The sequence below is a fragment of the Chenopodium album genome, chromosome 7 (genome assembly GCF_948465745.1).
Source record: "Chenopodium album chromosome 7, dcCheAlbu1.1, whole genome shotgun sequence".
Taxonomy (NCBI): Eukaryota; Viridiplantae; Streptophyta; class Magnoliopsida; order Caryophyllales; family Amaranthaceae; genus Chenopodium; species Chenopodium album.
Window position 1 is genome coordinate 68305897 of NC_137840.1, and position 288358 is coordinate 68594254.

At 33.7% G+C, this 288358-nt stretch overlaps 26 protein-coding genes and 3 pseudogenes across 36 annotated transcripts; 16 read left to right on the forward strand and 13 right to left on the reverse strand.

The window, feature by feature from the left end:
- Nucleotides 1-3657: 3657 nt before the first annotated feature.
- On the forward strand, nucleotides 3658-5015 carry LOC145638200 (RING-H2 finger protein ATL54-like). The gene has a single exon (XM_081689164.1). It carries the CDS (start codon nucleotides 3658-3660, stop codon nucleotides 4813-4815), a length of 1158 nt encoding a protein of 385 aa, XP_081545290.1. The 3' UTR covers nucleotides 4816-5015.
- A 6778-nt stretch (nucleotides 5016-11793) lies between these two features.
- Nucleotides 11794-15871, reverse strand: LOC145638201 (transcription factor bHLH94-like). The gene is made up of 3 exons (XM_081689165.1): nucleotides 14909-15871; nucleotides 13947-14474; nucleotides 11794-12136 (listed from the first exon to the last, which is right to left on the reverse strand). Exons 1-3 carry the CDS (start codon nucleotides 15476-15478, stop codon nucleotides 12035-12037), a joined length of 1200 nt encoding a protein of 399 aa, XP_081545291.1. The 5' UTR covers nucleotides 15479-15871; the 3' UTR covers nucleotides 11794-12034.
- Nucleotides 15872-37786: 21915 nt separating this feature from the next.
- On the forward strand, nucleotides 37787-39548 carry LOC145640568 (uncharacterized). Its single transcript, XM_081691821.1, has 2 exons — nucleotides 37787-38351; nucleotides 38476-39548. The coding sequence occupies exons 1-2, from the start codon at nucleotides 37787-37789 to the stop codon at nucleotides 39546-39548; spliced, it is 1638 nt and encodes a 545-aa protein (XP_081547947.1).
- A 5685-nt stretch (nucleotides 39549-45233) lies between these two features.
- Nucleotides 45234-46987, forward strand: LOC145638202 (E3 ubiquitin-protein ligase ATL6-like). Its single transcript, XM_081689166.1, has one exon. It carries the CDS (start codon nucleotides 45282-45284, stop codon nucleotides 46527-46529), a length of 1248 nt encoding a protein of 415 aa, XP_081545292.1. The 5' UTR covers nucleotides 45234-45281; the 3' UTR covers nucleotides 46530-46987.
- Nucleotides 46988-48965: 1978 nt separating this feature from the next.
- Nucleotides 48966-50595, forward strand: LOC145638203 (RING-H2 finger protein ATL34-like). The gene has a single exon (XM_081689167.1). It carries the CDS (start codon nucleotides 49089-49091, stop codon nucleotides 50280-50282), a length of 1194 nt encoding a protein of 397 aa, XP_081545293.1. The 5' UTR covers nucleotides 48966-49088; the 3' UTR covers nucleotides 50283-50595.
- Nucleotides 50596-52479: 1884 nt separating this feature from the next.
- On the forward strand, nucleotides 52480-54041 carry LOC145640570 (RING-H2 finger protein ATL39-like). The gene is made up of 2 exons (XM_081691822.1): nucleotides 52480-52870; nucleotides 53992-54041. The coding sequence occupies exons 1-2, from the start codon at nucleotides 52480-52482 to the stop codon at nucleotides 54039-54041; spliced, it is 441 nt and encodes a 146-aa protein (XP_081547948.1).
- Nucleotides 54042-55243: 1202 nt separating this feature from the next.
- On the forward strand, nucleotides 55244-57891 carry LOC145638204 (E3 ubiquitin-protein ligase ATL9-like). Its single transcript, XM_081689168.1, has 2 exons — nucleotides 55244-55702; nucleotides 57275-57891. Exons 1-2 carry the CDS (start codon nucleotides 55269-55271, stop codon nucleotides 57783-57785), a joined length of 945 nt encoding a protein of 314 aa, XP_081545294.1. The 5' UTR covers nucleotides 55244-55268; the 3' UTR covers nucleotides 57786-57891.
- Nucleotides 57892-59844: 1953 nt separating this feature from the next.
- LOC145638205 (E3 ubiquitin-protein ligase ATL6-like) lies at nucleotides 59845-61262 on the reverse strand. The gene has a single exon (XM_081689170.1). It carries the CDS (start codon nucleotides 60886-60888, stop codon nucleotides 59956-59958), a length of 933 nt encoding a protein of 310 aa, XP_081545296.1. The 5' UTR covers nucleotides 60889-61262; the 3' UTR covers nucleotides 59845-59955.
- A 6767-nt stretch (nucleotides 61263-68029) lies between these two features.
- LOC145638206 (putative clathrin assembly protein At4g40080) lies at nucleotides 68030-69284 on the forward strand. Its single transcript, XM_081689171.1, has one exon. The coding sequence runs from the start codon at nucleotides 68068-68070 to the stop codon at nucleotides 69052-69054; it is 987 nt and encodes a 328-aa protein (XP_081545297.1). The 5' UTR covers nucleotides 68030-68067; the 3' UTR covers nucleotides 69055-69284.
- A 17544-nt stretch (nucleotides 69285-86828) lies between these two features.
- Nucleotides 86829-95277, reverse strand: LOC145639280 (protein DETOXIFICATION 27-like). Its single transcript, XM_081690475.1, has 8 exons — nucleotides 94822-95277; nucleotides 91825-92366; nucleotides 90315-90401; nucleotides 90101-90157; nucleotides 88547-88785; nucleotides 87623-87741; nucleotides 87433-87522; nucleotides 86829-87312 (listed from the first exon to the last, which is right to left on the reverse strand). Exons 1-8 carry the CDS (start codon nucleotides 95125-95127, stop codon nucleotides 87235-87237), a joined length of 1518 nt encoding a protein of 505 aa, XP_081546601.1. The 5' UTR covers nucleotides 95128-95277; the 3' UTR covers nucleotides 86829-87234.
- Nucleotides 95278-101021: 5744 nt separating this feature from the next.
- LOC145638207 (protein DETOXIFICATION 27-like) lies at nucleotides 101022-107247 on the reverse strand. 3 transcript variants are annotated; one of them, XM_081689174.1, is made up of 10 exons: nucleotides 106891-106958; nucleotides 106394-106455; nucleotides 105255-105796; nucleotides 104892-104978; nucleotides 104534-104590; nucleotides 104203-104441; nucleotides 104000-104118; nucleotides 103127-103213; nucleotides 102889-103029; nucleotides 101022-101295 (listed from the first exon to the last, which is right to left on the reverse strand). In XM_081689174.1, the coding sequence occupies exons 2-9, from the start codon at nucleotides 106394-106396 to the stop codon at nucleotides 102976-102978; spliced, it is 1188 nt and encodes a 395-aa protein (XP_081545300.1). In that variant the 5' UTR covers nucleotides 106397-106455; nucleotides 106891-106958; the 3' UTR covers nucleotides 101022-101295; nucleotides 102889-102975. The 3 variants fall into 3 exon arrangements, with proteins under 3 accessions (XP_081545300.1, XP_081545299.1, XP_081545298.1); XM_081689173.1 differs by lacking the exon at nucleotides 106394-106455 and having other exon boundaries at nucleotides 102889-103045; nucleotides 106891-107247; XM_081689172.1 differs by lacking the exon at nucleotides 106394-106455 and having other exon boundaries at nucleotides 106891-107246.
- A 1461-nt stretch (nucleotides 107248-108708) lies between these two features.
- On the reverse strand, nucleotides 108709-120267 carry LOC145639281 (AT-rich interactive domain-containing protein 5-like). Of its 2 annotated transcripts, XM_081690476.1 has the most exons (14): nucleotides 119934-120267; nucleotides 119249-119641; nucleotides 118975-119111; nucleotides 118812-118851; nucleotides 117678-117730; nucleotides 117425-117470; nucleotides 116508-116597; nucleotides 114149-114268; nucleotides 112749-112800; nucleotides 112597-112663; nucleotides 112172-112238; nucleotides 111998-112048; nucleotides 111012-111104; nucleotides 108709-109085 (listed from the first exon to the last, which is right to left on the reverse strand). In XM_081690476.1, exons 2-14 carry the CDS (start codon nucleotides 119630-119632, stop codon nucleotides 108981-108983), a joined length of 1305 nt encoding a protein of 434 aa, XP_081546602.1. In that variant the 5' UTR covers nucleotides 119633-119641; nucleotides 119934-120267; the 3' UTR covers nucleotides 108709-108980. The 2 variants fall into 2 exon arrangements, with proteins under 2 accessions (XP_081546602.1, XP_081546603.1); XM_081690477.1 differs by lacking the exon at nucleotides 114149-114268 and having other exon boundaries at nucleotides 119934-120266.
- Nucleotides 120268-124667: 4400 nt separating this feature from the next.
- Nucleotides 124668-127745, reverse strand: LOC145638208 (purine permease 3-like). Of its 2 annotated transcripts, XM_081689176.1 has the most exons (4): nucleotides 127653-127745; nucleotides 126660-126982; nucleotides 125628-126058; nucleotides 124668-125245 (listed from the first exon to the last, which is right to left on the reverse strand). In XM_081689176.1, the coding sequence occupies exons 2-4, from the start codon at nucleotides 126943-126945 to the stop codon at nucleotides 124892-124894; spliced, it is 1071 nt and encodes a 356-aa protein (XP_081545302.1). In that variant the 5' UTR covers nucleotides 126946-126982; nucleotides 127653-127745; the 3' UTR covers nucleotides 124668-124891. The 2 variants fall into 2 exon arrangements, with proteins under 2 accessions (XP_081545302.1, XP_081545301.1); XM_081689175.1 differs by lacking the exon at nucleotides 127653-127745 and having other exon boundaries at nucleotides 126660-127334.
- Nucleotides 127746-132400: 4655 nt separating this feature from the next.
- Nucleotides 132401-133680, reverse strand: LOC145638209 (putative carboxylesterase 18 pseudogene; annotated as a pseudogene).
- A 1230-nt stretch (nucleotides 133681-134910) lies between these two features.
- On the reverse strand, nucleotides 134911-145645 carry LOC145638211 (chaperone protein dnaJ 1, mitochondrial-like). 4 transcript variants are annotated; one of them, XR_014114631.1, is made up of 19 exons: nucleotides 145583-145645; nucleotides 145422-145485; nucleotides 145139-145237; nucleotides 144932-145023; nucleotides 144329-144412; nucleotides 144191-144229; nucleotides 143839-143985; nucleotides 143613-143654; nucleotides 143445-143532; nucleotides 142860-142924; nucleotides 142676-142738; nucleotides 142513-142585; nucleotides 141673-141764; nucleotides 140871-140942; nucleotides 139853-139909; nucleotides 137868-137916; nucleotides 137692-137761; nucleotides 136238-136399; nucleotides 134911-135366 (listed from the first exon to the last, which is right to left on the reverse strand). XR_014114631.1 is itself a non-coding variant. In XM_081689177.1 (19 exons), the coding sequence occupies exons 1-19, from the start codon at nucleotides 145637-145639 to the stop codon at nucleotides 135267-135269; spliced, it is 1440 nt and encodes a 479-aa protein (XP_081545303.1). In that variant the 5' UTR covers nucleotides 145640-145645; the 3' UTR covers nucleotides 134911-135266. The 4 variants fall into 4 exon arrangements, 3 of the variants coding, with proteins under 3 accessions (XP_081545303.1, XP_081545304.1, XP_081545305.1); XM_081689177.1 differs by having other exon boundaries at nucleotides 136313-136399; XM_081689178.1 differs by having other exon boundaries at nucleotides 134911-135401; nucleotides 136313-136399.
- Nucleotides 145646-146567: 922 nt separating this feature from the next.
- Nucleotides 146568-152673, reverse strand: LOC145639284 (phosphoribosylaminoimidazole-succinocarboxamide synthase, chloroplastic-like). The gene is made up of 13 exons (XM_081690482.1): nucleotides 152520-152673; nucleotides 151992-152325; nucleotides 151426-151527; nucleotides 151219-151348; nucleotides 151018-151110; nucleotides 150848-150936; nucleotides 150397-150477; nucleotides 149532-149621; nucleotides 149343-149432; nucleotides 149172-149222; nucleotides 149024-149070; nucleotides 147166-147223; nucleotides 146568-147080 (listed from the first exon to the last, which is right to left on the reverse strand). The coding sequence occupies exons 2-13, from the start codon at nucleotides 152316-152318 to the stop codon at nucleotides 147021-147023; spliced, it is 1218 nt and encodes a 405-aa protein (XP_081546608.1). The 5' UTR covers nucleotides 152319-152325; nucleotides 152520-152673; the 3' UTR covers nucleotides 146568-147020.
- A 2153-nt stretch (nucleotides 152674-154826) lies between these two features.
- On the forward strand, nucleotides 154827-158251 carry LOC145639283 (serine/threonine-protein kinase PEPKR2-like). 3 transcript variants are annotated; one of them, XM_081690479.1, is made up of 4 exons: nucleotides 154827-155916; nucleotides 157135-157230; nucleotides 157351-157431; nucleotides 157664-158251. In XM_081690479.1, exons 1-4 carry the CDS (start codon nucleotides 155127-155129, stop codon nucleotides 158020-158022), a joined length of 1326 nt encoding a protein of 441 aa, XP_081546605.1. In that variant the 5' UTR covers nucleotides 154827-155126; the 3' UTR covers nucleotides 158023-158251. The 3 variants fall into 3 exon arrangements, with proteins under 3 accessions (XP_081546605.1, XP_081546604.1, XP_081546606.1); XM_081690478.1 differs by having other exon boundaries at nucleotides 154828-154976; nucleotides 155114-155916; nucleotides 157135-157431; nucleotides 157664-158249; XM_081690480.1 differs by having other exon boundaries at nucleotides 154849-154976; nucleotides 155072-155916; nucleotides 157135-157431; nucleotides 157664-158248.
- A 3199-nt stretch (nucleotides 158252-161450) lies between these two features.
- LOC145638212 (putative caffeine synthase 5) lies at nucleotides 161451-165438 on the forward strand. Its single transcript, XM_081689180.1, has 4 exons — nucleotides 161451-161685; nucleotides 162718-163143; nucleotides 163770-164042; nucleotides 165065-165438. The coding sequence occupies exons 1-4, from the start codon at nucleotides 161611-161613 to the stop codon at nucleotides 165413-165415; spliced, it is 1125 nt and encodes a 374-aa protein (XP_081545306.1). The 5' UTR covers nucleotides 161451-161610; the 3' UTR covers nucleotides 165416-165438.
- A 664-nt stretch (nucleotides 165439-166102) lies between these two features.
- LOC145640571 (putative 7-methylxanthine methyltransferase PCS2 pseudogene) lies at nucleotides 166103-168401 on the forward strand (annotated as a pseudogene).
- Nucleotides 168402-168694: 293 nt separating this feature from the next.
- On the forward strand, nucleotides 168695-174040 carry LOC145640572 (uncharacterized). Its single transcript, XM_081691823.1, has 4 exons — nucleotides 168695-170125; nucleotides 170662-171627; nucleotides 171892-172962; nucleotides 173690-174040. The coding sequence occupies exons 1-4, from the start codon at nucleotides 168695-168697 to the stop codon at nucleotides 174038-174040; spliced, it is 3819 nt and encodes a 1272-aa protein (XP_081547949.1).
- Nucleotides 174041-175394: 1354 nt separating this feature from the next.
- Nucleotides 175395-177537, forward strand: LOC145640573 (3,7-dimethylxanthine N-methyltransferase TCS1-like). The gene is made up of 4 exons (XM_081691825.1): nucleotides 175395-175469; nucleotides 175790-176209; nucleotides 176619-176891; nucleotides 177196-177537. The coding sequence occupies exons 1-4, from the start codon at nucleotides 175395-175397 to the stop codon at nucleotides 177535-177537; spliced, it is 1110 nt and encodes a 369-aa protein (XP_081547951.1).
- A 423-nt stretch (nucleotides 177538-177960) lies between these two features.
- On the reverse strand, nucleotides 177961-180219 carry LOC145638213 (bet1-like protein At4g14600). The gene is made up of 4 exons (XM_081689182.1): nucleotides 179990-180219; nucleotides 179762-179885; nucleotides 178947-179003; nucleotides 177961-178217 (listed from the first exon to the last, which is right to left on the reverse strand). Exons 1-4 carry the CDS (start codon nucleotides 180025-180027, stop codon nucleotides 178056-178058), a joined length of 381 nt encoding a protein of 126 aa, XP_081545308.1. The 5' UTR covers nucleotides 180028-180219; the 3' UTR covers nucleotides 177961-178055.
- A 5160-nt stretch (nucleotides 180220-185379) lies between these two features.
- LOC145640574 (uncharacterized) lies at nucleotides 185380-190017 on the reverse strand. Its single transcript, XM_081691826.1, has 7 exons — nucleotides 189945-190017; nucleotides 188607-189314; nucleotides 187712-187953; nucleotides 187197-187375; nucleotides 186667-186734; nucleotides 186092-186567; nucleotides 185380-185478 (listed from the first exon to the last, which is right to left on the reverse strand). The coding sequence occupies exons 1-7, from the start codon at nucleotides 190015-190017 to the stop codon at nucleotides 185380-185382; spliced, it is 1845 nt and encodes a 614-aa protein (XP_081547952.1).
- A 3156-nt stretch (nucleotides 190018-193173) lies between these two features.
- Nucleotides 193174-196168, forward strand: LOC145639285 (uncharacterized). The gene is made up of 6 exons (XM_081690483.1): nucleotides 193174-193585; nucleotides 193672-193770; nucleotides 193990-194031; nucleotides 194155-194284; nucleotides 195472-195573; nucleotides 195684-196168. The coding sequence occupies exons 1-6, from the start codon at nucleotides 193358-193360 to the stop codon at nucleotides 195776-195778; spliced, it is 696 nt and encodes a 231-aa protein (XP_081546609.1). The 5' UTR covers nucleotides 193174-193357; the 3' UTR covers nucleotides 195779-196168.
- A 1198-nt stretch (nucleotides 196169-197366) lies between these two features.
- On the forward strand, nucleotides 197367-205605 carry LOC145638214 (pyridoxine/pyridoxamine 5'-phosphate oxidase 1, chloroplastic-like). The gene is made up of 14 exons (XM_081689183.1): nucleotides 197367-197550; nucleotides 197663-197833; nucleotides 197931-197969; nucleotides 198930-199097; nucleotides 199188-199293; nucleotides 199760-199926; nucleotides 200031-200273; nucleotides 200731-200819; nucleotides 200912-200962; nucleotides 201056-201146; nucleotides 201902-202006; nucleotides 202094-202164; nucleotides 202515-202610; nucleotides 205252-205605. The coding sequence occupies exons 1-14, from the start codon at nucleotides 197389-197391 to the stop codon at nucleotides 205316-205318; spliced, it is 1626 nt and encodes a 541-aa protein (XP_081545309.1). The 5' UTR covers nucleotides 197367-197388; the 3' UTR covers nucleotides 205319-205605.
- Nucleotides 205606-214444: 8839 nt separating this feature from the next.
- LOC145639286 (transport inhibitor response 1-like protein) lies at nucleotides 214445-217719 on the reverse strand. Its single transcript, XM_081690484.1, has 3 exons — nucleotides 216883-217719; nucleotides 216068-216569; nucleotides 214445-215975 (listed from the first exon to the last, which is right to left on the reverse strand). The coding sequence occupies exons 1-3, from the start codon at nucleotides 217449-217451 to the stop codon at nucleotides 215211-215213; spliced, it is 1836 nt and encodes a 611-aa protein (XP_081546610.1). The 5' UTR covers nucleotides 217452-217719; the 3' UTR covers nucleotides 214445-215210.
- Nucleotides 217720-222563: 4844 nt separating this feature from the next.
- On the forward strand, nucleotides 222564-228298 carry LOC145638215 (GEM-like protein 1). The gene is made up of 5 exons (XM_081689184.1): nucleotides 222564-222662; nucleotides 223319-223699; nucleotides 223795-223896; nucleotides 225152-225423; nucleotides 227739-228298. Exons 2-5 carry the CDS (start codon nucleotides 223411-223413, stop codon nucleotides 227916-227918), a joined length of 843 nt encoding a protein of 280 aa, XP_081545310.1. The 5' UTR covers nucleotides 222564-222662; nucleotides 223319-223410; the 3' UTR covers nucleotides 227919-228298.
- Nucleotides 228299-256818: 28520 nt separating this feature from the next.
- On the forward strand, nucleotides 256819-262321 carry LOC145639287 (zinc-finger homeodomain protein 2-like). 2 transcript variants are annotated; one of them, XM_081690485.1, is made up of 2 exons: nucleotides 256819-257951; nucleotides 262293-262321. In XM_081690485.1, exons 1-2 carry the CDS (start codon nucleotides 257108-257110, stop codon nucleotides 262304-262306), a joined length of 858 nt encoding a protein of 285 aa, XP_081546611.1. In that variant the 5' UTR covers nucleotides 256819-257107; the 3' UTR covers nucleotides 262307-262321. The 2 variants fall into 2 exon arrangements, with proteins under 2 accessions (XP_081546611.1, XP_081546612.1); XM_081690486.1 differs by lacking the exon at nucleotides 262293-262321 and adding an exon at nucleotides 258278-258416.
- Nucleotides 262322-272052: 9731 nt separating this feature from the next.
- Nucleotides 272053-273956, reverse strand: LOC145638216 (serine/threonine-protein kinase-like protein At3g51990 pseudogene; annotated as a pseudogene).
- Nucleotides 273957-288358: the final 14402 nt, after the last annotated feature.

Consider the following 288358-nt stretch of genomic DNA (forward strand, 5'->3'; position numbering starts at 1 on the left):
GAGCTGAACTGAACTGAACTTATAAGAGCTGAACTGAACTGAAAATAATCGTATCGAAACAGGCCTTAAGTATGAATTCTTATTCCAATTTCTCATACCAATTGGCCAACCTAAACGTAAAATTATATACATCTCAAAGCTACTGTGACTTATTGTATGTTACGACTAAATAATTATATCATACTTCATCCGTACCAAATTTGATAACACACTTTGACTTTGTGCGCTATTCATATAAGTTGATTTGACTTTGTTTAGTGATTCGCGTTTAGAAAAAGTATACTCCCTCCGTCCCTAAATTACATTCATATTTCTAGCATTTATTATTCACATACTAGAGGAAAACAAGAATGTAATTTAGGGACGGAGGGAGTAGTTTATTTGGGGGTCTTGATAGATTTGTCTAAACATATATTTTATTTTAATATCAAATTTTTATAATTTTTACTAATATGTAATCAAAAATATTTGTATTAAAAAGTATGCATTGCCAAACATATCTAGATTAATGGAAACACGCCTAAATGAAATTTGTCATAAGACAGAGAAAGTAATGACTTAATAAGATAAGGGCATAAGGACATTTGTAAAGTGTTGTACTTTAGGCTGGGTCGTAGCATTGGGCTGGGTAATTTCGTAATGTGGGCCTATCTAAATTACTTAAAATCCAAAAAAGATTGTCTACTTTTAATCAGCCCAAACCAATCAAAAATTTATCCCCAAATCTGTATGTCAATGCATGTAATGTTGATTGACAATCCATTTTTAAAATTTACGCCGTATTTAATAGTCCGTAGAAGTGTATATGACCTCGATTGAGTAAAACTTGAAATTTTGAAGTATCATCTAATAATTAGGCCCTGTTTTTATCAGATTCTTTTCAGTTCAGTTCAGCTCTAATAAGTTCAGTTCATTTCAGTTCAATTCAGCTCCTAATTTCATTCTCTCATAAAATATTCATTTTATTTCACTTCAGTTCATTTCAGCACAACTCTAATAAGTTCAGTTCAGTTAATTTCAGTCAATAAGAGCAGATCCTTAGTCACTCGTTATGAATAAATCAATGGATTGAATTGTGACTCAAACCAAATACTATATTGAATGATTAAATTTTCACATAAATTAAATCGTAGGATGTGTAAACAAGATTAACTCACAAAAATACATACAATTCAAAGATAAGGAGCATATTCCATTTTCATGTCCGTTCTATTTTCTTTTATTTTGAAGTATATGATCTTCTACTATGACATGTACATTACTTTAGATTATACTGAATTGTTTGTTCTTTTGTGATCATTATGCTTTCAAGTGTGGCAATTAGATTCTGACATTATTATATGAAACACAAGGTTTCTACCTGGCTAAATTTTTTGGTCGATTTGGATTACTCCTATTTTCAATCAATTTGAAAATGAAATATCACTGTAAATATTGTTGGTAGGTTTATCTTTCCTCCTCAGCTCATTTCTTTTCCATATGTACCACTTTAAACATGTCCATATTCCTACAACAAGTATCTAGTTAGTCATAGGATCATAGATAATTTTCTTTTCGGTCCCGTGTGGTATAATGTAAAACATAACATTCTCAATAAAAAAAAAAAATGAAAAACATAGTTTTAAGAAAAATCACATTTGCAAATTAGTTTTCTTTTGTTTGGTCGCATAAAAGAAAAGTTAAAAAGAATAATGAAAAAAAATAGGAATGGGAATGTGACTATGTGATGATGGATGATGAGATAAAAGTAAAAAGGAAGCAATGAGAGAGAAAACGAGGCTTTCCTTGTTTTGTGAAGGAAAAATGTATTTTATCATTAATGTTGCAATTTTCCATCTATTCACAAACCAAATAAAGGAAAATGGAAAAATGTGGAAAAATCATTTTTCATGAAAACATTTTACATTAAACTAAACGGTTTAGGGCCTATTTACATTCATTGAACTGAGCTGAGCTGAACTGAGATGAACTGAACTAAACTGAACTGAACTGATTGGAGTTGAACTAATTGGAGTTAAACTGAACTGAACTGATTGGAGTTGAACTGAATTGAGCTGAAATGAATATTTTATAAGAGAGGGAAATTAGGAATTAACTGAACTGAACTGAACTTATTGGAGCTGAACTGAATTGAACTGATTGGAGCTAAACTGAATTCAACTGAACTGAAATTAAGTAAATGTGAACAAGAACCTTTGTTTCATCTTATAATTATATCTTCTTTGTTTTTTATGATCCTCAATTCCTTACACAATGTATCAGTTTACTTTTTTTTTTTTTTGATAAGAATATATCAGTTTACTATTGATTACTAGATCATTGAAATCCAATAATTTATTACATTAAAAAAAACTAAAATTAATAAATACTTGAAAAATAAATGACATGTCATATCCAAGTTTGGAAAAGTATTATCTTGTCCACGCATAAATATATATGTGGATTCACTAAAGGGAATGAACAATTAGGTACTGGAATTTTGATTAAGCTACGCCACGATTATATGCAAGTGTGGTAATTGCTTGGTAATTACTTCTCTTAATAATGAATATGACGGGCAACCTCATTTCTGCAGTCTAATTAGGCACCATACTGATATATTTTCTCAACAACCGTAACATTTTTTAGAAATTTAAAAATGATCTTTTGTAAGATCAAGAATATGACAAGGACATACAACCAAATTTCATTGTTAATTTCTTACAAGCATGCAGAAATCAGAGTTCCCGTAAGATTAGTCATATATAGGCTAAGAAACAAAAAGGATCTGCTGTTAAAATAAGCATCAATCAGTATGTACGTATGAACGTAGTAGGGTCGACTATGGTGCATTGGTGTCATGGAGGTGCCGATCTAGGTGGGATGTTACCATTAAGAATTTATTGGCAAACTAACGCTCGTCTTGTAAATTTGCTGATCTTAAGTTGGTATAAATTTATTGGTAATAATAACACGGTGCACTAAAAAAAACGAGTAGTTTAGATCTATCTAGCATGGTGGTACAATATATACGAAGTATATGATATCGTGATGCTAAGATTGCTAACTAGAATACTAGAAACCATTAGCCATAGTGTCTTGTGTCAACTTGATCAAGACCACCTCAATATATGACTAAAATTTTAACAACAGACGTAAAATTAATTTTTCATGTGCAGTTGATTGTTTTTGTTTTCTTAAAACCGCTAACACGGTCTTTGGTATTTTCTTCATCTAAATCAGATTCATTCTATACGACCAATTAATTGAGTTTGCCTCCCCTATTTCCAATATTTGCCCACAAATGTATATAGCAAAATTATTCTTAAATCAATGAGTGAGTGGACAAGCTATAAGATAATGTTATATAATGTACATTTGTACATAATAACCTAGAAAGTCATAGGTAATGAGTTGAACTAATATTAATAAAGCATAAAAAAGTGGCATATACACTTGCACGTCAAAGTTATAGTAGTGTCTTACCACACCTAATATTTGAAAATAACATTGTTTCCAATCACAGCAACCTTCTAAAACGTGTTAAACAAACCCTTCTTTTCCTCTCCCTTTCCCTTAGGAGATGCCTTAAACTATACTCAGCCTTTAATCTAGTCCTTCCTATTCCTAATCTTAGTTTTTTCTTCCCTCTTTTTTCTCATCAATGGTCTCCTAATTATGGCCATTCGATTTCGAAAACTCTTACATTATCTAACTTATACTACAAATGTCACAACTACTATTCCTTGCACTGATTTATGTGATCCTACATGTGGTGATTTTGATGAATGTTACTCCTTCCCAACCGGACCCGACTCGTTCCCTCCTCTTCCACCACCACTACCTTCTACGACTACGATCGTGGCAACCCCATCGTCGAACACCCATGATGATTTCCACTTATCACCCCTTGTGATTATAGTCATAATTATTTTAGCCGGTGCCTTTCTGTTGGTGTCTTACTATGCTATTGTTATAAAATATTGTACCTTCTGGACGCGCTTAGCGTCCAGAATGTCTAACAATAGACATGTAACAAATGAGTCTAATCAATTACGTGACCCTCATCACGTACTCGAGGATCGAGCCATCGACATCACAACCGGTCAATTTAACCCATTGGTAGATCACCCTATATGGTTAATCTCAACTGTTGGATTGCACCAGTCAGTGATCAACTCGATAACCGTGATTCGATACAAGAAAGAGGATGGTTTAATCGATGGTACAGATTGTTCAGTTTGTCTTAGTGAATTTCAAGAAGGTGAAACTCTTAGACTTTTACCAAAATGTGAACATGCATTTCATATTGATTGCATTGATACGTGGCTTAGGTCACACACCAACTGCCCTATGTGCCGGGCAAGTATTGTTGCCAACCCCGATAACGAGCCCGGTTTCGAGACCCCGAGGCGAATCGAGGTCCCACACGTGGCTGAATCAGAATCTAGTGATGGAGAGTTGGTGATCACCCAAAATGGGAACAATGAAGTTAGTTTGGTGGTAGAAAACAGAGGAGAAACAGGGGATTTTGAAGTTGAGATAGAAATTGATCAAAGTAAAGCTGAAAGTGATATTCATCCTATAGCATTTCTAGTAAGGAGATCTTATTCTATGGATTATAGACATGTTAGTACTCCACATACGCAACAAAACTCGAACTCGTACCCAAACTCGAACTCGAACTCGAACTCGTATGCATTAGTGGGTGGTTCTTCATCAAGACCACTTCCTTCAAGGGTTAATAGAGCAATGAAGAGATCATATTCATGGAGTGAGAGATTTTTTTGGCCAGCACGTAATCAGAATCATTGCAATTCAAATATTTCACCGTAAGAGTATATTTTTTTCTAATTAGAGAGATCAATTTTTTATGGCTTAGTAAATGTTTTTTTTTTTTTTTTTCCTTTTCCTTTTCTTTTTCCCCCCAAAAAATTTTAAGGTGGGAAATTGGTAAATGTACATATTTGTATAGAAACCATGTTCAATTGAGATTATATACACTAAAATTCGGCTTTTAATGTATTTTCATTTTTTTTTTTCCCCTTTTTTCTAGTGGTCCATAAACATGGTGGTCTTTCCCTAAAAAGAAAAGGTAGTCTTTTTTAAAGCTGAAATTCATTCCGTAAGTTGTTATAATCCTAGGAAAATCAGTAATCATATTTGATTACAAGAACACGAAGCAATTTAACAATTATTAAATTTCATGATTTGTACGGGTGTATCTAAATCCAACATTGTAGAAATTAAATGTTGTTGTGGAAGATTAATAATAGAAGTCAGACCCAAAAAAAAGTAAAAGAACGATTCTATAAAAATTGGAAAAATAAAGGGTTTGAACCTAGGACGACTAGCATGCTGTAATTGCAACAATCATTAACGTTCCGCTGAGCTACAACGTAGTCCTGCTCTATTATTATAAAAACGAAAGAAGTTTGGTTGTTGGTCCAAGGGGGACGACCAGGCCTCCACCAGCCTTCCCGTGGCTCCGCCCCTGCATCAATCCCTTATTACTTGATATTCGGAAATCATTAATGTTAAGGTAAACGAGGAAGAGAATGTGGCCATGGGGACGACTCATATGAGATAAACGTTTCAGAGCTAGACGAATAATAATCCTGTTGACTATCAACGACCAAGAATTGACTTTTAGCGTGGTCATAGGACATGAGCTTGTTATTGTGAATAAAGAAGAAAATTTTTGGGTTACTAGGATGAAATCCTTCAAGGAGCACCATTCCAGTTGAAGGAGTGAGTACTTGTAGAGGTCAACACCCATGAACCTTGATCTTTGAAAGGATAGCCCTCATACGTATACACTAGAATCGCCTTGTTCTTTAGGCTTCCATATCCAAAGAAAAGACGATTCTCAAAAGAAACACATAATATTTCGTTCAAGTCTGGTGAAGCACCTGTGCAAAGAGACCAACAGGGCCTCACAATGCAATGGGCCTCAAATCAGCAAAGTTCTTTAATATTATAATAAAAAAAGAAAAGACGATTCTCAAATTTCTGACATTATAATTATTAAAAATAGTGGGTAGGGCCCCTTTTTTTGTGAGATGTTAAATTTGAACAGGGCCTCTGTAATAGTGAGGACGGCCCTGATTTCGTTATAACTAAAAAAAGGAAGTCACTTGGCCATAAAGGTTATTATAGTCAGTACTTGGCAAATCAATGACCTAATATTGCAACCTATTTATTTCAAATGCTACCATGATGCTCAAGTTTCTATTGTTAACTATCCAATATAAAACACTATCATGTACAACACCAGGTCGGGTATGGAAAGAAGATGTAATATGTATTGGCCATTTAACATTGATTATTGTTGGGTTGGGCCAATTTATCGTTGGTTTTGTCGATGTTGAGTGAAAATAATTGTTTGTCAATGCGTAACCAAAAGACAATATTAGTATATTACGATTTGGTCGATTACTCCATAACAATATAACATGTTGTGCATGAAAAATTGAAATTACAGTTGTACGAGTTACGAACTACTTGTATATGCTTGTGGAATTGTAGCCTGGATTTGAGTGGGAAAATAAAATGGGCTTATAACAGAATTTAGGTTTGGAAGACTTTGGAAGGCTTTGAAGAGGCTTCATTATCAGGCTATCAATTTGGTAATAATCCACTTTTTAAGGCTTTGTTACATTTGCTAACTTCTAATAATTTGGTAACGGGCCACTTTTGAAAATCAGTTTAAACAGTGATATAATATTAATTTGATAGGAATTGGGTTAAGGAAACAAGGCCTTGATTAGCAAAAATTATTATCATCATATTTAAAAAATAAAAAATAAATAAAAATAAAAATAAAAATGTAAAAATAAGTAATTTCAAGCAAAAGTAAGTTCCAATAATTAGTAATGTGTGTCAATCAATAATTATATGCTTTACTCATTATACTACCTTCTTTTCTTATTATTTGCAACAAAGGAACATTTTATACTGAGGTAAATATTATTTTCAGTAAAATTCTGGGGAACTGAGGAAGGTTTAAATATTCGTCCCTACGTCTTTTTTTTTATACGTTACACTTGTCAAATGTTGCCAGTTTTATTTATTTATTTAAGTTTTACACTTCCTTTATTGGTAAAAAATTATGGTTGATTTTCCTCAAAAAAAAAAAAAAAGTTTGATATTTTCATCCTAAAATCAACCTATTCTATATTTCTATTTTTTTTTTTTTTTTTTTTTTTTAGGAAAAATTCTATATTTCTATTTGACCTTATGATATTGAAAATTTTGAAAATTAAAATAACTGAGTATGTAATTACTTTAAAAAAAAAAAAAATCAAATTGTGGGTGATAAATTTTTGTAATTAGTCTATTAGAAAACGATTACTTTTAATATGATAATAGTCGTAAAAATTAGATGATTAAGTTTAATTAAGTGGATTAAACAAGTAATGGATAAAATAAGTAATGGATTAAATAGGTTGGATTAGAAATGTGTTTTCAAATAGTTTAATCAATAATTTTCAATTTAAACACGAACACGAATTCGACTCGACCTGATATGTTAGCTATAGCCCCATCTATGTCGTTACTGGTCTAAGTGAGCTGCACTACCAAAACAGATGTACATGTGATCGATTATCTTCGTACAATTGTACCCAAAAAATGTATGAACAACAGTTAGTGACAAACCATGCATAGCCAACCATGTGAACCATATATCTTCAGTATATATATATGTGGGTGAATGTTTTCTAATATGGATCATATATATATTTGTTCTTGTACGTCTTTTTCAATTTCAAAATTATTTACAGACATTATAATTGTCGGGCAGAAGTACTTACATTAATGACTCCAACAAAAATCATGTATAGAATCTCATCACCTCAGCTATTTATTGGCCTTTTGTCAATTCACGGCCAATTGATGATATGAATCTAATCAATTTGCATGTTGGCGTGTTAAATGTTATTTCAAACAGATTGTTACTGTATTTGGAACTGGTCTCCCCTACTAATTTTGCTAACTTTTGTAACAAAATAAATTAGTTAAAGAGTATTATTACAGAACTTTTAACTTTATTGACGTCGTGGTCACTTTAACTTATTTTACGTAGTATAAATTATGTTTACATAAGTTTAAATATATATACAGATATACTGTATATTGTAGTCTTGTAGGACTTTCGATCTTTTTCAACTTCATTACCTATTAGTATGGACTACGTAGCTCGCGGTTTAAATGAAAAAAACTACTCGTACCTATTAGTTCGATATAACTTTTTACAAGATAAATTCGATCCATAGATCAGACCCGAGATAACCATGTCAAAGGATGGGAGGAAAAAAAAACCATGGTATTCACATTTAATTTTAGATAAGATGTAAAGAATATAATCATTACAACAATGATTTTAAAAATGCAATGATGTTTGGAAGAAATCTAGTGGCATTTATGTTGTTCCATCTCTGTCATACCCCCTGGCCTAGGAACAACAATGAATCTCCTTTTCCCTATACCCATATCAACTTTTTATTCCTTTATTATGCTTTATTATGCTTTTTGCATAGTTCTCCCTACAATAATGTCACTTTAATTTCATTTTATTTATTTTTAATCACAAAAAAGGTTGTTTAGCCATGTACGGAAAGTTTATGTGGGGGAATTAATGTCTTATGAAGAATATAGTAAGATTAGTAACAGTTAATATTGTTCAAAAAACAAGTTGTGCATGGAGCCATGGATTGTTATAGTTACTTCTTATTTTCTTTACAATATTTATATACATTTTAATATATATAAAGCCCTTGTAAAAAAAAAATAATAAAATAAATAAAGCCCTTACGAATGTAAAGAAATTAAAATAAGAAATACTTATATATCCTAATTTATCCAATGAAAAAATTGTGCATGGATCGATATAGTTATTGCTTTTTAATAAGTAAATTATTGCCAAATTAACTTGTTATTGCTTCTTAACTAGTTGTATCATTTAATATTTCAAGCTACTCTCATTTTAGTTAGTTTGTACTCCAATAGTGGTTAGTTGATACTTGATAGACCTATTTGTTAATTATATGAGTCTCACTTGTCAAGTTGTCAATCAGTTTGTTTAATTTGTCAATCTAATTAAATTGGGTATGTACGGGCCTGTTCACATTTACTTAATTTCAGTTCAGTTCAGCTCCAATCAGTTCAGTTCAGCTCCAATCAGTTCAGTTCAGTTCAGTTCAGCTCTTAATTTCCCTCTCTCATAAAATATTCATTTCAGCTTAGTTCAGTTCAGTTCAGCTCCAATCAGTTCAGTTCAGTTCAGTTCAGCTCAGTTCAGTAAATGTGAACATGCCCGTAGTTTGCAAATTAGATTATTTTGTCATTTTAATTCTAATGGTTAAGCTATTAGTTTAAAACTTCAATAAATTCCAAGAAAGTTGATCTCTAATTACATATTATTTCATGTAGATTGATGGGTTTTTTTTTTCGTATTTAGAGAGCCACAAGGGTAGATTATGAGAATCGATCATAGCTCAAGATCAGATTCACTTAAATCGGGCAAGTGTTGACGTTCTATGTATATTTTGTTGTTATAAATATTTTTTACAAGTAATTAATAGAGTATATAATAATGTGAATTGGACAATAGTCTATATTTTTTTAAAATGTAAAAATACACAAGAGGTAAGGTTAGTATTCTTTCAAAACTATAATCCAATCTACTAATCAACCGTCGCCAAATTAATTATTTTTTTTTATTTTACTTGCAATAATTAGTGCTCCCTCCATCCCCAAAACTTCGACCCTTTTAGCCTAATTTTAATCTTAAAATGACCGACTCATTTGCATTAAAAATACCCACCAATTTACAACAGTATTTGTGCAAAATTAGTTTCCTCATATAAAATTTTGTTTTCTCATGTATTTTTAATACTTCGTCTCTCTATTTTATTACAAACCCCATGTAAATTTATATTTCTAATATGTTTTTATTTCTTTTATTTAAGTTTCTTAATGTTGAGTTCATGAGAAAACCCACATGTGAGTGAAAGTTTTGTTCCACATTTCCCACATTGAAAAAGTATAAAAGTGAAGAGAAATAGTGGGATGTGTATCCCACATTGAAGAAAGAACAAAGGAGAAAGTCGTGTCCACTTTATAAGGCTAAGGGGTTACTCCCCTCATTGCCATATGATTTTGAGGTGGAACCTCCATGGTCGTTTAAAGTGGACACTTGTGACGGGTGTGACCCAGACCCGTTTATCACTTAATAACCGCAAAGTTAGGGACGGAGGGAGTAATTATCGAACTGTGTTTGTGTTAATCAACTGTCGACAAATTAATTAATTGTCCCACAGTAATATTCTAAAGATGTCTTAGTCAAATTCTTTTTCAATTATGTTGACGTGAAATTCATGCATGTTACATTGTTACAAAGAGCCGCACTGTCGGGCCAAAGATGAACCCTTTTTTGTTGTAGCATAAAATCTCAATGGGTCCAACCCTTAATTTTTGATTAATCTAGACAATTATTGGACTTGTTAATTCCAAACACTATGAGAGTAGAATGATACTCAAAACTTAGCTTGTAGGAAAAGCCAATGTTTATGGTTAATATATCATTCTTTTTTGTGAATGCCAACTAGATTAATTAATTAAAAATTTCAACGACAATATTATTCAAGCTATAATTATAAGGGTCATCCATCTTATAATATCTGTTGCGGTTCTCTTTACACACAAAAAATCGATCTTTCCTGTTGATCTCTGAGTTAATTATACTAGCTGAAATTGTCAAGTAAAGCTCAATGTGTGAAAGCAACATTGTCAATTGTTTGTTCCTATACACAAACTCATAAACACTATTAACAAGTCCAATAATTGGAAGTGACTTCGATTGCAATTTTATTTGATGGATTATATAACTGTTCAAGTACTATCTGTGACATTGTTAACATATAAACAACTAAACTGTATCTTTGTAGATACTTACAAGCAGGTAAAGACATGGAGACAAATAAACCTGAATGAATTGCAGAATATTTTTGGCCCTGAAAATTATAATTTTTTTTATGATTGGACATTTGACACAAAAACTCCTGAACCTTTAGAAGTTTAACCTTCTGTTTTTTCAAAAACATCATAAGTATTTCTATATATTTTTTTTTAGTTAGAAATATCAAACACACACATACTGTTTCTGAATATATGCGACAATTTGGTTTTCATTAACACTATTTATGTAATCATATTAATTTTGACCTTATATTTTTAAAGAAGTACTAGTACATAAAAATCAAAATTTTTATTTATTTATATGAAGTAGCATATATCCGTTCAAAAAAGTAGCATACATTTATGGTTAAACTTGTGCATTAATACGTGAATTAATTTATTAGTATAAATATAAACGAGGGAATTCTAACAAATACTTGTAGTTTAAGTTTGGTATTTTAAAAATATATATTAAGACGAATTGAATCAACAAGATTTTCAACATTATCTAGTATAAATAACTAAAAGTAATTGATAGGAAGTTGGGGATAAGGGAAATGGCTCTATTGGGCCAAAACCTATCATAAATCCTTTCAGACTGAGTTAGCAGGCTAGATAATTTGGGAGTTGGGGATAAGGGAAATGGATCCCCACCTCAAAGTGTCTCTAATGGGGACATACAAACTATACCACTAGACCAAACTATGCTTGTTAATCGATATGAAGATGTGATTTGTACTTTGTTAATTAAAAAAAAAAAATGTGATTTGTACAAAAACTCAATACAACAATAAAATAAAATTATACTCCTACTTGGTATAAAAAATAAAATAAAAATAAAGAAAGCAGTAACAATAATGCACAAAAAAGGCCTTCTGAAATCAAGCTTTACCCCACCATGGAAAAGGGGTAATTTAACAGTATTACAGTAAAAAGATGAGGTATGGCGAAAAAAATGAGCTATTAATGGGAAAAAAAATATTGTGGATAATATAAAGGGCCAACGATTTTAAATAATTGAAAACCCCCTTACCTAGCCTGTCATTAGCGCTACTAATACAGATTATTAAAAGCTTAAATTATATGCATAATCATATTAAAGTGACTGATCTACAGCTTCCTCTTTAATTTGGCCAAGAATATGATTAGCAGCCGCCGCGATATCATCAACTGAATTCAATTGGCATCCTTCCTCGACCTATTTTACAAAAATAATATTTAATTAACTATAGTTTAAAAATAAAATAAATTGATCATGGAACAAATATGCACAATTGAAAATAAAAACCTTATTGAGATAGGAATATATTGTGATATCATATTATGAGAATAATATCATATGAGATATTATTGTGAAAAGATATATGTCATATATTATGATAGATTTAGGAATTTAAGATAATTAGGAATATTAGGGTTAGATATTCCTAGCTATTAAAATACAATGGAAAAATACAAAGAACTACTTTCCCCAATATTTTAACACATTAACAAAATAACAAGGCTTAATAAGGTAAATATTGTGTTGAGTTTGGTATTTTGGTGGCTCTAGCCTCTAGGAGGGAGCGGAGTTGGTTATTTATGGTTAAATGTAATTGTGATTGCGAACACTATACACAAAACTCGTACAAGCAACAACTTAATTTCTAATCAACTAAAGATCAAAGCCTTAATATAATCAGCTAGTCAGGCGTTCACGTGCTATTTTCCCTAGCATGTAAAGGTACACAAATGCATGTTCCGCGGTGAACCTAACCACACCCATCGGCCATAGCAAGTACAGCTAAAAATTCCTTCGGAATCGATCAATTGGTCGTATTCTTGGTAAAAGCTTACTATAAAAAGGAAAACACACACCTCATGAAATTATAGGTACTCCTATGACATAATTGAGCAAATAATGAAATAAATAATACACACGGTCTTTTGTTAGTGAAACATGTCTTTTGTTATATCGAATAATTTAACTATCATAACCGATAAATGCGGAATTACACTACTCCGTATTTTATTTTCTACCTACTTTTTATACGACCTCTAATTTAATAAGTACTCTCTAAGCTACGTAGTACTTTATTAAGAATACGTGTTGTTAGCTGAATGGAATGTTCAACATCTCTTAGCTCTTTTCTTTGTCTCTTTCTCTCTAAATGTGTATACTCCATATAAATTTTTTAATACACAATACATCACATAATTCTCAATTTCTCATTCATACACTGGCCTTGTTCTACCAAGTAATAATTTAGAATTAACATAATTTATAGAAAGCAAAAAAATGATGTTTTATTTTGTCATGGTTTTAAACTTCTAATAACCAAATTGGTAGAAAAGCTCCATTGAAATAATATTACGCGGTGAGATATGATAAGGACAAAATGAAATTTTAAGTTAACAAATATCAAGGGTCTGTTCTCATATGTTTATTTTCACTTCAGTTCAGCTCAGCTCCTAATTGCCTTCTCTTATTTCAGTTCACTTCAGTTTAGCTCAGCTCAGCTCATTTCAGCTAATTTTAGTCTCTTAGAACATGCCCTAAATCCAATCACTTAAATACTAAACCTTACTTTCTTTATACTCTAATAAGTATGAAGTATTACGTTTGATAAAAAAGAATGCCTAGCTACCATAGTTAGATAAATTACAATTCATTGTTTTTCTTTTTTTTTTTTCTTTTTTTTTTTCTTTTTTTTTTTTTTTGGTGAAAACAATTCATTGTTTTTAAATTCATATTTTTGTGAGAAAATCACCGTTAAAACAGGAAAAATATTTAGAGATGCAGGGGAACTATTAACCATTTATAATTATTGATGTAGGTGAAAGTTTTGCTTTGCTAGACATATTAGGACATTTATTTAAACAGAGTAAAAAAAAAAAATCTTTTTCCAAATCATCATTTCACAAAACAATAAAGTCAAAACAGGAACAACAAAAAGCAAGGAAGAGAAAACAACAAATCAAAAACAAGTAATCAAAGCAAATAAATAGAAGGAAAAAAAGAAACAAACCTTGAGGCTTAAAGAGTAAAGGACGAAAGAGTCAACAGTAGTGACGTTAAGATGAAGAACATTTAAACGAAGACCCTGAAATCCTGCTATTAATTTTATTAGTTGCTTTGCTTCTTTCTTTGCCAATATCTTCACGTTTGCATGGCTTTCCACCATTGTAACCTCTATGTCACCCACACCTGAGTTGCTACAACTCACTGAGTTGCCACTGCATCCTGAACCTGAACCGGAACCGGAACCTGACCCTGACCCGGGCGAGCTAGGTTTTGACCTAGTTGAGTATTGTGGGAAGCTGAAGAAGTCAGCAAATGGTGTTGATTCTGTACAAGAATCCAACTCATTATGACTACCAACATTTTTGTTTTCATCGTCGCCACCGCCACATGGCGGTGGTGACGTTGGATTTTGGTGGTGATCATGGCGGCGGGGTTGTTTATTTGATGGCTTTTGTGACTCCATTGACTGTAATAGTTGCTCTAGCTCTTTCACATAGTTTATTGCTCCTCCTACTATTGATGCTTGATCTCCCTAAAAAAAATTAATCATTTGTTTTAGATCAAAAAGTTACTTTACATTTAAAATGCCACAATGTCTAGTTACTTTACATTCAAAAAGTTACTCTTATAAGGAGTAACAAAACAACTTTTGTAATCCCTCTTCCGTTAACTTTTATTTACAACTTTGGAATATTTGTGAGATATAAAATATTTCAAAATTGCAAATAAAAATTAACGAAGGTAATATATACACAAAAATAATCATGAATCTACATTATCCTTATACTAGTATAAAACATAATTATACTTGCTCTGTCTCTATTTGTTCTTTTTATTTAAAATCTTATTTCCTTTTGACTAGTCATTGAAAACAAAAATTAACTTATTTTGAAAGAAGGGAGTATAATACAGAGTAATCGATAAATAAATAATAAAATATAATAAAAAATGAATGAACATACACACCCTTTGAACATAGGAAGGAGGCATCAAGGACCTAATAACAGCAAGATACTCATTCATCTGTTTCCGGCGATTTCGCTCCACAGCAATGTGAGTCATCCTTTGGTGTTCCACTTCCTCTTTGTTTTTACAACTCCGCCGCCGTCTCTTCCTCCGAACCCCACCACTTACAGGGGGTTCGGCAGCTGTAGACGACGGCAGGGCTTCGCCAGATAGATACAAATGATCTTCCGGCGAAGAATAATCAGCAGTTGTAACATACTGCTGTTGATGTTGCTGTTGCTGTTGCTGTTGCCATTGAAGGATATTATTTTGAATGATAAAATCAGTGGTAGTAGTAGTATTTATGTTATTATTGAAGTCGTAAATATTATTATTATTATTGACGAGATCAAATAGACCAACATGTAAAGGTAGTTTAAAACTATCTTCGAAAAACTTAGACGGAAGATGAGAAAAATAATTATTGGAAAACTCAAAGTTGATACCAAAATTATTAGTATTAGTAGTAGTAGAACAAGGATTATTATTAATTAGTGGGTCTTGAGAGAACACCACTGCTTCTAATGCCATAATTAGGTGATAATAATGATGATTAAGAGAGAAATAATAAAAAGATTTTGAAGGAGAGAGACCAAAAAATAAGAGGAAGAAATAGGGACAAGGAGAGTAGCTTTATTGGGGGGTAGACAGCTTTATTATATAAGCAATTAAGGGTGTCATAAAATAGAAAAATAAAGGGAAAACACAGAAAAAAGGTGAAAATATATGGTTGAAGGTTCCAAGAGATACAGTACTACTGTGAGTAATCAGGAATACAGTGTTTGTTTAAAACTACAGGCTATGCCTTCTTGCACGTGAGGCTTTTTCAGAGTGAGTGAGAGAGAAAGAGAGGTGGGGGGAAAATGAGGAGGTGCGCAATTTTACAAGGATTTGTATGAATTTATGATGATGATTGTGTAAGTGGAGTAATTATAAGTTTGAGGGAGTTTTAAGAGAGGGGGGGGTCTACTTTGGAGAGATTTAATCAACAAGTTGATTATTAACTAACTATATGTGTCTTTTGTGTGTTTAGGTTTATGTGGGAGATTTGAGTTCATTCAGTGTATGGAGTTTATAAGGAAGATACCCCTGGTTCATGGAAATGGGAAAATACAAGTTATTTGTCAGATAAATGAATTTTTGTTAATATGGTGGTATTTCTTTAAATATATTGAAAAAACGTGATTATTTATTCAGTATTTTTGGTGAATTGTTCAAATACTGTTTGCAATTTGCATTTACTGTTTGGTGGAGAAATTACACATGTATCTCTCAACTAGTACATGAAAAAACGTTTGTACCCCTCCATTATTACTTGAAAATACGATTATACCCCCAAATAAATAAATTATACCTGGGAAATTAACTGGGCATAGCTCCATGGAAATTGTCTATATTAGTAGAAAGAAAAGTTAAATATTGATATAGAATATGGAGTACATTGTTAGGTATAAGTGTGAGTGTGTTTATTTTCATATTAAATCATGAGGAAAATCTTCAAGTTTATAATTTGAGTGAAATATTTCTCCTATTTCCAACAAGTGTGAGTATATTTGTTTTCAAGTTTGTTGTCTTTCATCTACTCGTAATAAGTGGTAGTTCAAGGATGGAGTTATGCACCATTTGATGGAAGTCATTTGCATTGGGCTTGTGGAGCATCGAGCATGAATCCATTAATTATACATCGATCTTGTAAGGGCTTCTTAGGGGTGCTCTATAGAGTAACATAAACCAGGCTTCAGTTTTCTCATCAATTAGGGGTGTTCCATAGAGTTTGAATGGAGATTGATACATTTGATAGGTACAAGCGTGAGTATTTTTGTTTTGCACGATGAAAAGATGAGCCAAAAAAAGTTCTAGTTTATAACATACTATGTGTCTACTCGCCCAAACCACTCCTTCGTTAAACAACCGAGTTCTAATTAGACAAGGGGTGTCAATGTATTAGGTCATACCAAAAAAATTCATATTTAACCAATAATTGAACTAGATCAAAACTGTACTATTTTTCTTGATAAGATGAACAAAGCTTTGGTATATAATTTCTCAAAAAAATTATTGACCCTAAAGGCTAAAGTAAGCATTTTTAGAAGTGAATTGAGTGGGAATTGAAACTTATATAGGAATAAACATAATTAGGGTCAATAATCCTCATTACAGGGCATGTCCATATTTACTGAACTGAGCTGAGTTGAACTGAACTGAAATGAGTTGAAATGAATATTTTATGAGAGAATGAAGGAAATTAGAAGCTAAACTGAACTGAAACGAAATTAAGTTGAAGTAAACAGACCCTCAGTGTAAACTTTTTGTGGGGATTGATCGAACCCCTAATACTACCAAGGTTTTACTAGGCTGAACTTAGCTCGTCGAAGTAATGCATATTGTTACGGAGTAATGCAATTTCTTATTTAGTGGTCGTATCTGTTTTCATACAATCTACAAGTACTTTGCAAATGGTCCATACAAAATATTGCTGACTCATATGGTAATATTTCAAATGTGTTCAATCTATTAGAAAGAGGACCGGTGGTGACTGGTGAGGAACCAAGAAAAAGCAAGGACTCAATTTTATTCGTACCCAAAAAGACATCTCGATCTTTTTAATTTCTTCCCATTTATCTTTGTTATTGTCTTTTATTGTGTATTGTAAATTTGTAATCTCCAATAGTGTGTTTCGTCGAATCGTCTGTTTCTTTCCCCATATACAAAGTATACGAATAAAGACTGTACACTTTTTCATTAATCATAAGCTAAAAAGGCTCTTCTAACAAAGATAAATTAAATTAGTTATTATCCACTTTATAATCATATATCAAAACGAATAATTGGTTTTATAATTTAACATATCATCACTAATTTGGAATATTTAACTCTTGTCAATATTATACTAATTGAGTGGGAAAACAAGAAAAGAAAAACATACACTCTTCCAATGTCATCAGATTGGATAGGGACAAATAAAGGTTGATACTGGTATCAATGAAACCATGGATCCAAGTGACACTGACCAAAAACCATGTCTTTACATAAAAATAAATCTAATTCAAAAGTAATGTAATGAAATCTCACACTCTTGTGCATGTTACTTAAAGCTAGGAGAATTATTATGGTGAAGACTGCCATGAACTTTGAGAGCTATCGGAAAATAATAACTGTACAAAAAATTCTATGGTAGTCATCGTTAAAATAATCATTGACCATATCTTAGATTAAATGAAAATAAAAGAGATTTAAACTTATATATAGTACTAAGACTATGTTTAGTTCAACCTATTAAAGTAAATATATGCTTGTTTTAAAATGATCTGATCAAATCAAACTAGATCATGTCATACATATTTTTTTAATTTGTACGGAGTATTTGCTTAATACTAAATGCCTATAATTTCACTATAAAACGTTTGGATTGTGGATATATGATGAGCACAAATGCACAATGTTCATTATGCAACAAAAGAGTGCAAGTGCATGTATATGAAACAAAACATGACATTACGATACATGAGCACAATTTTGTTATTTTTTTCCAAGTACTAATATATGGAGTTAATTTAAACGTAGCACATATTCTTTCATCATAATGTCATACTGTATAGAGTGTACTTTATGACATACTCATATTCTTTTGTTGCACAATGAGCATTATACTTGTGTGAATGATCTAATATTTTTGTAAGAAAGGCTTTTATCTGATAAAGCCATGAGTTTTTGGCAGGTACTCTTTGTTCAGACTTCAAACAACCCAAAAGAACCATCTATCTATCTAAACTTTTAGGTTAACTTTGCAAAAGTTCTCCTTAGTTTTTATCTCAATCAGATTACATCACTTTTGGATTAATGTGATATCAATAAGTTAAGGAAATGCTTTCCTAAATGTATGGGAAAAGAAAAGGGAGAAGAGGAAAAGTAAAAAGATGAATAAAATCAGATTATGAATTCAAGGCTAAGATATGAGAAAGAGCAAATATAATAAGTCCAGGTTGGTTTAACAGTACTTTTTTTGGATGAGTGTAGTAGTATTGAGCAGTGGCAGCAGGAGAATCCATGTGACCAAATTCTGTTATCATCTATTTCTATTAAGACTTTGTGTTTCACTTTTTTTAACCAAATTGCCCTAACCCAGACCACTAGTATTCTTCAGATTCTTGAGAATGATGGGTCGTGACCTATGATGATTTCACCCAGGAAGAAATTATTGGTTATTATGTTAAAGGTTATAAGAATCAAAGACTCAATCTCATACTCATGAGCTTTACCTTTGAACTTATGAGTAATAAATAATACAAAGTATGTACGACTTTATACGTGGTATATCATACATATTCTCTCCTTTTAAAATAAATGGTTTACTTTAATTTACACATTTGTCAACGTATAACTTTAACCAATAACATCTTAATTTATAGTTGATATTTTGAAGCTATCCCATGAGACACTTCTAACAAATATCAACATGATCTTATGTATAATTTTAAGTATATACTCCGTATAAAACAATAGTGATGGTCAGCATGTATGTGAATAGCGTGAATATCAAATTAATTTGGGACATTTATTTTAAGACTAAGAGTGTATGTAATTCTTTTTTTTTTTTTTTTTTTTGGTAAGGAGAAGGGGTCTACCAGGCAGAAACCTCTCACAAATCCTCCTAATGCTAGTTAGCGCGCTAGGCACGTTAGGAGTGAGAGGGATGGGTAAGGGAATCCCCATTCCAAATTGCTCTCCCCCCCTCAACCTCAACATTGGAAGATACAACTCTTTCCAGTAGACCAAAGAATTAAACAAAGCCTCTAAGAACATAATTGAACCCCCAATAATATGTTTTTAAAGGAAAGAATATATGCTAGCCTCTAAGAACAGAGTGTGATAGCCTATCTTTCAAAACCATTGGTTGATATAGATCGGATTGATCTGAAAAGCAAATATCCTTTTTTAGAACCAACAATAATATCCATTGATAAGGATTAAAGAAAGAAATTTTCTATCACTTATCAATGTAATCACATAAAGTTTGTAGTATTATGACACACTTAAAGGTAAATTAAATACACTCAACCACTAAGCCTATTCTCATTGACTGAAATAAGCTGAACTGAACGTACTGAACTGAATATTTTATAAGAGAAGGAAATTAAGAGCTGAACTGAATTGAAGTGAACTGAAAATAAACGTATGAGAACAAACCCTTACTTCGTATCTTATTTTTGTTATAATCGAACCTTAAAAGTGTAAAAAACAAAAAAAAATAGACAAATCTAGAAAAAAATTTAGACCACATCGAATTATCTGGATATATAGTGTATATATTTTAGTATGCTAATTGAATTAACGATAGATAAGATACGCAAATCGTAGATAATTAACTAGCATATTTCACTGCCAATTATTCTTGTGCAGAACATCGTACATTAATTACTAATAAGTTTCATTAATCTTAATAAGACATTCTCTTAGTGTTCTTTCTTGGACTTCATCCTACCTTCTTCGATTATGGAGCATAATATAATATTATTAATACGTATAGTTTATTAACTATAATAATATAATCCAACTCTCCAAGTAGTATAAATAATTATTAAGTGAGTTTCAATCAAAAGAAAAAGTTATAATGTTACCAAAAGAGTCATATGTTTTTTCTTGCAACACGAGAAATTCCAATTTGGCAAAATAGCATCTTCTTGATTATAACATTATTAATTTTGATTCCGGTGTTTAAGATATTCGACGACCGATTTAGTCTTGTAATTCGTGTAACATGCCAAGTGTTTAGATCTTTAATCAAGATGTTTCCTCTTAAAACCAACCAAGATTAATTATTTAATTTAATTTGGATTAATTGACATCTAATCATTCTTCATTCAATATATAGCCTTTTTGTCATCGCTATCCTCCAATTTGATTCTCGAGCTAGCTACCCTACTATTGCCTCTATTTGCTCGTCATGCAAAATTACGTACAATGCATTTGTTTTTGTTTGTTTCCTTTCTTAGTACGTACTTTTCTAATTGTTCAAACACAATTATGCAACAATTTACACGATTCGTTTCCTAAAGGGCAATGCTATAGCTAAGCTCGGATGGGTCGAGTTAAATATTACATATCGACTCAATCATCAATATTGTCATGTGTCACCTTCACTCAATATATGTCATGCATCGCCAGTCATGTCTTGCATATAATTATTGACGCTTACTTGTATTTCCTTTCAAATGCAAAAACTAATCTTAAACCTCTAAAGTGATCTTCTACTACATAACGTAGTCACATTCTTATTATCAACTAAGACCAAAAACCTAAAAGAAATTGTGTATTGACCACTATTAGAATATATAACATAAGTACAAATTAAACATTAAGTACTAGACTCGTGGAAAAAAAGTTGTTGTAAGCAACAATATTTCAACATCTCTATATTCTATAATGTATGTACTCCATGAAACTTTTTTACGAAGTATTGTATGACAAATATCATTATGAATATTATTGTGTGCATTATTGTACTAGATTTAAAACTAGAAAATACCGAAATGTTTGTGTTTCACAGATTACTACTTTAGTATTTGCATAAATTTAATGGAGCTGTACGTTTTTAACATTTCCAACAACATCTCACAATATAAATTAATTTCAATAATAAATTAAATAATTAAGATTATATCACATCCATGAATATAGCACAAGTACATTCTCATGTAGTATATCTAGCATGTTGAATTAATTACTACCCAATTTTTTTTGTTATTAGTACTTTTTACGAAATATTGTACACATATTAATTGAAGGGAGAAAATGATTATGGATCAATGCAAGCAACATTACACAATAAGAAGTTACATAATCTAATATACAACCAATTGTATGGTGCATCTGATCGATTGTGCCGTGGATGCTTTGCTCTCTAGCAAGCTAAGTTGCACATAATGGGTTGTATGTAGACCTCCAATAGTCTTATTGATTCACCAATAAAAACCTAATCCAAATCTAAACCAAATCAAGAAGAGGAGAAATGAATGACACACGAACGACTCAGCAATCTAGAAAAAACATGAGAATTATTATAGACTACCAAGCTAGGGTTTAATTAATTAATCAACCAAACCCTAATAAACAATTAATTAATTATGGAATATATTAGTAAACCAACGCGTAATTATAATTATCATGTGGCAGAACCGCAAACTACGCCCATTCCACGAGCCTACTATAGCCCGAAGTGCTGGACATGGTACGGTGGTTCAAACTTATTAGCTAAGCTAGTTTTTAATTTGCATTTCATGCGTATAATATATACGTTAATCTTATTATTTTTTGTTTTGTTTTATTCTTAAACATTACTATTGGGGTTTTATTGACTTTGACTCTTGTATCTTTTTGGTTCAATTACCTTAAGATCTAGGCATTATATGATAACTTGTTACATTGGATTTATACTCAACGGTCCAATAATTATTAATGTTGCACTATAACTAGAGCTGAAATTTCGAAGCTAGCAAAAGTAGCTAGCAGATCTTCTAATTAGACATTTTCCTTTTGGACTATAGGGAGTATTACATTACACCATGAATTTAAGCCGTGTTATATTGCTACTTAAGAAAATAGTGATTCTAATGTAATATTTGGTGAATATTTAAACTTTTCTTTAATTAAGCTCACTTGTCACAAATAAACACTTAATTAAAAGTAAAAATTTTACACAAAGTAAATAACATAAGAGATGAATATGCACTACAAAAATAAAAGCTTTTTAGCAACTAAGTTTGGCAACAAATTTTTAAAATATTGCTAAATAGCAACGAATCTAAATTTTTTCATTGCCTAATTAAAAGCGACATTTTATGCTTTAGTTTTTTAATAAAAAATGGCTACATATTTTTGATTTGTTGCTTTTTAAAACAAATTGTCTTACTAGTTGTTACTAGATGGCATCATATTTTTCTCTTGTTGCCAAATAGTAACAAACTATGACACAAATATTTTATTTGTATTGATTTAGAAACAAACAAATACAATGAATTTTTGAATTGTTTCCATTAGAAACAAGTCTTCTAAATAATTGTTGCTAATTGATAACGCATTATTTTGTTTGTTGCCATTGGAAACGAGTTGTATTACATATTGTTGTTAATTTATATGTAAGCCACTTTTTGGTGTAATGTATAAAATTATTTGTTGCTATAATGACATCAAATAGAGACGGATTTCAATTTTGTCTCTAATTTAGAGACGGATTTTTGATTTTGTCCCTAATTTGGAGACAAAATTTTCAATTTCGTCTCTAATATTTTGTTCACTTATTATAAATTATATGCATAGAAGTAAACAAATAGTACTTGGTAATAGTTGGTAAGAGATTCACCATCTGACTTTGAGGTCGCAAGTTCTACTCCTACCAAATGCGATTCTTGAAATTGGGGATTCAAAGAGCCTTACATGCAAAGTCGAGCTGAGTTTAGCAACCAATATTAATGATTTGTAGCTATTTTTATGAACCAACTTTAATAATTTGTTGCTATTTTTAGGAACCAACATTAATAATTTGTTGCTATTTTAGGAACTAACATTAATAATTTGTTGCTAATTTTAGCAACAACCAATGGTAATCTGTTGCCAAAGTTGGCAACGAATGCACCACAAACAACAACAATCATGGAAACCATATTTAAATTGATGCAATATTGCAACAAAATTGCTTTGCAACTGGTATCCAAAATCCCATGGCAACAACCCTTTTAGCAACAACAAATTTTTGTTTCCAACCCGTTGCTAAATAGAGTTGGCAACGGATTTTTGGTGAATAGCAACAAATTTTAGTTGATGCTATATTGATTATTTTTTATTTATTTATTTATTTTTTTTTTTTTGTAGTGATATAGATAAATAGTGTATAAGTCAAATGAGGTTCTATCATAGAATCACGTGGCTATAACAGGACTAACCCACAAGATTTTTAAAATTAATCACCTATCTATTACTTTTTTGATGCGAAACAATTATTCTCCATCTAATCCAAAGATAAAACCACATAAAGCCGTAAACTACTCCTGATGATCGTATCTGATTGAGATTATGAATCCTCTAAGTCTCTAAGACAAAGATGGGACTATACGACTATACGAGTATATAAATACTCCGTATACCATCAATTGTCTCTAAGTAATATGAATAACCTTAAACCAAGGATAGACTCTACTTGTTGAATAACTTATAGGTTGATAAATCAAATCCTAGCAATGGGTCTTGTCGTTGGTATAAATTTATTATATAAAGTACCTATTTTTTTAAATTTGGATTTTTAGCTCGATTATTTGAGCCCATGTATGTACGGAAACTTGACGACAATATGCAAATAGAGATGATACGTAAATACTACAAGTAGTGAACTGTTTAATTAGACCCCAAAAAACAGTATTTGTTTTTATGACAACTCTTTAATTTTATGGACTGCCTATATCCTGCACGTAAGGAATTGATAACAGAACACAAGATTCCGACAATAATTCCATGCATTCAATACATCCTGGTCTAAAAAAAATAAAATAAAAATAAATAAATAAATAAATTTCCCTCTATTTTTCACTTTTTACCCGGAAACTTCTAAAGGAATACGCTGGCCATACTCCTTTATTATTTTACGGAGTAAGTTAACAACCTGGAATCTAAATAGTTTTGAGTTTTTGACAGTTTAATGTGTATATATACTTATATAACTTTGTCTGTGTATAATTGTATACTGATGTATAAGCAAAAATAATTAAAAATTACGTGAGTCGGTTCTAATAAATGTGTGTGAAGTGTAACAACATTGTACTAATAATTGATCCAGAAAATTTATCTTTGGATTTCAAAGAAATACTTCGTAAGTGAGAGTGAGGGATAGCTTAATAAGTGGTTAGAGTTTTCCTCCTGGTTCTAAGAGATCATGGGATCGATTCTCACCCCTACCCTTGTGGCTCACTAAACACCAAAAAAGAAATACCCCGTAAGGGAGTAAAACATTACATATGAACATTGAGCTTATTTATTAGGTCACATCTATGTACCAGTATTATTTAATACCCTTCTATATAATAGCATGGTTTCCGATATGCTAGTTTCTTTTAGCTAATAAAAATAAAATAAAAATTCCAAAAAAAAAAGAAGTAACAAACATTTACAGCATTGCGTAGCAGAATTATTGGCATAATTGACGGGGCTTGTTCTCATACGTTTATTTTCAGTATAGTTCAGTTCAGCTCAGCTCAGTTTAGTTCAGTTCAGCTCAGTTTAGTTCAATTCACTTCAGCTCCTAATTTCCTTCTCTTATAAAATGTTCATTTCAGTTCAGTTCCGTCAATGTGAACAAGAACTTATTAACGAATATTTGGTTGGGGAGGGGGGGAATTATAAGAGCTGATTTGATGTATTAATTTAAATTTTTTATGAAATTAATCAAATTTATACTCACTTTCATGATCTTTTATAAAATCTATCTACACAACTTTTAAGAATGCGGCAAACAAAAGGTTCTTGCCTTTTTGTCTGGTTAGTGGACGGCTACCAAAGAAATTATATTAAACAAATAGTCTGATGTATTTGGCAAATTTAATATAAAAAAAATGAAAAAAAATAAATGAAAATGGCAAACTTCTTCCCAAATTAGTATTGATAAGATATGTCTTCATTCAATTCGCCCTCTTCAAATAATTAACATGGCTGCTATATTGTAATCTGTATTTTTCCTCATTAGTAATACAAATTCTTCATTCTCTTATTGGTTGGTAAACATAGCTAACTTGGTCCGATTCATTTCACCTTATTTTTGCTGAACTAAAATATATTTGTTGAACTGAAATTAATTTTACTGAACTAAAATTATTTTTGCTGAATCGATATTATTTTTACTGATTTTCTATTATATTTCTTCTTTATATAGTAGTTACCGAATTTTACTGAAATGAATTTAATTTTATTGAATTGAAATTATATTTACTGAACTTAACTTATTTATATTGAACTGAAATAATTTTTACTTAATACTGAACTTAACTTATTTTTACTGAAATTTAACTGAACTTAACTTAGTGGCTCTCTAAACACCTAAAAGATAAAACAACAAACTAATACCAATTTAACAATATTTTTCATTTAAAATTTACTTTTAATAAGTTATCAAAAACTATATGCTTGTAGTTAAGATTAGTATATAAATACTACAATATCTTTGTTTGATTTTTAATTGTGATAAGTATTATTGATAAGATATAAAAAATTTTCTTTGTATAATTTAAATAAAAGGAGATTAAAAAAATGTGTCAATTATTGTTAGACGGAACATCACATGAAATGATGAATGAACTACGAGTAAAATTTTTGGACAAAATTAGAATGGGAAAGGTCCTTTGTCTAATTGGCGTAGGAAGACAAGACTCGAAACAGGCACACACGTGGACCAATGAAAGATCAACAAGTAGGACCCATTGGTCAGATTGATGAAGTCGGATAATTTGTTTGGGTGCGGCGAAAAACAGCGGCGAAACCTGGACCCTGGTTTGGTCAAAACCATGGACTCATTCTGGTATACACTTCACCTGACCCACCCAAAATAGAAAGGTACGTCATCAGCCGTTTTTAACTTCTCTTCTGGGCTTCATTATTTGGGCTGGTTTAGTTTACTTGGAACTATTTTTGGGCTTTTGTCAGTTTGTAGCATTTTATATCTCTTTTGTAATGGGCTAGATAGTGAACAACTTTTTTTTTTTTTATTTTTTTTTTTTTTTGACGGGTAGATAGTGAACAACTTGGTATTTGCTCGCTTTGTTCCTATTTTCATCCTTTTTTTTTTTTTTTTTTTTTTTTTTTATTTATTTTTTTTTTTTATTTTTATGTTTTATACCATGCATTAAACAAAAATAAATAAAAATAATAAATAAAAAATTGTTTTCAAGAAGAAAATGGAATTTATCTTAAAAATTAGTGTAATATTCCCTTTTTCTCTTTTACCCTCTCTTCCCTTGAATGCATTCAACACACAAAGTTGCCCTTTTTTATTTCAACTTGAGGGAAGAACTTATAAGGTTTGTCTCATACATCAACTTTATATATTTTTACTAAAATATACATAGTATTTACAAATATTAACAACCAAATGAAATATGTATTAACACATATAGAACTCAAAATGGTGCAAATATTTATTAACTATAGTGTGATAGTACTATTCATACATTATGTCAAATTCTTTCAAATAACTTCAAACGGAGATAGTACTAAAGTTTTTATCTTATTAACCCGAGTTGAGTTGGGTTGGGTCGTTAGGGGTTTTGCCCCGAAGAGGCAATTCAACATACCTATACCAAATAAAAGAAAAGAGAATCACTTTTAAGTTCGTTACGGTCCTTTAATGGCCCAAAACCAAAACTCACAATTCTACAACAAGCTAACTCAAACCCATCTATGATCCATCTACAAGTGTTAATTATTAGGTTTATTTCTTTGGCCAACCAATACAAATTGAAGAATAGTTACTTGGGCTGTTTGGATAGGAATACCTCCAATTCAAAATTTTCAAAGTCTCTGAAACAAAGAAGTACTAGTAATATTGTTTCCATCAAATTTTTCTCTCTAAGTTTTCTCTCTAAGTTTTCTCCTAACCCTACCTTAGTAATTAGGGATTTACTTCACACCCCGGGGTGTGGAGTCCTTGGGAACTAGTTTAGGGAAGGGATTAAGCTCTCTTTTCTTCCTTCTTTCTGCCTTAGTTTCTTTTCTTTCCTTAATTTTATCTAGATTCTAAGCATGGAGGATCCTAACCCAGATGATCCAGATTTACATATAAATGATGTTAATCCTACCATGGAGGGATCTCTCTCCCAAGTTGATCCGATCCTTTTGGTTAATTCCACACAGGATTCTAATACTAACCCTGCACAGGATTCTGACTATACTCATAAAGAGGATACTCGTGTCCCCAAACCTTTATCCTTCAAGGAAGCAGTAGCAGGATCTAGTCAATGGTTTAACCAGGCCAAAAGTATCACAGATATGTCCTTGGAATGGGACGATTTGGAGATTGATCCTCCAAATTCAGATCTTGCTATAACCTTTCCTAAGGATACTCTGGCTAAACTAAGATCTCCTTGGAAGCTCTCATTAATGGGTAAATGCTTAGGCATTAACATAAGGCCAACTTTCATGGATGCTAGGGCTAGAATAATGTGGAAAATTAAGGGTGGACTGGAAACCATTGATATGGGAGGGAACGTTTATCTCTTCAGGTTTTCCTCCCAAGATGACTATGATAGAGCACTATACGGAGGGCCTTGGTTTATCTATAATCACTACCTAGTTCTATCAAAGTGGAAGCCCAATTTCAGACCCAACTTATCTAGCTTTGATAATATGGTGGTCTGGATCCGTTTTCCTGAATTACCTGTAGAGTACTATGATAAGGAGGCCTTATTTTTAATTGCAAAACGAGTCGGTAATTCGATCAAAGTCGATTATGCCACTGACAAGTTAACAAGAGGTCGTTACGCCAGGGTTTGCATCGAAATCAAAATGCAACAACCCTTAACGACGAGTCTATGGGTAGGTGGTGCATGGCAAAATGTGCAATTTGAAAATATTCATCTCCTTTGTTTCACGTGCAGTAAGATTGGACACGTGCAAGAAAATTGTGAAAAGTTTGATAAAGGTAAAGGAAAAGTCCAAAACACAGATCAACCTTGTGATCAGTCAACAACTACTCCTATTTTGATCAAAGGTACAAAAGGTACCACGACCGAGTTGGGTGGACCCAGTACCAAGACTGATAATACCGGTTTATCCATTTTGGGTAATAAAAAGCAACTTGTTGATTCCTGTTTGGGCCAGACAAAGTCTTTGGGCACTAATTCTCACTACTACAAAAAAGGCCAAAGAAACCTATAATAAAAGACATGTTGGTTACTAGAACAGGTCTCTTTGATATAAGAGACCTAATAATAGTGGTAACAGGTCTCTAAAATGCTAAAGGGCCCACCACTTTTTACTTGAGATAGAGTAAGAGAATTAAGAGACCTGTTGTATATTTCAACAGGTCTCTTATGTGTGTAAAGGCCCACATCCCACTACGATCCTTTCTTGTTTTTCTTTTTATTTTTTTAATCAAAATTTTTCTTCTCATTATCATTCATACGCCCATCTCTTTCTCAATCCCCCTTTTATGCGCCTCTCTCCTTCACCCTCATCACTTCTCCTTTCATCTCCATTTTTTTTAATCCTTGAGCAATTGATTGCGCCATTAAATCCTCCGAGCCTCATCTACAGCGTTATTGCATCCTCGTCCTACATCGGCGTTGTCTCCTTTTAACTCGAGTTAGAGGATTTAAATGTCAATTTTTATCAAGAAAACTCTAGATCTAGAGTCTTATGGTCAAATTCGCCCAAAAAATGCCACAACTTGCAAAGGTATGTTTCCATATTAGTTTTAATTTGAATATTTTGAAATGTTTTTGAGTTGGTGACAAGGTGTTTTAGTGGAGGTGGTTTTTGGTTAGATTGGGTACGTGGCCGGTTTTTTCGTGGGTTATAGGGTTTTACCTGGGTAGGGGTAGTTTTTTTTTTAATACAAGGGTTGTTGCGAGTTGGGGTTGTTAGGGTTTTACCTGGGTAAGGGTAGTTTATACGGGATCGGGATGGTTTTCACGGGGTGGGGGTGGTTTAGCACGGGGTTGGTGGTGGTTTCTACGAGGTTGGGATGATATTGGGTTTTTGTACAGGGGTTAGGAGATTTTTACGGTGGTGTTAAGTGAGGTTTAGGCTTAATGTTGGTGTTGATGGGTCAATTGATTGCTTGAAAATTGTCTATAGATGCTTGAAAATTGATGATTTTTCTGGGTTATTTTGGATATTATGATTGATTTATGCCTAAGAGTTGATTTTTGTGAAGATATAATGTTGTTTAAAGTGATTTATCCCCTTGATTTGCTACTGATGATGAGACTTCCATAATGAAAAAATTTGATGTTAGATTGTATGACAAAATTAATTAATCTAAATTCATTAAGCTATACAGGAAGAGGATGATTTGTTGCTAATACAGTTGTTAAAGTTGTGTTTATGTTTTTAAGATCTAGTTTTTAATTTGAATTATAAGCTTTGGTGCATTTTTTTTTAATTGATTCCCTTAGTGGTTTACAGGAGGATGAGCAATTCGAGAAACTCGCTAATCTGATAATGGAGGGCTAAAGAAATTACCAAGGATGGGAATGTTGTTAGTTTTGGTAGCTTAGAAGTATTTCCATAAGTTCTTATATACTTGTAAATTATTCATAATGTCTTATATACTTGTAAATTATTGTTCTTATATATATACCTGTAGATCTTACTCATTGTAAGTTACTATATATTAGTACATTCAATTATAATATAAGTTTATGTAAATTTATCTAATTAATTGTTTCTTTTTGTAATTTACAATTTCTTTCTAATTTTAGAAGAGTAATTACAAAATAATAAATATATATCAGTGTTATAAAATTAAATAGAAGGAGGATGAATTAGAGAGAGAATAGATCAGTCTATATTATTCCATAGAGAGGAGATATATATATACATACAATATAACTAGGGTTTGCTTAGATAACAATATACCCTAGTTCTAGAACATTCTGAAATGATAAAGGAGGATAATGGATATCCATACAATATTTCATAACACTCCCCCTTGGATGTCCATTATCGAAGATTGTGCCTCGTTAAAACCTTATTAGGAAAAACCCTGTGGGATAAAAACCTAATGAAGGAAAAAGAGTACAACATTTTTCGTAATACGCTCGAGATGCTGCCTCATTAAAAACCTTACCAAGAAAACCCGATGTGGGACAAAACCATGGTCAAGGGAAAAAGAGTGCAGCCGTATTTTCTCCCCCTGATTAATACATAACTTGAGATCTTCTAGTGTCGCAGCAATGAATCCAATATGTTGGATATCTTTAATAAGTTGGTAAAATATCACTTGTTGATCTTTGATCCTCCTAAATTGAAATTGCATCTTCAAGTCTTCACGCTAACATGTGAAGTGTCTTCATTTCACCATACATGTGTTTATCTCTAATATCAATATTTCAAATCTCTGTTTAATAGTTGATTCAAAGGATAAACTTATACGGTTATGACTTCTTCTGGAAGTCGTTGATAATAAATATTGATGATCATTATTTGATCAAACATTCATTAATACGAGTAATAATTTGATGACAAAACTTAGCTTGATATTATTAATATCATTCTTCTCATATGAATTATAATATAACACACGTAATTATATACGCTAATTATGGTTCTTCTGGACCATAAGAAATCATTGTCACGCATAAGTGATCCATTGATATTCTTTAGACGTTTCATAATTGATACGATAGCTCTCTTGCAAATACAAATAGTTAATTTCATTAACTCTCATATGCTCAAACTTCAGGTTGAGATGTTAATAATGTTGTCACGTACATAGATTTTCAAGAGTTTGATAATAATTGCAAATTCAAGATATAAACTTTGTAGGGCTGGATATTACAATAGGCCGTATATAAGTTCTTCAGGAACTCTTCTTAATTCATAATGTGCAATTAAATCGGTGTCATCAATAATTTCATCGCAATTATAAGCCCATTGGAATATTAATATCTTTCTAATTTTTCATCAAAGTTGTAAACATACCTTACTATACTTTGAATGAACATTTACATATATACACCACAGTTATTGTATGAAATTAATGCATGCAATATGAGATATAGAAAATATGATAACATATTAACATATATACAATAAAGTAATGCATCTAACAACTTCCTATATATGCAATAAATATCCATTAACTTATGACTCACACATGCACATGAAAATAAGACTCAAAATAATGCAAGACACTGTACAGTGTGGATTTAAAAATTCATATTTCATTGGACTTCGGGTCCATGATAAACTTATGATCATTATCATTATGTCGACATCAAAATGTACATACATTTCAGATCCCTTACTCATTAGTCCATTCCATTATGCATATGCATATTATTAATCGGTTCCATTATGTACCGGTATTATAAAATTCCTTTAACTTACATTCCGCATGCTATTTTACTATGATATCTTAATACATTTCTCATTAGTACCATCATAACTTTTCTTACATCATAGGCCATCTATTATAATAATTCAGATATCTATACCACTTTTAGGGTATTTCATACGCTATGGTATTTATATACTATTACACTATTAGTGTCAACTGCACTATCTTGCCAAATATCATATCTATTAAACAAATCTTTATTTTGGAACCGGTCATATACAACCCTACACTTCAGGTGTAGTGATTCAAGTACAATTGGCAAGATTCTATCTCAATGTATAAACATAATTAATATGACCAAAATGTATCTTCAACGCTATGCAACATGAGTCATAACTGAATACAAATCAAATCATAAATGTACAACATATCTTGATAATATATATACAAAAGTTGGCATATATATAGCTTTTCAAACTACCATTATAGGGATCATAATTATTCTTTATTTATTTAATTTTTTTTTTTCGATTTTTCCAACTTTTGCTATTTCTTCTCCCCCAAAGTTGGTAAAATATCTCTTTTATAGGGGCGTCTAATTCTATACCAACTTAGTATATAAATTTGCATTAAAATTCATTTCATTGGGAGAATCACAATCAAAATTTATCTCTTCTGGAGAACAATTTTGATAAAGAATAATTTATTCATTAAATTTATATTTCATGTGTATTTATTATTAAATTTTCAATAATATTTCTCTTCTGGAGATCAATGTCAATGGGGAGGCATATGTTGTGCAGTTGTACGTTTTTCTTTCTTCTCCTATTTCATATGTGCTGACATATAATAGCCCCAATCAAAAGAATTGTTATACAAGCATAGATCACTTGCTTGTAATTCTACTAGGTGGTGATCTTCTGGATCATTAAAGCTTTAAATAATGTATTTGGTGAGCTTCTGGTTCTCTAATAGTTTACAATAATATATACGTTATTTTGGTGAACTTCTGGTCACTCATTACTCCTTTTTATAACCTATTAACTCTTGAAATTTTCATCAATACAAATTAGTATGAATCACAATCCAAATATATATAGCTCAATTTCAATGTTATGTCTTGCCATTCAATTCATTTCATACATCTAACATTGAGAGAGCGTCAGCACAGTATCAAACGAAACTTCAGGTTTCCATAAGGGGTAATTATTAAACCCGGATGGCCTAATTTAATTATCACATCCAGTCACTTCTCTAAATTTGAACTCTGGTCAGTTTTCAACACTAGTGATCACTTTATTAAACTTACTATATGCATGGCCATGAATGTGATGTGATATTAGAACACATGTGTTTCTTTATACAATTGGCAAGACAATCAATTAATATTTTATCCAATAATTACTCATACTCCACTAGAGCATTGATTGTAATCTTGATACATGCTAACCTTGTTGGACAACATTTTATACTCTTTTGGAGTACTTTATATAATCATATCACATTTAATGTATTAAAAATGATCTCTTCATGAGATACATAAAATGTGTCACTTTTTCAAATTTGTCATTGTCAATTAGTGCTTCTTTCCTCTTCCAAGGATTCTTATCGTTGTAACATTTTGCATTACTACACTTCAGGTGTGCTAGTTCAATAACAACTGATCTTGTCTAACTAGGACATCAACTTAATATGTACATTTATAGCTAGTATATAATTAATGACATTTATTCATATTCATCTTCAGGATGATATCTTTCTAAATATTTGATTATCATGTGGTCACCTCTATTAAATAAATTATTGATATTTAGGCTAGTGTATCTGTGTATGTACCAAACTGACCATTAACATATTTAATTATTCATGCGCAAGGATAACATAAAAACAATGGAATAAACACTGTCTCCCCCTAATCCTTGCATATGGGGGTATAAACTAGTCCAACAATCTTTATATTCATTCTCTTCTCAAGCCATAAATTCTTTTAACAATGCATGTATCAAACATAATAAAATTATTCTTATAAACTCTTACTTGTAACTCTTGCCCAATTTAATTAACTTTATATTAAATCTTCTCAAAATTAAAGTATGGGCATGATGCATGAATACATTTTTCAACTAAGAAACTCATAATGTCATACCTAGTTTCTTTAGCTCATAATTAACATTGTTTTTTGCTTAAATAGATATTCTTATAAACTTTTCATATAATAAAAAAAATTATGATGTAAACATACTTGTATCCTATTAATCACACAAATTCCTGTTCACTTCTGGGAGTGAGTAAATCAAGTAATATGTCAATCATCAATTCTCACCTTAAGTTCGGTATTCAGATAGAATATTATACAAATCTTTTGTATATTTATTCTCATGCTTTATAAACTAATATTTTTCTTCTCCGATTTTCATATTATTTTACTCATCATTCCGATAATTCAACTTTACGTTGGCATATAACACCATATATAATTAAATTCAATCACACATAAATCAATATTTCAGCATTTGTGTCGTGTTGCATGACTTGCATCTATATCATATTAGCGGAAAACTATACTTGAGATATTAATCACAAGATTTATTAAGGTCATACATTAAACTTATAAAGTACATAATTTAGCATATACATCATCCACAATTTTACAGATCATATGCCATATGTGTAACACTTTAGAGAAATTAATTCATCATAGTTGGAAACTCCACATCACGTGCGTATATCATATGGGAATAAACATGGCTCTTATCATGGTTTCAGGAAATGACAACTTACTTCATGGGTGAAAGCTTATGATACGCTAAATTGCTCAAATAGATCTTCTAATTCAATATAACAAATATTCACAAAACATTCATAAAAATTTCAAGACATGAAATCTAAATTCTCATTCATATATACCACATAGAGTAGTATACTAGTGCGTACATATTAGACTTGGTTCTACCTTCCTGATTAAATTAGTCTCTTTCCATATCATACCTTTTGGTTCTTCTTAGAGGCACAGAGAAATAACTAGTATCATCTAGAAAATATTAACTTGGCACATTCTCCATGATCAACAATTACATAGTCTAGGTCTAAAGATCAGGGTGGAAGTTTAACAACTTGAATCATTCAAACCAAACAAACAATCCATAATCAATCAAGACAAATAATAAGGTCCATAATCAAACATACTTTATCAATGGACACAATTGTTAGTAGAGATAATAAACATGTAATAAGTAACTAAGCAAATACTACAAGAAAATAAACTCCCATAGAAAGCTCCTTAATTAGTGAGTCTTATTAACTCATTAGTTAGTATGACTAACCAACCCCGCATTGCAATACATTACATTATCATAAGAAAAATGATATAAAATAAAACACATCAGAAATTTTGCTCAATAATTAATTTTCCCGGCGGAAATCAATCAGATATATGAGACACATATTAATCAAATACGGAGTACCTTAACAGTTGTTGATTTCCCATGGGTGTATTACAAAGCAATTTAACATGATATATAACCTAATGCCAATAGGAAGTACTATATTTTATCGATCCAAGAAGCAATATATATATATAAGAAATATTTCTTTCATATATAAAGGCATAAAGTATGAAATCATATAGCCAAATTAATAAAATTAAACAAACAATCATCATCAGAGGACAATCGAAAAGAGTAATTTTTTTTTTTCTTTTAGTATGAGCACAATACATAATGATAGATCAATATATATATACACTAAAGGTACAACAGTGATATAATAATAACCAGAATACTCCATGTCAAAAATAAACTTCATCAAAATTATGAATTAGAATATATCCAACAGTACGATTATTTACATGCTGATTTGTAAAAGTGTGTAATATTATTTACCTAATAATTTGATAATAACAAAGTATAGACATACCTTTGATTGTCATTTGAGATCAGTCAATTTATGAAGCTTTGATTGCTATTGAAAACAATGTAGAGTTATGGTGCTGATAACGTGTTATAAAATTAAATAGAAGGAGGAGGAATTAGAGAGAGAATAGATCAGTCTATATTATTCCATAGAGAGGAGATATATATATACATACAATATAACTAGGGTTTGCTTAGATAACAATATACCCTAGTTCTAGAACATTCTGAAATGATAAAGGAGGATAATGGATATCCATACAATATTTCATAACAATCAGCGATTTTTTTTTTAAAAAATAATTATATTTAAGAGACATGTTATCTTAGATAACAGGTCTCTTTATTGATATCAAAGAGACCTGTTGTCTTAAATAACAGGTCTCTTCCCCTTCTTAAATATATGGTGTAATTACATGCAAAGAGACCTGTTACCTTACTTAACAGGTCTCTTATTTATTTCAAAGAGACCTGTTCAATAGAACAGGTCTCTTTATCAAAGAGACCTATGAGCTAGAGACCTCCTCTAAAGAGGTCTCTTATGCCATTTACAACGGGTCTCTTTTGCCTTTTTTGTAGTAGTGTCTTATGGGCCATGGACCACAATTATTAATTCAAGAAGTAACAAATATTCGAAACAAGGAAACAAAGTTTTGGATAAAGTAGCAGTGGGCCAGGTGAAATCGAAGCATAACAGTGATAAAAATAGCCCTACAGTTAATACGAATAAACAGGCATTTGGGTCCATTAAAAAAAGGCAAAATTCTTCTTCTAGCGTATCATGGAATTTACTTGACAGAGAAACATCAGGGGATATTATGATAAATGAAGGAAATACTCAATCTAGAAAGAATTCACTCATTAATGAGGGAAATTTAAACTCTACAGATATAGCCCCACATGAATTTATATCTCTAAGTGCCAATGTTAAAGGGAAACTGCCCAATTGTATTCCTCAAGAGGGGAGCTGCCAAGTGGCTTTAAACATAGAAGAAAATATTGCTAAAAATCTCAACAGCAATGATGATACACCCTCTGCATGCTTTTTAAACTCTCCAAACTCTTCATCTTTTGCACACTATGCTTCGATTAAATCACCTATTAATTTCACTACCACTGTATCCCCCACTCCTCTTCACAACTCAACCACCCAATTAATAGGCAACATTAAAAATACTACCATTTCCGATGAAGCCTTCACCTCAAAAACCCCCCAACCCAAATCAAAAAACCTCTCCTCTTCCATTGATAACGTATCAGAGGAAAACAAACACTCAGAGCTACAACCCCTCGAATACCAGCCAAATGAAGGAGAAACTCCTCCTATCCCCCCCACCAGAGAATCAGTTCAGGAAGAAGTGCAGACTACCTCAATGCACCCTGAATTTGTTTCCAGCAACAGCAGAGATGTCGATATGCAGAGCACTGAAAAGCCCGGAGCCGATACAGGAGACAGATTCAACCATGAGAATTCTGGATGCGCTCAGAAGGAAAGAGGAGCCCCTACCTCCCTATGCGAGAATGCAACTCTCTCTTCGGGCTCAAAATCCGACCATGCAGCGAGGGTTCGTCAATCCAATCGGAGGCATTTCGGTCATGCCCTTGCAGTTAGGCATGGAAGGACAAAATATGGCGGAGCTAGGCCGCCATATGGCCATGTACCAGACCAAAAAAGGAGTGGTGGGAGTGCGAGTTCAAATCTGGTATATCTACGATCCACAGAAGACCTTACAGATCAGAACCTATCTAAATCCGTTCTCAATGACGGAAGTAGTGAGGCAGCATATGTGGGAACACTGGAAGGACTGGGCGTAATTCTTCCGCAAGCCGAACACTCATCCCTTTGAGCCTCTTCAAAGATCCCCTGTCGTTCCAATTCCGAGCCTCGATATGAAGATTGCACTTTGGAACGTTCGTGGAGCAAGTAAGAATGAATTCTTACCTCATGCATGGCAAATTGTGCAACAACACAAGCCATCCATTCTCATTCTCCTGGAAACCAAGAGCGAAGTAACTCTAGCCACTGATGTTCAGCATCAACTCGGGTTCATTGACTCGAAAGTTGTCCTTCCTAATGGGAAAAAGGGAGGAATTTGGGTTTTTTGGAAATCTAATGTTGACTTAATCCTTTTTAAGGAGATGGATAATTACATTCACACACTTTTCAAGTTTCATAACAGGGGAACTGAGTTCCTTCTTACTGGGATGCATGCTCCTAGCGTTCCGCAAGCTAGGCATGCGATGTGGCAAGACATGCAAGCTAACCTTCCTCCGGCTAACACACCCTGGATGCTGCTAGGAGACTTGAATGAAGTTACAAATCAGGAGGAGAAGCGAGGAGGAAGGAAGTTCAGAACAGGGCAATGTGCTGATCTGGTCAACTTTATGGATAAAGCCGGTTTGGTAGACGTGGGCTTTAATGGGAATCCTTACACCTGGACCAACCTGCGACATGGTGTGCGAGCTGAGGTTGGATAGAGTTGTCACCAATGCAGCCTTCCTAGCTGATTTCCCTCAAATTAAGGTAACTCATCTACCTAGAACGCATTCTAATCATTGTCCTCTTTTGGTAACTTTAGAGGATGAACCCTCTAAAGGTCCTTTCCCTTTTAGATGCAAGGAAGTTTGGATCCAACATGTTTCTTTTAGTTCCTTTTTCAAGCAGCAATGGGCCCCCAATGATTGTCTTATTCCTTTTATGGAAGGAAGAGATAACTTTTTGAAAAATATAAAAGATTGGAACCATAACATATTTGGATCTATTTCTATTAAAAAGAAAAATATCTTAGCTAGGTTGGATGGTATTCAAATTTATCTTGCTAAAAACTATTCAGCCTATTTAGATATTTTGGAAAAGGATCTTATTCATGAATTTAATCAGATTTATAAGATGGAGAGGGTAATTTGGGCTCAAAAAGCCGGTATTAATTGGAGGAAATATGGAGACTACAACACCAAGTATTTCCATATATTAGCTAAAGTTAAAAAAAGTAGGGGTAAAGTTTTATGTTTGAAGGATGATAATGATGTTTTAGTCTATGACCCTGGTAGTCTTAAATCCATGGCTAGGGTGTATTTCCAAAAACTCTTCACTTCAACCTTACACTCCACTACTGATTTTTACCCACAGCTTGATGACTCTCAATGCTATGACACCATGCTTTCTCTTTTCTCTCCTCCTAGTCTTATAGAGGTCAAGAACTGTCTTTTCCACATGAGTCCCATTAAAAGTCCAGGTCCTGATGGCATCCAACCAGTCTTTTATCAACACTTTTGGGAAGATATTGGTAGTAGTATTCATGAGTTTGTTTGCAATGCTTTCGAGGTTGGGAATTTTCCTGAAAGTATTAACCATACTTATATTTCCCTCATTCCCAAAAAAGATAATCCCCTTTGCATGTCAGAGTTTCGACCCATAGGGCTTTGCAACACCATTTATAAGCTGATCACCAAAGTGATTTCCTTTAGACTTAGATCCCTGATGCCTTATATTATCAGTCCTTTACAATCCAGTTTTGTGAAGGGCAGGGGTATGGAAGATAATATCATTTTGATAAAGGAAGTAGCTCACATCTTTAAAAAATGTAGGAAAGGGAAGAATGTCATGGCTCTCAAATTAGATTTGACAAAAGCATATGACAGCTTAGAATGAGATTTTATCTATAACACTCTGGTCTATTTCCATTTCCCTAGCAAGCTAATAAGATTGATCATGCACTGTGTCACCACTCCCTCCATTTCTGTTTTATGGAATGGAGAAGTCACTGACTCTTTCTCTCCTCATAGGGGAATTAGACAAGGTGACCCCCTCTCTAGCTACATCTTCATTTTATGTATGGAAAGATTGTCCATCATGATTGAAGAGGAAGTCAGTAAGGGTTGCTGGAAACCTTTGAAAATCTCTAAAAACTTTTCCCTAAGTCATTTGTTCTATGCAGATGATGTTTTTCTCTTTGGAGCTGCTAATCTCAAAAACCTGGATGCTATCTTACAAATTCTGTCTAAATTTGGGTGCACCTCTGGTCTTAGAGTTAGTGAGTTAAAATCAAGCATTATTTTCCCTCAAAAAATGGATCACTTGATCAGGTCACAGTTGGCTCAAACTGCAGGTTTTAAATCCAGCATTTCTTTTGGGAAATACTTAGGAGTTCAGATCAATGCTAATAAGTTAAGGATTTCTGATTACTGGGATTTGATAAATAACACTTCTGAGAGAATCCAGGGGTGGCAAGCTAAATTATTGAATATGGAAGGAAGAACCACTCTTATCAAATCTGTTCTGAACTCCTTCCCCCTCCATGCCATGCAAACAAATATCTTACCCATTTCCATTATTGAGTCTTTGGAGAGAAAATGTAAAAAGTTCTTTTGGAATAGAGTAGATAAAACTCACTACAGTCCTAGGCTTAGTTGGAGTAAAGTTCAAAATCCTTTAGGAATGGGAGGGTTGGGTATCAGGAACTTAAGAGAATGGAATATCTGTTTTATGGCTAAGTTGGGATGGTCAATCCTTACTGACACTGATAAACTTTGGGTTAGGATCTTAAAGGACAGATATTTTAGAAGGGGAAGCTTTTGGGATTGTAAGGCTGCTGCTAATCATTCTGTCATTTGGAGAGATATCCTTAAGGGTAGAGAGCTTATTAGGAAGGGCATTTTAGTTAGAATTGGGGATGGTAGCAATACTTCTCTTTGGTATGATCATTGGGTGGGAGATGACCCCCTTTTTTTGACACAGCCCCATGGCATTGTTCCTGATAGGAAAGCCCACTGGAGAGTTGACAACATTATTAGAAATGGGAAATGGTATCTTTCAGATGTTGATCACCTTTTTAGCATTTCTACCCTTCAGGACATTCAAGTCATTCCTCTGTCCTATCCCAGCCTTTCAAACACTAAAGACAGCATCAGATGGATTTTTGATAAAACAGGGGTTTTTACTATCAAAAGTGCTTATTTTGCTTTGCATAATTATGTTGATCTTGGGCTTGCTTTTGATTTCAATTGGAAGGTTTTTTGGAAAAAAAAAAAGTTCCTTTCAAATACAAAATGTTTGTTTGGAACTGTATCCTGTCCATTTTGCCAGTTGGAAGCAAAATCAAATACATCATTCCTGATTTTGATCCAACTTGCTCATTTTGTAAGCTAGAGGAGGAGAGCCTAATTCATCTTTTTAGGGATTGTCCTAGAGTCGCCGAGTTTTGGCAAATGATTTTCAAAAAAGTCAAAAGGCCCAAAAGTTTTGATAACAATGTGTTTTTCGGAGGACTTTGGAATGATTGGATTATCTTTAATCTTGGTTTAACTGAGAAATGGGATACCACTTTCATTCTAGCCATTTGGCATATCTGGAAAGCTAGGAATAAGTATATCTTTGAGGACATCAGCCTCTCAAATTTCAGCTTATTCAATGGTTTCATAATTGATCGTCAGATCATTAACCATGTTCTGCAGGATGCTGTTCAAGGGAAAGGTAAAGGCATTGTTGTACCAAGATCCCCCAAGTGGATTGGACCACCACCAGGTTTTGTTAAGCTAAGTGTTGATGGTGCCTGGAGGAGTAAAACAGAAGCAGCTGGAGGTGGTGTTATTAGGACTCCTTCTGGAGGATGGTACATTGGATTTTCTAGCAAATATAATGCTATTACTCCTTTGGCAGCTGAGCTTTATGCCATTAAGGAGGGTCTGGAGATGGCCAAGGAGTTCAAGATCAAATTCATGGAAGTTGAAACAGATGCGGAGGTACTTACTAGGATGCTTTCTACAGCTACCACCAACCCACATCATGAAGTAGCAGCAGTGCTCTTGGATGTTGCTCACCTGCTCACTCTCAAGACCTGGACCATTTACTTGGTGCATATCCCTAGGGAGAGAAACAAGGTAGCTCACAGGCTGGCTCAATACGCTATGAACATGACATTGGGTCACAAGATGCATTTCTCTGTTCCCGACTGCGCAAGAGTTGAAGCTGAAGCAGATCTGGCTGATGTTCAAGCTGCACATTAGTTATCGTTTGGATAGTCTTTTTTGCCCCTGCTATTATTTAGCAGTGTATGTGTATAAAACTAAGGGTAGTACTTTTGATTTCCACAACCCCATCAAACTGATCTTTTGCAGGTTCTCACTCACTGTGGAGAGTGTAACCTCTGGAGTTTTATTTGCTCTTTTAAGGCATATAGCCTAATATAATATTTCGTCTCTTTGCGTTAAAAAAAGAAGTACTAGTAAAAAAAATCCAATATTAAAATTCACAAACTTTATAAAAATTGACTGACAAAATCCAAATTAACAAAAAGTTGAAATACATATGAGATTGAATTCATTTATTTTATAAGCAGCAATGTATTTATCATATGGTCCACATGAAAAGCAAATAGCATAATCAACCACCTCAATATCTTTTAGCATTTCTCTAGTGATTCATCTATTCAACTCAAGAAATCAAGCCAACGTACAAAGGAGTTTGTATCAACATTTAGTATATTCCAAATTCATGTGTCCCCTTTAGCAATTAGCACTTTCAACATGCAACTAACTCATTCATTCATTGTACTCTCTTAATTTATTTTACAGTTATTAGATTCATTTGAATTTGAAATATTCCAATCTAAAAATTATATATATGAATTTGACTTGAGATTATTTTGTCAATAACACTAAGTAAATTGTTGAGGGTAAAGATTTTCTTACCCTTCCCTTGTTCCTTTTCAAGAGACCCTTCTCCTTAGTTTGAGCTCATTGAATTGACCTGTGTAAGATTATACTATGACATGGTGTCCACCTTAATTATTTACCAATAAGTAACTGTCATAATAATTTTGAATTATATAATTCCACTAGTTAATTAATAAATTGCATAAAAAATTTGCATTTTGTAATTCCTCTTGACAATCTAGTAACAAGCATAATAATTTTACATTTTATAATTCTATTAGTTAGTAAAAAGCGAAATAATTTTGCATTTTATAATTCTACTTGACATGTCAAAAGATCCAAGTGGAAAAAGATGATGAAAAGTAAATTATTATTTGGTATGCTAATTCAGAAATTAAGGCCATTAAACTAGAAAAATCGAAATTGGACACAATTAAAAACTCACCCATCAATAGCTTGTTGAAGCATCATTTTCATGAATTTCTCACATTAATGCTTCGTCAATTTCAGGCCTTTTCTAGACCTTTCGGTTAAGATAAGAGCTTTTTTTATGTTTGTCATCTTTAATTTATTCATATTCCCTTTTTTTAAACATCATTCTAGCATCAAGTTTTTACAATTTCGGAAGCACGTACGTTTGAGCTTATCCAATCCATTGACAAATACAAGTTGGATTAAAAATAAGTAAAATTTGGAATCTTTGCTTTAATTTATTCCTTATTGCATGTTTAATCTTGCTAGTTATGTTTATATTAAATGTTTATCTAATGATTTGCAGTTATTATCATTGATTGGTGAGCGACCCAAATATAATTTTTTTTTTTCCCCCTTAATCTTGGATACGAAGTGACAACCCTGAAGCATGTATTTCTAGAAGTTGACAATTTTCAATTGTTGAACCGAGGAAGGGGTCGTGGTTTTGCATTTGTAGGTTTAACAAATGAAGTACAGCATACATGTTACTACGAGCATGTTCACATTTACTGAATCGAACTAATAGGAGCTGAACTGAACTAAACTGAACTGAAATGAATATTTTATGAGAGAATGAAGGAATTGAAATTAGGAGCTGAACCGAACTGATTGGAGCTGAACTGCACTGAACTAAAATTAAGTTGAAGTAAACACTGAACAGGCCCTACGTATCAAAATTTTAATTAATAAATACGAAGTATAATTATAAATAAACTTACATCACTTATCTTAAATTAAGCTTTAAAAGTCAAATTTAATACGAATGGATTAAGTATAAAACTAAAAAAAATGTCAATATTACCACCGTAAATAGACTTAAAAGTTAAAAGTATAGGTATACTTCAAATACATCATATAGTTCCTTTTCACAATAGAAGAAGAATAATAATGTAGTTACAAGTTGTTATCCAATTTTATTTTTATGTAATACGGTCCAAGCTAATAGTACACATTAGTCTCGTAAAAATATAAACAGAATAAAAATAGTACATTAGAGAAACTAATTGAAAATTACTCTTCAAATTTATGTTAATTATACTATATGTGTATGATTCTGACAACCCTAATATAATACCATTAGCTCTATAGTAAATCGTTGATACATCTGAATTTCAAGAAGATTTAGATTCCTTTTAGCTTAAAAATTTGTACATTTAGTCCTAATCACATCAACTTCACCTGCATATAATATTTTGAATAGGTCTATCTATATAAATATACATTCATCAAACAACAAACTGAGCAAGATATTAATTAACATCATAAAAAGAATCTTTATAGGTGTAAAAAGTAATTATCTCCTAACTTAATTTAATCAATACCCAAATACTATAAAGATTGATTGATACAATATTTATAGATCAGGTGATTCACATCAAGTGATTAGGTATGCAATGGGCGTAGTGGGGGTCAACTTTCCTAGCACTAATTGAGTTTATCGAATTGATTCACTTTTAATAATGGTAGGTACTACTAGATTGCAATATCATTTTTGGCATAGGATAGATAGCATTATCTCTTTATAAACATCCTCAAAATGACATATGTACAAATTATTGAAAAAAAAACACATCCAATACATAATTTTAGTCTTTTAGGCTCATGTTTTTTTCTCAGGTAGGACCTTTTAGTAATTATAATGAATAGTAAATTATAATGAATGCAATAAGATTTACAAGTTTTACAAGGTACGGAGTAGAACACATTTTGTGTGGTCGTGCAAAAATATTACCCACATCCATTATTACACAAACCGCAACGAAAACGACATTCTTTTGTGACATTCTTGTATGAATCGAGTGTACTATATATATGTAAGTGCATATATCCGAAGATTATAGGATGTTTACTCAGATAGATAATCATAATTAATATTCCCTCTGTCCTCTATTATTTTTTAGCTTTACGGGAGTAATGTTACTCGTATTTATTAATTTTTGGTTGGAAAAAACGATGAGAGAGAAAAGTAGTGGGATTAGTGGAGTTGTTTATAAGAGTAATCCCACTTTATTAATTATTGCTTTTGGATATACCTAACTCTAAAAAAAAATACATTGGACAAAATATAAGAATTAAAAAACAAAAAATGGGCATATTTTTTCCAAGTCAACACAATACCTTGATTACCATTCTTGTTATCCACCACATTTTCATTATTATTACAATCTTTAAAAACTCTTCCACCTTCACCACTCCCCTTAATCTCTTTCAAACAACATTTTTCTTTCCCTCTCCTCCACTCGAACAAGGAGTGGGCATGCCTTGTACTTCCCATACCCATCCTCATGTCAATCATCTCTACTTCATCCTCGTCGTCGTCTTCACCTCACCAATTAAAGCCCAACAACCACCACCATGGCCTGACTCCAACCAAAACTACAACTCCCCTATGGCCACTGCCCTCATTGTCATGATCATCGTCTTCTTCTCGGTTGGCTTCATATCCGTCTACCTCCGCCACTTCCTCGCTTGCTTCGGCTTTCGTGCCTACGGTGGTGGTCGTCGTGGTGGTGGTAATCATATAGGAGGCCAAACACGACATCCTCCCCGTGGACTCGACCCTACTATAATAAACGCTTTCCCCACGTTTTTATACTCTGACGTTAAAGTTCATCGAGTAGGCAAAACGACGTCGTTAGAGTGCGCAATTTGTATAACAGAATTCACTGACAATGAGATTTTACAATTGTTGCCTAAATGTAATCATGTGTTTCATCCTCATTGCGTCGGTCCATGGTTCACCTCCCACGTCACGTGCCCGGTTTGTAGAGCGAACCTAGAGATTCCGGTCCACGATCAAAGAACCACCACTTTCCAACAACGGTTCGATCAATCGTCTTCAGGGGACGAATCAGAGCCGTCTAATTTTGGAGTAAACCAAAACGACGGGCATCCTAGGGATGTAATCGTACGAGTTGAACCGCCACCAGAGATAACGGCTAAGAGTCCAATACAGGACATTATGAAGGGGTTAAGTGAGAGTGGTCGTATGATAAGATTACCTAGGTCACATTCAACGGGTCATTCATTAGTCGAAGATAGTGAGAGATTTACGCTGAGGTTGCCGGATGAGGTACGTAACAAGTTAGTAAATGATGGTAATAATAATCAATTATGTGGTCTACCAGCTGCTATTGTTAGTCCAAGAATTGGGTACCGTGTTAGTAGTGTTGGTTGTGGTACAATGCAAGGGAAACCCGACCGGTGGCGGTTTTCGATGAGCCCGCCTTTTATTTCCCGGCCGGGTACCCCGAAATCGGAAGTTGCCATGGATTGCAGCTACACGACTTCTAGTAAAAATAATAATACTAGTAGCAATAACAATGTGTCAGGGGGAATATTAAGAAGTCCAATAAATTTATTAAAGTCAATGAGATCGCCGAATAAATCGCCGTTACACCATGTTGGTAGATGTAATGACATTGGTGAGCGATCATCGGATCGATTATGGGCTAATCCAATAACGCTTCAACACCTCGAATCCGAGGATAATCAAAAGAGTTGATCATGAATCGTGTCGTATTTAACCCTCCAAATAAGTCTAGTTAGTTTTTACTAGCTTAGCAAGGAGCTGAGTTGGGTTGGACCAAAATTTGAGGTTGGTAATCTCTTCTTAATTCAGTATTAGGCTTTGGGCTTAAGACAAAAAGCCCAAAAGTTCAAAATTTAATATGAGTCAATCTATTTTAAACCCCGACCGGATAATTTACTGGCCGAGGTGAAAGTTGATCAACGATTGATTTTGCCAACGAAGAGTTGCTCGTTATTGGTTCGAATCTTGTGGTTGGTGGGGAACAAAGGATATATAGGGAATATATTTGTTGGGTTTACAGTTGAATTGGAGTTTAATACACAGAATTTGTGGAGGAACTTTAACCAAAGGAGACTTTTTAAGTTGGGTGTCTAGAGGAGGAAATTGTAATTTCATATATGGTTTAATTTTTGAGATGTCATTGTATATAATTCAATTATTGCAAAGATTTTTTTTTTTGTTTTTTTGTTTTTTTAAAGCTTCTTATTCAATTACATGCGCATGAAATATATTGTCATGTAGTTGGATGAAGTCTTTAAAAACATGTCAACGATCTATGATAGAGCTAATGGATCCTAAGCTTGGAATTAGGGACTTGTTTATTTAATTAGTCATTATAATTATTAATTAGGTTGGTTGCTAGGTTATTACTAATGATTTCCTTGTAGTATGGTTTTATATCATTATCTAACACTCACTATCTCTTAATTAAAAGATTAGCCGGCTTGATATTCTCTTACTTGTATAGTTTAGATTGGGAAAGGCAAACACGTTGGCTAAGCTGATCATGTTTGTCCAAAGTCAGAATATACAAGTGAGATATCATAAAAAAAAAAATTCTTATTGCCATTTGTCAAATTCTTGTTTGTCCCCACATTTTTTTGTTTATGTATACTACCATCATCTTCCTCCCCCAATAATATTTATGTATACTTTTTCTTACTCTATTCATCACCCTTTTTCATACAAATACTTTCCTTTTTACACTACGGCTCTATTATATAATTTACCCTCTTCTTATTCCTATTCATTTCTTCAAAATTTCTTAGAAATAAGAATATACATCTAGTGATCGAGTTGAACAATTAGGAACAAATAGAGTACTAATGTCGACCACATGATTAATTCCTTAAAAAAAAAAAAATCAAAAAGATATATTGTTTAAACACTTGTTTAAATTAAAATGTCTTGACTTATATGTTCAAAATATCTTATTTATAATTGATTAAGATATGCATTGTTTATCAATACAACCTAAGGCGCTGTTTTTTAGAGAAGAGATTAGGCCGTGTTTAATAGGTTGTTATTAACGTAAGTACGGTTATAGTGTTACAATTGGCGTTTTGCACCTGAATTAACTAATAAATAAATTAAATGTGCTAATAAGATTCTTATCAAAAAAAAAAAAAAAAAATGTGCTAATAAGATGATACTTGTATGAAAGATTGAATATAATAATTTATCTAACTATCATACTCAGCCTCAAGTTTGTACAAGTTTATACGTTATCAATTTGCTAACTAAGCTGATTCAAAACATTGTATATCTTACAATTCTCCTTTCAAAATAAATTAAATAGAATACCACATAACAAGCAAAACTTTAAGACAAAGGATAGATTATGTTTATCATCAACTCGTGATGTAGTGTTTTTGATCTCAGGAGTTGATCAAATGGAGTACCACCTCAAAACTTTAACTAACATTCACTCGTATAAATAAGTATGCAATTTGTAACATAGATGATGAGCATGAGAACTGACATATCTGAAAATCATCTTTCAGATCATTGAATCACTGTATTACACAACATTGTACAAGCTAAGGGCTCATCAATCAATATAGGAAGTAATTTATGGTTGGTCTGAATGTAATTCAATTAATTTTATGAAAAATAAATTTGTGATAGGATCATATAACTCCTCAACAACTCCAAGGGTAAAATTAAAACATAAAAGAGACAGAAGAAGAAAAAGGTGACCACAACATTACAACGGGTTGGTTGATGTATGGTATATACTCAAAAGTAATTTTTTTGTTAATTTGCTGATTAAATGAGTAATAATCATTAAAATGAGCAAATAATATCTTTAAGTGCACCGTGGGTGTACGTACATAACAAACTCCCGCCCATGAGGGAATACAACATTACAACGGGTTGGTTGATTGACCAAAAATGTGAAATGGTGTATGTACTTTTGTTATGTGACCACATTTTTTCTTTACCAATTTTTTAACTTCACTTTTGATCTCATTTATAATTTTATTGCATAGTCACTTATATTATTTTAAATTATACTCGTATATAAATCAATATTACATATTTCAACAAATAATAATAATTATATTGTTAAGATCATCTTCTCTATTATATTGTGAATCTTTAACCATGTAATAAAAAAATAATGATGACTAGTTATTGACAACTACTCCTAATATCCTTCATTATCTTAACATCTCAACCCACACCACGCCAAATCCTTGATTAATAAGTCTTATAATCAATCTCAACTCACAAAGGGAGTGGCATGATATGCCTTACCTTAACCACTTTCATCGCACCCTCTTTCTATTATTACTCATCACCCTTCCATACACAACAACAGCCCAACCATCACCAACTTCAGACAACTACGACTCTCCTTTACCCACCAACGCCATCATCATCATCGTCGTCGTCGTCTCCTTCGGCGTCCTCACTTGCTGCGCCCGACCATTCATCTCTTGCTTCAGCGCCTACATCTACGGTGGTAGCACTCAAGAAGGCGGCGAAGGCGACGATGGTGGAGTACGACAAAGGGAAAATCCACGTGGACTTGACCCTTCTATAACCGCCGCTTTTCCTACTTTTTTATTTTCCGACGTTAAAGTCCACTTGATTAGTAAAACGACGCCGTTAGAGTGTGCAATATGTTTAAACGAGTTTGTTGACAATGAACATTTGAGGTTGTTACCTAGGTGTAGCCACGTGTTTCATCCTCATTGCATTTCACCTTGGCTTGCATCCAACGTTACTTGTCCTGTTTGTAGGGCAAATTTGGAAATTCAAGTTGACCGTCCGAATTCTCCTACGTCGTTAGCGCAAGTGCTCCTACAACCGTACGAGGATGAATTGGACACGTCATCAGATCAAGTGTTGCAACCTCCTCGTGGTGGCGATCAAGGGGACGACGTGATCGTTCATATAGGATCGTCTCCGGAAGTTATAATAAAAAGTCCTACGATAAATACAAATAATGGAGTGGGTGAACGTAGGGGTTTTTTTCCTAGGTCACATTCGACGGGTCGTTCATTGATTGAAGATCGTGAGAAGTATACGTTAAGGTTACCTGACGAGGTACGTAACAAGTTAAGGAATTTAAATAATTTAAGTGGTCTACCCCCTGCAATGGTTAGTCCACGGACCGGGTACCGGTCTAGGAGGAGTAATAGTTGTGCTACCATAATAGCGGGTAATAAACCGGACCAGTGGCGGTTTACTATGAGTCCACCTTTTATTTCCCGGTCAGGATCAACCGGGATGGTAGAAGGTAGCAATAGCAATAACAATAACAATAATAATATAGGGGTGATCATGAAAAGTCCACGGAGTTTCTTTAAGTCAATGAAATCGCCAAAGAAATCACCATTGAACCGTAATGTTCGATGTGATGACATAGGTGAACGGTCATCGGATAGATTATGGTGTAATCCTACGTCTCAAGAAGTAGAGTTAGAGCATCATTAGTGGTTTAATTTGGTCAATGAAATTTGAGTATTATTATTGTAATTTTTGGATTGTGACTGGTTGGGCGGTTGAAGTTTTGTTTAGGACTTTTTTTTTATTTATTTTTTTTAATTTTTGATGTATATTAGTTGTTTAATTGTTTTGTAATGATGATTGATGAATATATGAAGGGATATTAAATTACATGGTAAACAAAAAAAAAAGGTACAACAACAAGGTCTAACCCATTTTATTTATTTATTTATTTATAAGATTCATAAATTGATTGTCAAATTACATACTAATTCAAATCATGATGTCAAGTATATGAATACTTTTAATTTTACTTAATGTTAACTTCATTCAATTACTTAACATCGTGTAATTTCAAAGAAAAATGATTTTTTAGAATGCTTGAAATCTGTCTATATAATCTGTAAATAACCCTTTTGTGCTCACCAATTTTGTACTCAAATTATCAACGGAAGATTTTAAAGAGGGTACGAACATGAAGTTTCAATTTCTAATAATCAATAATATCAAAAACATGTGAAGAGTCATGTTTTAAAGTTGGTCATCGCAATCCTTCATATCAAATACTCCCACTATAATCGTGTATTCATATGCTCTATTCATTTTTTATTGATTTTCCTACTAGCTCGCTATTTGTAGTATTAAAAAACAATTAAATAAATGAGAGAGTTAGTGAAAAGTGATTTGTTCAACTTGTTTTTTTATTCATAGAAAATCATTATGAAAAAAATTATTAAATGGGATAAGCCTTGTTCACTCAACATTATAAAAAAATATAAAAATAAATATCATAATTATTTTTAATATTAATATTTCCCGCATTTCTCTAATGGAGTAATTTGCTGATTAGCTAGATGGTAAGATTACCTACAACTACAATAAACTCATTATTTTTACTCATAATTGGCCCATTCTTTCTCTCTCAGATCATTTCCTCTCTAATTTCTTTAAACATAAATTTTACAATGTACTTACTGCATAATCACATATACACATGATTAATGATTAACAACCTCTTCTTTTACCAAAAATATTGTAACTATTGCAATTGATCTGCTATACTTTTATTGTAGAAAAAGTACATACATATGAGGGATACCCAGTCAATTTCCCAGATAAACAAAAATATCTGGGGGTATAATTATCTTTTCAAGTACCAGTGAAGGGGTATATGCGTCTTTTCATGTACTACTTGAGGGGTACATGTGTAATTTCCTCACCAAACAGTAAAAGCAAAAAACAAACAGTAATTGGACAGCTCACCAAAAGTATTGAATAAATGACCCTGTTTTTCAATATATTTACAAAAATGCCATCAGATTAACAAAAATTCGTTTATTTGGCAGATTAACTTGTATTTTTCCCATAAATGTATGCTGCAAAAATTCAAATGATGTTATTACTTAAAAAATGAAGGTACACAGTTGTAGGCTATTAAGCATAATATAAATACTATTGTTAGTCATGTACAATTTTTCCCTTTTGGATTTGTATTACAATATAATTCTCTCCATATTTACTCACAAAGGAGTATTACAATCAGAATATAGTGGATTTGGTAGCATTGTAAATTTGGCGGAGATTTATAAATGTATATTTGTGTGTGTGGCTCTTTGTGTATGTGTGGTTTCTTGTCTTGTTTTTGTGCTGCTTTCTTGACAGTATGTGCTCGTCGTTACATAAATCGTGTGTTCGTTTATATTAATTATCTTGTCAATTACCATTTTCATTCATATTTGTCAATCAATACACATCTTCACTTCCGTTGTGCACTCACCATCCCTAACAACTATACTTGCTAAGTTGCTAAAAAAAAAAGTGGTTCCATAATATATTAAAACTAGCATCTACTTTCAAAAGATACTTCCAAATTCCAATTAACACGTTCCATTTCTATAATAGCAACGTAATAGGTCAATGACTAAATGAGTACCACGCCTGAGGCATTAGATGAAAATCTTACTACTTAATTATCATCAAACTACCCGAATCGGCATGTTTGTTGGTGCATATGATTGTAGGTTAGAGAATATACATTCATATATTAGGAATATAATTAATCATACTTCTATGCAAGTAACACTACATGCTAACCAGTAACCACGTACAATAATAATCCAAATACAAATACTACCTTATAATACATGTACTAATAATATTGTTCATAAATTCCTAAACTAATTAAATGGGAAGAAAGAATTCATTGTATTTGCTTCTATTAGTAATCTCACCTGTTTTAGTATCAGCTGAGAAGGGTAAATCAGGATGGTGGTCAACTTTTCTCATCTCAACAATATACATCGGGTTCATCGTATTCGCCGCGGGTTTGGCGATTTGTATAAGGCGTTACCGTGAGCGTCGTGACCAACTCAACAACGATAACGTCGAGCGGGCGCCAGGGTTGGACGTGGAGGAGATTGATTCACTTCCATCGCTTAGATTCGCACAGATAAAAATGTATAGAAATGAAAAAGGAGAGCAGCAAGAGCTAGAGTGCGTTGTGTGCCTTAGCGAGTTTAAGGATGAAGAGGTGTTGCGTATTTTGCCTGATTGCCTTCACGTCTTTCATCCTCATTGTATTGCGCCTTGGCTTGCTTCTCATATCACGTGCCCCGTTTGCAGGTTCGATTTTTCTTTTTCTTTTTTTTTTTTTTTAATTTTTTTGGTAATTTAGCAACGTAATTAAATGAAAATATACTTATGTTAGAGGAAAAAGAATGTTTGTGTATATTATCTATGGTTTATTTTACAAAACACAATATCCAAACATAGGAAGAAAATATTACTAGTAAATACCAAAAAATATTTGGGGATATAAACCTTGGTACTTTTTTGTTGGTCATGTGCATGGATTGGTACTCATCAACTCATGGTACGACATACAATAGCTAGTTAAATACGAAGTTTTTTTTTATAATAATTATTATTTTTACGGTAAGTACGTAGTATTTTATTCGGTATAAGGTTTGTAAGCTACACTTCTCTTTTCATCAATTTATCATATTTTCTCCGTTTTATATTACTTGCTACATTTCATTTAGACGTGTTTGTCAATATATAATTTTAAATATTATTATCTTCAAATTATGTAGAACAAAAAAGAACTTGATATTTGAAAAATAGAATTTGAGACGAATCTAATAATACCATGTTCAACAACATTGTTTCTTAATTTAAAGATAAATCACAAAATGAACTTAAAGTAAGTTATGTGAATAGTGAGGAAAGTCACATTTTTTAGTTGACTAATGCTATATTCTTCTTTTTTAGTTGACATATTTTGACTTTAACACTATTCACACACTTCACTTTGACCGTATTTTGTGATTTATAGGTAATGAAAAATATAGTCATGTAGGATCTTGTTAGATTCGTTACAATTTTCAAAATATTAACTTTTTATAATTTTTAGTAATCGGTAATTAAAGATATTAGCGATTGTGTTAAGATCTTCAACCTCGAGCTTAAGATTCATCAATGGCCAAAAACAGAGAAGAATTGAGAATTTTCTAAAGAGAGAAATTGAGGAGAAATTGGGGGGCAATTATATTGATTGAATAATTGAGAAAATGTTTAGAGGAGAGAATTTATACTAGAATTAATTAGCTACAACAACTAAAGGAATCTAGTAATAAATGAAATAACAGAATCGGCTGAGCTGGCAGTCTTCATAACTAACTCCCACTACCAAATGTAGCTGCTGACGTGGAGCTCTGTGTAGCTGAAGGAGATATCTCAACAGATTGAATTTGTGTATTGGCAAACGTGATTAAAGAAACGTGTCATTTAAAAAGAAATTTAATGGAGGAAGTATGAAACTAAGGAAAGACATTAAAGATGGAGCTCACTTACTTTGTGTGTGAAATTAGTGAGCTCTCCTCCTGTCGTGGGCTTAGGAGTGTAGCCCACAAACCATAAATCTTTAAAGTTCGGTCACATTAATTCAAATATGGATTACACACCTTCACACACGCTTGCATATGTGGCCACTACTCTCTACAACTCCCAGTACAATCACTACTGTCCACTACTGCTGATTTAGCATTCATTACTTCAAGGAAATTACTTAAACTAAATGACAAAAACAGTAAATAACAGCTTATGCAATCCACTCTAACTTTTAAATTTATCTAAATTAACTGATAGAGTATAAAACATATTCCTGAGCCTCAACCATCAGTTTAAGTTTTTGGTTGAGTTGGTCTTCTAACATGATATCGGAGCCAGCGTGATATAAAAGTCACAAGTTCGAATCTCATCCGCCCCTCCTTCAAAAGTGGAATTAATTCGCACCAAAAAAAAGTTAGGGCTTGTTCTTCTTCAATTTAATTTCAGTGAAAAACATACAAATCATCGTATGTACGTACTAAAACAATACAAAAGTCAATGTAAAATAATTAATAATAATTAAAAAAAAAAAAAAAAAAGTAAAAGACGTAGTAGTGAGTATAGATTCTAATGAACTGGAACATGAAGCAAGGGAAATTGGGCCAAGAATGGAGAATGAAAATGTGTGGTGAATTGAGAAAGTAAGATAGTGAGGCTTATGTAAATGATAACCTCATCTTAAGACTTTGGTTGTTTAAAAAGAGTATATATGTGAAAACGTAGATTAACAAATAAATTAAATAATCTTAGTTATACTTGGCCCCAAACTAATTAAGAGGGGACACCATTTACCAATTCATAGTCAAACAGTATACAACCTCTCCGATTATACGAAGTTACAAGATGATGACCACTTATCCCCAATCATGCACCTTAACATGTGAAAATTAATTATTTAATTATCAATTAATCTATTAAAATCTAATTATTATCCAACTTGACCATGTTTGGTACATACACTAAAATATTTACTCTATACATGTTATGTAACACTACTACTATCTACCTAATAAGCATGCAACAACTAAACCAACAAACACAAAATTATGCACTACAAAAAAAACTTTAAAAAATAGTGAAAAAATAATGAGGAAAGATCATTTTCTTGTGCTTGTTTTGCTTCTATCACCATCTTTGGCATTTGGTGAAGATGGAAAACCAAAAAAATGGTGGTCAACACCTCTTATAATAGTCCTATACATAGGGTTCTTCCTAGTAGCAGCCGGTGTAGCGATATGCGTACGCCATTTCCGAGACCGGAACCTCCCCTTACACTACCAACATGAGCGAGAGGTACGTGGTTTGGATGCGGAGGAGATAGAGTCACTTCCTTCGCTACGATTCTCCGAGGCTAAAATGCACCGGCTTAAAGAGGAGGACCGGCAAGTCGAGTGTGCCGTGTGCCTTAGCGAGTTTAAGGATCAAGAGGTGTTGCGTATTTTGCCTGATTGTTTCCATGTTTTTCATCCTTCTTGCATTGCTCCTTGGCTCTCTTCTCATGTTACTTGCCCGATTTGCAGGTTCGATTTTTTTTTTTTTTTTTTAACCCTTTAGTGTTACATGATCTTAATTAATGATTAACTATAACTACTTAGCTAGTTAGCTGATTAATAATCATAAATTTATAATCAAACTTTTTAGGATTAATTTGTTCAATTTTGGCTCTATTATGCATCAATATTAAAGGTAACCAGGCTAAAATCTATATATAAGCTAATTAATACTCATAATAAGTTGTTGAAAATAATTTTACTTATAATGTAAAAACTTTAGGATTTGGAAATGGTATGGTAATATGGATTATAAGTTATACATATATATAATTTTCACATGTATTTAATAAAGAAATTATGATCGTCATTTTTATTCACATATTTTTGTTTTTATATGAGACTTTAGGATAAATATGAGTATTGTACTAGAATTTCTTTGCTTGTCATCTCATGAGTTGTATTTTGTCTCTATCTTTAAGATTTAGATGTTTCTTGAAAAGTCAAATACAAACTCTTAAATAAACCTAGTTCACACTAATTTATTGTGGACCACTTATAATAGAGATACTATGGTCATTTTATTAATTTTTAAAAAAGGTTACTATGTTAAAATAATGGTCATTATGTTAAAATAAAAGTGATTGTTTTTATAAAGGTCATAAGAGATAAAAAAAAATTTAAATGAAAATTTTAAAATACTGGTCAATATGAATAATATAGGTAACTAGGTTAAAATTAGGATCATAACATCATACTTTAGGTTTGTAATAATATTAAAAATCACACAAATTTTATTAAAGGTTACTATGTTAAAATTAAGGTTACTATATTTAATATTAGGGTCACTATGTTTAATATTAGGGTCACTATGTTCAATACAAAGTCAGTAACGCACATGTAGAAATTCGGGTCCACAATAATATTATTGTGAACCAGGTTCATACAAGTTTTTCTGATCTATGACTTTACTAGTATAGAGTATAGACTTGAGCTAGTAAAAAGGGTAGGAGGGATGATAATACTTTTTATAATAAGCAACAAGATTATAATTAATTTATACACAAAAGTATAATATATTCATCTTAACACCATGTAAGCTCAATTAATAAGTAAATAATGTTTTTAGGTGAATGCAATTTCAGTTGACGAGAACTAGCTTGTTTTTAGGTGAATGTTTTTAGGGACATTGTTCAATTGTAGAACTAAGAAGTCAACGTGTCTTTAGTTTGTTTCGTTTCTCAAATAAGCATTATCAAATTCTCAATCTACTACTTTGCCTGTTTGCCAGATAGCAATTATATAATGGACAACCCTCTTAAGTCCTCAACAACCAACTTACATGCTACTATAGATTATAATTTAGTATATTATCGCTATTCAGAATTAATAATCACATTGTCATATTATTTGACCCTCTATAATATATAAACAAAGTACTAAAAAGTATATATCTGGTTCATTTCCATAATTTAATTTCTCCGTCTATTTATATATAACTTTGAAGTATTTTTATGAATTTTTCAAAATAGTATAAGTGATTAATATTTGGCATGGGATGACCATAATACTACAACAAGCTAAAGTTGGTCATGCATGCAGGTCGAGCTTGGAGCATAGGCAAGGATCTAGTGTGAGCATGTCTTCCGCATTTGATGCTACTTCAGGTCCATTGTCACAGAGATTTGGTCATAGTGGTTATTTTCAGCACATTATGGATGACAACGACGAAGATCTTGATCACGATCACGATCACGATCATGTTACAGTGAACATTGAAGGGTCATCAAACGTACATTCAGAAGTGTTGAGTGATGATGGTCCTAGTACTCCTAGTGACTTTGGAAAAAAGTTACATAGGTCTTACTCAACGGGTGACATGATAGGGAAAAATAAAACTAGTATGACTACTTCTTGGAGCCCATTATTTCCTAAAGAAAGTAGTCCAAAGAGTGATTATCATACAACAGTTAATAATAATGCACAACAACATTGGAGTAGCATTATGTCTTTCAAATCGGATGGATTCGTAGACTATTCTTCATTAATATTGGTGCAAATGAAGGGTGCAATTAGGTCACCAAGCCATGTAACGTCTACGTTGGAGCCGTAAGAGATATATTGGTGGTGTCACTCTTAGCCCACTTCTAAACTCTAGAGCTCAAAATTTAAATTGAGTGTTATACATGTACAAATGGAGTCATATTAGCCAATAAGGTTACAAGTTACAACAAATTTAATCGAGAAAAAGTTCATATGATAAGACGGTATAAGGGGGTTTTTTTTCATCATTTTTCATCCCCTAATACTGGTTTTTTTTTTCCCCTCTCTTTTATGATGTTTAGTAACTGTGTTATTTGTTATTTTCCCACTAATTGTGCAGGGAACAAGAAACCTAAAAAATTTTATGGGCTTGGGCCTCAGCCTAAGGGGCCAACAAGCTTAATATCAACTCGTTTGATGTAACTCTTTTGTCACAATGATCCTTGAAGAGATGTCACTCCCTCTATTTCTAGTAGAGTCCCATTTGGGAAAAAAAAAATGGAATCTTATTCGTCATGAAAAATTTTATTACTCCGATCTGTACATATTTAAAAATAAAAATTTATTTTGTTCGATTCATTGTCGATATATAGTTTTATACTTTCATCCATTTATTGTAATTGCTCAAGCATGCAAAAACATTGTTGTAAGGATAACCACTTTGATAACACGATAAGAATACACTACAAGAAAAAAGGTCAAAGAGGACGACTTTAATCGGTCAAGGAGGGCGAATTATAGTTTGTCTTGTTAGTTGCTATCAAGGAGGGCAAAATTATAATTTATGCCTATTAGCAAATGAGTTTATCTCGAATAAGTAAATTAGAATTTGTAATGAGATGTCTATATAGCTCGACCTTGTGAATCTGTAATGAGTTTATCTCGAATAAGTAAATTAATAGTCGGCTCAAAAACAACCTTACTTGGACATAGCTATAACTTAGAAAGTTGAACATCTTTGTCAAAATTTTATGGTCATTAGCCATCTTTTTGAATGTATACATTTACAAGTTATTCCTCGTTAGAGATATATTAATTAAATGCTTATGAAATCAAGCAACCATTTTATTAGTGTAAATATTAATGAATCTCCCTTTGATTACTTAAAAGCACCTAATCTTTTGTTCATACTTGTGCTACATATACTCCTTGTTCTTACTTGTGCTACATGTAAGCCTTCAATGGTGTCGCTACCTACCACTTTTGTTCTTACTTATAGTACATTTAGTCCTTGTTCAGTTGTTCGTAATTACTCATTTATTAAACATGATCTTTGTATCTATGATACCGATGTTTTTTATAAAATAATCTATCGTAAATTTGAAGATACCATACCAAATCAAGATATCATATTGACATACCAATCACAAAATCAAAACCAGTAGATTATACTTGTATTATTTCACGATATGTTTAGTTTTTGCTCGATAAACAAACTAAACATATCATATAGATTAAATATAAATTGTAATAGAGCCAAGTTTGTAAGAAATCAAAATTGCCTCTTTTATACATAACCTTACAATTAATATATGTAGTGATGTCGACGTTATCTCCACAATAAACCAGAAACAATGATTTTAAATTTTTAATATATAGTTGTACACATAATTATATCTCCAATTAAGCTAGTTAGCTGTATAAAATGCTATCATTATCAATTAAATTGACTTCTCAACTTGTTCTTTTGTTTTGGAATAGTATAATCATATAACAAAAATAATACAATATTACAATAATTGAGAATGTACACATAGACTTTGCTAACTTATTGCAGGCATCGTTAAAAACAAACAAACATTTCAATTAACATGCTCGACTACATGTAGTATTCTCGATCTAATTCAACCATATATGTCAAAGTATCTTTAATTTTATTACATTATATACTTGTATAAAAAAATTTACTCCAATGAATCATAGAATTCATGGGAACCCTCCTCTTTGGAAAGATTATGTAACATTTGTACCACTTTAATGAATCGATAAAATATGAATCGATCACCACACCTGATGATTTTATCGATTCATGATGTTGTGTTACCTTCAAAAACCAACCTTTTTGATTCAGTATGGATCCAACTAAAAGTAAAACGCACCCATCATACACAAAAATGGGACTACTAAACTTTATTTTTTTTTAATGGAATTTATAAACTTTATATGCCAAGAACTTAAAACCACCAAGTAAATTTAGAGGAATCATTTCCTACAAAATTTGACCTATGTTGAGTACGTCTTTATATAGGCCATAAACGATCAGAGGTTTTAACCGGAGGGAGGGAGGCCATGCTCTTGGAGCTATTGAAAACCAAACCGGATGACACCATGGACCGAACCGACCGAGACGGAGCATTAAAAATAGGTGGAGTCATAGCAAACCACCCACACCGGTAAGCACTCCTAGGGCTAAGCATGGACCGTAACATCTTAGACCGATTTGGTATATTATTTTGTACATCCTCGGGTAACACTAGCGTAAACCTCTCCGAATCGGCCATAGAATGCCCGGTCGAATGTGATCTAGGAAACTTTCCTACAATAGTCTTCTTAACATCCTCACCATCATCTACAAACTCCATTGATTTACTAAAATCGCGGTGAGAACCATCCGAATCATCGTGTAACGTTGTTGGAATATTAATTATAGTATGTGAAGATTTAATGTTACCTGGTTCAGGCTCTAGGGAGTGTCTACACACGGGACACGTAACGTGTTTCATAAACCATTGATCAACACAACGTGGGTGAAAGACATGACTACAGCCCGGTAATAGTCGTAAGGCCTCGGGGTCTTGGAACTCGCTTAAGCACACGGCACATTCAAGCTCGACTTGACCTTTACGATGTTGTTTTACGTCTGCGTAGAAGTATGTAGGGAGGGCCTTGATGAACTCGGGGTCGAGGCCTTGGTTGATTAGTTGACCGTCGGCTGTCACGTTAGGGTTGATCGGGGTTACGTTGAGGCCGAAACATCCGTCCGAGAATTGGCGGAGGAATACGGCTAGACAACCCGTGAACATGAATATTATTCCCATTATTATGATTATTACGGTGGATGGTGTGAAGGGCTCTCCGGAGTTTCCTTTGAAGCTATCTTGCGCCGCCACGAAGGACGGCGATAGGAGGAGCAAGAGGAGGAGGGAAAGTTGATAGGGATTTTTGTCTTGCATTTTTTTGGGTGGTTTTTTTTTTTTTTTTTTTTTTTGGATGAGGTTATATTAGCTTAAACTTAAGGGGTGTGTTTTGGGGAGTTGGAAGAGTTGAGAGAAGAAGAGAAAAGAATTGAGGATATGATTAGTAGGAGTGAGTGTATTTGAAGAAATCTTATGAGATTTTGAGTTAATTTTATGAATGTTGACTTGAGGTGAATATGATCCTCATAGAAATAGGTGGTTGTATTCTGGTATAATATAATATGGTGACGTGCTTCCCAAATGTTTGCTACTTGGGGAGTATTAGCTTGGTAAGGTTTCATCTAATTGTAAAGCCTTATTCATTTTCCAATGATAATTAAGGAGTAAGATTACCTAATCAAAACGCAAAAACTCGTTTAAGATTTGATCTAACATGATGTTTGATGTACTTAGAGGTATGTAGTCAAGTAGTCCTATATACGATGACTTATCAGTAAGGTTTAGTATAGTAAAAAGGTTTGCAAGTTCGTATCTTTCAACCATAAAAGGCAGATTAAATTTCACTTAAGACACTTTGATCGGGAGGGGATTCCCTTACCGCTCCCCTCCCCACTCCCAAAAAGCCTACCCCGCTAACTCGCATGTTGGTCGGTGAGAGATTCCAAATTGAGAGCGGCTTCTCCTTAGCCCTTATCTGTCGAAAAAAATTTAGTGCAATAGCCTTTTGTGTCAAACAATAACTAGCTAGGTATGGATTTTGACTTGTATGGTCATATATAATAATTTAGCATAATTCAAACTTAAATTAAACTAGACCTGATCCGATCCAATTCAATTGACCGAACCAAACTCAACACGATCTTCAAAATTGACTCCTATAGTCTTATGACAAGCTTCTCATATGTTCAACTTGTTACACTGTCACCTATAAATTGGGTGTTGAGAGATTAAAGACCTTGATCATATGAAAATATCCCCATGTTTTGTTTAAAGTATTAAAAAAAAATATAATCCCAATTATAAATAATTATGTGTCCATTTCTTTCAATTTCTCTTCCTTGGATCGTACCTACGAGACATACCAAATACCATAATTCTATTACAATAAAATATACAGGTTGTTTTTAATTTCGTCGTAGTGCTATGTCATTAAGTGTCATCATTACGATTTACGAGTATATCTCATTCAATAGTACTTCTTATTCCCTCCTTAGTAGTGGTTGGGTTTTAACTTCTTCCTTGTTAAGGCTTATCAATTTAGGAACGGAAATAAACTATTGATCGAAGTCATGCATTTGAAGAACTAGATGTCTAAAATAATCTTATTAGTCTTTATCAATTGGGTCATTTAGATGTATTTAATTAGATTTGATACCTATAATCAAGGTCTAAGGGTAGATATAACTATAATTCTATAACAATGTGTTTATTTTAAGGAAAATATCGGAAGATTCTGGATTTTTATCACTTGTGATATTTATCATGCTTGTCTAGATATCTTTGACAATCTTGTTTTTGTATGTGAATATTATTCTAATTTTTGAAGATTCTGGATTTTATATTTTATCTGTTAAAGGACTAACTTGACCAAAAGCTAAAAAGTGTACCCTCACTCTTAGTAATCGAAATACTAATTTAATGCATATTTATATGGTTTGCAAAGAATATGTGCAAAGAGTCCTACACAGAGTTCGTTTAATTATTTATTTATTTCCGAGGTCCTAATTATATAAGAGAGCATTTGTTGAAGGCACTAGCCCACATTTTCTAATTTCAAATTTATTTAATGCTCTCTCTATCTTAATAATTTGGAATTAAGTTGCTTTGTCTTCCATCTCTAAATATAATCTTCCTTTAGTTTCTCTTGAAATTTTCCATTATTGTATTGCAACTGTCTACTAACAAATGTGATTACAAACTATTGTTTACAATGGCCACTCATATTTATATTTTATAAGCTTTAGATGTGATTACTAATTATTTTAGATGGACTTTATATTCGTATTCATAATTTAAAATTTCTATTATGGGGTCATTGTCATTTTATATTCAATTATTTCATTATATACATGTAAGTTGACCCACATTGAAGAAGGAAAGCAATTACATTACCTATAAATTTAAAGAAGTTTTCTATCTTACAACGAGTATATGCCTATATGATATGCCTCGAAATAAATAGAGATATTTGACAACACACAGAAAACTTTCATAACATTGATTTATCATGCATGAACCATTGGAACATCTTTAATTACAAAATTATACTACGGAGTATATTATTAGTTAAAGTCTTAAAGATGGCTATTTATAATAATCGTCTACCAAACAGACCATTAGGTATGCCTCGAATCAAATTGGATGTGATAAAAACTTCATGAAGGTACGAAGGAATATGTTTCAGGATAGAGATGTAAATGTGGGTTGACATGAGAGCCTAAGGCGGGTCCAAGATATGGACAAATAGTCTGTAATTTGTGATGTATCTTTCTAGTAAGACAACTACTTAAAATATTGCTTTATTTGTGACCTTCAATCTTACTCAATAGACAAACCAAATACAATTGTCTAATCAAATTGAACAAGTTTTATAATTTCTTGAGTATTCTAAATTTCTAATACACAAGTATTAATTTTTCTTAGGTAACCTAGTAGCTTGAGTACGAATTTATTTGACAATTGACATTTTCTTTATCCACACCAAAAAATAATTATATGACAACTTACATTAGAATCTTGTGGTACTCTAGCTCATGATTTAAACTTCTTTAATATTTTATTGTTATATATGTCGCTATTTTTTTTTTTTATCATGCATCATCAAATATATTAGGGATTGTGATCGAGTGAGTGATGAAATTCAACCTAATTGGACCTTAGGAGTGATTCAAAAGTTTCAAACGAAAGAGAAAAAAAAGGTCAAGTAATAAAATATAGATGGAATCTTGTAGAATATTCATTACAATAACTAGATGATAATGATGTTATTATGCATGTATCATGTATGTATGCTTAATTGTATTTTTACACTTCTAGTTTTTAATTAGTGAACTTATTGACATTTAAAGATTTTTTTTTTTTTTTTCAAAGATTGTGATTTGTGACCTTATTATTAAAGATTTGAACTTAAAATTTTTTGTGGCAGAAAATGTATATTTGACATTGTATAAACAACTATTATAAACTTGGGGAGAAAACTAACCCATTATTTATTCAAATAACAAACTTGAATAAAGCCCATTTCATCATTCAATTAGAATTTTCGAAAATAGGGAGCACGACCCTTTAACGCTCTATGACCTAGTACTTGCATACCCACGTAATTGAAAAGTGATTGAGAAGTATAATGGATCATAACATCCCTAGTGTTTGTAGTTGGGAGGATTTGAACTTGAAATCAAGTTACGAGGTTAATCTCCAATCAACTACGCCAAATCTTTCTTAGTTATATGCATTATTTTGTGTTGGGCTAATAGTCTTTCAAAGTTTACAAATTCTAAAGAGAAAAGAGAAATGAACAAGAAGTAATTGAACTACAAGCTTACTTAATACTTCGTATGAAAACCCAAAATAACTAACTAAAAATAGTGCAAGAAGCCCAAATGATGATATAAATAGAAGCCCAAACTATAATACTGTCTTTTCATACCCACTTCTCACTAGACAACAGAAAAGTAAGGCCTCTGCAACGGGTTTCTTTCCCTTGGGCCTTTATAAAAGTTTCAAATCGAATACCAATTGTATTTGTATGTTTTTCTTTTGAAGATGGTCAAAATTATACCAAGACTACTATCTTCATCTTAAAAGAGAGAAAAAAAATTACTTTCTCCATTTAAAATTAGATGACGGGTTTTTATTTTTGACACTATTCATAAATTTTAATTTGGAAAAATATGTCAATTAACTATATTCATAAAGTTGTTTCATGGGTAAAAATTGTGCAAGATCGAAAAAAGGGTAATCCGTTTATTATAATTAGATAAATCATACCAAAATTATCATTATGGCTATTATAAATCGATAAACTCCCTCATCGAATAAGATAGTAATAAATCACAGCAATATGAATTGAAAGAGAATGCAGGATGAGCCATAAGGGTCGTAGTTTTGTTGAAAAGATATTTTTATTTGATTCAATTGTCATGTTTTTATTAAATATAAATACCTTTGTGGATGTCATTCATATAATTTCATATTTATGAATCTATCTTCTAAGATTTTTTTTTTTGAAAACATGCTAAGTCATATATTAGTTAGCGGATAAACGATCCATGAGTACATATAGAGCAACAAGCTGGGGGCAATAATTTTCCCATATTTGCTCAGTTCCATAAGGAATAAGTTTAGCTAGATTGTGCGTAACACAATTACCATCATGCCTATCGTGAGTATAAGAAATTATATGATTATTGTCAAAATGTCATTACTCCAAGAAATTAATCAAAGCAATAGAGTGATAGACACCTTACACTCTCACTCTATGCTAATTATGAGGCGTCACAATCCACTTCATGTTCGAACTTGTTGAATATGTGTATGAAGCGAGAACAATCCCTTTCTTTCACTCACACAAGATACAAATTAAAGTGAGTTAGTGGTATGAAAAAGATAGCATAAATATCTCCAAAAATACATGCACGATCAAATTTGAATTTGTTTCTTGTGTAGTAAGGAAAATGGTAGGGTTCAAATGCTAATAACTCTTAATTGGCAAATAATAATGCAAAGCTCAATTTGTTAAACAACCCAATAGTCTTCGCGTACCCTGGTCCACGCGATGTAACAAGTGCTTTAACAATATTATCTTAATCGTGTACCATAATACACCACCAAAGAGAAATATAGCATCTCAATTATGGACTTTATAGATACTAATTACTCCGTATAATTTATTAATCATTCACATTTCCGTACTGATTGATCATACATTTTGGCGTAATATAAAGTCCAATTATTCAAAAGAGAGAATAAATTATAGGGATTTTTTTTTTTTTTTTTTTTGACTAAAATAGTAGGAGAATTTTTAGAGTATTGTAATATACGTGCACAATTTATGCATGCAATCCTCGCTCCCAATCTTGAAATTATGCTAATTTATTATTCATATTATGGAATTGATTATGTACAAGATACTCCATAGTTTTTTAGGAAGTTAGTATTTATTTTCCTAATTCTAGGTTTTTTATATTCTATAATAGATTAATAGGGATTACAAAGATTAGATCATATGTATCAAATATGACAAAATATGACTAGATTGTTACTTTTGTTTTTAACATATCGAAATTGATTTAATTTATTTTTTTATTAGATATTCCTAAATTATAAGTAAATGTTTGTAACCAAAGATGGTTTGTATTCATTTGTCTTTGATTTTAATTTGCTCCTTAATGATATCTTTATTATCTTATACTCGTAGAGTCGTAGTTTATTATTGATTCATTTGAAATGCCAAATACATGATTGTGTACGTAATTGTACGTGAACTTATAAGCTAATGACTATTTTCAATTATGCCTGCAATTAGCTTACATATCAATCAGACTTTTTAATGTTTATCTCTAATCATGATTGCAGATCGTCTATATATATTGGAAATTATTGATTAAAATATCTATTAAATATTTACGAGTAGTTTCTAACTTGACAACCGTATATTTATTGAACCTAACACTTCAAATATTAATTGTAATAAATTAATAATTGATGATAGACTAATTAAAAATAGGAAATTTTGTGAAAAACTACCTATTATAGTCCAGAATTTGCGAGAAACTACCTATTAAAAAAAATGTTGCAATTGACTACCTAATTTTTTTAAAATGTTGTAATTTACTACCTTTGCGCCGGATTATAAACAGGTTGATTCTATTGGACATTCTAGTCTTATTTGGTATGATTCGAAATATGAAATTGTGGAGTCGAATGAACTTGGCATCTCAAGATATATCAATGGCAGTGTAAGTCTTGGTGTTGAAAGCCTTATTTCTATTCCAGGGAGCTCCCAAATGAAGAGTAAGCTCAAGCCACCGATGAGTATTTTATAGAACTATATAAGGAATTGCACGCCTTGGTGAAAATTGTGGAAATTCATCATGGTGTATCATTTTCTTGTTAGAGTTTGTTAGAATTCAATTAAATAATATGCAATATTTTTGTTATTTAACAAATATTTTCTTTCAATAATATACACATTGTTAAATAAACCAAAATTAGACGGACAATAACAACTAACAAGGGGCATGGCAATTACTTATCGAATAATTTCACTGTCAACCTCCAAGGGTCAAGTCATTTCAGCTTAATTATAATTCAGTTCAGTTCAATTCCAATTAGTTTATTTCAGCTTCTAATTTCCATCTCTTCTAAAATATTCACTTCACCCTAATTCAGTAAATATGAATAGGCCCTAAGGTGAGCAAAGATTTGGATCCAAAGAAGTTGGTGAGATAGTTGAATTTGTAGCTTGCTAGAATTTGTTATATACACCCGAGTGTACCGTACACCCAACTAACCCAAAGGTTAGTTTTTGCTCTTCATTTGATGATTAATTGAAAAACAATCATTAAAATGAGTATAAAATACTCATAGATATACGATACATCCGGATGTATATAACAATCTCTCTTAGCTTGTGGACCTATACAAGTTTTTTCCTTCTCTTAATTTTGCCAAAAAAGAGTAAAGTGCTTCCTACTTCCCAAAAAAAAAATTAAAAAATATATATATATATACAAACGGCTATTTTTACAATTTTACTGTCGTTGTCTTCATATGATTACGAGAACCACAAAGCTCTTTTTCGGGAAAAGCGCTAACCCACACAACCACACTTCACTTGATCAATAACCCCAATAATAATTTCCTAAAAAAAAAAAAAAAAAACCAATAATAAAAAATATAAATATGAATAAAAATCCCTTTTTACTTAATATATCAACCGAAATTATTAAAGCAAAGACTATGATTAAATACCATAATTTAATATTCTCAACAAATATATAGACTTATTAAACTCCCACTTTATTAATAAAATCCCTTAAAATAAAATTACTCGTAATTCAACACGTAGACCGCGTCTATTTATTTAGACCACTTAAAAAATTCCACCTCAAAAAAAAGCCGTTATATAAATACCCTAAAAATAACCAAAAACTAACAGACTCTTCCCCCTATTTTCTCTCTCCTCCTAACACTCTGTTTTTCTGAATAACAATGGGTCGTCCTCAAAAAATGAAAAACTTAGTCGGAATTTTCAAAGACAAAGTTTCTCTTATCAAAGCCACCCTTTTATTTTCCTCTAAACCAACCACTTCCTTTCATATAGCCGTCTTACGCGCCACCACGCACCGCCACCCTTCCGACCCGCCCCCGCTCGACGCGGTTTTATCTTTGGTTAACCATTACCGCCCTTCTACCTCCGGCGTCTTAATCCACGCGCTACTGCAACGTCTTCATGGGACCACCAGTGTCTACGTGGCACTCAAGTGCTTGCTCACGCTCCACCACGTCATCATTCATGGTTCCCCTGCTTTGAAGGAGGAGATCTTGGGTTATTCTACTGGACCGTTGTTGAATTTGTCGGGGTTTAAGGATGATTCCGGGGGTGACACGTGGGAGTTGTCGGAGTGGGTGAGGTGGTATGGTGACGTCATTGATCACGGTGTCGGACTGTCGCGGCGGAAGAACAGGGGAGGAGGAGGAGGAGAGAGATTAGGGTTGTTGATTAATATGGTTGAGGTGATTTGTGGGGCCCCTGAAAGTCTCCATTATCAAAGAATAAGTTTGATTTATGAAGTAATTAAGCTTGTTGGAGAAGATTATCGGATGATTATGAGAGAGATTAATGCTTTAATCAATCAATTTGGGAAGAAAAGAATTCAAGATTTGAGCAATGATTCAATTGGGGAATTGTTAAATGATTTAAAAAGACTCCAAAATTGCCGGGAAAAACTGGTTTTAATGTTCTTGAATAAGAAGAATGATGGGGTTTGGGAATTGATTGAGGAAGTGAGGAAAGATGTTGAGGAGGTTAAGGAGAGGAGAGAGAATATGAAGTTGTTGAAATTTGAAAGGAGTGAGTCGACTCGGGTGGCGGAGAACCGAGTTGGTGAGTCGAGATCGGTTTCGGTCGTGCCGCCGCGGCGGAATAGACGGTGGTTGGATGTTGAATGGAATACAATGGTTGCTTCTTATGGTTGAGTTTTGGTTAGTATTGTCAAGGTTGGTTTCTCAAGTGTGAATTTGGAGATTGGTAGTTAGGTCATTTTTTGGAATATAAAATGTGTATATTTCTCATATTTTTTGATGTACAAAAACACAGAAACATTCCTTTGGTTTTTTAATTACTTAGCAAATAAGGAAAATAATTAGGAATAAGTCAATAATAAGAGAAGAAACTGTTGTTCAGGTCAGTGTCTTTTTTGTGATTATTTCCTGATATGTGTGAATGGATATAATGTGTGTTCTAATAAACTTGTGTTATCTTTGATTTGCTTCTTACTGAGTTGGTGTGAATATGGATACTGGTGCTGATGTCATTTGAATGACTTGGAAATGGGCAAATGATCCTAATTCAATGAGCTTGAAATCTAGAAGCTCGTGATCCAAACGTGTTAGTTTTGATGTTTTTATAAGCTAAAAAATGTCATTCTTAAGAGCGGCAAAATTAGTTGTTTTATTGGCGGTGAGTCCATAACTTGATGTCACTTTATGACAAAAATTGAGGCAAAAGATCCTAATTTGGTGTTAATGAGTTGAGTTTGAGATCTAGACATATCAATTTTATAGCTTTCTTATCCATGGTATTTTATTTCTGTACCTAGTGTATGTGCATATTTTAGATCTCAATCACATTAAAAGAAAAATAGAGATAATACGATCCTTAAAAAAAATAGTAATACGATGGTAAGGTCAATATAACAAATTACGGAGTAAAAGATATATGGAGTACAGTTACACTACACAAGAACGATCTAGGACTTTAATAAGGAAAAATTTTGATTCAATGTCGTGTTTTAAAAAGTTAAATTTAAATAGACCTTCCAATAATACAAGATTGATGTAAATCAAATTTAATACCATACGTCCATATCATACTCCTAAGAAGTTCGAGTAAGTAGGAAGATAAGAATAGTATTCTGTGATATGAATGTCAGGAAATCGTAATGAAGAAGCATATACAATTACACAGCAGGAATCTATGAACATTGTTCGTAACTTCGTAAGGTTTTAGTAGTACGTAATGAGATAGACATTTAGAACACAACAAACTTGAAAAATCCGTATTAGAATATTTTTTTAGCAAAAATCCAATCATATATCTACTTTGAGTATACATGCAAGATGCAACTAAAGTCAAATTAGAAAATGATTTATTTTATTTTACAAGAAGAAGAATAATACTGTGTATTATTATTGAATAACCACACGACATTTACAATGATAATAAAGATTTGTCTCGTACTAAAAAAAGAAAGCAAAGAACTTTCAATTTATAACCCAATTTTTATTCCAATCGAGCTACTTCTATTGTCAATTGGTTTTAAAATGACACCTCGTTGTGGGCTTTTGTTTGTGTAATGAATCCCGCACTAATGCACTATTCTTGTTTAAAAAATAAATAAAAAGAAACGAATGAAATGATGAGTTGCAGGAGAGATATGAGCATTAAGAAATTTATGATTATCCCCAATTAACGGTGTTTAATTTTCTAACAACTTGGTTGTAACAAACAATATAATTTCTTTAATTGCATTTTTACTTTAAAAAAATAAAATAAAATACAGAGTCAATAAAGATGAGGTGTTAATAATGATTAAACCATCCTTCCTTCTTGCCTTCCCGGCCTTTTGATTCTTCTGACTTTTGTGTAATGCTGAAAACGAGAGTTAATCAAGACAACCATTCTTAGTTTCTTACACAACAGGGCTATTAAAGAAAAATAATCCAAGTGAATAATTGTTTGGAGACGTTAATTAATACCGAGTAACTACCACTACTACAGTACTTGCTTATATAAAAACAAGCAAAGTAATTTGGTCTATATAGGGTTCATATCTTAATCACTTCATAACACATTCGAGTTATATTTAGGGTCTGTACTCATATGTTTATTTTCAGTTCAGTTCAGTTCAATCCACCTCTAATAAGTTCAGTTCAGTTCAGCTTCTAATAATCTTCTCTTATAAAATATTCAGTTCAGTTCAGTTTAGTTTAGCTCTAATAAGTTCAATTTAGTTCAGTTCAGTTCAGTTCAGCTGAGTTCAGTCAATAAAGGGTTCAATTTTTTATTGAAGCACTCCAACTAGTATTTATATTAACACATATACGGTTTATAATTTACGAGTAATTCTGATTATCCTAACCTTTTCTATATTTAATGAGACTAAATTTAACAAAAGTCACACCTATAATTTTTGTGTTTAAGGTATTGCAAGTCTTATTTGACTGTGATGATGATGAGTACTTTAATGAGAATGATTCAACACCGTACCAACCTTGTATATATGGAGTTGTATAAAACTTAATATTATTTGTTATTAAAAAGGAAATTATTGCATGCATATGGTCATTAAACAAAGGAAATTGGACGTTTCTTTTTTAATAGGTTTCTTCCGTTCTTTTCTCGTGGTCTTGTTAATAAAGATATACTGTCTTTGCTCATGATGGAATATAATTTTGCTTTAATTATTTCTTGTTGATTAAGAACAATTTAGGATATTAAATTCATTCAATCCCTGTATAATTAATCAATTATGTCATTCTAAACTATCATAGTATAATGTGTCGATCAATTTTCTAGAGTTAGTAAGTTAGAGACTAATTAATCAACCTTGACAAATACCTGCTATATATAAAGTTATAAACATTGCCCTGTCTCCTCCCCCTCCAAATAAAAGTTAAACTAGTGTGTACCCCGGGCGACACCCCGGGTTGCTAGTTTATGTACTTAATTATCTTCGACTATTTGCATAGTTAGTGTATGTAGTGTTTTGGGCGTTGCTTCAAATGTCACTTTTTTTTTTTACATCTGTACTTATATTTAATCTTGTGAAAAATAAATGGATTATATTACCTCTAATTTACTTAATAATTGAAATGAATATATAATATTATGTCAAACTTGAAACATCAATAATAGTTGGTTGAGATGGTAAATGTATTGCCTATATGTATCGGAGGTTATAGGTTCAAATCTTGTTCAAAGCATATTTTATTTTGTTAAGTGAAGTGACTTAACTTACGTGGTGCATATACTTTGGATGATGATGTGGCATTGAGACAAAACACATATACTTTGAAGAGTGCCACGTGGCACTGTTCCTTTAAAAGGAACTAACGCCTTTTAATATATAGTATAGATATAGATTACGATCAATGATGTACTATCATATAACTAAACTTTTAATATATAAAACTAAACTTTTAGCCAGGCAACGAGGCAGTGACACTTGGCATTCCAACTTTTCGCCAAGTGTCGTGCCACGTAGGATAGAGTTATATAGAACTCAATTTGTAGGATAAATAAGTTAGTTTAGAATTTTATTTCAATCAATTTAAATAATATATACTTCACAATCTAATATAATTTTATTACTGTGTGTAGACCAGTCATTGTGAATAGGATTTGGTCACAAGTCATTTCAAGCAGGGTCATTATTTTTAGGTTACGGGTCAAGAAATATTTTTCACCAATATTATTATTATTTATCATTACATGTCTACTACATATTTTAAATTGTCACAAAAACACATCAATTCCTAACTAATTTTGTATCAACGATATATTTTAAAATTTGACATATAGATTAAAAATTTATCTTAAAACTCAATAAACAACCCGGGCATCGCACGGGCACAAAACTAGTAAAAGAAATAAAGCTATTAGAATAATTAAAGTACTTTGCTTTACTTTGTAAGTTTGACTCTTTAATCACAAATTAAATTCTTAAGTTTAGGTGTATGTGTAAAGTTTCCCATCAAAAAACAAAGCAAGCAAAGCAAAAGTAATAAACAGGCTTCATAAAATTTGAAAAAGTAAGAATAAAAAAAATAAAAAAAAAACCCTAAAAATATTGATACTGTATTATGATATTTAGATACGTACGTTATCATAAGAACTAGTTTTTGGACCCGGGCGATGCCCCGAGTTATTACATGAAACTAACTAATCATTAATATATATTGTAATTTATGATTTTATTTTCTTGTAATTAAATTTGTTATTCATATTGTCAATTTGCTACATATTAATATTTTGTATTCAAAAGATTACATAAATAATCACATAGCTTGGTGGTAAGACATTTAGTTCTTGAATTAGAAGTTGCGAGTTCAAATCTGAAACCCTTTATTAGCTTTGTTTATCTCTTATTCTCAGTAATACGAGTAAGTGGTTTCACTATGACATAGCTTTCGGATACATGAATCTTGACGGCCCACAACTCTCAATGGCTCAAAACTCAAGTCTATGATTATGACAACAATGCATAAAATAATTTTTGCCCAATTTGAATGGGTTGGGCCATAAAATATACTACGTAGTAAATCTTAATTCTTAACACCTACCCCCTAGTGTAGCTTCCACTACCTACACCCCCCCCCCTAAACGCTGCGTATCACTCCACTAACCCACAGTAACCACTAACCCCACACTAATCGCAGTAAAATACTAACCGCACGGTAACTGCACAGTAACTGCCCCTACCCCTTCCATATATATATTTAAAAAAAAAAAAAACCCAACATTTTCTCTCTCTAAAAGATTCCTCTCAAACATTCTTCCATTTTCTATCTCATAAAATTCAAAAAAATCGAAACATTTACAGCAAAAAATTGTTCAAAATTACTTGAAAATTAGTACAAATGTCTGAAATTCCAGGTGATAAAGCAGAATCAGAACAAGATTTAGGAAAAGAGTAAGTAATTTTTGTTAATTTTGTTCATTTATTTTTGCAATTGTAGTACGATTTTGAATATGAAACCTAATTTTTGGTTCAATTTCTTGCGATTGAAGTGTAATTTCGCAAAAGGAGACTTCACGGAAGAACATTGAAGTTGAAACTGCAAAATCGGAACAAGAGTAAGTAATATTGTTAATTTTGTTCATTTATTTTTCAATTGTAGTACGATTTTAAATATGAAACCTAATTTTTGGTTCAATTTCTTGCGATTGAAGTGTAATTTCGCAAAAGGAGATTTCACAGAAGAACATTGAAGTTGAAACTGCAAAATCGAAACAAGAGTAAGTAATATTGTTAATTTTGTTCATTTATTTTTGCAATTGTAGTACGATTTTAAATATGAAACCTAATTTATGTTCAATTTATTGCGATTGTAGTGTGAGTTTGCAGAAGAACATTTTAGAGAAAAACATTTTGCAGAAGAACACTTCAGAACAAAGTAATTCGGAGAAAAATACTGAAGAAATGTATGAACCCTAATTTAGTTCAATTTCTTGCGATTTAATGTGTGAACAATAATTTTTGTTAAATTCCTTGCAATTATAGTGCGATTTTAACAATTAATTAAACAAAACAGAGATGATGATGAAATACCTCTTCAGTCAAGAGTAGATAAATTGAAAAAAAGCGCGAAAAAAGTCCAATTGTAGATCCTGAACTTTTAAAAGATATTGAAAAGTCAAGTGGTACAGATCTAAAAATGTCTCCAATGCCAAGGTATATAATCATTTACATAATATATTATGTTCATTTTGAATATACTATTTGTATCTGATCATATGGTTTTATAGTTTGATTTATATTTGTTCTTTGAATATTCATTGGGGCTTAAATGCACATTTAATTGAAACTCTATGAACATATAGAAATATGATAATAATCATTTCATTTGTATGCCTTCAAACTAATACGATGTAATTAATTTATATTGTAGTGATGTACCGTTTAGAGTGATACACTTGCTTCAATTTAGAGATGGAAAATCTGAACCATTAACTCTAAAGAAAGTTATTGAACAAAATGAATTTGGTAGTAGTTATCAAAGATACACTCTAAACAAGTAAGTTTATATGTATTAAATAGTTGTTTTTATATGCAATAATTCTACATTGTGTATATATATCAAACTTATTAGGTAATTCTTAAAATTTTAATGAAAAAAAAAAGGTTCGAGTGAAATTTATTATGTCAAAATCAAGACCACCAGAGACAAATCAACAAATGAGGTATAAAAAACTTTATACCAAAATAACTAGTGCTCTACTTCATAATATAAATTATTTATACTTCAATGTCATATTATATAAAATAATCCTAATTTTTTTAGTGAACAAAGTGAGAATGTCTCTGCTACTCAAAATGAGATTGGAAATCAATCTGCACAAGAGAGTAGAAATCAATGGTATGCTAATGCTAACTTTTGTATTAAAAAATATTCATTTTACATATGATACTTGTTCATTTTTTTTTCAACAAATTAGAACTAATAAATATATTCAATATTCAGTGACAAAAATGTGGAGCAAAAACAGGATACAATTCCATCTGAAAAGGACAAAGATAATGTTGATTAAAGGTATTAATAAACAAATGTTCATTTTATTATAGATAAATGTCCATTTTGTGTACCATTTATGTGCTTTTTTTATTAAAATTATTACCTAATATTGATTTCAGCAAGGTAAAAGGAGTTGAATTAGAGGGGAAAAGCAATACAGAGAAGATAAATACTGGGCCAAAGTAAGAAATATTAAATGTTCATTTTATATAGACTTTATGTTCATTTTTTATAGACTAAATGTTCATTTTATAATTAATTAGTCAAAATTATATATTCATGTATGTTTTTAATAAATTATCAGAAAAACCAAAAATGATGATCAAAAGAAGTCAAAAATAACAACTTTAAAGGAGAAGATGCAACAAGTACATATAGACATAGAAGAAAACCCAAAGTATGTTCAAATTTGAATAACTAAATAAAATAAAATAAATAATGTTATATAAAAATTTTTTATAACACTATCTCACAATTACAGGAAGTACAATGAATCAACATTGAGAATCATGAAAAATCTCAAAAGAAGGGAAGAGTTGTACAAGAAATTTAACAAAGGTAAATGTTCACATATATTGAACATTTTGTTTAATGTTTATATATATCAGTTATAATAACCATATTCATTTTGCAGGTAAAGAAAAACAAAAACAGAAGAAAAAAGATTCTGTAAAGAAGAATATTCCTGAAAAAGAAAAAAGCCCTGAAAAGAAAGAGCTGAAAGGTAAAAAGTTAAAATGTACATATTTATTTCATAAAATGTTCATTTTTGATATATATGATAAATTATTGTAATGTTCAACAAGATTAATCAATTTCAATTTTGACTGAAATAATTCTCTTAGAAGCACAAGAGGAAAAGAGGCAAGAAATAGACAAAAACACTGAAAAGAATACTGTGGAAAATGTTTTTCAAAAGTCAGATGAGCAAAAAGGTAAAAAATGTAAAATGTACATATTTATTAGATAAAATGTTCATTTTTAATCTGCATAAATTTCAAATTTCCCTAATATAATTCTTATACTAGGAGAAGGGAATAAAGGGCCAGAAAATGAGAAAATCCCTATAGAGAAATCTGTGAAAGATGCTTCTCAAAAGACAACAGATCTGAAAGGTAAAATTTTAAAATGTACATATTTATTACATACAAAGTTCATTTTTATCTGCATAATATATAATGTTCAAGAAAGTTAATTTATTTCAATGATAAAATATGTATAGCAGGGCAAAAGGAAGATATGCCAAAGGCAACCCAGAAAGAAACTAAAGGTAAAATGTTCATTTATATTGTAAATAATAAACATTTTACATTCTTTTCCATAAATGATCATTTAAAATTTATCATTTGATCATTTAACATGCAGCAGAAATGGCATATGATTATTATGAAATTGAGGATGAGACTGATCTAATATATGAGGATTTGGATAGTGCACGTGTAAATGATGATCCAGCTCCATCATCTCAAAAGAGTGAACAATCAAGCCAAAGGAAAACAAGATACAAAACAGTAGCAAGAAAAAACAAAAATAAAACCCCTATAGTGTCAAGTACAAGAGTTACAAGAAGCCAAGGTAAACATAATACTTTTGTATTTAATGTTAAATAGAAAATATTTATCTTTACTAACAAAAAGTTTAAAAACACAATAGATGTTTTGTTAGATGAATCTGCTAATGAAGGCCAAAAGGAAGAAACTGTTGATCCTGCTGAAGTATCCACAAAAAAAGGTGTGCAAAGAAGAATTTCTCCAAGGAAATCTGCAGCACCTACTCCAATAAAACAAATGGCAGGTGCCCCTGCTGAATATGTTCAAGCACCTATTAGAAAAATGGCTGGTGCTCCTGCTGAGAAAGTTGTGGAACAACAAGGAAAAAAGGGTAAATGTTCAATTGATTAAAAGTTTGTTATGTTTTAATTAATTTAATATTTGTATGTAATATATAAAACTTTAAAATTATATAGGTGGAAAAAAGAGACCTGCAGGACAGTTGCAGAAAACTTCTAAGGTTGCTGGCAAAAGAAAAGCAGGTATACAATGATTTGTGATAAAAGTTCAATTTCAATGTATAGAATGATCATATATAAAAACTATATTGTTCATTTTGTCATTTGATTAAATTTCATTTAAATACATGGCTAATCATATATGATGACTTTTATATTCATGTTAATTTTCAGCTGCCAAGAAAAATGTTGGAAAAAGAAAAAAAAAATCAAGAAGTGCCATATGATGAACCATCTCAAGATCCTTCTGACAGTGGTGATGACAGTGAAGAATCTGTCTATAAATCTGAAAAAGAACCTGTTAGTGAGGAAGATGATGAATTGGAGGATGAGGAGGAGGAGGTTGAAATTAAGCCAAAGAAGAAAAAAGCAAAGAAGGAGGAGAAGGTGGTGAAGCCAAAGGCTGAGAAGAAGGTGCAAGAGTTGGTTGTGTATAAGTCAGAAGGTGAAGATAAGAAAAAAAAGAAAGCAAAAACTGAAATAATTGAGGCAGATGAAGTTGAAGAAATTGATGAAGAACGGTTTCAAGAAGAGAAAGCATCAACAAGAGGGGGCCATGTGAAGTTGATGCAATGGATAAAGCAAATGAGTAAAGAACAGAAATTAGAGATACAGGAGATTGGATTAGGAGCCCTGCTTGAAATCCAGTTACCTCAATTGGATCAAAGTTTCTGTTATTGGATTTTGAACAGTTTTGAAGAAAACAGTCAAACTTTTGAACTTCCAAAAAATCATTCGATTGAAGTGGAAGTAGAGGATGTTAAAGTAGTTTATGGTCTACCAATGGGAGAAATACCCATTGTTGAAGCAAAATCAGAAAAAGCAAGTGAGGAATTTGAAGGTTTTATGAAGAAGTGGAGAGGAAAATGGAATGGAAAAATTCCTTCCGTAAGCCAAATTGTGGCAAAATACATTGACAAAAAGTTTGAGAAAGACAGACCTGACAATGAAGATTTCATTACAAACTTTTTGGTGGTGGCAGTGAATGCATTAATAAAGTGCATACAAAACAATCGATGCCATTACAAGTTTCTCTATTCAACAATGCACAAGGAAAATATCAAAAACTTGAATTGGTGTCAATATGTGTTTGATTCACTGATGAAGAACCATGTTGATTGGAGAAAACAGTCAAGCAAGGGATTCTACAAAGGACCCCTACAATTTCTAATGGTATGAATAATAATGTTCATTTTTTAATTATTGTTCAAATTTGTTATAATAATTGTTCAAATATATATGTTGATAATTGATCAAATAAAATGTTCATTTATTATTTGGTAATTGATTAAATATGTTTTATAATTGATCATATATAATTTTGATCATATATAATCTGATAGTATATCATTTTATTTTTTTTGTAGTTGTTCTATTTTGATAGAGTCCAGAGATTGGGGAAAAAGCCACCAAGAACAATTCCAATTATTTCTGTTTGGAAACGGGACATGGTTCTTGAAAGAATAAAAAATGAATTGGACTTGGGACTTGGTAAAGGGAAGATACTTCCTAGAATTGTTGAAGAAGCTGAAATCAGTCCTGAGGTATGTAAAATGAACACTTTGAAATACATAAATGTTCATTTCTTTAATATGAAATATATTGGTTAAAATCTAACAATTTATCTATAATATAGATTTTTATGAATGATTTCATTGATGAGGTGATTGAAACTGGTCGTTCCTTGTCAAAACTATCAAGCAAACTGTTGAAAGCTAAGGAAATATTACCTGAAAATGACTTGGTAAAGAAAGTTGTAGAGGTTATGGGGAAAGTGGCAAGAGAGCCATCAATCTTAAGCCAAGATGAAGAAATCTATGGCTCCGAAGATTTCTTGAATGCAATTGCAGAAGCTGAAAGGAAATTTTTTAAAGCAGCTGATATGGAGAAAAACAAAAAAGGAAAACAGAAAAAGGAGGAGTTCAACATCAACAAAGCATTCAGTTTGGGACTTACTCCCCCATCTCCACAAATTGGTAAGAACAAAATAAAAATGTTTAAATATGATACTCAATATATTTAATGATATGTTTAAGTAACAATTGTTCTTTGTAAAAAAAGAAATCAGATACAACAAATCCAACATCTACAACATTGGGTGTTATTGCAGCTGAAGCTTCTGCTTCTGTAGAAGATGAAAATCCTACTGGAAAATCTCCTCCTATAGGTAAAAAAAAAATGTTCATAATTATTATGTATAATGTTCATATTCATATTTGATTATGTTCATGATTTTATATTTGTTAATGTTCATTTTATAAACTGCAGAATTGGCAAATCCAAAGAGCACTGAAAATCAAGCCTCTAGTTCTGTACAAGTTGTAGAAGACAATTCACAAAAAAAAACTCCAGCAGCTAGTGAAGTTATGAGGAACAAAGAAAGTGAACAAGAACAGGGGTAAAAAACAAAACCCCCTAGCAATTAGTGATGTCCTATGTATTATTAGTAATAATGTAGTTTATTTTGGTGTTTCAAAAAAACAATTAAGGTTTATGTAACTTTGAAGAATGTTTTATTAAATCAAGAACAAGTAAGGGTTATGTAATTTATGAATTTCAACATGTTATAGCAATATTAATTAGTTTTTGTGTGGTGTAAACTATTTCTATTAATAATTTAGTTGTTAAAATATAAACATAACATTATGTTACTAACTTAATTTGATTTTACAGAAAACAAGTGAAAAATCTAACAGTGGAGATATAGAAGAAAATTTTGACAATAAAGAAAAAGAAGAAAGATTCATCTTCCTCAGAGACTGGCAAAAGGTAAAGATATTACATATCTTGCTCAACAAATAAATGAACATTTGTGGGAACCAATATGTTCATATATAAATTACTTTTTGTTCAGGGAAGAAAATATAAAAAAAAGTCATCGAGAAGTCAAATGAAACACAACCAGAAAAGAAGATAGATGACAGGTATAAATTACAATCCTTAATTTTCTAATTATTTTAAATGTTCATTTGTACATACATGTATGATAATATTTGGTTCATAATATGTTCAGTTCATCAAAGAGGCCACAACGTCAATCCCAAACTCTTCCTCTTGCATTTAGATCTCCATATATGGTCAAATACAAAGATCTTTTTAAAGATGAGAAAAAAATGAATCAACTTGTATGTGACTTTGCTTATAGTGGAGAAGATGAAAGGTAACTTATTCATAATACATAAACTTTTATAAGTTTTTGAGAAATTACTCATTTACACATTGCTTAATGTTCATTTGTAGTGCACTGTTATATCATGATGGATTAAATAACATAAATAGAACAGAAATGAAAACACTTGGAGATGATGTAGAAGTTATGATTTGTCTCATAGATTCATGGGCAACAATTCTAAATCATAAGAACACAAAAAACAAGATATATTTCTCAACAATGCCACATGTAAGTTTATTTCAATTATTTTAGATTTTTATTACTCAACAAAGGTTTTATTAATTAATGTTTACATGTTTAAAAATGCAGCAAATTATGTGCACAAATAATGTCTGCAAAGAGGGGTCAACAATGGAAAAAAGATGTAAGGCATTCATAGAAAGAATAAACAAATGAATTGAAGATGTACAAAATCAAAAGCATTGTTGGATACAAACAGGTAACATCAATACATATATTATAACATGTTCAATTCTAATAAATTAAATGTTCAATAACAATATATTATTTGTTCAGATATTTTTTCCAGTAGCAGCTGCCAATCATTTTTTCGTGTTGTGCATCAATCATATGAAGGATACCATCCATATCATCGACAATAGAAAGTTACCACAACATGTATCAGTACCTCAAAAGTATCTTGACCAACCAAAAATGATTGTAAGTTAAAATATTATTCAATCATTTTGATAAATGACTAATTTTTATTATATATAATTTAAATGTTCATTTTCTGATCAATAAATATTCACTTGTTGATTGATAATTGTTCAAAACAGCTAAAAGGATTGGCTGCATACATGAAACATATTGGTTATGAGGATGCAAGTTTCATTGAAGATTATCAAATTGTATTGGAAAAAATGAAATGGCGCAGCAATGCAGACTACACAAACTGTGGAGTTTACATCATGAAGCATATGGAAACTTTCACTGCTGATCCTAATGAAGAATGGATTTGTGATTTGAAAGCAAACAACGTAAGTATATCAAATGTTCAATTATATAACATGTAATGTTCATTTATATAACATTTAATTGTTCTTAACTTATAATTCATTCTTATTCGCAGCTGAACCAAATAAGGAAACTGAGGATGCAATACACAGCTCAACTGATGCTTTTTGAAGAAAACACTGAGTCTAGGATTAACAGAAGAAAAGCAAGAAAGTTGGAAAAATAGTAGTAATATAGTCATTTTTCATATAAAGACAATTTCAATGTATAAACAATATTTCATATTTAGACAATTTCATTTACATATCAGCATTATTATTTTAAAAAGTTTGTATTTGGATATTTCTTTTTAATCAATTTCATGTATAAAAAAATTACATATAAAATGTTCATTTATTTAAGCATAAATGTTCATATTCAAATATGATCATATATCATAAAAAGTTGCATGTGTTGATAAAATCATATATAATACTATGATAAATGATCAAATATGAACACATAATGTACATATATAAATAATAAAAAGAACATATTTTCAAAATATATATAAAAAAAAATGGAACTGTTAATAATATTTGGTAGAAACACATTCTAATATCAATAATGGTGTAAAAAAGATATATAATCTGACAATATAATTCTTAAAACAAGTATGAAATACTTATTATAATAATACTTGAAGAAGTATTAGCTCTCTTATTTACCATTATTAGCTAATCTCTTAGCTACATTAGTATAAAAAAAAGCTAAAATCTATCATACTTGGTAGAAAACTGTCCAGAACCAACATCATCATTTTTTGTAACATTAGAAGCACTCTCATTATTAGCCCTTGAAGAAGTAGCACCAGCTTGAACATTCTTTTGAGCAGAAGGAAGAACAGTAGAATGTATTGGAACTGTTGGAGCCCTAAAAGCGTAATGATCATTCAAAGAACCAACACGCACCCTTTTCAAAACATTTGTAGATGTATATCCACTAGCATTGGCTTGAACATTCGTTTGCATAGAAGAAAGAATAGAAGAACGTATTGGAACTTTTGGAGCTCTACTAGCAGCATTATCATTCACAGAACCAAAATGAACCCTTTTTTGAACATCTGTAGATATGTGTGAATCCTTTTCCTACACAAGAAAATTAAACATTATGAGACAATTAAATGTTCAATTTCTAAAAACAAAATGAACAAATAAGATGATATTACCTTAGCAATAGCAGAAATATCTGGATCAACAGATATATTGGATTGAAGAGAGCTTTCGCCAGTAGCCTTTAAAATTTTTTTTGAAAATGTTAAAAATGTACATATAAAATGGAAAGTACAAAATGCATCTATTAAAAATTTTGTAAATACCTGATCAACCTCATTTAGAACAATTTGATCAGAATCCTTTGAGCTAGAAGGAATATCTACAACCTATAATTTATTATTATAAATTAATTTTTATAAAATAAATATAATAATATTCATAAAATAAAGAAAATAAATAAATTAACCTGATGTAAGGGGTTTTCAAGAACAATTAAGTCAGTAGGATCATTTACAGAATTGGCATAACTAATTGCAAATCCATTCTCATCAAATTCCTAGCAAAAAAAAAAAAAAAAAAAAATTATGTTTGAAATATATAATCAAATATAGTTATATAAATGTTCATTCCTGAAAATAATATTGTATATAATGAATTAAATGAATATATATGATAACATAAATGATCATAAATACCTGAAAAACAGCTTGACCTTTAGATCGTATATAAGGAGTATAAATAACCTTTCTCTTCCTCCAATTACCCTTTGCTTTGTTGCATGCTTTCTCTAAGGCACTCTTTGGCCTAAAATTCCTCTCACCAGCAGGCCTTGATTTTGGTGGATTCTTGACTTCATGATCAACAATTTCAATACCTTCAGCAGGCTCACTAAAATCTATAGCACAAGAAACACTCTCAACCTTTTCCTTTAAAAGGTTAAAATAACAATCAACCTCTGCCCTTGCATTCAATGAATTTTGACAACTTGTTACCAACTTGACAAATTTCCTTAGTGTTTGTGACCTCCACACACTTGTAGCCACAACATTAGTTCTCAAAGTTGGTTCTTCAATACCATGACTACACATAGCAGCCTTTGTCCAGCGTTTCATTATGTACTCTTGTGGAATTTTACGAACACAATGCAAATGATATACTCGTAGAGAATGAGAGCAAAGCAAACCAGTTTCACTAAAGAACATGCAAGTGCAAAAGATTGCATGTGTTTCTTTATTAAAAACAACTTCATGTTTAACAATGTCCTTCCCAGGATGCCAAAGATGATACGAATATTCAGGAAAATGCAAACCAGAATCTCGATGATCATATGCAGTACCTTTGATGAACTGCTCTTCAAAAAGCACATAAGCCTGAATAGTATATATAGTTCTTGCATGAACTAAGATCCCAATGTTAGCAAAAGCTAAATGTCTATTTCCCCTCAAATTATTGTAATCTATACAACCTTCTTTGCTTCTCCACTCAGAAACAACATCTAGAAAAACATGGTAAAAGTCACATAGACCTTGTGTCTTATTAAGTCTATGAGAAACTGACTTATTAGTAGTTTCACTACGTTGAGAAGATAGAATACCACCAGACCAAAACTTCTTAGAATAAGCTGGACACCACATCTCCTTTATTTTGTACAAATCACACAACCAATCATCTTTTGCACAATTATATTTCACCAACATTCTGTGAAGCAAAAATGAACATTTATCATTTAAATAAAGAACATAAAGTAATTGCATGAACATTTATATAAATATAAATGTTCATATTTAAACACAAAATTTAAATAACCATAAAGATGTACAGATTCCATATAATAATAGAATGACAAATGATCAAATTAAAACAACTAATGTACATATATGAATAATAAAATGATCATATTTTAAGAATTATCAAATAGACAGAAAGAATAAAATATAAAAATATTACCTTTTCCAAAAATACTCAAACTCAGCAGGGGTTTCACAATATTTCAATAAATAGCTGAACAAATCTGTAAAACCATCCAAAGCTCTCAATGCTGCAATATGCTTCTTTGAATTTTGCTCAAGATGCCATACACATAATCGATGATGGATAGTTGAAGGGAATGTGTTTCTTATACCCGCAGCAATGGCTTGTGCTTGATCAGTCATAATAGTAATGGGACTTTTCTTTCCCATTGAATAAAGAAATGCATCAAATAACCAATCAAAAGAATTAGTGCACTCATTAAGAATAAAACCCATACCAAACATCACATTTTTACCATGATGGTTCATCCCAACAAAAGGAGCACAAATCATTCCATATTTATTAGTTTTATATGTTGTATCAAAGACCAATAAATCTCCAAAGTAATGATAATCTCTGAGCATTCTTCCATCGCGCCAAAAAAAACTAACCAAGGCACCACTATCATCTTGCTCAAAATCATAATAAAAATCTGCCTCATCTACATGTCTCTTTGCAAAATACTTAATCAACTGATTGCTATCACATCCATCAATTTTGGCAGCTTTATCACATGATAATGCATTATACACATCCGAAGCCGTAAAAGTAAGGTTAGGAGACCCACCAACCTCCTTTTTTAAAGCCCTCAAAGAATCAGCAACTTTTACTCCACTCATTTTCAATGTAGAAATAAATCGAAGTTGTTCATCATTAACACTCCTTTGAGACCTTATTAAATGCCTCTTTTCAACAGGAATCATATCATGATTATGAACCATTTCATGTCTTGAACATGTCCAAACACCATCATGATCAACAAAAAACTGTATAAAGGCATTACAACCAGTTCGACAATCAAGCTTCTCATAAGCCCTACGATTCCTACACTTATCATCCTTATAACCCTCATTAGCACAAAGAAATCGTTTCTTCAATAATGAGCCATCTCTTCTCCACTTACACTTCCCAACTCGAACTCCAAAACCCTTCCTAAAAGCGTACTCATTATACATTTCATAAGCTTCGTCTTCAGATTTAAATTCTTTATACAATAATTCAAACTTCTCTGCCTCTTGATATACAATACCATCCTTTTTTCCCACTACATAAATATGTGAAATAAAATTATGATCAACATCAAAAAATAAAATGTACAATAACAAAACAACAAATAATCAACTATAAATAAATTTAAAATCTAATATAATTAAAAATGATCATGTACACAAATGATCATTTATCAATTTAAAATGAACAATATGAAAATATATCAGTAACTCAGTAACAAATGATAATATAAAAATGATTATTTAAAATAATACATTTGATCAAAAAAACCTATAAAATGTTTAACAAATTAAACAAAACAAATTAAAACACGTTGCAACATAAAAACAATTTAAATTAAGATCTAGCAAAACAAAATGTACTAAAATGTACTCCGATTCTTAACATGCAAAAAATCAAATCGATAAACAAATCAAAATTATTAGCGAAATACTGAACATCAAAATACAAACAAATCGAGTTCGTTGATGAATAATCAAAATCACAATGAACATGCAAAAATTATAAATTACGATATTAAAATCAATTACAAAATCAAAATCAATTACAAAATCAAAATTATAGGAAACATTCATCAATTACAGAATAAAAGAGCATCAAAATACAAACAAATCCAGAAATTATAAAAAATAAAGTAATAAAACAGAGCATAACATAAACACAAAAAAAAAATAAAAAAAATAAAATAAAATTAGGATCATAATTGCTCACATTGATGAACAAATGAATCAACCAATGGAACACCAGCTGGAAGAACAGCTTCACAATCTCGATCAAAATCAACAGTAGAAGAATCATCCATGACGAAAAACGCAGAAATTATATGAAATAAAATTGAAGAGAGAGAAAAAATAAGAACAAAATCAATTGAAGAGAGAGAAAATAAATGTTTAAAATGATATATATATACATAGCTTGAGTAAAAAGAAAAGAAATAAAAAAAAAAAAGAAAACTAAAAAACTAGCCAAAAATGGCAGGAAAAAAAAGGGAAAGAAAAAAAAAAAGGAATCATCAAAATCGAAACTCAGCAAAACGACGCCGTGGGGAGGGGGGGTGCAGGTAGAGGAAGCTACACAGGGGACTAGTGTAAAAATTGTAAGTAAATCTTTGTTGCCTTACTTGCTCGGCCCGTACCTATTTCCATGGGAAATGACAAGTAAAGCCATTGAGATTCAAGATGCTAATACATAATTACGATACATAATTTGCACATAACTTTTGCTACATTTATAATTATATACTTTATTTAAGTTTTGCGAATGAGTTGAATAATATTAATTTATGAAAATAGTGCAAAAAATCAAAATGATGCTACTAGCTATTTGTACATGATTCACGAGATGTAGATAATATTGTTACATTGTCTATAATTGATCTGTAATCTACTCGTAATACGGAGTAACAAATTTTCTTAACCACTGAAAGGGCACAGAATCACTGATCTTGTGAATGCAAAATTTGGCCATATATTTCAACAGAACCTGATTTTTCATTAAACCAGCAAAAAACCTCATTCTTTGTAGTTTAAGTACAACAATGTATTGATCTCAATGATTAGCATCGATACTCATGATTGACATGAACGCCTTCATTAAGCATCTGCCCTTTATAGCACAAATCATACGTCTGAAATTTGATAGGATTCACAAAGTTACTTGACCAAATTTCATTCCACTCCAGCTTGATTGACTCTATACTGAGGCTCCTTTGACCAGCTCTCTACATGAGCAACTACCTTTTGTGCCTGCTCATAACAACACACAAATATAGACCGATCAAAATACTGAATATAATACTCTCTCCGTCCTCAAATAAAAGTCTCATTCACCCCAATTCAATATCGAATGATAAACATTAAGCGTACCTCTTTATCCCAATCGCATGACACTGTGATTATGCCTAATATCACTGTCTGAAGAGCAGTGCCACCAAAGATCATACCAGCCCAAATCCCCTATTATATGCATTAATCATACAAATTATAAGAAAAAACTCCTAAAAATGCTAGGAAATTATCATAAATTAAGAAAGTTGAGTTAGTAGAATATGGTTACCGTAACACCAGTGTTGAACACCCATCCCATAACCACCCCAAGAGGAAGTCCAACAACATAGTAGCACCCGATATTAATGTATGCTACATAGACTTGCCATCCCGATCCAATTGCCACCCCTGGATCACCATAAACATATTCGGAATAACATATTAGCTCATTATTAATTCATTATATACAGTATACTTATAAACTTATTTTCAGGTATTCTTTAACTTATTACGACATGTTTGATTTTTCTTCTGAGGTCGTTTTTATTAATTTGATATAGGTAGTCAATATAAAAAACTATCTACAATACATGTATAACTCTCATAATATAGGTGCATCATTTTTTTCTTTTCCTTTTAGTTCCATATATAAATTGTACGGAGTAATAAATAGAATTTAATTTATATCAATTTTATCTATTACACACTTCTTAAAGTCATCTACTTTTAATTTGTACGTCATTAAACGCGTTAAATAATATAAGTACATCTGTAAATGTACCACACTCATGTAACAAAATAGAGCCAATCTAACAAGCATCTCTTGAACTATCACTTTTGTACAGAAGTAAGCATGTCATATAATCTAGCAAACTTTTTTTTTTTTTTTTCTTTAGAAAGAGAATGGAAATGAGTCATATCATGTTCTGATGTTCATCTTTATAACCATGGCTTTAATTTCCTCAGGTCATGCATATTATTAAAAGTTGTAATTGTATGAAAGTAAAAGTGATTGATAATTTAACCTTTGTCCTTCTTATCCTGTCTATTACTTTTAGCTAGGACCGTTTGATCATTATTGTTAATTAGCATCAAATTGAAAGTAATAGACTAATGTAACATAGTTTGACGACAGATTCTATTAAGATGGATTTTATGTTAATATCCACTGTATGATAATGCAACTCGATTTTTGAATACCCGATGGTGTTACCTGAAAGGACAGGCTGAACGCTGTTTAAAAGAATGGTAACAGCCAAAAGCCATGAAAGTTTATCAACTTCTTCAAGAACAGGAACACTGTCTGAGAATATGATGGCAAACCTATCATGGAGTGCCATGATTATTACGCAAAAGATTAGTCCGATTACTGTGGAGGTTGCCACTGACACTTTTGTCGCGAATTTTGCTGCTTTGCCATTGCCTGCTCCTAGTTCATTTGCCACTCTTACTCTGTTCAAACATAACATACAGAGTATAGTAATTGATTAGCTAACTTATACTTCGTACCATTTAAATGTATTACATATTATTGCAAATCCCTAATGTTATGCAGATATATTATGTAACTAGCAAATGCAAAGTAAATTATCTTAATTAGCTCTTTTAATCATCTATTATCAAAACACCGAAAATAATGTATCTTAATGTCAAACCCCCTATATACGAGATGTTTGCTTCCAATAAGTTAAAATCTTATCAACCATCTCTTTACCAAACACGCCGAAACTAATAACTGTATTTAAACCTATATGATCAGCATCCGTATCGAAAGTTATTAGTGACGGACTGTATATTCATCTATAGAAATTTCCTCAATAGGACATGTAACACGTTGGTAAAGAACTAAAGGGCCGGGTTAAAGAAGCCGTAATTAATAAGGTTGTCCGACGGTCCTACACCAGTTACCCCCCAAGGCCCCAACTTTACTAGTATTATTGAAACCAAATCCTTTTGAAATTTTATTGTGCATGATTCATATTTGTTGATTAGTGAATTAATATTTAATAATGTGTACTCGATCAATATAATTTGAGGACGTACAATGGTACAAAATCTACTCCAATAATAGTTGGTAGGGTGCATATCATCTTTTGTTGATATTATCATCACTAAATAATGGCATTGCATTTGTGCAAGCTAAAAACTAAAAGGATAAAAAAATTTGTAGTACAGAGTATTTGTATGTGTTATATGAAGTACTTCGTATGTGTTGGACCGTATTGGTGCATACTATTGTATTCCTACTAGAATTCGTAAAATAATGGACGAATTTATTTTGGGTTAAAATTAGGTCAAAACTTAAAGGCCAATCCAGCTCGATTTAGTGCAATTTGTTGTTCCTGCAGGCGGATGCACGATCCTCATGGTGCATCCGTCTCCAGGGGAAAAAAAAAAAAAAAATCAGATTTAGTGAGTTAGCTAGCTAGGTCCTAAGGAAATGTAATGACATTATTTCATGTTTGTGAAATGCAAACTTTTCAATAGATCAAGATTTGATAAAATATTCATATATATTTAAATAATAGATAGCTAGATGAAAAGAATTATTATAGTTTAATACTCCCTCTGTCCCTAAATTACATTCCTACTTTTCTCTATTATATGAGGAATAAATAGTAAAAGTAGAAAAACAAATAAGGGACAAAGGAAGTATAATACGACTAATGCCCTAAGTTGGATAAAGTTCCACAATGTATACGGAGTATAATGTATTATTGTTGAAAAGAACTGTATTGGTCGAAAGAAAAGACAAAAGAAATATTACCCGGTTGCAGCGAAGAATGCAAGAGGGATCATCATCTCCCAACCATTAATAGTCATGCTGTCCGTTCAATAAATTGACAAGATCAGTACTAGTATTAAATTTATCAATTAATCATGTAATGTATATAAATAGTAGGTCCACAAAAATAGATTTTATCAATATAATTGTAACAGAAAAAAAGAATTATTAACAATGTACAATGACATTTACTTACCAAACTGATAAGGCATCAACGGCAATCGCAGCATTTTCTAAGCCACCTACCATCAGAACCAGTATTCTGTAGTACCAATTCTCCAAGCTTTGTTTGCATCAGGGAACATATAGACAAACAAAAATTTAGTATAAAGGTGTAAGGTTACAAAACTCGGAAAATATCTAATCATTCCGTTTTAAAATATAAGTCGTTTTAACACACACAAAAAAAATAAATGTAAATTTAATGCGTGGTAAAATTAAAGCATACTTAATTCGTATTTTGTACTCCGTAGGAATTTTATACTCAGTACTCTTTAGAGCAATATAAGGTAGGCTACACATACAATTGTTGAAGCCTATTATTGCTAGCCCTATAATTATACATTCATTTTCAAGATAGTTCAATTCAACAACTTTAGATATCCTTTACTCAATGATAGCTGTTTATTACTCCATAATTAATACGGAGCACTTGGTAGCTAGCTAGTTCTATGATTAGGAAACTGGTTGTATTAATTGTTTGTTGATATAATTAGCTGATTGTATTAATTAGTATTTTATGTAAACAAAATTGAGAAATTAATCATAATTTTATTGTGTAGATTGAACAATAAAAATATTGACATGATATATGGTTATTATAGAATATTTTTTAAAAACCCCTGATAATTGGTAATTAGGGTCCGTTCTCTTCAGATTATTTTTAGTTCAGTTCAGTTCTTTATTATTTTTTTCTCTCATAAAATATTCATTGCAGTTGAGTTCAGCTCAGTTCAATTCAGCTCAGTCATCAATCAGAACATAATTTGATCAACTTTATGATCAAATAATTGTTTCACAATTGTATTTAAATCTTCTCTTCTTCTAGTGTATTTGACATTTGGACTAGCCAATTCTCTTATTTACCCCAAAGTTCTCAAACAAACACTCCGATCCAATACTCCATAGACTTATTCTGTGATCACTGATCCAAAATTTATTATTCTATATATGATTGATTGTCTATTATGAATTTATGACTATACAAATACTGTTTAGGATTCAGCAAAATTATGAAGTGACCACCCATCTAGAATACTAGATCTATTCATAAATGTCGTTGAATCTTTATATTATTTTGTGAGGACATTACATATTACATGTGAGCCCATTTTAAAGGAGAAACTAGAAAGTGAATTAAAAGCACTTGTACTCCGTATATAATATATTGGGTGCAGATCATCAGTTGCATTATTAATGATATGATGGTATGACAAGTAAATCATATTTCAGCAACAATTTAAGAGAATTCATGTTTTCTAAAGTAGTTTTCGAAATTCACCCGTTCCCTGTCTTTATAATACGAATTACGGAGACTACTTAAAAATGACATGTTATTTAGTAACAAGGACCAATTTGTTACGGAGTATTAATTATGACATGAATAGCATTGAATTATATCGTCATCATGTGATGCAGCTGTTGTATTGGAATAGTCGGATAATAGAAAATTACGGAGTATAAAGTGAAAGTTGTACGTAACGTACCAAAGCATGACACCGGAGGCAGCAGAGAGCTTAACGAACTCCCAAAGACCCACAAAAGCTTGCCAAGAAAATCCACTCCATGTCTCAGGACAACCACCCCAAGCAACATACGCCATTTCGCCGAAGAAAAGGATCCACCAAGAGACATTAAGGGTTACACAAAGGCCAATAATTCCCATATTAAAGACATATACAAGGAGCCAACTCATGAATATATGAACAAAGAATGCTGCAAACGAAACCCAAGCAATGATGGCCGTCTTAAGTTGGCTTTGTAGGAAGCGTTGCACCGGGAACACGAAAGCAAAGCTGAAGTGTAGAGGGATTAGCCATGCTGCGACTAGGCCTGTTAATTCAGCTATGTCGTCTGGCTGGCCTGCTAGTTTGAGTAACGGGGTTGCGAAGACGTAGAAAGGAAGGAGGAGGAAGCAACAAAGGAAGAGGACTATCCATGATCTTTGCATGTAGATGCCTAGCATGTGTAGTTTTTTGGCTCCAAATGCTTGCCCACATAGTGTTTCCAATGCACTTGCCATACCTAGCTATGTAACATTTTATGTAAAGTGAATGAATTTGTGTTAGTAAAAAAAATTGCATAGAGGGTTAGGATTGAAATCAAGATTGAAACTTAGTAAATCACAAAATACATTTTCGACTATATTTCTCTTATTATGCAGTTCTGGTAAAATGTGTATTATTAACATGTGATGATATAATTTTAAAGTCGTAATTTATGATGAATCAAGCAGAACTCCATGCACATGTATGACTATGCTCAGGAGTAGATGGATGATTAGTCCCTCCATTTCCTCTAGGTGTGATATGGATTCGACTCCTCGTCTCCGTCTTTGTGATAAGAGGGGATCCATTCATATTTATCCGTGTTTGATTTTACCACGCAACTTATTCGTGTAGGAGTTTCGTGAAATCGACCACAAAGTGGAGCACAATAAAATTAAATAGGTAGCTGTTCAGCGTTTACCATTCCACGATATTGTACGGAGTATTAATCTTCCAATTAGAAAATTGATATTTTGTTGCCTTGTTGGTAGATTTCGTTCCAACGAATAAATTAGATGAAAAAGTTATGCTACTTTATCATATCCTTAACGATGATTAAAAAAAAATGCTTTCTAATTAGGATTCCTTAGAGTTGGAAATTTGGAACACTCTAGACAATTTCACTCTAAGAAAATAACACCCTTAGATTTGATAGCCATTATTTAGTCATTAGTTAATTCTCCTTTAAATTAAAGGACTCATCATTACATTCACCTCGCCTACTTTCGTGTGTTAAATATTCCTCAGTTCCTTTTTATTTTTTACTCTTGGTTTTTTCAGTATTTGATCAATGCACATATTTGATTACAGATATCTTCAATTAAATATGAGAAGAAGAAAAAATCTAAAAAAAATATATAATCCGTACAAGTACTTTGAAAAATATATTTAAGTCAAAATCTAATAACGCAAGTATCTCGTTTTGCGTAATAAAAGTGTATCGATTTGTGGGAAACTGTAAATATGATACACTTACGTTATTTTTTTGCTGATTCTGAGCTCAATTCGGGCCCCTAAGGGCTAAAATGACCCCTAAAACCTTTACCGAAGATTTTTCAACATGTAAACCGATGAAAAAATTGAATCGAACTGCAATTTACAATTTATACGAACTTTTGGGCTGCAATTTGCAAAAAAAAATTTAAATAGCTGCAATTTGCAAAATACGAACTTTTGGGCTGCAATTTGCAAAAAAAAATTTAAATAGCTGCAATTTGCAAAATACGAACTTTAAATGGCTGCAATTTGCAAATTTTCCAAAATATATAGAGTGCTTTTATAAAGTATATATCAAGCAAGAAAAATTCCTTACTCTGTAATAAAAAGTTACTTGAAATTCCTTACTCGAATAAGTTTACTTAATTTCACCCCAAAAAAGCAGTAATTCAAATTAGAATTTGACCACCAAATACGGTAAGAAATAAGAGAAAGAAACAAGACAACTGCCACTCAAAAAAGAAAAAAAAAAAAAAAAAAGTTTGTGCTGGCAATATCTAGAAAGCTGGGAATTAACCAGCTAATTACAAACAGCTCTTTGGACTCATGAGCAACAAATTTCAGTTTTCTTCTGATTTTAGACTTTTCTGGCGGTTCAAAAAAATAATTGATTAAACAGAGTTTTTTTTTTTTTTTTTTTTTTTTTTTTTTTTTTTTTATTATTAAAAAAGGTATTTTGTGTTAATACATTAAACTGAAGATAGACAAACGAACATGTACAAAGTATTTGTTAATCTTAACAATAAACTAACATACATTAAAAAACTTACGAGTATTAGTTATTACAGAGTAAATTTTTCTCAAAGTTTACCAATAAAGGCAATAAATACACCATATTATTAACTAAATAAATTTAATTTACCGAGTTTACAGAAAAGATATCCATATAAAATTAATCTCATTATCTGATCCTATTTTTAACTAGCGAATATACAGTAAATAGTTTATGATTCATTAATATTTTTGCATTTGGTTTTTACTTATTTTAAGTTATCTTAACTTTTCGTTTTTTTTTCTTTTTTTTTTTTTTTTGAGAAAACAATTTTTCTTAACTTATATCGTATAAAAGATAAACATAAAATAACTCATCATTTTTTCATGCACCACTAGATTTTATTTTTACATTTTGTTTTTTATTCATTGTTACTCTCATCATCTTTATATTAACAAATATAAATGCACCGAATAATTTTATTTTATTTTATTATTTTTTTTTTTTTTTTTTGAGGACAGTCTTCCACCTTTTCCCTAAGAATTTCCGATAAATGCTACACCTCACTAGAAAGAAAAGAATAGAACATTTATTACGTACCTCAAATGAGTGTACACAATAATTTTCATAAAAAAGATAATATCATAAATGTGAAATAAACCCAAAAACAAAGGAAATAATCTTCTAAAAAAAGAAAATTATAAGAGAGATCAAAGTACAGTACATACCAAGAGGCCAAAATTGAACCCAACAATAACGGTGTTAGCAATCGAAAGAGACGCTAGTTCAACATCCCCTAGGTGGCCGGCGAAGGCGGTCGTAACGACGTTCATTGAGAAAGATGCAATCCTACTAACGATCGATGGACCGGCTACATGCCATAGTTTCTTAGACTCTTCCCATACCCTTTCTCCTAAGTTTAAACACCCTTGTTGATCAACATTATTATCCTTGACAATAATCGAATTTTCGCCATTAATATTATCGTTTTTTGATAATATTAATGGTTGGTTTAATTCTTCAATCTTCTTCATAGTTTTGTTCTCCGTATTTATTTGAATATGGAGGAGTTTTGGTGTTTAGGAATTTGGATTGAATTGTTTAGCTAGAAATAAAAAAAGGTGGTTTTTATATAAGAGTGAAGAAAAATGTCGCACGTAAATGAATCATATACGATACACAACAAACACAAGCACTTATGTGGCTCCCACGAGTATTTATTGTAACGCTCAGTGCTGACGAAAGATCATTTTTCGCAAAATTTGTGTATAACGTGTACAATTTTATATGATTGTTCGTTTTAATTGCTAAGAGCCTAAGATTTTTATACATATGTAAACTTCGGATTGACCGACTTAGCTACAATACTGAATACATTTCGTCAAAAAATAAAAAGATTTACTGAACAAGTCAGTACTTTGTTGATTTGATTCAAATGATAGTTGTGAACTCCGTCCATATTTATTTTATAAGTTACCTAGTGACTCGTGTTATGTTTTTTTAATCATATTTGTCAATACACGTATAACTAACATGTAGTAATAAAATTTATAGGCTACAAACTATATGAATTGTGTGTGGGAGGGAGTTTTCAATGTGTATTTGTGTATATGAATGTAGAAATAATATTGGTCTAGGCCAGAGAAATTGATCGGACTACACCAATCCAAATAAAAAAGAATTAATCGGTCTGGTCTTTAAATCAGAAAAAATATGTTTTGGTCTTCGATTGCATCTAGCTAGTCTATAACCTTTTAAAAGCATATTTATATTTAGGGAAATTCTCAATGGTAGCCTCCTGTTTTTGCTTATTTCCAATGGTAGCCAATTTTTTTTTCGATTATCTTTGGTAACCCTAAACTTTCATTATTTTACAACCGTGACCTTAATGATGATTTTTCCGTTAAATCTAACTTACTACTCAACTAAGGTTAAACTATTCAAAAAAAAAAAAAAGGAAAAAAATGTTAACTATTTTAATTTTAAAAATTAAATTATTAAGAAAATAAAATACCCATCCCCAACCAGCCTTGACCTCCATTGACAAGCATCCCAGGAACCACCTACCGACCAGAATCCCGCTGGCCACCGTCGACCAACATCCCCATTCCCTCCGTCCACCTTCGAAACAACCCCTCATGCCGGCAATCCAAATTAGACCCCACGATGTTTCCCCTAACCCCGACCCTTTCTTTCTCTCCAAACCCCGACCCCGACCCCAGCCCAGACCCCAATGGCGTGGCTAGGCACTCTGCCTGGCTACGCCGTTAGGCATTGTTGCGGCTAGGCAGGGTGCTCAGTCAATCTACTACGACGCTCAAACTAGCAGCAAGTCGGCAAATTTAAGGGCGGGGCAGGGGGTTGCTGCTGCCGTGGTTGGGCATCAAGCCATCAATTGGTCGCGGTTGTAGCTGGGCTTTGGCCTGGCTACGGCGGGCGTCGGCGGCTGCCTGTTGTGGTATTTTTAGGGATAGATAGAAGATAGGGGTAGTGGTTGGCTTGTTGTCGTGGGGGTTTTGGGGTTGGGTGGTGGCAGGCTGGAAGGAAGCCATGAAAGAAGGGAAGCTAAGGAAAGAGAATGGTTGAATAGAGACAAAAAAAGTTGACCATGGTTAAAGTTAACGGTTAGTTAACAGTTTTAGGCTTAATAAGGTTACGGATGTAAGTTTTTAACAGTAGAGGGCTACCAAAGATAGTCGAAAAAAAAATTGGCTACCATTGGAAATAAGCAAAAACAGGAGGCTACCATTGAGAATTTCCCTTATATTTAAGGCTTTTTTGGGGAATATTACTATGAACCGGAATCAACAATTAGTTTTCTTTTTTATTATAATTTTCTTTTATTCCAAGATATTATAAATAAATTCAAAAACATAGAAATAATCAAAATCAGTCCAGTTTGAATTTTAGAACAATTTTATCAATCTGATTTATTTGATCCTAACGTGATTGTTCAATCTCTGGATCTTGTGCATACAATTTTTGGTCTGTAGTCAATTGTGATTCAAATTTAGATCCACTAGTGATTAGTCCTAAATCTTAATAGTGTGACACTATTGCAAGTGTTTCCAAATGTTCGAGTTAGTTTCTTTGTATAGTTGTCTTATTTATCATTTTTTATGTTTTTGTTGAGCCGTAAACAAACCCACAAGTGAGTGAAACTGTTATTCCACATTAAAAGTGTGTAAAAGTATTGAGAAGTGTATTCCATATTGAAAAAATAAGAAAGTTGTGTACACTTTATAAGACTAAAGGGCTATTCCTCTTAGGGCATGTTCTCATTGACTGAACTCAGCTGAACTGAACTAAACTGAACTTATTAATTAGTGATTTTTAACTACGGATTAGTGATCTTTGATTATTTATTATTATACATATGTGTATATACAAATATACAAATTAAAATATTTACGAAAAATATACTATTATTATTATTATTGATTATTATTATTAATTATTGATTATTATTATTATTATTATTATTATTTATTGATTATTATTATTATTATTATTATTTATTGATTATTATTTTTATTATTATTATTGATTGATTATTATTATTATTATTTATTGAATATTATTATTATTATTATTATTATTATTATTATTATTATTATTAATAATAATATTATTATTATTATCGTCGTTGTAATAAGAGCTTAAAAGAATGAAATTTTGCTTTATATCATTAACAATATCATTACACATGAGCTGAACTGAACTGGACTGAATTAAGCTGAACTGAACTAAATTGAGCTGAGCTGAATTGAGCTGAGCTGAACTGAGCTGAGCTGAACTGAATTTCAACGTATGAGAACAAACCCTTATTGTCATAGATTTTGAGGTGGATCGCTAACCTTCTTTATCAGATAAAATAAACACTCGTGACTGGTGTGAAATTTGCACCAAAGCTAGTACAAGTAGTTGCAAAGATGTAATCCATTCTAGATCATTTGTATGTGACTTGTGACAATTTTGAATTTTTTTTGTTCTTTCACCTAGTGAGAAACCTGAGAAGGGCCACAGTCCAAAAATGGAATTATTTGTCTTCGTTTTTGGTAATTGGCACACTTTTAATAATCGATTGTATTTTTTAAGATCGTGTTTTAGAAACTTTCTACGAGTATCATTTTCATTATATGTAGGGATGTCAATGGGGCGGGGCGGGGCGGATGTTGGCCTTCCCATCCCCATCCCCACCTAATATTTTCATCCCCATCCCCATCCCCATCCCCGCGGCGGGTCCAATTTTCATCCCCATCCCCGCCCCACCGGGTACAACTAAAAAACCATCCCCGCCCCATCCCCCACTTGGATATCCATCCCCACCTTATCCCCACAAAAGACCCGCATAATCCCCACCCAAGATCCACCTAATCTTCGTATCTCAAATAAACAATCTTACATAATTAATACGAATTATAAAATAAAACATTCTACACACATTTTTGTGTTATAATATAAGTGTCATACAAAGTATTATAATTAATATTGTATTTCACGTAATTATTTTAAAAATAGTATAAAAGTATGTAATTTTGCTTTAAAAGATATATAGATGTGGGTATGAGGTGGGGATGGGGCGGGTATGAAGTGGGGCGGGGCGGGGCGGGGATGGGGCGGGTACAACTTAAAATCCACCCCCGCCCCATCACCCATGGCGGGTATGGTTTTTATCCCCATCCCCGCCCCACCACCCGCCAAACCGAGACCCATCCCCGCCCCACTGGGGCGGGGATGGGGCGGGTCTCCTACTTGACCCGCCCCACTGACATCCCTAATTATATGTTTAAAACGGTGTGGCTAACCAGATATAAAAAATAATGTTAAACTCAATATCATTCATCATAATATCTCACTTTCACATTCTTTAATCTTTCTCTGTTATTACATCATATATTTTATCCTATATTTTAAATAAGCTGTTAAACACAATCACTTTCACATAATATTTTATTTTTTCAATTCTTCAAGAAACCCTGCTACGTGCTACCTTTATATTTTAAGCACCATGTATATATTTTATCACAATATAATTATATAAAAAAAAATGGAATACAACAGTGAAGTGCACCTAAGTTCAATTCAAGGAAAGCGCATTCATATAATAAGTTTGCTTTTAATTCCTACATATAAGTTCAGCTCAATGAAATATATCGCAATAAGTTGTCTTTAGAAATTCAAATAACCAAAAATAAGGTAAATAGCACAATCTAATTACACTTAGGGCTTGTTCTCATACGTTTATTTTCAGTTCAGTTCAGCTCCTAATTTCCTTCTCTTATAAAATATTCAGTTCGACTGATTTCAGTCTATTAGAACAGACCCTTATAATTGACTGAAATTTTTTAGTAATTTAATTTTTCTCATATTAAAATCCATTTATCCAATGATATGGACTTAGTGACTTACCTACAGTAAACAATGTCAATGATATTGTACTTTATTAATTTATTTTTTGACTAGCAATGATGTAGTACTTCGTATAATCTTGAATTTTTTTGTATTTTCCAATATGACAACTTGACAAGTTCTCTAAAATCATACTATTAAAAAAAGCTACCAAACCTTAACCACCACTCACCACTATATATCACAGTATAATATTCTTTTACTTATCTAGATTTTGATTTGATATCGAGTTCAATACTTTTTTTTAATATTTCAATGATCTTTAAAATGCTGTCGATTCGCTGAAAGTGATACTACTAATCTAGTACAGTAGATAAATTGGAATCATAATAATAATAATAATAATAATAATAATAATAATGTAGTCCATGTAAAATGTACTATTGGGTTCGCTTCGACTTTATGCGACATTTGGGTCCATAAGGTCCATAGACATCTATTCTAGATTTCTAGCTTGAACAGTTTCAATTTTTTTTTTTTTATTTAATTTTTTTTTTTTTTTTTTTTTTTTTTTTTTTTTTGTCAATTAAAGTTTTAGAGCTGGTATTCAAGACTTTAGGTTGAATTTCATCAATTAAAAAAAATTATTAAAAAGTTTTGTATGTTTTTGACACTGTTAAAACGCTACTAATTAACATAACATAATTACATATAACATCATAATTTAGCGAAAGTTTTGCTCCAAAAGTTATTTTGACACTCGAGAGAATAATTTTTTGTGTTATATGGCCAATCCGATAAGAAAAATGACAAAATCTTTTAGACTAGGATTGCCAAAATCAATTTCCAGTGTTTGATGCATATCATGCACTCTTATAATTCTTTTGTACATAGGCCACGGCCCAGGGCTCGTTCCACATCCATGCCATCAATTGCCTCGCCAGCCTTCCCCGCTATTAATTTTGACTCATGAGTTTTGTCTGCTGTTATTGCCTATTGGGGACACAGGCTGATGCACCAACACAGTGATGCGTTAGCAGACGGAACATAGTTTACATCATGAAGTTTAAGGGGGGCATGGTTGTACAAAACGCGGCGATTACTTCGGGTTCGTTTAGCATTGTTGTGGTTTTCTGTTTTTTGGTTTTTTATTTTCTAAAAGTATATGATATGAGTCCCATAATGAATCAAAAATTATATAAACTTATTAAAATTATAATAATTTTGAAAACTGACAACAGAAAAATGGAAACACCTTTTTCTTGTTTCCTGTTTTTTGTTTTTAAAAAAATAGGAAACTGAAAACCAAAACTGATGCCAAACAAGCTCGAATTTCTTGTTTTGTTGCTGAGAAACATCGGGATTGTGGTTGTTTATAATCTTTATACGGATCATCTTCTGGTTAGTGCTGGTTACAAGGCAAATAGTCTAAACACCTAGTTTGATAAAATTCTACCATGTAAATCGCCATTGATGTCCTAGGCATTAAACTTACCGAGTTTACTAAAAATTTCTGCAAGACTTCCTGCACTCCCTTTACCGCTTTATTGTAAGAGAGCAGCAGATCAAGATGCTCTTATTAGCCATTATACAGAACTAGTTCATGGAAGGATAAAAGAAGGTTATGGAGGTTTTTTTTTTACAATTTTCCCATAACTATACTCTGTATTACAACAGTATCAATAATAATAAGAAACAAAAAATAAAACCAGTTACAGCTTACAATTGGAAGGAAATGAATGCTAATGCAGATGTATAACTAGTACCCGTATTGTCTAAGTAAGAATTTGAGTGTAGCAATCATTTAATCACCCTAACAGCAACACCGGTTTTGCTTCAGCTCTGCATGACTGCAAGAGATAGACCCCAATTAGAAAGTTTTAGTAAGTGTTTAGCCTATCACATAATGAAACCAACACTTAAAAAATCAATTAGGAGTAATAAATTCGCAATTCTTGAAACAATTTCCTACAGGCAAGATGATTTAATGAATGCAAAGAGGAAAAGATAATAACAGCAAATCAATAAAATACAGCAAATCAGAAACATTCATCGGCTCATTGCCTAACATTCCCTTCTTGACTAAGGCTGAACCTTGGTTTTTTAGGATCCAATGAAAAATTATTCTTCTGCCCAGGTGAATCAGGCATTTACATGTAAAGGATCCTTTGGGTGCACTGCATTTGTGCAGAAATCATCCAGTTAAGAGAAACCACAGAAGAGGCAGAACACCAGTCTTAGCGCCATATATATTTCTAAATGCCAGTCAACCATATGGTGCATCATAAAACCCCATCAGAGTTCACAAGGAACAGGGTGATAAGGAAGAGAATTCAGCCATGCGGCTGCTCACCTCATACAGAAGATGTATAGGTAAGGGAATCCCTTAAACATCCTGATTTCTATTGTTAGGCACTTCAAATTCATTCGTATCCACGACATCCACAATTTAGAATATCATCATAGCCAGGTACGTATATTCTTCCAAACTGGTGTTAATGGCAGTTGGCCAGAAATCCAGCCCAAAATGATTTTGGCCAAATGCCAATTATTCACTCAATATCCGTGTTTTGACTTGATGTTCAGGAAAAGATTACTAAGGTATTTTTGTTTCTTGACATCCTGAACACTATATTAACTAATTGGTCCAACAACCACCATTTATCTCAACTTAGCTATATTATAACTTCATACACCACTTCACCTCCATTTACCTTTAAGTCCACACATTATATTCCACTACCCTCATAGAGAAATGACACTGTAGTCAAAGAAACTTCTGAAGATGAAGATAGAGAGACAGGAATCATTGCCAATGTTATGCGAAGGGTCAGACTTCCACTTAACTAAAGATAAGCATTTATCTTATTTCTAAATAGTAGAAAAAGAAGTATTATGGGTATTGGCATTCAGAGGACGAGATACAATTTGTTTTGTTTAAAGATCTCGCCAAACTTGTTGATTGCTACCCCTGCTTTGGACCTCCCCTCTCCTCTCTAAAGTGTTTGTCTTAAGAAAAGACAGATAGGTATATTCACTAAATGCTGGGAATTTCACAATTTATCTTGCATATGGCCCAAAAATCACTTTGTTATTATTTAACAGGCAAGGCTAGCCTTAGTTCGAGTCTTTGACTTAATTGGAGATGACACAATCACAATGCTATGTAAAATGAGTGCCCCTAAATTGACTCATAAAGTGGTCGCAAACTCATTTTGCTAATTTATTATCAACAATATTCACAGCATCCAGGAATTCACTACATCTACAGCCAACCTTACAGATTGAGGACATAAAAATTCCAAAACTACGCCTTTCAGCAATCAAACCTTTCACTCACTTCTTGACAGAGCAGTATACATAGCAACTACTTAGTGGGAAGCAGTAAGGAGACAGCACAAATTTTATATATGAATCATTTGCAAATAAGTGAAATAAAGTACCTTTTAAAAATAGTCAATGTCATAGGCCAAACCATGGCACCTGCCACCTAAGATGGATAACAAAACACATTGAGCAGATCAAAATGTCTAGTCATCTACAGCTTTATCCATAAAAGTGTGTTTGCCGCGAGCTTTCTGAACCTGCAGACAATTGATACTTAACATCACGTAAAGCAATAACATCACATGCACTTTAACACACTTGCTGATTTTGTGTTAATGACTTTAAAGTCAGTACCTCCTTTTCCCATCCATATTTGACTGCAACGATGGCCAGAAGCAATATCTGTATCACACTCCCACCAAGCATTCCAGCCCAAATTCCCTGATCATTTGGAAGGGAAGAAAAGAAAAATAAAGGGGCATTGTCAGTCATCTCAAAGACTCTAATCAGTAAAATATTTATCCTTATTTCTCATATCCTCCAAGGGAAGCATTTTATTATTACTCCCTCCATCCCAATGGATTTGCTCCAAAGAAGAATTGCTACTCTGTACTTTGTTATGTATTGGTTGGATATAGTTGATGAGCGAGGAATTTGTGTGACCAAAGTAGTGATGTGAGAGTAAAGTAGTGGACCCTTATGCCATTTACGATATGGAGCAAACTCAATGGGACATCCAAAAAAGGAATGTGAGGCAAATCTAGTGGAACGGAAAGAGTACCATTCAAAGCTGTATATACTCACCATTGACAAGTTTGGAGATTAGTTGATGCTAAAATTTTGACAAAATAGGAGATAGGAGTGCATAAAAAGCTTTAGTTACACTTAGGCTAAGCCCAGGGGAAAAGGACTTTGTGGGTGTGCATAATTAGTCTATTAGAAGTAGCTTAAGGATGGGGCCAGAGAATTTGTTAGAGGTGATAGAAGGAAAGGAAGTCAGAACGTTATATAGAGAGGATATCAGGGAGGACAATGAGAGTACTGTTGGGTTTATATTGCTTTAGCTCGTAGTTGAGACTTGAAAGTGTTCATCCACTCAAAGGACTGGGTTTGGGCTGTAATTCTCCTTAGCAATTATTTAATTGCATTAATACAATCACCAGTTTTCTTCATAATCCTGTTCTTCCTCACATCTAAATTCTAAGTTTACAGTCTATAAAAACTTACCATGTATCCAAAGTTAAGCACCCGTCCTATAAAAATCCCAAGAGGGAAGCCCACCAAGTAATAGCTCCCGATGTTTATATATGCTGCCAACGCTTGCCAACCTGATCCAACTGCTATGCCTGAGGAAAATCGTTGAATATGTTAGACGATGAAAACAACACAGTCTCTTCAAAGCATTTTTCCAATAAATAAAAACAAATCACCTAAAAGAACTGGAGGGATGCTATTCAGGAAAATGGTGGGAGCCAGCAGATACGCTAACTTGCAGACAACAGAAATCACGGATGAATTAGGTGTGAAAATCATTGATAGTTTGTCTGGGATAGCTAACACCAGTGAGGAGAATATCAGTCCTATGATTAACGATGTCAGCATACACACTTTGGCTGCAAACTTGGCACCACTGACATTTCCTGCTCCCAACTCAATGGCTACTCGAACGCTGTACACCAAGAATGAAATAATTCAGAACTTGACATTTCATTTTCTGTAGTCAATATCAAAACAAGAACATTAGAAATGTAAAGAAGTTACCCAGTGGCAGCAAGTATTCCAAGAGGAACCATAGACTCCCAGCCAAACAGAGTCACACTGTCAATGAAAATCCACCAAACCTAATTAGGCAAGCACTTTTCAATAGAATATTCCATCCATTCCATATTACCAGTCCAATAAACAATTTTTCTTTTTTTTTTTTTCGTTTTACAAAGAATTAGTATTTATATAATTGAATACTTTGCATTAGTTTTCTGTCTAGAATTACAATTAAATAAAAAACTAGACAGTTTGGAGTACGAATTTCATCACCAACACAACTTCATAGACAATTGGAGAAGCTGATTAGACTAACAATATGCATTAAGCAAAGCAATGACAAGGATCCATGTCCAACCATATAGAGAGAGCATCAACAGCAACATGTGAGCTTCCAGCATCCCCAGACGCTATAACCAGCAACCGATAATAGACATTTTCCAATCTACAACACATTGAAAATAAGAGAAAAGATCATATAAATTATTTGCTCATTGACTTATAACACCTGCAAAAGAACATAACATTAAAAAACCGTTTCATCGATAGATTTAAATTAACTAATAAGAATGAACTCATTAACATAAGTGAATTTAATATCAGTCAAGCCTATAACTAACTAGTTTCAGATGGAAACCCTGAATAGAAATCATATCATGCAGAGCTAAACCATAGACCAAGTGCTAAATTAGAAAAGTGGATCATGAGTCAAAATACCTACAGGACCATGACACCAGAAGCCAAGGCAAGCTTGAAGAAGTCCCACAAATCAGTAAAAGCAAGCCATGAGAAACCACTCCATGTCTTAGGACACCCACCATAAAGAACATACCCATACATTATAAAAACTGAGAGCCACCAAGAAAAATCAAGAGTAAGGGCAGTCCCAACTATACCAACACCAAGCTTATAAACAAAAAGCCAGCTAATAATGGCATGAACTCCCAGAGCCACAGCAGAAGACCAAGCAATAATAGCCATTTTTAGTTGACTCTGCAAGAATCTCTGAAATGAGAATTGAAATACAAAGCTCAGGTGCATGGGGATCAACCATCTTGCCACTAAGCCAGTTCGTTCTGCCACTTCAGCTGATTGGCCAAGAATCTTCAGTAGAGGTGCGGCAAATATGAACATGGGAAGCAAAAGAATTGCACAAAAAGAGAGAACTACACATGAGCGCTGCACGTAGATGCCTAGCATGTGGTGCTGTCTAGCACCATAGGCTTGCCCACATAATGTCTCCAATGCAGTTGCCATTCCTATCTGAACATCATAAATCAATTTTTAAAAGTTAGCTGAGACCTTTCTTCCCCATCTTACATAAGCTCCAATAACATCTTAATGTTGCTGTTTCCCCAAGTGTATTCCTCAATCCCTATGTCCTCCTTGTGCCCATCATATTTGTATAATAAAAATATGGATATGGCTTATGAGGTTGTGACCATTTTTACATGCCATAAATTCATATTCTACTTTGAACAACAATGCTTGAATATTAAGTCCACTTAAGCTATAAATAATATAATGTTACAGGGAAAAAAATCCCCTCAAAAACTCTTTAACTAATTAACGATTTATTTTCCTTCATGTTTATACACAATTATTAACACCTCCAATATTAGTAATATCAAAAATGGTTACTATAGGATTCGGAGATGTTGTATACTCCGTATGAGAGAAACAACTTATAATTGTTATCTAGAGAGACTGAGAGATATATTTTTACCTTTATTATCCAAGGTTTATGTACTGTAGGAGATAATGAAATATTATCAATGAAAAGAAACAGGCTAGATGTGAACATATATTAAAATGAATCTAATTTACACACAAGATCATCATAGTTATAAAACCTTTTACCATGAACAAACAACATTAGAGTCCCTAATTAACCTCAATCACCCACAATAGGCATCTTCAACCTACATGAAAAAAAACTCTCTTTTGTTAAGCATGAACCTCCTTAAGCACCCATATATAGACCTTACCTTAAATGTACCTAATTTCCTTAAAAATAAATAGCAATAGAATAGCAACTATATAATAAGGAACTCTTCTCCATTACATATAAACGTGGATGTCAGCTAGCTTAGTAGGTAAGTAAAGTTGTAGATGATAGTCATTGGTTCCCAAGACCTAGGATCGAATAAAGTTCAAGACTTCAATATGTAAAATCGAATCTAGTCAACATCATTGTCCTTTATCACTCTCTACATAAATCAACTAAAAACCCTTAAACATTTCAAAAACCCCAACAAATCCCACTTAGTAAATTTCATCAAATCAATACAAAACCCTCAAATACAGCAATGTCGATCAAATTAAAAGACAAAAGAAGAGACAGAAAGAAATCATACCAAGAAACCGAAGCTAATGGAGATAAGAAAGGTGGTAGCAATGGAAAAAGCAGCAAGATCAAGGTCACTCAAATGACCAGCCAAAGATTGAGTGATAATAGTAAGAGAAAACATAGCAAAACGGCAAAAGATGGAAGGCCCAGCAATCTTCCATATCTTTTTGAGCTCTTCCCATGTCTTTCTCTCTTCTCCAATCAAATCATCTGTATTTGTGATTCTTCCATCAACCATATTGTTGGGGTTATTGGGGTGGAGCAACAATGGGTGTTGTTGCTCCTCTCTCATACTTTGAAATCTGGGATTTTGTCAATTTTCTAACTTCATTTTTGTGTTTTGTTTGCTGCTTCAACAAATGGGCATTTAGTTTATCAGTTTATGCGAATCAAGTGGCGGGTTCCGTGGCCTTCTTTTCGTTTATTACAAAATTTTGTAATTTAGTCATTTAGTGTTCTCAATCTTTTGATGTTTGACATATTTCTTTTTTTTTTTTTTTTTTTTTTTTTTGACATATTTCAACATTGGTATCCTATCTCTTTTAAATGCTATGGTTTCAGTTTCACTAATCTATCCACATAGTTCTTATCTCTTTTAAATGTAACACTTTGATTTTTATAATATTTATATACTCTAATTTGATTAGCATTTCTAAATTATATATAAGGAAAAATATAGTCGTGATTTTGTCAGATTCGTCTCAATTTATAATTTATTAATATCAAATTTTTTATAATTTTTCTATATTTGTAATTTAAGATGTAGTATTAAAATTTTAAGGAATATGTCATATGTAGTAGCCTTAAGGTTATGTGTAGGTAGCTAAAAGAGGAAATTATTAATGAAAATATATTCATTTTTTTTGGTGTTTAAAGAGCCACAAGGGCGAATGATGAAAATTGATCTTAAGATCTCCTGAAATCGGGAGGGAAACTCTAACCACTTGAGCTATCCTCACTCTCAATGAAAATGTAATTTTGCTAAAAGCGAGTATTTACCCAAGTTGAAGCGATAAAACTCAACTGAGCCTAAGTTAATTGACCTTCATTTAGGGCCTGTTCTCATTGACTGAAATGAGCTGAGCTGAGCTGAACTGAACTGAACTTATTAGAGCTGAATTGAATTAAATATTTTATAAGAGAAGGAAATTAGGAGCTGAACTGAACTAAAAAATAATCGTATGTGAACAGGCCCTTAGTCATATGAAGACAATATTAAGTATACCAATATCATTACCAAATCTGTTTTGCTCATTGATTAAAATATTGTTTTGGTTATACTTGAGTATGTTCATATTTAACTATTTAAGGGGGCATTTGGTTCACATAATTAAGGTATAAGGTATGGGTTTAGAATGGTTTAAACTCATACCTTATGTTTGTTTTATGATTTTAAGAGTTTCAAACCCATACCTCAAACTCCCAAGGTATGGGGTTTAGAAACCTTGGGGGGAAGGTGGGTTTGGCTCATTCTCATACTTTTAGGTATCAAATAAAAGAAAAATATTGCATTCCATAAGCATACCAAACATATGGTATTAAGAATCAAGTTCCAAATCCATACCACTATGGTTTCATTACTGATTCCAACCCCATACCAGTTTGCGAACCAAACGCCCCCTAAGAGCCTACATCTGGGTTTTCAAGAAGCAGAAAAGAAAAAAGAGAACCACTATCAAATAAATTTAGAGGCCTTAAATTTCCAGAAGTTAAATCAGGTCAATTTTGGTTCTCTCAACATCGAATTATCTAGTTTCGAACAGTCTGGTGTAGATATTTGTGTAAGATTTGGTTTTTCTAATTATACTTAATAGAAGAAAGAAGCAGATAAACAGCATTATACATTCATTCAACAATGAACAGAATTGATTCCATCTACTTAAATTTACAAAATTGGAAGCTGTACCACTACAAATGTCACTAGAGCCACAAAGTTGCAGGCAAGAAATCAGATGTCCCTTAATTCTCCTAACCTAAGAACAACAATTAGTCAGCTTCTCTAATTCCAACATTCTTCCCCCCAAAGTAGCAACTTCTGCTCCTTTTATACTTTCCTGGTAGACTAATGAGAATCACTAGAATCTGCACGAAGAATGTTCAGGTAGTTGACCGGTCAAAAGGAACACGGACAAAGAGCCTTCCATGCAAGCTAACAACAGCAGAAGTATGTAGTGGATCTATCCTCACAGGAAAGATAACAATCTGAAAGCCATCAACCACACGGAATTAGTCAGATTATAACCCTTATTCTTCTTCCTCCTATCCCACTCTCTTGCAATAAGGCAAAAGACTGAGGGCTTAGGTGTAGGAAATGCAAGCAAGTTCGTTAGACCACTAATCTCTTTTCATCTGTCTAGACATGAGTGGCCATTCCAGAATATAATTTCATGAATTCTTAGCCATAATAAGAGATACTAATACATCTAAAGATTTGATAACATAAACCCACCACTTAAGCCAACACATAGTGAAGCTGCGATGAGGCTAAATGATAAAACCATAAGATTAAATTTTCCAATGACATCACTAAATAATGATTTTACAAGCATGTCATGCACGGAAAGATCTAACGAAAATTTGCCAAGAATGACACCACCTTTGCAAGGTCTTCCCAAAATAGAACAACCTTTGACACATATCCGCTATAAATGAAACAAAAAAAACCAATGACCTGTTGTGCAAGTTATAATGGACACGTGTCATATTTTGATTGGTCAAAGATTTTTTAAAAACATTTTTCTTTAAAAATATTGATTTTAAATTTTTTTAAAAAAATTAACTTAAAATTAAAAAAATAAAACTTAAATTAAAAATTATATTAATAAAAAATGAAAAAATAAAAAAAATAAAAAAATGAAAAAATAAGAAATAAGAAACCCCATCCTATCCAACCCCCTGCAAACAGCCACCCCAACCACCCTTTCTCCCTTCCCCATCCCAGCCACCACCCTTTCTCCCTTCCCCACCGCCGTCTTGGTGCTACAGACCCCCCTCCCCTTCCCCCTGCCGGAAACGACCCTCCTCCCCAACAGTACCGCTAATTACCTCACCATTTTTAGATTTGAAACCATTTCACTCCTCAAAACCTGAGACACACACCTTTGAAACTTTGAGTTTGATGGCCTCACTTCCAGTTGACGACGACGCATTGTGGGCAGTCATCGACTCTGCTGCCGCGGCTTCTGACTCTTCCTCCTCTCCCACCACCACCACCAACGTTTTCTGTAAACCATGATCAACCCTAAATCACACTCCCTATTTCAATTCTCCACCCAAACCTCGATTCATCAACCCTAATTCTCCTCTATATATCCCCAAATCTCCCCCAAATTACGCAATTAATAGCTCAATTAGGGTTTCTTCTGATAATGATATTCGCCATTTTCGTCGCCTGGAAAAGATGTCGAGAATTTCCTCCCCTTGTGTTTTATCAAATTTGCTCAACTCTTCAAAAACCGTGTTGGGTTCGATTAGGATCCATAATTGGACCAGCATGAGATTGGAATGAAGATACATTAGAGGCAATGGAAGACACTATTTCAAGTGAAGATGCACAAGAACTTTTTGACATCGCTTTTGATAAATTTCAAGAAATGGCAGCTTTGGCCTTGTTCAATATGGGCAATGTTCATATGTCCAAGGCAAGGAAGAAGGTATCCTTTTCAGAGGATCCTTCGGGTAGAGTAGCCCTGATTAGTGAGGAAGGAGGAGGTGGTGGTTGGGGTGGCTGCCGGCAGGGAGCTGGGTGGGGAAGGGTTTATTTATATAAAAAAAATATTTGTAAGGTTTTTTTAAAAAAAAAAACAAAATTGTAAAACACAAAAAAAAAAAAAAAAAAGGTTGGCCACTTATATTGTGACACGTGTCAATGGTAGCATGTTAACCAGGTTACCAACAGGTCACGTTCCATTTATAGCATATATGTATCAAAGGTGGTTCTATTTTGAAATAATCAAAAGGTTGTTCCATTTACGAAAGACCGATGAAAGGTGGTATTATTCATGGCAAATTTTCCAAGATCTAAAAATCTGTAGGTTCTGGAAAAGCATGCTTTGAGGATGAACTAATGGACTTGTAATACAAAGCACTGAACCACTAAAATCAAACTCAGGGGTTGTTGCAATTTACCTTCCTAAATGGAGTGATGCCCCAGGGATTGTCAAGCTGCTCTGGCTGACCAGTGATGACCAGACGACCAGCAGGATCAGACTGAACGCGGACCTGAAGCATTAAGAGACAGAAAGAAGGTGAAGTGCATTTCATCAATTTAAATCAAGAGACACACCTTTTGAATAATATGCAAGAAAAGTGCACTGATCAGGGTTATCCTGACACTGCACCTCATGAACCAAGCAACATGAGAGTCCTTTTAGATAAAGGAGGCCCTTTAATGAAACCACAATATTAAGGAATGCCAATGAGCATTTATTGATGTATGAATGATGAACAAAATTTAGATACCATACAAACATGGAGATTGCAGATAACATTGCGAGGCCATAGCAGCCCAAGAAGCCCCAATCTTTTCACCAAATGTACAGATGCAAGCATGCAACTTGTATGCCTATGTGTTAGATTTGAATTTTATTTCATAATAGCTCACTCTAACGTAGATATCTTATACGGAGTATACTACATACTCAGTACCACATAAAACTTCATAACTGCATTTCAAAACTGAGCAATCTCCCCATTCTTCTCCCTACATTGATATGCCTATTGACCATTGTAAAGCAAAGCCTATGATGCCCATATACCTAGCAACTTAAACCTTTCATGTATATATAATAAATATATTTGTGATGACAAAATAGCATTACCCAAGCGACCAAACCATATGAATTCTGAAGGTTCAAAAAAGAGAGTTTCATATTTAGTAAGTATTTTAATTAGTAAAAACAGACATTTTCAATCAGAAAGTGAAAACCTATCTGGTTTCATATTTAGTAAGTATTTTAATTAGTAAAAACAGACATTTTCAATCAGAAAGTGAAAACCTATCTGCAAATATAGGTGAATATTTTTATGGAGAACAGGGATGCAAGAGAAAGAGAACATCAAGCCAGAGAATTAAAAGGAAAACAACCTCATTCTACAAAAGCAAAATACAGTACCTCCTCTCGAAGAAGCCCAGGAACTAAGGCATAAACCTCATAACAATCTTTCTGCAAGAGAAGAGGAAGAAATACAAACCAAACCATCATCAGCAACAAGACGCACTTGCTTGGAGGGAGAGAAAGTTATAACTGAGTTATGTAGGAACTAGGAACCAGTCTTAGAAAACTCACACTTTCTTTGACATTAATTTTCACCCAATCAGCTGGGGGGCCAGCATCCAGAACTGTTGGCACCGTCCTGAAATTAAGAGGGAAATGTGGTCCATTAGATACATAAGTCAGGTATGTTTGGCAAAATCAAACATAATACATAAATTCTATCCATCAGCTTTCTCCCCTAAGTTTTTGCAGCTGGTTTCTTTAATATTTTTATTCAATTAATAGTCATAAACATGTAGCAATTAAAGTTGTTACAAGTGACTGAGAGACTAAACAGAGGCAGATCTTTTAATATTTTGTTTGGTTTAGCCAGAAAGGATATACAAATGCTATGCTCAATCATGTCTATTTATTTTATAGGGTCTTCTGTATTTGTATGTATTGAGGAGAGGGACCAAAAGGGGTCTAAGAGGAGAGGGGAATCTGGGAATCTCAACTGTTTGTTTGCTTCAGGCATCTCATTTTCTGCAAGCTCCGGATTACTTGGTTTCTTCTGCTTTACACCTGCATCACATAATCATGCAAACATATCAGCAACGATTTCAGTTAAACGCGTATATAAAAAGCATGATAAGATCCAGCAATATACCAATATTTTTAAGATGCTTTTCACGTTTTTGTGAAGAATTGATGCTCTTATCCTGCAAGCAGAAAGCATTTAATGAAATCTCAGGAAAATGAAGATGAACAGAATAACAAATTATGAATCTCCAAACCAGAAAGTCAAAGCATCACAGAATCTTTTCACAAATATTGACTTAGAATTACCTAACATAAGTACATGCAAATAAAATTCCAAATAAAGTAAACTTAGTTACAAAGTGATATGTACTACAGACTTATTTGCTGGTCAGAATTAGAGGCTTAAGGGAAGTAAGATATTCCGAGAATATACTACTTGAAATTGATTAAGATAAAATCCTCTACAAAACAAAAAAAATTTCACCATCCCCATGATCCCATGTGCTTCGAGCCTCCTCCACCAACCCAGGATGCCATCTACTACCACCAGTGCTACACTTCCTGTCATCACCCATTACCCTTGCCAGAATATCCTACCCTTGTTGGCCCCATAAAGAAACCGCAAAAGCCCTTTACCAGTTACCGCATTCTGACAGCAACAGGTGAGCCATCGCCAGTGCATTCGACAAGATTAGGAATGTAGCAGAGCTGAGCCCAGCTCAGAGAACTCTTCAACTCTGTTTGGCTAGTCCAGCAAAGCCAAACAAATTTCTTAAATGAATGAGGCTAAGCTCAGTCAGGTTCAGGTCAGCTTGCTAATAATAATTAAGTAAATATTTGCAATATATTTTTATACTGTAATATTGTGATTTCTTTCTTTGACATCTATCACGTCATTAAATTTTCTAATAAAAAAAATCAAAATCAAGAGCCAAACCTCAAGTTCAAAAGCTTGGCGAGCATTACATCCCCACTTAGCATTTTACACCTCTAAACAAGATTAATAGGAGGAAACAAAGGAAAAAAAAAAGAGAAGGGGAGTTAACATTGTAAGGAAAAAGGCCTTGGGCATCTTTGGAACAAGAAACTCTGAAATCAACAAGTATAAGAGATGGGGCTGAGAAAGAAAGCACAAAAGGGAAAGAATCTTAATTTTCTATGGGTTAAATCTAGGCGATGGGATGGGCATTGGCTTTGTTCCATGGACACATAGGCAAGAACTAAGAAGAGGAACTGAGGAGAATACAACATGTCATTGAGAGAAGGTAAAGGGAAAGGACAGTTTTTTAAATATTCTTTTTCGGTTTTTCCCCTTTTCCCTTCTTGTCCAAAATATCACATTGCTCAGCTATAATATATTTAAACCATTTGATGGAAGATTCTCAAAATACTTCTTATATACAGTAGTTCTATTCTATTGCCTACTAAATCCTAAAATGTGCCATCGTCTGTACCATATTACAATTCTTATGCATATACACCAAACGATGCTAAGTATTATAAAGCCAATTCTCCACCATTGTATACCTTAATAATGGGCTCCCCTACTTCTCCCAATCCAATGTCCCGCTGAGCATGCCAACCCTGCATTGCACGAGCAGCAGCATCTCTCCTCACCCTTCCTGAACTGGCTTGGTAAGCATTTCCCTAAAACGGAGATTCAACACATCAGAATTTTGCACCATATCATTAGTAAAGCTAACAACAGCAGTCTTAGTCCCAAGATGATTTGGAGTCGGCTAACATGAATCGTCATAAGGAATTGTCCACCAAAAATCGGAACAAAGATGCAAAAGAGATACTCCATTCCTTTTTGTTTGTCCCGTAATCCTTTTTGGGATGTCCCTTTGAGATTGCTCCATTACCTTATTTCATGATTTTTCCCACTTGCAACCCCTCTTACTCTCTCCCTCTACATCTTCATCAACCCCACTTGCAACCCATGTGCACAATTTTACCTTGCTTCTCAAAAGAATGAACTTTGCTCTATGCAACAATCAAATAGGGACGACGGATGGAGCAAAATGAAATTGGATGAAAATGATAGTGGACGAAAAATGAAAAAATATATAGTGAGCAAAAAAAATGATAATAGCGTAAGGTGAAAACCCAAAAAGAGGATATTAAAATAGAATTTTGAAACAGTTTTATAAAGGAGGACTAAGGGGTGATTAAAATTAAAATATAAAAAAGTTAAACAAGAGTAAATACACATAAAAAGTTTGAATAAACTTAACAAAGAAAAATAAACAGAGTTTGCAAAACACGATGGATTTAGGTAAAAGAAACGGAGGTAATACATTTAAATTATAGAACTTTTCCCTCTAATCCGTCCTATCCAACACCATATTTTCCTTAATCTCCAAAAGGCTCATATCATTCTCAATCACCCTCCAAGTTTTCTTAGGTCTTTCTCTACCCCTCGGGATTCCATCACTTTTTCATTCTTCAAGTTTCCTTACCTAAGCCTCACTTGATCTCCGTCATACATGGCCAAACCATCAAAGGCAACACTCCCTCATCTTGTTCTCAATAAATATAAATCACAAAAAATTGTTACCCTAAATTCAATAAAATGGTAAGCAATAAAGTTGCAGCAATTCCCACAACAGTAACAAAAGACCATATGACTTGTCCTTAACATGGTTTGCCGGCTGTCTTTAACGTGAGATTTGAGACCAAACAAATCCCGGAATCTGATGAAGTATTCCCCTTCCTTATCTTCAATCCATGTTCTTTAAAGTGTGGAAGGGTCCAGAATGATTTTCCAAATTTCAACCACTAAACTTACCTTACAAATATAAAGGCACAAGACTACAATAATTTTTTCTAAAAAAAAATACAATGCCAAAAGCTTGACATTTTTTCTGTTTTCTCATCTCGTCTTGCTTGCTGCACAATAGAAAATTCCTAGACCACCTTCTACCAGATACCGAACAAAGAATATAATAGCATCTACTTATCATGCTTAGATTGCTTCAGAAACGCAGTAAAGGGGGAAAGAAAAAAAAAAAAAAAAAACTAATGCAATTTGAATGAGAGCTTTGTGTAGAGGTCACTCTAGCTCTAAAGGCCAGGAGCTAACCCAAGGAAACTACAACATGCAAAAGATTGCAGAGATTCCTACTCAAGGAAAAGCCACTCTGGTTGTACATGGGCTTATTTGAAGCAAAAGCCAACAGGAGATCACCTAATTTCCCAATCCGATGATGGAATGTGCTAATTTTAAATAAGAAAGCATCACAGAGCTTTCAGAAAAGGGTAAATCAATATTTCTGTATCACATTAGGACATAAAGAACTATAACTTTTTTTTGCAATTACCCTTTTTAAGGTTTGTAGGGATAAATAGCCTATACTACGACCTAGGAGTGGCATGAAAATGAGAGTTAAATACAAATTTTTTCTTTTTATTTTCACGTGTCATCTTTCCATCTAAGACTACCCGGAGATACACATTTAGATCTTCTACGGTTTCCCTTCCAAGTAAGTTTTGTCTTAGAGATTGCTCCTCTGACTTAAGGAGTTGAGGATACTTGGGATGAAAAAGAAAGCTAAGGCACCTATGCTACCAAAAAGTTAAAAAAAAATAATAATAAATAAATTAATAAATAAATAAATAAGAGAAGGAAAGAAAAGAAACATATAAAGCCCAATAAGAGGCTTTACAAATATTGCCAGAATGATTAGCACAAAGTCAGGATCATAAGATCCAAGTAAAAAGACTTAGCAATATATAGACTGAACTCATAGCCACTTGATTAAATGCGAAATTTGTAAGATGAGAAGAAAAAGAAAAAGAAAAACACACACACACACACACACACACACAAGTACACAACTACACAACCACTCTTTATATGAAATTTTATAATCTTGAAGTCTACCTCATTTTCAGCAGATGGCTCAGGCATTGTTGCATCAGGAAATTCAAGCTCACCAATTTCTCTTTTGTGTTTTTCATATTCCAGAAGTGCCTGTACAGAAAGCAAAAGCAACGATAAATCCATTAAATCTCTGGTAAATTGTACAGCAGCTAAAACAGCAACATGGAGTCAGTAAACCAATTTGTAAATTGTAATTTAAGTATAAAAAATAGTTATACTATAGGTGTGCACCAAAAGAATTTCAGTTGAAGTATAAAAGTTGATTAAATCCTTCTTAGCTGCCTCAGGAAAAGTTTTCTACCTCTAGCTTTGAGACTTAATTGGTTCAACAAGAGGATACCCAATTACACACTCAATTTCAGAATGCAAACCATGTATAAGTTCATCCTTGAGAACATATCCGCAATTAATGTTATACTAACTCCGTTTCTTACTATTTGCAACAAATGAATTTTTTTTGTCTCACAAATGATACCTCTCTGTTGCAAATAATAAGAAGCGGAGTGTAATGAACTAACTTAGGGAAGGGTATTATGGGTAGTTTAGTATGTTAGTAATTATCAAATGTAATATGGGCAATATGGGAAGTCTGGTGTTATTAGGTTAGTAGTTGTTAGCCTTAGTATAAATAGGGAAATGTGAGAAAGAAGAGGCAGGCAGAATGTTATTATTTTAGAGAGTTCTTGGAGAGTGATGGCCTAAAGCCATTAACGATGTACGCAAGCTTTAAGCTTTATCTATCCAAAACAACCTTCCGTTCATTTAATTTATACGCACCACGCTAGTTCGTTGCACGGAGGTAGTATTATACAACCGAGATTGCCCTTCGCACAATACAGTAAATCACAGAAGTACAGCACACAAGAAGAAACGATAAAAAGGAGAATCATAGCCATATCTTTTTACAAAGGCATTACCTTCTCATAGAAAATTCGAAATGTCCAAGAAACTGTAGTGCAGGTCCTGAAACAAAGAAAATAATTTATATACGTTATATGTAGAGAAAAACAGAAGAATAATATGCCTGACGTTGTACAAATTCAAGTCTCCCTGAATTATGAATAAACAGAAAGTCCAAAATAAAATGCAGTTTATTCACTTCAAAAACTGTTAACTTCTGACTTTTCCAGCACATACAAGCAAAAAATTGATAAACAAGGCATTTCTTACTTGGGCGGATGGAAAGATTCTCCAACTTGCCGCCACAGCTTGTATGTGGTAACCTGTGAAAGAAATGGCAATGACTTTAAAAACTTTCTATATGAATCCTTTGTTCATGAAAGAGGATATCCAATTTAAATTAACTAGGAATGTGAAATCAATCAATAGATCTACATTCGCCTTATACCATTACAAACAAACAAGAGCTTACAAACCCTTGCACTTACATTAAAAGCGTGTAATAGCCTAACCTACAAAAGGGTAGTTTGGGTATTCTAATAATATTAGTTTACCAGGTTAATAGTCCTTGGTATAAATAGAGAGGGAGGGGAAAGAAAATGGTAGGCAGAAAGTTGGTGAGATCCCTTGAGAGAGTTATGGCCCAAAGCCATTGTTAGAGAGTTGTGAGCTAAACTAACTATTGGAGACCAATAGCTTGAGCTATTAAACATTTAAACCTATCTTTTGTAATCCTTGCCATTTTCAATCAATATCCAAGCTTTAATCTTTTATTGTTGCATTATTAAATCAGAAATATAAACCCAAAAAATCAGTTCATAACAAAGCGGAAGCTGAGAAAAATGACAATGTTAAACTAACTTGACGTAGGGTTTCCCATTTTGGTTAAGGTTACAATCATGGTCACGGTTGTGCAACATAGATTCATACTTTATAGTAGTGTCAAGCAACGCATTGACATAGATGCTGCATGATTTTCATTTTTTTTTTTTTTCAGGCTGTTTTAGCCTGCAATAAGCCTGCACCAACCTATACAACTCTAAATTGGTTGCACAGTTAACATCAGTTCTGTAAGTTCTGATATGCAATGTTTGTTTCGTCATGCAATGGAAAAAAACTTAAACCGCAAATGCAATACAAGGTCCAGCATATCATTCTTGCACATCAATAATATGATGTAAAATTCATGTATAATATGGGGTAAAAAAACAAGAAAACATCCGGATCATGCAACACAGCACAAATAGAAGTACAAGGGGATAACAACTAAGAAACTTTATAGTCTCTAGAGCGGAAAGTTAGTGCCAAACCCTTGAAGAGCTAAAACATACATGAAAGCACAGTATATACTAAGAATGAGAATATATAAGACTTGAAACAAAGAATCTGCAAAAGGAATCATACCCTGTCATATCCACCCAATTGAATCACAGCTCTCCACAACCTAAGCAGCACAGAAATAAGAAATTTCTTTGTCAGCTGACATGTTTCACATACTTCATATTTAACAAGTAGTAATTATTAATTAAGCAATTGGAGTGAGAGGCAAACAAGTAAAGGAGCATACTTAAGGCAATTTAGAGGCTCTCCATAAAACTTGTGGGGCTTAAATTCCATGTATCTTTCCTTATAAAAGGCTTCAAGCTCTTTGATGAACTCGGCTTGTTCTTCTTTAGTCCCGGCTTCCTCATCCTCTTCAATCATCTACAAGTAATTCAAACAAGGGATTGTTTCCTAAACCACATTCGATAATAACAAAACAAAAACAATAATGCCATATACCTTTCCAATTTCCAAGTACTAATAATTGATTATTCAATTCAAATCAAGGATTTAATTACCTTAAGCCTCTTGGCACCATTACTAGAGCGCCCGCCACTGGCATCATGAAACGTTCTTATCAACGGTCTCCCTGAGGAGGACCGAGGCGTAGTAGGGTCCCCACCAACACCATTTTGGGTCTTGTTATCAGATGCTCCGCCTGCTTCATGTTCTTCCCCACCGCCACCGCCACCACGCGCCCTCTTCAACGAGTTTTCAGTCCCATTGACACTCCCATTCCCGTTCCCATTCCCATTTTCATTTCCATTTCCATTTCCATTCATATTTCCATTCCCATTTGCAGGAGGGCTGGTTTGGTTTTGGTCAGGAGAATCACTCTCTTCAAGTTCAGGTTCTTCCTCAGGACCATCATCTACATCCATCTCACACTGACTCCTACCCATTTCTTACTCCTAACAATAAAATAAATAAATTAAAATTAAAAAAAAAAAAAAAAATTGTTAATCACCCACTACTATGAACAATAATTCAACCCCAAATTTTTAATTTAATTGTTATGCACTAATATCATGAACAATTGAACCCCAAAAAAATGTTTTTCCAATTAGGGGTTTAGTGGGTTCAACAAAACCCCCAAATCTGACAATTTTCTGAGTTGTTCAGTATAAAAAAAAAATGAAGAACCAAAAAAAGAAAAACCCTTTTAAGGGGGCAACAAAAATAAGAATTTAGACAACAATTTACCTAAAAGCGAGTGACAATTTCTGGGTTTTTGCGATTCTGAATTCAATTTCTGGGGAAAGTTTGATTTACCCAGAATTATTTTGCTCTCAATCTTCTTTGTTCATCATTCATCAAATAGGGGGAATTAAAAGAGAAGTTAATGAGGGAAATTGAGTATGAAAATTTAGTTGAAAAGGCTGGGAAATTGAAATGGATGAAGAAATGTAGAGAAATACGTACGAAAATCGTAGTGTAAATGTGTAATGCTTCCAAGTTCCAACTATGAGGTCTGGGCATTCGGCAAGGTCGAATATTGCTTTGGAACAATTTTTTTTTTCAAAATTGGAAAAATCTTTACCTAAACATAGAATAATATCAATTTATTAAATATTATTAATAATATATAATCAATCCATGATTTGGTCATAAATTTCTCAAATGATACATCAATTTAGAAAACATAAAATTATCAATGTGGCCACAGTGCCGCCACACCGTGTAAAGACTTAGGCCGTGTTTGGTGAATAGCTGAAAGCTAAAACTGATTATATTAGCTGATTTTGACTAGCTGATTGTATTAATTGATTTGACTAACTTATTTTAATAGCTGATTGTATAGAGTGTTTGATAAATAGCTAATAGCTTAAAGGTGATTGAGTATGTGAAATGACCAAATAAGCTAATTGTGGGGTAGGTAGTTTAGGTAGGATTTTAAATTAAATGAAGGTATAAGTGTCATTTCACAATAATTAATGAATAAGCTAATTGAAAAAACTCCTAAAAGGAGCTTTTTTAAAAAGAGCTTATTTAGTGGAATAAGTTCTTCAAATAAGCTTCCCATCAAACATTTTGAATTAGCTTATTTAATAGTCAATAAGCTAATATTGGTCAAATAAGCTAATTTTGCTCAAATAAGTTGTTTACCAAACACAGCCTAATTATCTAACGTTCCGGCGGCACTCGTTAGCTTTTACCTTTATAATTAGTATTTAACGCACATACTAGGGAAAAAAATATACTTATTATATAATATAGATGTATAGTACTTCTTATACAACTACAAAATAGGTAAGTCTTGTAAGTGGCTAGCCACACGATATAGTCATATTGGTTTATAAAAGTAATCTTCATTTAAATGTATGAGTAGTCTCATTTTTTCATAAGAGTAACCCCTATCTTGTTCATTGAAGTAACCCAAATTCATTATACGAGTAAAATCAAATAATTTAATAATAAGTAACCCCATTTTGTTCATTCGAATAACGGACATTCTTTTGTTTTAAAAATTAAAAGAATAATTCCACATATTTAAGAGAGTAACCCCTTTTTCTCATTTAAGCAACTTACAACGTTAAAGTTACCTCATTTGCTCATCACCATGACCCCTATTACTTGTATGTGATTAGTGAGCCAGGATCTAATAGAGGTCTACATTGCACCCGTCTCAATTAGGTGAATGAGTTTAAGTTTGGCGGAGTGATTATATATAGATGAAAACGAGTAAAGGTTGATGGTGTTAATTTCGAGAATGTACTTGAAAAGTTTTAAGGCTTCTTCAGGGAAATTAAAAGTTTTCAGCTTAACCAAAGTGGAGCTATATAGTATTGCTTGTGATTTTGTGGAAAGTAGTGTTTGTCGAACCTAGTTGGTGGTTCACTCAAACTCAAAGCTATTGGACTCAAATCCTCTACCTTGAACTTTGGTCAAACACCTGAATTTGGCCTATTGTAGCAATTCACATCTTTTTTGAAGTGATGTGAAACCTTCTTGTTCATTTTATTGTAATCATACTTAACACTATATATACTTATGCACGCTTAGTCCTTGTATCAGGGGATATGATGTTGAATGTATGGGATAAAAAGAAAGACTCAACTATTTTAGGTTTTAAGTTTGAAGTAAATTTTGAGGTGGAGATTTTCAATGGTGAGTTAATAATCACATACTACTTCCATAACTATTGTGGAAATTAACCATGCCCTTTAATCTAAGAGTCCTAAGACCAATATCACACGAATTATGAGTTCAACAAACAATAATGATTACAAGACTTCTAACATGGACGTATCCATAAGACCACAACCACTAGCCAACAACATAGTACAACATGGTTGTAGAAAATAATTTCTAAATGTGATAGTTACAAATTAATTATTTGTATTTATATTTTAATACGTTTTCTAATCCGATAGTTTGTTACTTGTCGAATATATATATAGGAGTAATAATATTTTAAAACTACTTTTATGATGTTATCATGATTTTAATTTGATGCTCTCCCGATCTCACCTCAATTTTATAATTCGTCATGTTGATATATATACATGTTATTTTTTTGAAAATAAATTCATCACTTTAATTTGTATTACATATACACTTGCAAATTCACAACTTTATTTTATCCATAAATCTAATTGTATAATAAAAATTACAAAAAAAATAATACATAAAAAGTTTCTTCATTGAGAATATCCAACATCATTTTGTATAATAACATTTGTTTCCCATGATTTTTTTATTGGTTACAAGACAAATCAAATTTAATATACTCCATTCATATTTACTTAATTTCAGTTCAGTTTAGTTTAGCTCCAATCAGTTCAATTCAGCTCCTAATTTTCCTCTTTCATAAAATATTCATGTCAGCTCAGTTCATCATTTCAGTTCAGCTCCAATCAGTTTAGTTCAATTCAGTAAATGTGAACAAGCCCTTAGTATATAAATATAAATAACAAAAAAGTCAAAGTTATACGTGTATGTGTGTATATCTAATGGCTCAAGTTCCTTAAGCTCTCTCTTTATAAGGCATCAAACATATATATAACTTCACTTACTCTATGTCATACATAAAATTTGTTACAACTCACAAACCTTTTCAAGTCTATCATCGATTAAATTGTCTGTTTAAATTTCTAAAACATGCGCTATTTAAATGAGTTTTCCTCTAACCCATCTACACCACCTCCAACGTCCTATTACACCTATGTCTCACCACCACCACCAAATCATTACATGTACACCTCACCTCCTCCTCCATGTAGTCCCCCGCATTCGGGACATCATAAACTATCTCCACCATCATGGCCACCTATAACTAGAGTACCACCAGTATCACCACCACCTTCGCCATTGCCCCCATATCCACACAACCCATCACCACCCTCATTATGGCCCCCATCTCCACACGACACACCACCACCCTCACAACCATCTCCACTTGGCCCACCACCACCACGATCACCCCCACAACCATCTCCACATGGTGCATCACCCCCACAACCATCACCACCGGGTCATGGCACATCACCACCGTCACTATCACCCCCACAACCATCTCCACTGAGCCCATCATCACCACTATCACTATCCCCTCAACAACCATCACCACCTTCACTATCACCCCAACAACCATCACCACCCGGTCAAGGCACATCACCACCCTTGCCCTCAGCCTCACCACCACAAAATCATGGAATTCCCCCGTCAACATCATTACCACCATCATCACCACCACCAAGGGGCCAACATGCACCCCCACCACCACATGGAGTGATTGTTCCTCCAGTATCCCCACCTCAACCACAAGGTGGAGGGCCTAGCGGCGGTGGTGGAGTTCCACCAACGCCCGCAATCTACTCTTCACCACCACCTAGTGACACCATAAAACCCCCTCCCACTTCACCTCCAGGGCAACATACTACTAACAACACCGCAATAATAGTGGGTGCATCTTTAGGTGGCTTCTTCTTCCTTGCGTTACTAGCCATTTGCCTATGTTGTGTAGCTAAGAAATTGAAGAAGCCTACGCATGTACCTCCAGCTGCTACAACAACTGAATAAACCACCTCCATCGGTTACGATGGCGGTGGTGCTGCTAGCCTGCTAGTGGAAGGCTGGAAGCGCGGCCGAAGGAAGTTACAACTGAGATGGTACAAACTGTTTTTCCCGCCTACAATATTGTTATTGAAGCTACTAAATAAGCAAGAGGAAACTTCCTGAATGAGTGATGAATAATGATCCCATCTTTGACTTTAATTTTTGTTAGTTGTTGATCATTTCTATTGTTTGTATGCTTGAGTTGTGATTATTTTCTTGAATTTAATTATTTGATCATGTTATGTTTATCAATTTGTACGCAAAAATCAATTCAATTATTTTGGTCAATTAAAATTGTAATAATGTAAAATTGAAATATGGCATCAAAGTTTGTTGAATGTTGGAGAAAATAAATAAAATAAATTGTTTTCTTGCAAGAAAACAGCTCTTTTGGAGTTTTTTGCACATAAATTTAAAGTGTGTACCTAAAAAGAAATGCTCATTATTGTGGCTTATTTATTTAGGGTTATAATTTATTTTCTTTAAATTTAAAGCTGGTTTAGGTAAAGTATATGATAAGTACGGCAGTACGCCCCCTCAAAAAAATTAATTGTATGATAAGTACATTTTTAATTTTCAATTATTTCCTTGTCAAAAAAATTTTATATTTAACACTAGCACTACAAGATGCGCAATTAATTAATAAATTATTTATTTTAATTAATCCTGATCACATATTTTGGACGATACCACTAGAATACTTAGGTGCAAAAGTGTTATTTTTGTATTTATTCTCCTAATTACATTTCTATTCATTAGCTAGGATGTTTATGGTTGTTTTTTTCTACTCTTTTTTTTTTTTTTTTTTTTTTTTTCTCAATCCATACATATTAAACCAGATCAAATCCTCCATATGATCTGATCATAAATATAATTGAATTATAAACCCTCAAATCAACTTTTAAAAACTTATGATTTGAGAGGATCAGATATTACACAATCAAATAAATTACAATTAAAATCATATATATGCTTTTCCTCAACTTAGGAAAAATATTATATTCCTTGATTTGGGCCAACTCAAATCCAGATTATCTAATTTTAACAAGTAGAATTCACACAATAGGTACTTTAAGTAAATGAATATTCTATAACATCCTATTCTATGATTCTATATCAGCATTTATATTTATAGATTCTAAATTGATTCTTTCCTTCTTTTTTTGTTTCTTGATATCTTTAGCCTCGCCATAAAAATAAGAGATGAATCCCCAAAGTGAAAGAGCAAGAGATAGCCCCTTCTCTACTTGAAACTTCTCATGGTAGAAAAACACGGCGGCTATCTCCGTGATCGGAAGTGCAACCGCTATAATAATTCCGGACAACAAAGAGGAGCCATAGTATATGACCCCGGCCGCCCCTAGGTAGAAGAATTGCCATAGAATTGCACTACATACTAGCACAACAAAGTACATGGCAACCCCAAGTTTGTACACTTGAACTTCTCCTACATAACCCTGCATAATATAAAAGGACAACTTTTATTTAAACCAACTACAATAGACAAAAGCATAAAAGCTACTTCGTTTCTTTTTAGTTGACACGTTTCTTTTGTCATGTTTGCCAATGCACAAATTCAACCATTAATATCTTAATTGCCAATAAGAAAAAAAAAATTATAAAAAGTTGATATTGTGAAACTACATATCGTCACGAATCTAACAAGATCCCACGTGACTATGTTTTTCATTACGGATAAATCACAAAACACAATCAAAGGCAAAGGCATATGTGTGAATAGTGCTAAAGTCAAAACGTGTAAACTAAAAAAACGGATATAGTAAAAGTTAGTTAAGTGGTCAGATAATAATACGGCTATTAAAAAAAATGATTGATTACCTTGTAATCGCCGCTAGCAAGCATCCCAATAGTGCACATTGCAGTAGCAGAGAATGATAGCACAAGCTGAATCTCCATTACCAATTCATAGTTAACAGTTTGTTTAGCTCTTTTATAAGTGAGTTCAATCATAGGAAGCATAAGAGCGAATAAGGCAGAAGAGGCTAGGGTAAAGAAGAACCCTAAGTAATACTGAGCACTTGATTCACCCGCGGGTTTATCACTGCTAGCATGAAGGGCTAAGACTATGGCTGCAAAGGTTAGGAGAGCAACCGCGTTTATTGAACATGCTGTGAATTTTTGCCTGACTAATAAGAAGGCAAAAACTGCTGTGAAGGCTAGTTGGGTTGCTAAGATTAAGGATGATGTTGAGACTGGTATGTGTTTTACTCCATATGCATAGAAGTAGTCTGCTGACCCTGCTATTAGTCCTGTTACATGGATGTAAACTTGGTTAAAAAGAGTATACACATACAATATAATTGTGGTAAATTGAGTTAATTATGCCTTAAAATGATAAATCATGTCATCTAGAACAAAGAAAATATGTATTGTCTAGTATATATATCTTTCTCTAGAGTAAAGGATTAATCGAAAATTAATTATTATTGCTAACTTGTTAGTTTACTCGTTTATTTTCCTACTTATTAAAGGGTTTCAATTTACTTGTCTCATTTTCTTATTTAGGGTGTCTCAATTTACTCACCCATTTCTTTCAATTTTTTTCTCTTGAAATGACCTCATGACACTCATCCACCCAATTTTTTCCCTCTATTTTTTTTCACTTATGTAAAACTTGTGCAACTAATTAATTATAGGCAAATAAATTGAGACGAAAAAAGTATCAAATACTGAAAATCCAACTAATCAATACCCATTTATTTGCACAAACCAAAAGTATAAACCCATTTCCAAATGACATTAATTACAAAATCAACTAGTTTAATTACACAAGATAACAAAGGACCAAACCATAACAATTAACAAAGACATAAATTCCTACAAAAAGGAAGGTGAAGGGGGAAAACTTACCAACAACAGCAGCAAAACAAAAAGTGCTAGGCTTGATGAAGAGGAGCTTGGCTTGCGCCGGTTGAGCCGCGCGCCGTCGAAAATAAGCAACGAGGAGAGGAACAATCATCATAGGCCATCCTCCAGTTTCTAACCAAGATGAAAGCCAAATACTCTTGCCACCATGTAGGTAGTACAACCTCATAATAAGTGGACCGCCGCTTATTCCTATTGCTAACATTATGCAATTTAGTATCAACAAAAATTGCTTCATCTTTGGACTCATTGTTGGACTTTCTATTTCCATGTTTTCTCCAATGTTATCTCTTCCTAAGCCTTGAAATCTGCAATTTTTGTTACAACATTTAATAATAAGCTCATCATCTTTATCGCCCAAAAAAGGTATGTTCGACTCACACGATAACATTTGAACTGAATTTTTTTTTGTTTAGTGAGAATCAAGTTTCAAACTTCATTTTCTTTTGTATGGTTCCTTACCAGAAAAGTTACATAATAACGGAAAAAAGTTAGAATAAGGGGAAGGGTGGCGGGATGGAGGAAAAATAGAGAAAAATGTAACATTCTTTAAATTTCTCAAAAAGGAAAACTTCTTCCATCATTTATTAGAAAACTAGCTATTTTCAACTTGATAAGAAAATTGAGAAAAACTTTTCCTAATTAAAAATGAGAAGCTATCACATCTCAGTACAAACCAAGATGAGTATGTGCCAAATTTCCAACATCTTTGACAGCAATACTAACCAAGATGCGTTACAAATAATTACATATACTTTGTATTTACATGAATTTTATTTCATCATTTATAAAAAAACAATAATATGAACAGATATTAACAAGTAAAAATTTATGCACCACTCATTTGATATCTAAGCAAAATAGTGCAAACATACACAAAACATATACGAAGTACTTCCGTCGTCTCTAAATGTTCTTGTTTTCAAAAGAACATTTAGAGACGAGGGAATACAAATTAGTGAAATAGTATACGCGTACCTAAGAAACACAAGACCTTCAATTAATTTGTCGTGTTTGGATGTAAAATTATTTTTAGCCTAGGAGCCACAACTTTTATTGTTTATATCGTTGAAATTATCACAAAAATACATAATGACATTTCATTATACACCAGTGCACCACGTTTATGTGGGTCAGTTTTCTAAAACCACAATACAGATATTTTCTACTTTATGAGCAAAAATATAATTTTGTAATCTTATCTTAATAAGTATATCGCCGTAAGTCGCCGGTAATCACGTTTCTTTTGTGATATAAATACATATTTAATACGAGTATTTAATTTTACTTTTGTAGAGAAAGTCAAATAAAGGTAAATTAAAGAAAGTACAAGTCTTTTCAAAAAAAAGAAAGTACAAGTCGTTTTTTATTGCTACGATTTTCCTTTTTAGAGTATATTCAATGATACTCTCAAAAATAAAATCATTGCATTTTCTTTTTAGTGTAAAGAAAGCACAGATAATATAAATAGGAATTGATCTCACATCTTGATCAGTACCCCTTTACCTCTAAAACAAAATTATCGCGGTCAAAAGATGAGCAAGAGAATTGAAGTAGTTGATCTTTGAAAGAGTAGCTGTGTATTAAAACAATGAAACATATGAGCACTTGTGTATATATATAGGCTTTTGATAAATATAGATAGTTTCCTAATTTATTAATGGAAGACATAAGAGTTTGTATCTAATTATAATTCTTATTTGCAATTAATGAATATTGAATTTTAACCAAATAAGCTAGTTTAGATCAATTAGGTTAATTGATTATCTTTACATCATAAAAATAAAAGTTACGGAGTAATTGATTATTCACGTCGCATTATCATTCATAGCAGCTTTGAAACAGAATTGTTTTACAATCTACACTAGGGGAAATGGGGTTTTAATGTTAAAGCATTCGAAAGCCCAAATTGATTTAATTCAATTGGGATTATTATGAAAGTGTTTCCAATAAAGCGAAAATTGATTTCCCACTCGTAATTAAAAATTTATTTCGTCACTCTTTTATAAAGCACTGTTTTGTTTATTGCACATGTTACAAAGTGGAGTGTTGAATTCAAAATTTCAAGTGTGAAAATAATTTTTATCCAATGAAAAGTTTGCAACACAAAATATCACTCCATCAATTAAAAGATGACAGAAATTCGAGACGGTTATACACTTTTCTAGTAGCTAGTGTTGATATTTGTTTGGCCTTTATTAAATGAGCCCAAAAAGAGTATAAATTAATTAGCCATAAAAAGATGTATTATTAGCCAGTGGGCTCAAAGCCCGCTACAATATTATTTCTAAGATCCAAATGTTATTATTTGCCACATGCTAGTACTCCCCCTATTTTTAAGGGTCTCACTTTAATTGATAAGGGTCAAAGCAGTGTATACGAATATTGTTAAAGTCAAACCGACATTTAAACAAAATTGAGGGAGTACTTGTAGATACTTTCCTATCAATAATTGTTTCTGACCCAAAATAATACTCCGTATCATATGTTTTATTTTGGCAACATAAATCAATCAAAAGTTTCCTACCAGAGTTTCCTATCAAATTATCACGTTTTCTATGGAGTAATTGTTTACATTAACTACCCGTTAAATTAACGATAGTAATTACACTATATTAGAGATGATAACGACTTTATATGAAACTTAACTATAATAACATTAAAGACAGTGATACGTCAAGTTGAAACAGAATATAAGCAAAGAAACTATAGTATTTGAAATACATGGCAATAAAGTTGTGACCATAAATTTTGTTAATTGTCATATCCATCCCTACTACTCCTTAGTAATTATCGCCTTTCAAACATATCATTCTAGCGGCGTGCAACCACAAAAACAAAACTACACCACAAAATTAAATATATAAAATCACAAGTTTCACAACAATAATAAACACTTAACTGAGATGATTAAAAAATACACAAAAATTCAAAAATTCTTCAACAATTCAAAAAGATTTAATCAGAGAATTTTCAAGAATCATGCTTCATGCATAACATCAGGGAAAAAAAAAAAAAAGCAAAAAGTAAATCTTACCATAGCCTTGATTCCTTGAACGCAAAAAGATTCAGTCTCCCTTTAATTAAAATTTTCAATAGTACTTACTTTTGCTAAGATATTGCTTCTATTTTTATAATAGTGATAAAATAAATATTAATGGATACTCTTACAGTTTTATTAGGAAACTAATTAAAAAAAAAAGAAAAACAAAAACAAGAGTCTTATTAGGAAAAGGAAAATTGTGGTAAGAAGAGACATAAAAACAAACAAAAAGCAAAATTAGGAAAAAGATAATTGTTACGGTTGCGTTGTTTTCTACTGAGTTGTTTCCACTATATTTTATTAAACGTAAATACACAATTGATGTATGACATTATGACACCTTTTGTTGCGTTAGAAAGAGTGTATTCTCAAATTAGAAATTTCATCTATTTTTGGATGATGATAATGGAGCAAGTCTTTGTGGGGTTGTACGGGAATCTTTATACTCTTAAACACACATGGATGGTGAATCTCGAATTTGTGAGGTAATGTTAATTAAGTTTAATTAAATTGAAATTATTTCAAATAAGTTCAATCAATAGGAATATACACTTCTTAAAATACTCTCTTCATTCTTGAAATTTTAATTTAGGGTCTGTTCCGATATACTGAAAACAAAATGAATCGATCAGAGATGAACCGAACTAAACTAAATAAAGGTGAAATGAATTGTTTATGAGAGAACGAAATTAGGAACCGTACTGAACTGATTGAAGTTGATCTAAACTGAATTTAAGCGGAACATAACAGGCCTATACTCTCTAATTTGGAGTGTTTTAAAATATTTCATAATAAAAAAACCCCTTAAAGATACTCCCTTTGTTTTTTTTTTTTTTTTTTTTTTTTAATGCATCGATTTAACCGACATATTTGTCGAGACACAACTTTGACCATTAATATCTTTAATTGTGTATTGTTAAGATTTTAACAAATTTATATTATGAAACTAGACTTATGACTAATCTTATGATATATTATATTATTATCAAGTAATAATAATATTTATTTATTCAATAGAGGTGAAAAATCAAAGTTAACCACAGTACGTGAATGGTGCAAAAGTCAAAGTGATGTAAAAAAATAAAATAAATAAAATAAAATAAAAACTACCTCTGTTTCTTATTATGTGCAATAAAGGAATATTTTATGTCTCATAAATAATACCCATTTATTGCACATAATAAGAAACGGAGGTAGTACACTTTTGATTACTGACTCCCTAATGAAGACTAGCCATTATTTTCATTCCAAATGTGTATATGTGTATTGTGATTGACCTGTGAACTCTAAGCAGTGATTCAGTGAATGATCTCGAAAGAAATAGACGATGGAGGGTTGGCGGACCTAGAAATTAAAACACCCGAGAAAAAAAAAAAGAAAAAAAAAAACAATGATGTTACAAGGGGGATTCGAACCCTGATTTAAGTAAACCTGAAATTGGGTCCCTTTGACATATTGTTTCTAGTCCACTACCAACTTAGCTAAAGGAAAAATTCTTCTTTATTTCTTACACTCAATTGGGGCCCTTTGACATATTTTCCCAGTTTTTTTTTTCTGAAAATTTTTTCCTCTGTTTTTTATTTCCGAAAGTGAGGGGACAATGTCCTCCCTTGTTCCTTCATAGGTCCGCCCATCAGGGTCCGTGATGTCATTGATTTCTCGCAATTTCACAACATCTGGTGTCTTAACAAAAATCTATTTCATAAACTAAATTTCTTAAAGTTGTCCCAAAATTATTTTTTAATTTTTCTAAGAATCAAAGCAAATTTGTGCACATGAGCTTTATAGAATTATCCATGAAAAGAGAGATAGAGAACCGTAAATCTTGACAATTACCACCTATAAATGTTGTTTTAGCAATTACCAATTTTTTTTTTTTTTAAAACTACTAGTACTACAAGTAATTTTTAAAACATCAAAACTTCCTACCTACTTAGCTCTCTGAAATGTGATTTAACGTGAGGCTCACTAACTAGTTTCTCATCTTATTTCCCTCCTTTTCTTTCTCTCTCTCTCAATTTCTCATACCCCTATACTATATTCCTCTTAAAATAGGGGAAATACATAATAGATAAATTGGTACACACACAAAGTTTGCAAGTGCAGCCCAGACCTTTTATCTAACATAAAGTCTATTTTACAAATAAATAGTTAAATTGGTACACACGCATAGTTTCGTTCTCCAGTATTGAAAGTTCAACATCCATGCTTTCATAGTCAAATAGTCTCAACTTTTTCACATATGTTCATCACTTCGACTAAATGACATAAATGCAAATGATCATCTTGCTATCAGAGTAACAGACTCACCTCAACCATATAATTCACATAAAGTCGTCATATTTATCACATGTATACCCGACTGCCGACATACATTAGCTAGCATCCACATAACTGCTACCCATGAGTAGCTTCTAGCAACCTTGTCAAGTAATAATCGAGAAGAAGATCAAACTTATAGCGAGTGAGTGTAATTGATTCACGCCACACCAAAAATTAAGTTTAACACATCCAGTCATCCATTATCAGAACGCAAACGCAATTTCCATTGTTCTTATCACATAGAGGTATATCAAAATCAAATTCAATTTTTGATGTGACTAAATCATTTCCATGAATGAGTAACATTTGTTATAGTCTATTTTATTGATAACATTTAACTCACTTGGAAAAAAATGGCATTAAAGTTCAATACCCACTTGATGATAAATTTGACAAAATTGAAATGCTATCAACTTTAATTAAACAATATTACTTGTACTATGCAACAACCTTCTTCAACTAATTAATACACAAAAGATGCTCCTAAATTATTCCACATATTAACATTATCTTACCTTCATAAAAGCATCGGAGAGTGTTTATACATAGCAATATCACTTCTTAAGTGTCCAATCTTTGAACAAATTCAACAATTTTAGCAACAAACATTTCATATTCAGGCAATTCTGGAGCACTGTAAAAGAAATGACCAACTTTTGGATACTCAATTAATTCCACTTCTTTGCCGGAGTTTCTCAACACATAACAATACTTCCTTCCCCAATCTTGCAATATGTCTAACCCGCCAACAACTGCGAGTGTTGGCGGGAACGACTCCAAACCCGAGATATCCTCGGACCCCGGGCTGAATATATTCGCTGCTGGGTGGTCTCGATCCGACCCGATTGGTAAGAACGCCTTCCAAAAGAAATCGGTTTGGGCTAAAGTCAAAACCGGAGGATTCTTCACCGGAAATTCGGACTCGGTCCTTTTCTCCCCGCCAAAAAACGGTTGAATTGAAATAAGCCCGCGAATTTTAATCGTCTTGAAGTGGGTCCCACAAGCTCGTATCGCCACGTGGTGAATTATATTCCCGCCGGCACTATCTCCGGCGAGGAAACAACGGCTGACGTCAGCATTCGCCGGAAAAACTCCGATTTTCTCCCTCATCTCTTTGTCGTCGAGGAGCTTCAAGATGTCAAAACCGTCTTCATATTGCGCCGGCCAACGATGCTCCGGCGCAAGGCGGTAGCCGACGGAGATGACGACAGCGGAAACATCCCCGGCAATCTTCCGGCAAAAAGTGTTGTAAGGCATGGTGGAGGGAGCGAAGGAGACAAAGCCTCCGCCATGGAAGTAGACGATAACCGGAAGAGAAAGATTGGAGGGAGCATTGGCGGGAATAAAAATTCGAAACCAAAGATTACGGGAAGAGTCAATGGTATGATCATAGGAGGTGACACCGTTGACAGGGGTGGAAGAAGGTGGTGAGCGAATATCGGCGAGGTTTACGAGGAAGCGGTTGACGGTGCCGTCGGAATGGTAGGCAAATTTGGTGATGAAAGAGTGGGCAGAGTATTGTAATTTGGTAATGAAAGAAAGGCCTTCACAAGTTGAAGTATTATCATCTTGTTGTTTATCTGAACTCATGTTTATGTCAAGTTGAGTTTACTATTGTCTAAGAAAAATGTGGAGTAAGGATAAAACATGAAAAAGGGTAGTGTTGCAACTTTGCTAACTTACCTATTTATGAGGAATTCATGATATTGACGTTGAATCCCTCCAAAAATTAATAAATTTTAGATAAAAACATGATGGGTTGAAAATATTCAAATAATGCCAACCAATCAGGAAGGGTTTATCTCTCAATCAATTCATATTGATTATATCACATTTTTAATGTAGAGTTGTAGTGACCTAAAAATAATCACTCCATATGTTCTACATGGGGGCCTCACCTAGTAGATTATAAAAGTAGGTAAAAGGAGAATGCAACAATAATGTTAGTCACTACAACAAAATAGCTGATTACCTATGGCCACGGTAAACCGGCGGTAATTTTAAAATTTCCGATAGATTTAATAGCCATCGAAAATTAATGATGGCTGAAAAACTTTATCAGTGACCCAGGCCATCGGTAGTTTACCCCGGCCATCAACTCTATTGGTAAGTATATTACCAAGAGCTTTAAACTGTTGGTAAGACCGTCAATAAATTATTTTATAAATATAAATAAAATAATTTTTTTATATATATTAAAAAGAAAACGAGCCATTGGTAAAAAAAAATGTAGTATATGATAATTTAAAAAAAAATATGTACTGATGGCTTTAAACCATCATTAATTTTTGACAAGTTTTCGCTTTTTCACCCTGTCTATTCACTAATTCTACAACTTCCTTCTTGTTACCAATCCCAAAACTTACAGATTTCCCTTTCTCTAACGTATCGAATCCTCGACTTCTGGATTAAAAATGACTACTAGAAATACAGATTGTTATGTATTCAAGTTGTACGCTCAAAGGTTAAGTGTTCATGCAGCCAAGACCTCTTGAAGACTTGAAGATAAGAGTTTTTCAGTTTTGTTTTGTTTTCTTGTTTTGTAAGAGCAAATGAACTGAACTTTTCTTAGTCTGTAATTTTGTTGATTAAGCCTATGTTAAAAAAATAATAAAAAAAAATGACAAGTTAGTTATGATATGTACTTTGTGGTTAGTAGTCTTAGTACTCCATATTCTTTTGACAAGTTGGTTTAGCTAAATTTTACTGAACACACAGAGCATTAATGCAGCAACCAGTCGAACCTATAGGACCACCAATTCAGAGAGACAGAGACTACTGAAATGCTGATACGTGTTGCACAAAATAACTGCAACAATTAGAAACGAACTGAGTTTCTATTAATCAGGAGTATCGTCAAGCATACACAACTACACATTGATTGGTTGCTATAACACTGATTACGTACAGTATAATAGAGAACTTCCTGTATGTAAAAAATGGGCAGTTTATTTATTCGGGTTCCAACAAACACAAAAGGGGCAGTGACTTAGTGGAGAGCAACTATTAGTTTTGTAAGTTTTTTATTCTATAAAGAATGTCAAAATTTCTATACACAAGTATTTTGTAGCCCCGATTGCAGCAGCATGAACTTCTGAGTCAGACCAGAAGAGTAATGGCAAACTCAGCAAAAGAGAAGTAGAAATACCTCCAATCGACATTCCCGCAGTTTGAAATAATGAAGACAACGATGCAACAATCAGCAGGGAGGATTGTCCAACATAACCTCAAAGAATGATATTCTTCATGAGCAAAAGAATCAGCAGGAGCACCGACAACTCAAGCATTAATTTCGGCCTATTTCCATAATCAAGAATTTGCTTCCACCTGAAAGTCAACCAGTAGATAGCTGCTGATGAAGCCTGTTATCCATATCCAACATTTATATTATATATCAGAAGGGCATTAAGTAAATTAGCCTAGGAGACATATTGTATGATTCTGCCCAATACATCATTAATCATTTAATGAACTAGATGGAAACATTGAGGTCTTATTTTTATCAAGAGTTGCCTAAACAGCGAAAGAGAAGCTAAGAAAGAAAATGATTTTCAGAAAGGGAAGAAAAACATGTTAAAAAGCAGCTAAACTCCACAAGGGTCCTAAGGATAATTTTTTCATGAATAAAGTGCAGTTTGATGGAAGCTGGTGTTACATACGTTTACTATAGCAAGAAGCTATTACAGCTGTTCATTGTGTCTGCAGGCAATTTATGTCTATAATATCCCAAATACACCATCACGATGACTGCTGAAATAGAGCAATCCCTAACTTGTAACAGCTTGGTGTTGTATGTCTAAAGATATTCTGCATGAAGTTGCCGGACAATGCTTATCATGAAATGTAGGACTTCTAAATTTTGAGTACATGGACCTTGATAGTCTGCTTCAAAGATATTATTTCCTTAATTAAGGATGCACACAGCACAAAAGCCACATCAACAATAAAACTAACCCCATCCTAAGAGGTAAAGGACCTTAATCTTTTAAGAGGCTTTTTTCCAATTGATATGAAGCAAATGTCTGTTAATTAACATTAGTTAAGAAGCGCAGGCAATTTAAGATTGATGGACATGGTAAAGCAACAAAATAAACTAATGCTATATGGAAGGGCAGAGCCTAATAGTAGCCTCTCATGCAAGATACAACTACATATTTGCTATGGTTGTAAATATGAAATATGATCTGCACTAAATTACCATAACAGCATCAATGATTAACAGCTTAAGCCTCAAAGTGATGTCAGAGAGCAAAAATGTTTTTGTATGGCTCACCAACTTTCTTCGGAAGAAGGTTCTTCACGATTAATTTCCTCCTCCTCAAACTCTTCCAGTATAGCTCTTTGGCGTTCATTTACCTTCCTATAAGAATAAAGATAAATATACAAGCTACTAAGATCACTGTTAACACCAAACAAGCACATTCCACAATTGGAAGAGCACTGATCAAAAGCAAATAAATTTCAACATAGCAAGTGATTAAGTCCATGTCAAAAAACATAAGAAAAAAGGCATGATAAGGTTACTATAATTTTGCTCGCAATAATTAATTCACAAGAAAACTCGGGCATTATGATATACTATGAGCTTAGCTTAATAGGCATTGAAGGTAGGTATTGCATCACCATCCTTTTTTCAGAAGAGAGGAGAGACAGAGATGAAAACATGCCCCTTTAGATTTATGAAATGGAGATTTCAGAGCCTATTCCTTAGCTCCTAAATGCAGCCTTGGCAGTCTCCAGTATGCCAGTATGGGGATTTATATATATACCAAAAACCATGAACAATTTATTATTTCTGCAATTTTTGTAACATAACTGTAAAATGTATAATTTATTTCAAGCACAGGTGAAAAGTAATCGAGTTCAACTTCAGCTCGAATCAAGTTTAAGTTGACGAGTTTCAAGTTGACGGGAACTCATTTCAAGTCAATTCAAACACAGCTCAACTTCTGACTGACTTGGTCAATTATCACCCCTACTGAATAACATCAGCAGAAAATTTTACCCTTAAGTTGTGATTCAATAACATACAAAATTCATAATATAGGTGGCCTTAAAAGAGCTAAGAGGCTTTTGCATAGCCACAGAAAAGGCCATATTATTAGTACAGTGAGTAACAGGAAATATCAGGTTCCCATTTAAGATAACCCCAGGGTAACAATGCAGGGATCAGAGGGGGCTAAGTTATCTTGCAGAAAGGATCAGGATAGACTTTTTTTTCTTTTATATGTGTGGTTTCTAAAAATCCGGAGATCGGCAGGCCAACCAGGGCCTCTTTTATTAGAAAACAATGTAAAGTAATATAAATTATTGACAAGTTGTAGTGGTCGACACTACACAAGATATAACCACTAAGCTGACAGCTCAAGTGTCACTTCAACAATCTACCAAGGAAGCCACTGGGGTTTGGTATTGGATGAAGGCAATTTCCCTGGTGGACCTTGCTGCCAGGAACAGGCTAGGCCTATGATTCTCTGGAACAGGTTAGTTGTGTGGGTTTAATGGCTTTATTTAATCAATATATATGGAACTCCTCGACAATGGATTAGTTGTGAGGGTTAAAGTTCTTGTAACTTATCAACTGAACACAAGGAGCCAAAATTATAAAATTCAGAATAAATCAGAATTTGAGTAAGGAATGTGAAATCTTACTTAGGGAAGTTTATGCAGAAGCGAACATGTTGATCACCACGACTGACAAATAAACCATGCTTTGGCAGTCCTGCCACATAGATTATATTAATATGTTTCTGCTGATATCAAGTTAGTAAGAAAGGAAAACTAAATGGCTATGCAATTAGATAGTATACACTATACAATTTACTCACCTTTCCCTCGAAGCACCAGAACCTGTCCTGGCTGAACTCCCTTGGGTATCTGAAAGAAACAGAAACTGGACAATGACACTTGAAAGATAGCTACAGGTATAAATTAATACTTGGATATTACATTAAGCATTACAATTAGTTGCCAATAAGAAAGAGATAAACGGAATTAAGTTACATGGCAAGCAGTAACCAACCAGAGAGAAGGGAAAGGCAGACGATTAGTCTTTTTTTTTTTTTTTTTTTTAGCATGTTCACGCATGTAGAGATAAGTTGCAATATGTTCTTTAAGGAGCTAAGGTGGTTCAAAAGAAAACTAAGGAAAACCATAGTATTCAATCAAATCTGACCTGATAAAAAGGCAACAGTTCAATGAGAACCCAACAAAAAAATAAAAAAAGGTCTGATCCAAATTCTAAACAAAAAAGCCAAAATTTAGAGAGGATTCCAATTTGCTACATGAGAGACCTACTTTTTTCTCCTAGTTACATGAATAGGTCATATAAGACTTAGCTCCATATGGATTTCTCTATCCATTTTCTACCTCCTCTATCCTATTCTTTAATACTCCACCCCAATTTCCAGAGAACTCATTTCCCAAAAGGATGATAACACCTCCAACTCAACCTACAACACGAAGAATGACAAAAGACTACAAAGTTAACCTGTCAACCCAATACTTCCAAGTTCCAATTAAATCCTATTTCCAGGCCAGTGCTGTCATACTCAACAATAAGTATTTGTAACAGTCAACAATCTTAGGTTTAGTTATTCAGTTAATTCAGAGTTAGTAAACTTCAATTCAAATCACATTCGAAGGACGAGATTTATATTCTATTCTGATTCAGATTAGGAAGGAGGTCCATCTTGCGTGATTAATCGAATTATATTCGGACTCCATAAGATCCAAGCCGAATCCATCCATATCCACCCTTATGAGGACATATTACACAATCACTAAGCAACATGGAATTTTTTTATTATGCATGTTGTGGACCAGGACAGAGAAAAGCTTTCCAATTATCAATCACCACAACATAGTACTTGTAATCTGAAGTAGCAATGTTGAATAGTGTTTCAATAAATGACAAAAACAGTGTTGTGTTTTAAACCATGAAACAAATAATGATTAGCAAGGAAGCAGCTAATAAACACAAAGACACGCAAACAAAGGCAAAAAGGATGGGGACAGAAGGTGGGGAGCAGGGCCGTTGCAATGATTTCGGGGGCCCTGTTCTTAAATGAAAAAAAATGGGCCCTTAATAATTTGAAAACATATACTCCCTCCGTTTTTAAATTCTTGCTCCACTTTCCATTTCCGGCCGTTTTTAAATACTTGCTTTATTTTCTTTTCTAGAAAGCTTTTACAATTTTAATTCATTTCTCAAACCTAGTGGCTCCAACATAATACCCTCTCTCCTCCAATTCTTCCACTATTTTTGCTTTTTACAATTTTTTATTCTTCCAACTACACCACTACCTCCATATTTTATTACTTTCTCCAATTTCTCCTAAAACTCCGCGCATGAAGAAATGGAGCAAGTATTTAAAAACGGAGGGAGTATAATTTTAATTTTTAACTGTCGTTGTTACGGAATACGAATCGTTTATTTTTAATTTTGCTGAAATTAACTTTTTTACGTCGAAAATTCTGGAATGAAGAAATATACATTACAATTTCATGGAAATTAACTGATGTAATTGTGAAAATACTAATTTAAATTGATAGAAGAATGTAAAAAGTGTAAGAAATTAATATGGGAGCTTGGATTAATAGAGGGAATATGTTGTGCATTACAAATAAGGAGCCTCTTGTGAGTCGTAGCATTAAAAAAATTAAATAAGAATTGAAAAAAATAGGCCCTCTAATAATCGGGGCCCGGTGCTAGGGAGCACTTTGCACTCCCTATTCTACCCCCATGGTGGGGAGAGGTTAGAAAGATAAACACAAATAGTTAAATGAGTTACAATGGAAGAGAATGTCTCACATCCAATGAAATTTTTCCTGCTAGAGTTGGCACCTCAACTTTACCACCAAGCATAGCCTGCAGGAATCAAACAGTCAGAGAAAACCCCTTGTTTTGAGTCCTTTGACAGGATCCAGAAGAACTTTTTAAAGGGTTTATATAGTCCAAATTACTACAAGTAAACAGTCGTTCAAGAAATTGAAATACAGCTCAAATCAAAACATTTAAAACACACATACAGCTTGCTTGATATTAATTACAAGTATAGAAAGTGATGAAAACTAGAGGGACTGGCATTAAATGTTGTGGTAAATCACTATGGAATATTGGAATATGCCACATGCTATGATAGAGAATACTACATTAATTACTAGTCTTAGAATTTAGGTAAAATTAAAGCAATTTGTTTATATTTTTTTTTTAATCAAAGATTATAGTCTATTTCTTTTCATTCAAATTATTATTTATATGGATGAACCCGATAGCAAGGTCTAAGAACAGAAACTTATTGAAAGTGTTTTGTTTTTGGATATCTTTTCATTTAGAAAAGAAAAAAGGAAAGAAGATTTTAATCAATTCAAGATACAAAAAGGTCTTGCTAAAAATTAATGTCTAAAATAATGCATCTCCAGTTCTCTACTTGCAAACATGTATTTTCCTTCACTACTTACTGCTATCCCCATACGAGTGGTGACAGGAATTAATGAAGACAAATATATATATTTTCAACTTTTCAAGTGGATATTTTTTACTTTGGACATGCACACGAGACATTTCGGATGATATTACACAAACTTTTTAATGTTTCCTCAAATTGTTACCCTCATAGCCAATGGACCTGTAAATGTGATGGATTTTGGTAAAAACAGAAATGTCACAGCAGTATTTACTGAACATATCAAGGTTACATTAAAAACTCAACTTCAGAAACAACAATATACCAAAGGAACTGTAACAGAAGCAGGTAAAAGCATCATTTTAAAAGAAACGAAAAAAAAAGAAGACAACCAATAACAATGGGAAGTAATTAAACAATTACCTGTATAAAGCTTATATTAGCATCCACATGAAGATCTGAACCATTTCTACTAAAATTAGGGTCATCTTCAACCTACATATGAAGAGAGAAATGGGGATGTTAAAAAAAGGCATTAAGGAAGCAATTAGAGGATCACATGTCAAGTCACCCTAAAAATATAGCACAGTTGCAGCAAAACAAGAAACTCAGGATAAGCAACATAACTAACATGTAACAGCAGAAGAGGGGTGGGAGTGAATCATCACAATTAAGGAGTAGGAACTCAATTCAGAATCTATTCCTAAAGAATAGGTCATGGTTCTAATTTCAACCATCCCAAATTCATAGGCCACTTCCTAAATCAAACCATTAGACCATAATGATACATAGTGAAGAATATTTTTGGTGATATAACTCAGTTGTCTAAAACGATGCCAATCAAATATGTTGTACTACTAGAGAAGGAAAGAGTATCATATCCTTCCTCTTCCTCCGTTCTTTTTTAGTTGACACATTTTTTTTACCACGTTTTCCAGTGCACAATTTTAACGATCAATATCTCTACTAATCAGTGAGTATAAATTCTAAAAAGGTGACATTACAAATGTATACAATAAAATGATTCTAACAAGATCCCACATGACAAAATTTTATTATAGTTGTACATCACAAAAGCTAATCAAAGCAGAACAGGTTATTAGTGTCAAAAGTCAAAATATGTCATTCAATAAGAACAGAGGAGTTATTAGTTTGCACACAGTACATGCTGTACACCTGCATTTTCACAAAACTCAGATAGCAGGATAGAAAATACTAAAAATACCTTTAATCTTATGTACAAATTTCCAGATGTTGCTCCAAGTCCCCCGGAGTTACCACCTTTAGGGATGTTGATAGTGTCACCAGAATCCACACCTATGCAATTAAACAAACCAAGGCATAAAGAAAATCAGTAGTTTCAGGGATAATGGCTAGAACCTGAACATTGGCAATATATAGCAAATAAAAAAAAAAACAAAATAGCCTAGATTTAAGCCCAAGTACTAGACCCTTCTCCCTACCCACCCACAATGCCCCCCCCCCCCCAAAAAAAAAAAAAAGTCCCCAAAAAAAAAAGAAATTCATTTTATCATAATAGTACGGAGTATAATATTCATGTATGTAGACCAAAAGTTTCACCAAAATCAATTTTCTTTTTTTACTAAAACTCGTGACAATTTGGATGACATGGAAGGAAATACACAAGTCAAGCTCATTTGTTAGTATGACTATATTAACATGGCAGTACTTTCATACACTATTGTTAAAAAGAATTGATGAATACACACTTCCAAGAATGCATTACAAATTCGATAATCAAGATTTCTAGAGCACTCGTCATAGCTTCCTAACTCTTAACTGAGAATAGAAAATGCATTTCAAATTCGATAATCACAATTTCTAGAGTACTCATCATAGCTTCCTAAATCCTAACTCTAAACTGAAAACAGTAAATTTTGTGCTTCATTTTGAGAAGCTCGATTCTAGATGTAGAGCTAAAACTTTCTTAAACAAAGGACTAAGAACCAGAACTCTATTACATGTATACTGGTAAGGAGTCTCTCCATTCTATTTCTAAAGATTGATCAGAAAAGAAAGTACACAAGCAGTATTCATTACTAACCAGCTGGTATTGTAACGTTAACTTCCTTAACACCTTCAAGCACCCCATGTCCGTAGCAATTCTCACATTTTTCCTGAAAAATAAATGTATACCCTGAAGTACTCAAATACAAAGAAAACATGCTTCTTTCACTATGTGACATAAAAAGAATTACATTACTTACTGTAATAACTCTTCCTGACCCCTTACAAGAGCTGCAGGTTGATGAAAATGGAGGAATAGTTACCTGCTCATAAATTATTTAATCAGCATATATTCTAATTTTGTAAGCACTAGGCCAAATGCGGTAGAGCATCATAATGAGAAGAAAGAGAAAGGGTCATATTCATGGATCCAGATAAACTTACCCTTCCAATCCCACCACAAGTAGGACAAATTCTAGCCTTCGCATCAATAGGATGGCCACGTCCATCTAAAGTAGTAAATAACAAGCCAAATCATGACAAAATCAACCTTGATACGTTCTAACTTCTAAAAGAAAATTTTGCATATATAAGTTAATGTACAGAACAGTAAAATTAACAAAATCAGGTTATAAGAAGTTGCAAAATCCTTCTTTAAAATGAAGGCACAAACTAGAGCCTATAGTGCCAAGACTGCCAACTATCAATTTCAATATCAAAGTCATACCAAGATCCTGACCCAGCTTTCCTTATATTAGATTATAAGGAGATAAAGATAAAACCCCAAGACACTACATCAACAACTGCTTCCAGACCTTCGATTAAAGCAAAAGGAAATGATGCCAAATCTCAAAAAGATAAAATTTTCCCTTCTAAGAATTCCATCTCCAAACACATTACCTCAGGTTATAAGCTGTAGATAAATCCTATTTCAGCCAAGAAGGGTTTTTCTGTGTGAATTTTAGTTATAAACAAAAAAATAAAAAGTGCATTCAGTATCAAAAGAACAGTAGAGGTTATTTAACTCACGGCAGGATTCACAGGGAATATATGCATCAAAAGACAGCTGCTTTGTGCAACCTTTTGCTGCCTCAGAAAATGAAAGTGAGAGCTCAACCTGAAAAGTTCCAAACAAGTTCAGCAATCATGTTGTAAATGATAAGAGAAAATGAGAAACAGTATTCTTGACATTTGAACCTGAATATCATCCGCAAAATTTTCCACTTCGTCTTGAAATATCTGCAACATGACACATTACTCAATGACTCAAATCAATAATCCTTGAACAAGGCTTGAGTAATTGAAGAAATAATAGGTTCCAATAATTCCAAACACACCATATATGCCCATACTCAAGAATAAGCACATACATACATCTAGCTAAAGAAGATTTAAGAAATAGAACTAAGGCCACTAACTATACCTCAGAAAATATTTTATGGAATGAATCTGAGAAGTGGGTTTTATAAGCATGTCTAAACGCCTCGGCATCAGCAGAATCATAATGTACACTCTCTGGACCCCTGCCTCCAGAATTTTGCCTTGCATAGCCCGAACCTAAATTTAGGCTCTTGAGAGGGAAGAAAATAGACAATGTCGGTCATAAAAAATACACAGGGTTTCAATAATAATCACTATGATGTCTGCAAAAAATTTTACATATATACTGCCAAGATAATCGATACTACGAATATTAAAATGACCAAAAGCAATAGATCACAATTTTACGGACACAGACCAAGTTAAAATGCTAAATAATGTCCTTGCTAATTTACCATATCATATTGTGCTCTTTTCTCAGTGTCTCTCAAAGTCTACAAGCATGCCACCATGGTGAAGAAGAAAGACCATTAGTACAGAATCCAATAAAGATGCACTTCATAATAGGTAAACTAAACAATGAAGATAGAGACCTCATAAGCATCTCTAATCTCTTGAAATTTTCTTTTTGCGGAAGGATTGTTCTTATTTGTATCTGGATGGTACTTCTTCGCCAACTGCAGATTTTGTTAAGCAAAATTTAGACATTAAAAAATAATTAAATTTACAAATAAACAAATTAATAGCTACTGTCAGGGGAAAGGGATCTTAATTAGAGGAAAATTAGAAAAATCCAGTGGAACCCCTAGTATTTAAATACAGTATATCCAAATATCCAATCATGTAAAGTGGAAATTAGTATAGATATTGATATTTATATGTATTAATTCGTAAAGTATTTCTTGAAATTGATCCAAAACAGAAAAAATCTTCCAATATTCTCACAAAGCATTTCCTAGAAAGCCAGAATTATTATTTGTTTTCAGTCTGTTAAACAATTACAATTCAGCAAAACTCTTCAATACAATCAAAACATCACTGGTCATTCTAAACATCATCAAAATCTCAAAATTCCACAAATCGATCCGGTAAAATTAAAGGCACAAACATTGCTCACACAATTCCCAAACATCAATATATGGTCAAATAGAACCAATCCCTAACATTTAACCAACAATCAATACAGATATACTCACCTCATGAAAAGCTTTTCTAATATCATCACGACCAGCATCTTTCGGAACCCCCAATATATCATAGTAACTCCGTTCACTCAACCGCAATGACCCTAGAGTAAACATAATAAACCCAAACAATCAATTTCTAAATCATATCATACAAGAAAAAAAACCCAATAATAACACAAAATTTAATTTAATTTAATTTAATTTAATTTTCAGAACCTGTGGCATGAAAATAGCGCTTTGTCAATTGAACTGTATATACAGCTTCTCTAAATGGGTTCCCATTAATCCCAGTTATATATCTATTACTGCAAAATCCTAAAATCAAGCAGTATTACAGAAAATCAACAATCAAACATATAATAATTATACAGATAATAAAAATAAAATAAAAAATTAAAAAAAAAAAAAAAAAAAAAACAACAACAACAAATTTGTGACCAATTACAGCTGAAATTAAAAATTAAAACAGAAATTAAGAGATAAAGGAATGATAATACACTTCTTCTGTGAGCTAATAATGCTTGTTGACTTCCTTCAAATGAATTGCAATTGAATCCACGCGACTGCACATTATCAAATTGCATGAATGAGCATCAAAATTAATCATTCAAAAATCAAATTAAATTTTTAAAAAAAAAACAAATTTAATTGATCACTTACATTGAAAATGCGGGTTAGGGATTTAGAGGCAAACCCAATTAGCTTGATTTTCCTCATTTTTGAATTTTTCCCTACCCAACTACCAGAAATTCAAGAAAAAATATTATTCAAAAAAGTAGTTTATCTAGTAAGTTCTAGAGAGTAGTGGACATTTGGAATAAGGGGGAAAGGAGATTGAAAATTGGAAAATGGTGAATTGAATGGGCGCATAACTAAGTTAGAGCTACTTAGCAATGGTAGAAGCTTGGAGACGAAGAAATGAATGAAATTCGAGTCTTACTCTAGAGTTCATTCATTCTCTTCCTGTCTTTAATTTTTAAATTTTGGGGGTTAGGGTTTAAAGGGTTTAGCCTGTAGTAAAGACTATACATGGAAGAAGCTGGCTGAATGCCTGAGTCGAGCCGAACTGATCCCTTACGAAATATCTCGTGCACCCAACCCACAGTCCCAGTGCCCACACATGTATCGCAAAAGAACATCCTTTTAGGTTAAGGTGAAACTCTTATCAAAGAAATTAATGTTTGATACTATACGCAAACATGATTGGTTTCTAATCTTTCTACTCACTAATTTCGAAAATTAATTTGTCATAGCTCGATTTGTCCCAAGTAGGTGGTCAAGAGCAATGGTGCAAATGACAATTCATTTTTACTAACCTTACTTATGAAGCTCAATAAAACCGGCCACAAATTTGAACATAATTTATAGAGAGTAATTAGTAATTTATACAGAGTAATTCGTGATTTTCTACCTTCGTCAGAATTAGTATGGAGTACATGCCAATAAATTGATCAGCAAATGTGTTAAACTAATCATTACAATCAGAATGGTATTTTGAGCCAACATTCACTGGTTCACACATCTGACAACTCCAATGAAAAAGAATAAAGAACCAAGAGACGCATAATGTATAAAGGCACAAAAGCAAGCACTCGTCCAGAGCACGAGTCAAATCAGAACCACCAACAATTGACTCAAAGGAGTATGAAAAATTAAATATCACATATCTTTCAAATGAAACTTTTAATGAAAATAATTTTCTACAACTAGCTTCTGTAAGCATTAGTTCAATGTGATCTGTCAATTAAAATACAATTTGGAGCCTTTGCAACTAACTTATTCCTCCTATATGGCTCACTCTGCCTGCAGTTGTCAATATTACAATTAGATATTCTATTGCCTCCAATGGGAAATATCTGGCTCGACCACTAATTAGTAGCAGAATACAGTAATACAAAACTTTGGAGATGCAGACATTAAAATTGAAATCCCCCTTGTGCGGCAACCAGCAACTGTTATTTTGGGAAACCTTCTATCTTATCCAGCAGAAGGTGAGAAAAAGGTAAAGGTAACGACTTCAAGCCTCTAAGAAACTCAACGTTCCTGATGTAACTTTCAGTCACAACGCAATGATGTCTGGCGTTCCAAATGAGGATGTTCACTTGAGAGATGCCAATGCCGATGAGACATTTTGAGAGATTCTGTCATGAATTGGTATCTGCACATAGGTAAGAGATGTCAATTTTTTTGTCAAATCCTAAGTGGTGCAAGAAACTACACAAGAATACAACACAGTGAATTACCTCTGTTTTTGGAATATCAAATTTTGAGCCTGTTATTGTCTCATATAAAAATATGTATCTGCAGTAAAATAAAAAAACATAAGTGATTTAATGTTGATAAACTAAAGAGCACAGCTGGAACTAGAGTCAAGAACTAAACCAGGGCTCATCTTTGAAAAAGTAACATATATATACAAACTCCAAGCCTCAACTCTAATAAATCCTTTAATTACTATTAACAAGGAAATAGAGAGCTGAGAATTTCAAGGGCTGGAACAACTAACAAAAGCTAAGAAAATGTACCTAGAGCCTACCGCTCTTAAAATGAAATCAGTCTTTCATATTGGTGTACTCGTATTAAACGTTCAGTCTATTGACAATATCATGCTAAGCCATCCTCAGAAACCAACAGGAAAGCCATAATAGAATGGAAGGAATATATTAAGGCTAAGTTAGATCTGCTAAGATAGAGCAAGTAATTATATGCTCATCTCTGAATGAAAGGGTGAAATTGCTGTTCCCACAATTCTGCCAAACGAACGTTACGATGAAAGAGATGAAGAAAACTATAACCAATAGTAAAACCAAAGCCAATGTAGAAGAAGAAGAAGAAAAGAAGGAGAAACTAGTATTAGGGATCATTTGTTTAGCATACACAGGAGAAAGTACTTCCTGAGGTATAGAAACAAAACAAAGTGAGCAGCATATTCTGAAAAGTTCTACCTCCCATAAGACTAGTTCCCCCCCCCCCCCCCCCCCCCCAGACAGGTGGGCTTTCTACAACCAACTACAACAATTTCTACATTTTCCAGAAAGTAAAACTCCCTGAATTCGCTAATCCATGGGAAACGCAAATGTCATAGACTGGATGTCTGGAGATGGAAGCTAAGGGTAGAAGATGGTGGTTGGTGATAACATTCTGGAAAACAGATATGGTTGTAGGTTGATCAGATTAAGAAGAGAAACTTGCAAAAAGGATAACAGATTGCATTAGTGATGCAATTGAATTATACAAGAGCTAAAATCCAGGCCTCCAAAACTACAGGCTAAGACAAAACAAAATAAACTACTCAATTTTCTGGTTATTGCTCTCACTACCTTCACATATAATTATTATGTGCATCCTTTCTCTGCTCTTTATACTAATTATTTCTCAAGTTCTTCCCCAAGCTACCTCATAACAGATTTATAATGAAATTAGATCCAAACCCATGCGGTACACGGTTTGGTTGTATTATAATCACACTTTATGTATTTATATGATAAATTTTATGATTTTATTAGTTTAATATAAATTATAAATTTCTTTTTTCTTCTGTCAGATATTCGGATACAATTCCTAATATCATGTGATAATATCTTAAAGTATTTTTTGTAATTGATTTAAACTCTCAAATATCATTCGTTAATTTTGCTAATGTGGCACTTGAATTATTTAATTCGAAAAGAAACTGCAATTCTTTTTTCTTTTTTTTTTCATTTGCTAAAATTTGATTTTCTATGCGGCGCTTTAAAAGCAAACTCCCTTTTATATAGATTAGTCCCCCTCTCTAAGGCAGCTTATCACGGAAACTCCCTTTTATATAGATTAGTGCCCCTCTCTAAGGCAGCCTATGACGGAAACTCCCTACATCCAACCAAAGGACAACTTAAATGCAAAAAATGTCATTTTAAGCTTAGCAAGGCTTTAAGATGGCTTAAGCTACATCATTTGTTCACACCAATCATCACACAAAGCCTTAAAGAGATTCATAATGAAAAAAAGAATAAGGATCTCACCCAACACACAAACACACACACAACTCCCAAGGCCCCCAAAGAGTGGAAAAAAAAGAGTGTATCTATCTTGATATGATGCTAAAAGAGATATAAGACATACCGCGAAGCTAGCTCACAAACAAGTTCTTTGGGAGCATCCGGAAGAACCTAAAGAGTAAAGGACACATTTGTATCAGCAAGGGATATCAAATTTTTAACATAATTGAGCATACAAATAAGTCTTAACTAGACCCACCCAAATGACTCACCTCATCTTCATATGGGTTACAATGATCTTTGAACCACAGTCTCAAAAACTCCTGACAAACCATTTGTACTCCAGAAAATCAGGCCAGCAGTATATATAGTGGATGATGGATGGATAAACACTTTCTACACCCAAAAGAACAATGACAGCTGCAAATTTCAGTCGTTCATACCTTATCAACATTTTCAGGTTCAAGACCATTACGGAAACGTTCCTCGTAGGATTTTGCAATCCAGTATCTGCTAGAATCAGGCGTATGCACCTACAAAGAATAGGCAGATGAATAGAAATTGGGTCAGCAATCTGATTACTAGTAAACCAAAGGGGACAATGCTGGAAGCTTTAATGACTGATTACTAACCTCATCAACTAAAACAATTGTGCCATCACCTGTCTTCCCAAATTCATACTTAGTATCCACCAAAATCAAACCATGTTCCCATGCCACACACTGGAATTTAAAAAATGAAGATTTAAAAAATCAGATCATTTGCACTACCCAGCTAAACAACCAAAGCAATGGCCAATTGACCAGATTGGTAAATAAAAAAGAACTCTAGCGACAATTTGGTAAAAAAACTTACTCCGGCGACAGTTTGGTAAAAAAAGCTAACAATATGCGACAATTTGGTAAAAATAATAAACTCTGGCAACATTTAGACCAAAAAATCTATTTTTTTCCGACAAACTCTTTAAAAATCCTATTTTAATTTGTTTTTGTGTTCTTAAATTTATTTTTTCCATTTAAAATTTTGAATTTACATGTCATCCCTTTTTATTTCCAACCACTTTTTAAAAAAATTTCGTTAATAAGGGGTATGAAACTTGAGTGAAAATTGATACTTAACGTTTTTTTTTCTTCAAATTGTTATTTCCGTAAAAAAGGGTTGGTAAAATAACAAGAAAACCGAACTATATTAAGCATTCGTGAGTAATTTATCGGAAATTTTTGTATTTTTTGGGTTAATTGTCGCCTGAGATTATTTTATTTACCAAATTGTCGCTTAAGGTTAGTTTTTTTTACCAAATTGTCGCCGGAGTAAGTTTTTTTACCAAATTGTCGCTAAGGGTCTTTTTTATTTACCAATCTGGTCAATTGGCCCCAAAGCAATAGGCATGCCGTTGAAGTTCTGAGTGAGCTAGAATTTTTGAAGTTGTGAAGTGAAACTAGCAAGTGTCTAGAAAGCTATAGACAATTTATAAGCAAAAGTCAGATGTAGAATGACCTGTCCATACTCAAATAAACTCAGTGCTTTCTCACTAACTTCATCAAAATCAGCTTTTGTCATTAGCCCACGTTCTATTATCTGCAAAATCAACAAATTTGCAACAAAACTACCATAAAACCATAAGTTTGGAATTCAAAACAGGAAATCTATTCAAGAAATACTATTTCACTGTATATTAACCTCAAACAACAAAAGCTTCAATGAGAAAAAGATGTAATGTTATAGTTATTTCATGTCTCACTAAATTAAAGGAATGAAGCGAGGAAAAGGTGAAGAAATTAAGGTCACAAAGAAGGTAAAGGGCCATAGAACATGGATGAAAGGCCTCCATGTATCCAAGCAATACTCTTGTGGATTAGGATAACAAGGTACAAGCTGTACAACGAAAAAACCAAAAAAAGACCAAGTAAACTATAAAATCAATATAATTTGGAGACTGATGCATTACCTCGTCTGGAGTAACAGGAACATCATGATCAGCAGCTTTAGTTGTTGGTGTAAGTATGTTTCTCTCCAGCCGCTGGTTTTTTACCAGGCCTACCACATGATAGCATAAGTTTCTAGAGAAAGAAATTAACTAATTTATACTGAAGTGCTTAAGCAGGTTGGCAAGCTAACCATCTGGCAGAGCATTCCCGCAGTAATTTCGAACACCATTCTTGTAGACAGTCCACAATGATGTATCGGTACTCCCAGTAACAAATCCTCTCACTATAAACAAGCATCAAACAACACAGAGAATCCACACAATAAGGCATGAGCATTTGCAGTTTATACCAAGACTTAAGAAAAATTATATAACACAATTGTATAACTTACCAACAAATTCAACAGGGAAAATGGTACATTTTTTGGCTATTGTGACGTTCTTATCAGGAACTGACACTACTGCATTCGGAGTGATATGATGAGTTTGATCAAACCACCATAAACTCGTCTCATTCAGTACCTGAACAAGGAAACTAACCTCATTTTACACCTGCGAACTCCCATTGTTCATTAACCAAAAATGAAAGTTGTAAATACCTGTCCTTTGAATGGAATTGAAGCTAAAACTCTGTCAAAAGCACTTTGCCTGTCTGTAGTAACCAGAACAAGAAAATCACCACCATCATATATGTCTCGAACCTACAGAGAGCTTATTCTGTCAGCAACTGCTACACCAAAGCAAAAAGCTCCTCATTTTTAACATATCCAAGAGCTATATGACATTAACTATTCACCTCCACAATCCGATGAATACATTGATTAGAAGTTCAAATTTTTCCAAACAAAAATACACCCACTTCTTGAGCACCCAAAAATCAAAGACTGAGGACCACATATGTAGGTCTTTTCACCAAACATTGAGACCATATATTAATTGATCACTTTTGTGTTTGAAATAAAATAGGAATGGCCATTATTTTCCACAAAAATTATAAAATCTCTAGGTAGCAGCAAAAATTGTGAACTTATTATCTCTAGTATTTACAAAATCAATTAACCAAAACAAAAATTGACAAAGATTAAAATTTTATTATTCCAACAGAAACAGTTTAAATTAACTTAATATAAGCAGCAGAGAAAAAAGGAATTGAAGAGTTTTATACCTTGCCCCGGGTTTTAGACTTAAGGCCAGGAACAGTGAGATGAAGGTTGGTCTCAGAAAGACAATTGGTGAGAGACCCTTCAATAGCTTGCAAAACCTCTAAATTGGCATTACCCTGATTCAAAACATCAATTGACGAATCGGGTCGAGGATGATTTGGGGTTGACATGGTTGAAGAAGCATAAATTCCTTTGAATTTGCTCCTCAATTTGAATCCATTTTGACCGTAATTGCAATGGAAACTGTGATTTGGGGAAGAAAGAGGTGAAAAGTTTGTTTCTTTGAAAAGGGTTTTAGTAGGGTTTAAGCATCCAACACAATCCACCATTATTTCTCTGCAAACAACACAGTCAAATTTATGAATTCATGCATTTCTTCAACAAATAAGGGATGATTTACAATGTAAAATGAGATTAATTGCTCTAAGATAGACAAAGATGTTTGAATTTAGATGTTATATTAGAAGAATGAAACCCTAACATAATATAAATTTGATTGAAATTGAGTTTTCGGAAGAAAATAAACATACGGGGAAAGGGGGTATAATCTAGTCGCTGCCGCTGCCGCTCGCCGGAGTTTTGTCGTCTTCCGGCGAACCCCGGCCGTTGTCTCTTGGCCGCTGAGGAGAAGGGAGGGGAGAGTAGCGTAAGGAAGTTCAGAATCTTGCTCAGCCAAACCAAAAAGAAAATGGGAAACCACAAAAATAAAATCATTTCATACCATGGCTATCTATCATTTCATACCATTGGGGGGATTAGAACCTAATCATTCAAAACTGATCATCGAATCCGGATTAGCCTTAAGATTGAACCGAGTTGAACACCAAAAAAATCTATCAGTTTTCACTCCATCTAATTTTTACAAAAATGAAATTAATTTTATTGAAATTTTTTTACGAATTTGAAATTAATTATGCTATAGTGAAATTAATTTTATTGAATTGAAATTATTTTTATTAATTTTAAACATTTATTGATTATGCTATTCAAAAAAAAAAAAAACATTTATTGATTATTTGTTGTATTTTTTTTATGAAGTGAATTTATTTTTTTTACTAAACTGAACTTATTTTTACAAAACCTTTTTTTTTTTTTTTTGCTAAATTGAAATTGGACTAAATTGTTTACTGAATATTATTATCTTAAGGTGAAGTGAACAAGGCCCCATGTTATATACGGAATATATTTGTTACCTTAATATCGATCCATTAGTTAAGATTAGTCTTTATGAATATATATATTAATGGTCAAATTTAGACACATGTGCCAATTAAATGCGATTATTATAAAATAAATGAGTATACTCCTTGGTTATATATTACTCCAAACATATGACGAAATACTTCCCCTAATATTGATCAATTAATTGAGATTTAGAAGGAGACACCGTTGTGTGAAGTCGATATTATTATTAGATACATAATAACTTCATGTATTCGACATTCGTCGGTATTTCTCTTGACCTTCCAACTCATTATTAATTCTGTTTTTTTTAAAATAAAAAATAAAAAAAATAAAGAATAAATATATATTTTTAAAGTAAAGTCATATATAATTTGTGAAAAGATACATTAAAGACTTCTTCTCTCAACTTATTTCAAATACTTGATACATTTGTTGTCAAGATAAAATCTGATCAGATCAGACCAGACCAGAAATACGTAGATAATACCATGTTAAAACTTTTAATTCTCGTTTACTTATCATTGCTTATTTGAAATTACGCATTACATTTTTTTTAAATGAAAATTACAAATTTGAAAAGTATACAACGAGACGAATATAACAAGATCCAATTAGTTTATGTTTATTCTTATATATTAGTGTAAACATCCGATCAAATTTAATTCAAATTAATATATTAGATCAAACTAAAGTATAAAAAATTAGATAATAATTTGTATAATGTATAATTAATACTTAATCTTATTTTCACTTATTTTAGAAAACTCAAATTATTATTCAACAAATTTTATTTCTTTATTCAGCGCGTTTTGTGTGCAATTGGCCACACCACGTGGCCGCTTGTAAGAAAATAAAGTTTCCCTTATAACACTAATCGAGTAGCACTTATACTAATCGAGTAACCTTTTGTTGGCTCTGCAATACTAACAAAATAACCCCTGCAATAGTGACCGAGTAACCCTTTAAGGATATAACACTAACGAAGTAACCCCATAATGAATGACCACACGGTGTGACTAGCCACATAAAATAATTTTTTCACTTCATTTCTCCTTGGCTTATACTATAGTAAAAATACACTCCTCGAAGATTAACATAAATTGTTTCACTCCCCTTTTCTCCTCGGCTTATACTATAGTAGAAATACACTCTCAAAGATTAACCTATATATAACGCTAAAATTTGATCAAATCAGACAATTCGTTTTAGAATAATAAGGTTTAGATCAAAAGCAAAAATAATGTGAATTAAGGTTACAAGCTAAAATTCGTGTGTGGATATATCAGACTCGATTCTTTGTTTTTTCTTTTAAAGTGGAAGGTTTTTTTTATTATTATTATTATTATTTACAGAATTGTAGCTTTTAAAAAATAAAAAGATAAAATTAAGAGGGTATTTTAAGAAAGTGAAATTTATCGTCCAAAACCCTCTTTCACTTTGTATATAGGATATGAATCATAGGGCATTCAATTCAACTTGATTTCTGATTGTCTGAAACATTGCCATACTCTTGGGTATTATTTTTATTTTTATTTTATTTTATACGAAGTATACAGTTGTATATGCTCGTACTTCGTACAAGTATATATCCTTATTCTTGGTAACTTTTTTGGTTAAATTTCACTTTCCATACCAAAAAATTATTCCCAAATCTAACCTCGCGCAACTTTACTCTGTTGTCTGATCCCCGCATCTTCACGTAATCTCTCACCAAATATCTCCCCTTTTTCTTCGTTCCTATTTCTTCAATCTTCCGTTTCTACAAACCCTCAATTTCTGATTTCCACCGCATTGATCCGCAGGTTTGTGCTTTTCTTGCCCTAGAAATCGATTTACATTATTGGGTTTTTGCCGAAATTAGGGTTGATTGATTGATTTATTCTTAATTCGATTCTAGATATATAAGTTTGAATTTTTATGGCAATGTTGTTGTTGTTAGAATTCGAACAATTATGATGAATAAGAAGAAAAGAAAAGGAAGTGGAATTGATGATGATGATTGTGAAAACCTAATTAAGACCCCAATTAATCCGTTGCAATTGAATAATGAAGATAGAGGGTCGATTATTAGGGCACATTTATCGCTTGAAGATTGTTCTAGGTTGAAGAAGAAGTGTAAAGAAGATGTGGGTAGTAATAATGTTTTTGATGGATCATCATGTGTTAGGAATAGAATTGTTGGGGTTTCGACTGTGCCCCCTTCGATTGGGTTGTCGTATGTCGAACCCAGTAGGGGTTTGAAGAGGAAGATTGGGTGTATTGATGTTGCTACACAAATTGGTAGTAGGAAGAATAAACTTGAGGATGATTATGCTATGATCAAGACTATAGGGCAGGGGAAATTCGGGTCGGTTTGGTTGTGTAGGTGTAAGGCCAGTGGGCGTGAATATGCCTGTAAAACCTTGAAGAAAGGCGAAGAGACGGTGCATAGGGAAGTCGAGATAATGCAGCATTTATCAGGGCATCCTGGGGTTGTGATGTTGAATGCAGTGTATGAGGATTCTGATTGTTTTCATCTTGTGATGGAGTTGTGTTCTGGTGGGAGGTTGGTTGATGAGATGAAGGAGAATAGGTGCTCGGAACAACGAGCTGCACATATATTGAAGGAATTGATGCTTGTGATCAAGTACTGTCATGAGATGGGAGTTGTGCATAGAGATATAAAGCCGGAGAATATATTGCTTACAAGTTCAGGGAAGATGAAACTTGCTGATTTTGGCTTGGCTGTCAGAGTTGCTACTGGTAAATCTCTTAAAACTTGGAATTTTTTGCTGTTCAATATCATTAATCATGTATGTTAGTTGTTAATTTGTTATCTGGATGATACATTCTGGTGCTTTCCCGTTGTTTTCTGCTATTGAATTTGAATGTTACAGGAAAAATAAGGTGTGCGATTTGAAATATGCGATCTTGAATATTGAAAAGGGTTAGCTGTTGTAAGCTTGTGTACGATTTGAAGTATGTGCTTGGCAAGTAATAACTCATGTTGCCTGCACCCTGCGTAATGTGCTTTTGTGAACAATACTTGCACGACTTTTTAAACGATTATGCCTATTGAAATTAGTAGCATGGAGCAATGCAATCATAACAATGCTGGCTGTAGATTGTCATTAAAGTATCCAATTTGGGAGTTCAGTATCTGTAGATGGATTTTTGCTTCCCTAACTCTCTCTTAGACTCTTATCAGATGTTTGCTGCAAAATGTATTGCCTGTGGACTTGTCATTCGTTTGATTCGTCCATTGTGCAGTGTCCAAAATAACTGACTTGCCAATTGTTATTTGCTTTATGCTTGCTGGGTTTTTAAAACTTGTGTTTCATCTGCAAATGCACACTGCATGCAATATCTGTTCATTTTGTTATGTGTTTTTTTTTTTTTTTTTTTCATGAGACATGGAGTATATGTGTATGATATTTTTGGGTGAATGGCACATAATTATCACTGCTGGAAAATAGTTGTGCGGAAGTAGTAGTGGGCTATTTTATATCTGGAGAGGAAATGTTACAAAATGGCGTTGATGGTAAATTACTTGAGTGGAACTTGATTATCCTGTATTCATTACATTGCTTCATATTAGATCATGTACTTATGTCGGGTGTCATGCATTACCAACTTACAATAATTTTTACAATGTTTCTTGATTAATTTAGATAGTCCGATATTAATATATACTAGATTTTCCCTTAGTTGATTTCTTGATACATTTGATACTAGATATATATACGATTTTTCTAGATACTTTGATTACATGATTTTTCTAGTTATTTTATACTACGTATTAGATATTTTCTTAAGGGTAATCCAGATCATATTTTAGATTAATATTAACAGTCACTATCTTTTAAGCTGCAGTGTTCTGGTTCTGTGTGATGGTTTCTTTATTCTTTAGGTGTTGTGGATGCTATGCGTACTTTAGTCTCTTGAAATTTTGGCTTATATTCATTTTGTGTATGTGAACAGGTCAGAGCTTGACTGGAGTAGCTGGAAGTCCGGCCTATGTTGCACCTGAAGTACTCTCCGGAGCTTACCGGGAGAAAGTGGATATCTGGAGTGCTGGTATTCTCCTTCATGCCTTTTTGACAGGCTCTCTTCTATTCCAAGGGAAGTCAATAGAAACGGTTTTTGAGGCAATCAAGAATAATAAATTAGATTTCCACTCTGGTGAATGGCTGTCAGTTTCCAAACTTGCACGAGATTTAGTGGAGAAAATGCTTAAGAGGGATGTTTCAGAAAGGATTTCAGCAGATGAAGTTCTTGGTAAGTGTTTTTTTATTTTTTATTTTTTATATTACTTATGTATAAGCTCTTTTCAACAAACAAAGTTCTTGTTAATCTAATTGTGGGTGGGAGAAACTATCATAGGAAGTATGATAAGGGTTTTTTTTTTTTTTTGACAAATAAGCTAATACGAGTAACAATAGTTTATATAATTTCGGATGGAAGAGTACTCTAATACAAGTATATGTTTTCCTTGATTTGTATTTTTCAGGGCATCCATTTATAATGTTCTATACGGAGAGGACATTAAAATCGCTTTCCATCAAGCCTAATTCAAGAAATGTATCAGTGACTCCTTCCCACCAATCAGATAGAACCTCGTTGCCTGAATCTCACAAACTCCTGCCTAGCTCTTGCCCATCAAATGAGAATTTAGATCCGGCTGTAACAACCAGGCATCTCGTGGCTTGTGATACTGACAAGCAAGATGACTGTGGTCTAATGGATGTACTTGTAGTAGCAATCTCACAAGTTAGGATTTCAGAACCGAAAAGAAGTAGGCTGTGCTTCTCCGAAAGCAGCTCAGTCCAACTGCAGTATTCTTCTAACAGCCTCTGTAAAGCATTCTAATTTAGTTGGCTGACATAGCTAACATTATTTTTCTCCTCTTAATATTGGATAGGGTGGTTGTAATTAGCTTTATGGAAGCTGTAGCATCAACTTAATGTCTCTAATCAACCTAATTGGCTCTGTGTAATGAGCTCACTATCATTGTAATCCAAACAGTACACTTGATCATGTATATAAATCACTTGATTATGTTCATTGCAATCACCATACGTTAATACACGAACTCTATTGTAGTATTGTGAAGCCACAGTAATGGTGAATTCGCATCCCTTGTTAGTTTTTACTACTGAGACAAATGACTGGATCGTTAAGTGACTGATTTAATGTTCTTACTCTCTCCGTTCCTATTTGATGGTCATGTTTGGAATGTTTTTGTCGGAGAAAAGCATAACCACCAAAAAGGAGCGATAGAATACTACTCTTATTTGCGTATGATTTTGCTCTACCCTCTTCTCTTCATACGAGTCCTTTTATTTTCCTCATCTCTCCCCTCAATCCTTGATCGTATGGGCTTCACAAAATCTGCAAACTGCCTATGTATTGCTATATTAATGCTTTAGCAAAGCTTCTTTGATTATAACCTTATTTCCTTGATTTGGCTAAACAATAATACACCTCAACGTCCGTAAATACTGCATCAATTTGCTGTAGTCTTAATAAATTAAGAACTACTTTCAATCTATCAATTGTCAGTAATGAATTAACGATGATTATTGAGCAAAACATGAGCATAACAAACTTGAATTGGGCCATACAAATATACAATACTATAGCAGTGATGTATGTTAGGGCGTTAGGCCTAGTTAATTTTTGTTGGCATGTGCTCATAGTTTATTAGATTTATTATTCTGTTTAATTTTATATACTCTTTACTAAAATTAATCCATTGATTCCAAATTCATTTATGGAGTTAACATTAACAATGAAAAATAAAGTTTATCAGAATATATTCAATAACATGAATATAATATAAGTGAAACTAAGGTGAACTAAGCATGATCGTACTGTGATAAGACCTATTAGTTGGACCAATTTAGCAATAAGAATTCCCTTTAACCTCAAACTAACATACAACAATTAGGAATTCAGGACTGTAACTTTGCTTTTATTTCTGGTATAAATGTAGAATACTACTGTAGATTAGTGAAGGGTCTGTTCTCATTGACTGAAATGAGCTGAGCTGAACTGAACTGAACTTATTAGAGCTGAACTGAACTAAACTTAAATGAATATTTTATAAGAGAAGGAAATTAGGAGCTGAACTGGACCAAACTGAACTTATTAGAGCTGAATTGAACTGAACTGAACTGAATTGAACTGAACTGAAATGAATATTTTATAAGAGAAGGAAATTAGAAGCTGAATTGAACTGAACCAAACTGAACTTATTAGAGCTAAACTGAACTGAAAATAATCGTATGAGTATAGGCCCTTCCTCCGTTCTTTTTTACTTGACTCGCTTTGACTTTTACACTATTCATCACCACTCCGATCCTTTGACCATCTTTTTGAATAATATATAAAAGAAAAATATATTCATGTTGGATCTTTTTTAATTCATCTTTATAAATATTATCATAATACATAACCTTTATAATTTTTACTTATGGATAATTAAAGTTATTAATCATTAAAGTTTTACATTGACAAACATGATAAAAGAAACAGGTCAGGTAAAAAAGAACGTAGAAAGTATAGGATAACGAATGAAGTAATAATATATGTAAGCAAGTCTATACAATAAGACGGAGTAAGACATTAGGAGATTAGGACATGGATGGTAATAATTAAACTTCTATCTATTTTGACTGGATCTTAAGAATACAAAACAATTGATCGTTAAGAATCTGTTTCACATTGATCTATAAAACTAATGATTAAATAATAATTTTTCTGATTTCATACATAATAATTAATAACATTATTAGTTTATTACTAAATGAAGAAAATCAACAAGCACATGTAGTATATTTCAAATTATATGGTAGGCGGAAAACAAAAAATGTACGGTACATATATGTCTGGGGAGATATTTATATTAGAACGATATTATATGGTAGGCCGGTATCTTAGTCTGATTCGGTTCATTAGCTGTTCTTGTTCATACCGGCAGTTATGGAATAAGTATACATATCGGCTTGTCGGCGACTGACACGTGTTGTCTGCAACTTGACACTTGGCGAAAACTACTTCGCATACCGTGCAGCCAGCTGTCACTTAATCAAGCTATAAATAATCGAGCTTTACCTCATAATTAAGGTAGCATAATTAAGGTAGCATTTATCACTCTCTCTCTCTCTCTTTCTCTCTCTATATTCTCTCTCCTCTTCTTATCTTCTTTAAACACTTTCTGACTTTGTCATCGGAATGGTTATCCCCAAATTTACCCCGGGGTTAGCTAATCTCCGCTTTGTGTGTAGGTTCTCGTCTGACCGATAGGAGCAAAGCGGGTTATATACTCGAGCTTTGGATTTCGGAGTCGGGTCATCGGATCCTTGCAGGAACAATATAGTCAATACTCAATACGTAGTACATTATTTGGATCATGTACATCCTCATCGATCCTTTGTATGATTCTAGTTTGGTACGGCGGCCTTCTAAATTGATCGAATGTATGTACAAGTTTAAGTCTTCATTGGTGAGCTTTCAAGAATTTGAAAATCGAATATGTCACGTGGTACAATATCTACGTCCAGCTGCCAAAATATAAAATAACACTTTTCCTACAAATACTAATTAATATTCTCCGCTTATTTAGCGTGCTTGTTTGGTTTGAATTAAATAACGTGTTATTATTATTTGGTCAGCAAAATCATAAAAAGTCCTATTTTTTACGAAGTTACAGTATTTGTTACAAAAGAAAGTTGTTAAAATAGGTCATTACTCTCATTAGGCCCACCCACATAAAAGTATACAACTACCTAATTAAGTAAGTAGAATTTCTCATAGGAGACTCTAATTCCCATGCTCAACAAAATAACAATTTCTGTTATATAGAGAAAATATATGTACTCCTGTACATACATTGAAAATAATTTATCCTAGGAAATTTTGCTTGTTTTATTTTTTTTTTTTATACACTTCGTATGTTACTTGTTAGCTTTATTTACTCTTTAAAGTATAATGTATTCTGTATATGTTTATTTTTCTATATATTGACTAAATTAAATATTATTAAGGATTAAGTCTAACCAGAGTCCTTTTCATTATCTTATTAAAAAAATAAAAATAGTGTAAACCACATGAGTTTCCATGAGCTGGAAATCTGGAATATATACAAAGAACCAAAAATAGCCGACAATTAAGATCCTCATTTGGTGTCCTTTAATTTGCAACGCTGTCAATACAAACAAATAAAAAATCAATAATTTTTCTAACAATAAAGGTAAGACAACGCGTTGTGAATAGGTCGTTTAAAATGGTTGTTTTTTTTTTTTTTTTTTACAAGTACAATGGCTGTCAACTTCTATTTATAGAAGACTAGAAGAGGGTTTTGGCCAATATTTATACTGTTATACATTAATTTAAAGAGAGATTTAAGGGAAAAAAAAAAAGAGCACTTAATTAAACGAAAGAAATTAAAAAGAAATGAGAATGGAGGAGTTTTTCCACATGACTAAAGGTGATGGGGAGCTCAGTTATGCTCAAAATTCTTCTGTTCAGGTAACTCATTACAATTTAATCTTGATTTATCTCCAATTAATGAATGTTTACTAATCTTAATTTGATTATTGTTTAACTTGAAATAAAAGTTTAGGACTTTAGGTCGTTTAGTAAGCTAGCACATTTTTATATGGTACCCATAATTCGTTATACAATCTTGTTGTTACGTTGTTTATAATTTCATATTGTTGTTTGTTTTTAATGAACAAATTAAATTTAAGCATAAACATCAGTAAATTTCTATTGAAACTATTTAGAAAAAAAAAAAGAGTTATTAGCTAGTACATTGAACCAAAAAGAGATTAGTGATGATGTTGATTCAAATTAGATATCAAGACAAATTCGTATTTTTATGTTTTTTCTTATGTATTATTCAAGTACATATGTATTATATATACTTGGTACTCGTACGTACATCATTATTTAATTTTGATTCATATTTAAATCCATGGAATAATATTAGGCCAATTATTTTGGTTTGTAGTTTGTTATCAATTAAAGCTTGACTCACTTGCTAAAGATCATATCGATTTTATCTTAATTCTTAGAGGTTTTGGATTCGAATGATTTCATATTGTATATATATATATATATATATATATATATATATATATATATATATATATATATATATATATATATATATATATATATATATATATATTCTCAAGGATTTAAAAGTTTTTTTTTTCAAATTTTCTTATATTTTTTTTTATAATAATTTTCTTATTTGTATATGAATAAAATTTGAACATGGCTGATAAAACTTGTAAGGTTTAAATACACAATCTCACGCTTGATTATCAAAGACTCACATCCACTAATCTATGTAATATTACATGAATCTACTTCGAAACATAATCTAATAATCATTAAGAGTGTTAAATAAAGAGCATATAATAACGAATAACACGGGGCATGGCTGAAGCTCTTATATAATTGCTTGTTCAATTCGTTTAAAATCATATACTTGAATTGTTTCGATTCAATATTATTCAAATGATAATCGATGATATTCAATTATTGCAACAGAGGGAAGCGATGTCAATGAACCAAGATATATTAGAGAGCACAATTCAATCTCTAATTTCAGAGCAAAATGGGTTATCTAAAGGTCTTAATGTAGCGGATTTAGGATGTGGCGTAGGCCCAGCTCCATTGACTCTAGTATCATTGGTCGTGGAAGTTGTGCAAAGGAAGTGCAAGGATTTGAAGCTCAATAATAATGAAACTTTTCATCAAGCGCCTAAGCTTCAAATGTACATGAATGACCTTCCTTCAAATGATTTCAACTTATTGTTCAAAGATTTGCTCAATTTGGAGGTATTAAAACGAAAAGATGATGGTGTGCCCTTGTGCATCTTGATGGGTGTGCCCGGTTCCTATTATGACATACTTTTTCCTTACAATACTTTGCATTTTGTTCATGCAAATTACACTCTCCACTGGTTATCTAAGGTTGGTTATCTAATTACTTTGTTTGATTAATTTCTTTTCTTAGATTATACTTTCTCTATTTATTTTATTTTATTTTTTATACTTGTAATAGTTTTACTTTTACACTATTTATTTTTTTCACTTTGACTAACTTTACTTTGATGATCTATATTTAAGTAAAATTACACTCATGTGGTATGTTGTTAGATCCGTCTCAATTTATCCTAAATAATATCAAATAGTTTATAACTTTTACATATTAGTAATTTAAGATATTAACATTGAAATTATACATTGATAAGCATGGAAAGAGAAGTGTTGAAAATACTAAAAAACAGATGAAGTACCTAAGTTGTGATAAGCCTATCATTTACTTATTTATTATTTATTTATTTATTTATTTTAACATATATATCAATTAATTATGAGTTGTGTGTATTTCACATGAAAATTTTACATATTTTTTAAGCAGGGTTTAACTAACACCGTCTTCTAATATCATAAACCATCTCATCAATAAATATCCATCAAAATTTCTTTTTATTTCTTTGATGGAAAAATAACTAAATTTTTTTTTAACTTATTAACTATTATGAATTTTGGTAATTAACAAGCATTTTCATAACTTTGTGCTATGAATTTTACAGCCACCACCAGGACTTTATGATGAGCAGGGCATGTCAATAAACAAAAGGAACATTTATATATCTGAAACAAGTTCTAGACCAGTTGCTATAGCTTATATGGATCAATTTGAACAAGACTTCATTCATTTCCTCAAATGCCGCTCGAAAGAAGTGGTAACCAAAGGGTCTATGCTCTTGACCCTTCGAGGTCGACCATGTTCTTCAGATTCTTTCACTTGGACAACATTTGAGTTCAAAATCTTTATTAAGGCTCTTACTTGCCTTGTTTCCGAGGTCTTCCACTCTATCTGCTACCATCATTTTTCTATTTTGTTTTTAATAATGTCAGTATGTCACACTTTAAGGTTAAATATAAGTATTTAATATTTTTTCTTAAATAATACTTTTATTACTTTAGAATTTTATGAAAAAATCATACATCAATTAGTATTTGGAAATTTTGCAAAAAATCACCTTATAAAAGTGTTTTTTTTTTCTTCTGTGAAGTCATACCTTAATCATTTTTTTTTGTGAAGTCATACCTTAGCTTGACCCATTTTCCGACGTTGACTACTCCAACCCCATCCACGAAACAACCCCCTCCCCAATCCCATTCACGAAATCAACCCCTCCTTAGCTCTACCTATGAAACTGCCTCCCCTTCTCATCCCCACCAACGAAATCGAACCCCCTAGCTCATTTTCATCACCCCGCGAAATTTGGGTTTAGGGTAGTTCAAGTGTAAATTTAGGGTATTTTTTTGTGGGTGGGGGGGGGGAGGGCGTGGCTAGGAATACTGACACCTATAGTGGAGGGGAGAGGTGGCTAGGGCTATATATAGAGGAGGGTTTAGGGTGGTCAACGTCGTGAAAATGGTGGATTTAGGGTGGTCAACGTCGTGAAAGGGTGGTTTTGTACGTGGGGCCGGGGAGGGGAGGTGGTTTCGTGGGTAAATTAGGGTAGTCAACGCCGGAAAAAAGGGTCAATCTGATCTCGATTTTCTGACATAAAGGTATGATTCCGCAACCAAAAAAAATGATTAAGGTATGATTTTGCAAAAAATAAATAAATAAATTATAAGGACTTTTTTTTTTAAAAAAAAAAAATGCTTTTATAAGGAGGTTTTTTTGCAAGATTTCCTTAGTATTTTAATGCATTTTAATGCGTTGATAACTATAAGATCTTCAACTACGAACTTAACCTTAGATCGAACTACTACAATTCTACAAACCTAAAGTCCTAAACAAAATTTCTCTTAAAATTCAATTTGCTATGTTAGGGTTACAATTGATAGCTTACATTAAATGTTTTTTCAGGGATTGATTAATGAAGAAAAGCTCGATAGTTTCGATTTCCCTTGCTATTTTGCAAACACAGAAGATCTTGAAAGCATAGTGAAAAAGGAAGGGTCATTTGAAGTTGAAATTTCAAGGACAATAGTACTTGATGTAGCACCTGAAATTGAAGACAAATGGGAAAGAGCTCAAATCATCTCGAACTTCATTAGAGCATTTTCTGAATCATTAGTTTCACGTCATTTTGGAGAAGATATAGTCACCCCTTTATATGATAAACTCATATATTATGCATTCCAATATTTGGATAATGATGAGCCTGCTCAGAACCACGCTGTTACAGTTTTGCTTAGAAAAATTAAGCGTTGTTAATAGTAGGATAGCATTGCTTATTACCACAACACCACTTCTTTGTTGTATTTCTTGTAATCTTGCTTCTTGTTAATTACTATGTTATTCTCTCTTTGTTAATAAGCTCAGAACTTCTACTCTGTTTAATTAAGTGTTACAATTTGATCGGTAAACCATTTTTGACTTTAATATTACCCTTCGTAAAAAGTAAGTGACTGTAGGAGATTCAAAAATATAATCGTACAAAAAAAAATATATACCGAAGTTAATAGTTTATTATTGAACAAATTAAAATCTCCTATATATCAGCAGCATTAAGCTGATATTCACAGCACATTACTCCATAATACTGCATGCAATAATAATTTGGTGGAAAAAGAAAACCAAAAAAGGAAACATGAGAAAAATAGATAGATAGAGAGCCAATGATTTAGATACAAGTCATACAAGTACGAGAAGAGATAAGGTCGGTGATTTCTATTTACTGTACGTAAAGTTGAGTAGGAAGTTTTTGACTTTTAATTATGTTCATCATATTCATATTTGAAAAGTCGATCAATTTGTTCACGTACTCTAATGTAAAACGTACTTTTTTCTAATTATAAGAGAGGAAGAAATTGGAAATGAATTTGGGAAAGGCATTGAATCATTTGAAATTAAAGAGAGATATAAGAAGAAAATAAAGAAATTAAAATTAAGTGTTTTAGGATGAAGGAATTTTTGCATATGAATAAAGGTGATGGAGAGCTTGGTTATGCTCAAAATTCTTTTGTGCAGGTAACTTGTTGTTTGAGTTTTGTATTTTCAATTTAGGCCCTGTTCTCTTTACCTTAAAAAAATAATATTAAGTAAAAATAATTTCAGTTCAGTAAAAATAAGTTCAGTTTAGTAAAAATAATTTCAGTTCAGTAAAAATAAGTTCAGTTCAGTAAAATTCAGTTTTCTTAAAGAAGAATTATAAAAGAAAATCAGTAAAAATAATTTCAGTTCAGTAAAAATAATTTCAGTTCAGTAAAATTAAGTTCAGTTCAGTAAAAATAAGTTCAGTTCAATAAAAATAATTTCAGTTCAACAAAATTAAGGTGAATCAAACAGGGCCTTACTTGTGATATCTAAATACGGAGTATATATCTTTATAATCTAATTTGGTAGTATATACGTAGTATAAAAAATTGTACTGCGTACTCCATATTTAATCATTTAATTTTGATATGATTTTAACAATGATTTTATTGTTAAAAAAATAAAAGTCTTCAACAATTTAAGGTGAGAAAATTGGGATAAAAAATAAACCGTTAATCTGGTCATAAGCCTCATAAATTATTTAAGATTATTCATTTAGTGTTAGAGAATATTATAGAAAATTGAGTTATTTGGATCATAATAATTTCTTTTGAGCTGAACTTATTAGTTTGGTTTTAATTTAAAATATTTTCTTTTGAGCCGAAATTATTAGTTTGTTTAATATTTTCCACTTCACTTAATTTCAATATTCACCTTACTTCACATCTAATGATTGGGTCATTAATTAAGGTTCTTTATCTTAAGTACATCTCAATTTAATACTTTATAATATACGGAGTAGTATTTTTTTTGATTTCATATTCTCTAAAATTAAAATCAACATATTTGATCGATTTAATTGAAATCAAGTTTATGCTTTGATTCATGGTTTCACATTATAAGTAGTTTTTTTTTTCTTTTCTCTTGTTCGCTCCACTAATTAATACTCCGTAACCAATTAATAATGTTAATTGTATTCAATAATTGTAACAGAAGGATGTGTGGTTAATGAACCAAGACAAAATAGAGAGCGTAATTCACTCTCTAATCTCGGAGAAAAAAGGCATATCTAAAGTCCTTGTTGTAGCTGATTTAGGATGTGGAGTGGGTCCAGTTCCATTGGCTCTAGTATCTTTGGTGATAGAAGTTATGCAAAACAAGTGCAAGGAATTGAAGCTTGATAATGATGTCGATCAAGTGCCTAAACTTCAAATGTTCATGAATGACCTTCCTTCAAATGATTTTAACCTATTGTTTGGAGATTTGCTCAATTTTGAGGCATCAAAAAGAAAAGATAATGGTGTGCCTTCTTGCTTCTTGATGGGTGTGCCTGGTTCTTATTATGACATACTTTTTCCAGATAATACTTTGCATTTGGTTCATACAAACTACGCCCTTTACTGGTTATCCAAGGTTCGTAACCCTACATATATATGCAAGAACGATCATATACAACCTCCAATTTTTATTATTTGCAACTTTAGAATATTTTATATATTACAAATAATACCCCAAAGTTGCAACTAAAAAAAAAACGAAAGTAGTATTTATACAAGTATGTGACATTTGATTGGATACAATAATGTGAATTTGTTAGTTTAATTTAATAAGCTAAGTCATATTTCTACAAATATTTTTTTTTGGTGTTTAGAGAGCCACAAGGGTGGGGGTGAAAAATCGATCCCAAGACCTCCTAGAATCGGGAGGAAAGCTCTAACCACTTGAGCTATCCCTCACTCTCATATTTCTACAAATATGAAGTACAAAGTACAATTTAAAAGGGGTACTCGCATATTCTATTAGGAGAAAGTACATAATATGTTTATCAATTGGCAGACTATACATAAACATGTTTACAAATTATCCACTTGATAAATAACATACAAAGTATTTTAATTGTTTATCAACATGATAACTGGGACAACCTCCTCAATTAGCAATCATAAAACTTTTGCTGTAGCGTTAGGAATTAAAAGTATCTAAATTTATTTGGTGTTTGGTTATAATAATTTTAAGGTTAATTTAAAATCATTAACGCTTTACCAAATTACTATTATTATTAATTACATTGTAATAATTTTCATTTTTTTTACTGATTTTTGGTAATTAAGCATGCATTTCGATTTTTGATGACTTTGTGTTATGAATTATACAGGTACCTCCGGGACTTTATGATGAGCAAGGTATGTCAATAAACAAGGGGAACATTTATATATCTGGATAGATATTATCTTTAGATAATATTTGTCGGATATATTTGTATATAGTTGTATATTTATCTTACTAGCTTTTGTATAATTATCTTATTATATTCCTAACGTGATTAGGATAAGCTTGTAACATTATTTAAAGTTATCAATGGTACACACTCCAGATTGAGGAGTTTTCCCGAAATCTAACATGGTATCACAGCTTTAGGTTTTGATCCTTATTTTTTCCTTTTTTGCTTTCTTGCTTCCGCTACACTACACTGCCTCTTCTTCTTCGTTCACTGCCTAATTCATCTAGCCTCACGCTATGACTAAAGATGGCGAACATACTCCTCCACCGCCACCAGTGAATGAATATCACCCGGCCCTTACGGTCAACAATATAAAAAATGCTATCCCAATTACTCTAGACTACACCAATGTTCAGTATTCCAGTTGGGTGGAATTGTTTGAGAACCATGCGTGTGCATATAACGTACTCGACCATATCGATCCCAAAATACCGAAGCCCACTGATATCTCCGATACTCTTTGGGTTCGCTTAGACGCCATGGTCAAGCAATGGATTTACGGAACAATCTCTCTTGATATTCTTACCACAGTGCTGGCTGGGAAATCAACCGCTCAACAGATTTGGGACCGCATAAAGGATATTTTTCAAGATAACAAGAGTACTCGGGCAGTGTACCTTGAAAATCAATTCAATACTCTTCATCTTGATAATTTTGCCAATGTTACTGCTTTCTGTCAACAATTGAAGAGCATCGCTGATCAATTAGCTAATGTCGACCAACCGGTTTCCGATCAAAAATTGGTACTTCGATTGGTTGCGGGATTGAACAAGACGGATTTTGATACGGTGGCTACCATGATAGCTCAGACCGACCCGTTGCCCTCGTTCAACACAGCTCGTTCACGTCTTCTTTTGGAGGAAACTCGGCGCAACTATGACTCTTCACCTCCCCCAGCCTCGTTCGTTGCTCAACAACAAACGGGACAGCAATCGGACTCCTCACCGCAGCAACTATCTCAACCGGCCGCCGGCAAAGGAGCCACTACCACCAGAAAAGGTCGCGGTGGCGGCGGGAGGGGGCGTGGCAAAGGCCGAGGTCGCGGAGGTGCAAGTCGGGGTGCATCTCCCAACACGCAACAGCAGCAGAACACTCAACAACAATGGCAAACTCAGCCCACCTCTATTGGGCAGCCTCCATGGGCCCAACAACAGCAGCAGTGGCCCAATCAGCAACAAGCCTGGCAGCAGCAGTCTTGGGTTGTGCCTCCAGCACCCTTTCCCACGTCCGGCCCATATCAGCCTAGGCCTGTTCTCACAAGGCCTCCTCCGCAAGCTTACTCAATGGGCCCGGCTTCATACGGCCCACCAATGACCCCAACTGATCTTGGCAGTGCATATTCGTCAATGGGTCTTTCAACTCCGGAAAGTGGATGGTACATGGACTCGGGTGCAACATCTCATATGACAAACAATCCTGGTACTCTTCTTCCCCTTTTTAATTTAAGCACTAAAAATCACATTTTAGTAGGAAATGGACATCGTATTCCAATTATTGGTTATGGTCATACCTCCCTTGCAAAAAAAAACCTTAAACTTAACAATGTTCTTCTTGCACCACAAATTATCAAAAATTTAATTTTGGTTCATAAATTTACTTCTGATAATTTGGTGTCTATTGAATTTGACCCTAATGGTTTTTCTGTGAAGGATCTTCGTATGGGGAGGGTAATAACGAGATGAAATAGTGTCGGGGACCTCTATCTTGTCACTAATCCAACTCCGAGCACCTGTCTAGCCACTTCTCTCACTGCTGTCACCCCGTGACATGATCGTTTAGGACATCCCGGGCCTTCCTCTTTACAATTTCTTAGGAGCAATAAATTTATTTCTTGTACTAAGGAGCACGACCCCTCTTTTTGCACTTCTTGTCAATTAGGAAAGCATGTTAGACTTCCGTTTTATGATTCAAATAATAATACAATAGCTGCTTTTGACATTATTCATGCTGATTTGTGGACATCTCCGGTTAGGAGCATTAATGGTCATAAATATTATCTTGTTCTTCTTGATGATTTCACTCATTATGTTTGGGCTATTCCCCTTGCCTATAAATCTCAAGCCTTCCAAAGTTTTTTACACTTTCGTCAATTTGTGCAAACTCAATTTGAACGCCCTGTCAAATGTTTTCAAAGTGACCATGGTCGTGAATTTGATAATGATCCGTTCAAAAAATTTTGCCTTGATAATGGAATGGTTTTCAGGTTTTCTTGTCCACACACTTCATCCCAAAATGGGAAAGCCGAACGAATGATATGATTAGAACCATTAATAATGTCAACCGCACTATATTATTTCATGCTTCCTTACCCCCGCCGTATTGGTCACACACTTTAGAGACGGCTACTTATCTCTTAAATATTTTGCCATCTAAATCTCTCAAACATATGACCCCGGCCCAAGCCTTGTATTGTAGAAACCCTTCATATGATCATTTACGGGTTTTTGGATGTCTATGCTTTCCTAATCTTTCGGCAACTGCTCCACATAAACTTGCTCCTAAGTCAACCCCTTGTGTCTTTTTAGGGTACCCCTCCAACCATCGTGGCTACAAATGTCTAGACCTTGTAACCCGAAAAGTTATCATTTCAAGACACGTAACCTTCGATGAGTCTACTTTCCCGTTTAAAGACATTGATAATTTCATTTTAAAGGATTATGATTTTTTGGGTTCTGATGATAGCTCACCGCTTCTAACACATTTTTTGTTGCAGCCCAGTCCACCAAAACCAGCCCAAACTCTTAATCCTCCCCTTACGGCTGCTGGGCCTCACTCCCCCTTGTCCGCTGGAAACCAAGCGGGCCCAGCAGACCGCGTCAGCCCAGGGCCAGTGACCCAGCCAACGGGCGCTGGATCTCCCCCCTCCCCGCGTCTGGGCTCGTTTCTCCCAGGGCCCAGTTCGCCAATTGCTGCTCCTAGCCCAACTCCCTCCACTCCTCCAGCCCGCCAATCCTCTATTCTCATTAGACCCAACATACTGACATCCCCACAAATGCAGACGAGATCCCGTCATGGCATTATTAAACCAAATCCAAAATATCCCCACTTGTCCATTGAGCGTAAATCCCCTTTACCAAAAAATCACAAACACGCTCTCCAAGACCATAATTGGAATGCCGCGATGTTAGAAGAATACAGTGCTTTGATTAAAACGGGAACTTGGGATTTGGTACCTAGGCCTATGGGGGTGAATGTTGTAAATTGTATGTGGCTTTTTAAGCATAAATACAAGTCTAATGGTGACCTTGAAAGGCACAAAGCTCGTCTTGTTTGTGATGGCAGGTCGCAGGAAATTGGTGTTGATTGTGATGAGACATTTAGCCCGGTTGTTAAGCCGGCTACTATTCGCACAGTACTCAGTTTAGCTATGGCTAAAAAATGGTCCATACATCAGTTGGATGTTAAAAATTCTTTTCTGCATGGTGACTTACAGGAAACAGTTTATATGCATCAACCTCCGGGTTTCTATGATCGAAATAAACCTGACTACGTCTGTTGTCTTCGCAAAGCTCTATATGGTCTTAAACAAGCCCCCCGGGCTTGGTATCAGCGTTTCGCGAATTTTTTGATCAAGTTAGGGTTCGTCATTGCTAAAAGTGACTCTTCTCTTTTCACTTTTCGGCATGGGAACGACCTCGCATATTTACTGCTTTATGTTGATGATATTATTCTGGTCACCTCTTCTGACAGGTTGCGCACAGGAATTATCTCCAGCTTACAGACAGAATTTCCTATGTCGGACCTAGGGCCATTGAGTTACTTTTTGGGGATTGCAGTTACTCGCACACCCTCTTATATGTTATTGTCTCAACAGAAATATGCACAGGAAATCTTAGAGCGTGCAGGTATGAGTTCTTGTAAACCTGCCACCACTCCTGTCGACACTAAGTCCAAACTTAGTGCTACTTCGGGTTCTCCATTCCGGGATCCTACTCTGTATCGCAGCCTTGCAGGTGCACTTCAGTATCTCACTTTCACTCGTCCAGATATTGCGTATGCGGTACAACAGGTGTGTTTGTTTATGCACGATCCCAGGGAGCCGCATTCTGATGCGTTAAAACGCATTATGCGTTATATTCAAGGTACTATTGATCACGGTTTACATCTATATCCTTCTGCTCCTACTCGCTTGATTACTTATACTGACGCTGACTGGGGAGGTTGTCCTGACACCCGTCGTTCCACATCGGGTTATTGCTGCTTTCTCGGGGACAACCTCATTTCTTGGTCAGCAAAGCGTCAGCATACTTTGTCTAAATCAAGTGCAGAGGCGGAGTACCGAGGCGTTGCAAACGTAACAAGTCCCAAATTAGTTGCTAAAGCTTATTGGGAACAATTTGAACAAGACTTCAACCAATTTCTCAAGTGTCGCTCCAAAGAAGTGGTATGTAATGGCTATATGCTCTTAACACTTCGAGGTCGACCAAGTGTTGCGAATTCATCGACTTGGATGCCATTCGAGTTCAAATTTCTCACTGAGACCCTGACTCGTCTTGTTTCTGAGGTCACACACTCTCTCTGTTCCTATCATTTACCTTTTTCGATTTTCTATTTAGGGTTGTTCACCTCATTTTTATTTATTTAAAGTCTAATAAGTTTTCGTAATTAAAGTTTAGTTTAAGGGAAAAAAAAAAGGTTTGATAAATTTTTAAAAATTATATATATATATATATATATATATATATATATATATATAATCTTAAATTTAAAAATTATACATATAACAACATCGCAAGAGTATGAATGAATCACAAAATCATTAATACGGTAATATAAAGTATTTTTATTTTAACTTTTTAAACTTAACCCTTGGAACTACTAACATGTACTCCCTTCTGTTCCTATTTTTTTTGCCCCATTTGACTATGTGCGGTCTCCAACTTAACCTTGGAACTACTAACATGTACTCCCTTTGTTTCTATTTTTTTTACCCCATTTGACCATGTGCGGTCTCCAAGACATATCTTAAAACGTCTATATCTTTATTTACATATATGTAAAAATTATAAAAACATAATATTAATAAAAATATACAAAGAGACGAATCTAACCCGATAACTCATGACTATATATATTATTTTTTATAAATTAACGGTAAATTATGGTCAAAGATTTTAAAGTTTGACTCCAAAAATTGCAATGGGGCAAAAATAAAGGGACGGACTGACAGAGGGAGTATAACACCAATATTATTTCCGGCCATTTCATAATTTGCAATTGATGTTCTTCAGGGATTGATCAAAGAAGAAAAATTAGACGGTTTTGATTTCCCTTGCTATCTGGCAAACTCAAAGCAACTCGAAAGCATAGTGAAAAATGAAGGATCATTTGCGGTTGAAAATTCAAGGACATTGGTAGTAGACGTTGCACCCGAAATTGAAGATAAATGGGAAAGAGCTCAAATCATCGCCAACTTCATTAGAGCATTCTCTGAATCATTAGTTTCGCGTCATTTTGGAGAAGACATAGTCACCCCTTTATACGATAAACTCATACATTATGCATTCCAATATTTGGATAATGATGAACCTGCTCAGAACCACGCTGTTACAGTTTTACTTAGAAAAGTACAGTTTCATTAGCATTTTTTGTACTATTTATTTGATCACCTACTTTAACTAATGTTTGTGGTTTATACATACGTATATAAGAAAAAATACAGTGTTGTGGGTACTTGCTGGTTGGAATCGAATAGATTATTAATTTTTAATTGTTATATTATATATTTTTTGATAATTAAAGATATAACTATTTAAATATTTGCATCGACATAAAATACGGAGGACGTAATACATGCTCACGAGAAATAGAATAATAAATTACGAAGGGATTAGTAATTTATTAATTTCTTACTTCGCATTAATTTTTTTAATTATTATTATTATCATCATTTCTCCTTATTCCACAATCTATTTTTTTTTTTTTTGAAACAAATCAATTGATTTTATTCCACAATCTATTTGTATATGTATTTATGTCTATCAACTATTGTGAAATAAATCGAGCAGTGGATTATGTTGCTTTTTTAAGCGATCTCATACGCTCACAGGATATCGAACCATTTCTTCTTTACCTTTCTTATTAAAAATAATGCATATGCATGGGCTTGCTTTATACTTCATGATCGATTAGAAGTGTTAAATTGATTCAGCAAAGCATGTGCAAAGGAAACTTGGGCGAAAAGGATCGCTCATTACCTAATTAAGAGTATGTATCATGTATGTCAGTATGTATCATGTATGTGGACGACAATTGCTATTTGCTACAGCTTGAATCAAGGAAGTATGTTAGGAAGTTGGCAATTCCAATTATATATGGTAGTTTATTTTATTTATCACCCATCTCGATCATAATTATCTTCCACTCTGCCGTATCACATTATGTTCAGACTTATTTTTGACATAAACACTTTTTAAAACTTAGATTAGATAAAATTTAATTTGAAAGGGTTAAGAGCTACTACCAAACTTCAAATTGCAACTAAAATAAGTTTTTACGATAAGACAACTTAACAAGTAGAAATTAACAAATTGACTTTTATTTTACTACTCCATACTCCTTAAAAAAAATGAAAAGATTGAACATTTAGGCACTTCTTTCTCTATATATGTATGTTTGGCAACTGTCGCAATTGCAAGAATTCCTAAATATTTTCATGTGTCAAATTTTGACTATTAGCATATTCCTCTTTAATCTATATTGGTGATTTATGCGTAAGATAAAAGTACTTGTGTGAAATCTTGTTAGAATCGTTTCAATGCATAGTTTATTTATTTTTGAATTAATACATAGTTTGTTACTGTTATATTATTGATGGATAATAAAATATCACATTGTCCTACATGTCCAGTCAAATTGGGATACTTAAAAAAACCGATATGTGCTATAAATGGGAGGGTTTTAATTGGCTAGAGTCATGCAAGGAAACACAGAGAGATGGAGCTAAAGGATTTTTTTCATATGAAAAATGGTGATGGAGAGCTCAGCTATTTTCAAAATTCTTTTGTGCAGGTAATCGATCTTCTTTTAGTTGTATTATTATCACCTTATTAAATTAACAACTACAAATTACGTTGAAAGAAGTTCTGTTCTGTATGTTCTTTTATTCAAAAACTCAAAACTAATCATCAATTAAAATATACGAAGTACTTCTAAAGAGGTGTTGATAAACACATATTTATCTCTCTCCTGATTGTTTAACCTTTGGTCATGTTCAAATTCGTTGTTTATTATCAATTAAAAAAACCACTTAAAATTTGATTGAACAATGTTCAATGTTTAGTAATCTTTGTTTTATCTTTGTTTCTTCTTATTGCAAATTATTGAAATAGGAGGAGGCATGGTTGATGACCCAAAAATTATTGGAGAATACAATACAGTCTCTAATTTCAGAAGAACAAGGCCTACCTAATTGCCTTAACCTTAATAACGTTAATGTTGTTGATTTGGGATGTGGTGTGGGCCCAGTTCCATTGGCTTTTGTAGCATTGGTGACAAGAATTGTGCAAAAGAAGTGCAACGATTTAAAAATGATAAGGAATCAACTTCAAATATACATGAATGATCTTCCCTCAAATGATTTCAATTTGTTATTTAGACATTTGATGAATTTGGAGGAACTTAAAACAAAAGATGATGGTTTATCCACGTGCTTCGTGAAGGTTCTTCCTGGTTCTTATTATGATAAGCTTTTTCCCCGGAATACTTTGCATTTGGTCCATGCAAATTACACCCTTCACTGGTTAATTAAGGTTTGTTTTGATAGCTGACTTATTCTTTTAAGTTTTACTGATTTTCACTGAATTAATACTGTTCAAACGTTATTTCTCTACATACATGATGAAAAGTTTTACAATTAATGTGAATATTTATTGATACAAGAATATATATAGATCCGTGAAATAAAATTTGTGAAACAAGTACTTCTTATAAGATCTTGTTGGAATTGTTTCACCTTGTACATTCAAATAGTACTACCAAATATCTAACTTTTCTTTTATCATCGGTCATTCTCATGGGTTTTAGTATATATACTTAAATTTATTAAATTTGCTAATTAATTTCTTTCTTGGCCCATACTTATGTTTGCTAATTAATCATTTCTTGTCTCATACTTAAGTTTGCTAATTAATATATTCCATGATAATGTAATATGTAAAGGCACCACGTGGACTCTACGATGAGCAAGGTATATCAATAAACAAGGGGAATGTTTATATAAGTGAAACAAGCCTCAAGGAAGTTGCCAAGGCGTACTTTGCTCAATTTGAACAAGACTTCACCCAATTCCTTCAACATCGCTCGGACGAAGTGGTAGGCAATGGTTGTATGCTCTTGACCCTTAGTGGTCGACCGTGTTCTACTGATTCATTAACTTGGACGTCATTCGAGCTCAAATTACTCACTAAGGCCCTTACTAGCCTTGTTTCCGAGGTCTAACATTCTCTTTACTTTTATCAATTCACTGTAGCATAATAACTGACATGTGAATATGTGATCGCAGTCCTACCACATTAAAAAAAAATTAAAAGACAAACGCTAACATATAATATTGTGAGCTACTCCAACTATTACCACTATGGTATTGAAGGAACCCTATAAGGCTTATATGTGGGTTTGTGCTCGGCCTAGTGCATGGATTTTTAATTTTTATCATTATTGATTCATGATTGAACAAAAAGCATTTTGCAATCTAATTTTCGTTTAAGAGTTGTCTTTACAATTATGTGCTCTTCAGGGATTAATTAAAGAAGAGAAGTTAGACAAAATCGATTTCCCGATATATTACGCAAGCGCGGAGCAACTAGAAAGCATAGTTGAAATGGAAGGGTCATTCACAGTTGAAAATTGTAAGACAATGGCGATTGATGTGGCACGTGAAATTGAAGATAAATGGGAAAGAGCTCGTAACATAACAAACTTCATTAGAGCATTTTCAGAATCACTAGTTTCGCGTTACTTTGGAGAAGAAATACTCGGCCCTTTGTATGATAAACTCAACTATCATGCATTCCAACGTTTGGTTGATGCTCAACCTGTTGAGACTTATGCTGTTACTATATTACTTCGAAAAAAGTGAGCACACTATGCATAAACGAAAAGAGATATCTCTTCATAGACTCATAGTTCTCACTCCTCACTCCTCACTCGCGTCTATTGATGTGGTTGATGTATGTGTGTGGGAGTTGGGTTCTTTGTTAGCATCAATTCAGTAATCACCATCATTATTGAGGTCGAGAGATCCCATTTCAAGGTGCACATTAACTTCAAGAGGAATATACAGAGTACTACACAAAGAATTACCGTAGCATTTGATGTCAATGTTATCAAGCTTTATCGTATTTGTTAATGATCAAGCGTTAAATATTGTCGAAATGTGGCTCTCAACATATTCAATTATGCAATAAGTTTCGCATCAATGTGATAGATTCATAGAGTTTATCCGAAAATATGCTTCGGCAAATATTGACAAATAGAAAGATCTGAAAGATACGGAGTAATATTTTTGAAAATAACTAGAATCAACTTCATTTTTTTTGCTCGGGAAGATGTACAGTACAATTGAAGCTTCTCTAAGGAGTAACAAGACTCAGTTGCTTAATGTCGGGAAAATTTGGACCAGAAGTAAACCAAGAAGAGACAAAAAAGAGCAAAAAGAACAACGTGCATTACATGATTTGATCCGTTTCGCACAATGCTGCTGTTTATTCTCCTCATGTTGTTCTTCAAACTAGCTTGAGCTTTGATAAGGGTCATTTGCTGTATCAGAAAAAACACACGTCATAAAAAGCATCAGAGTAGTTTGCTGTATCGTAGTAGTTTTATTAATGAACAAAATGATTCACAGCAACCTTCACTATCTCCTTTCTCAGGACTTGAACATTAAAAACATTTCATTTTCATATCATTCTGTTCAACTAAAAAGTCACCACATAAGCAAGCTCATTCATGCATGTAAATTGCGAAAATCCCCAAAAGTTGAGTTAATTTCCACACACGGAAAAGTTTCAGAATATACTTAAAAAAGTGTAATCCTAAAAGAGGTCAGCCAATCAAACATATGACAAGAAAGCCAGAAAACTGGTCATGTTACTGGTATCAGCAACACCGAAACAGAAACTCATCAACATTAGCAAGAATATGGAACCAATTCTGATTTTGTTGGGGTTCAGAATTTCAGATAATGGAAAGAAATTCCAACAGAAAGAGGGTGAATGGGAAAGAAGGCAACACAGCAATAGTTTGAGGAGCAAGAAAATTCTTAACAGAGGAAAGCAGGAACCTATTCTCAAGGTATATTTGACAAAATAATACTTATAATAAGGCATGTCAATTCTCAAGCTAGTCAAGAGTTGCATTTGATGAATATAAAAGTACCCAAAAGAGAAAACAAGCAATGATATCAGAAATACAACTTAACAGATTTTCAAAATATCGAGTCAAAGGAAAAAATGCTATAAATTATAGAAGATTAAGCTGATGCCTTACCAATTGATCTACAAAGTCACTCTGAAGTTTCGCCTCTGAGTTAATCTCTTGTGCTACCTGTATAAAAATCATAGAATTAGAGACCAATTCAAAGAACCAAATAAAAGGGCAAGTGTTTAACATAAGTAAATAAAAAATTGAACCAAGACAAAGGACCTAAGAAGTGCTGAGGCAGCTAACCAAACGAAAAATTTCCTTAAAAAATTCATATTTAGTCATTCAACAAGGTTTAAACAACTCTCCAGAAATCATTAACCCAAATCAAGAACTGAAGAATCTCAAGACTTGAAATCAAGGTTGCAATATCTAAGTTCCTAATAAAACAACCATCTTGAACCTCGATTAGTCGTCCTTGTGGCAAAAGCACCTAACCAAGACCACAATTCAACAATATATTCTAGCAAACATGTATGAAACTAGATACAATAATAGCTCGCCCAGTCCTCTAAAAATAAGAACAAAACAATCATATACAACAGGTGATGATGCTACCTTGAATTCTAAGCATATAAAAAACAAACCCATTAATCCAGCTTGTTATTTTTCATGTCAAATTACACTAAAATTCGATCCATTAATGCTATCTATAACCGACTACCAAACGACCCATAAAATCCCTGAAATTAGATAATCCAAACCAGTGGCAAATCAAATACCTCCTATAGTTCTCCCTAATCAATACTACTTCAAAACACATTATTAATTCCAAATATTTACATCCAATAATGTTATAAATTACCTAATTAATTTCATGTAATTAAAGTAATATATGAAACTTTAATAATCAAGACAAGAAAGAATAAGAATAAAATTACATTTTTAAGCCTTCGAACTTGTGAAGTAAGACCAATAATTTCATCATCAAGGTCGGCATGCATTGGATCAATCCGCAATTGAATCTCATCTGAATTTCCCACCTGCCGAGTACTCAACCCATCGCTACACTCAAAAAAAAATTAAAATTAAAATTCACTTCAAAAATTAGAATCATGTTCAAATTGAAGAATATATTTTTATGATTGAAATTGATTGGTCGTTATTACCTTGATCTAAAAGGAGCAGCACCACCTCTGAACGCCATAAGTTGAGTAATCAAAGAAAATTAAGTGAGGAAATTAGGGTTTGTGAATTGAAAGAGGGTTTCTTGAATAATGAAAGATTAAGATGAATTGGTAACGAAATCAGGTGATTAAAGTTGAAGGACAGAGGAAGAGATAAATTTGCAAGAATTGAGGAGAGAGAAATTGAAGAAATAGGTATGTAAATTGTTTTCCAGGTAGGAGAAGGAAAGGAAATATTCCAGAATTTTTTTTTTATGTGTATATTCCACGTGGCTTTCTCTTATTGGATATCTTGCGTGTCTATTCTGTTTGCAGTTGGGATTTTATTTTTTAAAAAAAAATTAAAAAAATTAACGTTACACTTTCAAAAAATCTGTTGTACTTGTACTGCACAACATTTACTCCCTCTGTTTGTTCCTGTTTTGAATCTTTGACTTTTTTAAGAAAGAGAGAATATTCTACATTTCTCTTAATCTATAAGAGCAAATATAGTCATGTGGGATCTAGTTTGATTCGTCTTGGTGAGTAGATTATTAATATCTAACTTTTATAATTTTTACTAGTGTGAGATTAAAGATATTTGCGGTCAAAGATGGGTAAAATTTTGCATCGATTTGCGAAACAGGAACATCATTATGAAACAGAGGGAGTAACTTTTACCAAATTTTATCTTTTTTTTTTTTTCTTTCAAAGGTAAGAAAAAAGAAAAACAATAGGAACTCCTCCTCACGAGGGGTATTCCTAATGCATCAGAAGAAATAATAGGAGTTAAGTATAATATTGGGGTCCAAGTTTTTTAATTTTTCACCTTTTGGGACCACAGTTTTTTTTTTCACCTTTTGGGACCTATGGTCCAATTTCCGGCCAAAAGTAACTAAAGGTGAGTAAAAAAACATAGTCCCTTAGTTAAAAACTTAGTCCCTTCATTTATTACTCTCTCTCACATGTGGTTAATTACAAGGCTAAAGTTTGCTATTAATTTTTATATTTTCTCTCCTTTAACTTCAACACTAATTATTAAAAGGTTTTTCTTCTCTTCTAAAATTTAATGTTGTTCATGACGGTAGTGCACGTACAATAACATATTAACAATTAGAGAGGTTAGTAGCTTAGTATGGATCGATGGTGTACAACACAACTGTCATTAACTCATTATATACAATAATTAGAAAACATTATGAATGATAAACAATTGCAAGCACGCTAACTAAACACACAATAATAAACCAAAATAAACTTGTAAATATATTGTTAAAATAGTGAATTTCCCGTCAAAAAAAAAAGTATAGTTCAATTTATATACTTGTAATTATACGTAAAAATAAATAAATAAAAACTTATCTTAACTTATGCTTCATATTCAAAGATGACAATTTATATATTTTTAGGAAGTAACCCTTTTTAACTTGGTAATAATAGAAAAAAAAAAAAAAAAAAAACTTTAACTTATACATACGTAGTATATAGTTTATAGTCAGGTTATCATTTTTTAAATAGGTAATTAATTAGTCACATATCATGACTATCGGCCGCCATCTATAGAGTCGCTGATTATTGATAATAGGTTATGCTATGCTTTTCCGTATTTGATATGTATATATTAGATATCAAGTTAAGCGAGGTCTCAATTATATTAATGTTGAAGTCACGCATAAAAAGTAAGTAATTAGTAGGTAAAAGTATACGAAATCTACAACATAGTTGAATCGAAATTGGTGCGATTTGTGGTTGCTGGAAGCGTTGTGGACGGTGGTTGGAGAACTTGGAGGTGGTGCTGCAATGGTTGGGTGATTTTGGGGAGGTGAAGGTCGTAGGGGTTGCTGGGAATAGTGAAGATGGCTGCCCAAATGAAGGAGAAATTGCATTAAGTTTTAATTTTTTTTAAAAGAAATTGCAATAAGGTTAAGGAATCAAAAGATTGCCATCGATTTTTTATAAATATTTTTATAAAAATTTATATTTAAAAAATTTATTAACGATTCGTCTGTGTTTTTTGGTTTGACAATATTTATGTTGTATTTTTTTTTTTATAAAAAAAGAAGAAGGGATTATGTTTTTTTCCCTAAAATGAGTGCTAAGGGACTAAGTTTTTCTCAGGTGAGTTAAATGTGAGTTAACTTACCGGATTCTTAACTCTAGGTCCCAAAAGGCGAAAAAAAAAAAACTCAGGTCCCAAAAGGTGAAAAACTTAGACCCCAACTTTGTACTTAACTCGAAATAATAGAGTACAAAGATGAGGAAGTACAAAGTGTAATGTCTATGTTATCATTAACAAGATGACCTACATTCGCGATTCAATCTGCTGCTTTGTTTGCTTCTTTGTAAACATGATGAATATCCCATTGTTGAAACCTTTGAACAAGATTGAGGATGTCAGCGATGATGTGATCGATTTGCCATGGAATGGACCAAACTCCCTTGAGTGCGTTGATTACTATGAGATTATCCCCTTCAATGACTAAATGTTGAATCCCGTGTTGAAGAGCGAGAAGGATCCCTTTTTGGAGAGATGTAGCTTCTGCAACTAAAACAGTGGTGTTGTCGAGGTTGAAAGTACGAGCTACGATAAGGGAACCAGTGTTGTCTCTAATGATGACACTTGCTGCTGCTGAGTTGTTTTTGAGTGAACCGTCGAAGTTGAGTTTGAAAGAGTTTGAGGGGGGGGGTGCTTCCGAGATAACCTGCTGGCGCGGAATGGAATGGATGGGTATGGGTTTGGGATCTCTATCTCTGCATAGGTGATCCCGAGCTCAAATTTTTCTAATGCCTTTTGTTTTCTTACCATTAAAAACAAATACGAGTATGAAGTCTGTATATACAGGGTTACTTCTTTAATATTATAAGAAGTTACTTAGTCAATGTTACAAGTATGGGCTAATTTGTTCTTTTACAAGCAGTTACATAGTGTGACCAACTGGATACATAACGCGCTGAAAAACAAAATTATGTTCTTCCTAAAAAAAAAGTATAGATAGCGTTTTAGAATAAAAAATTCTTAAGGTAACGTGTAATCTTTTACCGTTAATTCATTTTAGTTCCATGATAAAAAAAAATTATATATTTGGAAAATAAATAATAATATAAACTCATTGTATAATATAATTTTTTTTAGGGTGAATATTTTTTCATTAAATTTAAAGTTCTATCTCAACTACCTATCCTTGGCCTACAATTAACTTATTAGTCATTTCACATATCAAACAATTTAAGCAATCAGCTACTTCGCATTAATCAACACTTTGATTCAGTCAACTAATAAAATAAGTCAATCAAATTAGTTAATACAATAAGCTAGTCAAAATCAACTAATACAATTAGATTCAACTTTTAGGTTTTCACCAAACACGACGACCTACACATTTGTGTTTTCTAATAAGAGGTTGTGGTTGAAGTCTTGACACATTACTCTATAATTTTAAAACGGGAAGGTCGGATCTATCATTATATCATATTACGTTCAATATATACTTGTTAAGGAGGAGGCAACGACATAGCATTTCTATGTCTTTTCTATGAATAATACAATACTATATTTCAATTCAATTGAGTAAAACCAAAATTAAAAATTAAAAAAAAAAAAAAAAAAAATCAAGCCACAACAAACAATTAGAACAAAAAACACTAACGGCCCTAGCTAAGGAGGAAATTAGGCGAGGCAAAGCAACCCCCGGCCCCTAATGTCCTCATTTACAATCAAAATTAAGTCTAAAGGAACATCTAGTTGGCTGAGAGACGTTTGTCGCTCGATTTCCTTCCCATTAAGCATGAGATATTTGAACAGACCAAGAAGGATTGTTGATCATATCGAGACAATATATTTGATGAGATGTTTCTTCCAACATCCTGAATATGGAGCACCACAAGCCTTATCTAGCGGTACTCGTAGGTTTGAAATTTATCTTCATATTGATGGCCAATTCTAAGCTCCTTGCATATTAATTGCAATAAATTCAGCTTCGTAAGAGTTCCTCAGCTGCCAAAATTAGCCGGAATTATACGAACTATGTGGTTGTATTTCAATACTCTTTTTTTTTTTTCCATGCATGACACTACATAAGTTCATAACACATATACTATCTACTACCTCCGATTTTAATTAGTTGAAACTTTGGAGTATTATTTGTGAGATATAAAATATTTCAAAGTCATAGCTAAAAAAAAATCGAAAGTAGTATTTTATTTCTATTCTAATGTCTTGAATCCATCGTGCTCCATGAAGTCAATAGTCACGAGTCAAGACTCAAGAGCCAAGACTTTCTATATGAGACTAGGAGAGGGGTGAGTACTAAGTACCGTAGTAGTTGGAAATGACTCGATCTTGGACATAGTAAACTTGCCAATGACGACATAGCTTTAACATTTTTATATTATTGTGAAAGTTGGAAGTATTAGCATTATGCAATGAAATATACTATCAAAACTCAAAAGTTAGTATAACATGATACATTTCATAAAAACAAAAAAAAAGTCATATGAAATACAATAAAAGGTTATAAAATATTTACGTACATGAAGCAAACTTTATCAGCGTACTCCCTCCATTTTTAAATACTTGTTTCATTTCTTTTAGCGCGAAGTTTTAGAATAAATTGGAGAAAATAATAAAATATAAAGGTAGTGGGGTACGTGAAAGAATAAAAAATTATAAAATGCAAAAGTAGTTTAGAGAATTGGAGGATAGATAATATGAAATTAATAAAATATGATTTATGTTGGGCCCACCGGGTGAGAGAAATGAATTTAATATTGTAAAAGCTTTCCAAATAAGGAAATGAAACAAGTATTTAAAAACAGCCGAAAAAGGAAAGTACAACAAGTATTTCAAGACGAATGGAGTATTTCTCTAAATTCACTTGTATATAATAAAATCCATCGACCACGACTACAACACATTTTCTCTACACTCTCACATGAACTTATGTAGGGCCAATTCTGATTGACTAAAATGAGCTGAAGTGAACTTTATTATAGCTGAATTGAACTGAATATTTTGTGAGAGAAAGAAATTAAAAAGTGAACTTATTGGAGCTGAACTGAGAATAATTTAAAGAGAACAGGGTCGTACTCCCTCTGTTTTTGAATACTTGCTCCATTTGTCCATGCACGGAGTTTTAGGAATTATTCTTGCAATCTCTTTTATTTTTATGGAGATTGCTATCTTGTATGTATTCTTGAAATCTTCTTTATTTTTAAAAATTATGGTTGGATCTATCTTTAGTGGTTTCTTGCAAGCTCCATAATAATTGACTTTATTTCAAATTTTCCAACAATTAATCTCCTTCTCAATATACACTAGCAAGTAATAGAAAAAGAAAGTCATCTTCCATCTTGTTTCGAAGACTAGTTTTCACAATTTTCAATGCCAAGAAAGCTCATTCTGTTGTTGTTGTCCTAACTGGAAGGGTCAAAATAAGCCGAATCAATCTATCAACTATTGGATAACCAACTGATTTCCTAGTCTCCACCAACTTCTACACAAATCAGTTTTGATGCTCAAGTCCATCATATTTGAGTGCTTAGGAACATCACTATAAAATTGTTGAAGTTGATACCTTGCTAAAATATAGAGAGAATTTGATAAATTGAATAAACTCAATCACTTGAATTACAATCATGATGGCCATGGCCAATAAATAATACATCGTTCCCAAACCCGATAGAATTAGGAAATAGTCAAAGATATCAAAAAGATATTATGCTAGGCATAAAATATATACTAAGCATAAAATATGGAAACTAAATATATCCTAATAATTTCCCAAAATATATCCAAAATATATCCTCCAATACCCCCCCTCAAGTTGGAGCATGGGGATTGTAAATGCCCAACTTGGAAAGAAGATGATCAAACTGAGACTTCCCAAGCGTCTTAGTGAAAATATCTGCAAGTTGCTCCTTAGTGGAGACATAGGAAGGAGCAATTAAGCCCTCTGTAATAGCATCACGAACAATGTGACAATCAATCTCAATGTGTTTTGTACGTTCATGAAAAACTGGATTTCGAACTATATGTAAAGCAGATTGATTATCACAAAACAACTTGATCGCCTTAGGGTGTTGGACACCCAAACTCAAAAGAAATGCCTTCAACCATTTCAACTCATGTGTGGTTGAAGCCATGCACCGATACTCAGCCTCAGAAGAAGAGAAAGATACCGTGGGTTGCTTCTTGGTTTTCCACGAAATAGGAGATTTACCGAGAAAAACTAACCAACCAGTCAACGAACGACGGGTAAGAGGACACGCCGCCCAATCTGAATCACACCAACCCTGCAAAGTCAGGTCACTATCTGCACTTAACAAAATACCCTGTCCTGGAGTACCCTTTAAATAACGAACCACCCTGAGAGCTGCTTCCCAATGCTCAATCCGAGGTTCGTGCATAAACTGAGAAAGAATATGAACCGAATATGCCAAATCTGGTCTAGTCACCGAGAGATAAATCAACCGCCCTACTAGTCTACGATAAGACTCAGGATCCGCAAGTAACTCACCACTAGCAAGACTAAGCTTGTGGTTCTGCTCAATCGGAAAACCACTTGGTTTCGCACCCAAGAGCCCTGCTTCAGAAACAATATCCAAGGTGTACTTTCGTTGACACAAAAACAAACCTGATTTACTACGAGCAACTTCAATGCCCAAAAAATATTTCAAAGGACCAAGGTCCTTCATCTTGAAACAGTCACCAAGATAAGCTTTGAACACGGTTAATGCAGCGGAATCATTCCTAGAAATAATAAGATCATCAACATAAACTAAGACATTAATATGAACATTGCCTTTAGTGTATGTGAAAAGAGAATAATCAAAGTAAGATTGAATAAAACCGTACCCTTTCAAAGCTGTAGTGAGCTTTGCAAACCAACATCTCGGAGCTTGTTTCAACCCATACAAAGACTTTCTCAAACGACACACCAAACTCGAATCCGAGCTCTCAAAACCTGGAGGTAATTTCATGTACACCTCTTCTTCAAGATCACCATGTAAGAAAGCATTATGAACATCCATCTGTTGAATCTCCCAGTTTTTTGAAACTACTATAGCAAGAAAAGCGCGAACAGTAGTCATTTTTGCAACCGGAGCAAAGGTCTCACCATAATCAATACCTTCTCTTTGATGATTACCAAAAACAACCAAACGTGACTTGAGACGTTCAATATCACCATTAGACAAAAATTTCGTCTTATACACCCATTGACAACCTAGTGCTTTCTTGCCGGGAGGAAGATGCTCCAATGTCCAAGTTCCATTATCTTCCAATGCCCTTATTTCTTCTTTCATAGAACGTCGCCAACCTTCGGATTTCATTGCTTCTTTAAAGGATTTTGGATCCTTTCCCAAAACAACGGCTGCAAGAAATTTGCGATACTTCACAGAAAACATGTCACAATTTATATAGTGTGCTAGAGGGTAAGGCGTACCTGAAGGAGGGATTGGAGACGGAGTGGACGGAGACGGATTTTTAGCAAAAACTGAGTGAGTCACATAGTCACGATGACGAACATTGGGAATTTTTTCACGGAACCCCTTACCTAAGGGTTCTACACTCGATCGGTGATCACTCGACCCATCGCCCGATGGAAATCCATCGGGGAAGGCAGAACTAACGGGCTGCTACTGGGAAGCCGACCCCGCGCCCGCGGCATCATAGCCCGCGCCCGCGGCATCATAGCCCGCGCCCGCGGCATCTTCCTGCGGGGAGACAGGCTGTTGGGCAGCAGACTCCGCGGCCTGCCTGCGGGATGGCCCCTGCTGCCGCGGGTAGGCTGCGGCATGGTCTGTCTCGGGCTGCTGCGTGTGTTGGAAAATATTTTCGACACTCGTGACAGCTTGTTCATTGATCTGTAAAATGCTCTCGTCGCCCATAACTACTTCATTATCATCAAACACCTCATACTCCATGAAATCCGTATGAACATCATTATTTTGATCAAAATTCGTGGACTCTATATTCAAAAATTCCGGACTACAAAAAGGAAACACTTCCTCAACAAATTTCACATCACGTGACACAAAAAAAAAACTTTTGACTCAAGGTCATATAATCTCCATCCTTTCTTCCCAAAGGGATATCCCACAAAAATACATTTCCTACTTCGACTTGCAAATTTGTCCCCATTTGTTTTCTGATTATGAGCAAAGCACAAACATCCAAAAGTACGAAGGGCATCAAATAAGGGAGGTTTATTGAACAAAATTTCAAATGGAGTTTTATTTTGTAACAAGGGAGTGGGTGTACGATTAATTAGGTGAGCAGCGGCAAGAACACATTCCCCCCAAAAATAAATAGGCAAATTGGCTTGAAACCTTAAAGCTCTCCCAACTTCAAGAATGTGTTTGTGTTTTCTCTCAACTCTCCCATTCTGTTGTGGAGTCCCCACACAAGAGGTTTGAAAAATAATTCCAGTAACACTAAAATAATCATGCAAACAATTAAATTCAGTGCCATTGTCACTTTGTACAACCTTAATGGTTTGAGAAAATTGTCTATCAACCATAGCAACAAATGCTAAAAACATTCGAAAAACCTCAGTTTTATCAACCAACAAGTAAATCCAAACAGCTCGGGAATAATCATCAACAATAGTTAAAAAATAACGAGCTCCACATGAAGAAACATGTCGATACGGACCCCACAAATCACAATGTATTTTCTCAAAAACCCTAGAAGCTCTACTATCACTCAAAGGAAATTTATCTCTAGGATGTTTAGCACGCATACATACCTCACACCCTTTAGAAAGATTATGTTTATTGCCACTAACATGAGGAAGTAACTTAACCACTTTTTCTGAGGGATGACCCATTCGACGATGCCACAACTCCAAGGTCGTCCTTGCTTCACCCACATCAACGTGATTCACCGAATCTGAATTGCTAAAATAGAATAATCCGTCTCTCCTAACTCCCGTTCCAATCAGCTCCTTCGTTTGATCCTGTACAACACACATATAAGGGTTAAATTGGACAGTACAATTAAGCTCATCGATAATTTGTGACACAGAAAGCAAATTGCAACTCAAATTAGGAACATAAAGAACCCCGGTTAGAATAAACTTGTCCGACAAACGAACAGAACCAATTAAAGAAGCCAATACGGTGTCACCATTGGGAAGACCAACAGGACACTCTAGACACTGTGTATCAAACAACCAAGATTTGTCTCCGGTTACATGATGAGTTGCCCCTGTGTCAATAATCCAAGAGGTAGCATCAAATTTTCCATTCAAACGATTATCGGGAACATTAACATTACCAAGCAATTCCGTAATTGCATTTGAAACACCATGGACTGAATATTTCCCCCCTGGACTCCAGAAACCACACGTGTGAGAGGGGGTGACATAGGAGATAATTCATCATCCCCGGCCATATTATGAGTTTGGAAAAAAAAAAAGAAAGTTTAACCTGCTCTTGATACCATGCTAAAATATAGAGAGAATTTGATAAATTGAATAAACTCAATCACTTGAATTACAATCTTGATGGCCATGGCCAATAAATAATACATCGTTCCCAAACCCGATAGAATTAGGAAATAGTCAAAGATATCAAAAAGATATTATGCTAGGCATAAAATATATACTAAGCATAAAATATGGAAACTAAATATATCCTAATAATTTCCCAAAATATATCCTCCAAAATATATCCTCCAATATACCTCAAATGTGATTTTTCATACTATAAAAAGTCCTCGGGATAGTATTTCTCTGCAAGGAGACAAATATTTTCCACATTAAAATGTTCATATCCATCAATAGGACTCATAGACGCACTTAGAGTAAGTAGCTCTGTTATTCGTACACTAAAACGACTATTCAACTCTTGCAATTGTTGATCTACGGTTGTATTAAACACATCTACCCGATAATGATGCTCCACTTATGGTGTCTTTGTTGCGCCGAAATCGAATTATATCAGATAAGCAACTTGCATATCCAGTATTTGAGTATCATGTTTAAGGCAGAATTATTGTACTTTTTGTAAAAGGGATTCCCAACCGCCATTATCTCTAAAACTTTGAATCAAGGATTTTGCACGAACAACTAAATGCATAGCATTTAAAATGTCTTGTGATTTATGCTGTAAAACTCAACAAATACTATATATATATATATCCCATAAGATCTTTCATAAGGTGTAAAATAAATACGAAATCAAATGCTACCAACTTTTATAGAACAAATTTAGCATCCCCACGTGATACCCAATGATCAATGGTTATTTTTTCAAGGACTGAGCGAGTAGCATTGTGCATTTTTAATAGATTATAAATCAACATATAATGAGAGCTCCATCTAGTATCCCTAGGACGTTGCAACGTGCCTATTTGGTTACTCCTTTCCCTGTTTCAACCTCTTCAATCTCAATTAAACTCTCCAATTCAGCTATTTGGCTTGTAACTCATTATGAAGCTTAGAGGAAGACCTAATAGTGTTAACAATAAAAATTAAATCTTATTAAAAAAATCTTCAACCTCGACTACTTCCCTTGTCGCAGCAACAAGAGCTAATTGTAATTGATGTGCTAGACAATGTACATAGTAAGCATAGCGACATTCTTCCATGAACAAAGCCTTAGAGCCATTCCATTCTCCTTGCATATTTCTAGCACCATCTTAACCTTGCCCTCTGAGGTTTTGAATGCTCAACTCATGGTTAGATAAAACCACAAAAAAAATTTTGTAAGAGTCTTGGGGGTTGTATCTTTGACATGTACTAGCTCAAAATACCGCTCTCGCTCGTATATAACCATATATGTCAACAAACCTTAAAACAATAGGCAATTGTTCTCTTTTACATATGTCTTGAGATTCATGAACACTAATACAAAACTTTGAATCACCAAATTTCTTTTTTGCACTTTAATTTGTTTGCAAATACCTGTTGAATCTCTATCTGAATTGTAGGAAGAGATGTATATTTAGCAATTTTGTGGGACATTGTCCATCACAACATTACATTCATCTTTTTTATATGATGCTAAGAGTTTTAATATCTCTAGAAAGATACCTTGATTTTTTGACTTTGTACTTTCATCATGTCCTCTAAATGCACATTTTTGGAATGTAAGTCATCGCACTATTTCAATTGAAGTTTTATTCTTAAATGATTATCTTCAATCAATTGTGGATTAGGCTTTTCGAATGCCTAATTAATGTGACCTTTAGTTCCCTTCAAATTCTCCTAACATATTAGACTTTTCGAACACATAAATAGTGTAAAAGTCAAACTGTTTCAACTATTTAAAAAAAAAAAATGGAATAAGTATAAGTATAAGTTTTATTTTATTTTAATTTTTCAGTGGAATCACGTTATTGACTTTGTCCTCCATGTGAATTGGGTTGGTAAGCCTTATGGTCTGAAATGGCCGACAGAAAATTATTTGACTTGATGTATATTTGTTTCGTGTAAAACGACTGATTATTTGATTAACTTCCGCTATAAATGTTGTACATCGTGACCTCACTTCAATAGTCATCCCCTAATCGTGGTCAACCACCGTGTGCTATCTTTATTTTTTTATTACGTAGTATTCTTTCTTTCTAAATAATACACGACTTCACCAATCACAATCTTACCGTCGCTTTCCATGTACCCTTTCAACGGCTCTAGTTTTTCCACATGCCTTTTATTTTATCGATCTCTCTTTAATTTCCTTAGTACGGAGTAACCTTTCTCTAACTAGTGAAGTAGTGATTAACAAATGTCACAAATATATCGTTCCATAATTCCAGTTCAACTATTTTTTCCCTTTTCTTTTTCTCCTCGTGTTTTAATGAGCAAAATCCCGTTTTAAACAAAAACAATGCAAGATAATAAAATGTGATTATTTTTAAATTCATATTTAATTATCTATTGTATACATATACCGAGCCATCCAAGCAAAGGGAGTAAGCAACTATGCGTCTATACGTATAACGTGTTAAATAAAGTTCCAAAAGTATAGTACTTTCATAGTTTCATACTTTGTTCTACTTTCGTTAACTTTTAGTTGTAACTTTGAAATATTTATATCTCACAAATAATACCCTAAAGTTGCAATTAAAAGTTAACAGTGGTAGTATATGGGTGTAAGACAAGATATACTGGTAAAAATGTTAGCAAAATCCTATAAGCAAATATTATATGAGTGTTTGACAAGATGATAATTTGTGGTAGATACATAATTTTGACATCCTTGTTACATTTGCCAACTTAAAAGTTTTATGAGTGGTAAAAATTCTATTTATCGGCAGGTAAAAATTATAACAAATAATATTTAAGATCATGAAAATATAAATTAAGATATTACTATACATATGAATATGTTTTATACAGTAGCAACTAGAATAATAAAAGTTAGCCAAATTAGATAGCGGGATTGTTTTGCAATCAGCGGTTGGCTTGTTTGACTAGCGTGAAGTATTAGTTGAATTGATTGGCTTTTAAAGTTAGGGTCTGTTCTCATACGTTTATTTTCAGTTCATTTTAGTCCAATTCAGCTCCTAATTTTCTTCTCTTATAAAATATTTATTTCAGTTCAGTTCCTAATTTTCTTCTCTTATAAAATGTTCATTTCAATTCAGTTCAGCTGATTTCAGTCTATTAGAACAGGCCCTTAGTTGTTTAAATCAGCTGTGTTACAAAAATGTTTGGTAAAATTATTTATGGCTGTTAATGGTTTATTAGTGATAAAGTGGACCAACAAGTCAAAAGCCAATAAAAAAGCCAAAAGCCCGGCAAAACCAACTTAGAGCTTGTTCTCTTCATATTATTTTCAGTTTAATTCAACTCTAATAAGTTCAGTTTAGTTCTTAAGTTCCTTATCTCATAAAGTATTCACTTCAGTTCAGTTCAGTTTAAATAAATTCAATTCAGTTCAATCAATCAGAATAGACACTCAAAAGCCAACAAAAAAAATAAACTACCAAATATATATTTTTTTTATATTAATTGACCAAACTAAAAAGCCAAAAACTTAAACTAGTAAAAAAACCAATTGCCAAATAAATACCCTAGCATCTGTCGAATAAACAGAATTATCTGCATTTCACAACGAAAATCAAAGCGTGTTAAATAAAAGGAATATTTAGCACAGACTCCACAGAATATTTCGTAAAAATTATAAATAGGACTCCGTAACAATAACAACCTCTCGTCAAACAATACTCCGTAATTAATTTTTTTAAAAAGAAATACTCACCTCTATTGCTCTATATAAACTCAAAATTCCCAAATAACAGGAAATTAGGATTATAAACAACAAACAAAACACTCCAAAAAAAGAAAAAAAAAAAAAAAAAAAATCTACTAAGGGCGTGTTTGGATTGAAAGCTAGAAATTCTTCATAGATAGAAATACAAGAATGGGAAGTGAACACAGAGATGAAGAAATAAGGAAACCCAGATTTCTTTGTTTACACGGTTTCAGAACAAACGGAGAAATCATGAAGAAGCAAATCCATAAATGGCCCGAATTCGTTTGTGATAAACTTGATCTTGTTTTTCCAGATGCCCCTTTTCCGGCCCTAGGAAAATCCGATGTTGAAGGCATCTTTGATCCTCCTTATTACGAGTGGTTTCAATTCAATAAAGTCAGTCTTTTTTTTTTATTTAATTTATTGACAATTATTATTTGCATGTATGATTAAATTTTAATATGGGGTTAAATTATATTTAGGAATTTACAACGTATGATAATTTTGAGGAATGTTTGGAGTATATTCAAGAGCTTATGATTAAGCATGGTCCCATTGATGGTCTTATGGGTTTCTCTCAGGTACAGTACAATTTTGTGTGATTTATATATTTGATGGACCTATTCTATGATTAAGCACATTTTGGCTTAATCTATTTAAATTAGGTAGTGAATTGTGTTTCTGTACCCAATATCATACAGTGAATTGTCTATTGTGTGACACCGGTGTTGATTATATTATACGGTAAATGAGGTAGTTTTTGACAAATTTTCCATATCTTTTATTATTGTGTGTTGTAGGGGGCTATTTTGTCAGCTGCATTACCAGGATTGCAAGCAAAGGTTTGTGTTAATTTAATATGTTTGTTTGTGAATTATGATTTTTGAAATAATTGGGTTGTTATTTAAAATCTTGATTTTGGATTAAATTGAATGTATATTGATTGTTGATGAATTTTGTTACAGGGGTTGGCTTTGACCAAAGTTCCAAAAATTAAGTTTTTGATTATTATTGGAGGTGCAAAGTTAAAGTCTGAGTCATGGGCAGAGAAAGCTTATAGTTCTCCAATTGAATGTCCCTCACTCCACTTTTTAGGTATATTTTTTGGCATTTTTGCCAACCCTTTGTACTTTAATTGTTTTTTCCCTGAAGTTTGTGAATTTGTGAGAGTTATTTGTCTATACTAGTCTATAATGGAATGTGGTTTACTTGGAATTAGGCTTTGTGTGCTTGTATAGATGATTAGATTAGGCAGGTTGGTTTCAGACTTTCAGTGAACCACCCTAAACACCATCAGATTAGGTACCTTGAAAACCTGTAGAGATGGTGGAACGGTACCTACTGAGGCGTAAACTGCCTGTTTAATTCCAAGTTATGACAGGTCTGATTTGGTGTGGTGGTGATTCTTTGACATATAGTTGAAATTTAAGAAGAATGGAGTTTTGTCAGTGAAAAGGAGCTCTTTGGGTTGATTGTATTATCAACGTATCATTAATAGGCTGTAGCTAAGGTTCAAAAAAGACGATTTATATTCATGAATGGAGAGCTATCATGAAGGATGATTGTGGGAATATTGATATTCATCTCATGTATTTTGCTTAGTGTTGAAAAAGAATCATATTACAATGAATGCTACAAATTCCGTTCTAACAGATTGGTCGAATGAGTTGAATCTTAGTGGTAAGGTATTACTCCTAAGGCTACAGAGAGCTGAACATGAAGAACAAGAGTGATATGCTGGCATCATCAGAGTTCTATTGAGAAGAGTATTCCTAATATATATGGATCCTGTTGGGACCAGAATCTACTGATGTCTGATTATACGCATGCAGTCGCAGTCTGTTTTTTATACTCGTTAACCTGTAAAGTGAATGTTAAAGATTATCAGTTGAGGATTTTTTTTCCAATGGAAAACTTAGAAGGGATTTAACATATGGCATCTCATAACTAGATTGACTCAAGGGATAACTAATAAATACTCTTCTTTGAATTGGTGAAGAGAAGAAGGGGAGGGGTGTTATTGAAAAAGGGGGTGATTCCAAAACTGTCAGCAAACTTAGTGCATTGTAAATTTGTAATAAGCTCTTTAACACCCTGAAGTTTGATGTTTAGGTAGAGACTAGTGAGTATTGGCGTAGTTTGCTGTGTGAGTGCTTACAGTTTGGATGTTGGCCTGTTTATCACAATTTGTCAGCAAATGGAGTGCACATCTAGTAGCTTAGTGCTAGGGATAATTTGTGGACTGGATTTATGCTTCTTAACGAGCAAAATTTCTATTGCAGGGAAGGAGGACTTCTTGAGGCCACATGGAGAAGATCTTATTAAGTCTGTTGTCGACCCCTATATTATTCATCACCCCAAGGGCCATACAGTTCCTCGCTTAGGTGAGGTTATCAATTTACTTTATAACACAAACTTGTTATCACTCTGCTTCCATGGATTATACAATTGTTTCTTGAAGATTTGGGTAACATATATCGTTGTCTTTTTTCAGACGAGAAGTCATTGACTACCATGCTTAGCTTCATTGACAAGATTCAGAAGATAGTATCTGAAGAGGAGAAAGATAAAGAAAGCGATGGAAAATAACTGCAGGACATATAACATACATATATTGTTTTGGCTGATTGATTGAAATTATGCATTTATTTAGCCATGGTAGCTAGTTGCACCTCTAGCTATTATTATGCCATTGATGATCATGTGATGATGTATGTCAGTCTTGTCTTATTGATCATCTGTTTATAATGGGTTTCAATTAAATTCTATTTGCTCATGTAATTCAACTGTAAAATTATCTGAATGTATTCTCTGATAATGTGATGAGTCATTACCGTCACATTATCAATTAGAAACTACTTTGGTATAATGTATAAGCTTGTTTACTTAGCTTGGTTCAGAAATTTGCTCGAGTTTTTTACAGACAGTATATCGTGATCTGATTGGCAATAATGCAATTTCCAGTATTCACTTGAAGTATATGATTCGTTAGTAGAGATGTAGCAATGCTGAATCGGACCCCGAGACAAAACTGATACTTTTATTTTCAGACATACTGTAAGTTTTAACAAAATAAGTTCATAGTTTCAAATAAGTGGTGGGATGAACTTGAAATCAGATTTTAAAAAAAGTGAAAGCATACTAGTAGACTTAAATTGTAATCAACTAATCATGAATGACTTGTTGAAGGTGTTACTTTAAGTCAAATTGGGTGGCTTGAATTTGAGTTGTTTTAACGTCCACTTCCATAGATATTGAACCATGAACAAATGTATAGTTTTGACTTTTACTAGTGTGTTTTTTTTTTTTTTTTTTGACTGTGATTGAGATTCTTTTTAACTTATTATAATGGAGATTAAGTGATATAAAGAATTGATACATTAAGTAAGTACACTAATAGAATTTTCTAATTGAATCAAGGTTGAACTAGTTTTCAATCTTGAACATACAAATTAATTGATAGCTTTAAACTTGAGTCAAACTAAGAGTAAAAAAGGGTGAACCTTGTATATGAAATTAAAGTGGCCTAAGTCAGCTTGTTTATTCATCATTTATGTTTCAGCAAAAATTAGTTTGACCCTCCACAGATAAAAACTAGTACAGAGTAATGTTTAGTATGGAACAATTAACATGCAAATCTGAGTTTGAACTAAATGCTATATGTACATCTAAGTAAAGGAATTTGCTCCAAAGATTTCTAACTAGTGATGGTCGAGATAATATTTAACATCTTTAAACCACGAAATGATAGCATGACTAAAATATCACACAAGAACTAAAGTTTCAATCCCTGCATTTTAAAAAGTTTACCATAACTCTTATGAATAGTATTTGAACAATTATATTCTTTAAAATATTTATGACTTTTATGCCTTCATAAATTGAAATAACTTTGCGAATATAAGTTACCATGCACATGCGCACGTTAGCTACCATAGTTAAAAGAAAAGCAAATCAAACAAGCCTCTTAAGGCCTGTTCTCATTGACTAAACTCAGCTGAGCTGAACTGAACTGAAATGAATATTTTATAAGAGAAGGAAATAAGGAGCTGAACTAAACCGAACTAAACTGAATTTCAACGTATGAAAACAGACCCTTATTATCCTAGATTAGCCTTGCAATTAAGGCACAACTTTGCATCCAACTATACAAGCAATGGAGTATCACTAGAATTTTCTACACAAAAATAAAACAGAAAATGAGAAGGGCGTTACTTAGCAAAACAAAAGCAATGTCATGTCTTCTTCCAAACCAATCATCCCTGATTTTTAAACCCGCCATCTTCCCTTCCCACCATTTTCTCCTTAAACCTCCATTTTTCTCTCTCTTCACTTCTCTCTCTACTCCTTCTCATCACTTGGTAAGCTAATTTCTTCCTTCCTTTTTTCCTCTTTCTTTCTCATTTTTTCAGTATATCAATTTTGATTCATACTCATCAAATATCTGCATTTTTGTGTAATTTTTCAAATTAGGGTTTGAGAAGTTATAGTTCGAGAAATTGGGGTTCGAGAACTCAATTTCGTTGTTTAAGTATGAGCTCCAGTAAAGAAATGGAATCGATTTCGTATTTATCGCAGCAAGAAGCAGCGGGGATTGATGAAGATTTAATGGGTCCCTTGGGGTTCAGTGTTGATCAGCTTATGGTACATTTGATTTAATTTTTGTAATTGATTTTGAAATTGAAATTTTGATGATGAATGTTGATGAATTCTAACTGTTTATTTGTGTTAATTGTTACAGGAATTGGCTGGTTTGAGTGTTGCTTGTGCTATTGCTGAGGTAAGATTACAGAACATGATTTTGATGTTTCATTGTTAGTTTATTGTCTTGGTGAATATTTGGATCATATGACGCCTTTGTTTGGTTTTCAGTGAGACACGAGTTTATGTAAGTGTATGTTAATGTTAAGGAACCTTATATATTTGATTGAAACCCAGCTATAAAGTAGAGAACCTAAGGTTTACATGGTGCATCTTACGTTTCTATGTCCGTAATTAAGTTGTGTTCTTTTGTATTCAGTATTCACTAATTTCTGCAATGTAGAGGATAATATTAAGTAGGCAATAGGCTATATTTTTCATTTAACAGGACTCATTAGAGTAAACATAATCTGTTTATAAAACTATGATTCTATGATATACTTCTAGGTTGAATGAGTCATGTCGGGGCTAGTGAGGACCAAGGTCCAAGGGTTACAGATTGCACATCTTGTAGAGTGTCTCATCTCGTGCTCATACTCTAATTTGTTTGATTCATCATCAACTAGAATATTTTGAATTGTTGGTTGTTGCTCAGTTGATGTGGCGGAATATGAGATGTTTGGTAATTAGATGAAAATCATTTACCGCCTAGAAGCTAGGTTTACTGACATGCCTAACAGAGTCATAGTTATGTTTAGGTGGGATAAATTTGTTGATCTTGCATCTATGAATATGTGTAATAGATGCTATAGATAGTGTAAGACTGTACTTGCTTGTTTTTGAGATTAAGACTCATATTAAGGTTTTAGATTAGAGTTTTTTTTTTTTTTTTTTTTTTTTTTTTTTTTTTTTTTTTTTTTTTTTTTTTTGTTTTTACTTAGCCAGCAGAAGAGTTCATTTACATTTCAAGCTTTTTTATATGTGATACTATCATGTCAATTCCTTTCTTCATTTTATTATTATGCTGGATGTTGAGGGGAAATTATGGTCTGATAACAAATAAGAGTTGATGACACAATGTTACTTGTCATTATGACAGGTTTTCAAGGCCTCTGAGTATAATCGTGTCCTTGCTATCTGTGGCCCTGGTAATAATGGTGGTGATGGACTTGTGGCCGCTCGACATCTATATCACTTTGGATATAAGCCTGTCATCTGCTACCCAAAACGCACTCCTAAGCCTCTATACAGTGGTTTGGTGACTCAGGTAGAAGATGGGTGATGGTGATTGTTGGGTGCCTCTGTACAGCTAAAATTTCTTCTATGAGTGATGCTTACGTGACATTATTTTTTGTAGCTTGAATCATTGTCCGTCCCTTTCTTGTCAGCTGAAGATCTGCCTTTGAACTTGTCTGATAACTTCGACATTATCATTGATGCTATGTTTGGGTTCTCTTTTCACGGTAATTAATATATTTTTCAATACTAACTGCTGGTTTATAATTTAATTGGAATCACTGGAAGATTGGATACTAAGTTAATTGATTGTGACTCTTGCAAGACCCTTGTGTTTATGTAGTCATAATATGCTATTTTGAATCTTCAATCAATCCTAAAATATTCTATCAAAGTTAATTTTGAAAATGTTTTATCACTAATTATGATTGAAGAAATTTAGATGTTGAGCCTTAGTTTGTAAAATGTTAGTTATGACTTTTGTGTTAACAGGACATCACAGTTCTGTGTTGATTAAACAATTTCATACATATTTGGGGCTTTAATGTTCTTATCCAATGAGCGAGCTCCATTAGTAATAAATTTTTGGGTGCAGCAGTTGCTATAATGAGAAGATCAATGAAGTTAAACCCTTTTTTTATTTTTATTTTTTATTTTTTATTTATTTATGTTGAGTGTTTCTCGATTTTTTAGGCACCCCAAGACCACCTTTTGATGCTCTCATCCAGAGGCTGGTATCCTGCCAGAATCAGCATCACACTGGTCTGAAGTCAACTGTCATTGTGTCAGTGGATATCCCATCTGGGTGGCATGTTGAAGAAGGGGATGTCACTGGTGAAGGCATCAAACCTGACTTGCTGGTCCGCTCTGGTTGAACCCTCTTTGGTCTTGTGGAAAAAAAATCGATCTTTCAAGTATGTTTTAGTGCCTAAGTGTTAAGAGTGATGTCATTTGTCTTCTGTAGGTCTCATTAACTGCACCAAAGCTATGTGCCAAGAAATTTGGTGGTCCACACCACTTTGTGGGTGGGAGATTTGTACCTCCAGCTATTCTAGAAAAATATAAGCTTCATCTTCCGCCATATCCAGGCACTTCAATGTGTGTACGTATTGGAAAACCTCTTCAAGTAGACATTTCATCTTTAAGAGAGAATTATATATCTCCAGCTCTACTAGAGGAGGAGGTCGAGGCTGACCCTTTTGATCAGGTAAAGTTCAATTATGACAAAGAAATAGTGCTTTTAGCAAGCTGTGTATTTAATATCTTGTTAGTCAGTCTTTTATTTATTGGTTATGCTCTTTTCTTGTTACAAAAGTGGCTTAACTTACTAATTCTTCTTAAACAAGATCTCACTAGTGGTTCCTTGTTCTCTTGCTGCAATATGTTCTTAAAGTAATTAGGATATCTTAAGTGTCATTATCCATCATGATCATGTAATGTGTTGCTTTAGCAGTTTGCTTTTTATCCTAGCTCTATCATAATAGTTCAAATCCTTAGTGCACATCCTTTTCCTTATTATTGGGTTTTCCAAGGCTGGCCTTTATAATCCTATGCCTCAGCATTATTTTATCCTCACCCTTTTCTTTGTCAGCATTTTTTTTGTCTTTTGTGTATCTCTCTAACCTATATTCTAATTTTGTTTGAGTAATATATCCATCTTGTAGTTCAGCAAATGGTTCAATGATGCAATTGCTGCTGGGTTGAAGGAGCCAAATGCCATGGCCTTATCAACTGCTGCAAAGGATGGAAAGCTGTGAGTTATGCTGCTCTAGTGATTTTATGTGCCCTGTTTGAAAACCCTAGTATCTTCTGAATGCATGCAATTAATTGTCTCTTCTGCTGCAGCTCATCGCGGATGGTTCTTCTGAAAGGAGTTGATAAAAATGGCTTTCTCTGGTTAGTCTCCCTCTTCACCACCCACCCTCAAATAAATGGATCCTAATGTGGGTTATGCCTATTCACACCTATTTCTGTGATTTCCTGCTACAGGTTCACGAATTATGAAAGCCGAAAAGCAAGGGAATTATCTGAGAATCCACATGCCGCACTTCTGTTTTACTGGGATGGCCTTAACCGTACGGTGCGTGTTATAGTATTTTCATTATGAGTGGCCACTGGCCAGGATCTTTGACTCTGCGTTTAATGACAGTGGAACTGAGTTGGCAATTTCTTTTAATTTTGTTCAGTTTAGAAGGATTTGTTAAGGATATACCCCAGATTTGTTACTGTTAAAAGGGGGGGGGGGGGGGGGGGGGGTTGCAAGTGCAATAAAGGTGTTTTATACATTTTGTTTTAGAATCTGTCTTAGGTCCTTGGTTTTGTGTTCTTGTTGCTCTGGATTTTACTTCTGCTATTTTACTGGAAGGATGAGAAGGTGGATATCACTTCTAATTCTACAGACCATCATAATTTAAGTACTAGTTTGACATATCCCAAAACTTGCATCCTTAATGAAGCAGCTTAATTATTTGTCTGTAATTTTCAGTTTTCACAGTCAAGTGTATGTGAAATCGCTTTTCTATTCAGTTTTCTTGGATTCTGCATGTTTTAACTTCTTTCCTGTACCACTGCGGCAGATTCCTGTTTTTATATTAGGGTGAAGGATGGGAGGAGGGGACTAGATAGTGTGTTGATGAGTTGTTCTAATTTCTAAATAGTGTAGGGAGTTTATGTTCACTGTTATGGTTTGATATATTATTTGGAGGCAAGATGAGGCAGATTTAACAGTTTGGGCAATGTAACTTCGCCTGATATATTGAGTGTCATGTAACTGTGATATGCCTTCTTAGTAAACTCTTTGTATAGTTCGAAACCTAACTTCACTTTGTATTCTAGGTAAGAGTAGAAGGACCTGTGGAAAAGGTTTCTGATGCCGAATCTGAACAATATTTTCATAGCCGCCCTCGAGGGAGTCAAATAGGAGCAATTGTTAGCAAGCAGGTTCTGTTTGTGTATTCATCATTCTCTTGTCTGATAAGGCATGATTCAATATTAATGTAATATATTAATTTGCTATCTGCTGTGCAGAGTAGCATCGTTCCAGGGCGACAATATCTCCAAGAGAAGTACAATGAACTGGAGGCAATGTATTCAGATGGGTTAGTAGTTGAAAGTTCATTTTAGCAGAAATGTCAAGCATTAAGCTAATTTTTTGTCCTGAGTTAGTTAGTGTCCCTTACTGTCAGGTTATGTATTCTTGAATTTGACTACTATGAACAATAAATCAATTATGAAATTTCAAATGTGTTTATCCTTGTCCTAACTTAGTTTGAATTGTTCCTTCTATTTTTGGGTCTGCATCTTAAAATGCGACTGGTACGCGTAGGAGCTAGTCTAATATTATGGCTTTTAAACAACCTTTTTTTTTGGGTATCAAATATTCTTTCCGAGAATTCCTTTTGTGTTTACTCACGCGTTTCTTCTCCTATTTGCTTCCCTCTCTACGCAGGAAATTGATTCCTAAACCAAAATACTGGGGAGGATACCGGCTAAAACCAGAAGTTTTTGAGTTTTGGCAGGGGCAAACTTCTCGCTTGCATGACAGGTAGGACACTGTCTGTTCTGCTGTATTTTTTTAAAGTTCACATAGTGCTAACTGATGCAAAATAAAATTTATCTTTTTCTCTGAGGTAGCTAGGTTTATGGGCTTTGAATAGCTATTAACTATTTTGTTTTATAAGTATTTGCCTCAATTTTGCTCACTTCCTGGCCATGTTTCTCTTTTCCTCATTGGGTGCGTGCAGATATGCTTGCACACATAGGGCTTAATCGGCTTATGCTGGCTTTATTTTAACAACTGCCTGGTTCCTTTAGTCCATACGAAGGCTCCACTATATTGTCTTAATATATTTGATTACTTAAGGCCATAGAAGATGGAGAAAAGGGAGAAGGAAGTGATCCATTGTTCTTTGTTTGGATAACATTCTTGGGCTAGGGAAAGGGAGGGAAAGCTTTTGCAGAATTACAATTATATGAGAAGGATGTGTGCAGTAAAAGCAGAGGGATAATAGGTTTGTATTAACTTTAGAACTTAGCTCAGGTAATTGTTATGGACCCTAATGGTTTTACGACTTAACTGGTATAAATTTGCAAGAGTCTACTATTTGACTTGCCATTCACACATATACACCTACCAATTTTTTCTTACATGGAATGATATTGTTTTGAAGAAGGCTGGCACGCTATTGGATTATTAAGGAGTTAGGTACAAGTCATCTGATATTGATTTATCCGGCCACATATACAGAGGAACGAGTGTGGTATACTTGTATAAATGTATAATATACCTGATAAGATTGAGCAGTGAGGTTGTTAGTGCTTATTACTATGGGGCTCTTTTTAGCCTTTCAAATTTGCAAAGAAGAAAAGGGATCATTTCATTTCCTTAAGCCAACTTAATTTCATCCCAACAATTGAATATGGATCCCTTCATCTCCCTTCCACAAATTCCTCTATTTCAAAACCTGCCTCCTATAATTACTCCTTCCTGCCCTTCCCCTTGGAGTGGTACTTGGTTGGATTAGGAAGGATATGAAGCATATGGATTTTCATGAGATGAGATATTTGATCGTAAGGGAAGTAGGAGGAAGATTTTTGTGGATGACTATACGGAATAATCACTTTTGGTTCATGTAGCCGATCCCACTTTTGGGATTAAAACTTTGTTTGGTTGGTTGGTTCCTGCCTTTCCCCTTCCTTCTTAAGTTCATATCCCACAAAGCTGTTAGAGAAGACTTGGATTAGGTAATTTTTAACGAAATGTAAACTTTGTTGATGTGACTTGACAGTGGCTGATAAGGAGGATTTCATTAGCCAACTGATGGAATGGGACTGTGGGGCTGTAGGGGTGTTGTGCCTCCGTCAATTGTGCAGTTACACTTATAGATTACATTTAGTTTAGCCGGGATTGATGCTTGAGTTTATCGAAGTGGAATGACGATAAAGAAGGGTAGATACTAGATAGTAGAACGTTACACTGAGAAATTCTGAAGTAAAATTTGATTGTTTGGAACTTTGGATGGTTGTGGTATTGGTTAGGCCTAACATGATATTTCTCTGAGAAGATAAATAGGGATAATTTGGAAGTCAAATTCAATTCCTTAGCAAATTCATAGACACATTCCTATAATTGTTGGGGGTAAGGCTATATACTTCTGACCCTCTTCTGGGCCTTATCTTGCCCCTGGTCGAGAGTTTCTATAGAATTATTGGTTTAGTAGTAAAATTTAACAAAGTTGATTCTTTCTTGTGCTATTTTTCTTCAAGAAACTTATGGACCTTCTAAATACGAGAGGCACGCTCTATAATATGGCACAAGGAAGTCCAATCTATACAAAAGTTCTTGCCATTTTAATGTCATTATATCTCGTTGCTTTGTGTATTGTCAATAGAATTACCTGTAAAGAAGAAAATAATGTAAACATTAGTTTTGACCAGTATTTTCTACACAGAGTTTTGCTATTGATAATAATCTATTTTAGCAAAACGCCTATGCTCGGAAAAGGAATTATGATCAACAGAGGGATGTGCTGAAAAACATTTGAAATTAATAAGTGTTACTAATTGAGCTATTAGCGTGAATTAGACTTGCTCTGTGTATATTTAAATATATTCATGCAAGTTTTATTCCAAAAAAATATTATGGAGCTCATTTTGCTAGGCCTCTTCTCGCAACCTTGAGGGTGAAAGTTTTGTCCTCTTGTATTTCAACCATAGGGGAGCATTATTGGTGTTTATGCTCTTTGTCCATGTTTCCTTCTGCGTGACCTTTACTGCTATTTAGAATGTTACTGAGGCCAGTGGGTTACTTAGTAGTCACTCTCTACCAAGTGTAATAAAAAGCTTCATACTACTCATTTCGTTGGAAGTTTCCCTCAAATATAACTAGACATTAGGAATATTCCTGGCTTGTTTCAATACTAATAACTCATCATTTGCTCTTCTATGTTCTTGTTCTGCAGCTGCAGAAGTCGTCATCTTTGTTAAATTCTTTGAATAAAGTTCTACTTTTCAAAATAGTGAAAATTCAGTTTCATACTGTTGTGGATATTGATATTATTTCCACTCTTTTCTCCTGAATCCGAAACCTTTTTTTTTCTTTTCTTTTCTTTTTTTTTTAAGAATGGAAAATATATTTCTGGTTTACGCCTTGCTTAGAGTCTGACCCGAATTTTTCTTTTGGTTAGGCTGCTATATTCTCCGGTGGAGGTTGATGGAAAGCGTGGGTGGAAAATTGATCGTTTGGCTCCATGACTAGTTCTTGCTACGTCAGCATTGTGAGAATACATAGTATGTCCAATATGTCATCCTCTATTTGTTAAGGAAATTCTATCACTTTGGCAGTTTCAGTTGAGCTTCTTGTTCTAGTTAGATGCATTGTGATATCGGGACATCTTGTATTTTCTGATTTTCTTTAATTAATTCCTTTGAGTTAATTATAAACAAGCATAATCATGTAGAGCTTATTGGTCTTGATTACTGTTGAAATGCAATAAATATATTTGTCTTATCAATACTATCACCTTTTGATCTTTGCCTAACATTCTAACTATTATTGTACGAAATTACCACATATTAGGCATTAGCTAACTATCTTGTCAGATGTAAAAATCCAGGCTAATTATAGCAAACTATACATGAAATGAACTATAGAAAGTAAAATGATTCATTAATTGGTATTAACCACTATAATTTCAGGCTTATTGGATAATTCTCTAAAATGATTAGCTTTCATTCCCATTAATCGCTACTGTACTGGGCGTATCGGCCAGTACAGTTGATGAATGGTTTTAAGTGGATCTTTAACTGCATTTTTTCAGGAGGTTTATGAAAAGCTTGATTCCAAGGAGGGAGAAAGGATCATTTATAAGATGGCAAAGAGAAGACAAGAGGCAAGGAAGGATATTGGCATGGTGAAGTGTGTCAAAGATAAGAACCAAATGGTCCTAGTGCAAGAGGAGGGCATCAAGGACAGGTGGAAGGGGTACTTCGATGAATTATTTAATGGAAGTAATGGAGTTGTGATAGGAGATACCTCTATGAGTGATGAAGAAATCAACATGGAGTATGTGCGAAGGATTAGGAGAGTAGAGGTGGAGATTGCACTGAGGAAGATGAAACCTAAGAAGGCGGTTGGCCCTGATGGGGTACCGATAGAGGTGTGGAGGTGTTTGGGTAAGATTGGTATTGATTGGTTAACAAACCTTTTCAACAAGATATGGACGGCTACAAGGATCCCACAAGATTGGAGGAAGAGCACCTTGGTCCCGGTTTATAAAAACAAAGGAGACGCTCAAGATTGTTCTAACTATCGAGGAATTAAGCTTATGAGCCATACTATGAAGTTGTGGGAAAGGGTGATTGAACAAAGGTTGAGGGCATGCACAAGCATTTCAGATAACCAATTTGGTTTTATGCCTGGGAGATCTACTATGGAGGCAATCCATTTGATAAGACAAATGATGGAGTTTTATAGGGTAAAGAAGAAAGATCTTCATATGGTCTTTATTGATTTAGAGAAGGCATATGACAAGGTGCCAAGAGAGGTACTTTGGTGGGCAATGTTGAAGAAAGGTATCCCACGAAGGTATGTAGACCTAGTTAAGGATATGTATCGGGATGTGTCAACAAATGTGAGGACATGCGGAGGGTTGACAAAAGATTTCCCTATTACAATCGGATTGCATCAAGGGTCTGCATTAAGCCCTTTTCTTTTTGCAACGGTTCTAGATGAATTAACTAGACCAATTCAAGATGAGGTTCCATGGTGTATGCTGTTCGCAGATGATATCGTTTTGGTGGATGAGACTAAGGATGGGGTTAATGTCAAGTTGGAGCAATGGAGGCAAAGGTTGGAATCTAGAGGGTTTAAGCTAAGTCGGAGTAAGACTGAATATTTGGTATGTCGTTTTGGCACTCAGAGGGGGACACGCAATGAAGTGGTGAGTTTGGATGGAAAGGATTTGACCATGAGTGAATGTTTTAAGTACCTAGGGTCGATCATCCAGAAGAATGGTGACATTGATCAAGACGTGACCCACAGGATTAAGTCAGGGTGGCTTAAATGGAGAGCGGCCACGGGAGTGTTATGCGACCGCAGCATTCCCTTAAAGTTGAAGGGAAAATTCTACAGGACTGCCATACGACCAGTGTTGCTCTATGGTACAGAATGTTGGGCTTCTAAGAAAGAGCATATTAAAAAGATGGAGGTTACGGAAATGCGCATGTTAAGGTGGATGTGTGGAAACACTTTAAGAGATAGAATCAGAAATGAGGTTATTCACAAGAAAGTAGGTGTGGCGGGCATTGTAGATAAACTAAGGGAAAATCGTCTGCGTTGGTTTGGACATGTAAGACGGAGACCCGAGGGTGCACCGGTGCGAAGAGTGGAAGAGTGGGACCATGGAGGGATTAAACGAGGAAGAGGGAGACCAAAGATGACTTGGTTGGAAGGAGTGAGGAAGGATATGAAGTGCATGGATTTACGTGAGGATGAAGTTTTGGATCGTAAAGGATGGAGGAGAAAGATTTATGTTGATGACTACACGGAATAATCAAATTTGGTTCATGTTAGCCGACCCCACTTTTGGGATTAAGGCTTTGATTGATTGATTGATTGATTTAACTGCATTTTTTCCTTATAAAGTTTTGATAGCTATTTGAATGCTTTTGTGGTTGAACTCAGCTGAAAGCGTTATATTATATCTTCTAAATTTGACTTGTTATATCAAAGAATATGATTTCTCATCCTTTCTGCTGGTGTTGTCATTTTCTTTTGCAACTTTCTCCTGTGGTAACTTCTAACTGTAAGCATTTCCTTAGATTCCTGTTTTCAAAAGTTTCCTCCCTCTTTTATGCACTATTATCATTATTAGTCTTGTAATTAATACACATCTCTACTTTCTGCATGCTTGCTAGCACTAATATAAAAAAGCTTTGTTCTCTATAGAAAGAAATAATTATTGCGGCTATGCTAATGAACCACTTTAATTGGTAGCTTGTTAACTATTTTGTTGTAAATGTTATGATTAATTTGTGGCTTTTGTTAGTTGATTACCATGATTAATATTCAATAATTGTAGTTATGCTATGCATTAATTTCGTCATAATCAGGGTGCAGATTTGCTGCTAGTAATTTCTTTCTGATCTTTTGAACTACTGTAGAAGCCGATATTATTTTTTTTGCTTTTGTTTATCACTCTTGTGGTACAAACTTTCTTAAGTTAATAAACTTAGATTTATTAGACCCTTTTTTTGGGGTAGGGGTGGGGGTTTGTATAGTCTTGAATCTCTTGATAACTTTTACGAGATGGGCAAAATCATCTAATCTCCATTGTTTTTCTTCCTTACTCCCTCTTCAGTCAGACACCAATACTATGTCTATACCTATTGGCCCTTAATAACATGAAGTGTTTGTGAGATTGATCTTCTTTGCCCGTTTCTTAGCGGTCTTTTAGGGAAGTTACAAAGTAAACTCCGTTGACATTCACATACATTAGAACATTATTCAAGTGAGCCATAACTTTATGATTATACTTTGTATATCAGTAACTTATCGCACACCCGTGCACGCTCTATTGCCTCCTTTCAAAGGGAGCGAAAGAGAGACAGCGCGCTTACTTTTCAAAATTCCATGATACTCTGTAGAGGCACATGAATGTGGGGTGATCATTCTATGGAGATTAATGTTGTGGATGTTTGCTTATAGTTATACCGTTATAGATAGGCTTGAAACACTGAACCCAGAAAAAGGCGAGATCGATTGATCGAACTTGACCAAACTTTAGGGCTCCACCAAAGAAGATATAAGCATGTGAATGAATGAAAGTTTTCCTTTATTTTTCAAGCCTCTCTTTTGACCAAGAATTTTGGCGAACAACCTACAACCTTACCCTTGTCTTCAGCCTTTTCAGTGAGAGGGGCCATTTCTTACTTTAATTTTTTGGCAGAGGGTTGGTTGTTTTCTTTCTACTCAATAATTAGTTGGATAACTGTAGAATAAATACGAAGATGATTGATTTGTGGTTTGTATTCAACTCTAATCTAATGTGTGTTGTGTAAGTTTTCTGTTGTGTCAATTGTCGATTTGATATGATAAGCACGTCATTTAGAGAGAAACTTTTGATTCATGTAGCTATCCGCTTTGGCATGAAGATTTCGGCACTGTTGTATTGTTTAAAAGTTGACGAGTTAATGAACATTTAGGCTTTTCATGGTGTAGGAACAAGATTGTTTAACCTAATTAGGGTTAGCTTTTTGGAAGCTTGAGAATTTAGTCAGTTACTTTTGTCTCTTCTTTTATTAATTTACCGTATTTACTACAGTGAACTGCCTACAAATTAGGGTTGGCAAGGACACAATTATGCTAGTTCTATGTTAATACAGTAATTTTCATCAAAGCTTGGACTTTTTTAGTTGGGGAATTATTCTCTTGTTGTAGAGGCGGCAGCTTTGTAGAAGGGGATTAGAATAGAGTTGGAAATGGACTAATATGGATTAAGGGGGCTTAACTTGATCAACGCAATTAATTCCTTTGGCCTTTTGGATTGTAGATCTAACCTAGATACCATGATTTTAGACAAACAACATCATTTACCGTCTTTTGTTAAAATACCGCGTAACTTAAAGTTACACATTGGTTTGTTAATGTTGGTCTTACATTTGTCATATCTTGTTTTTGAATTCTTCCATCCATCTATAGGTTAAGCGATTAGAAAATATGTTAATATATGAGCAAATGTTGACTTTGTAGACTTTGTTTGAATAGAACGGGTAAATTATTTACAACAATAATCATGACATTACACTAATTGCTATTAAGAAAAGAAAAAAAAAATTAAAAGACATTTTTGTACTCATATCTCATATAAATTGCAACATTTTCTTGTTAATAAATTAACTATTAACGGAGGAAGTATTACTTTTAACTTTTTTAGAACATAAACGTGCATTTTGCCAATAGCTAAAAAAAAAGGCCGAAAGAAGTGTAAGGGAATGTGTTACATTTCTTGCGTGAGTTTATCCTCATATAGTTCAATTTTTAAAAAATTCATTTTGAAGCCTAATGATCGAATCTAGAACAAGCTTAATCATAAGACTATACAAAATCGTACGAGTAGTTTATAGGCTTTCATTATTTCAACGTTGCTTAAACCGATTTGTGTAGGGAGGTGGAGGTTTCTTCAGGCTCCCTAGTTTGGAGCCACAAAATGTAAACATGGAATGATAAATCCATGTTAATTATAATGATTGACTAGAAACCCTAGTCACTTAATAGGTCTTCCTAAAGTTATTGTGATTGGTGAAACTAATTTGAAGCTGACCCACAGTTGAATAATATGCAAATAAAACATACTTGTACCAATTTGAAGTATTTCTTTTTACACTTATAAAATAAAAATAAAACTAAAAAATCAGTTGTCATTGTTCTATTTAGCTTTAGTTTAATCATTACTTAATTTCAACGATAATCTAGACATAAAGAGAGCGCATAGATACAAGCAATGGTAACACAACACCATAACACAATGTGTCTATTGTGTATTTGGATATCATCATACCACACTAATGATACGCATAGGGGCGTGAGTACGTGATACACACGCATAGAAAGTTCCTATAAACACTTAGGGCTTGTTCTCGTTGACTGAACTGAACTGAAATGAACATTTTACAAGAGAAGGAAATTAAGAGCTGGGCTGAACTGAACTGAACTGAATTTCTACGTATTAGAATAGGCCATTACATATGGAGTAAGAAATTCGAGTAGATAATTTGTGAGTCTCTTAAAAATCAAAATTACTATAATACCCTTTCTCTAAATCATTTTGAATCTCACAACTTAATGAATCGTGCAACTTAAATAGTAACTTGGTCTGGATATCTACTCTACTCATAGACTCATAGTTAGTAGGGAACTCTTTTTATGTCTCTCAAACTTTATCTTCTTTGGTTGTAAACTTTAGACCTCCTTCCCCGGGGGAATGAATGGGAATTGGGAAAGATGAAATTTAAAATTTGTGCAAAATGAATAGGACAAAAAGGTACGATCGAAGCATCTTATCTGTATAATGCCACTTTCTAGGAATAGGATGGTGACAATAATTTTATGTTCCTTCACCCGACAATGCTAGCAAGAACAACAAGATGCTTGCACCTCATTGTTTTTTAGCTATTCAACCTCATTTGACACCAAGATTAATTAATAAAAGATTAGGAAAAAAAATGTGATTGATTATGAATATTGAATAAGATATACGATCCATGAAAAGCAAAGTTGATAGCGATTTAGCCAAAGGTAAGACTATATACGTTGTACAAAGTACAAACTATAGATTACCTTTATTGTGTATTTGTGAAAACGATTTTGATGACGTTTATAGATGCAGTATGCATATTTTACGATATCAATGTAGACCATAAAGAAGAATTAAAGAGTTAATGTTCTCTAAACAAGATATATTCCAATACAATTTCGTAATGATATACTCTATATAAAAATAATAGACATTCCTTCCATTATTGACATTCCAAAGAATTAATCAAAGCAAAAGCTAACACCCTTTTTTTTGAAAAAAAAATTGTCGCATGTTAATATGAACTCAAGTTGTGCATTATATGCCAAAAGAACCTTAAGGCCTAGCTCAACCTATACATGCCTACACTATGTATCTATATCCTTGCAAAACACTAATATCTTTTAGTTGTCTAATGCAATCAATAGGGGGCATATTAAGGCTTAACTTCATGCCCTTGGTATTCGAGTTGTGAAGGCGGTTAAGTGGTAAAATTAAGTGAATCAAGGAAATAGAACGAGAAACTTAAATTTAAACTGGTCAAACTCATAAGACTACTTAACTACTTAAGAGCATGAACAAAAATGAGGAAACCTTTGGTCTTTAGATTTCTTTCTCATTTCTTTGACACTACACTCTTTTTCACCGACCACACTTTTCTATTCATTGTTATGCATCCTCATTTAGAACTCTTAAAAACTCATGTACTATACGTAGTATTTTTTCACAATGCAACCGTTGTACATACTACATACCAAAAATTAAAAACAATACGTAGTAGTTACAATCTACCACCCACAACCCACCCAATATCCATATTGACCATAGGATGGTCATACTTAGAAAAAGATACCTATTGTTAGGTCTTTTAGGGCAGGACGACGAAAAGATAAATAAAAAAAAATTAAAAAAAAAAAAAAAAAAAAAGCCCAGAAATAATTTTGCAAGGGGGGGTCGTCAAATGTACTATTTCATACAGTATGGTGATATAAATCATGGCCTACAATACTATAAATCATCCGAATATGAGTTGTGATTCCCATCATTTCATAATAACAAATTAAATTGACATACTCCAAAAAAATATTTCATTTCCATTTCTTTTAGCTTCGATTATTAGCACTCACATATATGTGCAAATGTGACTACTTGACATAACAAACTTTATTACATTTGGTCATTTAGAGTACAATGAAAAGCAATCATCATTATAAACATACAATGGTTATAACGCCATGTTACATATGAGTACATACCATAGCTGTAAGATAAGATAATATGGACGTAGTACAATATAACAATAATTGTGATATTCTCACGGAATACATTAAGTGATTTATTTATGGATGACTACTATAAAATTAGTAAACTGGTAGTCATTTTAAGGATGACTATCATAGAATTTTACTTTGTAGTGATACTTGAACTTTACTAATAAATTTCATACATTTGAATGGGATATAAGATGATTTGAAAAGATACATTGAGTGAATGATATGTGATACAACTAAATAAGATGACTAATTTCTTTCTTATGAGATATGAATTTCATGAAGCAAAAATGATTAGATTGGCGAAGTTCACTCAAATCAATTTAATCCTTGATAAATTATACGTCAATATTACACACATATTTATAACTTTTTTTTTCGATAGGTAAGAAGAATAGCTCAACCAATCAAACGTGTACGCGACACCCCCTAGGAGTCCATACATAGCCAGACTAAAGTACTAGTTGTTTCTTTTCAAAAAGGAGGGTGAACTATTGGAGTTAACATGCAAACCGAAACATAGAAGCAGATAAGGAGAGCTAAAAAAGTTGAGTGAAAGGAAGCGATGGAAAATGGTCCACTTGTTTCCCCTTCAACACAAGATAATTGGATGGGCTAACTCCCCAAGTCAAGAAATAAAAGCTTAACCTTTTCCTCTTTAAGTTTCTAGTTAATTAATTAATTAATTAGTTAATTACACAATCAGAAACCACCTTGATTTATTTGTTTATTTATTTTTACAATTATGCAAGTTTCGAATACCAACAAGAGTACAATCAACAAACATTGCCATATTTCTCTCCCCAATAATTCTTTCAAAGAAAAAGAAGGGAGAAGGTGAGCACATGGGAGTAACGCTTTACAAGGAACATAAACGTATGTTAAAAATCATATTTATCAACATTCCACATTTGCACATTACTGAACACAACGTAGCACACCATTAAGGAATACGACCATGAAACTAATATTATTACGAGTACAAGTTTCTTTCTAGTTAAGAAGGATTATGTGCCCTTTTCAGCTTAAAAGAGGCACAAGGACTACTAAAGGCGTGTAGTTAGAGTTAAGAACTTATCGATTAGGCAAATAATAGAAGGCGATAGCGCCTTTATCTTTGCTCTCAACCCTTATTTATTTCAAGTCTAACCACATTTTGTTGATTCAAGATGATTAAGAAATTGTATCACCATGATTGCAAATACAAATCTTTTGCACTCACGCATCGAGTTTGTATCCAAAACATATGATCAAATTAAAAATGTTATAACAGATACCGAAATACGTAATAACCCTCCACACCAAGGGCGTATGATCAAATCACAAATTTTAAAAGATATGGAATGCCCCTTCGTCCCAAGGTAATCAATGTGTTTGACTTTTTTACTATTTATATATGTAGTATTAATTTTACACGTATCAAAAACAAATTTGATACATTTAAAAATAAACGTAATATAAGAAACTACTACATTGACATATATGTCAAGTTTTACTGTCAAAAATATTTCTATAATTCATAAACAAAGGTTTTAGTGAATAAAGGATAGCTCAAGTGGTTAGAGTTTTTCTCTCAATTCCTGCCCCGCTCTTGTGGCTCTAAAAAATAAATAAATAAATAAAAATAAAAATAATAATAAAAAAAATAAAAAATAAAAAATAAAAAAAAAAAAGATTTCAAAAAAATGTTTGAAAGATTTTTAGAAAACTGATTAATATTTGAAGGGGAGGAGGGGCCAGCAGCGTGTACTTGGACAACACTTTGTGAGCATCAATAGATGGGCCTCAGCAATCAAGAATGATCATTCAACATCTAATGAAAAAGGCAGACATTCAGCTCCCACTATATTTAATTTTATAACTGGTCCATCCTCAAGAATATGACTAACATTTATTGCCCTTCTTAACATAAACTAAATTTAACAACATAATTAATTTTCTTATAAGTCAGATGATGCTAGGCTACAATCAACACATCTGAATATCTGATAAACAAACACTGTTTCTTCAAGGGAATGGGACTTGGTAGTCTCCGGCTACGCCTTCTGCTAGACTACATTTGAACTACAAAGAAAAACCTCCGATTTTCTAAGTCTGTCTCACGAGCATCTTTCCATGTAGAGTGATCAATCTGAACCTTGTGATTTTGTATCATGGCAAAAAATGATGCATTTCATAAGTTCAATAACCTTTCTCCAATTCCAATTTCCATCTCTAGCAGCCTTGTCTTATACAAAGAAAATGAATGCACAAAAGAGTAATAAAACATTGAAAATGTGAAAAATAAAAGTAAAAAGAGAAAAAAAAAAAAAATACAGCAACCGCGAATGGATCAGTACCTCCAACCTTATTTTCCTAACTGACCAATTTCTTATGCACTGAGGGGAAAATCCGCCCTCCTTTGTGATGATTATCCCTTTGCAACTCCAACAGCTTTGAATCAATACATGGTTTTTCGTTTATCCACGAGAGCAGCAAGCACCGAGCTGCATCGTTATAAGTCCACCAATAAGGGTGACAAATCATTCTCTGGTTACGGTCAGAGCAACCGAAACATGTCATCACTTGGTAATATCCAGCCTACAAAATCCTCACATATTCTGGTGCATCAGTCCTTGGCCCTTCAAGGGATCGATACATGTAACACGTATCGACAAATTCTTCCTTGTCATCAACTGCTTCCATACGATTAGTAAACACCTCGACTACTAAATGGGGCATTTCTCTAGCAATCTGCCTACAAGCAGGAAGAGTCAACCTACAAGCGGACATCCAAAGAAATCTCATGTTGTAAAGGTGGGGTAAACCAGCTCGTAACACTGAATCACCAAATGGGCTATCCCGAACCTCCAGTTTCAGCAATTTTGGGCAACCCTCGAGAACATATTTGAGTGCCATGTCTGTATCCCCAGCAAATGCAACTGACAAAGTGCGTACCAATTTTCCATATTGCCCAATGTACTCAAATGCCTTATCAGTTAACAGCCCAGAAACTGCAAGACGAGTGAGCTTTTTGCAATTCATGACAATAGCTCCAAAACCTTCATCCATTGGTTCATTGGTGATGTGGTCAGGGCGGTGTCGGCCCATGATACAAAGCCGAAACACCACAAGATCAGGGCAATTCTTTGACATTGCAATCACAGCAGCATTTGTCATCCTTTGGCAGAAATACAATATGGAATGCAATTTCCGACATCCTTCAGAAATAGCAAGCAGACCCACTTCAGACACGAATCCCTCACTGTCTTCCCTGGCATCGATTGGGAACACACGAAGCTCTCTAAGATCCTTGCAATTTGATGCAACAGCTTGAAGCCCTTCATCCCCGACTGTATCTAGAACCTACAAGGAGCAAAAGTGACTCATTCAAACTTTCAAGTTTCAATTATACACTATCAGCCAAAGTAGAGAAAATGAAAGTTCAGAAAACCTACCCAAAAAATCTGGAGATTATGGCAATGGCAAATCACTGATCTCAACTCCTCGGCATTTATATTAGCATAGCTAAAGTTCAACGAAGTGAGGTTAGCACACACAGGATGGATGGCAGGCAAGAACACCGGCGCAATCTCCCTAAAACCCGATAAACAAACAAGAGATTTACAAGCAGCAAAAGCAGCTCGATAATCCAAGTCTTGCTCAGATGGTTGCCAAATCTCCGAAGGACTAAAAGCCCCAGTTCCTAGATGGGTTAGCTGAGGAGCTCGAACCATCAAACGATACAATTGATCAATCGAAACGCAACGATTCACCCTAAGCTTCTTGAAGTTAGGGGATCTAGCTAAGAGCTTCTCCAATGCATTGAAATTAATAGGAAAATCAATGCACTCAAAGCTAAGAGATTCAAGACAAGTCCCAGATTCAGGGAAAAATGAAATCCAATCCACTTCATCATCATTCACTTCATCCTCAAACAGATCCAGCACTCTCAATTGTCTGAACAAAAACCAACAAAACAATTGGAGAAAACTATAACTATCAACATCAACATTTCTCAACTGTACTAAATACAAATACACTTCCCAAATTACATTTATTTTCCAAACTATTCGTTAATCAACTTTATAAAGCAACTAAAAATCCCCATAAAATCACTTTTAACTTTTTTCCATTTTCAGATCTGGGTGCTTTTTACCCAAATACCAAATCACAGCACAAATATAGACAAACATTTGGTAAAGAAAAAATCTAATCACTACCCAGTTAATTATTCATCAAATGCAAAGTAAATAAATTTGATGAAACTAACCTGCACTTTGAAGCAAGAACAGCAAGTCCACTAGTTCCAAAAGCCTCACAACAAACAAGAATAAGCTCCTTTAAAGAAGAAAGAGACTTAGAAATAAGCTCAAGATCAAAATCAGTTACAGTCATACGTTTCAAGTGAATCTTTTCAAGCCAAGGGTAAGCCTGAGAAAAAGCAGATAACCAACGAGTAGAGTGAGCACCCCAGTTCATAGGCATGAGCCCAAAGTCCGCGAACCGCGGCTTCCCTTTGATGAGCACCGATCTAACCCTCTTGAACCGCTCGGTGACACGGGCAGGACCCACCGCGTAGCAGTTCCCGAGGAAGAGGTCGGATCGGGTAAGCGCCTCGGCGCGGTACCACGACTTGCAGACCAGGGAAGCCGCGTTCCTGTCGCGGCGACAGGTCAGGAAGTGGAGAACGTTCTCGAGAACGTTCTCCAACACCTGATCCGGACATGGCGGGGTGTACAAAGAAGAAGAAGACACCCCGCCATGGCCGGAAACAGACCCGAACCCGATCGTATTAGAGTCGTTATCGGGTTCGGCTCTGTTGTTGTTATTCTCTCTCATCCTCCGAGATAGATAGATAGATCGATCTCGGGGGAAGAGAGAGATAGAATCAAAATCAAAAAAATAAAAAAACTTAAAAGAAAGAAAAAGAAGAGAGTGATTAGGGTTTTAGTAGAGAAGAAGAAGGAGGATTGGTGGGATGAAAATGAGTGAGAGAGAGAGAGGAGAGAGAAAATGGGGGGGAGGAGTGTGGGGGAGAGAGAAGAAGGTTGGAGTTGGGTTTAATAATGGAGAAATTAGGCACAACAAAATAAAAACAAACAGTGGAAGTAAGATGGTCTGCTTCATTTCAATTTGTAATAACACACCAAAAATAAATCAAACACTGTTACATTTTTTTCTTTTATTTTTGGTGGTGTGGCATTGGGATTCTTCTTTGGTTGGGTTGTGAATTTGTGATTTGGGATTATCTCATTATACTTTTGATTACACTCTCCCTCTCTAAATTACAGCTCTAAAGATGAACAATTAGGGGGGGACTCCCTCCATCTTCCTATATGAGACACTTCATTTTTATATTATCCCCTTTTTCTAAGTTTTCTCCGGTAATTTTTCTGTTCACTTTACTTTATCTAATTTGACATTTTTATTTTCACGCTCTTTTTTTAATTTTTTTACTATGATTTATATAAGTAGACATATAATCATGTAATTTTTATAATATTAAAAGGTAAAATTATTTAAAGTTGCATCAAAAAAATGGTAAATAAAAAAGTCAAGTAAAAAAAAAAAAAAAATTGAACAATGCAACATGATGGATCTCAATCAAGTCTTTAGAGGACAAAAATATTCTTTAGGTAAATTCAAAAGTACTAAGAGAGTAAGGTTCTGTTCTCTTCACCTTAAAAAAATAATATTAAGTAAAAATAATTTCAGTTCAGTAAAAACAAGTTCAGTTCAGTAAAATTAATTTCAGTTCAGTAAAATTAATTTCAGTTCAGTAAAAATAATTTCAGTTCAGTAAAAATAAGTTCAGTTCAGTAAAATTCAGTTTTCTTAAAGAAGAATTATAATAGACAATCAGTAACAATAATTTCAGTTCAGTAAAAATAATTTCAGTTCAGTAAAAATAAGTTCAATTCAGTAAAAATAATTTCAGTTCAGCAAAATTAAGGTGAATCAAACATGGCCTAACAATTATACTTGTATGCTTTTATATATATATATATAAGTTGAAATTCGTTGCTTTCATTTTCACTAGAAATGGTTGAGAGAGTTGACCAATATTTTTCTTTTTAGTTAAGAGTAAAGTAAAGGAGAAGAAAGGAGAGGAGGGGGAGTTTTGTGAAATCTCCGTCTAGTGGGCTACGTAGTACGTACACCCTCCGTATAATATAAGTCAAATACGTAAAGCTAATAAATACCTCAAAAGCGCCTCATTTTTGTGTTTTTTTTTTTTTTTTTTTTTTTTTTGGGGTAATAAACGAATAATCAGTGGTCTTCATCAATTGCCAAATCACGGTAATTTCTTGTGTTTTATTGGAGAGTTTTTTTTTAGTTGTGTTGATTTGTTTCCCCCTTACGTTAGATTTTACAATAAAAATGAATAATTGAATAAACATTTTGCATCTACTCCTATAAAGGCTATAATCCTACTACTCCGCATAAGAGAAGGATATTCCGTACATCTCCAACAATGAGTCATGGTCTATTGAAAAATTGAAACCGAACCTTTTTTTAATTAAAAAAACGGGAAGGAGTTCAAAAAAAAGGTGAGGATCTAACAAGTATCTAAATTAGATCTCAACTTCAATCTAACAGCAGAAATTCGACCAAATTATCTTGACGTAAACACCCTTACTTTTACACATTAAAAGATATTTTTACTTTGAGATAAACAGATCATGTTTCTCTCCGAGATCAACTTGGGCCAGCTCGTTAATAGCCAAAGGTAAATGTATATACGTAATACGAGTATGTAATAGTAGCTCTTTCAACATCTTTCAGCTTTCACAATGTATATATTGTACAATATCAAATATTTCTGGCTTAATTTTTCCAAACATGTTGTTGATTTTGGACAAAGAAATCATACATAATCTTGGAGTAGGGTCTTATTATATGTACGTAGGAAAATTAGCCTTGTTTTTTGTAGGTACCTCATAGATAAGGGTTAAGCACAATGCAAGTACCCACTTTGAGACAATTACAGTGGAGCTACTTTTCCTTTAATTTTTAATCACAGAAATGCTATTAGACATCAAAGGCAATTCAATTTTCCAAATTATCTTTCCCGTAATTTGGTATAAATGTCAGATGATGGAACTTACATCTTATCCTTTGTTGTGGAGGAGAAGAAAAGGCTATTCCCAATCTTTGTTATTTTCCCACAAAACAAAAACTAGAATTAGGTGAGTTGTGCCAACGACTTGGAGAGGTTTTGCTACAGAAAAACTTCAACATACCACTACTTTTTTTTAGGTAATGGCAACGTGCCAACAAATGAATAATAAATAAAAAAAAATATATATATATATATATTTGGGCTCCGTTGATGCTTTGATTATTGCATGAATGTCACAATCAAATTAGTTTTGTTTCATTATTTTATTTACAATTATATTAAAAGAAAAATAAAAAAAAAATATTGTGAGTTTTATAATTGTTGATACATTTAATTCATAATATCTCTACTTATTTCATAATATTTATTTAAAATTTATTTAACTTCCAAACTATATATGTATGCAAGACTAAACATGATGTTAAAAGAGTTGAGGTACAAAATTCATATAGTTGCTCATTGTTGTGAGTAACTTGTACTTCGTATCGCTTACAAAACTCTTTTATTGTTTTATACATACCAACTTGTATCACCTTGTAATTTTTGTTTGAGGGATGTCAAGTTAATCTCTTTGATTGCTTTAGTTTGTCAATATATTTCGCCAACTCGACATTTGGAGTTAGTTGTGATGAATCAGCGGGGTACATATAGACACGTAGGCGAGCGATTAGTAAACACCGCTTATTTCCCCCATTGAAGCTCCATTGAAGATACCACCGACACTTATTTCCTCCATTGAAGCTACCACCCGACACTTAATTCTTACATTGAAGCTACCACCGACACCACTATCTTCCTCCGCTAAACCATCCCCCAGCACCACCACCACTACAAGAAAAATCTCTTTTCATAGCAATTATTTTGTAGCGATTGTACATTCGCTACAATTTGAAAGTATGTTTGTGAAATAATTAAGGATGTCGTATCATTTTTACAATCGCCATGGTTTTCCCATATAAAATCGATACGGAAAACATATTAATATATATCCACACTATTTTTACACATTTATATAATTTTGAGAAATCGTATCATTTACAATCGCCACTAAATCCTAAAAATCGATACGAAAAGCCTTTTCAACACTAGATATATAAATATTGTTTGACAAAGAATACATAAAATATATCATAGCTTATTGGTGAAACATTTAATATAAGAGTTTGAGGTTGCATGTTCAAATCTTGTAAAGATCATACGCATGTTTTTTTTTTTTTGAAGAAAATGAGTTGAACATTTATAGCGATTGTAATCGCTACAATAATCACCACGATTGGATGTAGTTTTTCGTATCGATTATTGAGGCCAACCCCAGCGATATTGAAAACCACTACTAAAGGCTAAGGCAACGTGGGATATTGTATCGAATGACCATTCGTTGGGAAAGCTTTTTGTTGCAATTACAATCGATACTAAAGGTTAAAATAATCGCTACGAAAAGGTTATTTTCTTGTAGTGCACCAAGCCGCCGAATTAAACGAAAACCCTAGGAATAAAAGGTGAAATTAAGGGCTGGTCCCAAAGGGTAGGGGTGACCAAGAACATGGTGTTGGTGAACAGTGGGTGGAGAATGGTGGATAGAGAAAGGTGGAGGTGGTGTTTCTAGGCAGATGTCATTGTTGAATGAAGGTAGCAAGCTTTGAGGAGAGGTAAAGTGAGTTAACGATGGAATTAACTTTAACTCTGTGTCTTACGTGTTCAGCCAAGTCATCGTCAACGTGGGCGTATGAACATGTCACATAGGTAAATTGACCAACGAATCCCCAATTTTAATGATGGAATTACCAAAATTGACATTTTAGAGCAATCAAAGAGATAAACAGGAAATTGTTGTTTTTGTTTGTTGTGACATGCTAGTACAATTCATTTGTGAGTATTTGTGTGTCTATTAATTCAATGAATTAGCTTAAAGCAACATGAATATTAAAATTCAATAGAATTTATTTTTCATCAACAATATGTGTCAACTTCACAAAAAATATAAATAGATCAGTCGGCCAACATAAAGCTCCAAATTTGTGTCATTTAGCTAGTACAAATTCCACACCAAGCCCTTATAATATAATCAACATTTTTGCATTGATGAGTCATTCATAAAATCGCGAGTAAATTATGAGTGGGAGTAGAGGCCACGACAATAATGATTTGTGTGATTTTAACAAGACCTATAATTGGAATTGATTTGTTTCCCAAAAAAAAAATTAAAAGAGCACTTTAACATGAAACAAAGGCTCAAGTCCTTAAGCAACTTCAAATGTTCAATTGATGTCCTCATTGTGTTTGGTTCGTTAATTGGGATTATGGAGGGATGTAGTGAGAGTTTTGCTTGTGACAACTTTAATTGAATGTTGTTTTAAAAAAGAAATTGCAAACATGAAGAACAAACTAACTTAAGCCAATAAGTAAGATGAGCTACAGTAACAATGTCTTGTACAGTTCACCTACATAATAGAGTTAGCTGTTTTAGAAGGTGTTAGGAAATTATGCGTATAATTGTATTTGATTAATGCGGAATAAGTCAATGATAAAAAGGAACTAGAACAACACTTCGTCAACAGCGTTTCAGTTTTGTTAGGTTTTCGTAAAACGACCATAATTTTCTCGTTTCTTATCAAAATTGAGCATTTGCATATGTTGAAAAGCTCTTGAAACAAGCTATCATCTCCAACTTAAATCACCTTAAGATCACTTATAGATTGAAATATATATGCATTTAAAGTCGGCCATATTAGATTTCGAGTCACAAATTAACTGAAGGTGTTTCTCATAGACCATTTCTAACTCTTAAGTTAAGTGTGACAAATAGTGTGATGAATAAGAATTGAAAGTGGAGAGGGTTTGAGCTATTAGAAAACAATATTTCAAGTAGAAAAGATGTGTTCTTATAATAATTACAGAGACCAATGTCGAGTCGATGCAAGAAATAGCCATTAAGTCAATTGTAGGGGTATATATAGAAAATTAGATGACTTACCGTCGACCAATTAGGGGTATAAAAATGATATGACTTAGTATCGTAATGGACTAACCGGGGGTAGATGGAACCCGCAAATTTCAAAATTAGACAGCTATAGATCCATGAAGGGCATGGTCAACCCTATTCTCTAGTTGCCAATGAGCTTGATTTTTCGATAATATAGTCAATAATGGTGGAGATCGAGGAAGGTCTATTAAGAAGGAAGAATTTTCAATGGAGGATGGAGAAGGAGGAAGTACTAATGGAGGATGGAGGAAGCAATAACGACGTCGTTACCTCAATTTGTAACTTAACATGTCGAATTCACAACAATACCCAAATAATTCATGACTACATCGATTTTATCAATTAAATAGGAGTAACATATTCGGTCAATTATAAACTAGATTCTCGTAACTTATATTTTCTACAGTAGTATGTTAATAATCCATGAGAGTGAGGGAAAATTCAACTGATTAAAGTTCTTTACTCAATTTTGTGATTTTGGGATCAATTCTAACCAGTCGCCTAGATGGCTATTTTAACACCAAAAATAAATTTTTTAAAAAAAAAAAAAACAGTAATTTGTAGAAAAGGATGACTCATCACTAAAAAAAACAGTTGTAACGGTAAAACCAACCAATGAATCCCTTTTTGTTTGACCTCAATTCCTTGCTCTAATCTCTCTTCTTCTCTCTCCAATCACAAATTCCACAACCATGGAAGATGAACCTCCAACCCCCACCGTCAAAGAATCCAAACCCCCAAAACCCGATAACTTGACTCCCACTTCAACCCCAAACCCGAATCCTGACCCGACCCCCAAATCATCCTCCGATGAAACACACTCTTCAGAATACGCGCCATACCCTAAGCTCGACCCAAACGACGTCGTTCCACCGCCTGACCCTCTTCTCTCTCCTCCTGCTCCTTCCTCCGCCACCACCATGCCGAACGAGTCCAACCCTTACGTGTCTGCCGCTCCTGTTCCCACATCATCTTCCAAGAGTATGAACATTTTTTATTTTGATTTTGAATTAGGGTTTTGATTTTGTGTGATTTGGTGTTTGATTTGATTTGGGTTAATTGATTTTGGTGTGTAGAAACGATGGATTCGGTGAAGGATGTGTTGGGGAAATGGCAGAAGAAGGCTGTCGATGCTTCTACTAAGGCCCAGGATCTTGCTGGCAATATGTGGCAGCATTGTAATTCTTTCTCTCTTCGTTTTTTTTTTTTTTTTTAATTGTTTAATTGATTTTGTTGTTTTGATTGCTCTGCATTTGTGAAATTGTGATAAATCGATGTTAAAATCATGTCATCTGTTATAAAGTTATGATCTTTATTGTTTTGGTTGGAATTCTGAAATTTAATGAATAATGACCATTATTATAAGGCAGTTCAGATCACACTATCTATATGAAAATAGTTTTACATGGAGGAAGTACATTTCAATTTTTTCATGCATTGCAGAAGTTTTTGCATTGTATCAATTGTGAAGAATGAAGATGAATGTTTAAAACAATCAAATTGATGCATCCTATATTTAAGGTGTCCAATCCTTTTAAAATGAACAGTATAGTTAACAACTCCAGCTACTCATTGCAGTTGGAATTTTGATTTTGATGATAAGGGCGATGTGGAAGATGGACCCTTTCATGCCATTCTTATCACTTTATTATTCAAATCTTTGAAAAAAAAAGCCAAACATATCCTTTTGTTTTTGTTGGAATATCTTAGGATGTTGTTCAATCTATTCTTTTTAGCTAGGAACTTGAATGATAGTGATTAACTGCAAAAACAGTAACAGGAATTAGAATGATTCTATAGTAAGCTAACAATCGTAAAATTATTTGATAGCAGGGTAATTGCCTGTTATAGGGTGTAGATAAACTATTTGTTTATCTTTGGAGTTTGTCCGTATACCAAAAGGGTGGCTTATAAGGCTAAGTTATTTTTAAAAAAACATGCATAAATAAAACGAGGAAGATGCTATAAATTACCAGTTGACCTCTAAAGTTATACTTCGTAGTTATCAGCTGACCTCTAAGGTTGAACCCTCTTTTGTATAATCCTAAGAGGAATCTGTCAGTTTGAAGGTGTTACAAGGCTTTGCAGCATTGTAAATGCCTAAGCTTTCGCATCTTTTCATTTTGATTGAGTTTATGACTCCGTGGTGTATATGGGTTAACCTGTATTAGTGGGCTTTAAATTTTCCCGAAAGTACTCTCATTCTATACCTGACATTGTAGTTATAAGTGAGGACACTTAGAAATCACAACTATGTCAGAAATAACACTAAATTATTAGTAAATGGCCAAACCTGTCACTTGATCATACATCTGTATTATGTATACTTACACTTGTAATTTGTAATGTGGGATTTATGTTTTATTCAAGATTTTTTCTTTATGATCCTTTTGGGAAAGTATTACTTATTATGCTACCATGTCCTTAAATCAGTGAAAACAAGCCCCAGTGTTGCTGATGCTGCTGTTGCAAGAATTACTCAACAAACAAAAATTATTGCTGAGGGTGGTTATGAAAAGGTATTTAAGCAAACTTTCGAGACTCTTCCAGAGGAGCAACTAAAGAAGTGGTTTGCTTGCTACCTCTCAACATCTGCTGGTCCAGTCATGGGAACTCTATATCTGTCAACAGTAAAGCTTGCATTCTGCAGTGACAATCCTCTTTCATACACAAACGGTGACAAAACTGAATGGAGCTACTACAAGGTTAGTGTCCTTCTCTCTGATTTTTGAATGTTATCTGCATCATATATCCTCGTCGATCACCCCATCCTGAGAATTATTATAGGTGCTCTTAGATGAAGCATTGGCCTTTCCAGTGAATTGTCTGAGTTCAGAAATTTAATTTTGCCTCAAGTGTTTTTGAGAACTTTATGCTGCTCTTAGCTATGTTTTGTTTACTCATACTTTCACATTTGTAGAGATGGTTGAATTTACGGTTTCCGTGTTTCCATGTAGAGCTGTCAAAAGCTGACCCGACCCGAACCCAATTATTAACCGACCTATCTGAACACAAAAAAATGGTGACCCAAACCCGACCTGAAACCAACCCTAGACCCGAGTTGACCTGAGTATGTGAGACCCGAACATGAACCGACCTAGAGATGACCCGACCAGAATGTAACCCGTAAACTTTTGACCTGAGTCGAACCCGACTTGAACCGAAATTGATCCAAACCCGTTTTAACTCGCTGAAACCCGAATTTAGCACGACTTGTTACTAGCCCGACCTGAATTCAACCCGACCCGTTCCTAACCCAACCCGAATTTAACCTATTACAAACCCGACCCGAAATCAACCCGACTTGTTATTGACCCGACCCAAATTCAACCCGACTTGATATTGACCCGACCCGAATTTTACCCAACCTATTACTAATCCGGCCTAAAAATTCAACCCGATTTGTTACTAACCTGACTCGAAATCAACATGACTTGTTATTGACCCGACCTAAATGGCTAAATTCAACCCAAATTGCTCCTGGCCCGATTTCAAATTACCTTAAATTCAATCTAGACCGTCTTATTATTGTTGATCAAAGCATTTTGTCAAGGGAGACCAAGTCGGTCCAAGCGAGCAAAAGAAAGGAGCATCATCCCCAAAGTTAAAGAGTTAAATATAATATATATTTGTTGTATGGTCAAAGGAGATAATTATCTTCTTAAATTATAGACTATAGTTCCCTAGTATGTTTTCATATATATATTATAGTCAAAGGAAATAACTAGCTTGATAAAAACGATAATTATCTATTTATAGTTAGTTGAACCCGAATATGATCCGACATGAAAATGACCTGATTGTAACCCGCAAATTATTGAGTTGAACATAACCCGACTTGAACCCGAGAATGACCAGACATGGAAATGACATAACCTAATTATAATCCGCAAATTATTAACTTAGAACCAAACCCGAGAATGACCTGACTTGAAAATTACCTGACCTGATTATAGTCCACAAATTATTGATTTGAACCGAACCCGACTCAAACCCAAGAATGACCCGACCTAATTCTAACCCGTAAATTATTGACTTGAACCGAACCCGAGAATTACCCTACCCCGTTTTAACCCGAATTAAACCCGACCTATTGTTCACCCGACCCAAATGTAACCCAACCTGCTATAAACCCGACCTAAACCCGACCCAAACGCGATAAGATGTATGACCCGACTTAAGCATGACCTAACCCGAACCCGACCCGCATAGGTTACGACATTAACCCGAATTGACCCGACCCGAGTTAACCCGACCCACTATTACTCGTTTACCCGAATTGACAGCTTTATTTCCATGTATGATTGTTTGAATAGTCAGTATACTGTAAATGCCCAAATTGTGAGCTAAAACAATATAAATAGCATGATTTTGCGTGAAGTAATATGCCAGTCATTTTGCCTTTCCTGTCAAGGTTAATTGGAGAAAACCTTTTTTGTAATTGCAACACACCGCTGATACAGCCACTTTTTAGCAATTATTACGGGCAAGGCTACCCATCGCCCCATCCCCCCATCCCCATCCCCATCCTAGGCTGTAGTTGATCATAGGTATTTGCAAACAGTGTGCATTGTATGAACATTATGGATAGCTTGAAACAGGATTAGTCCACTTTGTGGAATATTTGCCGTGATATGTCCTATGGTATGGACATTATGGGGATATCTTGAAGCAGGATTAGTCCAATATTTAAGGAATTTTTACAGTGATGTCTTATGCTGTTGTATAATAATGCAAGAATGAATGAAAAATGTTTGTAGCTATCATCAACCAATTCATTTTGTTGAGAAATCTTCAATGGAATTGTCGCATTTGTCTCTTTTATAATATTATGTCGTCAGTGTCTATTATTACTGGCTATCTGCCGCTGAAAAATCTGGATATGGGTCCCCCCCCCCCCCCCCCCCTTATGCCTGGTTTCATTTCTGCCAGTGTACATAGCTCACCCCAGCTTGCATTTACATAGTGGAGTTTTGGTTTTATGTTTACTTATTAGTAATTTTTATACTATTTGTATTAGGTGGTTATTCCATTGGATCAGTTGAAAGCAGTTAACCCTTCAACCAGCAAAATAAACTCAGCTGAGAAATACATTCAGATAATCTCAGTTGATAACCACGAGTTTTGGTTCATGGGGTTTGTTTACTATGACAATGCTGTGAAGTATCTGCAAGAAGTATTGCAGGGACAAAGCTCATAGTTGATGCCAAACAAATGACTGTTCTGAGAAGATAATTTATTGTAGATAAACGCTTTTGCAAAATTTGTTATTTTCTAAGACAGGAAATATTTACATCATAATGTACTGCTGGTGGGGTTTGTTATGTTTGTACAATTGATGTTATGGGTTTTGATATGTTTGTACAATTGATGTTATGGATTTTGTTTTGTTTGTACACTTGATGTTACGGGGTTTAATATGTTTGCACAATCGATATGATGTTATTGCTCTATTGATTTGTTAGAGCCTTGATTATGTTGTTTTTCTAAGATGGATGTAACGATTGTTAATAGTACTCATTGGTTGTATTTATTGGTGATTCATGCAATATGTAATAAAATTAATCGTGTTTTGTTTCACTTTTCATGATTCTTGTAAGTTTGAGCTATGTATATGATGTTCCACATCTCTTCCAAACCAATTAGATATCTCACGTTCATGTAAAACTTCAAAACTGGGGTGTAACTCGTGTAAGTGGTTATGATAGACTTCCTCCTGGCATGGCTTAAAAATGTAGGCTGGGAACGCCTAACACCTTTGGAGGAAGGGCTGCGGTGAGCATCAAACCCAGCTTGGGCATCTCCACCTGGTAGGAGGTGGGAACTGCTGCCTCACTGATTTTTCCTATGTTACATTGCCTAGCCTAGACCAAAATGCGGAGTTGATTCCGTCATGCACACTGAGGTTTCGTCATGCACTGTGTTTGTACACTGAGGTTTCGTCATGCACTGAGTTGATTTTTCCTATGTTTGTACACTGAGGTTTCGTCATGCACTGTGTTTCGGCCTAGACCAAAATGCGGAGTTGATTCCGTCAAGTGTCCATATGATCATACCTACCAGTATTAAGGTCTAGATAGAAAGTCCGAGTAATATATTGGACATTTCATGATAAATAACTAAAGTAGCAATTTTCAGGATTTATACTATATTTGTAGCAAACCAAGTCTCGGCTACTGGTTCATCAAAAAGCCAGGAAAAACTTCTGTAAGTTACCTCTACTTCTTATTAAATTACTGTTCTGTTTCGTTGAATCTGATCCATTCCTGTGAAAGAGATGGATACATATTTTTTATTACGAATTTTTGAGACTATTTCAATATCTCCTACTTGCTATTTATCAGCATAAAACCCATCTTTGCCTCTTATATCTTCAGTTCTTCAGAGCAGAACTTTGTCTCATCAGCTAATTCAAGAAAATGAGCATCAATGTTCAGCTGAAATCAATCAAACTAGGTACTAATCATAGCGAGAACGATTATCTCAACTCAACATCATCATTTTCTTACTCTTCCGACTATGCATCTTATCCAATACTCACCCCAGAAGATCTTGCACCTGTACCTGAACCTGTACCTGAACCTTTCCTCTCGGTTCCAGTAACACCACCAAGGACACCTCCTCCAACTCCCGCTGCAGTGGACACAGCTTCCAAGATTGATCATGCTTTTGCCTTGGCAGCTCTACAGGCCACACATCGCGATATGGCTTCTCATATCACTGAAGCGTTTGATGGTATGAACGATGATTCTCTGTCATGGAATCGCGAAAATAATGGTGTACTTTTGTATGCAATGGTTTTTATTATTGGGGTTTTGGTTGGTTTATTTGTCATTTGACTTGGTCTTGTACTAATCAAAGCATGAACTTGAACTTGTAAATGAGTAATAAAATTAAACAATGAAATGATGATGCAATCAGTTTATTTATGTGTAAATAGACATACGAAGTATTATTATTTTTTTTTTTCCTTTTTTTGAAACACATACACGAAGTATATCAATTAATACATTGTAAACATTTATGCATAACTTTTATCACTTCAACAAATAATGCTGAACTGCTCATGTATTACAATGTTTTGCATTGAGGAGTTGTTTCAATACATAACCTGTTCCTCTACTCATTTACTCGCCGAAATCAGTCACAAGCATCAACGTGCCTACACACCGGTGTGGTGAAGGGGGAAGGAAATTTGCCACCAAGTGTTTTGGTGATCGGCGAGTATTAAGTATCAACCGAGCTCCTCTAGCATTAGGGAACTTACTACTTACCAAAGATATATCCACAAATTTTTTGCTTCACAGTTGTGACTTGTGAGTGCAATGCAATAGTTGTATAATGTAGCAAGCCTAATTGGACTAGGAATTTGAATGTCTTCCTTTCGGCCCAACTCGAGTAGAGTAGTTAAAATTCTTCAAATAGTCCAATTAGTAGGCCCATCGAGTTAAGAGTCCAGCCCAATAAGAAAATTTGTTGGAGCATATATAATACCATTAATTATGAATGATAATGAAAGCTGTGTAATAAGATTTGGTCGGTTGTAAAATGAGGTTATTAGGCTTATAGTTGTCAAATCTTATTTAACATTCATTAAAAATGTATTTTGTTGACCTTATAATACATATTTCACTATCACACTTGTATTATTATTCTAATTCTGCGTTGATCCAATGAAAGTGCATTAAGCACTTTAGTTAGGAAAAAGAATTTTTCATAGCATTTGTATTACCTCCTCTAATTTGGTCCAACTACCCTTTTTAAGGGTGACAATTACTAAACAATCATGATTCCTAACTTTTAGTTCAATGCTCAATCAAGCACCAAATTAATTAGGATTTCAACAAAATAAGTTGTTATGACTATATATAGATAAGAACCAAATGGTCCTAGTGCAAGAGGAGGGCATCAAGGACAGGTGGAAGGGGTACTTCGATGAATTATTTAATGGAAGTAATGGAGTTGTGATAGGAGATACCTCTATGAGTGATGAAGAAATCAACATGGAGTATGTGCGAAGGATTAGGAGAGTAGAGGTGGAGATTGCACTGAGGAAGATGAAACCTAAGAAGGCGGTTGGCCCTGATGGGGTACCGATAGAGGTGTGGAGGTGTTTGGGTAAGATTGGTATTGATTGGTTAACAAACCTTTTCAACAAGATATGGACGGCTACAAGGATCCCACAAGATTGGAGGAAGAGCACCTTGGTCCCGGTTTATAAAAACAAAGGAGACGCTCAAGATTGTTCTAACTATCGAGGAATTAAGCTTATGAGCCATACTATGAAGTTGTGGGAAAGGGTGATTGAACAAAGGTTGAGGGCATGCACAAGCATTTCAGATAACCAATTTGGTTTTATGCCTGGGAGATCTACTATGGAGGCAATCCATTTGATAAGACAAATGATGGAGTTTTATAGGGTAAAGAAGAAAGATCTTCATATGGTCTTTATTGATTTAGAGAAGGCATATGACAAGGTGCCAAGAGAGATACTTTGGTGGGCAATGTTGAAGAAAGGTATCCCACGAAGGTATGTAGACCTAGTTAAGGATATGTATCGGGATGTGTCAACAAATGTGAGGACATGCGGAGGGTTGACAAAAGATTTCCCTATTACAATCGGATTGCATCAAGGGTCTGCATTAAGCCCTTTTCTTTTTGCAACGGTTCTAGACGAATTAACTAGACCAATTCAAGATGAGGTTCCATGGTGTATGCTGTTCGCAGATGATATCGTTTTGGTGGATGAGACTAAGGATGGGGTTAATGTCAAGTTGGAGCAATGGAGGCAAAGGTTGGAATCTAGAGGGTTTAAGCTAAGTCGGAGTAAGACTGAATATTTGGTATGTCGTTTTGGCACTCAGAGGGGGACAAGCAATGAAGTGGTGAGTTTGGATGGAAAGGATTTGACCATGAGTGAATGTTTTAAGTACCTAGGGTCGATCATCCAGAAGAATGGTGACATTGATCAAGACGTGACCCACAGGATTAAGTCAGGGTGGCTTAAATGGAGAGCGGCCACGGGAGTGCTATGCGACCGCAGCATTCCCTTAAAGTTGAAGGGAAAATTCTACAGGACTGCCATAAGACCAGTGTTGCTCTATGGTACAGAATGTTGGGCTTCTAAGAAAGAGCATATTAAAAAGATGGAGGTTACGGAAATGCGCATGTTAAGGTGGATGTGTGGAAACACTTTAAGAGATAGAATCAGAAATGAGGTTATTCGCAAGAAAGTAGGTGTGGCGGGCATTGTAGATAAATTAAGGGAAAATCGTCTGCGTTGGTTTGGACATGTAAGACGGAGACCCGAGGGTGCACCGGTGCGAAGAGTGGAAGAGTGGGACCATGGAGGGATTAAACGAGGAAGAGGGAGACCAAAGATGACTTGGTTGGAAGGAGTGAGGAAGGATATGAAGTGCATGGATTTACGTGAGGATGAAGTTTTGGATCGTAAGGGATGGAGGAGAAAGATTTATGTTGATGACTACACGGAATAATCAAATTTGGTTCATGTTAGCCGACCCCACTTTTGGGATTAAGGCTTTGATTGATTGATTTATATATATATATATATATATATATATATATATATATATATATATATATATATATATATATATATATATATATATATATATATATATATATATATATATATATATATATATATATATATACACTACCTCCGGTCCAATTTAGGGGTATTATTTGTGAGACATAAAATATTCCTTTGTTGCGGGTAATTGGACCGGAGGTAGTATAACTAAAGTGAGTTAGTTTAATGTCATATAATATAGGACATGTTCGACATTAATTTTTTGAATATATACATTTTTTATATCTTTAATTACATTTTTTATAGCATCACAAAAACATATTCTAATTTACCAAAACACTCCAAAAATAGAGAAAGAAATGCGAAGGAGAATTTTGTTCACTCCCAATAAATGGTCGTTATTTTAATAGTTGGACCATGTTACCCCTACCTTTGTCTATTTTCTAGGTCTAAATTCCACATTGAGAAAGACTTGCAACATAGCAGTACCTGTAGAGTCAAGCAATTTATGCAATTTTTTCAAACTTATTAAACATCCAACTCGAAGAATCCGGGACTACTGCTTCTTAGATTGTTGGACTAAATTTGATGACTCATACTTCGCTTATTTTTGTGAGATTTTAAAAATTAAATAAATGAGACAATTTTAGTAGGATGAAGAAATGTTTGTAAATCAATCTCCCATTAGATTGGTTTACCTAGTATTGAGACAAATAATATATTAAGTATCATACTTTTTATTTATTTTTTTTGTACTCCTAAAAGTCACGTAGTATCAACATGGACAACATCCACTAGAATTATTGAGTACTACAAAAAATTTGTTATCATACATCCGATGTATTGATCACTAGTTATTAACGTACTTCTTCCCATGACTCAATCTTAGCTAAGTCTTACGAAAGAATAATAAATATTTGTTCTTTTCAACCTATTAAAAATTCATCCGACCTAATCTATATGACCTTATCATATAGAGTATTAAAATTTGTATATGATATGAGCTTATCATACGGAATATAAGTCGATAAAAGCATATGTAGTTCCTACCTTGATACCTTCTATTCTAGAGCTTGTTGCAAATGTATAATTAGTTAGTCGCAAAAACTTGTATGACATACAGAGTAATATCACATGTAAGTTCACAATATCTACAACTCTTTCCGCACACTCAAACAACTGCCTACTCGTATAATTAGATCTGGGGTAAAATCATTGGCGAGTTGACCCAAATACACATTCCTGAATTCTGTTGCATTTTAAAGAAACTGAACCAGAATTGCCAGTTTGCCATCATAATGAGTAGTTCTTTTTTTTTTTTTTGAAAACATGAGTAATTCCTCTTTCTCACAGTATACTTCCTGTTTTTCTATTTTAGAGATTCAAAATATTATTCTTGTTTTTATTATTGATTAACACTCATATTTAAAGATTATTGTACCATCATTTTTGTAACTTTATTAAGTGAATTTCTTAAATTACCCACGAATTTTTCACTTGTCTTGTACTTTTTTTCACTTTTCACTCTTTAACTTTTGTCTAAATCCTCCGTGTTTAATAAGTGTAACAGTTTGACCAAACACAAATACCACTGATCATTAATTTATCTAATTATGTGTTACTGTGTTCGTAAAATTATAAGAAAATTGATACTCCGTATTATGAAAGTACTCCCTCCGTTTTTAAATAATTGCTCCATTTCTATTTTTTGCACTATTCATTTGTCCTACTTTGACTAATGTTTGTGATTTATACATAAAAAAAAATATAGTCTTGTGGGTACTTGTTAGAATCATCTTAATGAATAGATTATTAATTTTCAATTGTTAGAATTTATACTTATTGATACTTAAAGATATTAGTGATCAAAGATTAGCATCGACATGCGTGTCCAAGAGAAATTGAGCAATTATTTAAAAACGGAGGGAGTATATATTATAACGAAACCAACAATGTATTATACAGTTACATTTTTTTTTTTTTTTTTTTATACATTAGTAAATAAATCAAGTCAAAACCATTATGTGAATAGTGAAAAAAAAGTCAAACTATAATGTCTATTAGGGTAATGCTATAGGCAAAGGCTGCATATACGCATTTAATATACTTTCTTTTTTAGTATTAAATCTGTTCTCATAGACTGAACTCAACTGAACTGAATTGAATATTTTATAAGAGAAGAAAATTAGAAGCTGAACTGAACTGAAAATTAACGTATGAGAACAGACCCTAATTTAGGAACTTTTCGACAATTTACAAGTAAATCGGTGTAATAAATGTTTATTTATTGTCTTTTCTTTTCATTTCAGCTTATTTATATATTCAGCCGTAAATATATGCAGCCCTTACGGCTGAATATATCTTTTTCCTACTGATTAAAACACGGAGGAAGTATAATTATTGTACTTTTTACATTTTTTTAAAAAATATACTTCATCCACTTTTTCCTTTCGTTTCTTAAATATCATAAAAAAACACAAACAAAAACTATTAATTGGAACACAGAGTATACAATAAGTGTTACTGTATGACAATAAATAAAATAAGTAAATAGCTCAGTTCGTTCAAATAAATTTCTAAATACGTAACTACAAATAATTTATAACAGCACCATATTATCATGAAAACTTAAACATGAGAAAATGTTTTTAATTACTATGATTATTTATGTTGATAATAATACAAAAGCATGAAATTTACGTGAAAAGTGGGACCCAACCACAAGATGACAGGGTACGTTGATCATTCTGCAACTAAAACAGCTGTGTCCTAATCTGTTATGATTGCTCCATTGAACAAATTTACAGCCCCAATATATACGTCCAAGTCCAACTACATAAAGTATTAAGTACGGGGTATTTAGTTTAGCTTAGTCTTATACGGAGTAACTGATAGATATTATATTTATGATAATATTTGTCGCAGATTAGGATAGATTTTATGTATATTTTGTATCCTTATCGTATTAGTTTTCCTAAATATAATATCATAAGATCTATATGGAAAATATATCAATAATATATTTTCCTATATTCCTAACACCCTCCCGCAATCGTAACGGCAGTAACACGAACGTTACGATTGGAAATTCGCACTTTGTTGAAGTTGATCGAGTTGCACTACTCTGTTGATGTCACCTTCAATTTTTTTTATTTAAAAAAAAAACCATGGTCTTCTGTCACGGCCCTTTGCTGGTGTCCGTGGTTTTTTTGTCACGGCCCTTTGCTGGTGTCCGTGGTCTTCTTTGCCACGGCCCTTTGCTGGTGTCCGTAATCTTCTTTGCCACGACCCTTTGCTGGTGTCCGTGATCTTCTTTGCCAGGCCCTTCGCCGGTGTCCGTGGTCTTTTGCAATTTTTTTTTTCTGAATAAAAAAAAAAACGCCAAACGTGGCTTTTCTTCATCTCCATGGAGATGCAATAATGGAGGAAGCGCACTCAAACACTACAACCTAACCAAATCACATTGATCACATACACCAATAATAACCCACGTATCACATGGTTATTCCAAAAAAAAAAATTAAATAAAAAAAAAATAGAAATTTCAAAGAGCAATACTATTGCATAGCGGAAGCAAATTTATGAATCCCACCGGTGTTAGATTTAGGGAAAACTCCTCAGCCTGGAGTGTGTACCATTGATCAATATATATAGAGTTTACAATGCTAGGCCTAATCGCGTTAGGAAAACTAGTACGATAAGGATACAAAATACACATAAAATCTATCCTAATCAGCAACAAATATTATCATAAATATAATATCTATCGGTAACAATATACGACTTCGGTATATTTCTAGTTTAGCTAAGCGTTGTGTATAACATTTTCATTTATTTAATTAGACATTAACTAGAAGGAAACAATCGCATACTCATACATAGCCTTTAGGGGCTTAGGGCTACATACAATCTTTTAAAAAATAATTATATATTATTAATTAGAAGGAAACAATCCCTTCAAAAAAAAAATTAGAAGGAAACAATCGCATACTCATATTCCGCAATCTGTTTATATATGTAGGAAAAAGTTTTACAAATCTAACTGGTCAAATCCTTGTTTGAAAATCTAATATGAAACAGATCATCATAATTATATCCTGATAACATTTTGAAGGAAAATTTAATCATTTAACATGATTATCGAAAACTCAAACTTTAACCAAAATCACTTGATCCAATTTGATTGTATCGACTCGACCTAGCTAAACCAATATGGGCCGACAGTCAAGGACTCTAATAATAAATAGCATGAATTAGGTTAAAAATAACTCGATTAGACCTAAAATGATATGAACTTAAAATCAGCACAAACAAATTTTATTTGGAATTGACCCGATCTAATTGACCTAATTCCATTTTTCTACTTGGTAAAAAATTAGTTTTAACTATGGATTTGGATCATGTACCAGACTAATTATCTTTAGTCCTATCCAATTCATGTTTTCACTTGGATTGGCTTTTTAAACCCTAAATTTTACTCTCTCGCAAAATACTTTTTTTTTTTTTTTGAATAGCTCTCGCAAAATACTTTATGTATAATTATAAATTGAGTTTTGTGTTTGGCTGACCACACCAAATGACCACATGTAGAAGTTAAGAACAAAATAATTCCTATAACACTAATTGAATAACCCTACGACATTGACCGAGTAATCCCTATGATAATACTGACCGAGTAATCCTATACTATTACACAAACATAGTAACTCATGTAAAACAGAGCAAGTATCCATTTAACACTAATGAAGTAACCCGTACAATGACTGATCACGTGATGTAGTCAGCCACATATAAGAAATTGTAATAATTATATATGCATATTTTCATAACTTTTTTTCCTTATTGATTTTACTTTTAATAATCATTATAAAGGAATAGAGAGTACAAGTTATGGCGAACTAGCTAGAGTATCACATTGGAGAGATAATTATAAAAGAATATGAATAACTTCTATATTTAATTTTGTCAAAAAAAAAAAAAAAAAAAAAAAAAAACCTTCTATATTTAATTATAAAAAAGAATAAGAAGAGTGTGGGCATTAAATAATACTCCAGCCTGAGAAAATAGGGATAGAGGAAATCTATGTCATTGGTTATCCTATCAGGCGAGCATAAGGAAGGCTGCTCCTGCAGCTGTTACTGATACCATGTTTACTACTTGTGTTTCCCAACTCTTTCTTTCATTCAATTATTTATGCTCTGTTGACTTAGCTTGCTCACACTTTTAAACCCCATACGACTTAATTGAGGATACACTATAATGAGAACAATAATAGAGCCCATGCATGGGGTGATATTTACCGATTCTATCTTTGTAAAATTGTAAGAACTCCAGATATGTTACATCTACATACAATACAAAAGAAAATTTATCGAAAGTTACTCATACGGAGTATGTACTTTGTTTGTTTAGAGGGTTGAGACGTTGTGTACTGGTGTTTAGTTGTCTACGGCCTTAGTGGTTCAACTTGTTTAATTAGCTTACTTTGGCCCTGCTCTCATCATATTATTTTCATTTCAGTGCAGTTCATTTCAGCTCTAAATAAGTTCAATTTAGTTCAGTTTAGTTTAGCTCCTAATTTTCTTCTCTCATAAATATTCAGTTCAATTCAAGCTCTAATAAATTCAGTTCATTTCAATTCTGCTCGATCAGTTCAATGTTTTTTAAAAAAAAAAGTGCAAATTGTATTTGTAAGTAGCAATTTAGTCAGCACACATTGTCAATTTAAACATTTTGAATAATTTTTTGATTTTAAGTGTCATGTTTGATTAATATGACTTGAACGTAAACATCGATTGACACTCGTTATACATTATAACCAACTAGCAATTCAACTATGTTTTCCTTATTAATACCTACTCCGTGCATTGTTTACCTGATGTCGAGGGGACCAATGCTGATCTTGGTCACCACCCTTAGGCTTTAAGACTCAAGGTAAGGGGATTCATAGCTTATAGTATAGTGTCAACAATTTATTAACACCTTCATTCTTGTCAAAATTTTCTTCCTCAGTCTTAAATAGTTTGTTAAAGTTAGGTACAATTATCTGGATTTTTTTCCAATAATTTAGGTGTAATTAATTTCTAATTTGTACTAATAAATATGAGCAGCGATAATTACCAATATGGTCAGTATTACAAAGGAATGAAAGAATCGTTATCTCAAGGACCAACCCTATGAATTATATATTCAGTACTCGTACCAAATTGTTGACCCTTGAGATCAGACTCACATACGTACACCCACCTTTAATATATTCCATCACTACAATTAACTAGGCAAAGTCCAATTTTTGGGCCAAATAAATTAGGTGCAATGTAATATCTGGTTTGAATTCTTATTCCATATCAGTTCCAATTTCTATATTATTAATGAATTATTAAAGGTTAAATGAATTTGTACTTGGAGGAACATTTACATTAGAGCTCAAAAATGATTTTTTTTTAAATTTTATTTTAATTTAATTTTTAACATTTATAGTAACATGGGAAGTAGATAAGAATTCTAGAAATTCAACATAAATATGCTAAGTCGACATTAATTAGGGTAATGCTATATGTAGCCCTAAAGCTTATATATGCATTAAATACACTTTGGAAATTGTACAAAATTAAGAATTCATGACAAAAACACGCGTAAGTTTGTAATTAGTGTTTATATTTTTATGATTTCTTAACTTTTTACGATTTTCAAGTGTAAATTTAATGCTTAGATGTAGCCCTAAGGGTTATGTATAGCATTTTCCTTAATTAAATACAAGTTTTTTTTTTTTTTTTCTTGCATTATTTTATTGTACAAGAATGCGATTTGTTCTTTCAAAAAAAAAAAAAAAAAAGAAAGAAAAGAATGCGATTTGTTATCTCTACAGAAATTTCCACACTATTCATATGTATGTAACACTTAAACCTCGTTTTTCCAAAAAAAAAAAAAAAATGTAACACTTAAACCTTCGCAAACCTTCTCAATGATCAACTCATCACTAACCTCTCTCACTCTTAGCTTAACATAAACTCACTTCTATGGCACGAATGTAAACTTATATGCATGAATGTGTGCACGAACCCACAATGTTAATGATCTTGACTCTCATTGATCAACTGATTCACAATAATAAACCTCTTAGTTTTATATTTAACCATGCAATGCAAAAGAAACCACTTTTGTAGATGATATAATTAAACATGCTTTCATAACTACTATCCTGAACTTTTACTTAGTAATAATGCTTATCACTAAGATTGTTTAGACTAGCTAATTAATGATTCATCCCTACCAAAACTCTATACTTCATTTTATTTTAAGTATTCTAGTATTATCATATTTAAATTACTTATTATTATTCAACACAACTTATGCGTGATTAGTCACATGTACGTCTAAAACATCCTAATTAAACGCGTACTATGTATGATGCATATTACTATACTAACATGCTAACTACTCCTTATATTATTGAGAATTGTCTCTATTCGTAGTATGCAAACTCAAATACAAACTATTCAATTACTTGAAACCAGTTAAGTCTTACTGTCTACACGAAATGGTTGTGTAATACCATACAATACAAAGTTTCTTTAATTTATACAAGTATATATTATGCTGTACATGAAATTTTCAAAATTTAGAGCTCAAGTATCAACATGACTACAACTTCTCATGATACTAAACCTAGAATCAACACAGCAATTAACTAACAACGTCGACAACCCCAACAACTAACAACTGAACAACTTTGATCTCAATCATAATTCTGCAAATTAATTCATCTCCATACACTCATACAACAAATTCACAAAATGCCCCATAAGTGATAGTAGAACACATTGATACAACGTATATAGCCATACCATTGCCTTTAAAATGACCGTCGGAAACCCTAAGAGCCCATGCATGATTCAATGTACACACTAATATAGTAATATACTCCATGGATGTCCGTACATCGATCGTATTTATGATTGTCTAATAAAGTATCATTGGTACTTTAGATCAAGTTGTGAGGTGTGCACATATATATCTTACGGAGTATAAACCTTTAATTCGGGTTTCTTATACAATTCTGATTCCAAATATACATATCCTCATACCTCAAATAGATGATCAATATGATCATACAAATATAGGACTACTATAGTATTATCAACTTTGACCAGAGATATATTGGATTTTCAAATATTCAACATGTATACTAAATAATCAATTTGAACTTTAATTTCTTAGCATAAAAACTAGAGGCTTTCTTCAAATTTAGCTAGGAGTACTACAAGCTTTTGGTCCCAAGAGTCTGGGACCCAAACTAACCATTTTATTGCTATAAAAAGGACTATATTATTTTGTGCTATTTTTATTACGAGTAGTAATTTATTAGCTACTTTTTCCTTTTTTTTTTTTTTGGTAAAAAAAATGATGAAAAATTAGCTGTTAACCCTAATGAAGGAAAGAGGGGAAAAAAAATAAACTAGAGGACCCCCCCCCCTCCCCTCCCCAAATACAAAGGTACGTAAATAGGCTTAATTTAAGGCTGCAAAAGCATCATTTTGGTCATAAACTCATAATATAAAGGAAATAACACATTAATTTTCAAATAAAAATTCAAAATGTTTTTGAAAACTAATTAAAAACAAAAAATTCAAAATGTTTTGGGGTTTTTCTCTTTGATAGCACGCACCCACTGATCCACTGAAAACCCTTTATATCGTGTTGTCAACATCCATGTCCTTACTCACCTCCCTTTCTTTCTGACTCTCCCACTCTTTTTCTATTTTCTCTCTCCTCCCATTACATGACAAAAGATTCTTACCCTCTTCTGCTTACAATATTACCCACATGCTCAACGCCCACACGTTCACTTTGTTCAAGTCGGGTTTGTGTTTGTGTCGATCATAATATTGACCTAGGCTACATACTGGTTGAGTTCGGGTTCGTGTTTGTGTTTGTGTTGATGATAAACGGACTAGAAACGTAAGCAATGGACCGTTTATTTGGCACTGTAGTATGAATATGATGGATGAGTTGCATGGCAGGGAAACAGAACGGGGTGGGGGGGACATTGAAACGGAACGGGGTTAGAGAAGTACAGTAGTCCGTAATCCGTAATAATAATGAGTAGGATGGAAGAGGAGAGAGAAAATAAAGAGTAAATGGTTTCCTGGCAGCTGACAGCTGGGAGTACGGGAGCACAGAAATCTCACATGATTTCACACCTTATTTTAGGGACAATACTTGCCCTTTTACTACGTCATTTCTTTACCTAATTTTAGCGCTTCTTTGCTTCACATGGATTTCATCTTTTTTTGGGAAGTTTTATTTTCTTCTAGGATTTTATTAATTTGGATCATACCGAGTATTAATATGTCTAAATTCATAATTACTCGAATTTAAGGATTTCATTATTTTGTGGGCTCACAGCTTTGAGTATTGTAACCAATTTAAACTTATTAATCGTTATTAGTTTGACTTTATTGGATCAAAACTTACTACATTTTGTTTTTTAAATTATGAGAATGCAGCTTATTGGTGTTATGCTAGCACTAGAGTTAGAGCGATGCTTGATGTGATACTATCATACTAATGTTCATCATTTGCATTTCAATATTTGTAGGTTGAGATTGATTTAAAAAAAAAAAAGAGGTTAATGATATTACAATCGTATTAAGCAACTACAATACTCCCTCGTTGTTTTTCTCTTTCTTTTGAAAACCCTAGCCTAAAAATATATACTCCGTATTTGATTAGAAGAAGTGGTTAGTTTCTAATAAATTGAAGTTTCGATACCTGCATTGCTCTTTAGAACTAATAATTTATACAAATCATCATAAAGTATAAGATTAGTCTGATCCCCCCCCAGATTAGTTTGGCTTAATATATAATGGATTGCATTATTTAGCAACGTAATATTATTAGTGCTCCCATTTGATCATAAGTATTATATGGAAAATGATTGGTTTGAAAAATTACTAGTATTCCAAATTTCCAATAGGTATAGGTAGAGAACTTGTATTTGGGGCCTCGTCTCTTATCTAGATTGATACCTGCAGACATGCAATCAAGGTAGATTAGCTACCTTCATGCCATTGTTTTGAGAAAAACCACTTTGATGACAAAGTTATTAAAGCCTTATCAGGGTATAAAAGGCAGGTAATTTCAATTTCTAAGGCTTGTTCTTTTGAGCTGCTCTAGTGAAATGTGATATGCTCTGCTCTTTTCAGAAATTCGAAAGAATAGGGCCTAAGAGTAATTAAAATAATATAATTTATTTATTTTTTGGAAAAGGTAAGAAAAATTAAATATTATGAAGCTCTCCTCATGAGAGGAATTCCTAATTAATGTATTAGAAGAAAGATTAAAAAACAAACTAGAGTTGTTACAAACATCAATACACATAATATTATACATATACTAAATGGGCCACATTAGATATCCAATCCGCTGTGTGGTTTGCTCTCGATAGATAGGCGGGATACTCCAACTGCTAAACCAAGAAAGGAGCTAGAGAACGAGTTTCTTTGGTAATATGCTCGACTTGCCAAGGTAAAGCCCAAATGTCTTTTATTGAGTTGATGAAAATAGGTTATTGATCACTTTCAATATAATTTCACTGTCCTAAATGCCACATTTAAGAGCTAGTTGGACTCCTTTTTATGAAGTGTCGTAACTTCCACTATATATACTTTGGTGTTGTCGAGGTTGAGTGTGAATGCCTCAATAATTTCTTCGCTGCTATCTCTAAAATAATGTACTCCCTCTGTTTTTTTTTTTTAAAAAAAAAAAGATAAAATTGTGATTTTCCACTATTTATATGTCATTATTAACTTAATTATTTTACCAATATATAATATATAAATATGATCATATAATATGTTGTTGGATTTGTCATAATGTCTACTTTAATAAATTAATATTTTTATAAATTTTACTAGCTAATAACCTCTAATTAAAAATATTGATAGCCAAAGTTGTACATAGATAGCAAATCCAACTATAGCTTATAAAAAAACAAAGGTAGTAAATAGTATTTTTTAAATGTTACACACGAAATATTACACAAAAAGTTGATACTATTCTAACAGCACAATTGTACAAATTATAACCCCAAAAAAAATAAAAATATTTAATTTTTTTACAAACTCTTAGGGCCTGTTCTCTTTCAGTTCAGTTCAATTCTTAATTTCCTTCACTTATAAAACTTTCAGTTCACTTCAATTCAGTAAATGAGAACAAACCCTTAATGGACCTGGTTTACACTAATCCATTATGGACTACTAACATTAGGGACGCTATCTATGATTGTTTTATTGATAAAAAAAAAAAAAAAAAAAAAAAAAAAAAAAAAAACATTGTATTAAAATAAAGGTTTCTTTTAAAAAAAATAAAGACTATAATGTTAAAATAAAAGTTACTCCGTATTTTGGTATTATAAAGGGTATAAGAGGTTAATTTTATTTATTTATTTTTTATATGAAATTTTTTATATTGTAATCAACATGAATAATCATCACTATGTTCAACGTAATGTCATTGTAGACACCCATTTGTGTCTCCGCAAAACCAAACTCAGTGATGAGTACCTTTCACGTCGAATCATAATCGAATGAAACGAAAGTGTGGAAAGGTCTAGTGGTGCGGAAAGTTTTAATTTCTTTTCTCTTCTCTCTGTTTTTGAAAACTTTATTTTAAAGAAAACAGCCAATCCAGTTTGGTTGGTCCATGGTATGGGTCCAATAGTAGTGTAGTTGGATGGGGCTTGCAAAGACCTTTCCAATGATATATTATAAGCCCAATTCCGATGAATATTGAGGAAGTTATGGCCAATGTACCAAACTAGGCCCGGTTTAAGCTTTATGTGCGGCCCAATGATCTAAGGGAGGGTCTAATATGATTTATCATTCCTAATGCAATTAGGAATGGTTTTGGTCTTCTAGAACATTCTAGAAGGTTCTTTTCATTCCTAATTCAATTAGCATTGATAAGTTGACTTTGTTGACTTTTCAGAGTTTTAATCAAAATCAAATAGCATTTTCGAAGAAATTATATTATTTTATCCTCCAGTACGGTAAACTTATCGGATTTTCGAAAACGCATTAAAATCAAGACTGGCGTCCAACCCCAGGCCTTGGCGCCTGGAACCAGGCTTGGCGCCAGGCGCTAGCCATTGGTGCCTGGCGCCAGCTAGCCAGGGTTGGCGCCAACCTTGTTTCCTGAGCGTCAGACTCTGTTTTGTTAAATTATCTTTTTTGGCTGATTTTCTCTATAAATGTCGTATCAAAAACTCCGTTTTCATTGACCAATTCATCATCTACATTCACCTACAACCAATTCTCCTCACTCACAAGTTTTAATTAGCATTCTCTCTTTCATTCAATTCTTTCTTACTTGTTTTCATACAAAATTCCGCATTCACAAGATCTAGAAACACCTAGCCATATTCGAAGTTGCCTTCGCCCTAGACGTGAAAGGTTTAATTTCTGAGGGTTTGGTCCCAAATCTCTATTTCAATTATTTAATTTAATTGTTTTGATTATTATTTTCCTTGAAGTTACTAACGTGTGTATTTTGTTATTAGAAAGAGGTACGAGGCATCAAAGTAAGTGTTTTAATGGTTTTAATTGATTTATGATGTAGAAATCATGTTTAAATTGTTATTATGATATTCCTAGTATCATGTTTAGGGAAAAGGTTATAATATCAAATATGCTTAATATGATTGTTGCGATGCTTCCTATGTTCTTCCTAATATTTATGATTGTTAGTATCATGTTAGGGCTAAAGATTTGATTTTTATTGCTTAGTGACATGCTAGGGCTTGTTATTAATCTTGTTAGTATCATGCCTAGGATCTTGCTATGTATTATGCTTTAATATTAACATGAACATGATTATGATTATAATTGTTATAATTTATGATAATTTATGAATCTTATTATTATTATTATTATTATTATTATTATTATTATTATTATTATTATTTTGATGATGATTATTATTATTCATGTTTATTCTAATGCTCGATTATTTATTTTGTTGCTTGATATTTATTGTTATTGCTTGATCATCTTTATTGCATGTTTAAAGGGAATTTGGTACTTGTAATCACGCTTAATAAGATATTAATAATCTTGTTAGGATAACTTTGATTATAATTCAAGTGATCGCCAATAACAGTTTTGTTTGTGCATTAATATTCAACCAACATAGATTAAACAGGTTTAGGGGTAATCCTATTGATTGTATGTTAATCAGAAAGCGCACATGAATACGATCAGAATAAAGTAGAGGCCTATTATTAGGGCAGGTTCAATCTCTTTTAGGTTGGATTTGTACCTTCATCCCCAAACCCTTATTTGGTTCATGACCTTATGGAGTCGACGATCTCTTGGATCGTTAAGGGGTGTAACCTTCACCTCGTGAACGGTTTACAAGTTCCTAAAAAAACTTGTTGGCGACTCTTTTGCTCTATCTTCTTCCCTTTTGGACGCCACCGTACTTTAGTGTATGATCACAGTGGGGTTCAAGCTAGTGGGATTTTAAAGACTTGAATTATTCACTACAGTCATATATCAGGTACACAGTAAAATTAAAGGTCACACACACAAGTTTTATTAAAGATTATTCGTATTATGTTAAAATCAGTAATACTAGGTTCAATATGATGTCAGTTGCATGCATATAAACCTAAGATCCACAATAGTATTGTAGACCAAATCCACGCAAGATCCACAATAGTATTGTAGACCAGATCCACGCAAGATTTTTCCTTAATTTTTACTCCGTATATATTTCGGAATTTTAGTAAGATAGATACAGCGTTCAAAATCAATGTATAAATAGCTAGTAGTGTAATATACAATCAAACAATTGCAATTATTTTTTTGAAAGAACAAACATGTAAGTCTTTGGGTAGCACCGCTAGATTTTCAATGCAATTATCTTGGAGTAGAGATAGTACAAGTCATTTTTATTGGAAATTCGAAAAACACACAACTACACAAGGCATAAGGATTGTGAAATACGGATTGATAATCAAGCAAAGTCGAAAATAATTTAAATTTCCATCTCTCCAAACAAAGACTTAAAAAAAGCTTTTAAATACAACTCCATTTTATTGTACCGTATATAATTGTATTTAGTAGCAATACATTATACATATGTGGTGAGCAGTGAGGTTGATAAAGAAGTGAGTGAAAGTATCAACTCTAATACAAAATCACATTGTGGGCACAGCGGCTATCAATCACTGTGAATTTCAATTCAATCAACTATTTGAAGGACCTTTTGTCTTAACAAAGTCATTATCTTGTTCAGCTCGATTATTTAGGGATTTGAAATCTCTCTCCCTCTTCCACTGAATTATTGATTTTTGGCGTCTAGTGTTATTCTTGGGTTTATAAAAAAATTAATTAATTATAGAGTATGTGAAAAAAAAAATAAAAAAATGTACGTAGTAAATTGTTAATGTTTTTAATCTTCTTACTAGTACATGTTTATCTAATTAGATTTACTTCCTCAGTCTCTCTATATATTACTTGTAATTTTATTGGTTTTATTTTTGAGACAATTATCTTCAAAACAAAAATAATACTACTGTAGTACTTTAGCTTGTACTTCGAATTATTTAAAGACATATGGAGTAGGATAAAACAATTTGTAAGAGGTTCTTAAAAATTGTTACAAGCTATTAATTTTTGTATTAAAGTTTCAAAAAGTCTTATATAATTATAGATATTTAGCATATAAAATATTAAAATGTGTTTTAGTTTGCATAATTTCATCTTTGTTACAATATTTGTGAAAAAGTAACAGAAATTTATTGTTGAACTTCCTAACTAGTGGGAGAGTGTGTCCAATGTGACATTATTTGGTTGGTGTACAGAGGAATTTGTAATCAAATAAAACTCTTCACTTTGTAGAAAATTGTTACTCGTAATATGCTTGGGAATTTTAAATATTTTACGAAAATTATATTTCCTACATTCAACCAAAATCACCATTAATTAGGAAGTACACCTATTCATTTATCTATCTATGGCTTCATCTTTTAATTACTTACATGCTCTAGTGTAGAGATAGGGCATGTTCATATTTATTGAACTGAACTGAACTAAAGTGAACTGATTGGAGATGAACTGAACTGAAGTGAACTAATTAGAGTTGAAGTGAACTGAATAGAAATTAAGTTGAAGTGAACAGACACTTAGGGCCTGTTCTCATTGACTGAACTCAGCTGAACTAAATTGAATTGAACTTATTAGAGCTGAATTGAACTGAATATTTTACAAGAGAAGGAAATTAGGAATTGAACTGAACTTATTAGAGCTGAGCTGAACTGAACTGAAAATAATCTTATGAGAACAAGTCCTTAGTCTTGTCATGGGCCAAAAAATTGTCCGGGTTGGTCAATTAGGTTAATTGTCATTTTTATTCAGAAAGATACATGTTTTATTTTATTGTTTTTTTTTTTTTTTTTTTTTTTTTTTTTTTTTTTATGTTTAAATTCTATAACTTACAGTACTTATTATTTTTTTTTCCTCAGTATTTTATAACTTATGTTGTAGACTTTGTAGCTAATATTTTTTTTTTTTTTTTGTGACATCTTCATTGAAAATTACTAGGGATTAGATATAGAAACAGAATTGTTTTGTTATTATTGTTTGTCAAAATAATATTTCTAAACATATTTTATAATATATATACAACCATCATCCAATACAAAAGGAAATAAGATGATAAAAAGCATTAAAAAGAAAATCATACTTCTTTGACAGAGCAAGTCTTCATAAATTCCGACAAGTGAAAGGCTGATTACATTTTTTTTTTTTTTTTTTTTTTAAAAAAAAAAAAAATGGGGAGTATGATTTATTTGCCAGTTTACTTGAATTGTTTGGATGATGGGCCTAAGTTGTTTCACAGTTTAGTTACCTCCCAAAATATTAAAATAGGAAGTTCACTGTATTTGGGACCAATTTGTTTGTTCTTATGTTGTCCTTTGCTCACAATTGTTTCTTTGCTGCCTTCAAATGAATTCATCTATATATACATGCATGCATGAAGTTTGTCTTCTTGTTTTTTTTATAATCTCTAGTTGTGTATTTTATGTCATTTTTTGGTTCCACATGAATGCTCTTTTTATATGATTATGAAATTTCATATGGTTTGTGTAATGCCACAAACAATTATAATATACGAGAAATATGTGTAATTGCCCTAATTGGCATTTATATATACTTCCATATGTAAAATTGTGCAAAGTTGCTCAATTAGGTAATATTGGAAGAGATTCTTATATACATATGATTTTTTTTTTTTTTTTTTTTTTTTTTTTTTTTACATTTATAAGTAGAGAAAATCCGAGTTTATCAATATCATAAACAAAATTTGTTTATTAAATGGCAAAATTGTAAATAAATCAACAACTTTTTAGTAAATATGGGTCCCACTGTTGTTGATATATTTACGAAAATGTCATGATGACTGGACATTTATGTTGTTTTATTTACCATTTTGCCATTTGATAAACAAATTTTGTTTATCAAATTGATTAAACGGGGCTTCCTCTTTTTAAAATTCATTTAACGTAGTACGGAGTGTTAATTATTAAGGAGTAGGGTCTGTTCTCATTGACTGAACTGCAATAAGCTGAACTGAACTGAATATTTTATATGAGAAGGAAATTAGGAGTTGAACTGAACTGAGCTGAACTGAGCTGAGCTGAGCTGAACTGAACTGAACTGAACTGAATTTCAACATAAGAGAACAGACTCTACTTATTTAGTTGTATCTTACACGCTGGAACGACGATTTTGATTAAAAAAAAAGGCATTTACCAATTGATGGTATGTGGTGACAAATTTTGCAATGAATTAAGAGGTTAATCTCCAATTGAATAGGTTGTGATTTGAGAGTAGGAGGTGTGCATGCACTTAAAAGTGTGCCATGATCTTATCTTATGGGAGCTGAGTATGAATAAAGCAGAGTTTTTGTCCTATCTTAATTAATATCATGTGATTGATGGGAGAATTATCATGTGAATCTGTTTGTAATTTCAGCGGTGGAATTAACTATCACTTCTCAACATTATTATATTGCCGTTTTTCACTAATTATCACCATTATTATTTATATTTTATGCTTCTCATGAACTCATGATTTTGACCCCCTAAAAAAACAGGTTTATAATTCGTGTTTATGTTTCTTTCACAAGTACTACTCCGTACCTATTATCAAAATTGTGGAAAATTATCAAATATATAAAATGAATTATAAGATTTTAATAAATATAACTCGGTAACTAATCATTCACATCCCCGATCACCCTTGCCCTTTGATTAGTACGAGTAGAAGTAATAAGTTTTGTGTACAATCGGTTGTATCTTGCAAAAGTTACAATTACAACCAAATAATCAAATGAGTAAATCAACCAAAAAAAAAAAAAAAAAAAGGCCTTACTTGCAATGTACAACAGTGAACTAGGTATCAAATTGATGACCGGCCTATTTCATGCAATCAAATTGATGAAAATAGTATAGTATGGTACGTAGATTGCCCTTTTATAAATTGGTTTAAATGATGTGTACACATAAACCGTTAATATTAAAAAAAAGCTTGTAGATAATAAGATGCTAAAAGTGAACAATTGAACATTATGAATAATCAAGCATTAGTAACCCCAATTGATATGTGATTTCTTTTAATCTCTTAATTAATAGTATTCCAATTAAGAATTTAGTGTATTTACGGAGTAATGCTTATAGTCACTCTGTATATATTCACATATCACAATCGTATAAATGCCTTGTTTAGTTCACCTTATTTTTACTTAAATCGGAAAAAATAAGTTCAGATCAGATCAGATAAAAAAAATTAAGTTTAGACCAGATCAGATCAGAAAAAATAAGTTCAGCTCAGATCATCGCTTTATGTGCAGCTTTGTATCGCTAAATATCTTTAATTTCGTGATGAAAAAAATTCTGAAAATCACATACTCCGTACTTCGTATTAACAAAGTATTATTACGAATCTAACAAAACCCCACTTGATATATTTTTTCCGTATAGATTAGCGTATATTTAAGGTCAAAGTTTGGTTAAATTAGATATTTAGATCAGACCAAACCAAATTCGATCAGATCAGACTAGAACAGACCAGATCAGACCAGAGCAGATCAAATAGTTCAGATAAGCAAATATAAAGCGAACTAAATAGGGCCTAAGTCATCTAAGAATGGATGAAATGACTTAATTAATGAGTGAATAAATTTGTAAATGTTTATCTTTTTAGTTTTTCCCAGTCTACTTATACTTTAACGGTGATCATATACGACCCCCCCCCCCTTTTTTTTTTTAAGTTTTAGAATTTAGATTACAGCTGCGATTATGGCCTGACCCAGAGTAAAAATGGCACAACATGCTAGTTATGTTTTTATCCAAAATAATTGGTTTGGGCACAAGTTTTTTGGTTTGAATTGAACTTAGGCTCGCTCGGCTTGACCGGACTCATCAAATCTTTAGCTCGAAATACGCCAATTTGTTTTCACCAAAGCCCCGTCCAGTCTGTGATTACCTCTATTATATATGTACTTGCAACATTTTAAAATTTTCGTTATGTACATTTTCAGTTACATCTCATGATCATTATTTAAAAATAGAGTAATATGAATCTTGTTAGAGTCGTTTCCATTTCTACTTAAACAAAATCAAACTTTTATAAGTTTATAATAAAATAACAAACGTGGAAACAAGAAATGTTGCAATTTAAAAAAAAAAAAAAAAAAGGAATATTAAGAGTAATTTGGTCTTAAGATATGAAAGGAATTTAAAGGTCACCGTTCAAAATGCACATGATGTAGTTATTGGTGAAGCAATCAGCCTCTGAATATTTTTCAAACTTTTGAGAAGTTTAAAAGAAAAAAAATTATGAGCTTGATTTTTGTAAAGCACATTCATTGATTCATATACTTGGAGAGGGAAAGAGTAAGTAAGTAGTTGGGAAGGGCACATAAAAGATTGAAGGAAAGATAATGATCAAAATAGGGTGTGTGTTAAAATTTTTGTATAAAAAGGGGGAAATGGATGGGGTCGTTGGTCGTAAAGGAAAATGTTGCATTACATGGCATGCATACAAAATTCTTGTTATTAAAAGATGCAGTAAAGTATTTAAAATATAGAAATATATTGATTAGAATTTTAAAAAGAATTAAATTGGAAGAAAATAGAAATTATTGTGGATATATAAATAGTTGAGTAAAATAGACTCACATATCACTGAGGATGAAGACTCTTGACAAGATGGGTGTGTTGTACGAGTAAGTTGTAAGATCTTCCTCCGATCCCCAAAAACTTAGCATTATTGTCAATATAATTGTCACACAATTTCCACATGTACATTAGTATACTGTCATCGATTTTACCATAATATTGTACTTTTTGTCTATTTGATTGAGAGAAGGGTTGTATACTTGTATGGAGCACATCAACACTAGTAGTATTAAATTCACAATTTGATGTCTTTTATTTCTCTTCATTTGTTATATCTTGGAATAGATTTTGGTAAAATAATGTAAAATAATAAGACAAGTCTATTGGAGTGAATTTGACCAATGTTTATGCTTTTATTTATCAATGTTCTTTATAAGGTAAGACGAAGACCCTATCGAACCAACACTTTTCACATGATGCATGTTCAATCAACCCAACTTCACGGGTAAACGCTTGAGAGTGGAAGGAAGGGGTAAAATCCTCCTTAATCCCAAACAAATGTAGTTGGTGAGATTCAAACTTGCCTTGCAAACGTGCATTGTATATCCTAGCGTCCGAATTCAACTCACTTTGACCCAATTATTATATCATGTACTCTACCTGAAATTGCCCCATGCAATAAACCCAGCATTGACCCAATTGCCACTCCATTCCGTCCTCTAAGAGATTTGTGTACTTGTATTACTTAATTAGGATGATTGTCATGCAATAACTTTCTTAATAACGCAAGACAAGAAATTCAATTTTATGGCATGCTATTAATAAACAATAGCTCATTAATAACGGGTATATATAACTAATAATTTAATTGCATGTTTATCCTACAAAACTTTTCTTAAAGTGCCCATTATTAATGAAGAAAAAAAAAGGACCAAAAATTGTTAAAGGGACAGTAGGACACACATGAACAATAACACACAAACAAACATGAAAATGAGAAGCGAAGCAACTAGTAAGCTGCCGGTAAATGCATGTGCATGTGTAATAATAAGTGGTGACTTGCAAAGAATTTCTCCAAACCCAAGTTGTTCATTTTTTGTTAAGCTTATCTCATCATAACAATTACTAACTATGCACATGTATAATGATATACTTAGATTTGCCTTGTCGATTTTGGATTATGATTTTCTCACCCTAAATTATTGTTCATTTCTTCACCATGTAATTTTTATACATTTCTTATTCAACGTGTAAGAAAATCATTGTTTGTTTCCGTCTACCTCTTTATTAAACTCAATTTTAATTATCTTGTGAATTGTATATTTTACACGGAGTATTATTAGAATCAAATAAGACTATATGTACGTAATGAAAACTTGTCACATCATGTATCTATGTTGGATTTTTAGTTGGATTTTAATAGGATGATGGTCAACTTTGTGATATGATAGCCCTTATAAATATGTTTCCCGTCTCTAATGAATGAATCTTTCTTGCTTGGCTTGTCTAAGAAAAATGTCATGTTATTACATGTAAATGAATCAATCTACTAAGGGCCTGTTCTGATACAATTATTTTCTGTTCAGTTTAGCTCAGCTCTAATAAGTTCAGTTCAACTCTAATAAGTTCAATTCAGCTCTAATAAATTCAGTTTAATTCAGTTCTAATAAGTTCAGTTCAGCTCTAATAAGTTAAGTTCAGTTTAGTTCCTAATTTCCTTCTCTTATAAAATGTTCGGTTCAATTCAGTCCTGCTCAGCTCTAATAAGTTCAGTTCAGTTCATTTCAGCTCCAATAAGTTCAGTTCAGTTTAGTTTAGTTCAGCTCTGATAAGTTCAGTTCATTTCAGTTCAACTCTAATAAGCTCTATTCAGTTCAGTTCAGTTCAGCTTACTTCAGTCAATCAAACATAGGCCCTAATTGAGATAATTAGGACGTAAAATAGTATCGCACTTTTATTTGCAATTATTCATCGTAGATAGCAAATTGGATTAAACATGGACCTTGACTAGAAGGATTTCATAATGCTATATTAATATAATTTCTTTTATAGTATTAAGTTGAGAATTTATCAACAATTTATGAGTAAATCGGTGTAATAAATGTTTATTTATTTGTCAATTATTTCCATTTTTAGCAAATCCGTATAATATATCTTTTTCTAAAAAATTAAAATTTGTTTGTAACCACCAATTCAATTTTAGTGTGTCTCCACATAGCAAACATTTACAATGACTTTTTTTTTTTCTTAGTTTTTTTTTTCTTTTCTATTAAAATAAAATTAAAAAAATCATTTATTTATGACGAATTAAAAAATCACGTTGGCAGAAACTGAACACTGATTTGTGTCTTTCAATTGTTTGTAATAATTGACTTTGATCAAGCTTAGAAATGCTAAAAACCTGGTAATGTGTGAAAATAGAAAATGCTAAAAACCTGATCTTTCTACAACTGTATGAATTTGGCAATATTTTAATTCCAAAAAAATCCGTTACATAGAAAGAATTTTGTTGAAATTTTAAATTTTTATATATATGCGCATATTTGTATTAATCAAATAAAATAATTAATAAAATTCCTCTATCTGATACACTTGGTGCTTATGCATATGTATCTGACGTAAATACAACATTTCGGGAAGGAGCTAGTTCACAAAGTTCTCCCCTAAATAATCCACCATATTTTATTTAAATGGTCAAATTTAATTAACCATTGACTTAAAACTATTTCTATAAACTAGGAATTCATGAGCAAGAAATATCACATAGGATATGGTATTTTGAACTAAATATTCAACCAAACAACCACTAATCATATCTATGAAATCTTAAGGTATATTGTGGTACAAATCGTACAATGATAAAAATTAATGTATGGTCAAATCACACATGAGATATAGTTGGACCAAATATAATAAACGTGACACGTTATTAGTATCATATATATAGAATTAGAAACGGTAAAAAAAAATAAAAATGGTAGGCATTATAAATATTCAGCGATTTTAAAGACAATTTCTCAATATATTAGTGTAAAGCGTGAGTATATCATCCTAATTAAGAGGCACAATAAATCTAATCCTAAGAAAGTTGAATTTTTGGATTACGGTGCCTCTAAATTAGTAAGGTTATATGAAAACTTAATTCTACACACCCTTTTTAGGATGTCCATGAAATTATCGTCAAAGATAAAGTCTTTTAATTTGTTACTTGATCATACATATTGGTACATTGCCCATGCTATATGTCCCTTTCAATACTTAAAGTCGAATAAAAAAAAAAAATGTACAACTTCGATTTGATATTTTCGATTGAAGAATAGGAAATTTTGGATAGTACACTAAGAACAACAAACAATGCGGTAATTGATGAGTTTCTGAGTGTTATCTTTCATAAACATAATCCACTTGTAAATATATAATGCGTTGTTTTAAAATATTGATGCTTAGATAAGCAAAGTGAAAACTATGCAATAAGAACCAAGAATAACTTTGTAAATCATATCAATGAGATAATTTATCCAATGATATATATATGTAAGTTTGAAATTCATCAATTGGCGGTCATTGATAAAACCATGTTTAGTTCATCTTATTTTTATTTAATTTGAGAATAATAAATTTATTTATATAAGTGCCGGGGTTATATGAGATTACCCAGGTTTAATTTATAATTTAAAATAAGTTCAATCTAGTTCAGTTAAACTTTAGAATAAATAAAAATCAAGAGAATAAAATACACCATTTCATCCAATGCGTAGGCATGGTACATTGGCTAATCCAAAGCATTATGAAGACTTGTTACAACCACTACTTGGAATTCAATATATAGTATAGCGACTCTTCCATATCCATTGTTCATATGTGCATACATTTTTAGTTAAAAAACAAAATGATTCAAGATAAAATATTTATAATAAGGACGTGTTGAATACCACAAATTAAAAAACATAAAAATGGCATAGAGGCATATATTATGAGACAAATGAGTGTTGATTAGCAATACACATGTAAGGGAAAAGGGGGCAATTGACTAAGTTGTTGAGACACAACACTATCATATTACTCCCTCTTTCATTTTGGATGCTTTACAAAAATATGAACATTCTCTTCTTAGTAAGGTTTTCTTGTCTCTGATTTTTATATAAAATTAAGTTATATTTTACACCCATTCACTCATACCAATATTCACTTATACTAATATCTTTTACCCTTTTTTTTTTTTATTTTTTATTTTTTTTTATTTTTCGTTTTTTCATAGAAGATACTAACATAACTTAATAACCACGGGAAATTTTGATAAAGCTAAGTGATTTTTTTTTTTTTAGGGAAAGCTAAGTGATTATATGTTGCTATATTTCTTGTTTCTTTTTGCTCCCTTTTTTAAAAAAGAAAATGAAACGGTTATATATGTCGTATAAAATAAACTTGCTATTAGAGTTCTTAAGATAACAAGTCTATTGACACGTCAGGTGGTTGGCACCACACACCACACGACATAATGCTAATAAAAAATGGCTTGTTATATCAAAGATGACCCATGTGCATGTTGTGTTGAACCATGTTGTACCTCGCTATGCTTTTCCAATCATAAAACATTGCCTAGAGCTGGTTCATCATGCATAATTTTACACCATTATCAGACTCGATCAACTCCATTTTTACCTACTGTAAAGTGTAACCATTACTCTAAAAAGCTTGTAAAAGTGTAGCCATTACTTTAAAACAGATCAAAGACAAAACTCTATAACTTCGAGTTAGGATAGAACGAGGAGTAACTGAGTGAAAATTAGAAAGTGTAACCATTACTTTGGAATAGAGAGTTAGCATTACACACCACACGATATTCCTATAACAAAGACTAGCTAGTTATATCAAAGATGATCTATGTGCATATCGTGTTGAGTCATGTTGTGCCCCGCCATGTTTTTCCAACAAAAAAAACATTACTAAAGGTTCATTTTGCACAATTTTACATCATGATTAGACTCAAAGTCTGTAACTATTATGGAGTACTTTAAAACTTGTAAAAGTGTAACCATTATTTTGAAACAGATGGTAAGTGAAACTCTGTAACTCCGAATTGGGATAGAAAACGGAGTAATTGAGTGAAAATTAGAAATGGGTGGAGAAAATTAGAAATTAGAGCAAAATGAAAAGCAAAATGAAGGGGGTATGTGAAATGAAAGTAGGACATACTTTCCTTTTTTATTTAAAAAAAAAATTGGCAGCAGATCGGGTAATTGATGTCCACACTCTCATTCTCTCTCTTCCTCTCTCTTTCAAACACTCATCTCTTCTCCCAATCCTCTCTTATCTTCTTCCTACCCTCACTTAAACCCCCTTCTCTCTCTTTTTTAAGATTAAACCCCTCTTTTTCTTTCTCTCTCCTCTAAATAGCTTTGTTCTACTTTCTGTATTTTATTTTACTCATTTTTTAAAAAATAATAGAGGGTCAAAAAAAAAAAAAAAAAAAAAAAACCCAAAACCTTTTTTATTTTTCTCTCTCCGACCAAATTCCATCATCATCAACTCCCAAAACCCAGATCTTCTGTGCAATTAATTTAGGAATTTAGAACAACCCTTTTTCCCTTTTTTTTATTTTTATTTTTTTTACTAGGTAAAAAAAAAAAGAAAAAAAAAAAAGATGGAGTTCGAAGATGAGCACGATGAAGAGCAAGAGGAGGAAGAAGAAGACGAAGAGGAAATTACCATACCACCCCCAACTGCAGCTGTAGTAGTCCCACCGAGTTACGACCCAATTGGGGGTAGTGGTGGTAATTCTGCACCGAGTCGACCCCGAGTTAGCTCAGCGAGTGGAGGTGGAGGAGAGAGAAGATCCGTTGTTGTAAGGTACAGAGAATGCTTAAAGAACCACGCTGTTAACATCGGTGGCCACGCCGTGGACGGCTGCGGCGAGTTCATGGCGGCAGGCGAGGAAGGCACTCTAGACGCGCTCAAGTGCGCAGCCTGCAACTGCCACCGTAATTTCCACCGCAAGGAGACCGACATCAGCGGCGATAATATAACATCGCCGAACACGGGCCCGTCTCCTGCGGTGGCACCCCCACCACCTGCGGGTACAATGTACCCGCAATTCTCGGGGTATTACCGGACCCCGCCGCCTCCGGGGTCCGGGTATCACCACCACTACCGGCCCCTCGCTGTGCTACCCTCAACATCGGGTGGGACACATAGCGGGGACATGGGGGATGACATGTCCCACCCGAGTAGCAGCGGAGGCGAGGGGAGGCGGGAAAGCGGTAGTGGAGGTGTAGGTGGTGGAGGAAGTGCAATGATGATGGTACCGAAAAAAAGACACAGAACAAAATTTAGTCAAGAACAAAAGGATAAGATGCTTGCATTTGCTGAGAAATTGGGTTGGAGGATTCAAAAACATGATGAAGCTGCTGTACAACAATTCTGTGCTGAAGTTCAAGTTAAGCGTCAAGTGCTCAAAGTTTGGATGCATAACAACAAGCATACTCTTGGTAAAAAGCCCTAAAATTATATCATCTTATCATATCATTACCTAAAACTATTATTACTATTATTATTATTATTATTATTAATTCAAAATAAGTAAAGTATAGAGTATAAATTTTACTCGTACTAAAACTAAGCTAAGCTAAGCTAGTTAAATTATTACTACTACTATTATTAGCTATTAATTAATAATTTCTATTTTTAGTATTATTATTATTATTATTATTATTCTTGTGTTTTGTTGGTTGTGTCATTGTGGTTAGTAATTTAGAGGTTTTTAATTTTAGGGTTTTAATTAAACTCTCTCTTTCTCATGTTTTTCTCTCTTTAGGACGTTGATGATGATGTACTTAGCTTCTTCATGCTGCTGCTGCTAGCTTTTAGGATGAGGAATTTTGAGATTGAGTTGATTATTCTTAAATTTTTATTAATATCATATTTGACATTATTGAGCAATTGCTCATTCTCCATTTCTCTTGTTATATTTACAATTATTTGTTGGGCTTTAATTTCCTTTGGTGTTACACTACTATTATCATCATCATTTTGGAATTCTTCCGCCTTTTAACTTACGATTTTTGTTCAATTCTTATAGACAATCAAGTCGATATTACTAAAGAAACTCGAATTGTCATGGAGAAATCGTAGCCCTAGCTAAAACACGGTATTTAGTGAATTATTATCGTTGTAGATAAATATCGATCACACAATTGTTATGAAGGGGGTATCCCATGTCATGATAAGTCTAGTCTAGTCTTAAAACGAAACAAGTACTAGGAAGTAAAATTAAATATTTTTGGGGAAGGGATATGATATGCCTTAATTTGTGTACAACCCAAGTTGTTAAGGTAATACTAGTAGTAGTATTAATGAGGGAAGGTGAGATCATATGATATCATACTCATCTAATAGTACATTATCATCAAATTTTCTTATCATCAATGAATCAAACACTTCCAAGTAGAATCAAACGTGTTTAGCATGCAAACCAAACATGGTGCTGGGTTTTATTTTGTTCTCATTAACATCTGTCATCTTCTCCTTTCTTTTGCCTCATCTCTAGCTTTATCTTCTTTCATCTTAATATTATTCCTAGTACTAATTTTTACTACTACTACTTGCTATTTATCCCTTAATTTTAATTTCAGGTCACGGTTTTTGTTGCTCTTCATTTCATTGGCTAAGTAAAGATACTTCAACTTTATTCCTTCTTTTTTCTAGGCTTTGAGATTAGTTTCTTTAAGTTTTTTTTTGGGAGAGTAAGTGGATCGAGGCGTTATTCAAACGGGGTGATGAGGTAAAGAAGTAGTTTCTAGCTATTGTACTACTGAACCATGGCTATTTTTATGCTCGTTATAGGGGGGGGGGGGGGGTTCGAGGAGTGAACCATTGAACCAAGGATTTGGTGTGGACATACATCCTGAGGTAATATATATTAACTAGTAAGGCCAAAAAAATAAATAAAAACTAAAGAGGTTTGAGTAAATCAAGTATTCAACTACTACTGAATTTAGGGAAAGAGCACATTTGCTCTTTTGTGTTTGGTTGCTTCATTTCTACGCCCGTTACTTGTTTGGTTTAACTCTCATTAATTATCTTTCTTTTCTTTTCTGTTTTGCCTCAATACTTCCTCCTGCAAACCCACTTTCAGCCTTTGTTTGTATGCCTTTCACTTCTGCTTTCTTCAGCTGTGTTACTTTGCTTCTACCTCTCCTCCCCGGCCCCGTTTATTCGAGTAGTGATAAATCAATCTCTGGGATTGGTAATTGTCCGATCTCAATGGCATCTTTTGACATATGTTCATAGATTAATATGGGGTTGTTTTTGGAATATTAACATCTTGAGGCCATGTCTTTTGAGCTCATCTAGTGAAAAAATTGGTTTGCTGAATCTAGAAAGTGCATAGCATTGAGTAGATGATGAGGCCATGATTTTTTTACTTATGCTAATCTTCAAAGCTATATTGGGATTTTGATGAAGAACATGGATGTAAAATAATGAGAGTGGTGAAACTTGTAGTTAAAATACATAGCAAGTTCAACAATACAAGATTATGATTTGAATGACATTTGATGAATAATGTGGTTCATGAAGTTACTCAAAAGATGGTTCTTATTATTAGGTTATATTAGAAGGAAATATTTGATTATTACATAACCTAAATGACTTGGAGAAGTGTTTTGATCAAAGGAAAGATACTATAATGGGAAGGGGAAGAAGTGCAAGTGCTAGATCTACAATGGTGAAAAGAGATTCAAACATGCAACCTAATATATAACCATATACCGTTCTTACAAACTAGATTAAGTCTTTATTGTTTACAATATAATTACGCGATTCAATTCAATTGATTGTAGTTTAGAAGTTTATAATGTACTGTGATACAACGACTTAAAATCAAATTTTCATCCGAGTTTCAATAATCTAAATTGTGCTGGATGAAGGCTGCAATCAAGAATATGATGATACCTCCAGTTACTTTTACTTGAACATCTTCATATATACGCTTAATGAAGGGTCAAGATTATGGTGAAACCTCTTGCGCTGTCACTTTGAGTTCAAATCATCACCATAAAAGAGACTTACATTCTAATTAAGGACTTATGGAGTCGAGTTAATCTAAATAGTACATAGTCATAAAAATGGAAATGATGCTCATAATTTCGGTGTTGTTAAGGTATGAATCATGGAGTTTAAGGGGCCCTTGAATGAAAAGGAGTAAAAAAGGAGTAACTTTAAAATGATGAATGCAAGCATGTTACTTATTCACCAGCAACAAGTGTTTGATAATGAAGAAACAAGGAGGCTGATGTATCAAGTACCTCACTTACTAAACTTACAATGTTGTTGGAGAAAAGAGAAAACATATACACTTGCATTTGAGTATAAAATAAAGGTAAAGATAGAGAGAGGAGTTAAAAGAAGAACCTAAGAATGAAAAAGATTGAGCCTATAAGTTTTATTCTTTCTTATTTTCAAAAAAAGGATTCCTTAAAACTAAATGGATATATATGTACGAGTCTATGAGATGGAAGAGACAACCTACCAAACATGCCATTATAATTGGAAAATTTTATTGGTATGTTTCATATTTTGAGACATTATTATATAAGGATGCTATATATATATTTTCTGATTGTCATTCACCAATTTCCATTTGTATCCTTATATCATGAACTTGATAAATAGGTTAGTTTGAGTTGCTGGTGATCTTAAAGCATTTCCTTTTTATTTTCTGCAGCAAATTAACTACTAACTATTGATTGATTAAGTGATAAATTAGGTTAATTAGTGGCTCTTAATAAGATTGATTTGAATGTTTATGATAGAAAGTTTCTAAGAGCTTTATAATCTACACTACCTGGCCAAACCATATTGGCTTTTTGCTTGTGGTGTGGCAGAAGTTATAAGCTATTAAGGTGAACATTTCTTGTTTATAACAAGCTACTCTAGCTGCTAAACTATAGCCTTTCTATCCAATGCAATCCATTATAGGATAGTGTTGTAATCCTGTAGCCAATCACGATTCGTAAAAGTGTAATTTGATCCATTTAACTCCGCTCTTTTAGGACATATTAAATTTGTTACTGTTGCGAGTTTAGAGATTTTAACTTTTGATAAATAAAAATATATTGTATGTGTTTCAAAACTATAGAAAGTAGTTTTCCCATTTCTTATAATTAGTTTGTTTCTATAATCATTATGAGTGCAAAACTAGTTATGATGTCCGAACAAGTCATTACTTAAACATCAATTCAATAAATAATCACATGATCCGACTCTCTCGTATCTCCAATTGGTCTAAGCTAGAAGAGGTACAAAAACAAGGATACTCTTATAGATAGACAATGAAATGAACTCTAATAAGTAGAACTATAATATCTTAGAAACATTATGATTATTACTAAAACTAGCCGATATAAATGCAAATATATATAAACATTAACCCAAAGTTTTAAAATGGAATGTAGATGTTAGACGTGGTGTGACAAGTCAAATCTAGTAACACCACGCCAATTACTGTGTACACTACTGTGTTAGCTAGTTACAGTTCCTATTTTAATGGAATAGTCTTAGTCTTAGTCTAGTCTCATCATCATGGACCTTCATAACATGCAGATTTACAGAATTCCCAACTATCTATAAGTTGCATTTCATTTCATCTGCATGCATTTTATCCATTATGGGCATGTTTATAAAATAATTATAAACTATAGTTTTCATAAATCCAAAAAGTATTGCATGCACCATGATATAAAACTTAAGGCATACATTAGTAACACACTAACACACGATTATATTAAGGGTGTACGTGTTACGTGTATAACATAGGTTTGTTGTTACAGGTGCAAATTTGTAATACCCTTGTGGCTTATTAGCTCGTTCAGGCAAAGAAAAACGAGAAATGGAGCAAAAGACAAAAGAGCGAGGAGAGAGAAAAGGGAAAGATTCCATCGTAGGGAAAAGAGGGGGAAAGGAGAAAATATGTGGGCAGAAACAAGACACATAAAATGTTGGGGAAAGTCTACGCCATTGTAATAGCTGTCTGGAAAAATGATCTCAAACACACAAAAAAAATAATAAGGGGTTAAGATAGTAAGTGTTGCAACCCCTCAATTCGTCCCATTCAATGTTGCTTTATTCCCTTCTGGTGGGAACATGTGGGCTCTTTTTTTTTTTTTTTTTTTTTTTTTTCAGGGGAAAAAATAGAGAATACAAATTTTTTTGTGTATGAGAATTGTGAACCTCCCAAAATAATAAAAACAAATTGCTTAATTTGGAGTTATGATAAAATTATGAATATTAAATGTGTTATAAAATTATTTTTCTTAGCTTTTAATTTGGTGGGACATTTCTACACCTAAATTATATGCCCATCTTATTCTTTAGCCCTACATCTTGTACTATCTATATATCACCTTATATAACTTGTACCTTGCTCTATTATTATTGTCTCTTTCAATATTCTTATGCACTTGTTTAATTAATAAACTTGTTTTAATTAAACCTTGTATTTCTGTTATGCATGCATTTACATTGGCTTATTTGATGATTACTTAATTAAATTTTATTCCAAACATTTATGGGAAGATACATTATCTAAAATAAAACAGTTTTAATTACGGAGTACTGTAGTACATATATATATATGAGATAATAAATGGAGGAAATCATAATTGAGTTTGTTGCTTTGTTAAATGTAATTTTAACATAATGTTAGGGTACATTGTGTTCTATTTAAATTAATATAATGAATATAATTTATCTATTTTAAAGTTATTAAAAACTTGTACAATTTTCTACACTTATATATTTAAATTAATAAGTTTATTACTTAAGTTTTATTAAATATGTCTATATTGTTAAGTGTAAGACATCTTCATCCAAGAAACATTTATTTAATTATACAATAAATCACTGCTTCAATTAATTCTCGTGAAAAAAATAAAAAATTAAATAAAAATTCTTCCATCCATAATGTGTATGTGCCACATTTTTTAAAATTAGTTCCTAGAAATTAATACAATATGATTTAATTTAGTAATTAGAATTTATTTGATCAGTTCATGTAATAACTTTAGAATTTACTTTGTTCCATCGTACCTAAGATCAAGATGTACCACATCAAAGAGTTAACATATTCAAATCAAGCTAACCACAGAGACTTCCTAAACATTTGACTTCATTAATTCAACTTTGTACTTCTAATTACATGTATGATCACTAGTAGTTAATGAAGAGTCAATATAAGGTCTTCATCTATATGATTTACACGCACACAACCACATATGTATAGAGCTTTTTTTAGCACAATGTTGCATATATAGCATAGTAATAACGATTAAATTTGACATTGTTTATCAAACTAACCTTAAATGTGATCGATAATTTATCTAAGGGATTGGCACTCTCTTAGATTATCTCAATGTGAAATTGCTTAACTTTACTAATTTTGCCTTGACATACGCTCCAAAATCATGTAAAATCTGATTATTGGTCAAGTAATAAGTGCACTACTGATGCCATCAAAGAAAAATCTTAATTGGGTAATGTAGTACAATGCCATGTTTCACAGTCAAAATGATTTTCTGTAACGCTATAATAAGCCACTCCATAATGTCCAACTTTGTGAAAGAATTAGAGGTTGGTCTTCCACTATATTTTAGATCACTAATTCACTATATATGGTACAAATAGATGACCTAGATGTCTAGTAAACATCAATAAATATATGCCATTAGCCCATTACCTAGTACGAATATTTTTAGATTACTTCGAAGATCCAAGCTTGAATATAACGCAAATAGATAATATCCTCCCCTCCCTCTTTTTAAGTCCCTAATTTTCACTTTATTAAGATGGTGATAGATACTCGATCCCTCCGTTCTAAGTTAAACCCAACTAGTTTTATTTGTTAATGCATAGCTTTGATCATTAATATATTTAGTTGCTAAATTAGTTTAAATTATGAAAATCTTTTATATTGAAAATATACATTAAGTTAAACCTAAATTAAATTTTAAATACATTTGTTTTTATAGTGAAAAAATCATCCTGATGCATGATTTGCCACTTGCATCTAATATGTTTATAATAAATTAAAGTGTAGATGAATTTTGGAACAAGGCTAAGGGCATGTTCTGATTTACTAAACTGAACTAAACTGTACTGAATTGTTTATGAGAGAAGAAAATTAGGAACTGAACTGAAATTAAGCTAAAGAGAACAATTCCTCTAACTAAATCAAATTTGTGTTACATTTTAGGGTTAACCCAAACAAAAAACAAAGACTGAAAAAAATCTTTAAGTTTGATTCAAAAAATAAAATGGGGCAGTCTTTAAGGGATAATAGATCCACACAAGATTAGCAAAATCATATGAGAATATATCATTATTTGGTTCAATTTAGTATTATTTCAGGTTGTATACTTTCAACACGTACTATTTGATATTATAGTAAGACTTAATCCGTATACTTTAGGACATATTATTTAGTAATTGTTTCAAAGAATTATATGAGAAATTGAGAATATAAATTTTCTAAGTCGTAACGAACTTGCTTAAGCTTATCAAGTATTTTTTTCTTAATTAGGATCACTATAGCAACTCTAATTCCTTTAAGCAAACATATCACTTTTTGAATTTATGTGTTATTATTTGTCGTTTTTTGCTTGCTTATTCTTTCTTATATCGATCATATCTATTTGTTATAACTAATAGGAAAATTTAACAATAACAAACCAACCTTTGCTCCATTCTCCCAAAATGAACCAACCTTTAAATCTGCCCAAAATAAACACAAGTTTGCATTTTTTCTCCCGTAGTAAACCCAAATGACTTGTGACCTGAATAACCGGTCACTTTTTTTATTTTCCATTTATTATCTTTTTAAAATAAATAAAATAAAATTAAAATAATTAAAAAAAAAAAAAACTCAACCCCCAATCCACTGCCAGCCACCCTCCTCCCTTCGTCTGCCGGCGGCCGGCGCCCAACCACTCCCGGTGCCAGCAACCCCACCCTCGAACCCTAAATCACCTTCTCGAAACCACCCTCTTACGCCACAATTTACCCCTCAATTGTAAACCAATCACCACCACTTTGCCGCAACACACATCCTTTGCCTTACCACCATTCACCACACATTCCTCTTCCAGCCACAGCCCAAAATCGCCACCAATCACACCCCTGTAAGGCTATAACATCGTTGTTGATTTTGTAACACCTTAACCCATAAACGGAGTAACACCTCAACTCGCAACCCGCAACCTGTCGCCGGCTAGCAACACCATGACTCGTCCCTCAACGTTGTTGATATTGTTGATGAAGAGTTCGATTAGGGTTTGTATGATTGGTGGTGGAGTTGCGTTGGAAAGAGACGTAGCAGGGCTGATGGGTGGCGATTGTTGTTGAGGTGAGTCGTGATTTGTGGGTCTTGGCGGTTGTAGGTGTGGGACTGTGGGCTGCTGATGTTGCTTTGTTTGTGCAGCAGGTGGAGAATGTGGTTGTTGGTAAGTAATGTCGGTTTTGGTGGCGAGAAGGGTGAAGGTTAAGGTGTGAGTGTAGTCGGCACCGACGACCGGAGGAGGGGGGTTCTGGGCGGGCCAGCACCGGGGGCTGGGGGTCAAGCTTCGAGTGGTTGGTAGTGGGGTGGCTGGCATTTGGAAGGGTGTTTTGCTTTTTTTTTTTTAATTTCTTTTTATTTTTTGTAAAAATTATCAAAAAAAAAAAAAAAGCCTTGACCAATGATTTAATGACACGTGGATTTTTACCTAGTATAACAGGTAAGGTGACCTGTTCGGTTCATTTTGGGAGAATAAAAGCAAACTTGTGTTTATTTTGGGCAAATTTAAAGGTTGGTTCATTTTGGGATAATGGAGCAAAGGTTGGTTTATTGTTGTTAAATTTTCCTAACTAATATGTCACAAATATTCATGGTTATTGCAAATCAAATCAAATTAATCATGATTAACCAATCTTAATAACTTTTGGCATTTTTCGGTAAAATAAACCTTGTTAAGTAAACTAAGGTACAATTTAACTTTAGGTTGGATAATCAATCATCACAAGTCACCTCAAAACAGTCTAACTAACTGTCTAAGAGAAGTTAACTTAGGATAATTAACAACTAGGATTATGTAGATTCTTTCTAACTAACAATTAAATTACCATGAGTCAGCTTGGCAACAAACCCTAGTCAACCTTAATAAACCTACATCATGAAAAACAATGCAAATCCACTAAGATAGTTATAAGTTAATAATATTGCTATATAATAATACTAGTAATATATTTGAATATTTTAAGGTTGACAAATATAATAATATTAAAAAATAAAGACACCAAAGATTCAAAAGTAAGTTCAATCCCATCTCAACAACCGTATAATACATAACCTGAAAATTGCACATGGTGTTAGGTTGTAGGTTAACTAGACTAATTTTAGATAAGGTGATGGAATTATTGCTACTCACTCGTAAAAATTGTGGTCCAAATTCTTGGGTAACCACTTTTTCTTAATTGTTTCAAGACATAGCTAAGTGGTGGGTCTAAAGTTTTTTCAACACTTAATGTACATGTTTTCGTATCTTTTGCTAGCTCTTTTGCAACTGGTTTCCTCTTTACCAATTTAAATAATTATAGTTTATGTGGATGTATGTCAATTAATTTAATTAGATTAAATATTTATAAAATAGTGTTTATTTATTCAAGCATTATTATGCAATATCTTACTTCGCTTATAATATTTGTCAATTGTTTTTTGTAACTCTCTATAATATAATAGAAAGTTAATTAATTAGTCGTCGTTTTTATAAACTAATTTTAATACAAGTGTTTTTCTTTCTCAAGCAACTTTTCAATGCTTATCCCCTTATTTTTAGCAAGTTAAAAAGCCCCCACATTTGTAATATGGGTCTGTTCACATTTACTAAAATGAGCTGAATTGAACTGAACTAAACTGAACTGAGCTGAGCTGAGCTGATCTGAACTGTACTGATTGGATCTGAACAGAACAGAACTAAGCTGAAATGAATATTTTATGAGAGAGGGAAATTAGGAACTAAACTGATTGGAGCTTAACTTAACTGAACTACTTGGAGCTGAACTGAACTAAATTGAAATCAAGTAAATGTGAATAGGCCCTATATCATTGGGCCGTGGATCCAATTGATATGTATTGTTAAGTGACACATTAGCAAATGTTACACGTGTTAAAAAATACGAGTATGTTTGATATTTGTAATACTTATCTAAAATTTTCTAAAATGATATTATACAACTAACAACAAAAATTTATACTTGTATAAAAATAAAAACATAAAAATTCAATCATGTAAGTAATGCAAAAAGTCTTGAACAATGCAAGTATCACAATTTTTGTATTGTGTGTTAGGAAAATTTCTAACTGAGAAAGTGATTGAATTGATAAGTTGGAATACTGTTAAACATATGCACTGTAGTAGATTTTCTTCAGTTTCTTGTATTGGGGCATAGTGGCTTTGTTTTTTTGTTTGGAAAGACAACTTTCTACCAAAGCTCATTAAAGAGGCATAACAAGCCTAGTGCTTCAATTCGATCGGCTTCATCATCTGATTTTGTTGGTGTACGTTAATTCTCTGATCTACAATCGGTCCAAGTGCAAGAAGTTTGAGTACTAAAGCTTGAGTACTAAGTAGTACTACACTACTACTCATGCTCGACTCTGGTTGGCCGAGTTAACTAAGCATAAAGTGAATATTGATGATTCCTTACAAGTTTACAAAAGAGTGTATTTGCACCAAAATTGAATTTACATAACATATAGCCATGCATATAGTTCTAAGACTGCATGTTGAAATGAGACACATTTTTATCACTTGTAAATTAAAGTGAGACGGAGGAAGTAATTTTTTCCTCAAGGACATCGCAAATTATGGATGGTCATATAGGAAAGGGGATATTCAAATCTCTAATGTACTCTTATGTTTTAAAGTCACAATTTATACGAGTACTTTTACCATTATCACTAGATATATCGACATGTGTGTTTAATCAACTGTAAAACTGTAACACTAAAAAAAAATGGTGTACCGTACACAAACGCACAAAGAGCCTGTTCTCATATGTTTATTTTCAGTCCAGTTCAGTTCAGCTCCTAATTTCCTTTTCTTATAAAATATTCAGTTTAGTTCAACTCAATTATGTTCAGTTTAATTCAGTTTAGTCAATAAAAACAGGCCCGAAATCTTTGTCACTAGGCCAAGGGCGGAGAAAGTAAAGGTAACCTTAGAAGTAATAGATTTGGGCATTTAATGGCGATGGAGGGGCCAATGGTTGCACAGAGAGGACGTGGCTAAGAAGCAGAGATTGTGACTGCACACATTGTCTAATATCATCCGTATTATATCATTGGACCTACCACTGCTGTACTACTACAGTTATTGCGAGTATTTCGACTACCCATTTCAAGTACTGGCTTATGTTCACCATTCACCAATAAAAAGGCCTGCTTTTTTTTGAGCTTTTTATTGGTAGCTTAGTATTGGGCCTCATTACTCATTTTTAACTAGTGTATAATTTTTCATGTTTAATACAGGGCCTTACATTGGGCCACTATTGGAAGCTTAATGATCTTTCCCAAAAAACTAATTGCAATTAGACAAACAGCTAGTTTTGCTTAACTTCTTCATGCTAGATTGCTAGGCACATTTCGTTACAGCACATTTTAAGAAAATAAAGTTGATATCAATTAGTTGTTTGGTTAAAGTTTTGAGATAATCGCCCAATTAAAATGGTTCGATATCAAATTTCATCTGAGTAGTTGGGATTATATCAATTATATTGCCCCTTAATATCATAATTTTATTGAGATGCAAAATAAAATGTAAACAATGTAGAAAGGGTAGCTACTAAAAGTGTACGTAGGAGTGTCGGGTTTGAGCAAATTTCTAGTCTTGAGTTTGAGCAAGAATTTAGTTTAAAAGAAAGTGACAATATATGAAATTATTTGCTAAATTAATGTTATAACAAATTTTCATCTCTTCTCATTTTAGTATGTTACTTATTTAACAAGGGGTTGCCCACCAATCCAAATAAGCACCATTATCAAAGTAATGTCTATTTACTTGATTGTTGTCTTTCTTTTATTTATTTACAATGATGTTTTGGATAGGAAACAATTACCTTGTTATTACTTGATATATATTAGATACCCAAAAACTTCTCAAATTTGGAGATTAATCAAGTTATGACTTATGAGGTTATACTAAATTAGAGTATGAACAAATTTCATGAACTCCATTAAATTGCTAGCTAATAACAACGCTAAAAAGTAAGCCTTTTGAACAGCCTTATCATTGAACATAAAAGTTAAGAGTTTTTGTCATTATTACAATCTGTTAAGATTTTGATGGCTAATTTACCAACTTAGCTACCGCAATACACAAACTTAAACTTATATTTGTAAGAGTGTATCTGACCATTTGAATTCCTTTTATAGCCTTTACAAGTTGGTGTAATTTATTTTGTATCGCTTTAAACGGCATTATAAGCCATCTTCATTTTTTTATTGTGGACAAGTTACATGTATGTATGTTCTACCTTAAAATATCTACTTGAATGAATAGGAAAATCTTCCACACTTTAATTAAAGTTTCACGAAGAATAAACTTGTCATTTTATGGGAACAACCCTAAATTGTCTTATTCATTATATCAAGCATGGTTTTAAAATCACTATTTAATAGTAGATGACCTGCGGCATTTTTTGATCGAGATTGATGACTCAATAATATAATCAAACAAAAATGATAGTAATTCCAACCTCTTTTCTTTGTTAACTTCTCCTTCATCTTTCGTATGCAAAGTTGCAAACTACAAATTTGCTGAACTACTACGATAGAAAAAACACGTTTAGTAACAAAATGTTACAACATGAAACGTATGTAAACAAAATATATATTAAAACATCCAAAATAAACATTTATGAGTGATTTCTTAAGCATTGGTTTTATGCATTAATGTACTTTGGATTATATTCAACAATAACAGCTATTTGTTTCTAATCAACAAGTTACTACAAACTTACTGATCGAGAATGTGGTCCAATAATTTCTTCATCCATCCATCACAAAAACTCTTGCTTCATGACTCATGAGACCTTGACTACTGAGAGTTGCATCGAGATTCGAGCAGATTTTTATTAATTACCCATTATTTTGTATCCATAATAATACTTATATAAGTAGTTGTTTGGTTGATATATTACACAACACATATGTAGTAGATAATGTTAAAGCATTAAGTGGAGTTCCAATTCTTAAAGAAGTTGTGAAGTTTAATTTCTACAAAATGGGGAAGCTTGTTTTTATTCGTCACACATTACATCAATGTACACTTCATATTAGTTGTATTTTTAATCTTTATAGGAAATTAAATCATCAAAAAATTTCTTGAATAGCAATTAATTTAATTAAAGTAGTAGAGCCAACTTCCAAGCCAAATGATTATTAGTCCCTTTATTTTTATTTTATCAAGACAATGAAATACTACTATAATACGGACTACTGTTGCATCATTTTCTCAACATATGATAATATGACACTGCAACATAATTATGGCTTTATATTTGTTAGAAATTGTACATAATTATATAATAAGTAGATAAAATCTAATTTTACTTTCTGCAACTCTTCAAACAAAGAAATTGATCCGCTATATCAAATCAATTGTTAGCTTAGCTTATAAATAAAGGTTTTTGAATCAGTTGTCAATGCACACAAGAGAGGTAGAAATTTTAGGATAATAATAACCATCCAAAGACTAGAGATTGCTAACTTGTTGTATAAGTAACAAAATCATCCAAGTTTCATAACCAAAGTAAGCAAACTCAATGATTTTTATGTTTTATAGAACAATGCTATATTATCAAATTTCTTAGGGAGTAATATTTAGTATGTCCTATATCATCACTTAGGTAAGTTTGATTATTATAGAATTAAGGTCTTGTTCTCATCGGATTATTTTCAGTTCAGTTCAATCAATGATAACAAGCCCTAACTTGTTTAATTGGGAAATCTTGTTATACATATTATTGAGAACTATATTCATCTATCTTAAATAAATTTTAAAAATTACTCGAAATATAAAGTATTCTTAAAAGAACATTTTGTATGATCATCATATTTATGCTTATTACTTGAAATATAAAAGAACAATATTATCGACGAAAATAATCCCGGTTACATATCGAGTTTCACCCTATACAAAAAAAACAAATAAATAAATAAACTAATGTACTTGTAGTTAACATCTTCATGGCATCTAATTCCATCGTGACTTATGAGGATTGGGAATAATTGGGATGATTATGAATTTATAACTTTAGGAGGGAAAAGGTGTTTAAAAACAAAAAAGTAAAGCATGTACTGTAATAAAGAGAGAGTATAATTAATGATACAATTCATAAATAAAAGTGTAGTTGAACTGCTAAAGCAGACACTAATGTAACAATAATTGAGACAAACATGTTGGTCCAATCCAATTCATATATCTCCTCCTCTACTAGAATCTTTGACTACTATTACTACTAAAGCAGTTTATACTTACAATAAAACAGACTTCAATATTCACATAAAAATCATATCTTATCAAATTAAACAAATATTAGTACAGCTATTATTACACAAATCAAAGTTACCAACATACTTTCTCCTACTTAATTAAATCAAGTTAAATTATAGTATTAGCTTTCTAATTTGGGAGTCTTAGTTAATTTACTACTATTACATTTTACTAATAATGGAAACACTTCTACTTCCTTCTCATTTGTATTCTTCACCCTATTACCACTATATAACATACTCATTGACCTTGATTTACTTAATCTCACAGAAGATATTTTTACTGTTACTTTAGCTGCTCTCCCTTTTACCACAACCATATTATTATTATTATTATTATTATTATTATTACCACTGTTAATCTCATCAATAGTTACTGCTTCTGGTCCCACCTTTGCAATTTCCCTAAACGCACCAATTGATTTTGACCTTGATCTTGATCTCACCGTTGAATGTCTGCCACGTGTAGTGATCTCATCATCAGTCAAATTGTCAACATTGGATCCTTTTTTCCTTATTCTAGTGGGACCAACCTTCATTCTACTCTCCTCCCAATCACTACCGTCGAACTCATCCGACGGCTCTAGTCTCTCCACGCGCCTCACGCGCCGTCGCAAACTACCCAAAACAGGAAACCCCTCAACTTTAACCCTCCTATAAACCTTCTTCAAACAATCAACAATCACCGTGACAGGTGGCCGTTTCTCAGCCGTTGATCTCACACATCTCGCCGCCAACAATCCCAACTCTCTCACCACCGTCTGATCAACCCTACCCCTAATCCGACGGTCCAAAATCCCTGCATACCCACAAGACTTAATCAACGGTAAAGCCCAATCCACAATCGACGGTGGAGAATACTCCACGTCAATCGCTTTTCTCCCGCTAATAATCTCAAGCAACAAAATCCCAAAACTAAAAACATCACTCTTCGTGCTTAAATCACCCGGCGCAAGATAACATGGATCCAAATACCCCAACGTCCCCGCCGGTGGCGTGGACATCACGCGCACATCTGCCACGTGTCCTTTTATGGCCAACCCAAAATCACTCAACCTCGCATTCTCTCTCTCATCGATCAAAACATTGGAAGACTTTATGTCACGATGAATTACAGGCGGGTTCGATTTATTATGAAGGGTTCGAACCGCCTTAGCAATTTGCAGCGCGAATCGAACCCGGGTCAATAACGAAAGCGGTTTGTTATTTACGTGGAGGTAATCGTAGAGTGAGCCGTTAGGCATGTATTGAACAATAGGTAATAGGTTGTTATCCGGATCAACGGCGTACCCGATGAGGTTGACGATCCGACGGCTACGGATTGTGGAGAGAATGTTGAATTCGTTTTTGGAGGTTTCGGAGACGGAGGAGGTGGGTATTTTGACGGCGGCGATGAGGGAGCCGTTGTTGAGGACGGCAAGGTAGACGGCGCCGTGGGAGCCTTTACCGAGGAGGACACGTGGGGAGAAGGCATTGGTTGCGGAGTGGAGAGAGGAGTATGAGAAGCGTGTTAGCTTAATAGGGTTGGGTGATGAGGTGGAAGAAGAGGAGGTGGTGTTGTTGCAGGTGGAAATGGAGGAATGAGTGTTACAGAGGAAGCGCATTGTGTGAGAGAGAGATGAAGAGAGAGAATAATGGAGGAAGAAAAGAGAAAGGCAAAAGCCATTGAAGGAAAGAAATTATGAAAGAGAAAGAGAATGAGAATGAGAATGAGAATGAGCTTTTTTTTTGTTAAAGTGGCATGATGCTTGGGATTTTTACAGCTTTTTTATAATTATAATTAATTATTTTGGATTTATGATTTGAAAAAAGAGGTGGGAAATGGAGAATGCATGGAAGAAGGTAGAAGAAGAAGGAGAAGAAAATGGTGGAAATTTGAAAAATGGAAAAAGAATTTTGAGTTGGTTTAATTTATTTAATTTAGTTACGTATGAAAAGACGTGAGGCGGACGGTGATAATAAAGGTGACAAAGCTCTTTAATTGGGTGTGGGGTCATGCAACTCAGATTCTTGTGTCGTTTGTTATAATTTCCAAATATTTGTGAATATGGGTTACTATTTTAAACTCCTAGGTTAAGCTCGCTTTGAGAATACATCATGTCTGTATCTGATTATCGCTCGTGTTTGGAAAGCCATAAGGACGGGTGAGAATCGATTACATGATCTCCTAGAATCGGGAGAAAAGGTCTAACCACTTAATCTATTAATTTTGTAGGAGATAATCTTGCATTAATAGTAAAAATTTTAAGTGTTGTTTGTTGTAACCAAATTTCTAAATAATACTTGTACTCGTAATACAAAATTATTAGTGAAAATTGTAAATTATACTTTGATTATAACGGAAAATTATTTGCTATTTTTTCTCGTAAATTCAAAATTTTCTAACGGTTTTCTTACTGCAAATCCTTTACTACAACTTATGCCCCAATATAGCAAATGCCAAATAATGAAGCAGAGAGTATTAACTAATTATAAATATTTTTATAATTTACTATTTATACATAAAATCCTATAACGCCTAACTTGTAGGAAGTGATAGGGTTGTTCTAATAAAAGATAACTTTGTTTGAATAATGCTATGTACTCTATACATTACTTGTTGTTTAAAGATAGTTCAACTATTACATTTTATCTTATTACAAATAACTATACCGGGATATTGCATTCATGTTTTATTATATGTACGATTGAAAGACTCATGAATAAATTGACCAAATTTAAGAACAAAAATTGCCAAACTATCTAACCTAGCTATGTAGGTTTTAATCATTAGATCATAGTAAACACACTTGAATGTTAGAATTAATGAATTAAACATAATATGGAGTAATATAGTAATGTAAATTACATACATTATTCAATGTAAAATAAATTGGTTTCAAATTGTTTTTTTAAAAAAAAAAAATTTAAATGGTTTCTAATTACAAACAATACTTTGAAGATAGAATAAGTGAAGTTGATCCGGTCACCTCTTTTAATAAGTCTGAACTAATTAACTTGTTTAAAATCTAATACTTAGACTCAAATAGTATTATTGAATAATTTAACCTACCGAATTTGTTTATATTATTAGTTAAATTTATATGTTTTGTTGACCTATTAATTACTTTATCATACACTACTCTAGCTAATTCAAATGGAAGAATAGGATGGAATCGTTATTCTATCTTGAAAATGAAATAGCTCACGCAATCTACTTCATTATCTAATGGAATTGATCTAGTCTAATAACTCGGGTTAACTTTTTTAAAATCAAATTTAAACACAGAGTATCATATCAATCGTAATTTTTTACAATTTATATTAAACAAGTGTCGAAAAATACAAGTCTAAGTTTTTTTTGTTTTTTTAGGTGAAGTTCACACGTTGAATCAATAAATTAAGTTTGAGTCGGGATTAATTTTTGGCTTATTTATTTTTTGTCAAGATTAAGCATTCATTTTTTGTCCAAAAATATATTTTTTAAAATTTAAGTTGACCTTGTGAATTGTGCTAACCGAAAATGAGGCAAGTGAGAGGAAGCAAACTTGTTCTGATATGGCTGCTAATGCAAACAAACGAAACCTCGTAAACTTGTTCCTCAATGTTTAAGGATCATCATGTATGTCCAAATTCCATGTTCACCTACCCAAAATTATAATTATTTTCAATTAGAATGTTCACCTAATTTTCAGGCCAGGTGCTTAAAAGCATATTGTTTCGGGTGAAAACAATGGGACCTTGCCGAAGGTCCAATGATGTGGATGAAAACTGGTCCGGTCCAAATGATGCTGGGCCGAAGGTTTCCTGCACAGCAAACACACGTAAACTGGCCTCGGGGGTGGATCCGAGGAAGACCCCTCCGATACCGAAGTCAAACAGTGTTTAGAGAGAGAAAGCTATGCAAGAGATTTAATGCTTGAGGCTTTTATGTGAATGAATGACAAATGATGTAATTGAACGCTTTTATACCTTTGCATACAAAAAGAGGAGAACAATTGGGCCCCAAATAATCATTGGCTGACCATAACAATTTGGACCAATTGACTTATTGCTGACTTGGCTTGATTGGAGGCTTGGGCCTTGACCTTGGAATATTGGATCATTTAATGACTAGGCCCAATTAGCTTAATTGGACCCAAACAACTTGCCCCCCAGACCCGATTTGGAAGGATGACGGGTCGGGTTTGAATCCAATAAAAATGGAGAGAAGTAAATGATTTAATTAAATCAAAAGATTTAAATTTTAAACAGTCATTAACTAAATAACTGTAATTTGGATAATTAATGGGAAGTTGAGTGGATAATGGGCGGTTAATTAAGGGAGAGAATGTGTTTAACGGTTACTTAAGGAGGCGTTTAAGAGAGATTTAAACTCTTCGACCCTTGAAATTCCCTTTTCTGGAATTGTAAGGCCTGACTCGCATTCTTGCCTCATTTCTTCACCGATTCACACTTGAATTCTCGCAAAAACGCCATTTTTGCTTTGAAACCTCAGCGCAGTATCTCCGAATCCAAGTTCGACACTCAAATCCGCTACTCCAACTGACTTGACCGGCGCATTTCAACCATTTGAAGGTAAATTTCTTCGAGTTTCTCTTGATTTTCTTGCCCTTTTGAGAGAATTCCTCTTTTTCCCACTTTTCTTCTTCGAATTTGATTATGGCTCGAGGAAGAGGGCGTCAACCTGATCGACGGGGTCAGGCTAGGGACCCCCGAGATCGCGCCGATGTTTGGAACGGGGAACGAGCCGGAGAAGACCCGGAGAGGGGGATTCCGGCCGTTCCTCTGAATGTCGCGCCGCTCCGGCAGGACGCCAGGGTTGACGAGGCGAAGCGACCAGAGCAGGGAGAGCAGGCTAGACAGGCAGAGCAGGTAGAGGATTTGCCTACTGTGCTTTGGGACTTGCTCCCTGGACATGCTGAATGGCAAAATGCTGAAGCTCAGCAAGCCATGGTGAAAAATGCCCCTTATTCATGGTGGGTTAGGCATGCCGAAACCTATCGGTTTGCCGAACAAATAGAGTTGCACTACGGCATTTTCGAGGAGGATGGGTATTGGTGCCGAATGCCCCCGCCGACTGACAGGATTCACCGTCCCCCTCCTGGGTATATAGGGGTATACACTCGGCAACTACAGTATGGGCTTCGGTTCCCTCTGGATCCCTTCGTCAGGGATATTCTAATAAAGTACAGAATTTCTCTGTGCCAGTTAACTCTTGTCAGCATTCGGCGGGTAATGACCTATCTCTGGGTGTGCCGGTTTTTTGTCGTTGAACCGAATTTGCATTGCTTCCGAAGGATGCATCAGCTAGTGCAGAACACCCAGAGCGTGTACGGCAAGCACAAGTCTTCAGGCTGGTGGCGAATAGAGAGCTGCCCCCAATATTTGACTATGTGGCCGAACGACACTTCGGATAAGGATTGGAGAGGTCAGTGGATCTGGGTAAGGGTTCCCGCTGATCCGAAGCACCCTCATTTTTTCGAGGCCCCCCGATACCTCTCCAGGCCCAATCCGAACATGCAGGATCTGGGTCCCGAAGACCCTAATGCCACCCGACACCCCAGCTTTGAGCAAATGAGCTTCTTCGGGAAGCAAGAGAACCATGGGGGAACTGGCCGAATGAGATTCCTCCCGACCAGATGGCTTCCAGATAACCATTACGTCTTCCAAGAGAAGATGTTGGCGGTTGTCGGCCTCAGCCGAAAGCATAGAGGTGGTAAGTATCTTCAGCTGGGGCCGAGGACTTGCTCTATTTATTTATTTTTTGCTTATTTTTAATGCCCATTCCTTCAGTCTAACCTTCGTCCTGCCCTTTTAGAGCTGAGCGAAGCTACTTCGGGTATTGACTACAATCGGCTTGGGGTGAATGCTGAACGAGTCATCTTAGACCGGTCTCCAGTGATCACAGCTCCGAAGAACTGTCCGTTGCATCTACACTCAACGGGTCTTCAGATCGAGGCTGCCGCAGATTACACCAAGCAGAAGCCTTGGTGGGAGAAGCGCGACCCCCTCAGGCCCTTATTACCCAAGGAAGCACAAGCTGCTCGGACAGCCGAAGACGTGTCCCGAGCGATTGACTCCTTGGAAGGAGGTGTAGGGACGTCTGGTGGTGCCGAGCGGGGTACCTCTGCATCCGGAGCTCAGCCGAGGGTTTCGGTAAGCTCCTTGTCTTTTGCCTTGCTTGTTTTTTGTTTTTTTTTGTTTTTTGTTTTTTTTTTTACTCACACCTTGCTGCCCCCCATTTCTGCAGTCCGAGGGAGGGAGCGAAAGGAGAGAAGGGAAAGCACCTGCTCGTCCTGAAAACTCATCTTCGTCTGAATCTGAAGAAATGGACGAACAACCCCTGGCCAAGAGGAGGAGGAGGATAGCAGTGCTGGGGCCTCGTCAGTTTCAGACGGGGATGATGCCTACTGGGGGCATCCATATCAGGGAGCCTGATGAAGGTAGACGCTCGTCGAGGGCTCCCCCTCCGCCAGAAATTCCGCCTCCTCAAACCCCTCCTCCACCTCCCGAAACTCAAGAGATGGAGGTGAACCAAAGAACTCCTGATCCGAAAGGGGGGGTTCGAGGACACTCTGCTGAAGATGCTGAGAAACCAATAGCTGAAGGTTTTTCAGATGACATTGATAGGGAGGTTGACGCTTTGCTTCGTCAACCTAATCTGGGGGAGGAAGAAGAGGAGGTCATTGTTGCTGACCCCGGTAGAGATCAGCTGGGCTCTGCCGAAAGGGAAAAAAGTGCTGAGCCCGAGAAGGCTCAGGAGGTTCCTTCTTCTTCCTTTCCGTCCTTCCAGACGCTGAACTCTGGAGACCTGGGTTTCTCGGCCCCCCGCATCACAGTCCCTGAATCTGTCTGGGAACGTATTTGGGGCCAGAACCGTGAAGGAGCTGCAGGTTACTTCGGCGACCTCACTGGTATGTCGGAGGTGGACCGAGCTAGGGTGTGGTCGCTAAAGGCCACTGCTGGAATGGGAGAATCCAGCCAAAGGGTCCCTGACCCTACCAGAGACAACCAGCGCTTGCTGATGCAGGTACTTAACCGTTTAGGTTTTTTTTTTATTTTTTTTATTTTTTTATTCAGCTCTTTTTCTCTTCTTCTCTTTTAATGATGTGCTCCTGCAAACAGGTTGTGCACAATCAGACTCTTACTGTAGAGCTGATAGACACCCTTCAAGACAAGCTAGAGCATGCCTGGGAGGATGCCAAGATCGCCCAAGAGGAGGCGAAGTTGGCAGAGCTGAAGCAGCAAGCTGCTGAGGCCCTTCAGACCTTCTGCCACGCCATGGAAACTAAGGTCTTCCCTACTCTGATGGCCGGGGAGAGGGTCATCAATGAGTTGGGGGCTTTTGACATCCCTAGTTTCAGGGCGGCTATCTCGCGCCGAATTGCTGCCGAGGCTGGAAGGCCTTGAATCCAGCAGGATGGCCGCTGGAGAGGCTCATCAGGCCAGAGACGCTCAACTCTCTGCTGCCCAAGCTGCTGCTAAGGGCAAGGACCAAAAGCTGAAAGAACTGGAAGATCAGCTGAAGGTTAAGGGAGACGAGCTGACCCAGGCCAGGGCCGAGACTTCCAATATCCAGCTGGAGCTTAACGAGCAGAAGACTTCTTCATCCAAAATCTCAGAAGAATTGGAAAAATCTAGACAAGATTTGGAGGAGAGTCGAAAGAAGCTGGCTGATGCTGAAGCCTTGCTCCAAGTCCACCTCTACACCCAAGAAGAATATGAAATGGGTTTAGGGTGGCTCGGAGGTTGGCTCTCCGTGCTGAGCCTTCGCTGGATTGGGCTAAGTGCGCGCTTTGGGTTCAGGATCCCGAGGATCCACACATGAAGTATCCTACTCCTGCTGAGTATGAAATCCTTCAGGCTGAAGCAGCCGAGGAGGAAGCTGAGCGACAGGAGTTGGAGGCTGAACAGCGAGCCGCTGATGCCCAGGCAAGAGCCCAACCTGCCTCCTCTGCTGCTGGAACTGAGACTGCTCAGGGGCCAGGCACTGCTGACCAGCCTGACCCTCCGGCTGAAGCATAGGAAATCGGGCAGTCGTCTTCAGAGTCTTGCGGATCGACGTGTGCTTAACTTCAGACTTGCCGCTTTCTGAATCTCTTTTTGCCTTATTTTTTTGCTTCAACTTGCCTTGATGTACAAACAGTTTATTTTTGTTTCTGTACGTATTTCGGCAGCTGTTATTTTCCGCTTGTGGGCGGCTGCCGATATAATCTTTTAGTTTGCTTGAACATTTGAACTTTGTAGCTCGTGATACGAGCATGACTTCGCATTTATGCAATTGACATTTTTCTCATACTACTTTGCTTTGAACTTGCATTTTTTTTTTCCGCTAAGTACAAAGCTTCAGCTTAGAGGTGTCAGCTGAGGCAGTCTGCACTTGTTGTGCTTCTTGCCCTCCAGAAATTTGAGGACTTGCTCTTCGGATTTCTGAGATTATTCTCATCTTCCTTTTCTATTTTCTGCCAGTTTATGCTTTTGCTCTTGATTTTCTGTTTACCTTGAAAATGGATATCTCAAACATAGGACCAACTGAAGGCAGTATTTTAGATAATGACTATCTGGGATACAAGGCTCAGTTAAGGCAACATCCCAGATTTGTCCATGGACTCATTGCCTTGCAGAACAAGCCTTACTGAGGTTTTCACCCCAGCTGAATGACTAGAGTTCTTTAAAAAGGCGATTTTATCGGAAATTCGAAACCTGGTGCTCTGAGGGCGAAGGTTTCGGACAGGGCCGAAGGAAACCCTTAGAGAGTAGATAGCGTAAAGAAAAAGCGGATGAGTAAAAACTGCAAAAGTTTGTAGAAAATGGTGGCTCTGAGGACTTTCATTAATAATAAAAAATGTACTTACAAAGATTGTCCTGCCCCGAGGGGTTTACACATGATATTTTTTAAGTACATCAGCGTTCTAGTGATTTTTCAGTTCAGTTCCATCTAACTGCCGAAGCCTGTATGTTCCCGGCTAAATCTCGTCATAGACTTCATAGGGTCCCTCCCAGGCAGCTGAGATCTTCCCGTGAATTCGGTTTTTCTGTACCGCCGCAGCGTTCCGAAGGACGAGATTCCCAATTTTGAGGGGCCTTGCCTGGACTCTTCGGTTATAAAATTTGCTGATCCTCTGCTTGTATGCAGCCATTCTGACTCGAGCCGATTCTCTTACTTCCTCAAGGAAATCAAGAGATTCCTTCATAAGTTCCTCATTCTCGGCTGAGAAGTGGTGCACTCGCAGGCTTTCAGTACCGATCTCCACTGGAAGAACGGCTTCGGCGCCATACACCAATTCAAAGGGTGAGTGGCCCGTTGCCTCTTTTTCGGTTGTCCGAAGGGACCAGAGGGTTCCTGGGAGCTCCTCCAGCCACTTGGACTTTTGGTCCTCTACCCTCTTTTTGAGGGCATTCAGGATCTGCTTATTTGCAGCTTCGGCCTGTCCGTTACTTTGCGGGTGACATACCGCTGAATATGCCAATTTGATGCCGAACTGATCTGTATACCGCTTCAGCGGTAGATTATCGAATTGTCTTCCATGGTCAAAGACAAATACTTTCGGGATGCCGAAACGAGTGATGATATTTGCCAGATAAACTTCCTAACAGTTTGCTCAGTAATGTTCAAGGCTGCTTCGGCCTCAATCCATTTACTGAAATAGTCAACACCGACTATCAGCCATTTTTTCTGGTATGCGGCATCCGGAAATGGGCCAAGGATATCCAATCCCCATTGAGCAAATGGAAGTGGATTCAGCACAGGCTGAAGCTCTTGGGCTGGCTGATGGATGACTGGTGCGAATTTTTGGCATTTTTCGCATTTTCTGACCAGTTCCTTAGCGTTTGAGATCATGGTGGGCCAATAGTACCCCACCCTTAATGCTTTGTGGGCCAAGGTCCTTCCCCAATGTGGTTCCCACAGATGCCGAGATGGATTTCCCGAAGGATATAATCTGCATCCGTCGGTCCCACGCATTTCAGTAATGGGGCTGAGAAGGACTTCCTCAGCAGCTCCCCGTTGAGGACAATGAACCTTGAACCAGTTCGCTTCAATTTGGAGGCCAAAATTCTGTCTTCGGGAATTTCTCCCCGAAGCTTGAAAGCTAGGATGGGATCCATCCAGCTTGGCTCTTGGTCAACGCAGCACACTTCAGGTGCTTCGTCGACACTTCTTTCTCGGTGCACCTCCACATAAACGGATCGGTTTAGCTCAGTGATAGTTGAACTAGCGAGTTTGGAGAGTGCATCGGCTTGAGTATTCTGACCCCTTGGGATCAGCTGAACTTCGAAAGTTCTCAGCTATAAATAATTGATTTGATCTTGGCAAGGTATGATATCATTGAGGGCTCTTTGGCCTCGTAGCTGTCACCAATCTGATATGCAACTAGCTGAGAGTCTGTCTTCAGACAAACATGTTCGGCTTCCAGCGAGATGCACAATTCTAGGCCGGCAATGGCCGCCTCATATTCGGCTTCGTTATTCGAAGCTTTGAATGAAAATTTTAGTGCGTACTCGAAGGACTTGCCTTCAGGAGAGGTTATGACCACCCCTGCCCCCGAACCGTTCACGGTGGAGGATCCATCCGTGAACACGGTCCAAGTTTTCTTTTCATCATCTAGCGTTTCCTGGTACGAGCATTCGGCCAGGAAGTCCGCCAGAGCTTGAGCCTTTATGGCTGCTCTCGGCTGGTAGCTGATGCTAAACTCTGTGAGCTCGAAAGCCCATTTGGCCAGCCTACCAGATTTTTCAACTTTGTCGAGAACCTTTTCCAGTGGCTGATCAGTCAAAACCACTATCTGATGACAATCAAAATAGGGTCTTAACTTCCGAGCGGCTACCACCACTGCATAAGCAACTTTTTCAAGTAAGGGGTAACGGGTCTCGGCATCCGTCAGAGTGTGACTGACGAAGTAGATCGGTTGCTGAACCTTATTTTCCTCCCTCAGCAGCACTGCACTGATGGTGGCTGGGCTGACAGCCACGTATAAGTACAGGGATTCTCCCTTCACTAGGCTAGCCAGCGTTGGGAGTTGAGCCAGGTGCTCCCGAAGCTGCTTGAAGGCTTCTTTTTGCTCGTCTTCCTAGACGAGTTCTTTTGTTTTCGGGAGTTTCAGAGCTTTGAAGAAAGGTAACCCCTTATCCGAGGCCCTGGAGATGAACCTCGAGAGGGCTGCCATTCTTCCGGTGAGCCGCTGAACATCCCTCTTTGTTTTCGGATCGGGAAGATCGAGCGCTGCCTGCACCTTGGCGGGATTGGCATCAATCCCTCTTTTGCTGACCATGAACCCAAGGAATTTCCCTGACTTCACGCCGAAGACACACTTCTTCGGATTCAGCTTCATCTGGTGCTTTCTTAAGGTGGCGAAAGTTTCTGCCAGGTCCTTAACATGGTCTTCATCTTTTTTGCTCTTGACGATTGAATCGTCAACGTAGACTTCCATGTTTCTGCCTTTTTGCTCGGCAAAAACTTGATCCACCAATCTTTGGTATGTTGCCCCCGCATTTTTCAATCCGAAGGGCATCATTTTGTAGTTATACACCCCGGCGTTCGTGACGAATGTCGTTTTTGCTCGGTCGTCGGGATGCATGAAGATCTGATGATACCCAGAAAATGCGTCCATGAAACTAAGCAAGGCATGGCCACTTGTCGAGTCGACTAGCTGATCGATCCTCGGCAAGGGATAAAAATCCTTCGGACATGCCTTATTTAGGTCCGTGAAGTCAACGCACATTCTCCAGGTGCCATTTGCCTTCTGAACCATCACAACATTAGCCAGCCATTCTGGATACTGACAAGGTTCGATGAAGCCTGCATCCACAACTTTTTGACCTCGGCTGCGATGTCTCGGTTCTTATTTGCGGAGTAGTCCCGCTTCTTTTGCTTAACTGGTCGACACGTGGGGTCGACATTAAGCTTATGGGAGATGAGGTTTGGACTTATCCCGGGCATGTCAGCTGCCGAGAAAGCAAACACATCTCGGTTGTCCCGAAAGAGTTGGATGAGTTCAACGCGGACTTTTGGATCAAGATCCAATCCGATTGTAACGCATTTTTCGGCGTCTCCTTCGGTCAACTCGACCGTTTCGGTCTGATGGTCCAGCTCCATTGCCGTGGGGCTGGACTCCTCATTTTCTGGCCTGCTGTCTATGTCAGCTGGAGTTCCAGAATTTTTCTTTTTCGGTTGGCTCTCTGAGTCTTTCGGCTCAGATGATGAGCTAGCCTTTTCTTTTCCTGGCCCTTTTTCTTTGGCCAGGTCTCCTTGAGCCGAAGCACTTAGGCCTTTCGGCTTCTTCGCGCTCGGCTGATTATCTCTCTCCTCCTCATCCTCGTCGTCCTCTTTTGTACGACTGGTGGACGGCTTGAGGTAGTTGCACCTTCGGGCCTCCTTTTGGCTGCCCTTGATCCTTTCGGGGTAGCCGGCATCCTAGACATAGATCATCAGCTGATGGTATGTCGAGACTACCCCTTAGATCTCGTGAATAATGGGTCTCCCCATGATCACGTTGTACACGTAAAGAGCATCGATGACCAAGAATTCGGTCATGACGTTTCTGGCTGCCTCATCGCAGCCGATGGTGACAGGAAGTGTTACCTTCCCGTCTGGATAAGTTGAGGCCCCGTTGAATTCGGATACCGGGTAGGGTACCGGCGTGAGGTGCTTGGGCTTTAGCTTAATTTGATTGTAGGCCTTTCGGAACAGAATGTTTGCTCCACTGCCGCCATCAACAAGAACCTTGCTGACGTCGTGGTTGGCCACCGTGGCGATAATCACAAACGGATCTTCGTGAGGGAACGTCACCCCTCGGCAGTCGGCGGCTGTGAACGTCATGTTCGGCACCGGCGACTGAGGAGGCTAAAGGCTGGCGTTGTTCACCTGATGGGTCAGAGCCCTAAGGTGACGTTTGTGTTCTCTCCGAGAGCATATTCCTCCCGAGATCACATTAATTGGAGGGAATTTTCCCTCCGCGTTTTTGCTGTTCTTTCGGGGGAAGTCGAGGTCTTGCCGAGAGTCCTTTTCGGATTTCTCAGCCTCTTTTTTCTCGCGGTGATCCGCGATGTATTTTTTCAAGTATCCCTTCCGAACCATATCTTCAATTTGGTCCTTCAGCTGGATACACTCTTCAGTGTTGTGTCCCGGTGATTCATGGAACTCACACCACTGATTTTTATTTTTGCGCTGATACCACTCGGGGAGTGATCTCGGCTTCCTATAACTCCGCTCTTCCTTCGTCACGCTGTAGATCTTAGCGCGCGGGAGGGTCAGCGGAGTATAGGATTCATATCTGCCTGTGAAAGGAGCAGATTTTTCCTTCTTTAGTTCGTTGGCCAAAGATTGTTCTGAAGCTTTTGCCTTTCCTTTCGCTTTCTGGCCTTGGCCTTCAGACGTTTGTTTTTGCTTCCCACCCTCGGATTGGGGTTGGGATTTTGTTTTGTTCCACTCTTCGGCTCGGATGAATTTATCCGAGGCGTTCAGAGCCTCCTCCAGGGTCTGCGGGGTGTGCATGACCATGAAGTCTAGGAACTTTCCAAGCTGAAGGCCGTTCTGCATTGCAAAAACGGCTAGCCCTTGGTCCAGCTGAGAAACGCTGGATGACTCGTTGCTGAAACGAGTCAGGTAGTCTCGGAGACTCTCGGTCTCCCCTTGCTGTAGGCCCATGAGCTCTGCAGTGGTCTTCTCTCGGCGGTTTGCCGTGGAGAATTTGCTCTTGAACTTGGTGGACAAGTCGTCCCACCCCGTTATAGAGCCTTCCTTTACTCCCTTGGAGATCCACGCTTGCGCGACCCCCTTGAGAGTGGTGGGAAAGTACTTGCACCAGGTCGCTTCGGACCTGGGGCAAAGATGCATGTGCCCCTCATAAGAGGCAATATGGTCCTTCGGGTCCAAAGTTCTATCGTATGTAATGTGCGACGGAATTTTAACCGTCGGCACATGCTCTTCCAGAATCCATTGCTCGAATGGAGAACTGGTGGGAAGCATCACGGCCTTGCCTTTGTTCCTAGCCGAAGGGACCGCGCTCCGCCCTCTTAGAGAGGTAGGAGTGGTTTTCGTCCCTGGCTGGGAAGTTCGGGCCTCGGCTGCGGGAAATGAGAGGCGATTATGCACACTCGGTTCCCTGCCGCCGAGTCGGTCGAGAATGCTTCGGCGAACAATCTCAGGTTGCCCTCGGCGGTCAGTTTCCGGCCGAGAGGCTGAGCTGCTGCTCTTGTGAGTTTCTGGCCGAGAGGTAGAGGATTCTTTAAAAAAGTGAGGGTTCTTTTTCCTCTCTCTTTTAGTCCTCCAAGTGTCCTCTTCCCATTCTTCCAGCTCCCTGAAAGAAGGAGGCTTTCCCCCCTCTCGGTCAACCTTCCTCCGCTGATGCCTGGTATGCGGAGGAGTTCGGTCACGATGTGGGGGCATATTTTGTGCCCTCATCGCCTCCATGAGCACCGCGAGTGCTCTCGCCACTTCTTCCGAGCTGGGCCCCGTTAAAGGGGTCCTCGGCTGAGTGTGAGAGTGAGAGCGGATGGTCAAAGGTTGACTTTGGGGCACCGATTGAGTCCTACGATCGGACTGACTTCTGTTAGACCGAGGAGGGCTTGGTCTATGATGAGAGTTGTGAATTACAAGGGATAGGGAATCCTCCCGGTATGATCCTCCCCCCGAACTGGCACCCTTAGAAGAGTTCCGGTCCGGCGAAGGTGAGGGTGTAGGAGTCTTAGGCCTTTCGCCCGCTCCTTGACTTAGTCTCTTGTTCTTGCGGTTCTTAGCCATTGCTACTAAGATTTTTGCAAGATGATTTTGATTGGCTTAAAGATTTTTTTGAAAGTCTTCCCCACAGACGGCGCCAAATTGTTTCGGGTGAAAACAATGGGACCTTGCCGAAGGTCCAATGATGTGGATGAAGACTGGTCCGGTCCAAATGATGCTGGGCCGAAGGTTTCCTGCACAGCAAACACACGTAAACTGGCCTCGGGGGTGGATGCGAGGAAGACCCCTCCGATGCCGAAGTCAAACAGTGTTTAGAGAGAGAAAGCTATGCAAGAGATTTAATGCTTGAGGCTTTTATGTGAATGAATGACAAATGATGTAATTGAACGCTTTTATACCTTTGCATACAAAGAGAGGAGAACAATTGGGCCCCAAATAATCATGGGCTGACCATAACAATTTGGACCAATTGACTTATTGCTGACTTGGCTTGATTGGAGGCTTGGGCCTTGACCTTGGAATATTGGATCATTTAATGACTAGGCCCAATTAGCTTAATTGGACCCAAACACATATTATTTCTAAGCTTAGAGCTCTAAAAGTCAACTTATACAGTGGTATGCTACAATAAAAACACAACTTTTAAATTTGTATTGTGAAACTAAAATAAATAACTACTTCTAATTCACCTCAAGTAGTCAAGTGTAAGTAGATTTGATTATTGGACTTTTGAGTGAGTTTAATAATATTATTCTAGCTATCTCAAATTTCATATAGCTTTAGATTATTTTCAAGTTAGATAGATTACACTATTATTTCACAATTCGCTAAAACTTAGGTTTTGTTATGCATAAGCAAATTTCTAATACTAATGGTAAAAATGATGATTATGATAATAGTGACTTAGTCGAAGCCTATCATAAAGATCCGTAACCAAATGTCCCTAAAATTGAACGTTTCACCTTCCTATTCGAAAATTGAAGTTGATAACAATCATCAAATTATTAGATAAGGAAATATCTTATGACTTCGTACCTATTTGATTTGGTAAAGCATATTGCAAGTACATAGAAAGTGACATTAGATTGAACAAATTGCATTCCGTTTTAGATTATTGGTAAATGGAAAGGTTTCATTCATTCTCTCCTTTAATTGAATGGAATTGAAAGATACATTCCAACTACTTTGAAAAAATGAACACTAATTTGTTCTTCTATTGTGAACTTCGACAACTTGTCTAGAAATAGTTGGGCTTCACAAATTAGTCACAAGTATCATGGATAATCGTTTTGGGCCTACTACTTTGTATTTTGGTGTTTGGAAGATTCAGATTTTATAATTGATTATTTGCTAATAATGAATAATTTTTTTTTTTTAAAAAAGACTTGATTATGTAGTTTTGTGGCCCAAATTTTGGGATGGGCATGGCCCACAAATTGGGCTTTTTCTGCCCAAATTTGGTTTTGACTATATTCATTATAGGCTCCGAAAAGGCTTCACTAGCCTAGCATGATTTGACTAAATTTGTGCACAAATATTTTGTCTAAAAAATAAGGACAAATTCAGATTCTTGACTTGAAACGGGCCACCCAAATCTCATGTTAGATACGCATCTTAGAGCAGCGGCAGCGGATGCTTAAATTTATCTGCTT

Bases quoted from the DNA above. Each gene is read 5' to 3' on its own strand.
- LOC145638200 (XM_081689164.1), top strand. From the start codon at position 3,658: ATGGCCATTCGATTTCGAAAACTCTTACATTATCTAACTTATACTACA.
- LOC145638201 (XM_081689165.1), bottom strand. From the start codon at position 15,478: ATGGCATTAGAAGCAGTGGTGTTCTCTCAAGACCCACTAATTAATAAT. The intron at 14,475-14,908 runs GTGTGTATGTTC...AATTTTTTTTAG, and splicing joins CTCCTTCCTATGTTCAAAGG to GGAGATCAAGCATCAATAGT. The intron at 12,137-13,946 runs GTTTGTTTCTTT...TTTGTAAAATAG, and splicing joins TTTACTCTTTAAGCCTCAAG to GTCGAGGAAGGATGCCAATT.
- LOC145640568 (XM_081691821.1), top strand. From the start codon at position 37,787: ATGAAGATTGCACTTTGGAACGTTCGTGGAGCAAGTAAGAATGAATTC. The intron at 38,352-38,475 runs GTGTGCGAGCTG...TGGTAACTTTAG, and splicing joins CTGGACCAACCTGCGACATG to AGGATGAACCCTCTAAAGGT.
- LOC145638202 (XM_081689166.1), top strand. From the start codon at position 45,282: ATGCCTTGTACTTCCCATACCCATCCTCATGTCAATCATCTCTACTTC.
- LOC145638203 (XM_081689167.1), top strand. From the start codon at position 49,089: ATGCCTTACCTTAACCACTTTCATCGCACCCTCTTTCTATTATTACTC.
- LOC145640570 (XM_081691822.1), top strand. From the start codon at position 52,480: ATGGGAAGAAAGAATTCATTGTATTTGCTTCTATTAGTAATCTCACCT. The intron at 52,871-53,991 runs GTATTGCGCCTT...TACCAAATGTAG, and splicing joins TCACGTCTTTCATCCTCATT to CTGCTGACGTGGAGCTCTGT.
- LOC145638204 (XM_081689168.1), top strand. From the start codon at position 55,269: ATGAGGAAAGATCATTTTCTTGTGCTTGTTTTGCTTCTATCACCATCT. The intron at 55,703-57,274 runs GTTCGATTTTTT...TCATGCATGCAG, and splicing joins GTTACTTGCCCGATTTGCAG to GTCGAGCTTGGAGCATAGGC.
- LOC145638205 (XM_081689170.1), bottom strand. From the start codon at position 60,888: ATGCAAGACAAAAATCCCTATCAACTTTCCCTCCTCCTCTTGCTCCTC.
- LOC145638206 (XM_081689171.1), top strand. From the start codon at position 68,068: ATGGGTCGTCCTCAAAAAATGAAAAACTTAGTCGGAATTTTCAAAGAC.
- LOC145639280 (XM_081690475.1), bottom strand. From the start codon at position 95,127: ATGAAGAAGATTGAAGAATTAAACCAACCATTAATATTATCAAAAAAC. The intron at 88,786-90,100 runs GTAATATTTCTT...ATGTTTGAACAG, and splicing joins GCATTCTTCGCTGCAACCGG to AGTAAGAGTGGCAAATGAAC. The intron at 87,523-87,622 runs GTAACCATATTC...TGCATATAATAG, and splicing joins TGTTCAACACTGGTGTTACG to GGGATTTGGGCTGGTATGAT.
- LOC145638207 (XM_081689173.1), bottom strand. From the start codon at position 107,175: ATGAGAGAGGAGCAACAACACCCATTGTTGCTCCACCCCAATAACCCC. The intron at 104,591-104,891 runs GTTGGACATGGA...TTTCATTGACAG, and splicing joins GTTGATGCTCTCTCTATATG to TGTGACTCTGTTTGGCTGGG. The intron at 104,119-104,202 runs GTGATTTGTTTT...GATTTTCCTCAG, and splicing joins CATCCCTCCAGTTCTTTTAG to GCATAGCAGTTGGATCAGGT.
- LOC145639281 (XM_081690476.1), bottom strand. From the start codon at position 119,632: ATGGGTAGGAGTCAGTGTGAGATGGATGTAGATGATGGTCCTGAGGAA. The intron at 116,598-117,424 runs GTAATGCCTTTG...CTTTCTGTACAG, and splicing joins TTCGAATTTTCTATGAGAAG to GCACTTCTGGAATATGAAAA. The intron at 112,801-114,148 runs GTATACAATGGT...TTCTGCTTGCAG, and splicing joins TAGGGGAGCCCATTATTAAG to GATAAGAGCATCAATTCTTC.
- LOC145638208 (XM_081689175.1), bottom strand. From the start codon at position 127,065: ATGTTATCGTGTGAGTCGAACATACCTTTTTTGGGCGATAAAGATGAT. The intron at 126,059-126,659 runs GTAAGTTTTCCC...TCCATGTAACAG, and splicing joins TTGTTTTGCTGCTGTTGTTG to GACTAATAGCAGGGTCAGCA. The intron at 125,246-125,627 runs GTAATCAATCAT...TATATTATGCAG, and splicing joins TTGCTAGCGGCGATTACAAG to GGTTATGTAGGAGAAGTTCA.
- LOC145638211 (XM_081689177.1), bottom strand. From the start codon at position 145,639: ATGAGGAAAATCAAGCTAATTGGGTTTGCCTCTAAATCCCTAACCCGC. The intron at 144,413-144,931 runs GTGAGTATATCT...CAAAATCTGCAG, and splicing joins TTAGAAAAGCTTTTCATGAG to TTGGCGAAGAAGTACCATCC. The intron at 142,925-143,444 runs GTGAGTTAAATA...TTACTACTTTAG, and splicing joins TATTCCCTGTGAATCCTGCC to ATGGACGTGGCCATCCTATT.
- LOC145639284 (XM_081690482.1), bottom strand. From the start codon at position 152,318: ATGGTGGATTGTGTTGGATGCTTAAACCCTACTAAAACCCTTTTCAAA. The intron at 151,111-151,218 runs GTAAGTTATACA...GCTTGTTTATAG, and splicing joins TTTCCCTGTTGAATTTGTTG to TGAGAGGATTTGTTACTGGG. The intron at 149,071-149,171 runs GTGAGTCATTTG...TTTACTCTTTAG, and splicing joins GTAACCCATATGAAGATGAG to GTTCTTCCGGATGCTCCCAA.
- LOC145639283 (XM_081690478.1), top strand. From the start codon at position 155,127: ATGATGAATAAGAAGAAAAGAAAAGGAAGTGGAATTGATGATGATGAT. The intron at 155,917-157,134 runs GTAAATCTCTTA...GTATGTGAACAG, and splicing joins GGCTGTCAGAGTTGCTACTG to GTCAGAGCTTGACTGGAGTA. The intron at 157,432-157,663 runs GTAAGTGTTTTT...TGTATTTTTCAG, and splicing joins TTCAGCAGATGAAGTTCTTG to GGCATCCATTTATAATGTTC.
- LOC145638212 (XM_081689180.1), top strand. From the start codon at position 161,611: ATGAGAATGGAGGAGTTTTTCCACATGACTAAAGGTGATGGGGAGCTC. The intron at 161,686-162,717 runs GTAACTCATTAC...TTATTGCAACAG, and splicing joins CTCAAAATTCTTCTGTTCAG to AGGGAAGCGATGTCAATGAA. The intron at 164,043-165,064 runs GTCTTCCACTCT...ATGTTTTTTCAG, and splicing joins TTACTTGCCTTGTTTCCGAG to GGATTGATTAATGAAGAAAA.
- LOC145640572 (XM_081691823.1), top strand. From the start codon at position 168,695: ATGACTAAAGATGGCGAACATACTCCTCCACCGCCACCAGTGAATGAA. The intron at 170,126-170,661 runs GTAATAACGAGA...AATGGTTTTCAG, and splicing joins AGGATCTTCGTATGGGGAGG to GTTTTCTTGTCCACACACTT. The intron at 172,963-173,689 runs GTCACACACTCT...GATGTTCTTCAG, and splicing joins TGACTCGTCTTGTTTCTGAG to GGATTGATCAAAGAAGAAAA.
- LOC145640573 (XM_081691825.1), top strand. From the start codon at position 175,395: ATGGAGCTAAAGGATTTTTTTCATATGAAAAATGGTGATGGAGAGCTC. The intron at 175,470-175,789 runs GTAATCGATCTT...TTATTGAAATAG, and splicing joins TTCAAAATTCTTTTGTGCAG to GAGGAGGCATGGTTGATGAC. The intron at 176,892-177,195 runs GTCTAACATTCT...TGTGCTCTTCAG, and splicing joins TTACTAGCCTTGTTTCCGAG to GGATTAATTAAAGAAGAGAA.
- LOC145638213 (XM_081689182.1), bottom strand. From the start codon at position 180,027: ATGGCGTTCAGAGGTGGTGCTGCTCCTTTTAGATCAAG. The intron at 179,886-179,989 runs GTAATAACGACC...TTTTGAGTGTAG, and splicing joins GCTGCTCCTTTTAGATCAAG to CGATGGGTTGAGTACTCGGC. The intron at 179,004-179,761 runs GTAATTTTATTC...ATTTTTATACAG, and splicing joins AAGTTCGAAGGCTTAAAAAT to GTAGCACAAGAGATTAACTC.
- LOC145640574 (XM_081691826.1), bottom strand. From the start codon at position 190,017: ATGGCGGTTGGGAATCCCTTTTACAAAAAGTACAATAATTCTGCCTTA. The intron at 187,954-188,606 runs GTTATTTTTTAA...TTTTGAATATAG, and splicing joins TGTTTCTTCATGTGGAGCTC to AGTCCACGAATTTTGATCAA. The intron at 185,479-186,091 runs GCATTTCTTTTG...TGATTTGTGTAG, and splicing joins ATGAGTTGAAATGGTTGAAG to AAGTTGGTGGAGACTAGGAA.
- LOC145639285 (XM_081690483.1), top strand. From the start codon at position 193,358: ATGGGAAGTGAACACAGAGATGAAGAAATAAGGAAACCCAGATTTCTT. The intron at 194,032-194,154 runs GTTTGTGTTAAT...ATTTTGTTACAG, and splicing joins TACCAGGATTGCAAGCAAAG to GGGTTGGCTTTGACCAAAGT. The intron at 195,574-195,683 runs GTGAGGTTATCA...GTCTTTTTTCAG, and splicing joins CCATACAGTTCCTCGCTTAG to ACGAGAAGTCATTGACTACC.
- LOC145638214 (XM_081689183.1), top strand. From the start codon at position 197,389: ATGAGAAGGGCGTTACTTAGCAAAACAAAAGCAATGTCATGTCTTCTT. The intron at 201,147-201,901 runs GTGCGTGTTATA...TTTGTATTCTAG, and splicing joins GGGATGGCCTTAACCGTACG to GTAAGAGTAGAAGGACCTGT. The intron at 202,165-202,514 runs GTTAGTAGTTGA...CTCTCTACGCAG, and splicing joins GAGGCAATGTATTCAGATGG to GAAATTGATTCCTAAACCAA.
- LOC145639286 (XM_081690484.1), bottom strand. From the start codon at position 217,451: ATGAGAGAGAATAACAACAACAGAGCCGAACCCGATAACGACTCTAAT. The intron at 216,570-216,882 runs GTTAGTTTCATC...GTTTTTGTTCAG, and splicing joins GTTCTTGCTTCAAAGTGCAG to ACAATTGAGAGTGCTGGATC. The intron at 215,976-216,067 runs GTAGGTTTTCTG...TGCTCCTTGTAG, and splicing joins ATAATCTCCAGATTTTTTGG to GTTCTAGATACAGTCGGGGA.
- LOC145638215 (XM_081689184.1), top strand. From the start codon at position 223,411: ATGGAAGATGAACCTCCAACCCCCACCGTCAAAGAATCCAAACCCCCA. The intron at 223,700-223,794 runs GTATGAACATTT...TTTGGTGTGTAG, and splicing joins TCCCACATCATCTTCCAAGA to AAACGATGGATTCGGTGAAG. The intron at 225,424-227,738 runs GTTAGTGTCCTT...TATTTGTATTAG, and splicing joins CTGAATGGAGCTACTACAAG to GTGGTTATTCCATTGGATCA.
- LOC145639287 (XM_081690485.1), top strand. From the start codon at position 257,108: ATGGAGTTCGAAGATGAGCACGATGAAGAGCAAGAGGAGGAAGAAGAA.